Raw genomic sequence first — 288358 nt, 5'->3', positions numbered from 1 at the left:
ATACACAAGGGAAGAACTGACACAATGTCAGACTTGGTGACAATGAAACAGTTTATTTCACTTAGAAGACTACTTCAGAGACTTGGAAGCATGGCTACAATCTCTTCAGCTGAACATTTTTATCTCTGGATCCCACCAGTGTTGTTTTTTAATAGACCTGATATTGTGTGATTTGAGATATTAATAAATCATTTCCTTTATTTTTAGCTCTTGAAAAAGAAAGAGAGACAGAAAGAGTTAAATGGAAATATGAGCCAAAGTAATGATCATTCCTTTGTATTTCTTGAAAGGAAGTACCACTTTTTGTTTGTTTTCCAACATAACCTCGGCATAGTGAGATCAAATGTAGGCACTGAGAACCCGGTTGCTGCCTAAAATATCTTCCTGCCACTCACGAACTCTCTCATGAGAAGAAATCACAATGATACAAATAAGAGTAGTTAATTTTACCTCACAAGCACCAGTGTCAAAACTGGGGACAAAAATCCCAAAACTCTATTATCTATAGAAGAAAAATTTACCATTTCTGTCATCCTGTCCCTTACACCATATGAAGTTTCTGCTGCTTCAGTTGAAGGGCAGCAATGAATCTGCTATAAATGTATTGAAACTTCTGCTCATTTGTTCAGGAATGAACAACAGGGGACTGGGACAGGACTTCATTAGTGTGGATATGCTGCTAATGGAAAAGTTGCTATTTCATCCAGAAATTGAGCTACACTCAGATTTTCCTTCACCTCACTGCATTCAATCTTATTTTAACAAAAGCAAGTGCTAGATTTTGCACCTGGGACATGGCAACCTTGGCTGTACATACAGACTGGGGGATGAAATGCTGGAAAGAGAGGGATCTGGGGGTTCTGGTCGATGGCAACTTGAACATGAGCCAACAGTGTCCCTGGCAGGCAAGACGGACCTGTGTCCTGATGCATCCAGCACAGCATGGCCAGCCAGGCAGGGAGGGGATTGTCCTGTTCTGCTCTGCACTGGAGTGACCTCACCTGGAGCACTGTGTAGGTCTGGAAGACACAGCATAAAAAGGAGATAAAGCTACTGGAGGGTGTTCAGAAGAGTGCTATGAAGTTGGTAAAGGGTTTGGAGAGGAAGCTGAATGAGGAGCAGCTAAAGTCACTTGGTTTGTTCAACCTGGAGGAGACTGAGGGGAGAGCTCATGGCGGCTACAGCTTCCTCACAAGGGGAGGAGGAGGGGCAGGGCTGAGCTCTTCTCTTTAGTGACCAGTGACAGAACCCGAGGGAATGGCAGGAAGATGTGCCAGGGGAGGTTCAGGTTGGACATTAGGAAAAGGTTCTTCACCCAGAGGGTGCTGGACACTGGAACAGGTTCCCCAGGGAGGTGTCACGGCCCCAAGCCTGACAGTGTTCAAGAAGAGACTGGACAATGTCCTCAGACACACGGTGTGAACTGTGGGGTTGTCCTGTGCAGGGACAGGAGTTGGACTCGATGATCCTTGTGAGTCCCTTCCAACTCAGGACATTCTATGATTCTGTGATTCACTGTTTTGTTCTGGCCTCCTCGCTGGAGCTCTGCTCCCATTAACAGAGGAGAGGGCTGAATGAACCGGCCACGTTCTGGATCGACAGAAAATTTCGAAATAGAAAGAGCAGGAACAGAGAGGGGCGAAAAAAGTCTGGAGAGATGAACCCATTCTTGTCTGTGAACAGGCAGTAACGGGCCGCGGTTCAGCACCCTGGTCAGCGCCACCGGCCCCGCCGGGCGGATCCGGGCCGGGCAGGGACCGTCCCCCGTTCGCGGGGGCAAACGCCTCCTCAGCCTCTTCCGCAAAATCCACAAAGCCCTGACCTTTACGGAGAGGTTGGAAGGGATTTAGACGTGTTTATTTGTTCACTTTTTGTGCTGGGGTGGAAGTGTTTGTCAGCTTTTTACGCATCAATACTTGAACCAGCTGAGAAGAAAGCAGTTTATGACTTTCTAGCCCCAGTGGTTTCTTGATTTGTATTGAAACTGCCTGCAAAAATCTTAGGAAATGTCAAGCTACTTTGCTATGACATTTCAGGCTTTTTTTTTTTTTCCCCCCCCACTTTGGCTAACTGTCACTTATTGCTTGCAGTGTTTTTTCAAAAGAAAAACATATTAACGAGCAAAACACTGGTGAATTCCTTAGGATATGGTCATAAATAGATGTCAGGAATTCAAGATGTCCTAGCACATTGCATGCTATTAAATGGGAGAGGAAGAAAGAGGAAGAAAAAAGTTTGCAACACGGGAGACATTAAGACCCCTGAAGGTTTACTTTCTTAAACTCACATGTGTACAGTCCTCTTTGGTTGTTTATCACCTGATCGTGGCTATCAGTCTATCTGAGATCCAGTTGCCCACTGTCTCCTTCCCTCCTTGCAAGAGATTATTTATTTTATTTAATTTCCCAAGGAGATAGGCTTGTTGTAGTTACACACTCACTACTCTGAGAGCAGATAAATCCTGCCACTTGCTCGGAGTTGGGTGCCCTGCTGATATTCTGAAAACCAACAGCACTGGTGCCATGGGCTGACACAGTCTTCATTTCCCATTCTCTTCATAGATACCTTAGAGACACACCTCTCTCTTGCAAAGACTTATCCATTCATCAGCTGTTGGGTTCCCCCAGGAAATCGGCACACTCTGCTCCTTCTTGTGTTTGCAGCCTGTCTTTGCAAAGGTCTCTCACCTTTCTCCATAAGCATAGCTGATGCTCTCCCGATGTAGAGGTCTCCAATCCTAGGAGACCCCACAACACCAGAGAGCTTGGGGCAGGAGGACAAGAGAGATGTGACTGTCTGTAGCCCCCACGCACAGAGCAGTGACTGTGGGAAACAGGTGGAAAAAACCTCTCTGGGGGCAGGGTGGTGGTGAGGACCTGCCACCCTCATCCCGGACACGGCTGGAAATGACAACCCACCCATCTGGGGAGCAGGGATGGGGACACCCTCCGCCATCCACACTGTGACAGCAGTAGTGGCAACTCCCCTCACACCTGTGGAGCACGGGGAGGTAACGAACCTCCCAGCCAGTGCCCGTGGGATGACTGAGATGACACGGGGACACACACATCCCACCCAGCCGCCGCAGTTCCCGCCTTCCCGAGGGGACCCAGCCGCGCTTACCGCAGCTTCTGCCGCCGCCGCCGGCCCCGTTCTCCCCAGGTGCCGCCGGGAGCGCCGCCGCCGGAGAGGGCCATGCCGGCGGGACCAGCCGGGGCCGTGCGGCCGCCGCCGCTGCTGCTGCTGTTGCTGCTGGCGCTACCCGGCCCGGGGCCGGCGGGTGAGTGCGGGGGGGAACAGGGAACACCGCGTCCCGGCCGAAGCGAGGGAGGGCGGGGGGACAGGGGCGGTGGGGACGTTCCCCGCACCCTCGGGCCGCGGGGTTCAAGCCCCGATCCCCCTGTCCCGGCCGGGCGGGGCAGCGGTGCCGCAGCTGCCGGCGGGGAGAAGCCGGTGGGGTGGGGAGTTTCTAGCGGGGTGATCAGAAGAGGTTACAAAATAATAATGGACAGAATAATTACAGAGAATACTTTATTTTTTTTCTTTCTTTTCTGTTTTGTAAAAATCTTTGCCTTTTCTGCTGGAGTGGTCTGGAAAAGGAACTTGGATGGGAGTAAATTGCTTGTGATTTGCATGTTTTGTTTGGAAACGCTCGTGTGTCTTTTGGCAAGAGCTTGATGCCTCGCATTGATTTTCCCCTTTTGCTCGTTGGACCCTGACAAGCTTAAACTAAGCACTTAAATGATGCATTAATGCACTTGTATAAGAACAGGCACTCTCGGGTAACTCCAGCTACCCTCGCTGCCCATTCATTCCCTACAGTGTGTGTGGGCAACTGCCGGGGAAAAGCTGAGGTGGACCTGCCCTGACTCCCCAAACCTGCCCTGACCCCCCCAGGCCAGCAGCCCAGTACCTGGGCTGCCCCACACAGCAGATCCTCAGCTGTTTAATTACAGTGCTGGTTTTGTAGACTCATCTAAAGTTTTTTATTCAGCAGAAGGGCTGGGGTCTCTTGGTCTCTCCAGCTCTCCTGGGATGGTTTGTTCACTTCTGCCTGTGCCCACATGGTCAGGGGCAGCTCTGTGGCTGCTGCATCCTCCTGTCCTCACCCTCAGGTACCCTGGACACACAGAGTCTGCCTTTCCTGGAGGACCGGCCTCTTGTGGTGGTGTTCTCCACACACCTGCCTTGGCAGAGGGGTTAGTGCTCTGACAGACAGCCATGGAGATGCAGGACACCTCTGGGGAACCCTTGGGTGTTGGTAACCATTCCTTGTCTGTCTTCTGCTGTCACTCTTTGAGCCTTTGTAGATGGAGAAGGAAATTCAAAGTAGGGCAAGAAAATACAGATAAGTTGGTGCCAACAGGTTCAACATGAACTTCTCAATTCTCATCTTCTCTCCTGTCCCTAAAAGCCATTTGCAAAAGATGGGAGCATTGCTATAACAATGTATTTCTCCCCCAGCCCCACATGTTCTGCTACAAGGGTAGAGGAGCAATGTCATGGATCTCCACAGAAGGATTCTTCTCATGTCCCACAATTGCAAGCACATACCTCAGACTGCCAAGATCTTTCAAGCAGACTTCTGTGCTACTTTAGAGTTAGACACCCCTCTCCTATTAGTTGGGGTTTCTTCATCTGTGGAAACAGGATATGTTATGTGATCTTTGGTGAAAAACACACAGCTGAAATGTCTTTATATCCCTTACATAAATTGCCAGAAAAAGACAGGAAAAATATCATTATTATTGTGAAGTATAACTGTAGGGATCGGAGTCATTCTTACTTCTAATTTAAGAAGCTTATAGAAAGATGAGAGCCATAGACATGTTTCCAGGGATAAGATTTCAGTAGCCTGAAAGTGAAATTTCTCCCTGGCACATTGAATTGTGGACTCTTATTGCAAAACATTACAGCTACCATTCCAGCTGGAAGGACACAAAAATATATGCAATACATGTCTCAAAAGAAATGCTCAGTAACCTACCAAAAGGGCTAATGTTGATGGAAAGAAGAGAGATAAACAAAAAAAGAACAGCACACTTGGTCCCTTCTGCTACATGTTAAACCACGTCTGAGCATCAGAAGTATTTTTACTGGATGAAATATCTGGGTTACACCATGAGAAATGAGAACAAGACCACCATCAGTGACATATCAGAATAATAGCAGAAACAGAGTAGAAAATAACAGCAAAAAGAATAAGTAAATTCCCATGGAGCACATTGCCATGGAGATCTCTCACACTTAAAAGTAACAATCCAACCTTGTGTTTGCTTGCAGACTTTTTTTTCTCAGTTGATTATATTCTAAACTGATGTTCCTCTGCTGAGAACTTGGAAGAGGTGAATGTGCAATTAACAGAAGTTGTAACCAAAGTATAACCATAAGGAGTATGTTAAATACAGTTATCAGCCTGTCAAGATATATTATAACCCATGTTAAGTCCACTGCAATGTGCAATTCAACTAGTAAGCGTAGAGTAAGAGAAGATCAGTTTAGCCCTTTACCATTCTCTTGCTGCCTACTGTAAGAAAGTACTTTATATTTTCTATATCAATGGCCTAGTCAGAATGTTGTGCTTTGGGTAGGAAGAAACCAGCTGACATGTCAAAGGCTTTGGAAGGTACTTTTGGAGAGTGGTTAATGGGGAAAAATCCTTTGGACCCTGTGGGATTTTTAAATTGCCCAAATAAAAGGTACAGAAGAGTTATTGATGCAGTTGGACGCCTTCCAGCACCCAGGGGTTTGCACCTATGGCTGAGGGTGCTCTTAGCGCCGTATGATTGGAGAGTTGGAGTCCAGAGAATCTAGTGAAAGCACCACTGTTCAGTGCTACTCATAGAAACAATCTGCTACACTGAAATAAATCTTTTTTGAACAAATTTGTGCTGGAGATGGTCCAGGGCCCACTTGTGCAGGGAACTGGAGTCCCAGTTATTACATGCTCATTTGGCAGCAGGTAAAAGGCTCCTACTATTTAGGAAAAAAAAATCCTGGTACATACTTTATTATAATGTATTCTGTTGTAGTCCTCTCTTTTTGGCAAAGAGTTCAGGATGCTGCAGGTCATTCTAGCAGAGCAGATATGAGCAGAGAGAACTAAACTGATTTCTTATGTTCTTCTAAATCCATGTTGACATATGCAGTGATTTCACTGGAGTCAGGATTTCACCCTACTAGTATTAATTGGTTGACACTTTACAGAAATGTGGGTACAGCTGGAAATACAGAGCGTAATTCAATGGTATCTCTACACCAGCCAGGGAAGCACTGAGCCGAAAGGGCACTGCTCCACCCATAGAACGAGCTTAGCTGCCCAACACAAGGCTCCTTAACTCCATTACAGAGTGACAGAGCTGTGGGAACCCTGGTGCCAGGGCCACCTTGTCTGTACTGCTCTCCAACACAGAGGTCTGATGTGCTCAGTTTCTTAAACAGCACTTTTTATGTAAAAAACTTTTTACTCACCTATTTACACCACTGACTCCTAGAAGTAACTTTATTTATGTATTCTGTTATATATACAAATGGACTAGTTAGCTTATTCTGGATGAAGGTAGTTCTCTGTGAGCCATAAAAACAATACGCTTTCTTACGTCATGGCTGTTTGCTGACATCTTTAAAAATGGCAGCTTTTGACATCCAGTAGTCATCTGCTGAAGGGCATCTGGGAGACAAGGATCTCTCATTGCTTTTTCACCATATTTTGGGGCTTCCAAGGTGTTTTATTTAACTTGCAGTACCTTATGGAATCATAGAATCATTTTGGTTGGAAGAGACCCTCAAGGTCATAGAGTCCAACCATAACCTAGTCTAATTCTAACACTAAACCATGTCCATAAGAACCTCATCTATACCCCTTTTAAACACCTCCAGGGATGGTGACCCAACCACTTGCCTGGGCAGCCTGTTCCAATGCCTGACAACACTTCCCATGAACAAATGTTTCTGAATATCCAATCTAAACCTCCCCTGGCACAACTTGAGGCTGTTTCCTCTTGTCCTGTCACTTGCTGCTTGGGAGGAGTTGGTCTGATTCATGTAGATCAGTGGTGAGAAGCTGAGCTATCTCTTTAGATATGGAAGCTAAGACTTCAGCCATCTTCTATTCCCATGTAGAGCTTATTTCAGTCGTCACAACTTTTTATGTGTGATTTGTAATCCCTTGCAATGCAAGGAGTCCTGTCATTCCCATTTGAGAGTGAGAATCTTGGTACCTCAGTTTCTTCAGTGATACGTCCAAGGTCGTATTAGAAGTCTGTGTGGTATTGGGGTACACCAACACTTCTAAATAAAAGAGGACCAGGAACCAGGCTCAGGGACTGGGCAGTTAGTCATTCACCCTGCTTAGCTGATAGTTCTATCCCTGGCTTGTCTTTGCTTCTCAAGGATGTCTTCTAAGCCACCACCTACTATGAAAACAGAATTGCAGCAAGATATCTTGATTTCATATGTTTGATGTGTATTTCGATGACCACTGTAGATTCAGAAGTAAATTCAATATTTTTAAAAACTATGAAACGCAGCTGAAAGTTTCCTAATATGCTGATGGTTAGCTATGTATTATCTTTTATTTTCCTTATAAAAATCATCCAGATTCAGACATAGGCGTACGATCTTGTTCTTTGGTTTGTTTGCAGGCAAGATACGAAAAATCTGGTTTGGGATAAATAAACTATCAAATAAACTAAATACTGGGCTAGGCCAAAAAAAATTCTGAGTAAATAAAAGAAGCCAAATACTAGCAGATGACTTACTTGGCTGGGAAGAAACCAAACTAGACAGAGATGAGACTACATTAGAGACTTCAGCTGAAAAAGGAAATCTTTAATGATTGAGTTTACATGGGTCAACTTAAAATAACTGCAAAGCCTCTGATAATCCTCAGCCTGCTTTACTGTTTATTCAGAATTTCTAACCTCCAAGAATTAATTACGGGAAATGTCTGCTCCCTCAGAATCATCAGAAGAGACATATCTCTGCATAGGAAAGTCTAACAGGTCTGCACTGCTCTTTTATAGATATCTGCTCTCTAGGATTTGAGGCCCAGACACCTGCTTGCCTCCTGTAAAAAACAACTCAGGGACACAGAGTCACAGAGTCACAGAATCACAGAATGGTTGGGGATGGAAGGGACCTCTGGAGGTCATCTTGTCCAACCTCCCCACTCAAACAGGGCCACCTTGAGCTAGTTGCCCAGGACAGTGTTTTGAATGTCTCCAAGGATGAAGAGTCCACAGCAGTTCTAGGCAATCTGTGTCAGTGCTTGGTCACCCTTGCAGTAAAAAAGATAAAATTTCCTGATGCTCAGATGGCACCTCCTGTGTTTCATATTGTGCTCATTGCCTCTCGTCTTGGCAATGGGCACCACTGAAGACAGCCTGGCTCCATCTGCTTTGCACACTCCCTTTAGGTATTTATATACATCGATGAGATCCCCCTGTGCCTTCTCTTCTCCAGGCTGAACAGTCTCATCTCTCTCAGCCTTTCTCTATAGAAAAGATGCTTCAGTGTGTTCATCAACTTTGTCACCCTTGGTTGAACTCTCTCCAGTATGTCCATGTCATTCTTGTATTGAGGAGCCCAGAACTGGATCCGTTACTCCAGGTGTGGCCTCATCAGTGCTGAGTAGAGAAGGTTCACCTCCCTCCCTCTTCTGGCAATGCTTCTCCTAATGCAGCCTGGGATATCATTAGTCTTCTATGTGGCAAGGGCCCATTGCTGGCTCATGTTCAACTTGGTGTCCACCAGGACTCCTTGGTCCTTTTCTGCCAAGCTCTGTCCTTAGCTTTTCTGCCAAGGTCAGTCCCCAGCATATAGTGATGCCTGGAGCTGTTCCTCTCCAGGTGCAGGACTTTCAGTGTCCTTTGTTGAGCTGCATGCAAGACGTGCAAGACCATGTACAAGATGGACCCTAGCTGCACTCAGCCTGAACAAAGGAGGCAGCTTCCCTGTGCTGGAGCAGGCTGAAATCTAGATCTTAAATCAAAGGCATGGCAATGCAGACAGGTCATGACCCAGTTCAGCAAAGGTTGGATACCCCCTGTGGCATCCGTGAAATCAGGATGGACGATTCCAGTTACTTCTTGTCCCACTTCTACCTGAACATGCCAAAGGAAGAACCAGTTTTGAGATATTTCAGTATTTCCTGCCTCATCTGGACACTTGATACAAACCAGTAGTTCCACAAGCAGCAGAAGTGGTGGTGCCTGACTTCCCATGACCTTTTATCCCCTGTTTGGATTATCCTGCATCCATGAATGTGAGCTTTGTTCCAAACATTTCCCATGGTGTGGATACTATACTGCTTCTCCTGCCACAGAAACCCTTCCATGAGCCCTTCCATCCATAAGTGAAGTGGTGAGATAGACACACAGGCTCATGCAATCTCCAGACTGTGAAGGATTGCACTCATAATGATAATAAAATGAGCAACAAAGCAGTAGTTGTTCCAACAAGCGCAAGCTGTGATAATAATACTATTCGGATCTTTTTCTTCCACTGATTCCCTGTAGGAGCCAAGGGAGCCTTTGCTTCATGTTTTCATCCTTCATTGGCATAGATGCTCCTGGGGTTATACTAGACATGCCATAACTTTAATCCTGTTTGGCAAATTTTACTCTTCTATCTGGACCTGGACCTGGAAAGAATAGTTTAGAAGAAGCATGTGAAAGGAAATATTTAGAAAAAAATGATTGTTGGAAAACGTGTCTCTTTGTTTAGGATTTTGTAAATATGGGTGGCAGATGCTAAGAATGACATATTGCACTAGATGTTTTATTTACATTAGGAAAAGGAAGCATTAGGGTTATAGCACAGCAAATCTATTTGTTAACATTTCTGGCAGGTGCTGAAGGGAGGACTTACACATAAAAATGTAATTTCCATAAACTTCGGAGTATGCAAGGAAGATTAATCATCCTGCAAGCTCGGGTCAGATGCTCAGCTGACGTAAAATGATGTAATTCCACTGGACTCAGAGCAATTATGTTGATTTATACTAGCTAAAAATATATCATACCTACCCCTCTGTTTAATGTGTTTTCCTAATTAGAACTGAGATCAGAACATAAGCAGTGTTCAGCACTCTTTCAGGAGTTAGTCCATTATTTTAATTTTAGTAGAATGAAATCCAATAACCTTCATACCCTAGATTGAAATCTAGTATGCAACTGGACATTACTGGAGGAGGACTTATTCTTGGGAGTCTCAGTTTGTAATTTTTATTCTCAATCATTCTGAAAATAAAACCAATTCTTAACAGCCTAAATGGCTCCAAATCAAAATAAGACAGGATTCAGCTTGGAGTAGGTTTGGTAGGATCAACATGATAATAAAATTTTCTGGGTCTTGGAAAAAAACCCACAATTAAATAGTTAGAAATAACTTACAAATAATTATAAGCCTCTAAATCAAATCAAATCCCTTTGAAGTTCACTAATGTACCTTAGTGACCTTGTAAATTCACGTGACTTGCAAAGAATTTCAAGAGAAGTTTTGGAAGTGCTTGAGATTTTCAAAGCTGTCCGTGAAAAATACAGACACAAAGAAATATTTTCAAAGCCCTTGAATTATTTCATCTTCCAAATTATATTCTCAAAAGTGGTTGAGTACCTAGGAGCTTAAAATACAGAGAAACAAGTAAAGTTTCTGTTGCTTAGTGATTTTCCAGAAAGCGCCCAAGTCCTTGGCCAGTTGCTTGAACACAGAGACTTAAATCAGCAGGGACAGAATAACTTGATCAGTTAAGACTGTGTCCACGTTGACTTCCATGGACGTGCTGCCAAGGCTACGATTCTGAAGTCAGTTGGGCATTTATAAATGAAATGTCACCAGAATTTACAAAGCCTGTTGTGGGTGTGCTCTGCAACCTGAGTTCCCAGCAGGAAAATCTCCCTGAGCTGTGCTGAAGGTGAAGGGACGACAGCAGAAATAGATTTGCTGCAAAGGGGAATAAGAAGAAATTGGTTATATCTCTGTGGTGGTGGAAATCAGCTGCTGGGAAGGAGGCAGAAATAAGTTATTGTAGGGAGAAGAAAGGATTGCACTGAGATGGGGTGTGGGTGCTGTTTCTACAACTTCTCCTGGTCCTGGGTGGAAAAGGAAGGGCTGTCACTTCATTTCTTTCAGTGCCCTCGTGGTGATGCTGTAATTTAGAGATGGTTTCTGCAGACAACCTATAGAAGAAAGTAAAGCCCTCTCTAATCTGCTGGCAGTTGCTGGAGGTGTGTTTTTTTCCCTGATTGTTTTAGACTCAACATCACCGTTCTATTGATTCCACAAAAATAACCTTCTGATTTCTGACACAGAGGAATTTTCCTCATCCTATTCAGTGGAAAATAGTGTCTGTTCCATCATTCACAGACCACAAAGAAGATTATCCCCAAAAATACCTCCACAACAATGACTGGCCACTTCTTAATCTTACACACCTGAGAAGAAAAACTGCAAAGCAGCCTTTCAATTTGAAATGTTCTGTTTATTATTGTATATGATAGCAATGATCTCTCATATCAGACATTACCAGAAATTCCAAAGTTGTATTTGAAATACAGTATCTTATTCATCATTCCCCTAATAATTTGTTTACCCCAAGATAATTATATTCCTTGGAATTTTGGCTTAATGATACTCATATACAGTCTTCATCTTTGCACTAGAGATCATACTCCAAAGATATTTAGGAGCTTTAAAAGGCAGATAAGAGATAGGATCTTTTTTCTAAGATGCTTTTAAAAATCCCACTAGGTGAATCCGTGTTTCTTTAGGCATGCAGATACAATAGAAAGTCTTGTTTGAGCCTTTAGACAAACAGGCTTACGGAAAGCTGAGCTGATTAAAATGTGTTATTAGATATTTACTGTAATCCACAGAGACCAGTAAGTGACTATTCTCAAAACATCTACTGACCAGAATATATAATACATTGTTTTTAGGTGACAAATACACCAGAATTTTCCTGCTTCCTTTGGGAACTTATGAATCTAAACTACCTCAGTGGAGCTAATTATTTTTTCCTGTAATTCATCCTATAGTTTCCTTAGCATAACTTCATCCTATTACTCATAGTCTTACCTCATGGCCTGTGGTCCCTCTGAAATTTAAAATCACACATATTTGTATGAAATACAAACATAGCTTCTTTCTATATCCCCTAGCATTGCCATTAGATTATGTTATACTTGGCTAGATTTTGAAAATCTTTTTTTCTAACATCATTATTCTTGTGTCATTAACATGTAATTAATTGCTGATTTGCTCTAATTTTCTGCCATTTCATTAATGCTTTTGTGTTGCTCAGTTGCCACTCACCTGAACAGTGTATTAGCCTGGACTGCTTGCTAAGTCAGTGCTGCAACAAACCCACAATATAAATTCATGGATTCTAAACAAACACACACATAGTTGGTCTAGATTGAGCTTAAAAGGGACAAATCAACCTATACCCCTTCCTAGACTCCATTTGCTGGAGTATTCTAGCATGAGGACATTATCTCTCCTTTTGCACAGCATTTCTTTCCTTCACAACTGTATTAAATATGAAATAAAAGCAGTGTCTTCATCAAAATAGAGTGAACAGGCTCTGCAGAGTTTTGCATTTGAATGGAAATGGAAAAATAGCAGAAAACATCTATCAGGGCTTGAAACCCTCTATTTTGATATTGAGTGACACACAGAGAACAGAGCATCCTTTTCAGTTATGAGGGCAGAGAAGATAATATGCAGGAAAAATGTACCCTGGGTCATTCTGCAGACAGGATGGGTGGAAAAATGGGAGAGTTACATTCGACTTGTGAAGAATTTTAGGAGTTTATACAGCATGTGGCTGAGACTCTCGGTACCACATAATAAGGCTAATTCCTGTATCTCTGGACCTCTTTCAAAGATCTTAAGCTCACAGAGCCAGAGCACAGCCTTTCATCCCCTTCTCAGCTCCAAGTACCTTGCCCAGCAGGTGTCATCTCTGTAATGGCAGGAGATGGAAGTCGCTGCTGCAACTTTTCTTCAGCAGGTTTGGAGACTCTCTGCAGGGATCGCAGCCAGCATGACAAAAGTCATGTCACTGCAGAAGTCGTGGCACTGCAGTGTGGTACCGGTGTGAGGACAAGGCCACCACATCACCTGCCTCACCCTTGCCGTGTTCAGGCAGATGCTTAGAAGAACCATAAGAACTTTTTTAAAGGATAAACTATTACATCTTTATATTCACCTCCTGGTTTCTGCAGTTCTTTCTCCTCTCGCTTCACATTTCCAAGCCCTTTTGCAGGGGCAGCATGAGCACCAACTTACAACTAAAGCTGTGGAAATGACCGTGAAGTTTGAGAATGATCAGCAGCAGGATGCAGAAGAACAACCCTACATCCCCGCTCAGCAGAGCAGCTGGGAAATGTGGCCTGCAGATTTTGGTAGTATAAATCTCAACACTACAACCTGTGTTTAGAGCCAAAGGCTGTGTTTACCAACTAGACCACTTATTTTGTTAACTCAGCAGTAAAAAAGGGCACAAGCCTCTTTCCTGGTCTCTGGAGGACTGTCAGCTGTCATCTCCCAGGACTTCTGCAGCAGATGTGCCAGTAAGTACCAGCAGAGCTGCATCTCGGTGCAGTTGGCACCAGGGCTCCTCTTGGCATTTTGACCGCTGGTAAGTGTCTAAATCCTCCAACTATTTTATTACCCTGTGATCCAGGATGAATTCTTTGCCAGTGACTTGGAGGAATTAGAGCTGCTACTTGTTTTACAAGAAAGGCTATTCATAGAGACAATAAATCAAGGGGAATTATTGTATCTATTTGGATCATTAGAAGTTCCATTACACTCATTTTTTTTTCCAAATACTTTCTATTCCAGTGGACCAGAAAGCTTCTTAATCTACAAAAATAAGCACAGTAAACTTACAAAAAACTGTAATCACAAGGAACATCCCCAAGATAAATGTTATAATTTAAAAATATGTTTTCTTCTTAGGCTTCTTTAATAACTTGGATGACTAAAACTCAAGGAAATGTAAGGAGCCAGACTCCTTTTGGAAGTTCATAGTCCAGCCAATAAAATCCATGTGGTGGAGATCTCATAAAATCAATTTTGTGAGGGAAGTCAGTCATTTTCAGTGGCACTCATCTGGCAAAATTAGACAATACCTTATAATTTCTACAGTTTTGCAGGACAAATAAATGAGATAGGGCACAATTTCCTGACTAGCTTGAATCTGACTCAGACTCAAAGCTCTAAGAGTGGTCCAAAACCTCACCTAAAATAAGGTTTCACTTTGGATCCAAACTTCATAACACAGGCTAAATGAAGACAGAAGCAAGTCCTTATGGAATATGAGGAGGTAAGTTAGTATTCACACTCCAGTGCACTCCAATTTAGGTAAAGAATATCTGAGATAAGACAGAGATTTTAAAGAATGAAAACTAGTTTTATGTCCTGCTAAACAGCCTGGACAGTCACTTCAGCAGAGTTTCAACTCCTATCTGAAACACAAGGACACTATGCAAAAGGCAGCAAAATATCAGTGGCTCTGGAGTAGAGGCAGCGTGTGAACTGAGGGTCACATTTAGGGAAGCACAGTTTGTTGATACAAAAGTTCAACGCAAAGGGCGTTTCTTCTTTCCTTGCATTGAATGCTTTGGCGCATAAACTTACAAGCTCAGAATAGTAGAAAAAGTACAATGAACTTTATTAGCAAACTACTTTGCTTGCTAAGCTAAGCAGAATGATTATTATATGGAATGCATAATTGGAAAGGTTTGGCAATTTGAAACTAGACTGAAGAGCTGAAAGCCGTCCCGAGTACAAGACATCGTGGTTGTGTTCTCTGCGGCTGTGGACTACGTAGATGTTGTGCTTATGTTATATATGTCCTGTAATACATAACACAAGAGTTTCTGAAATTAAAACTTTTTATTTCTGTGGTAGTGATGAAGGTGTAAGGACAGATATGTGCACCTGTGTTATCTCTTATTTGCTGGTAACTTTTAGAGAAGATGGAAGAATGCAAAAGCAGACTGTAGGAAGGCATGCAGCCAGCATTTCTCATGTTCTTTTTGCTTTGAGTGCTAAAAGGTGGGTTGTCTCCACATCTTTTAACAGAAACCAAATATAACAACAATTGACTTCATGAGTCACTTTAGTTGTTTATTTTCTTAGGGGATAAAAAGGGTAGGACTCTGACAAAATAATTTATTTCAAGAACAAGATGAAAAAATACTGTTGTTCATGTCAGTTCTGGGATTCTAGACTTTGGCGTGAACCCAGTTCTGTCCCCTCTGTTGAGTTTGAGCAGTTATATGGAAATTAATCTTCTGGTATCTGCTCATTTCCCAGTACAGATGTGTGGGTTTGTAAAAATAATAGCAATTTGTCTATAGCATCAAAAAATAAAAAGAAAAGCTGAAAAGAAAGGGAAGGTTGTAAAACAACCGTGGGAGGCTTGTGCTCTTCAAATTTGCTTCTCGAGGCAACTCTTCATTCCTGGAGATATGGGTCAAAGATGGACATCTTTGTGTTGGAATGCAAATAATGTCAAATCTAGTAGCTATAGAGTGCCTGCTGGTTGTCATCTGCGTTTGGTGGGCCCAACAACACAGTGCAAGACATCAGCCTCGTATGTCTGTACATCTGCTGTAGGTTGTAGCATCTCACACAGAGAGAGGAGTGAGACACATCAGCCCATATCCCATCAGCTGGGAGCAGAACACAGTGTGCCTTTTTGCTCTAAATGTGGCTAACTCCCCTGAAAATGCCCCATGGATAAGACACTGAAACTATCTCACTACACTGCTTTTGGAAAAATGCATATATTACTGAGCATTGATATTAACATGCTTAATTATAGGCTTTCAGATGAGCACTGCAGAAGGACCAAATAAACAAATACATTATCACTAGGTGGCTTAGCAATTTTAACTTGAGGATTCAAGCTGTTTAAATAACCTTATTTCATAAAATGCAAAATTAGCAATATTTTCTGCTCAGGTGGCAGCTGATGGGAAACAAGATTTTCCAGGCAGTTCATGTTTGCTTCGGTAGCAAAACAAAAATGTAAAAGGCAAGAGTCAGAGAGGGATGGCAGTCAGACTTGCTCTAAGCACCTTGTGAAATATGGTGCCTTTTTGAAGCCCTCGGTGCTGGACTGATAAGACTACATGACAATCTGAGCTTCCCTGTTTTATACCTGGGTCCTTGGCTCTGAAAAAAACAGAAAAAAAGTTTGAAAACGCTGAAATTTCAGTTTCATGAAGAAGTAAAAATAGGCCGTGAAGAAAAAAAAAACAAAACAAAAATCAAACTAAAACAAAAATAAAACCAAACCCAAACAATCTTGAAATTCTTTTTTTTTTTTTTTTTACTTTAAAACACCATAAAATTCTGGACTGATGTCATGGATTTTGAAAATTTGCAATTAGCTGTGTTTTGGTAAAGCTTGAATTCAGTTGACTGCACAGCTTATTGATGAATAACATTTATTTTTCAAACTGCACCAGGAGCACCAAAAAATGATGTAATGATTGACTGTTGCTCCTGATCCATGCAGCCGTACCTTTCACTCTCTTACCTTCAATGAGGATTCCTCTGTTTCTCTTCAGTACGTTTAGTTGAGTGTGGGGTCATGCAAGCTGGAAACTGGTTGTGACTTTCTGTGTCCTCAGGTTTCTGCTTATCCACAGCCCCATGAATGACCCTGCAGAGCTCAGGCTTTCCTGGTGCTACTTGGTCTTTTGGAACTGGCAAATCTGCCTGGTACTTATGTCTGTAATGATCATTCTACCGTTGCAGCCTGCTTGAGCGTAAGTAATCCTATTGCAAGTAGAATTTGATCTTAAACCTGAAGATGGAGCCAAATGGCAAAAAGCAGCAAACTCATGCTCTACAAAGATAACTGCTCTGCTCCTACATTGAATTCTCATTTAATTTATAGAAACCCTTAAAAAAAAAAAAAAAAAGAAAAAAGAAAAAAAAGAATTAGACTAGAATCTTGGGTAAGTAAGACATATTTGGACGGTCCATTTCGTTTGTATCCAGTTCTCCTTCGGAAAGAGATTCTTTTTCGGCCGTGAAGAAGGCAGGTTCATTCCTCCAGTTAGTAATATGAAGTTTAAAGAGATATTTCATGGAGGTTACTGTTGCTCTGAAGATACATCAAGTCATTTTCTTCAGTTGCTGAAAGCCATAACTTGTGAGAGGAAATACACAGAGCTTCATTCAAAAGCACGGCTGCTTCCTGAGATTTTCACATTCTCCTTGGTTCAGATTTGAAAAATAAAGCATTAAGCTCTATTTCTGGGTTTCTGAATATCCTGGACTGGCTCCATGGGAATGAGAGCTCTTGTGTCACCGATGGCCACAGAGAAAGGGCAGGAAAATCACCATTGCTGTGCAGTGTTTGTCCTGGCATCCTTTGGTGTCTACCTTCCAGCCATTGAAACGCAGTAATGCTTTTCACGACTATAAAGCTGTAGCAACTTTATTGCGGTTATGATAAAATTCCTCTTCATCTAAATACATGGAGGGGCTACTATTTTTCCTGTTACTTCTTTAACAGCTGTGGATTCTCAGTCTTATACAGCACCATCTGGAAACCAACAGGGTATCAGGCTCCAACATAAAAATGCTTCATAGATCTTCTTGCACAATACAAGCACTATGAGAAATACGCAATTGGGATAAGAAGTTTAACATTTTTTCCTGAAAGCTTTAGATTTTGCTCTCTTGAGTAAAAGGCAAAGGTTTGTACGATAGTCAGGGTGAGGGGTCTAAATTTGCATTTCAGTGCTAATTGGAGTGACGAACCCATGTGCTGCTTCTGCAGTGATGTGCTTAGATACAAATCACTAATAGTGGCACAGTGCAGCTAAATCCTGTTGTATTTCCTTAGCATTAGCACCAGCAGCCTGATAGTACATGGGGCCTACGCTTATATCTGTGTTCCACAAACACTTCTTGGTACTTCTTCCTCAAATATCTCCAGACTTTTCTTCCCCTTCTTTGTTTCTGCTCTCACTTGATCATATCTCTTACTTTCCAGAGTGTTGTGTTCATTCTCCCAGATCCAGCTGATTCACATCTGGGACAGAAACCTTATTTTTTTCTTTTCTGTCTTTATGTCTGTAGGACATCTTGCACCCAATGGAGATACATAGAGAGACGACTTCTGCTAACCAGATGGGATGAAGGAGTTCTGGGCAATCTGCTACCTGAAGTTATTGTGTTTTTCTCCTGTGGTACATTCTTACAGATCATGGGCATTGTGAAACTATTAATGACTGAGCACAGGCATCTCCACAGGCCAAGAAGCGGGTTCATGCTGCTGTGCAGGATTTGATGAACAGGTGGCTGTGTTTGGCTCCGAGGAGCTTCAGGGTGAATTGCAAGGCTGGAGAGAGAAAATTGCAGGCAGGGAGCTTTGAGAACAGCTGGAGACTTTACTGCTAATTGCCTGATCTAGTGAGATGTTCTTGGCATATAGCTTTGTGACAGAAGAAATTACAGTGTTGATTACCAGCCAGGAATACCTAAGCATCAAATCTACCTTGCACAAGGAGATGGGAGGATTGTAGGCCTTTTGTGTGGGAAGAGGGCTGGGAGGCACACAGGAGGTTTTGCAAGGAGCCACATGGTCTTGGTATGTATCCTCCATGGCCATATACCTTTGGTTCGTTTGATGGGGAGATCATTCTCAGTTTTCACATCATCACATCTGAGTAAAGAACATACTGTAGCCTGTGTGTTCCTGCTTAGCACCAGAGGAATTTTGAAAGGACTTTGTGTATCCTTAAAGATCTCCTGAAGCTTACATCCCAGTAATGAAAAATCACATTATTTATAGTAAAATGTAGTTGTCCGGTTTCACTTGACACACATCCCATTCCTTTGGGCATACAAACCTGCTAGTTCAGTCCCACACCACAGCCAGACCTCGCAGACATTTACCATCTCCCAGGGTTTCCTTTCTTCAGCCTCTCCCAGTCTGGGGAACGCCAGAGAGCTGCAAACCCCATCTCTTTAGTTAGGAGAATACATTCGAACATTGTTTATGGTAAGACTCAAGAAGGTGGTGGTCCAGGTCTAAAGACATCTGCCTGTCCTCAAAGGACGTCTGAGTCTATCACAGTATGCAGCTGAGTGATGTATGTTATTTGTACCTTACTTGATACTCACCCCACTCCAGAGCTCCGGTCTGTGCCAGCACCATGTGAATATCACCACAAGGAAAGGCTTGGCATGAACACAATCTGTGTTCTGGGTCTGATTTGTAGAGCTACAGTCCCAAAGGAAAAGGAAAGCAGAGAGGAAAGGAGCAGCAGTGAACCTGACCTGAGCCTGCAGCTGGAAGCCAGACTTCTCATGGGCCGAGTACTTGTTTTTTTGAACAAATGCATTTGATTGTCTTGAATTTGAACAACTGCTGATAGAATGCTTTGTTTCTGCTTATACAGTGAAGTAGGAGTTTGCATATATTCTTTGTGTACCGAAAGGTTTCCAAACAAAAAACATTCAATTTGCATGGTACATTTGTCTTCAAACAGAAAAACGTAGAAAATCTGCAGTCCTGGGTTGAGCACATAGGTCAAAATATATACAAATATAGCAGTATCTTCATATGCATAAGCACATAGGTCAAAATATATGCAAATATAGCAGTATCTTTGTATGCACATTCAGCCAATCTATTATTTGAACTGCCATTCTTCCCAAGTTGTCTCAACAAGTAAAACGATTCCCATCTGAAAGACAAGTATACACCTGCAAAATGAGTCTGGTGGGTTTTCCATATCTATGCTTTCTCAGTTTCTAGCCTTATTTCTCCTTTTCTTACACATTCCCATCATAACAATTTGAAGTACTACAAAAACTGTCGAAGAAATAAAATTCTGAACTGATGAAACTGACTGAATTATCCGACAAACTGTTGTAGAAACATGCAACGTTAGGGTCTATATCTCATTTTATCTAACAAATAAGGTGCATCTGGCATTTCCATGGTGTAAGACATTGTGTTTTATGCTGAAGGATGAATTTGCACAGTCTTTTCCTGGATTCCACCTCCTCTTCCCACTGTCTGGCCCCTACAGGGAGTGAAAGTAGCCAAGCTGATGAACTCTGGACCATAGTGTGAGAAGGCAAACAGCAGAATTTTAGCAGGCGAGAAGAAGACAGTCAAAGCACACACAACACAATGTATGTGAAAGGCCTGTTTTTCCGACGATGTTAGAGCAGGTTGGTTTTATTCAGCTACAGGATAAGATGGGTAAATCAGGACATTTGTGGAAACTTCAGTTTTAAATACTGCACACAAAACAGGACTTTCCTCCTCTCCATCCAGTATGTGCTGGCTGACTTCTTACAAAATAGGAGAGAATTTGGTCTTCAAGAGGGATTTCAAAGAGAAAAATATTATAAGTTTAAGGGTGAGTGAAATGTAAAGTGTAAATAGGATCATGGGAAATATAAACATAAAGTTTGCTTTATCAGAAGCAACTTGATGAGGGACAAAAGTTGGCTAGACAGAACAGAGTTATGAGGGTCTTTGAGTGTGAGGACACATTGCTGGAGCTTACTTCACAAGTGAAGCCTGAGGTGCAGAGATCATAGAATCATAGAACAGTTTGGGTTGGAAGGGACCTTCAAAGCTCACCCAGTGCCACCCCTGCCATGAGCAGGGACATCTTCACCAGATCAGGTTGCTCAGAGCCCCATCCAGCCTGGCCTGGGATGTCTCCAGGGATGGGGCATCCACCACCTCTCTGGCCAACCTGGGACAGGGTTTCACCACCCTCAGTGTCAAAAATTTCTTCCTTATGTCTGGCCTGAATCTCCCCTCCTTTAGTTTGAAACCATCACACCTTGTCCTGCCACAACAGGTCCTGCTAAAAAGTCTGTCCCCATCTTTCTTACAGGCCCCTTTTAAGTACTGAAAGGCCACAGAAAGGTCTCTCCAGAGCCTTCTCTTCTCCAGGTTGAACAACCCGAACTCTCCCAGCCTGTCCTCCCATCAGAGCTGTTCCAGCCTCTGACCATTTCTGTGGCTCCTCTGGCCCCTCTCCAACAGGTCAACATCTTTCCCTCTCCTGCACAGTCTTTCTCCCCATCCCTGACCACGGGACTTGCCCTTTTCGCTCCCTTGGTGGGTCACTTTGCTGACAAAGAACAGCAGGACCAACACTATGGGTACCTGAGCTGAATATCTCTCTGCTGTTACAATTGGAGGCAGCGTAACTTAATAGGAAAAGTCAATACAGCAGAGAAAGGACAAGGCTGAGCAGCCCTCTGTGCTGTCCGTTTGCAAAGGGACCAGCTCTGGCCCATGCTCACATCTGTGTGGGCAGAGTTAGCATGTGATTAGCATATCATTTATTCACTGAAAGAGAGGACTGGTGTGCCAGCAGCAGCTCAGATGAGCGTGATCCCAGGGCAGCTGCATTCCCTCTTTTGGAGGTGTTGCCATGCACATGTTCCTATATTTGCTGAGTTGCAGAGGCAAACAGATAGGTTCGGTGAAAAATGAACTTGTATTATACTTGGAGCAGCTGAAAACAGTACAGAGGTAAACAAATACCTCTCAGTGGCATTCACCCTTGTGTTACTACCTGAATTCTTTGGCAGTGCTTCACATTTTGCACTGACTTTGCTTTCTCAGTTAGTTGAATGTGAGGGCTGATCTTAATGTTCAAGCTATTGCTTGTTTATATTGCAGGAGGAAGAAGTTGCCCCATTCACAGACTCACCTTCCTCATTCTGAGTCACTGGGCACCCATTTAATGAGTCCTTCTATGACAGAGTTTATACTTCATATACACAGCAAAACAAAAGGGCAACAAGGAACAAAATAGGTGGAAAGGACAAAGTAACAGTGAAATTATAAAAAATTTAGCTAATTACAACTATACTAAGTGTAGCAAGAATCAAGGCTGTTGTTCTCACAGCCTGGCTCTGCTGGGGAGTGTTTTGTCTGGCATCATAACAGAGGTGCGCTTTTAATTAGTACGATCTTGAAATCAGTGGGATACCGGCACAGTAGGAGTAGTGGCTGCGCTTCAAGACCTCCCATTTAAAGTAGCCTGAGCACTGGAGAAAAAAAGTCTTAGATGAGAAATGTCAATAAAAGCCACAGTATATTTCAGACTTCTAAAAACTTTCATTAGAATTGCTGTTCCTACTCACAAGATGAAGAATGGAAAAATCTGGCCCCTATTAAAGAAAACCTCTTGATTAAAATGGCGATTTTCGTGCAGCTTTCAAAGGAAAATCCTATTTAAAGCTCCCATTTCCTCATTTTGATAGATTCCCCTGGGAAATGTACATAAGGATAACTCCTTTGAAAAAGATAGTGTACTGTCCTTTGAACTTAGATGAAATTCCACATGGAAAATATAAGAGCTTGGTATTATTTTTTGCTGACAGAGTCAGCAGAGCAAAACAGGTATGCAGGATGCAAATATCTATATATAGAGAGATATTTTTAAAATCATCTGTGCCAAAGGAAAAGAAACAAACCCGGGGGTTGAAGATGACCAGGGAAAAGGGAGTGTGTGTCCTGTCTCAGCTTTTGCTTTGAGAACAGGATTCTGCACTGTCCCGTTCTGAAAAATCATCCAACCTTTGCTGAGACAATATGACCCGCCATGCAAAAATCAGACGTGCAGAGGGGTGAGGATGCTGCATCAAGCACGAGCTCTCTTTATGGTAGTGATTAAAAAATAATGCTAACGTATAATGTTGTCTATAAAGGAATGTTGATAAGCCAGGAACTGGGAAGATGAACAGAAAGTAGGTTCAGACATAGATTTTAGAGCAATCTGCTCACCCTCTTAACCCAAGCAGAAGGTTCTATGGTAAGTACACATGTATTTAACATGCTCAGCAGACTCCTGACTGAGGACAGTAATGGGGACTGCACTGTAGAGCAGGGGATACCTGGCGTTGATTGGGACACGGAACAGCAACTCAGTGGATAAGAGTAACGTGGTCTGTGCTGCTGGACAAATGAATCATTTTTGAGAAGGGTTTTGGAGAGAAAATCATGTATTGATCAGCAAGAAAATGAACAAACAGACAAACAGTTAAATAATACCACTTGTCTGCGATGGATTTGCCAAGCGACAGGTCTTGATTGTCCAAAGTTCCAGAGGTTTTTGCTCGTATGCAGCAAGTGTCTGACCCCAGGGTAAGGGTCAGTGACAAGGACAGACCAAATTAATTGAGTAAGCTAAATCAAGATGGAGCTGTGTCAAACAACATCTTAAATGTCAGGAACAGAATTACTCCCGAACCATTTTCAGGACCTCATGACTCAGGTGTTCTAGCAGTCTATCCTCATATTAAATGCATTGATTTTTTTGTTAATTTCCCATGCGACCCATAAGGATGCTTCCACAGAACCAGATTCAAGAGCTGGTTTATTTTTCCTTTTTCCAAGAACAAAAAACATCGTGTGTACGATTCATTTGACCAAATACAGCCATCTGTTTCTAAGCTACTCACCCTCCAACTTCCTTTAGAGTCTTCAGAAAAAAAGCATTTTGAGGGAGAGATTTGTCTCATATTAAAGTCATCTAAAATTAGGCAAATTGACTGTGCCCTCAAAGAGTGTGTTTCTTGCTTTTTTTTTGCAAACAAGTTGAGAGAAACTACCTCAGATATTCTCATGTATGCTGAAAATGTCTAAATATAGCTAAGATGAATGCTAGTGTGTCCTATTTTGTGCCTTTTTTTTTCCTTTTTCTTAAGTATCACCAACGTTACAGGGGCTTTTTTGCTCAATTCCTGATGTAATTTCTGATTTGTGACTACTCTGTCATTACTAGGAGAGAACACGGAATTGCCTCCCTTCTCCACAGCAGGAGGAGACCACTCCGTTCTGGAGGATACGGTGTCACCAGCTCTTAGTGCTACTGTCATTATCATTGTCACCGTTATCATATCGGGGAGTGCTTACTTGTGTTTCCTGAAATACATCTGCTCTGGATGCTGCAAAGCTACTCGAGTAGTACCAGCCAGAACACTCGATCCCAGCAGGTCTGAAGAACAAGTCTAATCTCACCTCATCGGAAAACTTACTGAGCAGTGGTAAGAAATATCTGTAATGAAGAAGAAATATCAGAAAGCAGAGGAGACATGCTATTCAGTGAATAATAACAACTAACAGACCCCTACTTAATACCAGGGAATTTCCATACTGTACTTTGTGTAACCCTAACTGACTCTTCCTAGGCATAAGGAAGCTTCTTCGCAAGTTTTCTGATGAAACGCTACTATAGATCACATATTCCAGTACTATTTGTCTTTCATTCTCTCTAATAACATTTGGTTTGTTGCATTTTTCTTCACATTTCTGTCCTTTCACATTTGATAATGGACTTGGAGCTCCAGAGATCTACTGTTGCTACCAAGTGTTATATCTTGGAAAGAGAGACAAAGAGCGCAGAACTGGACACTTCGGCAACTGTCTGAATTTGTCATCTTTCGAAACTGTAAAGGCAAACTGGACACTTTTGAAGCTCTAAAAAAACAAGCCTTTACTCTCCATATACAGATATCTGAATGATATACTACAGCTTGCGTTATATCAGGGGTCAAAACAGGTGGTCTAGTGATCTTCTGACCTGATCTTCAACTGATCTTCTGATCTTAAGCTCTATGCCAACAAGTACTCACATTCCTGTTACTCACAGATCTTTAAAGTCCATGTGTCACTTTTTCTTTGCTGTTGAAACATTTAATATTTTCCATGGAATCAAGCTACTTTTGGGCAGCTATCAGAACTACAACTATACTGACCTTTTATTAAAACTCTCAGCTTATATTCTTGCTGTGCCAGTGCTGTTCTTCCAATTACACATCCTATCCAGTGACTGAAACATGTGGGGAAAAAAATACATCTGGATGAAATAAAAAATGAATTTGAAGCTTTCTGACAAAAGACATTTTTATGCTTTCCTGGTCTCAGCTGAGAAAATGAAGTTCAGAAGAAAATATCAGTGGAATGGTTCTCCTTGGGTCATTTTGGCTTAAGTGGAGAGATAAGAACTGAAGAGCTTTTTGGAAGATCTGGTTGTGAGGTTTGCTGTGCAGCTCCCAAATTAAAAGAAGTACAGATAAATAAAGGTAAATATCCAGAAATGGCCTGTTTGAGACTTACCTTTGAAATGTGTGTTGTTTCTCTCTAAAAAATTCACTGAGCCAAGTATTTGCCCTCTTGCAAAGGTACCTCTCCAGGAGACATTGCTTTTATGCCAGCCTCTCCTTTTCCCCTTCAAAACAAAACCTAAACAGTTCTGGCCTTTGTTTTTACAGTAAAAAGTCTTGAAAATGAGATATTTGAAATGCCCATGAGGAAAATGTGAAATAGAAACTCTTATTTTTACAAATCTGCCTGTGTGCAATGAACCAATTCACATTTTTTGAAGAACTGGGATGCCAGCGCTGTATTCCAGGCAGGTTTTGGACCTGATCTGTGTCCCTTTGGCACCCAGCGCTCCTGATCCAACAGCAAAGATGAAATACAAGAGTCAGGACCATTGTTATGCTGGGAGAGGGCCAACAAAAAGCAGTGAAGCTCTGCATTCAGACCTGGATATCATTGCATGGATGAATTCCATTATTTTTATTCAGATTCCACCTGCAATTGATCAGCAGTATTTATGCTTGGAGCTGATATGTTTATCTTGCTAAGTCAAAGCTGTATATTGTGTTTTGCCTCTTAAATCTCTATGTATTTCAGTAGCTCTGTTTATCTGTGTCACTGATAGGTTAACCGAAGAGCTGATTTCTGTCAGGTGAAAGACTGACCTTGAGACATTTATTAGAATCACAGAATCATCAAATCCTAGGTTGGAAAGTAACTCTAGGATCATCTGGTCCAACCCTTCTTGGCAAAAACATAGTCTAGACAAGATGGCCCAGGACCTTGTCCAATTTAATCCTAAAAGTGTCCAACGTTGAGGAACCCACCCCTTTTCTGCGGAGATTATTCCAATGGCTGATTGTTCTCATGGTGAAAAATTTCCCTCTTGTGTCCAGTCAGAATCTCCCCAGGAGTAATTTGTACACATTACCCCTCACTTTTTCCATGTGACACCTTGTAAAAAGGGAGTCTCCATCTTCTTTGTAGCCACCCTTAAATACTGTAACATGGTGATGAGGTCTCCCCTATGTCTTCTTTTCTCAAGGCTGAACAAGCCCAGTTCTCTCAGAGGCTTCGCAGTCCTCTGATCATCCTTGTGGTCCTTCTCTGGACCCCCTCCAGACTGTCCACATCATTTTTGTATAGCAGGGACCAAAACCAAATACAGTGTTCCAGGTGTGGCCTGATAAACCCTGAGTAGAATGGGATAATGACTTCGTCTCCACTGGTGTTGCCCGTGCTAATGCAGCTCATTGTCCCACTGGCTTTTTTTGCCACAGCAGCACACTGGTCACTCATTTGGAGCTTGTTGTCCACCAGGACCCCCAGGTCTCTTTCCACTGAGCTGCTCCCCAGCTGGGTAGATCCCAGTCTGTGCTGCACTCCTGGATTATGTTTTCCCAGGTGCAAGACCTTACACTTGTCCTTGCAGAATTTCATAATGTTCCTGTTAACTCACTCTTCCAGCATATCCAGGTCTCCCTACCTGGTGGCTGTCCCTGAAGTGTCCACTTCCCCACTCAGTTTGGTGTCATTGGCAAACTTCCTCAAGGAACACTTGATCCCATCATCCAGATCACTTACAAAGACGTTAAACAGTGTCAGGCCCAGTATTGATCCTGGGGGGACCCCACTCATGACAGGTTACCAGTTTGAAAAGGAGCCATTTACCACCACCCTCTGGGTACAGCCTGTCAGCCAGTTCCCCACACACCCCACAGACCACTCGTCTAGACCATAACGCTGTAATCTACTTAACAGCTGTGGATATTGGTGAAGAAGACAAAATAAATAAATATTGATGCCTCTTTCATTGTATAAAATGTCCGTTGTGTTTTTATCTGTAAAAGTTTCCATGGCTTTCGCTTCACATCAGACAGCTGTTTGTGAACACCAGCTAGCAAGTCTGGGCAGTCTGAGGAAAGCCCATGAGTACTGCTGGCAGCTATCAACGTATGCTGGTAGCTGTTAGTATTTTGACAGCTGTACTGGCAACACAGTATTTTGTATTTTGTATTTTTTTGTTTTGTTTTAATTGAAATATTTTTCTCACATCTTAACCATTTCTGACTGATACCTTTACATAAAGTCACCAAATGCATAAACTTGTTTCTGAATTATTAATGTGCTTGGCTTAGTTATTTCCGTCCAAGGTATCTGTGGTATCCTGGTTTTACATAAAGGAATTGCTCTCCTCAGGTTTGTTTCGACACACAATCAGCCAGGGCTCTTCTGGCTGAGAAAAAGCATGTTCCCCTCCATAGGCTGGACCTGAGAGACAGGGATTTCTTGCTCTTCCAAAGATCTTCTATACACACCTCATAGCAGGACTAACACCTCCAAGGACCTCTGTGTGTCTGCCCAGCATCAGTGCAGCCCAGGGGAACCACACGGACATTCCCCATCAAACCCACAACCACCAGGATACGTATTTGGCTGCAGTTTCCATCCTTTTCTCTTCTGGGACCTGCTCCACTGGGCAGGTCATTTAACATGAGTTAACCAAAGAAGAAACAGAAACAGTTTAGAGGTTTGGGTACTGCTCTGGGCGGTTGAGGTCACAGGAATTTCTCCCTTTCCCTGGGATTTGTTTCTGTATTTGTCATTAACCTTCAGAAAAGGTGGCACACCTGAGAGCAGACCAGGATCCGCTACTCTCCCAGGTCAGCTGCCCTCTCATCTAGAAAAAACGGATTAATTTTTAATATTTTTATATAGCATGTGACAGCAGTGATGAGCATCACAAAGGCTGGAAGGAGACTAGGGGAAGTTAGCAAAGCAGACTTGGCTATCAGATCTGAAAAGCCTTGGTGCCAGTGGCTTGCAGGGAAATCTAAGCCCTTAAATCTTAATATTTTTTAAGCCTCTTTTGCAAAATGTGATGCTTCCTCCTTTCCTCACGCTTCATCCTGAGGAAAAAGGCCCAGCAAAGGGGCTTCATCAACAAAAAAGTCCCGTGAAGGTATCCACCAGAGGGAGATACGTGAATGCAGCAAAGCCAGGCTGAAACACAAATGGTTGTACACAGGCTGGGAAGAGCTGCCCCTGTGCTCCCCAGGACGGGTGAGCTGCTCCCCGCAGCTGCTGGTAAAGAGCCTGGGCTGGATTCAGCAAAGTACTGACCCAAATCTGCATAATCTTAAGTCAATACTCAGTGAACTCTAACGAATCGCTCTGTGCATTGCATTGCATTAAGCGAGTGTTTTATTAGAGTGGGGTCAAAATACTCAGCGCTTCACAGGATCATATGAGGAAAAGAAAAGACTCTGTTTACACCTCGGCTTTTATTTTTCCCTCACTGGTTCACTTGTTAGAAAGAAAGCCGAGCCGGGGCCAGCCCCATTTCTGGGAGGCCCGGGGAGGAAGCCTTGGAAGCAAACCCAACTGCTTCCACGTGGGAAGAGTCTTTGATGAGGCTCCTCTGACAGGCGGCTCCCGAAACCTCCGCTCTTACCAGATCCCGGGTCCTTCTCCCAAGGAGAAAAACGAGGAAATGATGCCACCTCTCCTCCCAAAATATAGGATACGTTTCTGTTTCAGCATGAAGTCTACATGTGAGATCTTTTTGTCCAATCCGTATTAACGTTATTTTCAGCAGAGGGGAACAGTGCATAACAAATTCCTGCCTCCCTCTGCCCCAGAAAGCAGGCAAAGGATCACAGTACTAGCAAATTATCCTGGAAATATCCCAGATTAAAAATACCACCCTAGTGTAGTTTCTGTTTTTTGTTTATTAATGCATTTCTTGGGTATCCTAGAGTCCTGACCAGTTCCTGAAAGAAATTTGAGAAAAAGCACAAATGTTCTTGCTCCACTCTGCTGGAGACTTCAGCCCAAATTCTTCTTTATATTAGAATAAAGGAGTGCGAGGAGTTAATCCCAGTTATGCGCTTTGACACAACTCCTGGCTCAAGGTTAGCGAGAAGATGTTAAATGAAGGTGATTCCTGCCTTGATGAGATTATTTTCTAATAAGGAAAAACAAAAAAAAAGACACCGCAATATTAGAAAAGGACTGGGCTGTTGTTTCTGTGACCGAAAGAACTGTTGGGGAAGAGAAGTAGATGCAGAGAGGGTTTTGCCTTTGGACATTCCTGAGCCTGAATTCCAGCCCCGAAAGCAGCCGGCCCCCAGCCCAGGGCAGAGCCCTTTGTCACTTCTCCTCCCTCTGCAAACCAGGCGTCTTAATACCCCCCTTTTTCACAGGAATGCTAAAGAAAATGCCTTGAAGATGAAGTGCCTGTGTTGCTGTCACGCTGCCAATTCTCCTGTGCTGCGCAGATTCATATGGTAACAGGAGCCAAGGTCAGGGAAGCATTAGTCAGCCTGGATTTGGCAAACGGGGGTGTCGGTGTCTGATAGCCCTCGCCTTGCAGATTAGATTAGCGTGAAATGCCCTGACTAGGTTATCCTTGAAAATCACTTCAGCTACTGCAGGAGGTGACTGTTCATTGCATTAGCACGGTTGAAAGCAGGACAGTTACTTCCAAGATACATTTGCTTCACTGGTTCTGATTTTCTGGATGGTTAGCGCTGGTTTAAACCTATATGGTTTGAATGTATCTTCACTCACTTTAATGAGGTATTAACAACCTGTTCATATTTAGCTAAGATTCTGTCATCCCTTTTCTAATCTTTTTCAAGCACATCCAAAGGATGTCTACAGACAGGCCATTTTCAGTGATGGTTCGTTCCCTCACTGTGGAGGTCTTGGCTCTATCTGAGGGCGTAGGTTTTTGTACAGTAAATTAGTCCAGAGAGATCATGATTTAACACCCACCAAGCCTGTACATCCATGGGGTGCAGAGCTGCACAGAATACTACCTTGGCAAAGCATGGCATCCACATCAGTGTAATTTCTTAGCTGACAAGCTCTACCATAAGCAAGGCTGATGAGCTGGTGTGTAATGTTCTCTGCCCGCTGTGTTCCCAGATTTGGACGCAGCTGGCTGGGCCCCAGCCATCAGGCACCACGCTCCGCTGCTCATGTCCTGCCTTCGCTGCTGGATTGGAGAAAACATCTGGGATGGCAGCAGGTAACCTCAGTCCTGTGACAGGAGATGAGCAGGTCAGGTCTTGGAGGCTTGTTTTGATCATATCAAGAATGCCCTTCATAAATCTAAGAAATTTATTTTTAAAAATATTTTCTTGATAGAAAGACAAACATTAAGAATGAAGAAGAAAATGCCAAGTGGGTTCTCGATGCTGTTTGCCAGTCACCTTCATTCTGCTGTCACTTGTAGTCCAGGGGAAAGGCGAGCCTTTTGAAGTACTATTATTAGAAATCTAAATATTTGCCCTGCCTCTCCGTGTCTCCATCAGTCTCACATAAGACACCGGCTTTTCTGTTCACGGTCGTGAAGGTGGAAGTCCTGATGCCAACTGTGCTGTGCTCACCAAGAGGCTGGGACACAAAGAGGTGGGGAGAGAACGTGGATCTAAGCCACATCTTTGTTTCCTGACACTTTGCTTAAAATATTGCAGATCATAGAATCACAGAATAGTTTGGGTTGGAAGGGCCATTCAGAGTTCATCTAGACCAACCACCTGCCATGAGCAGGGACAGATCACCCATATCAGGCTGCTCAGAGCCCCATCCAGCCTGGCCCAGGATGTTTCCTGGGGTGGGGCATATTAAATTGTATAAAAGGATGGTCAGGTTGTGGTGGTGAAAGCAGGGACTGCACTGCCTTGCAGTGACACGGTGCTTCAGCTCTGCTCTCTTTGCAGCCCTTCCCTCCTCTTCCCAGTGTGCACAACAACTCTTGTGGCAGATTTCCATTCCCTCTGCAACAGCGGAAAAGCACGAAGTGAAATACCGAGATTGGGCCAGTGTCAGTATTCACTGGTCTTGGGAAAAATGCCAGTAAATCAAGCCTAGAGCATTTTTTATTTAGTTCTGTGTGACTCTGACAATAAATATATGTTTTTATAGGCGTTCCTCCTCCTCTACATACTCTGACCCTCTTTCAGTAAATTACATATGGTACAAGTGTGTGAAACAATCATCCCCAAAAGGAGACATCTCCCAGCTCCACAGTCATTCTGAGAGAAATCTGTTTTCCTCTATACAGGCAAATCAGCTTCCAAAAAGCAACATGTTTCTGGAGGAACAATATTAACAAAATCAAAGTGCGCGTGAGGAAAAGCCAAGTAGAGGCCAGGAAGACATTCAGCTGTCGGTAAACACTCCCTCCCCTTTATCCCCCACTGCTCCCTTGTCCCCTTTTTTGCTGGCACAGAGTAAAAAATAAATCCCGATGAAGCCACAAGTGACACAAGGCATATTTAATTTTTGCAGTGAAACCAGTGTGAAAGAGCGTTGGGTTGAATTAAAGCCATAGAAACGGGGGATAAGTCGAAGCAGTTTGTGTAGAAGCATCCCAGGACAGCCACGACAATGCTGAAAACTGCGATGGAAACAGCGCCAGGAGTCACATGGAGATGAGTCCTTGCAAAGACTAATTTCTAGTATAATCAAAGTCAAAATACAGCCCAAAATGAGATTCCTGTAAATAAAGGGAAATTTTATTAGTTCCAGATGGCATCGTAACACTAAGTTTCAGAAAAAAAATCAAAGCCAACATGTTGTAGAAAATAACCATCCCCTTTGGCCCATCCTACAGAGTGAGGTATTGGCATCAGAGAGCCACTCTGGATATGGAGGTGGTTACTCACATATATGCTCCTTGAAAAAGAATTTTAAAAAAAAAAAAAAAGAAAAATGGTTTTCTTCCTTCTTCCCTTCTCCACATTTCTGTCATAGTCTGGTCTCTATGCATTTCACCAGGTGAGACCATAGGAGTCCTCCTTTTTCTGCCTGATGAATTGTCATTGTTTCAAACCTGAATAAGTCACAAATTTTCATCTAAAAAGTCATCTGTACTACACACGGCTACTGGTAGCAATAGAAGTCAGGGTTATCTGTGCCTTGATTATCTTTGAAGCAAGAGAGCCACATTTATGAGCAAATCAAGTCTGGCTCTGCTGAACCCAATTGCGTAGCTTTGATTAGCTACAGCGGGTTCAGGATTTCACCCCAAACATCCCTCCTGCAGAATATAAACTAAACCTGAATCTGAAAGTCAGGTTTGGCTTTCTTGCACTTTTCCTTTTGCAATAATCTGTGTTTGGGCTTCCATAAACAATTGTGGTTCTAATCCAGAAACCATCTCCAATGCTGTGAACTGCAGTGTCCCTGCAAAGCTCACGAGGAGAAGAAACAATGAGAGTTTATTTTAGTCAATCAAGTCAGTGTGTATATGCAGGAATCCAGTCTGCTGCATAAGCAAGGGACAGACATGTTTACATGTTTCCATAGTCACTTAATAGCTACCGCACAACAAAATTCCTAAGTTTTCCATGCTTTCAGATAAACAAAATTCCACCTGGATCCTAACCGTCATCCTGCTCCCAATAAGATTTCCCTAACTTTAGCTGACATCCTGGGTTCAACAGAATAGTAGCTTTGCTTAATTTGTCTAAATACTTGCTCACCTCCTGCTGCCGGTTCGGCTGGCTCAGTTTCTATCTGTACTTTTAATTAACCTTCTAAGATAGTCCATTCACGTTTTCCTTGCCTTGGTCTATGTGTGGCAGATCCCTGTTTAGGAGCTGCCACGTGGCTTTTTGCTGATGCTTCTTTTCTTTCCGCAGCTGGGACTGCAGCGTCTCTTCCAGAACCAGCAAAAAATCTTGCAGGTTATGGTTTCTAGTTTCATTAATTCCTTTGTTGTGTGCAGGAGTTGTTGACTTCTCAGAGAACAATAGTAGCAAAACTATCTGGAAATATTTCATCAGGAACACAGACTGCTCTAGTGGCATTTAATAAATACTTTTGTATGGCTGTGGGCCCTTTCTGTGGGGATTTCCTCTACTGGTCTGTGCTGCACTGTGCTGGTCCAGCCTTTTATTCTAGCAGAACTGTGACAGCTGAAACCTTGGGTTCTGCCTGGAGGGTGTCAGGGAAATATTCACACTGGTTGTACCGCTCCTTCACTTCAATGTGACATGGTTGTCCAAGACCATAAGTCCAGAGCCTTGGCCAGCAAGGGGTGATTCTTGACTATGCATCCCTCAGCACCATTGTGAATCACCTTCAGACAGCAATGGCTCAGATGAACTCAAGCAAGACCAAAATGATGCTGGTCAAAAAGGTGGAATTTTTTACAGAGCTCAGTGGGACACTTGTTCAGCCTGGAGAAAAAAAGGCTCCGGGAGACCTTATTATAGCCTTTCAGTACTTAAAAGGGGCCTGTAATAAAAATGGGGACAGACTTTTTAACAGGGCTGGTTACAATAGGACAAGAGATGATGGTTTTAACTAAAGGAGGGGAGACTCAGGCCAGACATGAGGAAGGAATTTTTTACACTGAGGGTGGTGAAACCCTGTCCCAGGTTGCCCAGAGAGGTGGTGGATGCCCCATCCCTGGAGACATCCCAGGCCAGGCTGGACGGGGCTCTGAGCAACCTGATCTGGTGAAGATGTCCCTGCTCATGGCAGGGGTGGCATTGGATGAGCTTTGAGGGTCCCTTCCAACCCAAACTACTACATGATTCTATGTTTCTGTGATTTTATGACATTGTTCCATAGCACACATCTCCCACTATCCCCATGTTGAAAAACCTTGGATTCCTTCTCAGAACTCGCAGGACAAAACTCTCTAAAAGGCCTTATTTCCTTCCTCCTAGTGAAGCCTTGATGACCAATGCCTTCATGACCTCCTGTTTGACTGGCTGAGATTCGCTCTTTGCATCTGAATGTGAAGACAATACAATTCCACCTCAGCTTGCTTTCTCCAAGTTTTGGGCTTCCATGAAGCCAAGTGTCTGCACTGGCTCCCAGGCAGCTGCTGGTACAGCGATCAAGCCCATTTAAGTGGAATAACAAAAAGCTGAGATGATACTCAAGACAAAACAAAGAAGTAACAAAGGAGTATTTCTTTTTTTTCCGTCCTCTCTGGAGTCTGGCTGTTAGAGGACGTCAGACAAACTCAGTCCCTGAGAATCTTTAGGAAATTAAGTAAACCCTTCCTGCCTGGATCAACTCTGTAAAAACGTGACTCAGTGTCCGTCACTGCAAGCAATTGTTTCTGTCTCAGCTCCAAGGTCATCTCTGGATTAAAATATTTGTAGTTTACTTTTGATGAGTATTCACCACCTGAAGGCAAATGAGGAAGGCATTACATTTTCCTTCAAAACACTCAGAGTTTACGCAGCTCTAACTCGTCTTTCCTCTGTGACAATGTCACTTACCTAAAGCTGAACTTCCTAAATAAAGCTAAAAGCAGCTGCTAGGAAAAAAAACTGAATTTCCCTGAACACTGGGAAATCAGGGAATTGCCATTAAATATGGAAAAGAAGGACATTTAAGTTATTATCATTTCCAAAGCTTTGTATTATAGTTGTCGTTCTTACAATAGCACCTATATGGAGCAATTCAGATAAGAACCCTCCTGAGATAAGCATTGTGCAAAGTCCTTATGGTACAAGGCAATCCCCATAATACCAAGGAGATTAATGGTTAAGAGACTGAAGTATTTCATAGCTGAATGTCCTGTCAGTAAAGTCGGATAATAAGCCTTCTTTTCATACACTATTTGCCTTCAGTGAAGGAGAATAAATTAACCTGCACAGTGCACCGTGCTAATGACTTCCAGTATTCAGCTTGGGTCACTGGATATATCCGCACGGGAGACCTGGGGCAGACAGGAGCTCACCTGTCAGGGCTCAGAGCAGGGGGACATCAGTGGCTTTGGCCCTAAGGCTGTGTAACCACATCAGCATGGGGCTGAGGTTGGGTTCCTCTGCCCCGCTGGTGCAACCGAGGGGAGCAAGCAAAGAGCAGCGAGAAAGGATGAATCTGTAGATAGAAAGAGCTAAAGAAGAAAGTGGTTAAGTGACTTGCCAAAGGTCCCACAGAGGCACTGGCTGGGGTGACAAGCACGGTTGTGAAGAGCAACAAGACAAAGGCTACAAAGTTGGTGAAGGGTTTGGAGAGGAAGCCGTATGAGGAGTGGCTAAAGTCAATGAGTTTGTTCAGTCTGGAGGAGACTGAGCGGAGAGCTCATGGCAGCTACAGCTTCCTCACAAGGGGAGGAGGAGGGGCAGGGCTGAGCTCTTCTCTTTAGTGACCAGTGACAGAACCCGAGGGAATGGCAGGAAGATGTGCCAGGGGAGGTTTTGCTTGGACATGAGGAAAAGGTTCTTCACCCAGAGGGTGCTGGACACTGGAACAGGCTCCCCAGGGAGGTGTCACGGCCCCAAGGCTGACAGTGTTCAAGAAGAGACTGGACAATGTCCTCAGACACACGGTGTGAACTGTGGGGTTGTCCTGTGCAAGGAACAGGAGCTGGACTCGATGATCCTTGTGGGTCCCTTCCAATTCAGGACATTTTATGATAAACCTCTTTTTTTGGAGGGTGAGCAACCCAGCGTTGTCTGATCTGGGTTTTGAAAATGTGTTGTACAGACAAAACACAAATCTCCTTTTCTTTCTGACTGTGCTGGCTGCAACTTTACCAAGACTCTGTTTTTTCGTGATGAATTTATTTATGATTTTCCCTATTCCGCCACCAGAGTCCAGGGTGAAGTGTTAGATACTGGTGGAGAAGGCGACTGCACACAGAAGGAACGCAAGGGCTGGAGGAAGCCAGGCTGCCGAACAGCATCTGCGCCTGCTGCTGAAGGCTACGTCAGTGCTGACACGCTGGGTTATTTCTGCTGTGATATTACCCGGGTGTCTAATTAAAGACAAGGTTAAAGACACAGCCTAAGATTTAAAGTTGTGAATGCCTACAAGCAGAGATTTCAGATTTTGCTTTAGTGTTTAAAAGGTCAGAAGCTTTATAGCTCCTGCTAATCTCCACTGAGATGCAGCCCAAACACCCTCTCAGGTAGCACAAGCCTGGCTTTAGGACAGTGGGACAGCAGTGGAGTGTCCCCCTGCCAGGGTTAATCAGAAAGGTTGCAGTAAGGAGAAACTTAGATTTTTCAGATTTAAAAATGTTTGGTAAAAAGTTGTTTCGTTTTTAATATAGGAAATTAGATTTTTTTATTGCAACCAAGTCAGTGTATTGTCTAATGCGTAAAGTGCAGGGATAAATAATATTTTTCCATTAGTCTTTATTTGGAAATCAAAAGGAGTACAGAACCATATTTTAAATCTAGCTACTTATCCATGCCAAAGAGCATGAGTCACACGAAGCTTGGAGAAATACTTTGGTGTTAGGTTTCTGTTCCATATCCAGAACCAGACAAACCAAACTGTCTAGAGGGTGAAATCCGAGAACAACAGTGGTCAAGATTTTCAAACTCAGGTGCCTAAGAGATAATTTTATTCTTGGGGACTTTGATAAAGGATAATGTAATTACTTGAAATTTTTACTCCTACAAAATTTCCAAAAGGTTTGCAGGCACCAGAAGCGTTTACTGCAAAGGAAACTGGGGTGGGATTCAAGTACCTATTTGAAGGTGTCTGCATGTGAGCTGGAGAACATGCTCATAGTAAATATGGATGGTGCCTCCAATAAAGTCATAGTCAACACAGTCTGGAAGTGACTACACTGACTATCAGGTGGTTCATTCAGGGTGAATCAAATTATGTTGAAGGCCAGATTATGCTGAAGGCTCCATGGCCTGTATTAGCTGGATCTCCATTGAGGATAAAGGGAGCATAGACACTTAGAGCTCACGTACACACCGGCACTTATGTGTTTTAGTGTCTAACTGAATCCCATACCAGATGTTAAAACGTGGACCATCTGTGTAATCGTAGTCAAGATGTCTCAAGTTGTGCCTAAAGCAGCTGTGTCTCAGGTACATCCACTCCATACAGAGACTACTCCTTTGTGCACACCATGTTCTTTCCCCTGCACATCTATTTCTTCACAGCAAGGAAACCGACGTTCTCAAAGTACCTTACCTCAAAGCAAACCACCAGAGGAGTTCATAGCTCTGTCCGCATGGACACCACCACCCACTCTCAACCTGCAAGAATCACCTTACCATGCCTTGCGTCTACAGGCTTAAAACCTTGAAGTTTGTGCTCTGACCATGGGAAAACAGTCAGCGCTAACACTGACAGCCCAGGCTATCTACTTTGCACTCTGCTGGCCTGAAAGGTATTGAGATTCCTGACCGAAATAATTTCCATGTTTCCATGAAAGCCAGTCTTGGAAACCAAACATACACAAACATTGTCCTACCAGTCCTTGCAGCCTCCCCGGCACATCTTAGAACTGGCCCAAGGTTCAAAATACTTCTAAGAATTATCCAGGTTCCATTTATTTTTCTTTTTTTTTTTTTTCATCCATTTTCACAACCTTTTTTCCATGGGCAAATCACAAGAAAAGCCTGTGCACTAACTCTTGCTACATGGACCTTCAAATCTCTGCAGGGTGACACTGGAAATCAAGGGGTTTTTATACTCATTAAGTTCTCTGCACTATCTAATCTATGTAACAAAGGACAGGAAGAGAGGGAAAATCAGCTCTGAAGTCTTCAGAGTTGAAGAGTGGGAAAATCAGCCCCGAAATCCTCAGATTTAAATGTCCGAAGGGGTGAGGAATGCTGACGGAGGAGGAGGCATTTGTCTGCAACCCAGCGAGGGACTGCAGAGATGCTGCAACCACGCTTAAGCAAGGCTGTCCTGGTAATGAGAAACACCCAGAGTACGTGGCATCACCCCTGCTGTAGAGGACATCAATGAGTATGTACAATGATCGGTGGGTTCAACAGAATGTACCCAGTTAAACTGTTGAAAAATGAAAGAAAATTTAAAAACTGGGTATTCAAGGCTCCTCAGCTCTGGCATTTGCTCTACTGTTCCTGGGGTCCAACATCCTTAACAGCTGGGGCTGAAAGGTTGAGCCATATGTGCCCCATGGCACAGCCCAGCCACACCAGCCTTGCGCGATCCCGCAGGGATGATCCAGAGCCTGGAAAAGTGTCCTGGGAAGGGGTGGGCCCCACGAAAATGTAAAGGACATTTTTATAACCTCGCTCCTTGGACTGAGAAAACAGCAACAAGCCAATCACGAAGGGTCGCATTGCCAAGTAAGGCAGTTGAAACTAATGATATAAATATACTTTCAACAAGACATTGTTATCAAGAGAGGAAGTATTAAGAGCTACAGTGACGAGGCAACACGGGAGAAAAGGAGGATAAACAGGGACTGAGATAAGGTTAATGAAGAATGACAAATAGAGCCAAGTGGCTTTTTCCTGTTAAAAAAAAAAAAAAAAAAGTTCTTTCTGCTTAACGAGCTCAAGGATGGAGAGGGGAGTTTCCTCAGCCACAGAGCTGCAAAAACTGATCCCCAGCAGCAAAAGAGAGCTGGCGTCACAGAAACCCAAACCCTGGCAAAGGTGAATCTCTGGTCCAGTGCAGGTCAGGCTGCTCCCCCTGGGAATCCCACAGAGGATAAGGTGGATTATTCCCACAGGACGTGGTGCTCCCATGGGGCACAGGCAGCCCAGGGCAGCACACCCAGGGCTCAGGGAACCACTGCGCCTGGAGTCACAGAAAGCCAAACACAATCTGATGCAGGTTCAGCCCTGCAAAAACATATTTGATTGCCTAGATTTCTCTTTTTGTTATTCCAGAAAAGTTCCAAGAAGGATAACAAACTGAAAGGATTAATTAAAGAGCGAGAATTAATCGAAAGCAGAGCAGTGCCTTCTGGCTAACAGACCCTATTGCACTTGCAGCAAGAATTGTTTTCATCTCTCCATGGTGTGGTTTTAATTTCTAATAATTGAACTCCCTACAGCCATTTGCGAGCAAAGTTCTCCGGCTATCACCCAGTCTGAACCTCTCCACTGACGCCTTTCCAGTGGATGGAAAATGCAGCAGTCTCAGAGATCAGGAAGAGCCCGTCCCTGTAACTGGCTGGCTCAAACAAAACTGAAGCCAATGGAAAGAATCCAAATTACTTTCGAGGATGCTGGCTCAGGGCTTTTGAGATTTCGGGCCAAGATGACAGGGCCCGAAGTCACAGGAGCAGAGCAGGTGTGAAGGTCAGGGAGAGATTTATATGATAGCACCCGATGCCTGTTGCACGGCCCTCTGGCAGAGCAGGGTCTGCCTACCACCACACTCTCCTGCTAATTAGTGAGCTTTTGCTAAGCAGTGTCAGGACCCTGAGACCAACCACAGGCCTTAATTAACCGACCTGGCCGACAGAAGTCTCTGCACCCATGCTATTGCCTTGTTGCAGTCCTGTCTCTGGCCCCATCTCCACCTGCTCCTGGACAAAAACCAGACCTTGCCTTGTCTGATGGCCACTGTATGTTCAACAGAGCTGGTCACTGCTCCCAGACGAGCTGTGACTGCACCCTGTTGGGGACAGCACTGTCCCTGCTGGGTTCGCCCTCAGCTTCCAGCTTGTCCTCCCTCATGGAGCAGCCCCGCTCCTACTGCTCCTGAGCAGGCACTTACATGTCGTATACCTAGACCACAGGAGTCCATGAGTAGCTAATGACAGCTCTTGCAGACATCTCAAGTGCTTTCCATGCTCTGCTTCACTGACCTATGAGCAAGGCAGCCGGGCACAGGTCTCCTCACTGCAAGTCAAATCAAGATGCCTTGACCTTCAGGAGCACCTTGAAGACATACGGAAGTTCTCCAGATGAAAAGGGATTCAGTTTCCAGGCCTGCCAACTCAATATGCCACCTTATTTTAAGTCCTGAAGAAAGACGTTAAGTGAAAGCTTGGGTTTACATATAGATATAATCAGGTTAAAAATAGAGTGTTACGTAATTGTAAATTGTATGCTGTATACAAACAAACCAAACCAAACCAAACAAACCCAGCTTCACGCGAACACATCCATACTCTTTCACATTTTTTTCTACCTCAGCTCAGACAAAAGGACCTGGGCATTCTTATCATTCAGTCTCAAAATCACATTTGGAAACTTAGAATATGCCATTTATAACCTAATTCATCCAGCAATAAGGTAAGGTTGTAAAGACCCATTTCCTGGAATTGCTCTCAGTCTTAGCACATTACTATCTGCAAAATATGTGTACAATGCAGAATACTTGCTTCACATGACGTGAAAGTAGATCATCACTTGAAAAATGTATCTGAATAGGAAAGTATTATTAGTGACAACTTGCATTTTGCTAAGGCTGAAAAAAATCAAAAAAGGGCTAGTTGCAATAAAAAGATGGGTGGGAACTCTTAGTAGCTGTTCTCTGCAACATGAAGATTTATAACCTCTTGTAGGAGCTGCAGAGGGACTTGCTAGATATTACCTCCAGACCATGAAACACACTGCACTGGAAGGTGGTGGTTGCTAAGAATATCTGAAATGGCATCCTTTGTCTTTCCACATGGACGGTCTTTCGACCTCTAGAACCAGTTATTCTCATTGCCTGTGTGCCACGCAGATATAAATGTTCATCACTACATCATTTTATTAGCACATGCGTGTACATGAGCTGAGACGCAGCTTCAAAGCAGCCCATTCTTTGCAAGCTGAGATGCACAGCTCAGGCAGGCCGGAGCCTTGCTGCACAGCTACCACATCACTCAGGATACCTGGTGACAATTTGTTCCGATCACATTTCAAGTACTCTTTTTAACAATAATTTAATTTTGTGTTTTAACAAAAAAGGCAAAAGAAGGCTGCAGTGGAACAGTTCCTTGTGCAAAATACCTTCTGAACTCCAGACAAGCATGTTTTAACAGACTTGCCGTGCATATCATTTAACAAGATTTCCAAATGTACAGACGCTATCCAGTTACCATCACTTTGCTGGCAGCAGCTTCACAGACCTCTTCTACAGGGAAGACCTTGAGGTGCTGGAGCGAGTTCAGAGAAGGGAACGGAGCTGGTGAGGGGTCTGGAGCACAAGTGTGATGGGAGCGGCTGAGGGACCTGGGGCTGTTCAGCCTGGAGAAAAGGAGGCTGAGGAGAGACCTTATCACTGTCTGCAACTGCCTGAAAGGAGGTTGTAGCATGGATGGGGTTTGGTCTCTTCTCCCAAGTAACTAGTGATAGGATGAGAGGAAATGGCCTCGAGTTGTGCCAGGGAAGGTTCAGATTGGATATCAGGAAATATTTCCTCCTGGAAAGGGTTGTCAGGCACTGGAACAGGCTGCCCAGGGAAGTGTTTGAGTTGCCATCCCTGGGGGTATTGAAAAGACGTGTAGATGAGGTTCTTAGGGACATGATTTAGTGGTGGACTTGGCAGCGTTGGGTGTATGGTTGGACTTGATGACCTTCAGGGTCTTTTCTAACCAATATGATTCTGTGACACAGAAAAAAATAAGCTATCAAAAATGACAGCACAAGAAAAATATGGCCAAAATGATAGCGTTTGGTAAAACGATCATCTGCTCATTTAAACACCACAAGCGTTTAATATCTTGTAGTAACTCTTGTTTTTCAAACTTTTTATGGTTCTGAAATATTTGCAGAACAAAGGTCCTAGAAGTCCCAAGTGAGGGGAGAGATCCATTGCTGCAAAAATAAACCCAGAACTAAACAGTTCATCGACAAATTCAGTAAAGAAATGCCATTTGCTCCACTGTGACACATGCTGTCCATGTTTTGAGCTGCCTCCTTGCTCGGCAAAGACCCCTTCTTTTGGACCCATCCCTCCTTAGACAGAAAAACGGGAATTAACTTTAAATCCATGCAAAAAGTCGGGAAAATACTAACTTGTCTTCATGCTGTGCAAGGATTTCACTGTAAAAAGAGCAGAGGGACACGACAGATCTGAACATGTGGAAGTGCTTCTTTGCCGACCCAAAGGCTTTATCAAGCTAAACCAGGCTTATTATTGAATTTCTTTTTGTATGCTGTAAATCACTGAAGAGAGGTCCCAGATTTCAAAATCTGGCCTCAGTTTCAACCTCCCAAAGTGCTGGGCTGATTGATTCTGTGGTTATAGTTCAACTGCTGTCAAGGAGCCAGTTGCAAAACTGGCATGTGGTTCCAGCCCTAGATTTTGATTATTTTTGGACTAAGACCTGGGTGCGTCTGGAACTGGGATTTTACATTATGTCTCTATTAAGTAACGTTTTGCAAATGCTCAGCCCAGAAGGAGAGAGTACATTCCAAGGGGTACAGACTATTTTAAAACAAAATTGTTTTATAAGTCTCAGGTTCCCATCTTCTGCATCATGAGGACCTGTGCAGCACTGAGAGCTGCTTGCAGCTGGGCAGGAGCTGCCTGCATCCCCCAGCCCAAGCCTAACCCTTGATGGAGAAGTCACAGACCCCATCTGAGTCCTCTTCTCCTCCTGCTACCCTACAAAACATGAACCGTCACCAGTAAATTCTGCATGGGACAGTGGGAGATGTGTGCTATGGAACAATGTCATAAAATCACAGAAACATAGAATCATGTAGTAGTTTGGGTTGGAAGGGACCTTCAAAGCTCATCCAGTGCCACCCCTGCCATGAGCAGGGACATCTTCACCAGATCAGGTTGCTCAGAGCCCCGTCCAGCCTGGCCTGGGATGTCTCCAGGGATGGGGCATCCACCACCTCTCTGGGCAACCTGGGACAGGGTTTCACCACCCTCAGTGTAAAAAATTTCTTCCTCATGTCTGGCCTGAATCTCCTCTCCTTTATTTTAAAACCATCACCCCTTGTCCTGTCACAACAGGCCCTGCTAAAAGGTCTTCCCCATCTTTCTTACAGGCCCCTTTTAAGCACTGAAAGGCCACAATAAGGTGTCCCCAGAGATTCTCTTCTCCAGGCTGAACAACCCCAGTTCTCTCAGCCTGTCCTCCCAGCAGAGCTGTTCCAGCCTCTGATCATTCCTGTGGCTCCTCTGGCCCCTCTCCAACAGGTCCATGTCTTTCCTGCACTGAGGGCTCCAGAGCCGGACACAGGACTTCAAGTGGGGTCTCACCAGAGTGGAGTAGAGGGGCAGAATCACCTCCCTCCACCTGCTGGCCACACTCCAGATGCAGCCCAAGATACGATTGCAGACAGGCCAAGATAGGATGCAGACAGGCCTTCCATACTGGCCACATCATGACTCTAATGGCAAAAAGGACCATGGGATTGTGAACCTCTGTGTGCAACCTCACCATGGGGCTGGGACCAGGCTAATGTTTTCCAAGCGTGGTACAAATGCCCAACCCTGCCATTCTTTGTCATGTCAGCTAGGTTCCAAAAGCTGAGCCTTAAAAAGGGACTTTCCCAGCTTAAAACCCCCTGAGCAAAGCTAACCCCATAGCAACAAGGTCTGGGCGCAAGTGATGGAAAGAGGGAAAGTGGGAAATCTGGTGACCTTCCCAGCTCAGTGCTTTTTTGGCTGAACCATGTGTGATGATGGGTGGATGAGGGGAATAACAGACTTGCGGGTTTTAATTAAGCAATAAAACAATTTATTTTTTTTTAATCAAAGGAATGGGAAAGCCTCTGCGTGGCATTCATTTATCTCTCTGTTAATCCATCTAAAGGGTCTGAAAAACACATTGCATCTGTGGTCATTTTTACTGTTTCTGGCCATGTGAGCTTTGTCACTACACATGTCTGGACCTCTTGAAAATACATTCAATAAGCACGAACTAATCCTCACACTAGCCCAGTGAGTGAGTGTGGCTGAACATCCCACAAAATGGCTCAGACCCCTAGGACAGGGTGGGTGCTTGTGTTGTGCATTTTCTGCATATTCAACAAAATGACAATTTGGGGGCTACCTTTGGCCTTGTGGCTCTCTCATATCACGTGAGCCATTCATAAGGCAAAAGGCACAAATCAGTAAATGGTATTTCCCCAGGGAAGGGTCACAGAGGCACAGGGAAGAAAAAGTAGTTTCTCCCAAGGTAGCTCAAGAGAAGAAAACTGTCTCCTGCTTTACTGAGCTGTGTTAATCATCTGTCCCCTCTCCCGCTTACCACTAATGAAGTCAGTGTGTCTAATCAAACTTGATCTGGATGGATTATGATTCATGTCTTACGTAAAGTGACTGTCAGAGTTAAGCAGCCTTTTAAAAATGGAGTACCTTGAAATACTGATACATACAAATGTTACTCAATAAAGATCACTCTTCTAAAATTATTACTCATATTAATTACAATATGATTTTTTTCTCTTCCCCTCCTGCTCGCTACAAAGCGCTAACAGATCTGTGAGAAAGCGAAGAGTTTTTTAACTCTGGATTGCAAACCATCAACACAGCTGCAGATTCATTTCCAGTTGCAGATGCTTTTTGGCTAATGAAGTTAGAGCCAGAAGAAACGCAGTTTGGCTTTGATGTTCTAAACAGTTTATGGGCCTGACTGTTGGAAGGGGGGAAAAAAATAACCTTTTATTTGTACTTTGGGCAAATTAATTTTTGAAATAGCTGAAAGGCAGACGATGAGCCTTGCACTATCACGCTCACAGAGCTGCTTTTGAGATTGAAGCTAAACATAAAAACTTCTTGGATGGGAGCCTGAAGTGCTCCCCGGGGAATAATTGCACAACAGCAGAGGGTTGAACTAGATGATGAAATAAATCTTTTTTTGCCATTACTGTCTCTGATGCTAAAGTTATTAGAGTGCTACTAAGGACATGATAGCAGGAGAGACTTTTAAGACTCTTGTAAGACTTGTGAGACAAAAAAAAGGCTAAAAATCCAGCAGCTGTAAAAGCCAGAGGCACTGCCAGGCCTGCTGGCACACTGTGCAGTTCAGGCAATACAGCAATTCTATGAAATTTTAGAATTCCCCAAAACCACTAGCAAAAAGGACAGAACAGCCAAGTGACAGCCTGCAAAGAGGGAGAAGACTCAGGAGCTGCCATCAGAGCGAATTTCAAGGTAGGAACCAGGAACAACTGAGAGAATGGAAAACAAATCTCCTGACCAGAGGACAAAACCACCCAATGTGCTTGTGAAGGACAGGACACCTCTCATCTGCTTGCTCCAGCTCACGTCATATTTTCAGGGACCGGAGCAAGTGGATGGGGAATTATCCATTGCCTGGAGGCAACTGAGTGTCTTGAGATGGGGGGCAGGAGGAGTGTCCCAGCTCAGAGCTGTGGTCCTGCAGCTCCACAGAGAAGCTGTGAGGGATGTGAGAAGGGCAGGAGCGGGAAGGGAAAGGAAAGCATGACCAAGGACTCCATGTAGTCTGCTGCACCTCAGAAAGACCCCGAGTGAGCTGACGCCTTGCTTCCAGATGTGTCACAAGGGCCAGCAGAGATGTAGGAGCCTTTTTTAATTGCCTGGTGTTCATACTCTAATGAAACTTGCATTGAGAAGATCTTCTGGATCATTTTTGTGAGCTTATTATAGGAGAACAGTTTGGGGCTGCTCTGAAGGCCTATTCTCTCTCTCTGGCTCATTTAGGCACCCATTCAGCATGTACCAGAGCACCTTTGTGTCATTTTCCTTCCATATGATAAGCAAGGTAGTAAAAAAGACAGGATAAATCTTAGTTTTTCAGAGGTAAGAGGTGAATTACAGGCAACAGAGTGCAACGAATAAGAATGGAATTCTCAGGGAAGAAACTTATGTCAAAGGGAGATGTGGAAGCATGTGGAGAAAACTGGTGGAAGAGAGAGAGTGGAGCTATGCTCACAGTTCAAAGGGAGCAAACCCATAGAAAGCAGTGAAAAATATATATGTCACTTTTGAGACTCTTGGGTGGGGAAGTACTGCCTGTGGAATCGAATTGCATCCTAATGCCCACATTCCTGGAATAAGAGTCACTGAGATATCGCAGGTTTTCTGCACATGATGATCCTCAAGCACGTTGAGAGTTGCAAAAACCCTGGTTCTGAATTTCCCCCAGATAGTCTTGCAACGCTCTGAAGAAAAGCCATGAGCAAGTTTTCATGTGATCTGGGTTGTTTTGAAGGTGGTGGTGGGAAAATTTCTCCACCCACAATCACAGCCTCAAATCTTGCTCAGTAATACAGTGGTATCCTAAAACACTTCTTTAATGTGGGAGCTTCACAGCATATTTAAACGGCACACGTCATCAGGGCATCAGCTCTAAAGGAGCCTGTACAACAACACGCACGTGAACTTTGTGAGATGGAGAAGATAGAGAAGCAATGAGCTGCCCAGCCAAACCAGAACACACTATGGCTTTGAGATTCGTGCTAGAATATCTTGCATGGATTTAGAAACGTCACACATAAAGGGAGAAAACAGTTAGTAGCTAAATGCTGCAGAAAGCGTCTGGGAGGAAACAAGTAGACAGGAAGGAATGGAGGCATTTCTCATAAAGGTTCCAGGGATTTGGCACCAATGTGGGCACCTACAAATGGTGTCAGAAAAACAGGAAAACCTCTTTGAAGGTCAAAGCAATGTTCCTGTTCCTGAAGCAATACAGAAGGGATTTGGTGGAAGCAGGAATGCCTTTTGGTGAATGTGGTGGTTCCTGCTTGCATTTGATGTGGTCAGAGGATCAGAACAACACCAAATGTGGAATGAGATATGAAGCACAGGTTTCCTGACTTCAAGGTGGTTTCCAGAGCAGGTGTGTCCAGAGTGTTGTAGTCACCATAAAAGAAAAAACCCACCCCTTGCAAATAGACGGGTAAAGTATTGAAATTGGGTATGAAAAGTGAACTTACAAAATACAATGAAAATATGCAAAGCCCCATACATGTGCAAAGCTGGGCATGCCTGATTAAGGACTTTTTTTGTTGTTTTTCAGTACTGCATTTAATTATCGTTTCCTTAATTTATTTGGCCTGTGGCACAGTAAATAAAGTAGCAAAAGGAAAGGAGTGACAGTGCAGGGGAAACATCCCAGGTCTGCCTGGTGATTAGGGTTTGTATTTTCCTTTGAGGGCTTCCCAATCCTCCCTAACATCAATGGTTTTCACTGGATCCCAGAAAATCAGAACACTTCTCAGAGATGGGCAGAAGCCCTAAAGTTGTGCAGTAGAGCTCACATCTGACTCAAACGCCTTTGAATTTTAAGAGGAAACAAAGTGTGTTCTAGGCTGACCTTTCAAATCTATCTATAGTACTTTGATGTGACTAGACCAGTGTCTGAGCACCTTCCAAATTTAACAATTTTAGATGTCAGCTACCTTTCCAAAACAGGAAAGTTCTGCCCTCTTGTAACTGAGCTAAGAGCCCTCAGCTCCTTTTGAAGACAATAGAGAGAAACAATATTATTCCATGATTCATCTGATCTATTTTAAACATCAACTTTAGGGAAACTTGAATCGTGACCCACAAATGGCTTCTCCTCTTCATTGACTGTGAAGAAATGTTTATCAAATCATGGACATCTGCATTTACTCAGCCCAAATTGCATCCAGAGAAGCTAAAGCCCAGACTAATTCTCTTTATTATGCTGGAGTTTGACATTTAAATGTCTTCCAAATCTGTGCATGGTTACATAGACAGGGAAAGTAAATCCAGGTCTGAATTTCAGGCTAACCTCTGATCACTGGATTATCTTCCTTCTGGGTCTTGTATGAAATGAGAAATGGTTTGGTGTTAAATTCTCTTTCAGTTACAACTAAATTCTCCAAACAGGCCAATATGGTTTGAGTTCTTCTGTTCAACAGAGCATAAAAATCCATGGAAGGTTAAATCTTAGTACTTACTCCCTGTTAGAATTCTTGCTCAGAATTAAATTGTCAGATCATTTAAAACTTAATCCTAAATGTAATTCTCCCAAATTTATGACACACTAAATCTATCTAAAATCACATCTGTCCAGATTATTTTGCTTCAGATATTTATATTTGACTCCTGTCAGAAAGCTCTACAGCTGTTTGAGTTGTCATCCTCTTCCACAGGTTAGATGAAGTGGTGTAATAGGGTGAAAATGATTTATAGAGTTTCTTTATAGTGATACCATTCAGTTATTCAAGTTTGAAGTAAATTTGTCTTCTAACTCAACTAAAACATCATATTTCCCAAGGAAAGCAATCATCTTGCCCTCCCCTTCAGATATGCCTCTCTTCCTCCATGCCAATTTTCTTCCCTCTTCTATTAGGGCTTTTCTTCTCCACTGGGGAGGTGGAAAGGAGGTTTCCACCAACTTCTACTTGTAATTGGGCAACAGTTGCCAAAATGAAGAATAGGTGTGCAGTCCATCTTTCACATCCTTTTCGCTGCCTTAACGCTCTGTCTTCTCGAGTCATCCAACTCCATATGCATCTCTTCCCGGCATTGCCTTCAAAACACTTTGAGTGACTGTGGAGCTCTTGAACTCACCTGTCTCAGATCCTCTGCTCCCTAACTCCCGTCAGCCCTCAGCTGCAAGTCTCTGAGCTCGCTGACTCTGCCTGTTATTGAGGTTCCCTGCTACTGTCCTTTATGAGATCTTGCGTAAAGGTCTTGAGATCCTGCTTAAAGATTCTAAGATCTTGGAAAACTCGAGATGTAAGGTAGTGATGTTCCTGATGTTCAGCTTTCTGCTGATGTATTCTTGGAAACTTCGCTCATTCCTCAGTTGAAATAAGATGAAAGGAATGGTTGCACAGGTTAAAAAAAAAAAAAGGCAACATTTTCGGGTTAAAAAAGGTTTTTATAGTACTGCTGGATTTGGAAGAGGTACTTCTACTTATAGCAGACCAGATGTTTGCAGTGTTGCATTTCTCTTCTTGTTTTCTAAAAGGCTGCCCAAGTCCAACCAACCTCTAAGCTCTCAGAAATAAATAATGAAAAAAACCCACTATATTTGCTCTACAGAAGCTGCTTCTGTGCAAACAGGTACCATCTTTGAGGAATCGGTCCTTATTCCGCATGATCAAAGCTTTCACTTTTTGTCTACGTGCTGAAACCATTTACACTCATGAGATTCTGGTGCCAACCAGAGCCTGGCACTAACCTGACTGCAAAGGCATTGAATCCACCAGGCCTCTATGACTGCTCCAGCTGAAGACACTGAAGGCAAATATTGACTTTCCTAATGATGAAGAACTACAGCTGGAGCTGGAACCGAGGGCTGGGACTTGGTGTCTGCTCTGCTCTGGCTGTCCCAGACTCCCAGGAGCACCAAGAAAGAAGCATTTTAATTCAACATGGAAATGTTTATTATAGGAGTAGGAAAAAGGAAAGAATTAATGGGCAGCTGGAAATTTGAGATTAGGAAGAAGTCACAGACAAATTGAGAAGGATCTAAATTTTAATGTGAGACTGACTTGGGGGATCTGGTTTGGGACAGGTAGTCAAAGATACAGCTTTGGAGTCAATGAGGCTGAGGGGAGACCTTCTCGTTGTCTACAACTACCTGAAAGGAGGTTTTAACAAGGGGGGTGTTGGTTTCTTCTCCCAAGTAGCAAGTGATAGGATGAGAGGAATTGGCTTCAAGTTGCACCAGGGGAGGTTTAGATTGGATATTAGAAAAAATTTATTCTTGGAAAGGTTTGCCAGGCATGGGAACAGGCTACCCAGGGAAGTGGTGGAGTCACCATCCCTGGAAGGCTTTAAAAGGTGTTTAGATGAGGTTCTTAGGGACATGGTTTAGTGCTAGAGTTGATTAGGATATGGTTGGACTCAATGATCCTGAGGGCCTCTTCCAAGCGAAATGATTCTATTATTCTAATGCAGAGGTGACATATAGGCTGAAGAAGGGAATGCATGCCCAGGACATCTTCCTGTCCTATCGCCATGGGGACATGAGGACCCAGCTCAGACAACTGGTAATAGGAACCAGCCCAGGTGAAGGAATGAGGTTAAAATGAGGAAGAAAAGCCAGTAAAGAGGTAACTGGCTGTGGAAGCAGCAGAGGACTGGACTGAGAAGCCTGGTGAGTGAGGCTGGGAGAGAGGTTTTGTATTCACTGTCTTCTCCAAGGAACTTGCAGTTTCGCTAAATGTTTCATGTAGGCTGAGGAGGAGTATTTCCCACTGAAATAGTGCAGAGGTGGAGAAGGGTTTCAGTTTAGTACATTTACAGCAGACTTGCTTATCGTGACCTCATGATTTCAATCTCTAATACTTTCTTTTCTTTGGCTGGATGGCATTTTTACTGATTTATAGATCAGCTCCTCCCACTCCTGGTCTAGTGCTTTCATAGACACCTCTTGACTTTGACCTTACTAGAAGAAGCTCTTGGTGTTCAGTCATTGGTCAAGAGGAAGGTCTGAACATCACCCATCACCTTGTGGATAGACATGATCTAGCAGCTGGATCTCACACAACATAAATCCTGTGCTGTTTAAGATACCAAGGTTTGTTGGTAGCCAGACCATACAAGAGCTGGTAGATGTTTGCATTTCTGACATGAAGATAGTCCTTGAGCTTGACACTGTGTTTGACATAAAACTTTGATTTTGTTCATGAGAAGGCGGCTCCCTCATCATTTGCATCAACTTGAGGATGGATTGCATCCAAACATGTTCTTATCTTCCTTTCCTTCCTAGACTGGGCTTGCTCATGCCCATTGGTATTTGAAGAGTTATTCAACACCCAAAAGCAATGGAGCCAGCTTCATTTCCAAGCTCCTATTACTCACCTTCTTTATCTCTTAGATAAAGGCTTTAATGGATCTGTTTTGCTAGAGCATTTGAGGTTGGAGGCTATGAAGAACTTCAAAGGTATTTAATAGCAGTCTTGTCATTGATTTTATAGAAAGACCACATAGTTTGATTAAAAGTAAACTCTGTTCACAATAAATACTGCTCGGAACTCTGTTGATCTATTTTTACTGCATCATAAATAAAGCTGAGGAGAGGGGGAAATCCCACTGAATAAACAGGATGTGTGGGAAGGATAGAACATGTCTCCATCCCGTGTTACCCAGGTACTCATTAACTCTGTGATAACCAGTTAAGACAACACAAAGTGGAATGTCTCCAGCACCAGATGGTAGTGATGAGGAAGAAAGAGCAGTACAGTAGACAAGATAAAACTTGGCAGGAAAATATACACAGGAATTTCTGTTCGTTAAGGCAGAGATTGGAATCTGAGAGTCCTAAGTTTAACCATTCCTTTGTTGTCAGGAAGTGTCTGAGAAGTATAAGGACAAAGATAACTCCCAGCCCTGGCCACATATAGCTGGCCCACCCTCAAAAGACCCAACTATCTAGTGATGCGATTTCTGATTTAGTATGTGGTGTAAGACCATGGTCCATGTGTGCTGCTGACCAGTGGGGGTACCAGATGGATCCCTGTAGAACAGTTTAGGTTTGCAATCTCCAAACTGTTCTAAAGTTCAGAAATGCGAGCATCCTCTTGGACCACACAACTTTAATTTGAGGTTAATGTACATTGATAAAACTCTTTAATTAAATAGTACCATGTACTTTCTCCAGTGTGTCCAAGAGCATTACAATATAGCCTCATCCTTTTGCACAAAGAACATTGTTTTTGTTTTTAAATGAACAAAAGGCAAATTTAGGCAGTAGCATTGTGAAAGGTTTATCCTTTAGAAATTATCAGTTACCTTAAATATTTTTCCAGAGGCATGAAAGTGAGCCATCATAATGAGGAAATAAAGCATTTTCCCAAACTAATGAGAAGTCTCTCTTTGAGCAAGGCAGAAGAATTTTATTGACAAGAATCCTATGTACTTTCATACATCCACTGTGTAGATAGACAGATATTTTTGGAATGCATGAGATATCAGAGCTGTTATTAATTCTGTCTGTCATTTTTATTGAAAGTCAAACAAATTGCATACAGTGTATTAAGAGCAAATGTAAACCTTCAGTGGTAAGTAGCATAAGAACCCCCCAGACCAAAGCAAGCCATGCCTTCTCTTTGACATGCGTTTTAATATAACATGTTCTGCCCTGGTAAGAACATTTAACAGGCACACATTATGCTCAAAGTGACAAAAATATGTGCAGAACCCAGAAGCTGCAGACTTTGATTTCCGTGTTTATTAAAGAATATAATAGCAATGTTACTTGGTCTCCTGTGAAGCCTTGTGTGACCTGAAGCCACCATATGTCTTAAATTCAGAGGGATCATGTGAAATAGTTCATTAAATCCTGCAGACTGTTCCCATTTCATTTTCCACCTACAGATCTTTCCCAAAAAGCAAGCATGCATTGTTGGGCATATGGTTTGCTATGGCTTGTCCCTTCAGCAATAGGATTTCTGGAAAATTAGTGCACTTGGAAGCAAGCGACTACAGTGAAGGTGCCAGTGTTTGGTACAAACATAACAAAAAGTCTCCCTGCACATCAGTCCAGAGGCTGCATCATAAGGCAAGACATTGCTATGGAGATTTGAGGGCAGCTAACAACAGAAATGAGCAAAACAAACCAAAACCCAAATAACCCAAAAAAGGAGGCAAGGAAGGGTCTCAGTCAAACCTAAGAGTGATCAAACAGGATTTTCTCAGGTCAGATGGGGACGTGACTCTGGCTGCTGCAGTGGGATGGTGCTGGAAAACACAAATCCCAGCTCAGTGCCCAGCAACCAGGACTACCCAGGCTGCTCCTGCTGCCCTGCGGTGGGGCAACAGGCTCCTGGCAGCCCCCAGATCACACCACGTCACCCCATGTGCTGGAGATCCCACTGAGATGGGGCAGAGGAAGGCGGTGATGCTGGGAACCGGGTCCCCCTCATATACCGGTGTTGTGAGACCTAGTGCTGATGGTCTCCATAACTTCGATTCCTGATATAACACCTGTGGTCAAATATGCAAAATATTTCATACCCCAAACAGAGGTTTTCTACTAAAGCCTTCCACAAAGGGATTGGACTAGATGGTCTTTCAAGGTCCTTTCCAATCCCTAACACTCCGTGATTCCGTGATAAACTGCCTTCACAGACTGCTTTTATAATTTCTCCAGATTGCAAGAGTCAAAACTGGGAAGAAAAAGAGGGCAACACTATTTTTTATGGGGCAAAAGAAAAGTTTCTTCTACTTCCAGATGTCTCACAGCCCTTTCAAGTGTGGAAGAAGATATTATGACAGCAGATTTTATGATTCTTGGCTTCAGAATCACATCAAAATTGTGTTTTATCTGACATCAAAAGAATGAGCTGTTTTATCATCATGATGATGTGAAAGATCTTGCATCTGCTCAGATTGGTAACAATGCAAATAAGGCAGCTATAGAGAACTAAAAAAATCACAGTTGTGTCCTTAGGCTTTATCTGTGGTTCATCAACATCTAAACAACCAGCTATATGAAGAAAGAGATCCAATATACTGTTTATGTTCTGGATTAGAGCTTAATAAAAATGAATGTACACAACTTTTAAGCTTAAACCATAGATAATTTTGACATTTTGTCCCATAAGACTTCCAATTATCTTGATAATATTATACTAAAAGCTATGTCCCAAAACTGTAATATTAATTGAAGTATTTCTTTCTGGTGAGCATTTAAAGAAAGATTAAGCAAGCGTGATGAAATAGGCCATCTATTTTTACATAATTTATTGCAGATTTATTGCATTGGTCAAGCAATGATTTAATTTATAATAATTTGTTTTGGTGGACCTCATCTAACTGGCTTTCAGCAAAGCAATTAAAATGGTGCCGTGTAGGGAATTATTAGCAAAAGGGTCTGCCTGAAGCAGAGACAAAAGGTGCTGAAAGGGGAACCGTCAGGGCAGAGGGAGGTTACAAGCAGAGTTTCTCAAGCATCACTCTTAGCCTGTGTTAACCAAATATATTCACCAGCAACATTTACACAAGAAGAAGCAGCACATTAATGAAATTTGCTGATGACACAAAGCTGGGAAGAGCAGCAGAATAGCTCACAGGAAGAAGTCAGGGAGCCGATTACTGGGAAATACCCTAAAGATATTTCATTATACGAGGCTTAAGATCATGTACTTGAAAGGGGATTGTGTTTCCTGAATGAGGTGGAAACAAGGAGACAGAATGTCTGTTTTTATGGTGAAGCCTGGGAAATGCGAATTTCTAATGCAGATGTCTCCACAGTACCTGCAAGATTGAGTCCAGCCCAGGCAGTTAAAGTTCTTAGCACTGGCAAGAACAGCAGTGGCCACATGTACTTAGAAAAATATTCTGGGTAAACAGTTCTTTCATTGGTACTGTGAACTGCACACAACTCACAGTTTCTTTCAGGTTATTCTTTCAGTTTTTATTCTTCTTCCTGGTAAATAATTACATCCCACAGGAGTTATCACCTCAGACATTTCAGAGACATTTCAGAGTTGTGCCAGGGAAGGTTCAGATTGGATATTAGGAAAAAATTCTTCCTGGAAAGTGTTGTGAAGCACCGGGACAGGCTGCCCAGGGAAGCGGTGGAGTCACCATCCCTGAAGGGGTTTAAAAGATGCATAGATGAGGCTCTTATGGACATCAGTTAGTACTGGAGTTAGGTTATAGTTGGACTCGATGATCTTAAGGGTCTCTTCCAATCTAGATGATTCTATAATCCGCACCTCTGATGTGTTCCCAGCACGAAGGGTTCATTTCCCCCACCCACACGCCTGGAGAAGTCTTTCCTGCCCTTTCATTGCCCACAATGACCCCTCAGAAGGGCTGGCTGAAGAGAAGTCCTCCCACACGCCTGGTGACATTTAAGCCGTGTGGCAGATCCCTTTGCTCCCACCCAACACAATAGCAGACTTTGGTGGGTGCGGGATGAAGCCCAGCGTGACATTTTCTTCCACCCCACGCTGCTCTGCTGAGTGAAGCTTTTGTGAGAAGGCAGAGGCCAGAAAATCCCCGTTGTTCCACCTGTTTCTGTAGCCTCCGGTCCCACGGTTCACTGGTCCTGCAGAGGTGTGCACCCCTCCACATGCTACTTTTCCTGTCAACAATAAAACAAGCTCCTGTGTGCTTCATTTGGAAGGAACAAGACTGCAATAAACTTAGACAAAAAATTACTTTTGAACCAGATAATTTTGTTGAACGCTGTTGATAAGCCATGATATCATCTTCCGAGCAGTGGCACCATCCTCCTTCCCATGGGGAGCAGAACACCCCCACAAGAAAAGTTAACCGAAGCAAGTTAACCGAAATTCATAAGAAAGAGAGGCTTTTCTAGAAATCCACAGAAACCAAAGATTTATTGAAAAATCCTGCTTTCAGATAAGTTTTTATCAGAAAGGTTTCTTTGACCCGGCGGGAAATTTTTATTCAAAACCCAAGCAATTGCCACCTGCGGGTCCCAGAATAATGAGAACAGCCAAGCCATCGGGTGGGCACCCTCTTCGCCACAGGAAAGCACAAACACGGCAGTTGAACAGTTTTCTGAAGTGTACCTTATCCCCTCATTTTTAAGAATCTCCATTCTTTTTCATCATGGGAAGTTTTCTTCCAAAGGATGGGCGGGAATGGAGAAAGAAGGATGGAGATAGTGGGAAAGTACCAAAAAGGAACGGTTTACCAGCTAGCTCATGTTTAAACTCATTTAAGCTACCCCATTTAAACCTACCCCTTTCTGTATGGTGGCAAATATAGTTCAGCATCAGCTCAGGAGTGGGACATTATGTTAGACATTATGTTGAACTTTTGCAAATGTGAACATTTTTGTTCTCTTCTGACCTGACCATAGCAGTAAATACACCTGGCTTCACAGGTAAGTGGATGTAAAACACAAATCTAAATCATCATTAAATCAACTCCTTCATGTATGCAACCTGTGGAAAATCACCAGATCTATGATAATGTGGCATAAAATAGTTATAGGAAATTGTTTAGCATAAGCTAGAAAAAATTATTATGCCTTATTACTGCTGTCACTCCAATAGGAGCGAACAACCTCCTTACTCCCATCATGTGTCAGTATTTTGTGAACATGCTCTTTGTATTAGAGGCTTGCTAGAAAAACACTGTCCTCACCAAATCAGCATAAGCAGTGATTTCCAAAACTGAAATGAGAGCAAATGAGCAAATATCAGTTAACATGTACCAGATATTTTCATCATATGTGCTCTTTAAATGAAGTGGTTTGTATCATTATCATTTGCTTGGTGAACTAATAGAAGTGTTAACACCTTGTAGATCTCTGCTGACACATACTTATCTTGTAAACAGAATTTATTGTAAAAAAAATAAACATTGTCCATTAAGTCTGCAGATGAACACTCATTGTCTCCCTTTAGGCCACAATCGCCTAATTACTGGTAGAGATCTTTAGATAAAAAACAGTATGAGCCTGCTTCATGACTCAACGTATTCCCATTTAGTTGAAAATCAATCCACACCCAAGGCATCACTGATAATTTTATCCTGGGAATAATCAGTGTTGATAATAGTGTTTGTAGCATGTTAAGATGTTTCTCCTGTTTGATTATTTACCTGTAAAATCCCACACTACCTTTAACAGCAGGCACAAATCATATGCATTGTAATAGCCACCATGTGAAATGGGGAAAAAACATCTTCTGGGTGGGAAGCATCAGGTTCCTAATTCCAGTGTCACTGACACACTTTTCTTATGTACCTGCAGACAAGTCACGGTCTAAACTTCTCAGATGTGCTGCACATTGGCTTCAGATTGGTATTTACATCCTTGATTTAAAAGGCTTAATTTAATTCAGCTCACAGGTTTTTCTTCTATACTTAGCAGAACAGGGAACGGAAACAAACAGTATTATTCATACAAACTCTACACGCATGCATATCCATACTCATATATACATACACAGCAGCCAATTCACGAGGAATCTTGCTCCTGTGATATGAATCATTTTGCCCTTTCACTCTTTGCTGCTCTTCTCTATCCTCATTTTCCTTTTTACTCCAGGAAAGCAAAGAAGTTTTTACCCACCCATCGTACTTTATCCACTCTTTGAAAGCTTCTCTTCTCAAGGCCTGCGCATATTGCCTTGGCACGCTACCAAAACCTGCTAACAAATGGCAGATTAAGTGGAAACACGGAAAAGAATTTCAAGCATGTATTATACTTGCTCGGAGTTCAGCGTGCAACTTTTAAGACGAGGGTTGCCCTCTAAACAGGCAGGCCTGGGAATTCAGTTGCAAAACAATCACAGATGAGAGAAAAATACCTTTCCTCTGAGAAAGAAACGTGATGATATTCTGCAGTCTTCAGCAGGCTAAGTTCACCCTGTGCTCTGGAAGAGCTCAGCATGGTCTGTGCTTTCTCGAGATTTCAGTTTCCATCTCCAGCACTGTTCTCCAAGGGAGTTATATCATATCAACTAGAATTTTTCATATGTCAGCCTCTTAAAGATGCAGGAGCAGATTTTAATCCATTCCATTCACAACCAAAACAGTCCCTCTATACCCATCCGTTGTCTTGCCTGAAGATACAGGAATAATGAGGCACTGGATTCAGTTCTGCAGACCCCCGGCAGTCACCACCAGTTGGACAATGACAGTTCTAGTGTCATGCCTGTATATAGTTTAGTTACTTGTGTTTCCTTGATAAGCCATTTTGCCTGCACGGCTGCCTTTCTCACAGTTCAAAGTTCTGGTTTTTGAAAGGCCCTCTTCACAGCATCAAAGGGAATATACTCAGAACGCACCTTCCAGTCCTGTCTTATCTGTGGCCCAACCCCATTCTGAATGAAGATGCTGGCAAAATCACCAACAACTCAGGCGGGCACAGGCGAAACAATGCTGACCTTTGGTGCAACAATTCTGCCCATGTTATCTGAGATTTTCTTTTTTTTCTAAAAGCAATCGGGAATGTTTGCACAGGGTGTACAGTAGAGACTCTCCCACCCTTGATTACACTAAACGTGCTGTATACATTAAAACAAACAAACAAACAAACCCCACTTGCTCACATCACTCTAGCTCATTTGCCTTCTGCAGAACTCTACTCCGCCAGCCATCACAAGAGATGTGCTCTGTCCCTGTACTGGGCACTGGTGAGGCCAAACCTCGAATCCTGTGTTAGTTTTGGGCCCCTCACTACAGAAAAGACCTTGAGGTGCTGGAGCGAGTTCAGAGAAGGGAACGGAGCTGGTGAGGGGTCTGGAGCACAAGTGTGATGGGAGTGGCTGAGGGACCTGGGGCTGTTCAGCCTGGAGAAAAGGAGGCTGAGGAGAGACCTTATCACTGTCTGCAACTGCCTGAAAGGAGGTTGTAGCATGGACGGGGTTGGTCTCTTCTCCCAAGTAACAAGTGATAGGACAAGAGGAAATGGCCTCAAGCTGCACCAGGGGAGGTTTAGATTGGATATTAGGAAAAAATTCTTCCCAGAAAGGGCTGTCAGGCATTGGAACAGGCTGCCCAGGGCAGTGGTGGAGTCACCATCCCTGGAGGGGTTTAAAAGATGTGTAGATGAGGTTCTTAGGGACATGGTTTAGAGGTGGACATGGCAGTATTGGAACAGTTGGACTTGATGATCTTAAAGGGTTTTTTCTGACCTATATGTTTTTATGGAAAGTTCTTAGTCTACAGTTGGACCAAGCAGTTGAGAATACAGGACCAGTGGATGGGAAATATGTTCAATAAACTAGGACTGATGTTCTCAAGCCTACATGATGTAGCTTGAACATCCAAGGATCAGGAAAGTTGTATGGGTGGCAATCCCCAAATCAAAAAGCAGAACATTTCTGCACTCCAGTGTTCCTCTAAAAACCGTGGGTCTTGCTGTCAGCTTCAGGAAACTTTGTATTATTGCATCAACTAGGAGAAAAAGAAGATGGGCCTGATTTATGACCTTATACTGGCTGGTTCAAATTCCTCCGTAGTTTATTCACCCTAAAGTTAATAAAAACAATGTGACTTTTTAGTCCAATAGGGTATTTGCAGCTCTAACTAATCTGAGCTCATGACTGACTTTGGAACTGCAACAGTTATACAAAAACTAAGATTGATTATTACCATCCAAAGACAGAGTAATTCAGCGTACTAAAGAAAGCAAACAAACACCACCAACAACAGAAACTTCTAACAAGTGGGGAAAAAAGAAAATTGAAGGAAAATAAAGAGCATCAAGGACATTAATAACTCTGTTCTATACCTGAATGTCTTTACAAATAAGTAACTGAAATGAGATTGAAGGTGCAACCCAAGTATAGTACAAATACAAGAATGTCTGCATTGAAATTCCATAACTTTTCTTTATTCACTGTGATACATTCAAACAAAAGTGCTCCAGATAACAGGCATAGAGTAAAGGAAATTAAAATAAAAAGGCAGAAAAAGACCATCAGATACATATGGTGATTATTGATATTTCAAAGCATTAGTAACTGCTTGTATCTGAGTGCACCAAAAGCCCACATGAGGGTCCATGTTTTTGTACGCTGCACCTATAAAAATAATAATCATAGGCAGCTCTAGCAAAAAATGCTTTTCAGAACTAGAGCCAAAGCCATCACAAAGATAAAGCACCATCAGGCATATGTTTGCAAATGCCATAGTAATTAGTAGAGTGTGAGAAAGACCTAGCTGAGTTAACATTTTCCTTGTATTTGTATCGCATGGGGAAGCTCTGCTTAGATTCATTTACTCCCAGCTCTGCCATTTCACACCAGGGACTTGCATTCGCCCCACAACACCAAGCGCCATGGGCAACTCGGCACGTTTCAGGAGACAGTGAGAGATGGATGGAAGAGAAACTGGAACTGGAGCCAGTGTCTATCACCCCATTTAAAAAATAATATCGGCATGGCAGCATGTACTTAACCGTGTTACTGCAATACAGTGGCACAATCCACCTGAGAAACACGGTTTGTACAGACCACACTGATTTCCCATGGCTGTTTACTGAGCTACAAGTATTTGGCTGCACTGATTTTACCTTCAAAAGACAGTTCTTGTTTTAAACTCCAATTCTGCTATAGTCAAAATGTAAGTACTGTTATCTGTAAGAGACAGCAGAACATCCCTTCGTAGCAAACTCAGATTGCATCCTATAATGTGGCTCTATTACAGCTGCAGAATTACTGAACTGGGCATTTGCCAAGAATTACTTGTCACTCAACAATTTTTTGAGCAGGAGGATTCCTACCCCGAACAACACAAGCAACAGAAGTCAAGATGCCATACAAATTACACTGTCAAAGGGATATGATAGAGAGAGGCACTTAAAAATCAAGGGTCCCTCCACCTGGTGTATTTTTAGGTAGAACAGCACAGATCTTCACCAAAAAGAGGGAAAACTCAGTAGAACCTTTGTCCTTTAACCTGCTTTGCAGGCAGTAATTCAGATGGCCAGCAAGACCAAAGACAAACTTCCCCTCTAAAAATCTGAGCTGCGGATACGAGATTTGCTTTAAAAGATGTAAGTAGGTCGTTACAGAAAACAAACCTCTGTCCCCATGCACTTTCTGTAACAGGATATTCATAGGGATCCTGCTCGATGTAAGTCTATGCCCTATAAAGACTTAAGCCCACGTATGATTTGTGTTTCCCGAAGCGGGATGCAATGGCACTGTTCATATGACCAACATCAAATTCACAGTCAAGTCCTTTTGACATCAAGGTCTGTTTGCTCAAAAAGCATTTTTCTTAACCATGTTGCTCAAATCACTCAGGCCAAAAAAAGGTTAGAAGTGTTATGCAGTTATTTACCCTTCACGCTATTTGTGTGGCATTCATCTCCCACAGCGCATGCCTTGCCCTTCACACTCCCTTTCTCATGCAGGAACACAAAGCTGTAATGTTTGGGTTGCAAACACCATTAAATGCCCCTCTCCAGCCCCCAAGAACATCGAAATATTTTCTTTTAAAAGTTCAGATCAAAGCATCTCTACTAATCCTAGGATTTATTAAAACAAACATTGTAGGCATGAGATAGTCAACAGCGTCCCTTTTACAAGAGTCTTTGGAGACGGTTCTGATTTCGCACTGTTTACTGATCCGCCCCTAATTTATCTTCAGTTGCTCAGCTGCAAATTCAGCAAGTCCACCTGCTCCTTCCCCACCCAGCAGATGTTCCTTTCTCCCCAGTTTCGAGCTGTAATGACAGCACCACACAGCCCCTGTCTTAAGAACAAGGTGGCTTGCTTGAAAAGCTCTGTATCACATCCCAATGTCACAAGATCGTATCATACACATTTGCAGCAGAAGTCTAGCCTTTCCTCATAATTAAAACCAGTCATTAAGTGCTTTCAAGAGTTTCATTGTCCTTATCCTTCCCTGCAGTCAAGGTAGTTGCCTTTGATCCAGTAACAGATCTGTGCGTATTTGAGGGGTGTGATGCGAACAGCCACATTGAAATCCTGTGGGGTGCCGTTCATGTCCACCCACTGATGGCCCGAAAATATTCCAATAATTTTACGCTCCCATTTGTGATTCTGCCTCTTCCACATCCTCACGTACACCCCAGATCCACTGGCACCCGGCTGGGCATCACACTGCTGGTACAACAGGTCATACGTTTCATCTTTGACATCGCAGAAACGGTAAACCAGGTTGCCCGGACGATCATTGTCGTAGCCGGAGAAGTGAATCCTCCCTCCAGGCAAGTGTCTTGCTGGTGGGCTCACGCCTATCTTCATAAACTTTCTTTTATGAGGCTTCTTGAGCTCCAGCAGGGCATAGTCATAATCCATGCCAATGTCATTGGCATTGCCTTTGATCCACCCTTTGGGGACATGTGTTCGTTTCACTCGGATCCACTGGAATTTCATTTTCTCAGGCATTGCTGAGTTGGTGATATTGGCCCCTTTGCTGCCATCTTTCAGTTTGGGCTTTAGGAACCCCACCCGCAGTTTCTGAGCTCCTTTGACATAACTCTTGCCGTCATGGATACAATGAGCAGCAGTAAGAACATGCTTTTCAGCCACGAGTGTCCCTGTGCAACCTGTAGATAGCTTCACCGATGTGGAGAATGGGTAATTCAACAAGAAGTCTTTCCCAAAAATGCTAAATCTGCTGTCATAGCCATAGATCTGCCTCTTAGTTCGAGTTTTGCCTTGAGATCCATCACCACCATTGCTCAGAATATATATGCCCACTTCAGTTTCAGTGAGGCTCCCATTAGCGTACAAGGTTTCATAGGACAGGTAGTTCTTTACTTCTTCGTAAGTTGGCAGCGGAGAACTTTTGTGGCACTCTGGGCCACAGGGAGATGTCACTTCCAGTCTGGCTTCAGCATCAAACTGCGGCTTCTCCAAGTTAAGGGTAGATCGTGGCAGGATAACTGGAACTCTGTAAGATGGCCAGGTTGGTTTCCAGTGGGAGCTGGAGGGCATCACATCTTTAGCAGCACACAAAAGGAGGATTAATGTGGACAAGGCTGCCATTCTGAATGTCGGTCTGTGGAAAGCAAAAGGAAGTCCAGTTACTCACCCAAAACATTGCTTGCTAACCAATTATCATATAATAACAGTCAAGAGATTTGAATGGAGCCCACTATCATGAAGCTCTTCAGGCTTCTCAGCATTAAACTAATACCTTAACATGTATTCTGAAACAAACATGCCAGGTTAACACTGAAACACAGGGCATTTAACCCTTAGGGGCATTGAGCCATCAACTCCCAGGCGACATCAATGGGAAGTTATTATGTTTGCCTTCACATGATGTGAAGAAAATTCAGACTCAATATGTAAATTCCTCCATCCAGAAACCATAATTCTGGCAAAGAGTAAATGTGTCTGTCTTTAGCTACATTATGATGTTCTCTGAAAGCTCCCACCTACTCTGACTGTACCGACAGAGGCCATTAAATCACAGAATCACAGAATGGTTGGGGTTGGAAGGGGCCTCTGGAGATCATCCAGTCCAACCCACCTGCTAAAGCAGGTTCACCAGAGCAGATCACACAGGAATGTGTCCAGGTGGGTTTGAATGTCTCCAGAGAAGGAGACTCCACAACCTCTCTGGGCAGCCATGGTCCAGGGCTCTGGTGCCTCAAAGTCCAGAAGTTTCTCCTCATGTTTAGATGGAACCTCCTGTGCTTCAGTCTGTGCCCATTGCCCCTCATTCTATCGTTGGGCACCACTGAAAGGAGTCTGATCCATCCTCTTGACACCCACCCTTGAGATATTTATAAACATTGATGAGATCCCCTCTCAGCTTCTCCTCTCCAGGCTGAACAGACCCAGCTCTCCCAGTCTCTCCTCAAAAGCAAGATGCTCACATCGTTTGCTGTCTTAGCCAGAAACTCCAAACTGATGGTCAGAACAGGCAAGTGAATGTGACTGCATGAGAGACTCGCTTCCCCTTGCATGTCACACCAGGGGAAGGGTTCTGCTCCACGCAGCATTCACTCTCCCCTGAGCTCACACGAGAAAGGGTGATGTGACTACACGAGGGCAGCTAATGAAATAAGCTGACAATTCTTGAGGGAATTTTCAGTTAGCATACTGGCTTATTCCTTTATAAACTCAATTAATTAGAAATGCACAGGGAGGCAAATGGGACTGTAAATGTGTTTATGAACCACAGGCAGAGTGCCTTAGACTGCAGAGAACAGCGTGCACTAGTACTGTGTCAAGAAAATGTGTAACTTTAGTTTATTTGAAAATTAGCCATACAGCTGGATCGCTGCAGGAGGCACTGCACCCTGGGCAGGAAGGCAGGCAGGATCTCCCTCATACAAAGATTATTCAAACAAAACTTCACAATTATGTTGAGCTTACACATATTTAAAACCCTGCTGAGGTTACACTGATCACAACTGCAGGATCATTCCTGAAATACCTCAAACGAGTAAACCAAAGCAAATCGCACAGGAAATGACCACAGCTATCTAAGAATAAAAAGGAAAAATCCTTCTCTCCCATGTTTTCTGTAGGAATACTCCATCCATAAGCTGCACCAAAAAAACCTGCTAAAGTCTGAAGGTGTCCAACTCAAATGTTGGGCCTGGTTTCTTCCATGGTTGGTAGCATCCTCTTTGGGAATGGAGGCTATAATTAAAGCACACAATGTTCAAAATAGCAGTTGACTCACGCAGGATATCAAAACATTTCTATTCCAAAAGCCAGATGTAGATGAACAGAGCTGATGCTACTGATGCCTACAGAGGCAGGTACTGATTGTTCCAGAAGTGACCAGACATTCTGTTGGTAATTTCTGCATTAACAAAGAGGACATCTGTGAAGGGATGTATTTTTTTCTTGAAGGGCGAAGCTCTATAGAAGGTGTAATTTTATACCTAAAGGGTGAGTCCATGAAGCAGAACTCCATAATTTTGGTTGTCCCAAAATTGGAAAATACTTGCTGATGTATTCAAGGATAAACATCAGCTCCTCTGGATCCTTCCATGGCAGAGATTAATATTTGATGTGACTGGGTTTTGCAAGAATCAAATGAGATAGTCTCACGTTGGTGCAAGGATGGTCCAGGGAACACTGGCTGCATATCAAATACACTTGTCGCATAACGGTGATTAGAAAGACACAGAAAAAGAAGGTATTAATAACGGGAAAAATGATACCAGCCCATCCCCACAAAGACACCATGCACTAGTGTAAGTCAGCTGTTAACTGTCCTACTTGTGACAGTGAGGACTGTACACAGAAATGATTATTGGTCTCAAAATTAGGAAGCCGAGAACAGACTAAATCACAGTTATGCTCTGCATCAGGTACATCAGGTGCTGTGCATCTCACTGTTAGGAGCACATATTTATAAGCAGTCTGCTCTCAACTGCTTCACACCAAAATTACTCCCAAAAATTACATCTGCAGCTTTCCTGATAGACGGGATCTCTGTCTAAATTGCACCACCCGTGCCACTTCTCGGATCTAAAAATCATTCATGCTAACTGAGGCAATGCTGGCCTTATAGCTGGCAGGGGAAAAGCTGTAAGTCTCCTGTCAGTTGTTATTTGCACAAGCAGCAAGATTCCCTTGTGCCTGTCAGTGCAGCAACCTGACAAAGGGCCTGTGTGCCCAGCAACTTCTCTACTTCTTCACAGAGCATCCTCAGGGCTGAGAAATTACCTCTCCCTGCAACCTGCTCTCCCTTTCCTCCCTGTCATGTTGCTGCAGCACCACCAGCACTGGGAAGGCGGCTGTAGACAGCAGAGGGCAGCCGCCCTGCGAGGAGAACAGGACAGGAGCTGGGACTCATGCTGGTCCCCCCAAAAAAGCCGCAGAGGATGGAATCTGGGTCTGTGCTGGGACTCCCTGTCCCTGGGCAAACCTTCCCGCACCCCTCCCATGCTGCTCCTGTGCTATGATCACATTGCTGATATACGGGATAAAAGCCTTTTCATCAGCTACAGAACTTTTCTATTATTTCAATGTTATTAAAACCTAACAATAAAATACAGTTATAAGGTTATACCTGACCACAGAAGCTAAACAGTGTTCACAAATCAAAGCATTTACTGAAGTCTTTGTAATTCTGTCTCATCTGGAGGTATAACTGGTACTAAATCAGCTCTGGGTTGCAGTAAATAGAATAAATATGTCTTATTTATAACAAGATGCCACATTAATGCATAGTACATCTTTCTGTGTAGATCCTTCCACTATAAAAAACAAAAAGGTTAAGCAGAAAAATGAGGCAATTTAAAAAGCAGTCTACATTTTAAGTGAGACCTACCAGTTAGCATCTTCTTTCTTTTTCATTTTTTGGTTTTAAAAAAAAATCTGCAAAACCCAAAGTTAGCACTCTCTGTGTCCAGCTACTTACTCATGGGTGATCCTGAAAGATGCTCTTAAACAGAATGAACTGGAAAGAAGCGAGTACTTCTCTGAGCGGCTATCACAAAACGATACTGAATGAATTACGATGCGGTGCTCCGCTGTAGTACTGCTCTTCTGTAGCTATTTACACTGTGTCATAAACTCAGTCCACCCTTTGACTCAGTACAAAGCCCCGCTCTGATATCCAGCCTAGGAACCCCGTAGAAAGCGGTTTGTACATAACCACACTTGCTAATGGCATTAAAATTGTTTAGAGAATGGAAACAGTGACAGCTACCCCGGGGCTCCCCACGCTGCTGAAACACTTTACAGACACATTTCCCTGCCTGCTATGGGCATTCACGCCTTGAGAGAGATGTTGGTGAGAGAGAACTGCCTTGTTCAGAATGGACATGAATCATTTTCTAATAAGCAAGTAATTTTTCTGGAAGAGTTCACTGCTTCGGGGGTGGTTCTTGTAATAGATGGTTAAATAACAATAAATCTTGGAAAGTACAGTATGAAAGCCCATGAAGCAAACAGTCTACTTTACATTTTTGAAATGAAGAAAGTTTTTCCATGGTGCTGGCAGCCAGAATGATTAACATGGAAATGAAAAAAAGAAGAAAGAAAAACAAGCGAGTAAGAGAGAAAAACCTGCCTGAAACCAAATTATAAAGGTGAACTAAACTACTGTCACTGCCATGCCAAAATGCCTCATCTGCTTTTCTTAAGTCACAGAACTTGTTAAAACACAGAAAAAATAATTGAGTCGCAGTTTAGAAACTACAGAAGCCTTACTGCCATTGGAATCTAACATCTCTATTAGCCTGCCTGCAATGCTGAGGCTTACGCTGCCTTCCCCGCCAGCCAGGGCTGTAAGAGGAGATGTCTCAGAAAGCCTGGAACGAACTTTGATGCTGGCAGGCCAAGGGTGCCTGTTAACACATACAACGGGCACAGGGGGTATTTTGACACGTATGTCAGCGACACACGCCACACACAGAGGAAAGAGATCATATTATGTGTTTACCACTTAGTCCAATTCCTGCAGAATAATTTTACTGCCTCCTTTCTTTCCTCTCCCTCCCTCCTTGCATGTGAAGCAGCTTCAGTTTCACTGTACAAGAGCGAACTGTTACAGGTGGAATGGTGATGGTCGGCTTGAACAAACCGGTGAGCTGTAGGCATCTCCAGGGCTACCAAACCACTCGGGACCAGCGGGACCTCACCAGCCCCTCGGACCGCGACAGCCGCTGGCTCCAGCACACCCCGAGTACCGCTGTTCTCAGCCGCGGTGATAAACCCCAGCACAGGATCAACCGGAGAGCAACTTACGATACTTCCCAAGTGCCAAACGGAGCAAAGTCGATTTTTGTTTTAATCAGCTGTTTTCTCACCAGACGCCCCTTCAAAGTTGGTCACCGACACCAGCTCGCAGCGCTGCCGCGACTCCGGCCGCCCCAGCGGCAGGGACGGGCGGGCAGGAGCCGCGTTATCCCCTTTTGTTCGCCCGCTGCCGGAGCGGCGGCGCCGGGTTGATGCGAGCGGGGTTCAAAACGAAGCTCTGCGGGAAGGGCTCGCCCCGAGCCGGGACAGCGGCTCCCGCAGCCCGGCTGGCGGCAGCGCCCGGCGGGGACGGCCGGTCCCCACAGCGCCGGGCTGCCCTCGGCTCCGGCAGGTGAGGCGCTGGCCCCGGGACACCGAGAGGCGAGACCCCCGCCATCCTCCCCGCCGCCCCTTTGTCCCCCGGGGATGACCCGCACCCTCCCGGCCGGCGGGACCCGCTACCTACCAGGTCCCCGCGGCGGCGGCGTCTCCGGGAGCCGTCAGGCAGGTGGCGGGGCCGGTCCCATCCCTCCCGCCGCCTCCGCGGGGCTCGGGGGCGCCTCCCCCCTCCCTCCCGCCGGGCGCCGGCCCTCAGCGGCGCTGCGGGCGGAGCGGGGCGGGCTGGGGCGGAGCGGCGCCTCCCGCAGGTGGCTCCCGCCTCCGCCGAGGCCGCTCCGCTCCGCAGCGCTCCCGGCAGCCTCTGCCTGCCCCGCCGCCCGCCCGTGGGGCCGGGGCCGTCCCTCCGCGCCGGGCTCCCCCGCGGCAGCCGCCCCAGTGCACCCTGTGGAGCGGCACCCCCTATTTTTTTCACTTTTACTACGATTTTCATTTATTTCCTGGGGAAAACCACATTTTTACCCCGTCCTTGTTTTTATTCGCGGGTGGGAGGTTTCGGGGTGCAGTAGTGGCACCTCCACGGCCCTGAGGACACCAGGTTCTTTGTCCCCAACGTCTGGATCTAGCGTGGCAGGAGTAAGGTGAACCTCCGGGGTCCCTCCTGCCTGGGCAGAAGCTCCAGGAGCTCTGGGGTCTGTCGCCTGTGTTGCCTCATCAGGCAGATATTTGTCAGACACATTCTTTGCACGGGTTTTAATTACTCGTCCTTCTTGAACCTTTATAATGATAACTGGCAAGAAAAGAGGAAAACGGAGCCAAGAGGGCAAAAAAATCCTGCGATGTGTTTTAACTCCGCAAGAAAAATCCACAAAAAGTTTTGCCAAAATTCCCAGCTGATCGCCGTTACCCCAGAAAGGAAACACAAATTTCACAGGAATCAATTTTATTTGCTGCCTTCTGCTGACCTCTTCACCCCCCTGCTGCCCTTACAAAGGACCAGGAGTCCCTGAGGCACAGCAAAAGCTCCGTCCCATGCGCAGACCCTCCGTGAGGAGCTGAAATGTTACAGGATCTTACATTCTTAAACATGCTTTTTCTAGTTTGCATTTACTTGGGCTGAGCACCAGCCCCGTTTCAGTCTGTGGAAAGGTTTTTACAGATGATTGGAAAAAAAATCCTACAAAAGTCATAGCTACTCAGACAAGTCTTTCTCAGCTGTCACCTTACAAGGTGAAGGAGAGGTCCCTGGGGCAAACTTCTCCAGCAGAAACACAGATGGAGAATACAGCTGTGTCAGGGGAAGCTGGGGCTGGTGACACCAGTTTAGCTGCTCATGGGCCACCAGGTCATGCAACAGCAAGGAAAACATCTGGAATATCAGGCGGCAGCTAGTGAGTAAAGCTCTATCAGCAATACCGCACTAATCACTGATCCCTTACTTATCTGGACTCTATGTCACCTTCAGATTAGATACACAGTCCCACTGCTCAGGGAGCTTTGTCCTGTACGCCTCTGCTGTCCTGTACAGATGGAGAAAGTGGCCCATGTCTTGGCAGGGGTGAAAGCACTGTGAGGTTTGGTTACATGGTGGGATTCAGAACTGCAGCAGTGGCCTCTTGCTTTCCATGGGCTTCCAGCCTCTTCTGTCACAAGTGCCACAAGTGCTCCAGTGCCTGCCCAGCTTTCCTCTCGCAAGTCTTTTTGACTGTAGTAGGTCACCACACCAAACAAGGCCTCTTGATGACTTCTACTCTTCTGACAAAGTGCAGATTGCCCAGCAGTCATTTCCAGATGACTGCAAACCCTCCACTGAACAACTGCCTATATGTCCATTTACTGCTTTATCTTAAGTGCACCAGCCTTCCAGTATCACACCGCTGTTTTCAAGAGTCTCAGTGGGAAGAAGAAATAAATATTAGCGTAATTGTTTCCTTCTTTGTATGTTTTCCTCAGTTTTTTATTGACAGTATCTGTGAATAAATTCTGACTGACTAAAGGATTGTTTGATCTCCCGACACAAATTCAAATAGACACAATCCTAGAAGACATGACTCTGATAGACATGTTCACAGGAGACAGGGAGGCAGAGATGCAAGACACTGCAGAATACATATGGTTCAGAGGGATATGGTTTAGAGGTTAACAAAAGAGGTGCTAGGTTAACAATTGGACTTGATGATCTTAACGTTCTTTTCCAATCTAAACAATTCTGTGATTCTATGGTAGGTTTCACCTCTCTTAACTGTAGGGGTTTGGGATGTCCTGGGCCATCTTGATATAATACAAGACTACAGACCTTTCCCAAATGAGACTAGAAACTTCATTCAAACCGTAAACACCTGCATGTAGAGATCTACAAGTGAGGTGTTCACCCTGTGCACCATAATTGCCCACGAAGAGAAAGAGGCACTGCCAGGGTTTAAGTGGTCTGACCTGTGTTAGAGACTTAAACAGGAAAAGAGGAAGGCACTGCATCCAAACAAAGTGTCTACATAAATGTCCATAAGCTGGAGACATTCCACCACACTTCTCTTGGTTTCCTAGTGTCTCTGTCTTCCTGTGATTGACTGCTGTCTCTACTTCTGATTAGGGGAAAGGATCGACTTATTTTTGTGTTATGTTTGTACAGCACCTGCCACTGTGGGGAGCTGGTCCACAGCTACCCATCCACAGTCTTTCAATCATGCAGATTATAAGATGTTATGTGCCTCTATGTACAACACAGATGGATGTATAGGAGCCACAAGGCTTGCTGTCTACAGAAGTCCTCCTGAGAAAGAAACCTTAAAGAAAGTGTTAGGCAAAACTTGTTTCATGCCAAAAGCAGTAGAGAAGAATGTTTCGTTTGAAATTTAGTTACAAGACATTTGGTAGCCACAAAAAATAGATTTTTATTATTTTTAGGGCATACATTGAACCATAAGTTCAGAAAAGACAGTTTGTTTGGCCTGTCCAAATGCCTGCCTTAAGGAAAAATGAACCACTGCTGAGATCTCTCCAGCAGCTATAAAAAATTCTAAGGTTTTAACTTCCCAATTCAAAACAGGAAAAAAATACACATTGTAGATTTTTTTTCTGTAATTCCTAAGAAACAATAACTCTGGTGGTATAAAAGTGTTTTTGTAAAAAAGAGTGAAGTTCAAGATCTCGGTGTTACTGTGAGCCATTCTGGAGGCAAAGAGCAATAAGTGACAACATTCATAAAGGTGAAGAGGTATCAGCTGTACTATATTGTCAAGTGATAACACACATGCTGACTTTTCAGCACCTTGCGAGTAAGCTGAAAATGAAACAGTCCACAGGTGGGAGCCCTAATGAATAGCACTGTCAGGAGATAATTTCTCATGGTTGAAGAAATCTTTTATTCTGCAGGGAAGTGAAGTAACCTGGCATTATGGGCCTGTGCCAGATTCCGCTGCAGACAATGGAGTGATTTCAGAGGCCACTGAGTCTGGAAGGAAGAATGACAACCCACAATTGGCTCAAACGAGTCCTCCCATTGCTCGCTGCTGATGTAATGCAGCAGAAAAGGCCTTGGAGTTCCCCACTGCAGTGGCAGCCGTCCAGCAGGCTCCCTTCTCCTTGCACGGGACAGGGCCCACTGCTCACAGATGCCCTGTTTCCCAGAGCTCTTTCTAACTGCAACAGGAATCAGAGAATCATAGAATAGTTTGTGTTGGAAGGGACCTTCACAGCTCATCCAGTGCCACCCCTGCCATGAGCAGGGACATCTTCACCAGATCAGGTTGCTCAGAGACCCATCCAGCCTGGCCTGGGATGTCTCCAGGGATGGTTCATCCACCACCTCTCTGGGAAACCTGGGACAGGGTTTCACCACCCTCACTTTTAAAAAAATTCTTTCTCATGTCTGGCCTGAATCTCCCCTCCTTTAGTTTAAAACCATTACCCCTTGTCCTATCACAACAGGCCCTGCTAAATAGTCTGCCCCCATATTTCTTATAGGCTCCTTTTAAGCACTGAAAGGCCACAATAAGGTCTCCCTGGAGCATTCCCTTCTCTAGGCCAAACCACCCCCAACTCTCTCATCTTGTCCTCATAGGAGAGGTGTTCCAGCCTCTGATCAAGTTCAAGGTGAAGACACTATCCTTTTGAAGATGGTCTATTTTGAAGGTAAGGATTACACAGAGTGAGAGTTGAGTTCAGAGAAGCAAGTCCCATCCTCATCTCTGCCCCTACTTCACTGCAGGACTTTGGGAAGGCTCTGCTACCTCAGTTCCTGAACTATGCAATGATCATGAGAGTATGTTGTATCTCAGGGCAGTGTTGTGATGACAAATACAGTGGTGCCAAGCCTGCCTACAGGATCACATAGGAAGAGGCGGTTGACTTCACAACTTAAGACTGCCTCTGATAAGAAAGAAAGAAGGGTGATTGTAATAGGAAATGCCCTTCTGAAAGGAACAGAGGGCCCAATATGTAGAGCTGACCCTCATCTTAGGGAAGTTTGTAGTCTACCTGGAGCCCGGATCAAGGATATCACTAGAGAGCTCCCCAAACTGGTGCACCCAACAGACGTTCAAAACCCGCCTGGACATGTTCCTGTGCGACCTCACCTAGGCGTTCCTGCTCCGGCAGGGGGATTGGACTGGATGATCTTTCGAGGTCCCTTCCAATCCCAAACATACTGTGATACTGTGACTGTCCCCGTGGTGTCTGTCCCATGTCTGGGTGCTGTGATGACAAGAAGGGGAAGGCCAAACATTTGCCTCAGATACGTTGCACCATAAGATGATACCACTCAGAGAGAATGGATCCTTTTTCTCAGGTTTCCCAAGACTGGATGCAAGGATGGTGGGGGAGGCACTTTTTCCTAGTTCCCAGAAGTCAGATGCTTTTACTGTCATCTTAAAGGAAGCATGTGAAGACTGAGAACCTTGGTTGTTTGGTTTATGAAAAAGATTGCCAAGTGGGAAAAGTGACAGCTGAATGTACACAATGTCTTTCCTGTGTTGGTAAAAATGTTGTCATCAGCGAGTGTGATGCAGTGGAGCAGAGTTTAAGGCTCTAGCCTTGGAAAGGATTCATCTGCCCAAATAAAGACAACTAAAAGCGAGGCATGACCACTCTAGGTTCCCTTTGCAGGCCTTCAGGGGCCACCTCAGAGGGCAATTTATTACATCCTAAACCAGGATATAAGCAAGGCCAGACAATCACTCCTCAAAAGCACTCATTTCCTTCCATTGCCTATTAGGAGAGGTTAAATCTAACTTTTAGATGCTAAAAGTTACACGAAGTGAATCCCACTGAGAGCGTCCGTCCTCTTTCTGGGTGAATACAGTGAGCTGGAGCAAGTACAGAGAAGGCCACCAAGACGAACAGGGGACTGGAGCATCTTTGCCGTGAGGACAGGCTGAGAGAATTGGGGTTGTTGAGCGTGGAGAAGAGAGAAGAGGAGGAGAGGAGAGGGGAGGAGAGGGGAGGAGAGGGGAGGAGAGGGGAGGAGAGGGGAGGAGAGGGGAGGAGAGGGGAGGAGAGGGAAGGAGAGGGGAGGAGAGGGGAGGAGAGGAGAGGAGAGGAGAGGAGAGGAGAGGAGAGGAGAGGAGAGGAGAGGAGAGGAGAGGAGAGGAGAGGAGAGGAGAGGAGAGGAGAGGAGAGGAGAGGAGAGGAGAGGAGAGGAGAGGAGAGGAGAGGAGAGGAGAGGAGAGGAGAGGAGAGGAGAGGAGAGGAGAGGAGAGGAGAGGAGAGGAGAGGAGAGGAGAGGAGAGGAGGCTCTGGGGAGACCTTACAGCAGCTTTACAGTACCTAAAGGAGACCTAGAAGAACACTGGAGAGGGACTTTTTACAAGTGCATGTAATGATAGGACACGGGGTAATGGCTTTAAACTGAAATAAGAGAGATTTAGATGAGATAGAAGGAAGCAGTCCTCTGCCATGAGGGTGGTGAGGCACTGCAACAGGCTGCCCAGAAAAGCTGTGGATGCCCCATCCCTGGAAGTGTTCAAGGCCAGGTTGGACGGGGCTTTGAGCAACCTGGTCTAGTGGAAGGTGTCCCTGCCCATGGCAGGGGGTTGGACTAGATGATCTTTAATGACCCTTCCAGCCCAAACTATTCTATGATTCTATGAATAGGGATATTTGAGCATATTCATACTAACGGGAAGGTTTCTATTGCACAGTTCCACCTGCACACATACCTTTGCAAATAAACAGCTTTGCCTCAGGCAACTCAAGCTCTACAGAAGTTTCTGAAATTATTGGGAAAGTAAGCTACTACTATATGGGAAACACAAGAGGTAACAACAAACTGCAGATACAATACATTTAGGAATAATTTTGTTGTATTTCTCCCCTGCTCTGAATTCTCAATTGAAAGGCTTGTTTGGATTATCTGTAATATATCTGTCAAACAAGGCATGGGATTCTCTTAATTTCTGCTTGAAATAGACTATATTATGTAGAAATCTTTGATCAAACTATGAGATACATAGAAAGAAGAAAATGAGGAAAAACATTTTGAATTCAGCTTGGTTCAGAATTCACAGTTATATATATTATAGATGCTCTTAACTATGCAGATCTTGGGAGTTACTGCTAATTGTATTACTGAAGACATTTCTGACAAGTGATATTTCAACTGAGAGTGTCCCTTTAATTTCATGATAGCGAAAACTTGTTGAACTAAAGCAGGCACCTGGATTTGCTCCAACAAGACGGATTCTTGTAAGACACTACATCTTCACCATTTGGATAAACAGCATATCAATACAGTGAAGTAATCACAAAATAACACCTTAAAAATAAAACAGCCCACTGCAACTGCTCACCCTGAGAACTCCAGAAATTTTCTGAAAAAGGGAATCTTTGGTGTTATGCAAAACTGGATCACATTCATCACTACAGTTTCTGTTTCCATGCTAGCCTGTGTCTATCTGCTGGGTTTAGATTCTGCTGTAGGTTTCACCACTCCATCTGGTAGTTTTGAATCCACCATGTACTCATCCAAGAGTAGTCAGGAGTTTGTTTAGGGTATAAATTCTTCCCCATGAGGGTGGTGAGGTGCTGGAACAGGCTGCCCAGAGAAGCTGTGGATGCCCCATCCCTGGAAGTGTTCAAGGCCAGGTTGGACGGGGCTTTGAGCAACCTGGTATAGTGGAAGGTGTCCCCTGCAAGGGGATTGGAACTAGTGGATCTTTAAGGTCCGTTTTGACCCAAACCATTCTACAATCTATGATTAATAAACTGCTTCTGGAGATTGTACTCACCTCGTGCCCAGCTTGTTTGAAGAGAAGCCTGTGTTCAGTGCACACAGCAAAGGAGAAGGTTCTCCCCGCAGTGAGAGCCCACACCTGCAGAGCAGATGAACTGGGCACAGTGTTCAGTCAAACTTTCACCACCTGCCTGTCAGCCTTTGCAATGATGTTGCTCAGCTAATGCTGGGAAGGGCCTTTCCTAGTCCTGTTGTACAGCAAGAATCAGTGGAATTTCTAATAAGATGCTTGAGCTCAGACTTAGTTTGGTGCCTGGCCATGTTCCACCCAGCATGAAGGCACCCTGAAGTTCACAGTGTGACTCGTAGGTGAGGGACCACATCAAGTTTCAGACTGTGTGCTAGCTATGGTCCACCTGGCAACACAGACAGAGCCCATGCAGATAAAAGGTTCCTCAGGGAGAGGAAGGGTTGAAGACCTGGACACATTCCTGTGTGATCTGCTCTGGTGAACCTGCTTTAGCAGGTGGGTTGCACTGCATGATCTCCAGAGGTCCCTTCCAGCCCCAACCATTCTGTTATTCTGTGATTCTGTGCTGATCTTGGCAAGATCATCCTGCAATGGATGTAGGCCCTGTGGGGGCACGTACAGCAGGTGAATCTCTACAGCTTAGAGAGACAAAATAAGAAAACCAGGCAGGGATTTGGACTATTTTAACAAGCGGTTCTGCCTTAATTTCTCAGTCAAATAAGCCTTTGCTGGTAGAATTTCTGTGGGTCCACATAACAGCTGTGAAGCAGTGCTCTTAAGGGGAATGAACACGGGGACCAGGGTGGACAGGACGGCTGATCAGCCATCACATCCAGCACATGGGACTGCCTGATGCCCCTGGTCTGAAACATGAAGAGCAGTCGTATTAGAACCAGGAGAGCTCAGTTGTGATTGGCTTGGGAACAAGTAAACAAGATTAACCTCAGCTAAATTTAGCCACGTTAAAATGATGCCTGTAGCCTAAGGAAGGCCAAGTCAGAGGAGAGGAGTCATCTCCAGAGGGCAATTCATCTTACCCATGCTAGATGCTGCAGTTATTACGGAATGAACTGCACTCTGAAATTATTTCCACTTGGGTCTCAACAGAGGGAGCCTAGACAGCTCATGTGGAGAGGACAATTGGCTTTTAGATGGCAATACACCATTCGGAGTTAAGTGCTCCTCATCAGAGAATTGCCCTTGGGCAACTCTTGTTCACATCTTGTCAAGATGAGCCTGACTTGTTTTCCAAATGTAGTGTGTCCAGATATGAAAACAGTGATGATTTTTCTCCTAAGTAGGTAGCCTGTTTCACTAACCTATGATCCTTTTCCTTCCCTTGTGGCAGATGACATCTTTCATTTGCAAGGTAGTAATTGTGATTTTATGCTTCTCAGCTGTGCCTGCAGCTGCAGTAATTTATTTAGCTCTGGCTACCTAGCTCCATGTGAGACAGAGACAAATTGGAGGTGATTAAGGAAAAAAAATAGTTAAGGTAAATAGAGAAAACTTGTATAATTTATCATAGGGTGAATCTAACAGTCTACACTTGCAGTGTAGAGTATAAAGGACCCTAAGGAGGAATTAGTTCACGTGGCACTAAAGGGTATGATGAGAGCATAATGCAATGAGAGAAGAAAAGATGTATCTGGGCTAAATGTCACCCAAAAAAATTTCTGACTGTGCAAACTGGTTGTGAAATAGTATCTAAGGGGATTTTTTTCCTCCCCAAGGATATATGAACCCTGTGAGGCAAAACAGTAGGGAAGGGAACAATCCCGAATGTCATGTAGCAGTTTAGGTAATCCAATAGGTCTTTCCCAGCACTAATTACTACAATCTACAGTTCAAAGCCTAGAAGATAAGAGAACCGTTTGATGATATGTCTTGCAGAGACACATCCCATAAGGAAAATTTATAGCAAATCTGGATTTCTTATAACTTACTTCTGACACAGCATGCGTTTGAGTGCATTTCAGAGCTCAAAAATGAGCATTGAAAAATAGTCCTGTGCTGCTCCATACTATGTACCATGGCCTGTAAATATTTCCTCTCTCAAAAGTACTCAGTAAAACAGTTTATTTCTGAAATGTCCAATCTATGCACTCAGTTTATGCTCTTTCAGTCAACTTGGGTTTCCTTCTGTACCAAGGAGAGAGATTTAAGTAGACAAATCTAATTTTTAATGACATGTATACAGCCTCGCACAAGCCAAATTGGAGATACTACAGACCTGAGTCTAGGACCTCAACAACACACCAGGAGCTGAGAGATGCATAAAACCTGTAAATCTTAGAATCATAGAGTAGTTTGTGTTGGAAAGGACCTCCAAAGCTCATCCAGTGCCACCCCTACCATGAGCAGGGACATCTTCACCAGATCAGGTTGCTCAGAGCCCCATCCAGCCTGGCCTGGGATGTCTCCAGGGATGGGGCATCCACCACCTCTCTGGGCAACCTGGGACAGGGTTTCACCACCCTCAGTGTAATAAATGCCTTCCTCATGTCTGGCCTGAATTTCTTCTCCTTTAGTTTAAAACCACCACCCCCTGTCCTGTTGCAACAGGTCCTGCTAAAAAGTCTGTCCCTGTCTTTCTTAGAGGCCCCTTTTAAGTACTGAATGGTCACAGTATCATTTAGTATTTAACATAACTTTCTCATCCTCATAAAAATATGAACTAAGACAAGCAGGGTATAGGTATCTGCTTACATTTAGCAACAGCCTACAACACTAAGTCTGAGAGGAACGCCGTTTAACTCCATGGCATCGTTCCATGGCCACCCTGGCAGAAGACCTCCTGGATGATGAAAGGAGGTCCAGACATCCACACAGCTACTCCCTGAATGGCAGCTCAGCCAAGTTCAGGAGAAGTCAAGGATCCCATATAACTACTATTTGGAGTAGTGGATCTGGGCCATGAGGAAAGACCCCAGCCAGAAGTACCAGCTCTAGGTGCTGCAAACCACTGTGGTCTGTCTTCACATGACAGTCAAGTTACCCACACAAAGAGGGTTTTATAGCTGGAATGAAGAATTCTCAACTGGCCTGACATCCTGCACTAGCTGGTGGCCTTCTCTGCCCCTGGTCACTCATCAGTCTTCCTTGAGCTAGAAAAACATTTTAGAACAATAAGTCTTGAGCTAAAAACCACAGTGTAGGTACACATTACAGCCTTTGGTTCATCTTCATCTAATTATTTCCATTTATATTTCAGCGATTTATCAAGATGTGTTATGGTCAAAGGCCGAAATATACTTTATCAGTACAACTACTGTTGTTCTAAAGACTTCGTCCAAAGCAGTATTGCTCTTTGACAAAATCTATTTCCATAAATCTTAATTATATTACTTTAATATTTTGTGAAATATATCAATCTGATTATGTGATCAGAGATTGGAGACAAGTAGAAAAGCTCACAGTTATCTGGGTGATTGAATATATCCTAGTCAAATATTCGTATCACTTTCACCTTTTTCCAGACCTTTACAGTTTTCCTTCTGCTTTAGGACTGATTGAAAATTGACCATGATGGTCAGGAGAGCTTCTTGACAAACTTTTAAAATCTCCTGATTTTAACATGTCTAATTTTAGTAACAGCTGCAAGCAATAATATTTGGCTCTTGGAATGATACTTCTGTTATCTGGCAAGGCTAATATATATTTTCTGTGTTGACTTTTGGTATGTATTTTCAGTGTATGTAATTCTCGGAAAGTCCCACTGCCACTGTGGGAAATCCGAGTACATCATTCAGACACTGCCATTTTCCCTATACATTGCAGAGAGATGTTTTAAGTAGATATTTATCCTCTGGTTCAAAAACATTTGAGATCTATGTTCTCCCTTATCAGTGGCAGAAAGATGTCACTTTTGACACACAATTTCTGCTGTTTTGAGATCGCTACTTGCTGGCTTAGTTTTAGCAAGTGATTTAAACTGATGACAGAAATCCTGCCACTAACTGCAGCAATATCCGTTAGGTTAAACTGATGTTTATTAATCAACAGGCAAATTATTCGTGTTCATTTTCCACACTCCAAGCACCAGCCTCGGGAAAATGAAATGTTTACTTCTTTGTAAGTCTCTCGGTTGCTTTGCTGGTTTCTTTTATGCTGTTTTAATTTTGTACTAGTGAGTGTGTTTTTGTTCTACTCTTCACTCTGCTGTTTTTCTATCAGCTTAATGTTCCAGCCTGGTCCCAGACAAGTCTATATGCCTTTCTCTTGATTTGGACACCACCTAAACTGTCCCATTTTCCTGGGAAAAGTAGCTCAACATTTATCAGAGCTTTAATTTGAACTATTTACTTGGCTCTTACCTACTTTCTGCCTGGTGTTTACCAGTTCTTCCAGATCACTTGAACATTCTTCTTAGGGGCTCCCTGATGAGATCTCAGCTCTCAGTAGTACATGGGGTGACCTGTCATTAGTATTGATTTAGACCATCAGTAGTCATTAAATCTGTTTAGAGGACCATAGGATAATTTAGGTTGCCTCTGGTGGTCTTCTAGTTCAGCCTTCTGCTCAGAGCAGGACCAAGTCCAAAGCTGAGCCTCAGATTCACTTCTTCAGCCAAATAAAGGCCCTCTCTTGCATAATATCCACGGAAGGATCATCTGCTGCCTTTGGACAGGTTCCCAGTTCTTTAAGGGAATGTGTGCATCCTCACAGGTTGAGATTTCCACGATGATCTACCCCACACCCTCTGTTCTTTTCTAAATGTCTTGTGTGTATGTGGCTGAAGAAAACAATTAATAGCAAGTTGAGTGGTTATGTGCAAGAATGGCTTGATTCTGTTCTCAAAAACAAGTGAAAAACAATGAAAACAAGACTTCTTTTTTCTCATTTTCTTCAGATGTCTTACAAAAAATATTTTCCTGCAGTTTTTCTTATGCTGCTTACCAGATTTTATATATTTACGTATTGTGTTGAAGCTGGGTTGGCAGACCTGTGGCATGCAGCAGGTTAATATCCTGAGAAGTTACTCAAACTCCTAATTCTAACTGAAGAGTTGGGTTCAATACCCTGAAACAGAGTGAAATAAAAGCATTTGTGGCATACAGGAGATTGACTTAGATAATACAGTGCATCTTTTACTGTATCAATTTGAAATTATGAAAGGCAAGGATTATAACAAACATGATGTCTTGACTCAAAATGTGTAACACGTATGCATGACTCAAAGTATGCTAGCTTTGCTGATTGGGAGACATACCATTAACTTATTTTAAAATAAATACTTAACAAGCACTCATTAAATATTTCCTGCATTGCCAGCATGAAGGAACAGGGATACAATTCTCCATTGTACTGCAACAGGCATGATTATACACGGAAAGGCAGTTTTAAAATAACAAATTCTCCATTATGTTTCATTAAATGCCAGCTGCTCGCTACCAGCAATGAACACAGAAGGGTCTGTGACAGCAACGCTCCAAGTTGTACTTTGTCTAAGTGTACATTGCTCATAGTATTGTGCTGGTAGCTGCTGACCTGTTCCATTATGTGACTTCCAAACAAACTCTCTTTTACCCTTGCTGTAAAGCTAAGCACATTTTTCCAAAGTTCTTAGCAAATATTCGCTGTATCCCCATTTACAAAAATAGAATGCAGCAGAAATTCCGAACGGAGCCTGTCGAGCTGGACAAACCATCACAAATGTTTAAATATTTGATTGGAGAAAAGCCAGATTTTGAATGTCATGGAGAGCGGCCAGTGCCAGGCATCCAGTTCTTCCCCGGGACCTGAACATTTGAGCTGGAGCTAATTGTTTACCCAGCCTGTCTGCTCGGGCAAACAGGCTCCTCGCAGCTCGTTGCTGTGAGTCTGCCCGGATCCCCGTTCCTCACCCTTTTTGTACTTATTAGGCTTATTATAAAGGACAGGACCGCAGCAAGCGCAGGCATTAACAAAGCCAGGGGAATGCCAGGCCTGGTCAGAATTAAACCAGCGTGTCGTGAATGCTCTTGTTCTGAATGTGAAGACAGAGTTTCTGTGGTGAAGAGCAGAAGGAGGGTGCGATAGAGCTGAGTCCCCGGCACGGAACTCGGCAGGGAAAGCTGACGGAGCCTTAATTAGGACCCGACAACCTGATCCTGCAGGCAGTGTTCTCGTTGAAATAAATGGGAGATCTCCCTGATTAAGAACAGCGTTGTATTATATTGTAACATATATTATTTGTATTTGTCCAGAATCCACAAGTCCTAACTCAGTTTGGAACTGCACCGTGCTGCTATGCATTATACAAAAGAAAAATATACTTTCTCCCCCTGTTTTGCAATAAAGATAGGAAAAACAGTTTGTCTGCCAATGTTTGCACATCATGTTACTGACACAACCTGGAATAAAGCCAAGGTCCCCTGAACCCCTATCCAGTAGGCAGTATTGCCCTACTTTAATTAGGTTTCTCAACTACATCCCTAACCTCAGTATTTAACTCACCTTTGAATTTTATATTCATTCATATTCCTGTAACAGTTTTAGGAGACTGAAAGAGATCCTATAACACAACCCCATGTGACATTTGATGAAGGACAGAACTTCTAATTTGCCTCTAACAAGAAGTAGTTGCCGCCTTAATTGTGCAGTCATGTTTTCCAGTGATTTCCAAGGAAAAGGTCCTTTGGCGCTTAACTGGGAATGACTGCAAATTGGCAGAGTCTTTTTCACTTAGAGGTCTTTTGGTGGCCAAAAACATAGTAGTTTTGGCCAAAAAATAATAAAAAAAAAGGAGATTTTTCAAAAAAAACCTGAATGCAGCCAACTTCAAATACTCAATGGAATCAGGCACTGCTCCTGTCTCCAGCAGAAGAAAGGGAACAGCAATAAGCAAATGATTAAATGACACGTGTGTAGGTAACTGTGCTGATCACTTATTTCTGCCATCTCTGGGCTTCCCACCATAGATCCAAACTTTTGTATGGAGATAAAAGGTCACACAAACTAGGAAGGGTGCACAACACCGCCATAAGGGAATTGGACTAAGTTACTTGAAACTGAGGTGCAATTTGACAGTCTATGGGGGCGCAGTGCAGGGAGCAGCCAGCACTCTGGGAGGCAAAATTAATTGCTGGGGTACAGCAACCAAATCAAAATCATAGGTGAACCTGGGTATCTCAAGGACAAGGAGCCAGCGGCCAGGGAGTGTTTGTGCCAACTGTCCTAAAATCGTGTAATCATAGGACAGTTTGGATTGGAAGGGACCTCCAAAGCTCATCCAGTGCCACCCCTGCCATGAGCAGGGACATCTTCACCAGATCAGGTTGCTCAGAGCCCCGTCCAGCCTGGCCTGGGATGTCTCCAGGGATGGGGCATCCACCACCTCCCTGGGCAACCTGGGATAAGGTTTCACCATCCTCACTTTTAAAAAATTCTTCCTCGTGTCTGGCCTGAATCTCCTCTCCTTTAGTTTAAAACCATCACCCCATGTCCTGTCACAACAGGCTCTGCTAAAAAGTCTGTCCCCATCTTTCTTATAAGCCCCATTTAAGAACTGGAAGGCTGCTCTAAGGTCTGCCCAGAGCCTTCTCTTCTCCAGGCTGAACAACCCCAAATTCCTCACAGCGGAGCTGTTCCAGCCTCTGATCATTTCTGTGGCCTCCCCAGGGATGTCAGCATTTCTCTTGCTCCGTGGCTCAGGGACACATTATCTTTTCTGGGTCAGGCAGCCTGAAAATATCCCTGTGGTGAAAACAGGCAATTCCAAACCAGGCAGCTCAGCGGGTTCCGTGCCCTGTGTGCCGTTAGAACACGAGGCAAGGCTGGAGGAATCTGCAGGGCTAACAGCAAGCGGGGAAAGGGATACACAGCTTTTCTCATCCAGAGGTGAGGAGGAGCTGTGGGCAGCGCTAATGAGGAGAGCAGCTGCCTCTACAGTCGCCTCTGGGTAAATCCTCCCTGCCAAAAGACAGCTTGCTGCTCCATCATCTTCTCCTCAAAGCTGGAGACTTTCTTTCTGGAAGTCTTCTTGCACTGTTCCTGGAAATGTATCATTGTGGAAAGCTTTTCTCCACCTATTTGCTGGATTGTACCAAGCACATATATGTATAAGCTAGCTGCTTCTCTCACTGAACTCTGTTGACACTGTATAAGAGCAAAACAAAGGATATTTTGACTTAGTATCTGGATTTCACCAGAGAAAGAGCCATATATTTATTTTGTCTTTGTCTATCTATATGATAATTCAACTATAATTAAATCATCAGTCATAACTGCCTGAAAATATTCTGACAGCATATTTTTTCCTGTTTCATCAACATTGAAAACTTCCTCTATAACAGTGCTGACTTTGATGATATTTTGGTCTGACTCCTTTGACTAATTTTTCATTTCACAACAACTTGTTGTGTCCAAACATATTTTTTTCCGTATTCCATTATATTACTACTCAAAAAAAGCTAAAGTCAGAATAGCATTCTTTGTTCTTGCCATAATAGAACTGGAATTAAAATGTTGGAATTTCTTATGGAATGGAAACTTGAGGTTTCAGCTACATCTACTACCATCTGTTTCATGGAAAGGGAGAAGTTTCCCTTATATCTATTCCCTTTATTATTTTAATATAGATTGAGACTTTAAGAGCAGGGACTCACACCTGTTTTGTAGAATCCAGCTGCTCATAAAAGCAGTAAGACATGGTTGTGTCATAAAAGGATCTTAACCTCCATGAAGAAATTTTGTGGGAAATCAGAAAATGCACTTCCAGCCAAAGTCAGTCAATAGAGATTCTGTCTCTGCTGTTCCGATTAATTTAAACGTCACAGGTCATGGAGAGGAAAATGGAATACATTATCATCAGCGAATGAGGTTGGCAAGCTATCTCAGTGAGCTGGATGGAGCCAGGAACGATGTGCACAGCTCCGCTTACCACCCCTTTGCTTCACGGGCTGAACTTCCTCCTCATTTTCTGGGAGACTGTGTTGGAGGAACAACTCTGCCCCGTCTTTTTATTTATAGCCATGAAAAAGCCAAAATTTTTGCATGTTTGCATCCAATAAAATAGAAATTACAATGAGAAACCCAGAACTACAGCATCTTTTAGTAGATAACCATTTGCACAGCGTTTGCCCGTTGTGAGCTGGGAGGCAGAGGCAGTTTTTTCCACGCAAAGTAAAGGTGAGAGAGGCTGGTATTTTAGCTTGCATCACATATCTTTTCCACAGTCCCAAGCCAAACCACTGCTATAGATTTCCCCCCTCCCACTCGCTGGACTTTCTAACATGAGAAATCTCTTCCCGTGGAAAGCGGTGGTTACACAGTCACACGGGATCCTGCCTTACTCATACTGCTGGCTCCTGGCTCCCCTCTATGAAACCGGGCAGAGATGCCAGCATTACCCTCAGGCTGAGATCTCCCCCATAATCATCATCATCAGAAGTCAGGAGGGAGCAGACAGGCTCCAAACGACCCTCCCTGTCATTGTAGAAAGTGACTTTTATTTGACCAAACAGCAAGCAAACATCTCATTGCATATTATGGCACATGTGCTGCCAGAAGAGCTGGGGATATAAATCTGAAGACCAAACCGCCCATGCTCCCTGAAGACTCTGAAATCTTTTTGTAAGACGAAGCTGTTCAGTTCTGAGTCTTGGACAAATTCCAGTCTTAGTACAGTGTACTTCTCTGCACTCCTTTGACAGCAACAGCTGGACACTTATCTCTGACCTTAACAGCTCTGCCAGGGCTGTTTGAGTAGAATCACTGAATTATAGAATACCCTGAGTTGGAAGGGACCCACAAGGATCACTGAGTCCAACTCCTGTCCCTGCACAGGACAACCCCACAGTTCACACCATGTGTCTGAGGACATTGTCCAGTCTCTTCTCGAACACTGTCAGGCTTGGGGCCGTGACACCTCCCTGGGGAGCCTGTTCCAGTGTCCAGCACCCTCTGGGTGAAGAACCTTTTCCTCATGTCCAACCTAAAACTCCACTGGCACAATCTAGATGAGAGTATTACAATGCTAAGCAGAGTGTGCTTTAACAGTTAGTTTTATAAAATGCCTTGAGAATATTGTGCTATAAATTGCAAGTTGATTGAAAATTGTGAGCATATCCACCCAGACCCTGAATGGTGAGAAAAATGGCTTGGAGAAGCCAGATAGCCACAGCACCATCAGGCCATAAGCAGCATGTTCACTGCTCTGGAGAGTGTTATGAAGGCAAGCACAGCTCTGGGCCCTTTGATCATCCTCCAGTTCATCTGAACAAGGTCAGCATTAGGCACCTGCACTGTATTTTTGCCCTAGAAGGTGATCAGCAGCCTCAGTTACCTATGGCTTAAAGGGCTTGATGTGCTTTATGTGCAGTATTTAAGACTCTGCCATGGATGAGGATTGGCTGAGGAGGGGGGGTGTTCAGCCTGGAGAACAGGAGGGTTCTCCCTCTCTACACCTGAAAGGAGGTTGTAGCAAGGTGGGGGTTGGTCTCTTCTCCCAAGTAACAAGCAACAAGATGAGAGGAAATGGCCTCAAGTTTTGCCAGGGGAGGTTTAGGTTGTATATTAGGAAAAATTCCTTTAAGGAAAGGGTTGTCAGGCATTGGAACAGGCTGCCCAAGGAAGTGGTGGAGTCACCATCCCTGGAGGTGTTTAAAAGACACATAGATGAGGTTCTTAGGGACATGGATTAGTGCCAGTGTTAGGTTAACGGTTGGACTTGATCCTGAGGGTCTTTTCCAACCAAAATGATTCTGTGATTCTATGTGAATGGGTAGGTAGGGCATGCTGTACTGAGCCAAGGAGAAAGGTCTAGAGAGCTCACTCAGACACTTGGATGAGAGCTTTTTGCAAGGGCAAAAATGTCTGTTGTCTGATGAATGTAACTGTTCCTATTGTCACTGATTATGGGTCCCTTCCAACTTGAGATATTCTATGATTCTATGGTTAGGAAGAGCCACCCAGGCTCCTAGTGCCAGAGTTAGGTTGTGGTTGGATTCAATGATCCTGAGGGTCTCTTCCAACCAAAATGATTCTATGATTCTATGACCTTGACAAGATGGCTTTTAACTCCAACATACATAGTCTTCTGCAGAGGGTGGTACAGAGAAAAGGAGGATATGGGACAACGTGTCATCAGAAAAGGAAATTGGTAGGTCCATGCTGTTCAGGGTATGAAGCTTTTAGAAGCACCTCTTTGAGATCCCGAACGCAATTCAGGGCAGTGGGAACAGCAGCAACTCTATCAGTGGGTTCACTGAAAGTCTGCACAAAGTAGATACCGGCATGGAAAGTTAAGTGACTCTTCATGGAGACAACTGTCCTGATACACCTAATGCCTGTTTTTCTCTCCCATTCCTATTGGAATTGGCATCTAATGCCCAGATGATGACTGCTGAATTGTAAAGAGGTATATGACAACAGTAAGAGACATTTTCCTTCCTCAAACAGCCTCTAGATCCACCACCAAGTTCCCAGACCCACAACAATCTCCTTGGTGACTGGATGGATATAATGTGAAATAAATGAGTTTCAGGCTTCTGTCCCCCCACCTTGGGCTGCTCTGACTCACAGGAGCCCACAGTATTGCCTACAATACCAGAGTGGGTTTTGTTTTGTTTTCCACTGCATTAAAGCAGCAGTAATAACAGAGTGCCATGAGACCAGCACCACGCAGAGGAAATCCTGCCAAGTGAAGCTGTACTCATGGAGAGCTCGGAAGCAGCAAGGATGGAACTGTCCAGAGACTAAAACATTTCCATGTTAGACGTATGATTTAATACTTGTTTAAGTTAAACATTAATATGGGTAGAGCAACTTTCAAAACAGAGCCAGTGCAGAGTTGATCCAAAAGTCAACAGGACAAAAGAATCTGGAGCAAAAATCTGAGCCAAACCACTGAAGCTGATAATGTCTGGCAAGAAAATTCACCTCGGAGAAGAGCCTGAGGACAGCAAAACTCCATTAAAAAACACAAATCAGACCTCGCCTTTTGCTGACTGTCTCTCTGCCTTTATTCTGACCAGATGTGAAAGACTCATGGTCTTGGAGGCCTGGGATATCTTTTCTAAGAAAGCTCTGCAGGATCAGGATTGCTTCTGCACTTGGGGATTCAGCTTCCAGACTGACCCTGCCAATGGGAGGCACAAGGACAGAAACCTTTAAGTGACTCTGGCCCAAACTGTAATTGCTGACAGAGAGCTGGTCTTGAGTTTGCCAGCTATTAATTGTGCTCTGACAAATTAGAAAAGCTTCCTGTCATCCGTCAGGGCACCCACTTCCCATTATTCTGGGCTAGCAGCCTGTAAAATGAAGTGGCAAACAGAACTTCATTAAAACGAAGTGGGACACTTTCTCAGCTGGCAGGTTTGGAAGAGAAGGAACCAAGCCCCAGGGGCTGCACTTCCAGCTTCATCTCTGACTACCTATATGGGGAAAAAAAGGGACAGAAAGTTCTTTCAGCCCTCTGTACCTCAGTTTACACATCCATCAAGTAGGGATACTACTACTCAGAATTCTCTCGAGAACATTACAGAAATGAATTACACTTTCATAAAGCATTCTATGACCCTGGGTGGATGCAAAGTATTGAATTCTTATTCTAAAACCATCCAGATTAGCTGTCAAAAGCACTAAATACTATTCTTACGGTAACTGGAGAACCAGGAGAGAAGTATTAAAACCAATATCTATAACTTAATTGATTTATCATCCTGCAAAGTACAAGGGAAAATACATTCTGCCAGTCTAACCCACACACCTTGGCTCCCCTTACTCACCCAGATTCCTCTGCCCTGACTGTACACCTGCAGCTGTGGCAGCTGCATAGGAAGGTAACACCGAAGTCTTCCAGTGCAGACAGACGGACACCTTCAGGACTGATTCAGTTCCTAGGTGGGCTGACTCAGATTCTGCAAGTGTCTTTATCTTTTGCAGATCTTAGACTTGGTCTGTGTTAGTAACTTAAATGCATCCAAGCTCTATCCCTGAGGTCAGATGGCACCATGCAGCCGCCATCCAGGTGAATAAATTCTCCTGTTCTCCAAATCAAGGTGTCTCTGTAGAGACCAGTAGCTGAGAATGGTCCCAGGCTGATGGGTTCCAGAGCATGACCAGGGACTGTTGGCACAAGCACCCTCCATTACACCAATTTCAGGGGCTCTTCTGACAGCTCAGCAGCAGTTGAAGTCCTGTGCCATGTAACATTCCTTGGCTTGTTTAATTTATTAGTAGAGGCGTAGCCTTAGATGTACAAGATAAGTGTCTGAAGTTGGCTGAGATCTGCTAGGACAACACAGCTACGTGAGGGACAGGGTTAACTCTTTCTGTCCTGAAGCCATGTGATGACCTTGCTCACAGAATCACAGAATGGTTTAGGCTGGAAGGGATGTTTAAAGCTCATCCAGTGCCACCCCTGCCATGAGCAGGGACATCTTCACCCAGATCAGGTTGCTCAGAGCCCCGTCCAGACTGGCCTGGGATGTCTCCAGGGATGGGGCACCCACCACCTCCCTGGGCTCATCATTTTCTCAGCTGTTACTGATCACCTGGGTCAGGGCTCCTCATCATGCCCTTTTGACAAGTGTTGCCTCTTGACTAGTTACTGACTGTTGTTTCCACCCTCTTCCTGATCATGGTATCTGTATGTCTGTTCAGTAGAAGCACCAGATACATCCACCGCAAAAATGAGACAGGGAAACTGAGGGAAGATTACCTTCCTAATGACGTAGAGAGAAGACTAGTTCCTGGAATAGTTACCAAGCCAATGAACCAAAACTTATTGTTTATATTCTAGCTGACAGTTTTTCAGAGCTTTTCAGCCACTCTTTTTATGTGACAGACATTTTACAGCTCAAATCCTTGAGTCTGTCACTAGAAACCCACTTTGCAAAGGCAACACGGCCAGCATCTGATGTCCCAGCATGCAAAAAGCAGCTGCTAGTGGCAGCAGAAGAGAAACAAAGGGAAAACTGTGTATATAGTCCAAAATGAAGATACCTTCAGCATTGGACTGGACATCTATTTACATATATTAATATTTCTATGATGAACCATACCTAATACAGCTATTACTTCTAAGGATGAGGTGCTGTGTTCAAAGACTTGTGGTTACAATTAGTCAGAGCTCAGGCAGATCATATGAAGTAAGGGGCATAGGAGTATTCACATCTCTGAGCCTACCGTGCTTAATCCTCAGCATTTAAAATATTACTTTTAGCTTGACTTAAAATATTAACAAAAGGAACTAAAACTTTACATGCCAATTACAAAAAACTGCTCTAGGTTTGGCTCTTGAGGTGCTTTGATTTGATATGAATGTAACTGTTTGGATTGCATGGGTAGTAAAAGGCACATGCCTCAGAGTGGCAGCTTTTATTTCTTTAGGGCAACCAGCATCCCCTCAATGCGAAGGATTAAATAAAAAATGAATTAAGAGACATCCTACAGTGAAGGCTGACTGTGTACTTTTCACTATGGACAAAGCAACCCTTCTCCCCACTGGTAAAACTTTACCCTCGTGCAGAGACCCAGCACAAAGCCCAGACGCCACTTAAACATCCTGCTGAGGGGCTTATGTGTTGGCTGGGCTTTGTGCTAAGCCTCAATAATGGACTGAATTTCATCCACAAGAAAGAACAGGGACAAACTGCCTTTAGTTTTTACCTGGGTCTGATTCTGTATTTCCATAGTCCTTTTTTGGTGGGAATTTGGAGTCAGCGTCAGATGCAGGATGTGGCTTCAGATTTCACTTCGTACCTGAAACCTGCCTTTGTGATGAAAGGGACATACAGATATATTATCCATTATAATATTTCTTCAACGCAAATGGACACTTCGCATGAAATACTTGCAGACCAATTACCACTAATCAAAAGCAGTGCCACTTGTTTGAAGGACATGGTGTGATACAAGTCATTTTTGCTCAGGGTCTCCCATAGGAGATATAGTCTCCCACATGCAACTCATCTCTTCATTCCCATGCTGAGGCATCACATCTGTAGCACGGAGTGAGCTGGTTCCTAACCATGTCAGACTGATGTATGTGGTCCCCTGGTACCCTGCTACAGACTCCCGGTGGGTTGCTAAGACTGGTTCTTCACTCGAACATCATTGTACTTTTTCATATAATGGCTAAGTTTGTGCCCCAGATTCTGCTCGCAGCAAAGAGGGTGCAGATGCTATTTGCAGCTATTCTGAACATCCCATAATCTATTGATATTTCCAGCCAGGGCAACCATGGGGGTTGACTGCTATAACAATCAGTGCCTCTCCTTGCTGGGTCTGCCCATGATGGCATTTCTACACAGCTGTTTCAGCCCTTTCTTCTTTGGCTGTTGCTTCTTGTGGACTTTCAGAAAAGGAAGCTGAAGCTGGTAAACTCTCCAGCTCATCACATCACAGACATGTCTGGAACAAGACCCTGAGTTGCATCCTGGAGGTAAAAGAAGGGACTCAGGAGGCAAGCCATGGTATGTGTTCATGGGGGAGACTAAATGTCTTTGTTTATTTAGATTTAAATATGGAAACATAAGAAAAAGTTTAAGCTGGGGATCATTTGAAGAATTCAGTTCAAAAATCATGACAGACATAATTTAGCAGTGTACTTCCCACAAATATAAAGATACCAGGCAGTAAAACTGCTCTACAAACCCAGTCCACGTTTGTGCAGAGGTACCAGCCCAGGTGTGAAGCAGCACAGCTTCATTCAGCACTCAGACCTGCGCAGCTGGATGCAGCACTGGGCAAAAGCCAGTGGTCAGCTGCCAGCTCCAAGCTTCGCCCTATTCAGTCAAGGAAACCAGAGGTTCTGAGAGGCATTTTTGCAGTCTTTCCATACCTTTTACCAAAAGTGTAATATTCCATGGCAGCTAGCCCCAGGACTGGCACAGTAGAGTGGGCAGAGGACAACAATGTCCAGCATCCTCTTCCCAAGAACCTGCAGCACAAGTTGTTTCTGGGGACAACACCATAAACCCTGTAAGAAGCAGTTCTGTGTGTTCTGTTTCCAGAGGAACTTAGTACGTGATCACTGCCAAAACACCTGATGTGGATTTGTTTTCTTTTTTCTTTTGAAATATTTCTCCTGTTCTCCGGATATTCTTACTAGCCGTATAAATGTATCAGCCCCTTCAAGACTCCTGCTAAACTCTTTATATTAATGGCTATGTCTAGCCTAGTAAATTGAACAGGGCCAAGACATCATGGCAAGTGTAGAGTCTTGCATCTGGGCAGGAACAACCCCAGGTTCCAGTATAAGTTGGGGAATGATGCATTAGAGAGCAGTGTAGGGGAAAGGGACCTGGGGGTCCTGGTGGACAGCAGGATGACCATGAGCCAGCACTGGGCCCTTGTGGCCAGGAAGGGCAATGGTACCTGGGATGGATTAGAAGGGGGGTGGTCAGTAGGTCAGAGAGGTTCTCCTGCCCCTCTACTCTGCCCTGGTGAGACCACACCTGGAATATTGTGTCCAGTTCTGGGCCCCTCAGTTCCAGAAGGACAGGGAACTGCTGGAGAGAGTCCAGCGCAGGGCAACAAAGATGATGAAGGGAGTGGAGCATCTCCCGTGTGAGGAAAGGCTGAGGGAGCTGGGGCTCTTTGGTTTGGAGGAGACTGAGGGGTGACCTCATTAATGGTTATAAATATGTATAAAAGGATGAGTGTCACGAGTATGGAGCCAGGCTCTTCTAGGTGACAACCAATGATAGGACAAGGGGTAATGGGTTCAAACTGGAACACAAGAGGTTCCATTTAAATATGAGAAGAAACTTCTTCTCAGTGAGGGTGGCAGAGCCTGGCCCAGGCTGCCATGGGGGGTTGTGAAGTCTCCTTCTGTGCAGACATTCAAACCCGCCTGGACACCTTCCTGTGTAACCTCATCTGGGTGTTCCTGCTCCGGCAGGGGGATTGGACTGGATGAGCTTTTGAGGTCCCTTCCAATCCCTGACATTCTGTGATTCTGTGGTCATCTCTAACACTGGCACATGCTTGTCCAACATTGTTTCATGGTACCTTGACATGGATTAGCATCAGCTCGCAGGCAACACCTGAGCACAGTGTAGAGAACAGCAGATGCTCGGGACCATTCCCAACAGGCAGGCTGGGTGTGGCCGCCCTGTTTTTAGGGGGAAAAGAGTTTAGTCATGTGGAGATGAATCATAACATGCCCTTTGGCTTCATCCCAGGCAACAGTCACCGGTCTGTTGCTCTTTGTAACACAGCTGTAGCAAGTGGGACTTTTCAGTAACAAGTCCTGGGATCCAATTAAGCAAACTGTGAAAAGCATCACTGGGCACCTTTTGAGGAAAGCCCATGATGTGTAGATAGTAGCCTGGTCCCCTTCAGGGGCAGAACACAACATTTCCACAAAGGTCTTGGTGCTGTGTCAAAGCACAGGCCGTGTCAGGAGATTTCCACCACACTTCGCAAACTTTATCAGCAACCTAAGATTAAACATGCACCAAGAAGGCTGAGCACTGTCCCTCCCAAATACCTTTCCCTGCCTGTTGGCATGTTCGAGGCTTGTTCAAGACAGCTTGACTTGAACCTGATCAGTTATCTTCAAGGTAAACACAAATAACTTCTAACCGGAGGTGCTTTCACATGAGTAACCAAACGGGAAGGTTTGGAATCCCGAGGCCAGCCACCGCCCTAAATAGGTTTTCAGATTGACAGCATACAGATATTTTCACAGAGGCAGAAAACACCTCTTTGCTCCTGTGTGCCACTTGTGTAAAGAATTTGGGTGCTGGAAAGGACTGACTTGAGGACTCTGCTTCTTGCCAGCATTCTTTACTCCCTCTTGTTTCAGCTCTTGAAGGCCATCGAACACACATATCAGAAGGATACCTAAGGGTGAGTGGATTGACTGGTCCATGTAAAAGGCAAAAAGGCAAACCAGCATCACTATGGTTTGTAAAATCAAATGTTGAGATAAAAACATACATGGCTAATTTTGGTAGAAATATTTTTCTTAATACACAAGAAGAGGTTCATAAACATCTTAGAGCCAATTCTGTAATATTTGTTTTGTTTCAGCATTGTATGTTTGCCATGGAAATGTCAGTTCTAGAGAAGGGACAAGCAGAAATGATACACATTGCATTCCAGAAAGCTTGGGCGTTACCTTTCGCCATGAGCAATTTTGGTAACACTAAATCATCTAGGGAGGTGAAAATCGGCAGAAAGCTGACTGAGCCATCAGATCCCACTAATTCCAGCCTTGTGGAGATCCTCAGTGTCCAGCTACAACTGAATGGACGGGGAGGGAACCTTGTTGGAGAAAAGTGGGAAAAGCAGAAAAGCTTCTCTGTTCAGCTACATGTAGAGGCTAGGAGTACATAAATGGTTTTCTGGACTGCAGACATTAAAGTCTATGTTCATAATGGACTTCAAACACCGAAATAATAATTTAGGTACAGAACTCAAATAGCAGAGTGCTGCTGGCAACTTTGAAGCCATGTCAGCTGCTGCTTAACATTACAGGAAAAATCCTCATTAATGCTTAAGAAGAAATATTTTGGTATGCAAATAAAGCCTCTTACATATTGCCACCATCTCATCACTAGGGGTCTTTATTAAAGATGAAGTTCTGGTGGGACCCTCAATGTGGGAATTCTTCTCTTCTTCCCAGGGCTCAGAGTGTATCTACCTGCTTGGTCTGGTAAAAGAAGTGGCTGGGACAGGAGATCTGGGAAGTGCTTCTGCTTCACGTGCTGCCCCTGACCTGTAACAGCATCACTCAGCTGGGACATGTGGGAAGCTTCTGTTCAAACTCCTTCCCTGCCTGCATTCATCCACATTCCAGGTGAGTGGTGTCCTCACCAGGGGCTGCCTCCAGTCACTCCAGCTTTTTTGTAACCTCTTCCACTTTGTACAACCTGTTATACTCAAACCTGGCTCAAACAATTCTGCCTGACCTTAAAAAGACTTATGTTTTTAATTTAATATAAGGTGGAAAGTAAGAGAGCTGAAGAAAGACCAGTTTTATAAGAACAAAGAAGATGGCACTTGGAGCAGTCACCAAAGGCCACAGCAGCTGGAGAACAAGTCCCTGCTCTGAGAAGGCCTTTGAGTAAAGACTTTGTGGGCATCAAGGGAGTCCCCAAACCACAGGGCTGTAGACATTCCCCATTCAGCATCCTACCTGCTTCCTTTTCACAGCCTCAGAATGCTCCCTCTTCAGAAAACAGGCAGTTTAGCTAAGTGCTACTACAGAGAGTGTGAGGGGTAGCGTATTCAGTGCTGAGCCACAGCTATACGTTATCTTGAATCTAATCTCACTTTTCACAGAACTACAGAATAGCTTGAGTTGGAAGGACCCATAAGAATCATTGAATCCAACTCCCTACTCCTCACAGGGCTACGTAAAACTAAACCATGTGACTAAGATCATTGTCCAGATTCTCTTTGACCTCTGACAGCTTTGGTGCTGTGACCACCTCCCTGGGGAGCCTGGTCCAGTGACCAACCACCCTCACAGTGACAAATGCTTTTCTTGTATTTAAGGCCCACAGTGTTCCCCTAGTGTGCTTCCCTCTCTGTTGCTTCCTCTTATGGAAAACAAGAGCTTTCAAGGTGCCTTAGCATTAGTTCTCTTTTTACTGATACTCCATAAATGTGCTTTGATGAGGGAACAGTGACCTAGGTCCTTTGTTTAGTAATTATTTCTTAATGATTCTGAGTTCTATAGGTTAATACTCCCAGCCCGGTCCTGCAGCCCAGTCTGAACCCGGTTTGAAATGTCTACATCCTAACCACTCATGCATGTCCTTTTTCACAACAGGAGGAAATTGTCCACAAGGTCTCTGTTGGCCTTTGTAACACAAATGTGAAAATATTTGCAGTCAAGCTAAGGAGTAGAAAATGCATCCAAAACAGTATTGAGTAACCCTGCTTGAGGAGAGAAGTGTCTATAGAGTCAGTGGGAATTGATAGTGATGTCTCAAAGGACATGGGAATACCAAGGGCAAGGCAAACCAAAAAAGGCATAAGCAAATATTTAACTGAAGACTGCAAGAACTTTCCCTTTTAGGTAAATCACTCTCGATATCTGAGTTCATTCCAAGGTGAAAAGTACAAAAGGCAATTAAGTGGGCATCACCCGAATAATTCCAGAAGCAAACAGTGTTGCTTATGAGAAAATCATTAACAAAGAGTGAGAAATAAGCAGTTTGAAAAAGAATTGGGTAACTGATGACACTGTCTTCTATAGAGATGAGAAGTGGATGTTCTGTTAACCATGTCTGACTTGAAGCAGCCTGCTCCCCCAGCAGAGCCCTCTGCAAACACTTTCAACAGAGAGGCAGAGATAAGTATGTTTGGAAAAAAGAGCTGTGAGAGATGCATCCAAATCCTATTTGTGGGAAGATCAGAGTGAGTTTTGCCTCTTGAAAATTTATGAAAATATTTGCAGTGAAGTTAAGGGGTAGAAAACATGTCCAAAAGAGTATTGAGTAACCCTGCTTGAGGAGAGAAGTGTCTATAGAGTCAGTGGGAAATTCCAGTTCTGAAACACACGCATGTATTTCCATCCACAATTCCATTGGGTTCCTCTGTTGCAGTCACATCCAGGCCTCAACAAAGGAGCTGGATGCTCCCAGGAGAAGAAATATAAAGAAATATAAAGCCAGACAGGTAGGTCCATGTCTTGTCTTGATCTATCGACAGTCACGGGCTGGTGAGAAATGTGTTGTGTGGCCCCTTGGAAAAATCAGTGCTTAGTTTCATTAATCTAATAGGATGACTTAGGAAAAACATGCCTGATTGTTTTATTAACTCCTCCTTGCAGGAGGGTTTGGTTAATATATGGTATGTACATAGTTCTTCCCAAAAGAGTTACTGCTAGGATGGTAATAATTCAAGACTCCAGAAAGTCAAAAGGTGAAAAAGCTAAAAGCTGTATCTCTGTATAAAATCTAAGCATGACTGAAATCCACTGGAAGGTTATTGCTGCCTTTGCTAAGAACTGGAGTTCACCTTCTAGAGACCTAGTTCCTTTTAAAGTCTTTCAGATGACAAAAATCTTAATCTACCACTGCTGGTTTTAAAGCTTCATAAATGACGCTTTTCTCAGGACTTATTTCACCATAATAAAAAACTCTTATACTTCACTTTAACACTGAGCATTGTGCAAACTCATTCTTGCTGAAAGGATGGTCATTTTTTATGCTGGATAGTTCTTATGACAAACAACTAAAATATGCATCTGGAGCTCTTGGGCCTATGGGACTTAAATCATTAAAATATTTTTATGGGAAAAAAAAATTATGAGTACAAATAAAAAAATCTACTCTTTTGCTCTGAGTGAAAGTTCATTCAAGGGTACAGTATTCGGGGCACACAAAGCCACTATTTGGGCACACAAAACCGCTATTTAAGCATACATTTGCCTCAGATGCACTGTTTACACGTATGTATGCTGCACATGTGTGTGAAGTCCACATGTATTGAATCTGGCCACACTTACTTTTGTATCCAACAGCCCAGTTTGAACTGGGACCCACTGGTCTTGAATAGGAAAGGATCAAACTTCTTAAAACCAGAAAACAAAATGATAGAGCCTTTTTCACCCCAGGTGATGCTGTGTAAACACAAGGCTCAATTCAGCTGTTAGAAGGATACTAGGTAAATTCAGGGACAATGCAGTGGCTATTTTTAAGATTACTTCTGCATCATAATCGGACTGAACATCTTAAAAAACGCCCAGTGACACTTAGCTGCTTTTTATTAGGAAAAAACTCAGTGTTGAAGTGATTTTCTAGAAAATCTGTGACCTCTGCACAATTTCAGCTGTTATTGAAAACACGGTTTGTGATTCATAAATGCTAGAGCAAAGGGGGAATATTAAAAATTATCACAGGGGATAGAGGGTAGTTTGCTTAAACCAGGGTGGGACTACAAGTCTAATAGTTCTTTCCAAGAGAGCAAAGGGCTTGAAACCTTCTGTGCTCATGGTCAAAACCTCCCTCATTAGCTAATAAAACATGGGGTGTGTTTTGGACAACCTCATTCAGACACAATTAGTATGAAGATAAGTTAATAAAGGATGTTCCTGGTTCAATGGGATCCCGCACACTTTTATTAATCCTTGACAAACAGAGCAGGTGAGTGATCTCACCGTACATCAGCAATGCCAATGACCGGGATAAGGCACAGGGCACATAAATGCCAGGAAATGTCTCCTGGAATGGCTTAGCTGAACTCAAATATCTGCCTGGAGCACAAAAAAAAGGGAGGTTTCTAACCTACCGAGAACACGGGCCATAAAGGGAAAGGTTTACAATCCCTAACTCCTCCTCCACATAAGGGGCTTATGATTTATTTACATGGCAAGTTTTAGAATACATGAGGGATATCTTGTGATCCAGGCTTGGATCAAACAAAAAAAGTGTAGCCATAGGTACGAAACTCATTCCTGTCTCTTGCTCCCAAGGCAGTTTTGTAACATTCATATTTCTTACTAATACAAGGTCCAAAGAAGGAAGGAAAAATGACTTTGGGAAGTTGCTCAGTGTATGTTGTAAGGAAAGCCTATGGAATATATGGGGAAATAACTGACTGTAGACTATCAGTGCCAGAAACAAAACCATCGTGGCTTATATGACCGTCTGAATAGAAGCAATATGGTCACTGCACTTTTCCATCTGTCAGCTAAGATGCACCTCAGTCTGATTTTAAGCCTGTCTGAAGGGCTAATCAACTTGCACTTGCTGAAATTCCTGTTGTAGTGCCTTGGAAGGGACCCACCTTCATGTTAGGGTCAGTTAACACATTTCGTCTTGCAGGTATGACAGGTGATGGTGTGTACAGCAGCTCAGCTGATGGACAGTGATTAATCAAGCTGCAGTAACACAGCCCATTTGTCGCATTCCTGCAGCCCCTGTGTTCCCACCAAACCCAAAAGCTCGAAGCCTCAATTCTGTTCTACAACATGAAACCAGGTACTCTGACCTTGCCCAAGGAACCCTCAGTAATTCCATTATGATCATCTATCCTTCCCTTTCCCTGCCCGTTCCTGAGCATTAGGATGAAGCTACTTGATAACACAGGTTGTTTCAAAAAGATGGACCCAATTTGAATTATAATTGCTTTGAAATTGGGTTCAAATTTTGAAACACCCTGTGTCTCAATAGATTGGTCTTTGAGCACCTGCTTACACTGGCTCTCTACATCAGCTCTTTCCATGTCCTACTCCTCTTTCAGGTGTTTCTATTAGATTCATCAGGGCAATGTATAGAAACTTTCTGTACCTTTCCCTTTTTCTTTTCCCTCTCCATACCTTCTTCCTGCCATCTGTCACTGTCCTCTTGTTGCTGTACATTTTCTCAATAGGTATCACAACTATTTCTCTAGAAAATAGGCTCAGACCCGGCGTGTTTGTTGTTTCATGGTGTGTTCAGACAGTCATGTTGGAGCCAGGAAACAGGAGGAAGGAGCAAGGCACAGAGAAAAGTAAAGGCAAGGAAAACAGCCAGTGACTTTCAGTGATTCTTCTAAAAGACAGTTGATGCTGCCTCTGTGTAAATCATATCTTGGGGTTTAAACCATGCAACGGAGCCTGCTTGTTATAAGTGGCGTAATAACCCAGGGAACAAGCTGGTTCCTTCATCCTGAAGTCTCTTAGAAGTTCACCTGAACGAACATGTGGCTCAGAGCTCTGCCCCAGGGAAAGCAGACACTGAACTAAAGCAAAGGCACCGATGGTTGTTGGTGCCATGGGACTGTGTGATGCAGTCCAGGTTCCAGCTGGTAGGAGTCATTGTCCTGAGCAAATGTGCTTAGATACACATCAAGAGATTAATCTTAGGCCTAATTTACAATGAATTCTGCTGGTTGCAAGCAGTGGAGCAACCACTATTAAAGATTTCTTTTTCTTCAGTTAGATAGATAATATTTGTTCTTCATGCTTATCTAACATCAGGAAAATCTTCAAGGGAATTAAAAAAAAAAAAAGAAATCTGCTTCTGACAGGTTATCTTACCAAGTCAAAAAACAGGCAATTTGTATGTGAACTGAATGTATAAGAACAGACCTTTCTGTAGTCTGATGTTTATATAGAAATAGGTAACTGATCTAGATAATATGATTTATCAGTCTCCTATGGGTATTCCTGATGGGTATATATTAGTGCTCTGTCCAGTCAGCTGAAACTCTGACAAGGGATGGAGATTCCTCTGGTTCCTATAGGTAACAGCTTCTCAGCCTAGTAGTGCATCCTGCATTAGAGTTTTGTTCTATTTTGGGGAATTCTATTACTATTTATTTTGTATTATTTACCATTAATCTATTCATTCTGTACTATTTTCCAGTAATACATTATGCAATGTATACAACATCTGGCATTTGTTGTACCATCCCTCCCTTGTGGGTAAAGGTGAACACACCACAGGATACTCCAGAAAGAGCTGGGACTAAGTTTGTTCAGGTTTTGGCATTAGTTTTACGTTCTTACGTTCATAATCCTGTCGATTTGTATTAAATATGTTTGTATTACTTTTTGTTTCATTATGTGCCTGCCTTTCAGACATTTATGGAATTCAGGCTTTGTCCACTTAATGAGACAAACATATCATCCTCAACCAGCAGACTGGCCGGGGGTCAGAGAGGTGCTGGGGCTCCAGACCCATGTGCAAAGTCCAGCTCTGCCACAGCTTCCTATGTGGTCCTAGAATCACAGAATCAATAGAATAGTTTAGGTTGAAAAGGAACTTCCAAAGCTCATCCAGTGCCACCCCTGCCATGAGCAGGGACATCTTCACCAGATCAGGTTGCTCAGAGCCCTGTCCACCCTGGCCTGGGATGTCTCCAGGGATGGTGCATCCATCACCTCTCTGGGCAACCTGGGACAAGGTCTCACCTCCCTCAGTGTAAAAAATTTCTTCCTCATGTCTGCCCTGAATCTCCCCTCCTTTAGTTTAAAACCATCACCCATTGTCCTATCGCAACAGGCCCTGCTAAAATGTCTGTCCCCATCTTTCTTACAGGCCCCTTTTAAGTACTGAAGCTTCCTTCTCCCACACACTGCCTGTCTCACTTTCTATCCCATTGGATTTCAGAGGACCTCGCAGCATATTTTTACAGCACAAGTCTTAAGTGCCAGTATTATCTCAGGCATTTGGGCCAGATTATCTGCAAAGCAGGGTAACAGCAAGACCTTATGGTAGCTGAGGTTCACTCTTCTGAGCTACTTGGGACCTTCCTCCCTTCTCCTGTCAGCAGCCACATCCTTCAGTTACTACTCCTGAGCCACAGAACTTTTTCTAAACCTTCCCAGCACCCCTCCCCACTCTGTCTACAGCTCCATTAAGAGGATGTGGCTCTGCTTTAAGGAATTATTCCCATGCGAATTTTGTCTCAAAGAAATCCTCTGCTCTCCCAGATGACACACGCTCATCTAACACACTGGGGAGCAAAGCAAGCTCAGTGTGAGCTGAGTTCACAGCTGCAAGGCTGGGTTGCCTACACCCACCCCACATTTTTACCTCCAGGTAGGTGAGATGAGAACCTGTCCCAGTGACAAAGTAATCCAGACGTAAGCGTGGAGAGGACGGGACAGCATGTACCGACTTCTCAAACAGCTTTGTGGTGTAAATAAAAATGTGTTCTTCTATCTTCATTGTCTCTCACCATTGGCCCTTTTACATCTATAAAAAGAGGTGTGATCTTTCTTGCTGCGTCTCTGCCAGGATTGCAGGCAACACACAGCCACCATCCCACGTTGTTTTTCTGGATATAGCCTGTCAAATTGGAAGGAATGAGTCAGTGTTGCGCAGAGCAAGAACACCATGATTAACACCTATTTCATCTGTGTTCCTGCCTCCTTCTCTTTCAGATGAGGGTTTTGAATTGTTGGGATTTTCGGCACACAGCCTTCCAGGTGTCCTCTGCACTGCCTTACCTGTGCATCGGTAGTCATAGGATCCATACACATAAATTCAGAAGCACTGACTTGCCCTTTAGGATAGCTGGGACAGTTCTTGTTGCCACCTCTTCAAGCTTTGGGAGACTCCTCAAGCTGGTCATGAGAGAGAGCCAGTGACACCCTCCTGCTGCAGTCATGGGTTTGTTTTCAGAAGTGGAATGTTCCTGTCCTGCCAAATTGGATACCTGGCACTGGGACCGCAGATGGGATCGTGCCCAGGGGATGTGTGTGCACTACAGGCTGTTTCCTATAGGTGGGGTGATTTGTTTAATGCTTTGTGGTGGCTCTTCACATTTGCAGGTTAATTCGGTAGGTGCAGCATGACTCAGGGCAATCCAACAAACTCCTTTCAAAACAGGTTTTTGACATGCAATAAGAAGAAAAATATTGTCTTCAGCAATCAGACAGCGGAAGGAAAATTTCCTGTTAAAGGAAGCTATGAAGACAGTGGGATGGCTACAGGATTAATTAATGGCAATTTAAAGCCACATTTCAGCTGTTTCTCATCACTCATCATCTCCCTCCAGTATCCCAGGGACTCAGAATGGACAGACCCTGTGGTCACAGCTTTGTTTGTTATTTAGAGGGGAAAAAAAAATCTAGTGCTTCAGGCTTTCTGCACTCCAAGAACCCTCCCTTCTCTTCATTCAAAGCTTGTCTCAGAACCCTCTCACTGGTATAGCTCTTGCTTCCACCCTCTGTTAACATCCAAAATCTTTCATGTGACAAAACATTATTTGTCCCAGTGCTAAAGGATTCCTCTTATTGTACGTTGCAGCTGTAAATGTTTTGGGCTTAGGCTCATGAACGCGTTGTTGAGGGACCAATTGGGACAGAGGTTCACAGAGCATCGGTTGCATCCCGGTAACTGCTGGAGAACACTCCATGGGAAATGGGGCCTGACTACAGGGAGCTTGTTCACCGGCGGCTGGGATGAGAGATGTAGAGGGCTGTTACCACTAAATAGCTGAAGTGTTATAAATTCTCCACTAGCAAACCTCCCAGGCAGCTGTTGACGTGACCGTATCCTGTTATTGTGCTCCCCAGCAAAAATCTCAAATATTCAAGTAGGGCTACTATGAGACAAACAAAATAACCCCGGACAATAGGTAAAACAACTCAAAGGCTTATAAACTTTTGGTATTAGCCTTAAAAAAGAATAGCTCACTATAAACAAGACTGTATTCTGAAACTAACTTTCAACACAGAGAAGTGACTCGGATGTAACTGTGCTGAGAGTGGATATAAAATGCCAAATGTGGCTTTGGTCCTTCCAGCCCACCAAATGTCAACACAAACACACTTCTCATGCAGGGTCTTTGCTCAGGTGTGATTCATGGCAAGCTAAAAAAAGTTTCATGTGCAGTTAATGGCCGACATTTATGGGCATGAGGAAAAAGTAGCTGAAAGGACTATTAAACCAAGTCATCATAAGCTATTCCTGCTGGTCAAGGTTCATTAATTTTTTTATTAGTCTTGCCTGCAATTTCTGTATGTACTTTTTGCAGATGATCTTCAAGCTGAGCCAAAATACGTATTATGAATTGTTTTGACCTTGCTCAGAACACTTTTATATGTTTCCATGTGTGCCTGTAAAAAAATGCTTTCTCATAACCCGTATCTGAACATTGCCAGATGCGTTTGCCACATTGCAAAATACAGAACATCACTCACATCCAGGGATTAAAGGCAGTGATATTTAATGACAGGGACTGAATGTGCTGCTCTTGATCAAAGAGGGCCATGCCCTAAGTGATCTGTTAAAAGGATTTTATACCACCAACATCTCTAGATAAATCCAAACATAAAAAGAAGGTGTAACATCACAAGATTTCACACAAACCAAAGTGTAAACTCTGTATTCAGCAGAGACCTTCTTAGAGGTGGTGGATGCCCCATCCCTGGAGACATCCCAGGCCAGGCTGGACGGGGCTCTGAGCAACCTGATCTAGGTGAAGATGTCCCTGCTCATGGCAGGGGTGGCACTGGATGAGCTTTGAAGGTCCCTTCCAACACAAACTATTATATTTCTATGATTCTTGCCACAATCCCTGCATCAATTCCTTTGCTGCCATCACTTTCTGTGCTAGACATCATTTCAGAATCACCTCCTGTTACTGTGTGCAGCTTCCCCAATTCCTGGTACAGCATCACAAGGATTATTTCTATTTGTATCTACCACGCTTCAGTCAGAAGACCTATGACACTCGGCATTGTAACAGTTCAATAGAAAAGATTATTACGCCCAAGAACCTACTGAAAACCTAAATGGGAAATATTCCCTTGGGTTTAGGGCACCAGGCTGGATAGCTGAAATTCCTCTGTTACGACACAGTCTTCCCATGTGATCCTAAAAAATGTCACTGATCAGCTGTGGTGCTGGTCCCCTACTGAAAACTGGGAATCACAGGAGGCTGGAGCAAGAATTAGCAGGTTGAAGATAGGAAGGTTTTGATACCATAGTTACAGAGGGCTCCTCGGGAGGAATTCACAGCTGATGCAAACAGGACAATTTCATGCCTCAATTTGTTCAATTACAAATCCTGGAAAGATATACTGTGAAAAAAAGGCCAAGTTCAACGTCTATTTAATGTTTCACTGCTGGTTTTTTTGGCAGGTGCTTTGGTGATCAATATACTGCAGAGCAAGACTGTCACTCCTCCTCAAAGTCATTAGAGTAATGCATGACTCTGCAATCTTTCCAGCATGTCGTGTGCTGTGTGGCTTATCAGCAAACCTGTATATTCCTTACTCTTGCCTCTCCAGAGTTAAAGGTGAAATACATTGTCTACTGATAAAGTTCAGGGAACAAGCTCACATGCAAACTTTGACATTGGGGTCTTTGGAGGATTTGAACAACATGTAATACAAAGTTTAAGTTTCTTTCTTTGCAGGCATACTTGCTGAAATACTAATGCTTTTTTTGCCTTAGTTCTGTCATCAAGTGTAAAACACTGGCTATTAATCTGTGCATTGGAGATCAGACCATGAGAGGAACAGGTACGGTGGTCGTTAACGGCTCAAACTTGATCAATCATTGTAATTGCTGGAAAACAAAACAAACCAAAATAAACCATGTTCAGAAAGAGAAATAGAGATGAACAAGACTAAAGGGGACTTACCCCCTCTCTCCATGTTTCTGTCCACAGTACCACAAATGGTACCTACCATGGTCTTCTCTCCAGGGCTCATGTTTCTCACCTAAGATATTTGATTCTTTTGTTCCAAAATGGGATATTGGTGGCAAACTGAATGTCACAAATCAAGAAGGACATCAGAGCACTGCTGTCCACATTGGCTTAATTTTGTGAATTCTGGCACTCAGGCAATGATTAGGACCTTAGTAGCCCAGCTTCAACTCCTCCAGTGTGTCTGTCAGCTTTTCCCACACCTGCCACTGCTTTTTGTGCCACCCTGTTCCATGATGCTTACAGGGAAGCATCAACTGCTTGCAGATGGGCAGACAGCCAGGAGAAGCACCACTTTCATTGATTTTATGCCTATTTCATATCATCTATTCTTTTGTAATTACTCGACTCAAGACGGCTTGATTGTGCATCCATTAGAGCTACGTAATCCTGTTGTTTCCTACAAAATCTCTCTTCCTCCTTCAGCTCCTTTTGCTTGCTTGCTACGACCACCTTCTACAATCTTCCATAAACCAGGTTATGGCAATGTTGGAAGGGAACAGGGATCATTTCTGACTTGGTTCTTTATAGGTCATCCCCATAATACACAGAGCCCCACAGGCTTAGGCTGAATGTCCCACCATGCAGAGAAATGCTCCCTGCCGCAGTGCAGAGCACCCCTGCAGCTGTCCAGCCTCAGCAGAATGAGCAAGAACAAAACAATATTGAGACTGTTATACCCATTTCTTTGCCCTGTAGAAATAAGATTTTAACTTGAGGTTTGGCTGTATTGTGTCGTGGACTTGCACGTTCTCACGGAGGAGGTCAGCTCCTAATAGTGGGGTGAGAAATCCTTGAGCAAGGCCTAAATGCTGCAGCAAGGGGAAGGGGGGAAGGCACTTGGGCATTGTAGCTCCAGTGCAACTTTTGCAGAGGATCGGAAGGAGGCATGCATCCAGTCTGTCTAATGGAAACACCTAAGCTGTACTCTGACTTGTATACAGCTAAGAAGCAATCTTTTAAAAGTCAGAACCCACATGGAACACTGGAACAGGCTGCCCAGGGAAGCGGTTGAGTCACCATCCCTGGAGGGGTTTAAAAGATGTGTAGGTGAGGTTCTTAGGGACATGGTTTAGTGCCAGCATTAGGTTGTGGTTGGACTCGATGATCTTAAGGGTCTCTTCCAACCAAAATGATTCTATGATTCTGTGGTCTCCTTGGTCAATGGAAAGAGGTAAATGCCTTTGGAAACCTCCAGAGGCACCTCAATTTGGTACCTGAACTTAGACAAGAGACCTGTAACAGCACCCAGCTCTCTGTTGACCCCACAGGAAACCCAGCCCACAGTGCACAGGAATTTAACTAGGCTTTGGAAATTTAGGGTGTAAGTTGGTTGCCTAAATTACCCAAACTAAACCCCATCCAGACTCTCAATAACCATGAGACCACAGGCAAACCCTGCCCCAGGTTCAGTACAATTTACAGTTCCTCCTCACATCTGCGTTCTGTTTTAACCTCTGCTGCAGTGCAGATGTGCTGTTAATGTTTGGTGTGTGACTCCCACCATTTCATTAATGAAGCCTGTTAGAGTAATTCAGGATGATTATATACACCATGCAATCTTTATTATTATCCACTGTTTATTATTATATCATAAAAATTAATCCAGCTACAAATAAATTTTTTAGTTAAATAATTGTTTCCAATTTCTCCAGTGTGTGAAAAATAAAAAAGCCATCTTTAAGTAGGACATGGAAACAGAGATGGGTTCAAATTATTATCAAAATTAATGAACAGAAAACTGGGTTTCTGATACTCTGTAATATCAGTAGGAAAAATGTCACCAGACTGTTTTACCCTGAATGCCTCAGTTTCTCTTTGAAAAAAGCCTTTATCTTTCATGATGTTGTGAATCTTAACTGATGAATATTTTCAAAGCACTTTGTGCTGCTCAGATGAAAGACTTCTCTAAATTCAAAATATCACTACATGTTAAGTTCATGTCTGGAGCAAATTTTTAAAACAAACCATATGAAAAGTAGAATTAAGAGTGGAAATACGGATCCAGCCATTAATTACTTCACATCAGAGAGTGGGCAGAGGGTCTCCTTTTATGTTGTTTATTTCAAACAAACAACTCTGGGAATCTCCTGTGGAAATGAAATGCAAAAACCAAAGCCCTTTCATGGGTATTTTGGGTTTATCTCTGCATGAATCTTAAATTCATCATGTGGAGAGAATGTGGAACACATTTTTTTCCCCCCCCATACACTCACTTTCCCACAATGAAGAAAATCCATTTTCTTGCACAGTTCGTCTGCTCCTTCGCCCAAGGGTAACAAAATAACCCAGAAAGCAGGAACACGCTGTCCCTGAACCCTGCTGAAAACTAAATAAATAAATAAAGGGAAAAGAGGGACGACTTGGAGGGTTCCCAGGCAAACCTGCCATATTTAACATCGTGTATGTAATGACCACAGACACATGAACCCAGAGCTCCTCATTCCTCAGCTATTGCTCAGCAGTGAGTAACAAACCCCAGCTCGGTGACTCACACGGGGCTCCCAAATGCAGCTGAGAGCGTCAGTGAGCATCCAGGTTTGAGACAATGTGAGTGGGAAGGGGAAGATCTCTTGCGTCTGCCTGTGTTTGAACAGAGAAACCTGGCGTGCCCTAGTGTCCTTGTGCACTTGAGTGACAGCTGGTGGTGCACAGACTGTCCTACAGAGGTTCCCAGAACACTCGGTATTTTGGTTCTGCATTTTACCTTCTCTTCCACGCTCCTTCCAGCACACACACACAGACCTCACTCTTTTCCAGAGTTAATCCTTCAGTTACCAAGATTTTCACTTTCAACACTTAAAAGGAGCCTACAAGAAAGATGGGGACAGACTTTTTAGAAGGGTGTGTTATAACAGGACAAGGGGTCATGGTTTTAAACTAAAGGAGGGGAGTTTCAGGCTAAACATGAGGAAGAAATATTTTACACTGAGGGTGGTGAGAGCCTGTCCCAGGTTGGCCAGAGAGGTGGTGGATGAACCATCCCTGGAGACATCCCAGGCCAGGCTGGACGGGGCTCTGAGCAACCTGATCTGGTGAAGATGTCCCTGCTCATGGCAGGGGTGGCACTGGATGAGCTTTGGAGGTCCCTTCCAACCCGAACCATTCATCATTCTATGATTCACTTTTAGAGATACAACATCTAACCAGGAGGCAGCTGTCAGATGAAACCCGTCTCTGGCTGCAGGAAAAGCTTTTCCCCATGAGTACTGATGTGGACACGCAGGGCAGGAGGCAGCCAGCCTGAGCCAGAGAAACTCATCTTTGCTGTAACTGTAGCGAACAAGACATGCACACCAGGCTTGTCACAAATCGTCTCTAAGGCCTAATCCTAATCAATTTTACCTGTTTAAATATTAGACAACAGCTTGAAGAAATGCCTCTATGCTTCAGGATGACAGGAGTCAGGCACTTCCCAGCTGGTGATTCACAGCCACTTAATTCTTATCTTAGGATGGGAGAAAGTGCCCCCTGGAGACATCTTTCTTCACTCAAGATTAGACTCTGTTTGCCTCTCTTAGACTAACCATCCCCTTTTCACTGGTTTAGCAACACCTGATGTCTTAGGAACATTTTGTACGGTTTGAGTGCTCAAAAGGTCCTTCATTCATGTTCTTCTGTTACGCAGTTTTATTACACCACGTTGGCAATTTGACACTTGCGCAGGTGATAGTTTGTCTTGTGATAAAAGAGATGATAGCACTTTCCTCTTTTTTTGTTCTGGGCGTTTGGTTCAGAGAATTTGTTCCACTAAAACTCAGTTGCTCACTGCACCAAACCCCTATATATCCTGCTAATCAAACGTCAAAGGAGAAAAGGGTACTTAAGAGTTGTTCATGGCCATGCTGACATTCACAGCTCGGTTTCAGTGAAATATCCAGTACTGCACAATGCCAACAAATGCTCCACACACGTCCTGCTACTGGATGCAGGACTTATCCCATGGAAAAGTTTCGATCTTAGCAGGTTTTCAGATTTTAGAGACGATCTACAATTTGTGCGTATGCTTTGAACTCAGCTTCTCTCTACCTTTCCCCCCTGCTGTTCCTTCCATCGCTGGCTGTCATGACGTTGAGACACAGACATACAGTTTTACATCGATTTTGATAGGAGTTTTGGATGTGAAGATATTTTGATATCAAACTGCTTTTTAAGATTCTAAAGGAGCGTTTCCTCATTTAAGAACGGCTCACCGCAGTCTCTGGTGACTGCAGATTTCTCTGTATCAGTGATGAATTGCCTCCACTCAGCCGTGGAGAACGGGCTTATTCATCAGCATCACACACGCCAATAGGTGTTAATGCCGTCAGTCTGAGCTCCCTAGGGACGGACCTTTGGCTTGCTGTACCCTTCCCTCCTATTCTCTAAGCAACTTAAATTAGTTTGTCGTTTAAATTCATTATGGCATAAATTAGCCATTTTGCACAGTTCACCATTACAATGATCTATGTTTTCCCCAAGCGGCAGATGGCAACTCATAAAGCATTAACTTTCACCTGCAGCATGCACTGAAAATGCTTTTGGAAACCTCTTGGGTTTCTGCATGGACCCAACAGCCTGTACAGATGCGCTGGCAGCTTTTGCACATTGCAGCTACAAGTAGATGCTGTTCTTATTTTAGCTACTAATTCATTCATTCATTCATCCCCTTTGCAATGTCCAAATTCCCCACTGCAACCTGCAGAATGTCCGTTTGAAAAACAAACAAGCAAACAAAGAAAGCAAAGAACAAATCAACCAACCAACCAAACCAAAACCAAAACCAAAACCAAACCAATCAACCAACCAAAAAACACTGAGAAAACAAACCAAACTCCTTTCTGCTTGGTACAGTGTCAGGATTGCTATCTTCTCTCCCACCTTTAAAACAAAAGATCTATGTCAGACACACTCCATTTGGCACCTTGTGCAGCAGGAGGTTACAACATCAGCAGAGCTGCTGCTCCCCGCTTCACCAGAAGTGAATTTCTCCGAGCAGAATCAGCAGACACAAAGATCCACCCAGTCCCCAGCAGCTCCAGCGCAAACTCTGGCTTCAGACAGAGCTTGGCAGGTCACGATTTTTAATGATGGGTAGCAGTTCTGATTAGGAAACAAGCACATTGATTAAAATTCCTTCCTATAGTTGGGTCATGCATGCAGATTCCATGACATGAAGTATATTACCTAAATTGTGTTATATCCTCTCAGCAGAATATCCGAGAGCAATTTCTCAGCAAACTATCTAGATTAATTGACTTTTAGCAGTGCAAACTTTCCAACATTTCTATTAAATGGCCTTTTAAAGTGTTAATTTCCTATTTTCTGGTTCTCTTGTCTCTGCAATAAATATGTATTTATAACTACAAGCACTCAGAAAAATGTTGTGCTTGGAATGAAGTGATCAAGTCAGTGATACAAGCCTGTTAAAACAAACTTCTGCTAGTGTAAATAAGAGGCATATTGATGTTAAAAAAAGCGACACTGATTTATATCAGTCAAAAGTACAGGCCCGTTGACTTCAAAAATGCTTGTCCTGATTTATTTTAATATGCATAAGAGACTCAAAGTCTCCTAAAATCAGACTCAAAGGCTTTTTGGAAGATTATCTTGGAGGTTATAGAACTGATTGAAGACTTGATGAACAGATAAATTTTTGTATTGCCAAAAAAGAGTGCTTAATGAGAAACCCAGCAAACATTTCTGCTTTACTTATGTAAACAGCACGCTTTTATGCTACATGATTTAAAAAGCCTGTCACTTTCTGTTGTTGTTTTCTTTTATCATAGGACTCTGCAAAACATTTATACCGACTTTACACACAGGTTATTGAAATGGCAGTGAAGCCGAGAGCTCCCCTCTGGGTACCAGTCGGTCTGTAGCACAGCTGACCTCTCCAGCTTCTTCTCACTTTCCATGGTTTACTTTCCTTATCAGCGCTTTATCTCATCCATCCCCCTGTGCAGAGCTCTGCCACGTGTGATGGGAAGCACAGCAAAGGTCAGGAGGTGGCTGCTGCCCTCTCCGGACTGGTCATTGCTTGGAAGTTTCATGCCGGTGCTTTCCCTTTGCCAAAGGGTTTAAAGAAGTTCACGCTGGTGGATAAAGCATGGTTGGAATTTCACTTGATAGCTACTGACTGCTAACTGCAGAGCTGACATAACTATACAGAGGCAGGTTGTGTTAAAGTGGATTTCTAAATGAGCCTTGTCCACACTGGCATCAGTTTCTCTAAGAGCCTGAGAAATCTTCAACAGATTAATTCTTCCAGTCCTTAATCTTACTACAGCTCACACTGGAGACCTGCCTGCTGAGGAACATATCCTTTGGGGTAGGGGTGAGTATACAGAGTAATGCATAAATACTGCACTTGGAAAATACTCCACCTAACATCAAAAAGGCTTCTCTTCTAGGAATGAGATTCAAAAGCTGAAGGGGTGGCAACTGTAGAGAGAAGGGTGAAGAAATGCTTTGCATGCAGGCATGCAGGTTTCTTCATGATATTTTCTTTCATGAGGTCCAGGTTTACTTGGCTCTGCAGACATTTTCATCATGTTCACTTAAGTACAACCTGATATTTTCTCATTTTGCAATAGTCAAAGATAGCTATTTTTAAACCTCACCCTTTCACACACATAATATTTAAAAACACATAGGTAAAGAAGTCAATGAATGCAACGTTTATGAAGCATAAATTATCATCTCTCACTAAAAGCTTCTCACACTGTCTTGTCCTTTTATACAGACTCGAACTGCCCTACAAGACTTAGGAATGTCAGAACATGACCTAAAATAATTAGAATCACAGAACAGTTTGGGTTGGAAGGGACCTTCAAAGCTCATCCAGTGCCACCCCTGCCATGAGCAGGGACATCTTCACCAGATCAGGTTGCTCAGAGCCCCGTCCAGCCTGGCCTGGGATGTCTCCAGGGATGGTTCATCCACCACCTCTCTGGGCAACCTGGGACAGGCTCTCACCACCCTCAGTGTAAAATATTACTTCCTTATATCTGTGGAACTGATAAAGTCGAGTGTTAATTGCAATTTTGCACAATCAAAAAGATTGTTCAGAAACATGTTACACTTATTTTTGTGGCAGCAAGTCATTATTCAAACCTCCTTTGACCAAATTCTGGTACGATGATAAATATTTGATTGCTTTAAAGCCAGAGAGGACTGTTAAAGCTGTGGTTAGCGTGAACTGCTAAACTCGCTGCATATCAGCTGCACACGTGTTCCCACGCCATGACAAACGTGAGTTATTCAGGAACAGGCTGAAGGTGATTGCTGTGCTGGACTTCCACTTGTCATCATCCCACCTCAGTCCGCCCTCACAGCAGCCGTGAGTGAGGATGCTCACGGGTGGATCAGCTCAAACGGCAATTCTACCCCCTTGTTCATGTGTCTGAGTCTCTGATCACCTCCTTGACTTCTTTTATATCACAAGGCTTTATCAGGACATCTTATCTTTTTTTGTGAGCTGCAACATCTCACTCAGCATCATGTTAATGACTCCATATTGTTAATGCAATCTTTCAAGTGCACAAAGTCTTTGAGCAAAAATAATGGTCCCGGTCAGACCTGTGGCACATTACTAGTTGGAAGGTCAGTTGTGCTCCTTCAAATAACAAACTGAGTTCTAAGGAAAAATATTATCCACCTCCTTTTTGTCTTCAAAACCTTCTGTTTAGACATGTATGATGCTACTCAAAAATCATATCATCATGCTAGATGTACAAAGGTACTCTTGCACTCTATAGAGAACTATTTTTGAATTTTAAATATAACTAAAATTTAGAGCTGGACTATAGCAGTGTTCAAGTCCTATTGAAGCCAGCTGTGAAACCAAACCACCTTCTATAGGAGGAAGCCCAAAGTCTATGCCCATAAAAAAACCCAAAACCAAACAGTTGTAAAATAAATCAAAATAAAATGCTTGTGTTTCCCTACAAGCTGTTTCTGTTTAGTAGAAATTCAGACATTAAATAGTGCATTACTTTTGCTGTTCTGCCAATTTCTTTTCAAGAATTTGGACACTGAGCATCATGCCTGTGCACTATGGGGTTAATGTACTGCTTAGGACATCTGTATAAGATGGCATGAAAACAAAATAAAAGCCAACATTTATATTAGAGAGGACAGGAGAATTTATTGACTGAAGTGTGTTTATCTCCATGCTCATTTTTCATTTTAAGAGGTGTAACCATAAACCATCATCATTATCACTTAAAACTAGCCAAAGCCAGGAAAGAGGTCCAAAGGTCTGATTAAGGCTTCAGTTGCACAACTGCAGATGGTTTTTGTCTGGATGAGAGCGAAGTCTCTTGCTGCTGGAGAATAACATCGTGTGTCAAAGAAGTAAACTCTGACAAAGGGATCCTAATGATAGATGACAAAGTAAGCAAGGGACTGACAGCCAGGACGGGTGGATCCTGTTCCCAGCTCCATCACTGTCTGAGTATGTGGCCATGAACAAGAACCCTCTGCATGTCCCTCTGTCTGTAACGTGGGGGAGAAAATATGGAGTCGACACAGTGGCATTAGCCATCCTTATATTAAAAAAAAACAAAACAAACCAAAACACACACACACAAAATACTTTGAACTTTGCTTCATGGGACAGGCTGCAGAAATAAAGATTTTTAAGACCGGAGAGGAATGCAATCCCATCACAGGGATCTGCGATTTTATGGTGGCATGGGATCATCTGGGGCATTTCGTCTGTAACCTCAGGTCTTGTATTTGGTAGAGGTGAACAGACAGGGTCTGGAGCTGCCTTTTGTGAATCCTTGTGGATTAAACATCAAGTGAATAATTGCGTGCTGTTCCAAAAGGCTGTTGGGATGATCCCTGTGGTGCCTTCAAACCCCCTGGTCTGACCCAGTCTGATTCCTTGCATATGTCACATAAACTGAGCCTATAACTTCTAACTGAGCTAAAGCATACCTTTATCTATAATGTATACATTTTACTATATATACATTACAGATATTCTCTCTCCACATACGTATGTATATATATACATTCTATAGAGCAATATGACCAAGAAGAGCAGCCTAAATGCTACAGCAGATGAAAATGTTATATCATCTATATGTGGAGCTCACCGCAGCTGGCTCTATACTCTTCTATAGCATTTATAGGTTTTCTTGCCACTGTTGTGCAGAGGCGTCCCAATCAAAACTCACAGCCCCTGTTGTGTTGGGTGTCTTGTATCATGATGAACTGAACAGCCTGTGTGAATAGAGACTGTATAGTGTCTGCAAAATCTCATAAACCAGGAGACACATGGCTGCACAATGCCAAGAATTCTCAAGTAGGTGGTTTGAAAACCACACCAATGTGAGTTTATAACTGCAGCTCAGTTCATTTCCTGAGAGGAAAGATAATGCTGTGAAAGAATAGACTCGATAAGGTCCCTCTTTATATGTCGGAGATTCATTATTTCGTAAGTTTAAAGAGTATTTCATTGGCATTCTCTAAGATGCCAAACTGTTAAATGCAAGGCCACAGCACAAAGAGGTTTCTTAAATTACTGGAGGAATAAATTAGCTCTTATAACACGCTCTGCAATTTCAGTTGCATTCTGCAGCAACCCGCAAATCCCCAAGTGTATATAGAATCCCACTCCACAAACCATTGTTTCCTTCCTGCTGCTGAAAAATAGCTTAAATAAAATCCTAAGAGCTCAATGCTGAGTATAAGTGTGCATTTCACTGCTTTTATAGCTTTTTGGGTAACACTCTTCCTAGTCTTTTAATGAAGAATGTAACCATCGCTACGATCCAATTTGCATTCAAGAGAGGCTTGCATGGTAGACAAAGTGCATTCATGTGCATCTGACAGCAAGCACTCTGAATCTTGGAGATAAAGAATCTTAATCAGGTTTGAGCTTTATTTTGCAATGCCAGGTAAATTTCAGAAACCCAGCACTTGTAATTTCTTTCTCACTAAGTTGAAAAAAAACAGTTTAATGGCTATTGCCAGCCAATAGGAGGTAAAAGATGAGAAGCCCCTTGGCAAGGCGCTATTCAGTGTCTGCACAACAGCAGGGAGACAATTCACGGCTGCAGAGAAAACGTCATTTATACCTTTATAAATATAGAATACATTCCTGCTCTAAGAAGCATAAAAGCTAGAATTTTGAAATGAAGGAAATAAAGTAGTGAAAGAGTCAATACAATAACAATAAAGTCAAAGCTATATATGTGTGTGTATATATATATATATAGATGTTCCTGTGGCAGTGTGTGCATGGGACAAAAATGCTCAAAACACTGCGAGCTTGTTAAAAATAGCCCTTCTCAAGACCTTGTCCTAGATCCTCGGTGGCCAACAGCGGGAGATGTTACATACAGCCCATTTACAAATGAGATCCTAGAGGTACAGCACATATCACACTTTTTGCCATTCCACGGTGGAAGGGCTGGGCAGGAATTTTGCCATTTGACCTGTTGTGTAGCCCCTAGCAAGTGACGTCTCCATTTCCCTGCTTACATTTGTCCCTCTTGCACATATAGACCATAAACTTCTTACTGTGCAAAGCCCCCCAAGTATCTCCAGGCACTCTTGAAATCGAGATAATAGTTCTATCAATTCAGGGCCAGGAAAAGAAAACAGACTTCTCTTCTGACAGTTCACACACAGCTTTACGGTTTTGTCATGACCCTCAGTCCAGCTCTGACAGGTAGAAGATAGATATATAAAGATTTATACGGCAACACTCTCCCAGGGATATAGTGAAGTTGTGCCCCCAGCTAGAGGCTAAACCAACAGCTCAGGGAACTTCCTTGATGTCAGATTGCTGCTTTGGGAGAACATTGTCTGACCAACTCCAAAGCAAGCTTTATTTTGTCGTGCTTTGGAACAGCATTAAGGTGGAGAAACTGATTTATTTTTGAGAAAACTGTGTGAAATCCTTCCAATGATAATGAGTTTATTCTGTTAGCTCACTGAGTGCCAGTTTATGGGCATTTCTAGTTAAAAAAAAAAAAAAAATAAAAGTGTTCTGCTCATGTTTGTACAAAAAAAGACCACGATTTGCAAGTTCTGAAAAGGCACCTCAAAGAACATCTTGTAATGTTTCAAAAATTGGAACCCAGCCCAAAGAGGTGTCACAGTTACCGTCATTCGCTCAGGTCCAGTGTTGGGAAATAACAATTCCCCATGTCCCTGAGGAACAGACTAAAGCTGTCAGCCTGGCCAGCAGTCCCCTGGCGTGGGAAAGGCCTTTTAATGTCTTATTTCCTCCTCCTACGGGTCCCCTGTCTTTCATCAAACAAGCATGGACCATAAATTTGGGGTTTGTTATTGGTGTCTGCCTTCCATGGTAGCTGTGCTGATGTCTGTGCTCTCACCTCTCATCTTTAATATTAGTCGGTCATCTACTTCTCCTCTGACGCAAAATTAAGTAAGGTCTAGTAGAAGGGTTAGATGATCAGGAGGCTGCATGATGCATGGGTTGTAGACAGAGAAGCCAGCAATGTCCTGCCGTGTTCTCAGACAGGGAAGTCTCAGATTTTCAGTATTTGTTACAGGGGAGTAAATTTAAGCAATTGGTTCTGCAAAAGACCAAATAAAAGTTATTCTTGCTTGGGTTGATCTAAAGATTCAAATCTATTTCAGATGCAATTTTTGAACTTTCATTGTTAAATGTATTACATTTAGTAAATCAAACTCAAAAGTAAATTCACACAGCAAAAAATTCTTTTAAAAGTAAATTATTTTCTTCTGCTTGATTTTTTTTAATTAAAACTTAAGACTAGTTAGGGTTTCAGCTTCACTGAAAAACTGGAACACTTCTGTAGAAACGAAAATATTCTGTGGTAACACCCATTTGCATCAGTAAAACATTACTGTAAAAAAAAGTTAATGTTTCATTAGATCATATTCATACTTAATATTTTACACTTTTATAGGCCTTTCTGTATTTCCAAAAACTTGAGAATTTAGTCCACCGCAGGTCTGAAATCCTCCCAAATTATTTGTTCCATCTAATTACAGTGACATAACAAGAAATTTTAACCAGTCCTGAATTTTCCGTCCCTCTCTTTCCATTCTTGTGAGGCTTGGGTGTGTTTCCAGCTCTTAATAGGCATAGAAGATATAATATACAACATTTGAAGAAACCTTTCTATCTGCAGATATCAGGTTAAAAATGTCAAAATGGTTTGAGAAAACTTTGCATTGAACACATTTCAGGCTGCAGTGTAGATTTTTGGGAAATACTGTCTCTATATCATTCAGAATGGAGTTGTTCCTTTATGAAAGACGTAGCACTGAAGCCCATGAATCACCTCCCAGGTATTTTCATAACACCATAATGAATAATGGTGCTCAGTCCTGACAAATCAAGATGCTAAAGCATTCTTAGACACAGAATCATTTCAGTTGGAAGAGACCCTCAAGATCATCAAGTCCAACCATAACCCAACTCTGGCACTAAACCATGTCCCTAATAACCTCATCTACATGTCTTTTGAACACCTCCAGGGATGGTGACTCCACCACTGCCCTGGGCAGCTTCTTCCAATGCCTGACAACCCTTTCTGGGAAGGAGTTTTTCCTAATATCCAATCTAAACCTCTCCTGGTGCAACTTCAGGCCGTCTCCTCATGTCCTATCACTTGTTACTTGAGAGAAGAGACCAACCCCTTCTGTGCTACAACCTCCTTTCAGGCAGTTGCAGACAGTGATAAGGTCTCCCCTCAGCCTCCTTTTCTCCAGGCTGAACAGCCCCAGGTCCCTCAGCCGCTCCCATCACACTTGTGCTCCAGACCCCTCACCAGCTCCATTCCCTTCTCTGAACTCGCTCCAGCACCTCAAGGTCTTTCCTGTAGTGAGGGGCCCAAAACTGAACACAGGATTTGAGGTTTGGCCTCACCAGTGCCCTGTACAGGGGGATGGTCACTGCCCTGGTCCTGCTGGCCACACTATTCCTGATACAAGCCAGGATGCTGTTGGCCTTGTTGGCCACCTGGGCACACTGCTGGCTCATGTTCAGCCGCTGTTGCTCAACACGCCAGGCCCTTTTCCTCCAGGCACTCTGCAGCCACTCTTCCCCAGCCTGTAGCGCTGCCTGGGGTTTTTGTGACCCAAGCGCAGGATCCGGCACTTGGCCTTGTTGAACCTCGTACAATTGGTCTCAGCTGTTCCAGATCCCTCTGTATGGCCTTCCTACCATCCAGTAGAGCAACACTCCCACCCAAACATTAATATAAAGTTCTCTCATCAAGGACGTATCAGATACTAAACTGATAAGAACAGATGCTACACCTGAGCTTAGCCAAAAGGCTGAGAAGCAAGACATACGCAGTGGTACGTACACAGTTAAATTATACTGAAGTTCTGTTCTTCTAGAGCATTTTAAACATGAAATTTAGGGATGATTTTTCCAAGGCTAGGTACGCTGTATTTTACAAAACAGGCAAAGCAAACTGGTTTTAGTTTTGTGAGAGGTGAATCTTTCCCCTAGAAAGCATTAGATGGTGGAATTAGGTCCCACAGGTAGGATGAGCTTGTCTAGACCCTATAAAGCACAGTAAATGCATTTGCTCTGAGCCTGGGGGTGGACAGCTATCACTGGGAGAGCTAATGATGCTGTTGGAGACACTTCTCAGCTGTGCAAAGCAGCCTCATCGGCACTTTTTCCTCCATCACATACATCTCCTCAAATGAGTAAATGGTACAGTTTTGCAAAGAAGCCAGGGAAGTTTCTCCTTTTTTTTCTTTTTTAATCTTTGCTCACTAGGAGTGGCTCAACAATCCAGAGATTTAGTGTTATGGGCTCTCCTACAAACAGCAGTGTCAAATGTCCTGTTTGCTATGCACACAGCCACAACTACCACAAAGACATTGCAAAATTTACAGCGAGTCTGCAGTGGAGTGGAGAATAACTCACTCAAATTTAGGCTGGCTAAGAGAGATGTGGTGCTGGCTGCTGGGAGTAGCAAAGTTTTGACAAGCTGGTGAGATATTGACGTTTTTTATCCAAACTGATCCTCACAATTTCAAATTCTCACGGTAATGTAGTCTCAAAATTATTTCAACTTACAGCTATGCAAAAAAGCAATAATAATGGCAAATTCATTCTTGTGTCTTCCGTGCACTAAGAATCTCCCTGATTATAATCTGGCCGCAGCGATGCACATATTCTTTATCTCCACTGCCAGAGACTCCCCAGTAGTGCATCTCTATTTATGGTCAAGCTCTAGTATTTGAAAAGAAATGGGAAAACAAAACAAAGCAAAGCTAGACAAACAACCTCACAGTTAGAACATATCTAATAGGATGGGGGGAAGGTTTTCCCCCATGGTCCTAGTGGTTATTAAGTGGCCACAGTACTCAAGCATGAGGTTTGTATATAATCATTGTCTTATAGCAGAGGTGTAAATATGTAAATATCCTGGGCATACTGAAGGCAATGCATGAAGCCATACACTCTGTAAGAAGAAATCATAAGGTCCCTTAGTGCTTATAAAATGCCAAGGCAAGAAAGGACCACCATATCCATCTAATCAACATCTTTCAGTCCACAGTCCATTCTTTTCTGCACAGGATGTATCATTCATCCCCCCAAATATATTAAAGCATATTAAAAAATGTGTCTGCACAAAGCAACACAAATGGCAAGAGAAGCTGGAGAGCAGCCCCCACCTCAAGCAGACCTGAGCTTCATGATGGGGACACAGGTATGGGAGTAGTGTTGATATGAGGATGGCTTGTCCATGGCTTGGACAAGTGCACTCTCTGCTGGGTTAAGAACTGGCTGGAGGGCCGGGCCCAGAGAGTGCTGGTAAATGGGGCTGCATCTAGCTGGCGGCCAGTCACTAGTGGTGTCCCCCAGGGGTCAGTGTTGGGTCCAGTCCTGTTTAACATCTTTATTGATGATTTAGATGAGGGGATTGAGACCACCATCAGCAAATTTGCTGATGACACCAAGTTGGGGGGCAGTGTTGACCTGCTGGAAGGCAGGAGGGCTCTGCAAAGAGATCTGGATAGACTGGAAAAATGGGCTGATTCCAATGGGATGAAGTTCAACAAGGCCAAGTGCTGGGTCCTGCACTTTGGCCACAACAACCCCCTTCAGCGCTACAGGCTGGGCACAGAGTGGCTGGAGAGCAGCCAGACAGAAAGGGACCTGGGGGTACTGATTGACAGCAAGCTCAACATGAGCCAACAGTGTGCCCAGGTGGCCAAGAAGGCCAATGGTATCCTGGCCTGTATCAAAAATAGCGTGGTCAGCAGGACAAGGGCAGTGATCCTTCCCCTGTACTCTGCATTGGTGAGGCCACACCTGGAGTATTGTGTTCAGTTCTGGGCCCCTCAGTTCAGGAGGGATATTGAGGTGCTGGAGCGGGTCCAGAGAAGAGCAACAAGACTGGTGAAGGGACTTGAGCACATGACCTATGGTGAGAGGCTGAGGGAGCTGGGGTTGTTCAGCCTGGAGAGGAGGAGGCTTAGAGGTGACCTCATTGCTCTCTATAACTACCTGAAGGGAAGTTATAGTCAGGTGGGAACTGGTCTCTTCTCCCAGGCAGTTAGCAATAGGACAAGGGGACATGGGCTTAAACTCTGCCAGGGGAAGTTTAGGCTGGATATTAGGAAGAAGTTCTTTACGGAGAGTGATCAGGCATTGGAATGGCCTGCCTAGGGAGGTGGTGGACTCACCGTCCCTGGAGGTTTTTAAACTGAGATTGGACATGGCTCTTAGTGCCATGATCTAGTAAAAGGGCTGAAGTTGGACCAAGGGTTGGACTTGATGATCTCTGAGGTCTTTTCCAACCTAGCCAATTCTGTGATTCTGTGATTCTGTGATTCTGTGAACTGAACCTGAACCCTCCACTCTTTTGAGGAGTAATCCAGCTGCTGGGTTTTTTTATAGGTGGTAGTAGTGATTATGATGTCACCATTTTAAGGAATAAAAGAGCTCATTTATTTGGCAAAATTGATGCAGGGACCTGCCTTCTTCAGTGAATATATAGATCATAATATATATAAAATGTACATAACACACATAATGTATATGACATACATATATATACAGTACAGTGTGTGTATAGGTTTCATATACTGCACGTGTAGGTATACTGGTATACTGAAATGCCTAGCTACCAACAGCTGCCCACAGCCCAGAAGAAAAGATGTCTGACAAGCCCTTCCAAAGCTCTTCCCAACCATCAGCAGCTCCTCCGAGCCCCTTTACGCCCCTCCACGTCCCATGAGGAGGCCACACTTTGCTCAGGGCCCATAGCACCCACAACAGTGGCACCCACAACAACCAATGTTGCTGCTGCTCTCCACAGCACAGGCCCGGGCTTTTCTCTCATGAGGTCCTTTATCAAGGCTAATGGAGAAAATACAAATCATAGAATAGACTCATACAGCAGTTTGGGTTGGAAGGGACCTTCAAACCTCATCCAGTGCCACCCCTGCCATGAGCAGGGACATCTTCACCAGATCAGGTTGCTCAGAGCCCCATCCAGCCTGGCCTGGGATGTCTCCAGGGATGGGGCATCCACCACCTCTCTGGGAAACCTGGGACAGGGTTTCAACATCCTCATTATAAAAAAATTCTCATGTTTAATCTGAATCCCTATCTCTAGTTTAAATCCATCACCCCTTGTCCTATCACAACAGGTCCTGCTACAAAGTCTGTCTCCATCTTTCTTACAGGCCCCTTTTAAGCATTCAAAGGCCACAATAAGGTCTTCACGGAGCTTCTCTTTTCCAGGTTGAACAACCCCATCTCTCTCAGCCTGTCCTCCCAGCAGAGCTGTTCCAGCCTCTGATCATTCCTGTGGCTCCTGTGGCCCCTCTCCTGCAGGCCCATGTCTCTCCGGCACTGCGGGCTCCAGATCTCTCTCACAGACAGGACCGCTCCCTCAGGCCCCGCCATGGCGGGCGGGCGAAGCTCCGGCCGGGCAAACCCCCTCCCTTGAGCCATCGGCTGAGCCGTCACAGGTAACGGAGGAGACGCGCCCGCCGCGGGGCCGAGCCCGGATCTGCTTCCTGGGTTTCCTTTCGCTGCGGCGGGGACCCGAGGGGCCGAGCCGGGCGCACCTGGGCTGTGCCGGGCCCGCCCGTCCCCGCTGACGCCGTCCCCGCCCCCGGCCGCAGGACCGCGGCAGCGCGATGGTGCCGGTGTGGGTGTGCGGCGGGGCCGGCAGCCGCCTGCTGCGGATGGTGGGGGCCGGCCGGAGGCCGCTTCTCCTCAGCGTGCCCCGGGGCCGCAGCTGCCAGGCGGGGGGCATCCCGGCCACCCCCCGCATGGTCGTCAAGAAGCGGGGCTACGACATCACCAGGAACCCCCACCTCAACAAGGTCGGTGCCGCCGGGGACCCGCCTTGCCGGGGTGTGAGGGAGGGGAGAGGGGCTGGGTGGTGGGGAAGGTGCTTGACACGGATCGCAGGTGTGCTGGGTTGTCGGTGTTCTGGCAGCGTTGCCTGTGCCCGTCCCCAGTAATGTGGACAGAGCCGGGGGCAAGATTTATAGGTGGTCACTGGGTGGTTGGGACATCGGTGGCTTCTTCAGAGCCAGTCACCTGGCTTCCCCGGGCCCACCACGGCTGCCGTGGTGGTGGCACTGGAAGAACCCAAGCACGGCTTTGGCCTTTGGCCAGGGCCTGAAGCCTTTGCTCAAAATCAGCAATGAATGGACAGCAGAATGCGTGACCTCTACTATAAATCCAATATCAAAATGTGGGGTATTTTGATATATGTTGTATTGCACGTGTGGGAGCGGAACTGATCTTTTACACCTTCGTGTTAAAACAGGCACGTGTGGTTGTTCTTGTTAATCTTCCTTTCATAGCACATCCATAATGATGTGCGTTCCACTACCTAAACAGCGTCGTTTGCTGGAATTAAGATGTACTCATGCTCGATACTGGAGGAAACCTCAACCTTTTATAAAAAAAAGGAAGAAAAAAGGCTTTTAGTGAAAGGTTTTCAGTAAAGTCTGCAAGTTGTGTGAAATGAGACTCAGTAATTTAGCTCCACACCACTTTTCCATTCCTGTCCATAATTTGACGGAAAAAAACAAAAAGACAAAAAAACTAAACACAACCTGCATGCAAATTTCGGGATCAGATGTGTCAGATTCAAGAACGTTTAGTTCCAATTTCTTGTATTAATATTGCTAGAAATAACTACAAAGATGTTAATTACCTTAAAAATACGCAGGTATTAAACATGATATTGATAGTTGATGGGGCTGTGAGTATTTACCATCTGCTTGGTATGTAGTTATCTGGTAGATGAGCCTCTTGTGTCTTCTTCTGGAGTGAAGACTCTGGATGGCAAATTGTACATTGTGGGTAGGCTGGGTTACATCCCAGGGCACCATTTCTACATCCATTGAGTGGTACCCAAGGACCAAGGCACACGATGACACTGGATGTCACTGAATATGCAACAACTTTGTAGGCAATCTGATTTGAACCGTTATACAGTGCGTCTGTGAGAGTGACGAGGAATTGCCAACCATCTCATAAGCGACAGTAATTCATCAGCATTAAGTGGTTTTGATGAGTTTTTCTTCAGCATCTCTCTTGTTCTCTTGGGTGTGTAGTGACAGTTACAAAGAGTCACATAGCTAATGTTTCTAGTAGTCTTCCTTACATGAATTTGAACTGGAAAATTAATACTTTGGCCTTTGCTCAGTGTAATGCAGCCATAACACATGAACAGTTGAATCTATCACATGTTTTAAATTGATCTGGCTACTGCAGAAGTAGATTTTGAACATCCCATTTAACGATTTTTAGAACTGAGGCTTTGCTGAAGTGTTTTCCCGCCTTCCAGTGAAATAAGGTATTTTTCTTTAAATGGAATCTTGGTCCATGTGGAGAGAAGGGAAGAACACTGCTTCTGTTAGAGGTAAAATATATTCCGGCGTGCCGTGTTTAATTGCCCATGAGAAATTTCCCAGCTGGTCTCCAGCCTGGATGTTTGCTGTTTATGTTGCCATGTTCCTCTGTCAGTACAGACCTTATGGTCATTGATAGAATCATCTACAGAACATACAAGCGAGGACAGAAAGGGTTGACGTCGGTGGTAAGAGAGTGGTAAGAGAGTTACTAGTAGCTAGTAACTAGTGTTTACTAAATGCTCAGGCTCTCTTTCCAAATGTTTTTAACCAGACTTCTGTTTTTCTGTTGCTCTTAACAGTTTGTCGCAGTATGTAAGGAATTAACTGTGTTCAAATGAAGTGAGGTCCTTCATACAGTTGGTATGTGGTCATGGTGTGATTGATGGCCCTTTGGTGTGCCACACTGCAGTGCTGGAGGTCAGAATTGGGGATCTCGATGGGTTTTCCGCTGTTGTACTCTCATCACTTGGCAATTGCTCTTTACCCTTTTGATTTCTAAATGTTGGCATGGGGTCATTGCAGTGGATCTTACTTCAAGTTTTCATTTGATCAAAGGCTGCTCTGCAGCCTATGCATCTATACATCTCTCCAAGAACCTCTGGAAAAAGTTTTCCAGACGTGAGGCTTTGGTCAGCCAGTGCTTTATTCAATGTCCTGGCTGTTTTACAGATTTTGGGTGAAGTTTAAAGTGTCAGTGTAAAGTTCTGAAGTGTGTGGTGTTAATTCAGTGCAGACTATGTGTCTCCAGCAGAAGCGCAGACAGGTTTACAGTCTGAGGTTATTGATCCAAGTCTTTGCTTGCTAACTAGGTTGAAGGTGCTTTGAAGAAGAACCAGACTCAGAAGTCACTGCTGACAGGTCCTCTGTAATACCCTCAGTATCAGTAAAAGCAGGCTGTCCCCTGAAAAGCTCCTCTGTTTTCCAAATCTGCCTGAGAAGAAAAAGAAGTAGAAAAACTGGTGATGGATGTAAGAAATTTACAGTTGTTTCTTTCCTTTAGTCAGTTTCCTATTTGAAGTTGGCTGTTCTTTTCTCATGTAAAGGACTGGGATTCCTAAATATCCATCAAGAGTGGATTAAGCATGGATTGTAAATGAGTTCTCTCCAGTCTTTAAATTCTTTGGCCAATCTATGCATCAGGTATAAGAACGTGTTTGACTGGGCATTTTGGGGAGGATTTAGAGGAAAAAACCTGCCTTGCAGTTAAGGCAAGGCTGAGTTCCATCTCTGAAGCTGGGTTTGATTATGCCTTAGACTTTCTCTGTGACATTGGAGAAGTCACATGCGAGGAAATCTTGTAGAATCCTTGGACAGTAGGAGGAACTTTGAAGACAGAACCAATTACGCTTCATCTATCCTGATGAGACTTTAAGCATACTGTGTTTTTTTCTGTGCTATTCAGATACGGTTCTTCCTTCTATTTGTAAGTATTACAGCCCCTGTCTGACCTAAGGGCAGGACTCGGGAAATGTCAGTGTTCTTCTGAGGGATACTTGCGGTCTTAAAAGGCAATAGCAGTTGTTCTCAGTTGACAAGAATAGTCTCGAAAATAATAGAAGGATGAGGAAGAGCTTGTCTTGTGTTCTCACGAAGTGGTTCTTCTTTTCCTGTGTTTGAATGCTGCAAAATTGGAAAACTTAAAAATGTTAACAGTGTCAGATAACCACAGAGAACTGGTAAGAGTGTTCTGTGACCATCCAAGTGCAAGCAGGGTTCCAGGAGGATTTGGTAGAAGCTTTGGCCGTTGTTTAGTCTGGAGAAGAGGAGGCTTAGAGGTGAGCTCAGCACTCTCTAGAACTACCTGAAGGGAAGTTATAGCCAGGTGGGGATTGGTCACTTCTCCCAGGCAGTCAGCAATAGGACAAGGGGGCATGGGCTTCAACTCTGCCAGGGGAAATTTAGGCTGGATATTAGAAAGCAATTCTTTGCAGAGAGAGCGGTCAGGCATTGGAATGGCTGCCCAGGGAGGTGCTGGACTCACCGTCCCTGGAGGTTTTTAAACTGAGATTGGACATGGCACTCAGTGCCATGATCGAGTCAATGGACTGGAGTTGGACCAAGGGTTGGACTTGATAATCTCTGAGGTCTTTTCCAACCCAGTCAATTCTGTGATTCTGTAAGTAACTTGTGACAGGGCAGGAGTGGAGCTGGACTCGCTGAGAGACGAGTCACTTCTACTGTGGGGCTTCAGCCTGTGAGAAGCTAATTCAGCACTTGGGTCCTGGGAGGAAAGATGTGCCACCTCTTACATACTACCTCATTTATCAAAGTTGCCTTGTGTTCGGTGTGGGCAGGACTGTGTTGTGTCCTTCCTCAGACGCTGCTGCCCATTCTTGAGATTTGTGACATTTATTTTGCTCATCTCAGATGTGCTGCTCACGACTCCCCAGTTCTTCCAGGGATTCTGTCAAATCCTCTGTGTTTTAGCAAACAGGCTGAGCTGTGTTTGTTCCGGATTTGACCACACGCCTGTAGGGACTCAAAAATCATGTCCAAAATCGACTGTAATTTTGTTCATGACATCTGAATCTGACTGCTCTGTTCAGTTGGAAGGTTGACAGCACTTTATGGCTTTTGCTGGAAGTCCTAATTTTGGGATAAATCCTGCCTCCTTGGAGATCTACTATCACAAACGGATGCAGAACTGGAGGCTGCAGTTTGTTTTCAGAGTTTCAGATATTGCCATATTTGAAGGGTTGAGATAATACACTCAAGTTCTCTGCATGGTGCAGTGTGGAGATCAGAATTTGGGGACTTCTGGATAATACCCTGTGCTCTTCTGATGTGCATGCATGCTCTCCATTTCTTTTCACAAAATGTGTCATAATGAATTACCAAAAAACCCAAGGAATCCAAAAAACCAAAATTACCAGTCCGGGTCTGTAAGGATGAAACTTTGAAGAATTGGTGTAGGTTTCTGCAGTGTTTCTGGAATGTGCTGCTGTACACATCATTAAAATGCAGAAAGTTTGTTTGTCCTTCAGCTTTGCAGGGACTGAAATTGAGCTGAGGGTTCTTTGAACATGGTGTCAGTAATTTGCCCCTGCAGCTGAGATGCATCTTGCATGTGGCTGGACTCGACGACTGTGGTGAAACAGGCTTAAAATTAGCTGGGTTTCTAAAATGATTGCATGTAAATGAAATAAGTAACGAGCACAAGAACAGTGTGTCTGAAATGGCAGCTGGCAAGATCAAGTCGAGGCAGCCTTCTGTTTTCAGATTAGTAAATCTCTCTAAATCCACAAGGTTATATTCTTACAGCTGGAGTTCCTGGTTGCCTAGCTCAGGTTTGGAGAGATGTAACTACTGAGGTAGGCACAGGGCTTTAAGTGGCTGTGTGACTGCCAGCATTTGTTAACGTACCATCTGTTCATGTTTTGCGAACTGAGAGTACAAGGTGGGCAGAGTTTGGAGATTCCACCTTTGTTTTCTAGAAGCCCATAGCTATTCGAGCAAGGTCTGAGGGACAAGTTTTAGACTGGTCAAATTCATTAAAAAAAAAAAAAACACTGCAAGTTACTAAATACACTAAAACCACATCTGACTTAGAAAGTCCCCAAACTGAAAATAATGAAAGGACGGGCTTGTGCGGGGAAGAGTGTCTTCTATTTACCTGTTTACTCTTTGTGAGGCTTATGGCTGCTACTGGAGACACAACACTCATGTAGATTAACTGACCTGGTAGGACTCTCGTGTTTCTAGGGATATGAAATCAGACACTTTCATGGCCAAACTCTGCAGCACATGGGCCACTTCAGACCCAAGTCAAACCACAGCTGAGAGAGAGATCTTCATCAAATAATCTGGAGCTGAAATGTGAGCTGGAGCACTGTGCAGTGTGATGAGCCTTCTGTGGTGTCCAGGGCAGAGAAGCTGTTTTCATGTTTTTAGTGGTTCTTTCACAGTCATAGAATGTCCTGAGTTGGAAGGGACTCACATCGAGTCCAGCTCGTGTCCCTGCACAGGACAACCCCACAGTTCACACCGTGTGTCTGAGGACGTTGTCCAGTCTCTTCTTGAACACTGTCAGGCTTGGGGCCGTGACACCTCCCTGGGGAGCCTGTTCCAGTGTCCAGCACCCTCTGGGTGAAGAAGCTTTTCCTCATGTCCAACCTAAACCTCCCCCGGTACATCTTCCTGCCATTCCCTTGGGTTCTGTCACTGGTCTCAGTTATTTCACCAGTCAAACATCAGTATATCACCATTGACTTCAGTGGACGCAAACTCCAAGGGGGTGAGGTTTGGCCCAGTATTTTGGCAAATGTGGTGGTGTCCTGGCAATAGGATTGCTCAGCTAGGTTTATTTTGGCCTTCATCCTGGTATGCGGAATTTCATTTTTGTTTGTTTGGTGTTAATATCAAGCATATCTTTATCTGAGTCCAAAGTATCTTTTGGCAATGGCATTTCCTAATATTTTGGTACCAAAGAACTTGTCATTATGGCATGGTCAGCAAACTAATCCCAGAATAAGTCTACTGCTGCTTCTGGTATTGGCAGCAGCCTGCAGAAGTCCCGTTGCTTCCCCAGCTTGGATCCCAGTCCCTGTCCCTTATTATAGCCAAACCAGGAGGCCATCTGCCCTCTTGCCCCTCTGCATAACCTCCTGCCAACACTGTCACTGTCCCTGGGGACACCGCTGGTGCTTTGGGAGTGGAGTTCTGGGGGAAGAGCTTGGAAGTGCAGAGGAATCTGGTGCTGCGGAGGTGAGAGGCTGCAGATGCAGAGCTGCCTCTGCCCACCTTGTACTAACCCTGTAGTAAGTTGGTTGTTTAGCCCTTGTAAATGCATCAAGAGGTCTTGGACATATCAGTTGCGCAGCTTTTATAAGTGCTGAGTTTATGTTTGTGGTCACTGTAAGATACCAATAAAAATAAATTGCATTTGGACCAAAATACTTGTTTCTGTTTCCCAAGCAGTTTATATTACAAAAATACCTTTAAAATTGACTGTAAGTTGTGGAAAATCATCAGACTGGCAGCTGCCTATGTTGCTCTCTTTTTATCATGCCCTTTCTTTTAAAGAAGCCATAACCCCTACACTAGGCATGTTTTGGTAGGGCAGAGCCAAGACTGAATGTAGCTCTTGTTTCACAGAGGGGACAAAGCTTTTTTGGCACTTGAATAAGAATTGCACTGAAGTAAAACAAACTGTTTGCTAAATAGTATGAAAATGGATATTATTGCAGTTAGAATGGATCTGGGGCAGAATGTTGCAGCTTGCTCAGCATTCCTGTCCATTGCATCCAGTGAAATGTGTGGCCAACAGCCAGTTGATTACTTTGGAAGCGCTGTGGGTGTAAGACAGAGCCTGTTACGTATGGGGCTGGTCCTGTAAACAGTCATCACTGACCTCAGCAGGTTTCAAGCCTTGGCCCACGTAAGTAGCATGAAATATAATGTAATTGACATTAGAAACTGTGTGCTGCTGTATGTTGAGTCATTGGTGCTCGTCAGAATTAGCGATGATTTAACTGAAGCTGCGGGGAAGGCAGCGTTAATTCACAAAATGAAGAGCCAGATTTTATGACTTGGCTTTGGTTTGAGATGAATTTGCTGTGCAGTAAGGTCCCTGCTAAGGAAGAGTCCAGTAGCTTTGTAGTGCAGGATTTGTCCGCTGAATTTTTGCTGGCACTTACTGAACGAAACTGGACCTGGAGCAAATTCTATTTGACTTGATTTTGAATAAAGAAAATGTAAACTAAATTCCTCTTTAGCTTCTATAGCAGCCACCTCCAGAGGAACACTGGAGCTGCTGTTACTGACATTCATTTGGAGCTGAGAAAGGAAAGATGGGTCTGTAACAAAGAGACAAACCAACCCAGCAGTTTCTTAGGAACAAGAGCTGGAAACTGTTCGGTGACTCCACTGCTCTGACTTGAAGCCTGATGGTAAGAGAAACTGAGTGCTCGGGATCCTGAGGCCTGGGTCTTAATGCACAGTGTCCCTCTTTCTAGGGGTAAAAGCCCCCAGCAGGTCAGACAGTGTGATTCGTACACCCCAGAGGCCCATAGACTGACACCAATGCTCCAAGAGAGTGGGAGCAGCATGTGGATTTTACTTCCTTTATTACAAGGTGAGAGTGTTTTATATAAAAAAATGCCGTTCTGCCCCAGTTTTATCAGTGCAATATATTGAAATTGGTGAGTGGCAAAAATGAGTTTTGTTAGGCTTACAGCAGACGTAGATATGCAAGATCATCTTAAAAACTTACAGGATGGCCTCAGCTGTGTAGTTTGACCCTTAATCTTCTGCCTTTAATCACCACATATCCAGTTTCTGTTCTGTTTTTCATCTGCTGACACAATCAAGTGCAGTATGCAATTTCTCGAAATCAGCATAAATTCCATAGCTTGCATGTGCTGTGGGAACAGAACATAATAATTACAAATGGTACTGTATATTTTTTTTATATTTAGAGCACAATAAATGGGATTCAACACAATAAGAGACTGTTTTTCAGTTTAATACACAGTAATAATTTTCTGGCTGTACCCTATTTGTCTCTTGATGCTCCTTTCCCCACCCCCACAAATAATTCTTTGTTTTCATGGCATCTGCAGAACCTGACATATAATCAATTTTTTTTTCTCCTTACTAAGAAAGCATATTGGAAAAAGCACACATAGTCATTTTTCTATTCACTAGACGTGTTTTGCTGAGGGGCTTGCACTCCAGCTCTGTTCCACAGAGATGAATACAGGGGATGGAGATGTGCTTTTTATGCTCGGAAAGGAAGAATCAGGCACTGGAGATGTGTTTATGTGAGAGCCCTGTCTGACCCTGCTATAACCATGGCTGGTTCCTGGGAGCTGGGAGAGCCAGGATTTAACCCATGGACTGTTAACAACCAACTGCGCTCCATTGATGCCCTTTGAAGGGGGAAGTTATGAGTGTTTATAATATTTAGGCTTTGGGATAGTTTCTTTTTCTGACTTGCTATAAGTGATGCTGTCTTACCTTTTACCCTGGCTGAAAAAACAACAGTTTTTGCTTTGTCTTGTGCTTTTGCTCTAACTCTTTCTTATTTTTTCTGTCTTTACCTCACTGACTTAGCAGACTTGCTATCAAACCTTGAACAGCCTATTGTAGCTTTCACCCAAGTAAATTCTTTTGGGACTGACTGGGCTTTAGAGCTGTTGTGAGCAGGTCAGACAGGCCTTGATGCTTGGGGAAGAATAAACACCGCTATAATGCCCTCTCTTTCAATAGAAAGCTTAGCACAGCAGCAAACTTGACTACTTCCAGCTTATAATGTGTTTACGTAGACATGATGAGCGTGTTTTTAATTTTTAAGCTCCTCTTCGAGGCCCAGGGTTGACACTTGTTATCTGTCTCCCCAAACAACATGACATTTTGATAAATTACATGTGTATTGTCAGCCTCATACAATATCTTTCTTTCAAAAAATGTTTTAAATGGCAGCGCTTTTTATAGTTCTGCAGCTGCCAAACACAAAACTCAGACAGAAACTGAGCAGACTGTGGTTCTGACAAAGAAAATAACACCAACGCAAAAGTTTTCTGTGTATCAGCATTTTCTGCTTCACTTCACTTTGCAGCTCTCTGTTGTGCGTATGTCCTTCTTCAACACGTGGAACCATGGAAACAAAACAGATTTTTACTAAATTTCTGTATTGTATATCTATCTATCTATCTATCTAGATATATATATATTAGCTTCACATCTCAGAGCAATTTTTTCTGTGTGTCTAGCTTATAAAGTGATCAGTCTTTTTTGTAATGCGGCCATATGGGTTAACTCTGTTCAGCCTCATCAAACACGTAGTTAAGGCTTTGCTGTGTTTTTCAACATAGGAAGGAATTAGTTATTTTGAATATAAGCAGTGTTACGTTCTCCTGCACAAGACATCTTGAATTTTAACTCTTGGGCTTGGCTAATGGGTTTGTCACTTCCCCAGTAGTTAAATTCATCATGGAAACTATTAAACTTTGTTTAATGGTTTGATGTTAAACCTGCAGGTAATTTTAGCTGTCATTATTTGCAAAGAAGTGCATGTATTGTGTGTGCCAAATCCTGTGATTTTTGGAAGTGTCCAGATGATGAAGCGTTTCTGTTGTCAGGATGGTCTAAGCCTGTAAGTGGGGCAGGGGCTGGAGGGAGAGATAATGTGTTTTATTGGACCAACTGGTTTAGATGGGGAGGGAAAGAAGTAAAACCAGAGGCTTTCATGTTCATAGCCCTTCTTCTAGCAACTCAGGTGTTTTCTATCAAGTAGATCAGTTGGTCCAATAACCAAAAAGAATGAAAAAGTCCAGCCCCCAAGCTTTTCCCCATTAGCCATTTCCTACCTTACAGGGAATGAGGTGTCTTCATGTTACCATTTGTGTCTGTAGTTAATTGCTGGGATAAAACAACCCTGTCTGTAAATCAGATCCCTGATCACAGGTAGTGGAGGGACAAAGCCCTTCCCTCCCCTAATACTTTATAAAGGTTTTCTAATCTGGCCATAAAATGAACCAAATGACAAAAATTACTTGCTGAAGTGCTAGGTCTGAATACTGTGTAAAACAAACAAACAAAAACCAAGCAAAGACCCAACAAAATGAACTAACCAAACAAAAAAACGCAACTAAATGTAATAAAAAATGTATCATACCTCCCATTGATTTGTATTTTTAATATTTTTTTTTACAAAACCTCTTTAAAACCAAAAAACATCTGGGAGAGATGCACCATTTGCGCTAGTGCACTGTGAATAAGCTCTTGAATTGCAACAGATGCTTTTGTAGGGCGGAGCAAAGGTTTGAACTCCACGTTGTCCTGGGATGGTTCAGCAGCCCAGGTGGTCGCTGGGTGAGAGACACAGTTTGCACAGGAGGATCTGAAAGTGTTTGAAGTGATGAGGATATTGGGAAGAAGAGCTGAAAACTCCTCTTTTCCCCCAGTGCTGAGCAGATGGAGTGGCTTGATGAGTGGAAGTGATGGAAATCAATAATACATAAAAGTGACTGTGTGCTCCAGGTAGGTATTAATACATCTAGAGAAAGCTTTCCAAGCAGAAGTTAATGAGGATCCTAATGCAAAATGGCTTGTGTTCTGTGGTGTCTGCTGCTATACACTCACTGCTGAATTTGCTTGCATTGTCTTTGAATGTGATGTATTTGGCAAGCTTATAAGACACCAATCTCAGTTGTTCAAAGGTAAGAAAGACTTATTTTCCCTCTCAAGTTTGGAAGACTTTCAGTGTCCGCACCACTGGGGCTTGTTTCTCATTGCACACATGCAACAGATTCCTCTTGGGTTTGGTAGATTGCCCAGGTTGTGATGTGCAGCCGTATTTATTAGAAGGAGACGTGTGTGACATGCCTTTCACTCCAAGTGCTGATGCCAACAGCTTTTACTGGCTTATATCTGGGGGGAAAAAAGTGCTTGCAACAGCATTGAGGTGTCCCTGAGCATTGCCGTTTGGTCTCCGAGAAGCAGCATAGGGAGGATTTCTGCTGATTTCAATCAATTTTGCATTGAGCCTTTTTTGGATTTAGGAATAAGAAATTGTACTGTTCAAGACACGAGATTGATCACAAAGGGATGAAAGTGGTATAGTGTGAAATTTCCCATCTTGCTTGTTAACAGATAGTAATTAAAAGGGAAACATATGTGAAAAATTGTGCTCACAAATTGTTTAAGCCAAAATCTCAAAGCAAAAATGGCATCTGCCAATATCATCAATTTCTACTGTTACAAAAATCACATGAAGGCTCCAGCTGCTTCCACAGTTGTGTATCCCAAAAAATCAAAAGTACTTCTTAATACTCTATTTTAGCATCATCTGTCCAAGCTCATTCATCTTCCTTATGAGCTTTGGAGCAACCAGCTCAGCGCTGCCTTTCCAATGCCAGAAGCTGTTCCCTGGCACGCAGGCGAGAAGAGCTGGACTCGTGCGCAAGAGCTGCTGGAGGAAAACCAAGAGCACTGAGCGAGATACCTTGGAGAGTTTGAAACTGTCCTGGAGAGTTCTTGTAGCTTAATAAAACTCACAAAAGTGCTGTTGCGTTGTGACCTTCCAGATGTCCACTGGTCAAGGGTAACTGGGGTTACGAAACCAGAATGAATGCGTGACTGACGCTTGCTGAAACTGGGCCACTCTCCCTACAGGCAAGTAATTGTTTTGCATTTCACATATTAACTGTGTTTGAAGTTCTAAGATAACAAAGTCATTTCTCATATAAACAGAAGTGATGGGAAGGTACTGGAAAGCAGCAGCGAGACTCTGGCTGCTGCTGGAAAACAGGTTTGGTGTTGGCCACTTTTTAGACATTAATTGCATATTAAAGATAAGCATTAATGGCTTAGTGGTGAGAGTGCAGCTGTAACCAGATCTTGTTGTTCTGTTCAAGTACCTTTCAGGTTTCCTGCAAGGTCAAATGTCCTATGGACTGGCAGTGCGACTGCTTTGCCTGTAGGGATATAGCTGGTGTTTGGTGGACTTGCAAAATGAGTTTTCCACTGAAGCCAAATATGAAAGTGTATGAGAGTCCAGCAGTTCCACTTCCTGCAAAGCTGGAAACACTTGTAGCCTTTTTTAGGATTTCCTGTAGGGAAAGAGGGATATTAATCTTGTTTGACTTACAGAATCATAATATTTGCACTGCAATTTGGTACACAGAGCAAGAAGTTTTCAATTAGTGTTTCATGAGCAAATTCAGTGAAGTGGATACTTTAAACTTTTTACTTTTGTCGAAGAATAAATAAAGGAGTTCACAGGACCTTAAATGTTTGTCAGTGTTGGAGTAGGGGAGTAGGACAGTGAATGAGATCACGGATCTGTGGGGAAGCAATGAAGAGCTGAAATTGTTCCTGTGTCTTTCTCCGTGTCTTTGCCTGGCATCATCATAATTTAATCTCTGAACTGTAGCACTATATCGAGTGTGCTTGTGGGATGCATAAACCTCAGTCTCGTTAATTAAAGTATCTCTTGGTCAGTTTACTGCTGCTGTTAATTTTCCTAAATATTACAAAATTGCTCTTAAATCTGAACTGATTGCAATGAGCCCTGATTTGACAGCCAAATCAAATTTCCTTGACGACTTGGGAGCCTCTTCCCTTTCAGGTTTGTAGTAATGTCACACTATGGGACATGCTCTATGTCTCTTAGAGAGGCATAAAACTTGATTTTGACACAACATAGCCTTTTCCTATCTGGCAGAATGTTGCTGGGTACTGTGAGACCCTTGGACAGAGGAGCCTCTAGTAGGTGAGAGTTTCCAGATCTGCAACGTGTCCAAGGCGGTGGCACCATCTGGATACCTGTTATTCTGTGCATTGCAGTTATTGCCCATCTCCATTCTGGATGAGCTGTGGCACTGCTGTCCCTTGAGTACAAAGAGGTCCCAGGGTGGCCTGTTCACCTGCAGACACCCGCACTGTAAATGTCTGAAGTAGCTGAGATAGATTCATGCTGTGAATAGGCACATACTGGGTGGCTTGTGCCAGAGCTGCTGCTCTTTGCTGCTGTTGCTTTAGGTATTCCTGCAAATAATTTCCCCTCTGTGCTTCAGTGCCCTCATTTCCTGCCTAGACCTCCTTTACACAGGTGTATTTGAAAACTCAGTTTGTCCATCTGTTGGTAGAACCTTGAGAGAGTCCAGCACAGAGCCATGAAGATGATGGAGTGGAGCGTCTCCCTTATGAGGAAAGGCTGAGGGAGCTGGGGCTCTTTGGTTTGGAGGAGACTGAGGGGTGACCTCATTAATGTTTACAGATATATAAAGGGTGAGTGTCACGAGAATGGAGCCGGGCTCTTCTCGGTGACAACCAGTGATAGGACAAGGGGCAATGGGTATAAACTGGAACACGGGAGGTTCCACTTAAATTTGAGAAGGAACTTCTTCTCAGTGAGGGTGACATAATACTGGAACAGGCTGCCCAGGGAGGTTGTGGAGTCCCCTTCTCTGGAGGCATTCAAACTGGCCTGGACACCTTCCTGTGTAACCTCATCTGGGTGTTCCTGCTCTGGCAGGGGGATTGGACTGGTTGATCTTTCAAGGTCCCTTCCAATCCCTGACATTCTGTGATTCACAGAACCTTGTAGGCAAAAGGATACCAAAGGACAAATAGTGCAACATAATGAGCAACCAGTTCCTTTGAACCAGTTTCTTTGTGCTCCCTATTTTTGCTCACTTCTGTTTTGCTGGATGTGGCTGGAGATCATCTCTTTGCTTAAAAGAGGTGGAGAGAGGGACAGAGGGGAAAGATGAAAACAAATAATAGAGGGTCAGGTACAGGAGCTCTCTCCTGTGAGACGAGGAGGAGGCTTCATCCAGCCTGACTTCTGTTGCCTCAGCACTTAACTTGCTTATCTTAATATTAAAGTATCTCTGAGGCATCCATCCTGCCCTGTGTGTTGTTTGTACAACAGGCAGCGGGCAGAGACAGTTGAGGATGCTGCTCCTGTGCAGAGCAGGGGTGTGCAGAACCCCCTGGCAGTTTGTAACTCGGTGCGGGAGATTCTGACTCTAGTTCAGGTCCTGAGTCTTCCCGCTTGCAGTTACCTGAGCTCAGTATCGTCTCAGTTTTCATCTGGCAGATGGTGAATATTTTATCTAAGCTGTTTGTAAGGCTAAACTGTCTGTTGTCCAAGGTTACCACAAAAGTCCCTCTCACTGGCATTCTTTAAAATATTGTAAATTCAAAAAGGGCTCTTTTTTGCGTGGCATTAATTTCTCAGAGTGTCACATGTGCATCCTGGTAATAGATACTGTGTGAACACAAAAGGGAGACACCAAACACCTTCCTGGGATGCTTCTGACTTTACTGCTAAATGCATAATTTGAGGTTTAAAAACATCACCTGAAAAGCAATATCTAAAATATTATGAATACCAAGAGCTTACATTCACCTGTCAAGAACTTGTGTTTATTTCCAGGCTTCTTGTATTTGTAGCCAGGATTTCCCTGGGAGGAAACCGGAGGTGACCCTGCAGCGCCAGGGCTGTGCTGGACTGACTGTGCCTTTGTGGAGCTCTGCAGAACATTTTCATGCTTCTGGGCATTTGCAGAGCTCTGATGTGTCCAGATGATGAGATTAACTTGCATCTGGGAACTATGGTGCTGATTCACACATGTACTGTGACTGTATGTCTGAGATTCCCAGGCATCCTGCATCTGCTTTGCATATAGGCTGTATGTACGCAGAGAGGCTGATCATCTTTTGGATGCTTTGGATTCACTGAAGCTCTGAGCTGGATCGTGGGCTTTCAGAAATCCTGGGGAAATGGCCAAAATCCTGACACTTTTTCCCAATAAAAGATCTAGGTGGAAACAGAGAACATGCTTTGAGACAGCGGTACTTGAGAGTGGATCTCAAAGTTCGGTCTCTAGAGAGGAGATCTATATACATGTGTGGTAATTCACCTGACAAGCATGAGGTAAAGAAAAATATACTAGACGTTGTAAAGGTACTTAGTTATTGCTCCACAAATTAAGAAACATCTTTGTTATGTTGAATGCACTATTAGGTTTAGAATTTTCTGCAACTTGAGAGGCAGGGTAATTTTTCAGGCCAGCGAGACTGTGGTTAAACACATCATCCCGGACTCTGGTTGCCAGACTGTGGCAAAGCATAGGAACTGAGTTTGAACACAGAGATGTGGAAAAAACATGAAAGCAACATGAATGGGAGAAATACTTGTGGTTTATTATTTCTTACTCTTCATTCTTGGAGGCATTCAGCACATATGACTTTGAAGGCACGTATCACTCATTCAGCTTCTGCTTGCTTTAATAAGATTCATTCAGGCATTGAAGTTCAAGCTATCGGACTCCTCACGCATTTGCTGCATTGCATATAATACTTTAGAGCTCTGTTGTGTTTCTTATCAAATAGTTACAGCGGGCAGTTTCTGAATTACTAATATGCATTCGAGAAAGGATCAGGCAGTCATGGGCATCGTATTGCTGTAGTGTATTTCACATTGAGTTTTGGAGCACTCTTCTGAGCCAAGGAAATGGAGTTATCCTCACTTCAGCAGGGAACTGAATTTAGCTCGCCCAAGGCAATATGGGACATTTGTTGCAGATCAAGTAAGTGAACATGAGTCTCTCCAAATTAACTTAACCATGCAGCCAGCATACCTGCTTGCTCAGTTGTCTTATAACATCTTTTATCTCAACCAGCAATGATCTCAAGCACAGTCTGTTAGAAATATATGTGATATATCGACTGCTGTGTCCTATACATGTTATGAGATATGCATTGTTTTATAAAATGAAGTATTTCCCAAAAGCTGTGTGCAAAGGAAGCAAGCACTAATAAGCAGCTATTCAGGAAGAGGGGTTTTTTTTAATTCTGTCTACCAAAAACTTGCTTCATTTTTTCCATTAATATGATTAGTTAATCACTTAAAATTTCTGTCTTTATTATGCAACCATTCAAAACTTCCAGTTGGACTAAGTATAAGTTACAGATGCCAAACCTGTAGACTTGAATTAATTACCTTGTATACCTTATTAAAGTAATAATTCAAAGAGAGAACCCAAATAGAGTAAATATTTATGCTTGTAGCCAGTGGGCCAGAGATGTGGGTGTGATGCGTGGTCCCCCCGTGGCTGCTGCTTGAGCATCTGAGTGGACACATGATATAACCAGCGATTTCTTAGAAATCGAGAGATTATCGGCCTGACTTTCCTCTCATTTAATTTAATGACATCTTCCAGCAAATGTCTAGGACTAGATCCAAAGCAGATTGAATTTGATGGGAAACAAACGAGTAATTACAGCCCTTTGGAGTAAAGTATTCGGAGCTATAGCCTTATTGGCTTCATATTGTTTAAGAAAGTGCTTTGCTGAACTGAGACATCGGTTTCTGATTTAGTACCCCCCTGCTGTACGACCGTGTCTTCTGGCCAAAGGCTGGCTGAGCGGCTTTGTAAACAAACGGTGATGCACTTCTGCTCTGCATTCGGAGGGAAGAGGAGCGAAACCAAAAAACAATAATGTATCTGTATTACTATGTACAAGGCAGAAGAAAACTAACTGCAAAACCAAAATGAACTTACGGATGGGGTTCAGACAGCTTATAATGTCTCCAGTTGGTGCTTATTAAATAAACAAGAAGAAAACCAGGTAATAACTACGCTACCGGATCACATGCACTTCAGGTGTTAAAACTTTTAAGTGCTATAAATTTGCTCTCAGCTTGACGTTGCTGAGGTGACATGATTTCTTTCACTGATTCACCTTCTTCTTTCAGTTTAAGAAGGGAGAAGCAGAAGAGTCGTGGATGAAAGGAAAGAAGAAAGTCCTGAAGCAGCATGACAGACCCGTATATTAGTAGTGGTCTTAGACCCTACATTCTTTAATGCTATTGTAGGAGTTTGACATGTCCTTCCCATGTACTGAGCAGTTTCATGGAAGTATGATTGATTAAAAGAAATAAAATCCCACAGCCATGGCAAACTTGGTCTCTCTTCTACATAGCAGGCCTTTTGAAAACAAGAAGTCTGTGTATTTATTGAAAAGAAAGCTGAGATCAGCAACATTGTGTGTTTGGGTTTTGACCCTACACATCCTCAGACACAGCACTTACAGTCAGGGAGTGGAAACCTATCACCTTGATCTATATAGGAACACTTACAGCTGATCACAGCTTCAGGATGACGCACAAATTCTGAGATCTGGTGGCAAAATTCAGTGGCAGAAAGATTTGTGAATCTGAATGTGGATGACTAGATCTGTGTAAAAAATACTGCAAGGCATGGGTTTGCAGTGAGGACAAAAATAAACCCAGAATGTTTGCTTCATGCTGAGTCTTAGCAATACTGTTCCAAGATAAACGTAGTTTAGAAGTCGGTGGCTTTTGGAAAAAAATAGGGGGTTTTTAATGTCTTCTAGTTATTCAGGTAACCTCAAGCTTGGTGGAATTGCTTTCTTTTGTTTGGGGAGAAAAAGTCTTGGAGAAGCATCAGGGCAACTTCTATGCAGAAATTTTGACTGAGGGCAGCAGGATGGAGCAGCGAGGTACCTGATGCTATTAACTTGCAATGTCATAGGGAGCTCATTTAAAATGTGCAACTGTGGGGACAGTCCTCTGCACTTAGCACAATGTTTTAATCTGAAATAAGATTTTGATAGGTACGAAGTATGCATCCCCACACTACAGGATCTCAGCAACTTTAGTATCATTTGGGTAGTCAGCAGAGGAGAACTTCACATCTGAAGTGTCTGAAAACACTTTTTTTTCCTTTTTTTTTAAAAAGCAAGCACATGCATGTGCCTAGACCATGTTTTTTGACAGAATGTGGCCTCTTTGTTCTGAGTCCTAATTCACCACTGCAGTCCTCAGAAATTAAAACCTTCTGATTCTCCTGCAGGAAGAGGCATTGCTACTGCCATCTGCAAAACATCGGCATCTCCTACATCACGCTAAAACTGCTCTGACTTCTCAGCATAGAGTGACTTTTAAAGAATGTTCAAAGGCATATTCTTATGTTAAACACTGAAGTTAAGAAACTGAGTATGTCTTGTCATGTAACCAGTTTCTTACGTGGGCATCAGTTAATTTATGGTGCTTCTTAGCAGCCGGTAACTCATTCTTCACTGCATTCTGGTGGTGAACAATTGACGTGTTTATCTGTTTTGTATTAACCCATTATTTTGTGCGCTTCTGTATTAAAAGCATTTCTGTGAAGCAACACCAGCTTTCAAGTGCTGAGGTTTGAGTAGTATAATATATTTTAGATGTATTTACACAAACCATCTCTTTTAGAGCTCTCCTTTGATGAGTATTGGAGGTAGGTCAGGAATAGAAATGCTTGGGAAATGCGTTTGTAGCTTCAAGCCTAAAGCTGCTTTCTGTGAGACATTTCATAACATAACCTTATTTTAATATTAATATAATCTTATTTTGAGTGAGCTATACCTGCCAAAAAGGAATTTTAATATAGCAGTGGGAGATTTTTTTACCATCAGGAGTACAAGATAAGGAGATGAGATGTGAAATCTCTGTCTTTTAATAAAATGAGGAGTGATAGCAAAAGTAATTTGGTATAGTGCCTGTATTGATACTGTATTGGGGCTGGCTTGGAGGAACCCAGGTCTTGGTTCTGTGTGTCCTTTTATCCCCCAACTTCAGCTTGTTTGTGACATTCAAAGACTCTTGTACTGACCATTTTAGGGAGAAACGTGTAGTCTTGTCTGTTGATATCAAGTCTATGGAAGAAAAGAAAAAGACTAAGAGGTGGAGACACCTGAACCTCCCAGTGATCTGCTACTCAACAGCAGATGGACACGTACTGTAAAGAACAGACTTACTTTGGACCTTTCGCTCGTCCGTGCAGCCTCATCACCCTGGAAGTGTTCCCCAGGGGGATTTTGAGGGTAAATAGGCTGGTGAAACAGGCCTTGAACCAGCGTTTAGAGAAGACATTGGAGAAGTAGGAGGTATTTCTGGTTCTGAAATCTTGTATAAAATATTTGTGATTCCAGTGAGTTTACTGTTCTACATCTTTAAGCAAAAATAGTCCTCTCAAAGTGAATAAAAGAAAAACTGGTCCTGTATGGGGGGAGTGAAGTCTGCATAATGGAGTCTACAAGTATAAAATACCCTATAGCTGCAGTGCGGTACTTTGCCTCTCCATTCTTTGCCAGTAGCAATTCAAGTTTGCAGCACGTTAGTACAGATACTGGTACCTTGTGTCATCCCAAAGTCAAGGAGAGGATCATGCTCTTAAACTTTACTGATACATCTCAGGAGAGCAAAGGTAGAATGAATACATATGCATTGTCCTTGCCCTTTGAGAACCTAAGAAGTGGTGAGTATTTATAGTGAGGTTTAAGATTTTTGAGTGTTTTCTGTCAATCTGGCAACCTTTTCAGCTACCAGGGGAAGAGAAGAGAAAACCTTTTTAAATCCAGATGCTTTTATTCCACAAATAAATTCATTCATTGGATGTGAACATTTATCTACTTTAATGGTTCACAGTTTACCGAGATTTCTGATAGGAGTAGTTGCATTTATACAGTCCTAAAATTATGTTTGGCCCTTTGAAGGCAACTTCGAGGCTGATGTGACTCCTGTTGAAAATGAGTTTGGCACCCCGATCTAGAAAGACCTGATGAAAACACCTGATTTGAATTTTAATTGAGGATTTTCCATTAGGAGTAACTTGTTTGTCTTCACTGTGCTTCATCAGATACCAGGTTTTGGAGGTATGATGATGTTAAAAGGTGTTTGTAACCTTTTCACAATTTTCAAGGGTAGGTATTGTAGATAATAAAATAGAAGCTCTTGGGGAAGTGGTGGCCATGAGCTTTTTTAAAGTGGTAGAGGTTTCTGTGTGTGTGATATCCAGGAAAGCTGTAGCTTGACCTCTACAATCAGAATCAATATGATATACTACCCATCTCAATATCCAGCTCATCTCCCAGATCTCTGCTGTTTTGTGATCACTATCAGCCTTCCTTGGACTATTAATTGACATGTACATCCCTACGCTTGTTTAAAACCACAATTCACGTGCTGCTTTGAGATATGAGCAAGTCTCGATGACATAATTAGATGTTTGCATTCATAATCTGCTTATGGCCTCTTAATGAGGCTTGATAGCCCGAGTTCATCCTGTGTCATGGGAACACTTCAGTTAACATTTTCTGTGAATGAGGCTACTTTGAATGTTGTGTTGTACTGGATTCCTGCTGATGTAAAAACTCAAAAAACCCCGAGGGACGTACATCAGACAGCGACAGTGTCCGAACTAACGGATTAAACATACACAACACAATTCTTTGCCACTGAGGCAGCTGCAAGCTCAACGTGGAAAGTACCAAAACCAGTGGGTCTGCTTACTGGGAATGGTCTGGGATCCATCCTGATGCCGAATGACCAATTCGGGAATTGCTGACCCTATAAACAGCACTGACTGCTGCAGAAATTTTGATTCTTGCTGTTATTGGGGGACATGGTGGCTTTTCAGTTAAAATATAGTATTGGTAATTATAGCTTTTGATAATCAGCAGCTGCTGTTTATTTATTTAATTATTCCCCTGCGGTTGTTTTTAATACCATTTGATGTAAAACTGCAGTTCTGCTTGCGGTATTAACAAAAGTCCAATTTAATTTTTGTTAGCAAAGATTTCTTTAAATCTCCAAACACAGACTAGGGGGTTTGTTCTGAAGCTGATCTACAGCTTGCCTGGAGTCTTTCAATTCACCTTGCTACTTCAGTTAGGGAACATTTTCATTCATACTGTTTTTGTTGGTTGGTTGGTTGGTTGGTTGGTTTGGGGGTGGATTTTTTTTTTGTTTCTGTTTGTTTAGTTGTTGTTTTGTGTGTTTTATTCTGTTTTTTTTAATCAGTGGTGGCCCCAGGGTCTCATGTTTTTTGTTACATGCTTTCTACTCAGGGACTGGTGCATGAATCTCCGTACAAGCCAATTCTGGATAGTAGAATTCCTTAGTGGAGAAGAACCTGTATATAATTATATTCTTAAAATACACAATATGCAAATCACAGAATCACAGAATCGACTGGGTTGGAAAAGACCTCAGAGATCCTCAAGTCCAACCCTTGGTCCAACTCCACTCCATTGACTTGATCATGGCACTAAGTGCCATGTCCAATCTCAGTTTAAAAACCACCAGGGACGGTGAGTCCAGCACCTCCCTGGGCAGCCATTCCAATGCCTGACCACTCTCTCTGCAAAGAATTGCTTTCTAATATCCAGCCTAAATTCCCCCTGGCAGAGTTTAAGCCCATGCCCCCTTGTCCTATTGCTGACTGCCTGGGGGAAGAGACCAATCCCCACCTGGCTATGACTTCCCTTCAGGTAGTTCTAGAGAGTGATGAGGTCACCTCTAAGCCTCCTCTTCTCCAGACTGAACAAGCCCAGCTCCCTCAGCCTCTCCCCATAGGTCTTGTGTTCAAGTCCCTTCACTTCCCAGACGCACTTCACATGGCCTTAGTGTCCCTGGTGACGTACCTCAGTTGTGCTCTTTGTTTCTGTTGTTTTGGAATAGGATGGATCAATGAAATTAAGAACTCCCTTTTTCCTTTATTCTTTTTTAAAATTATTTTTGCTGTTATTTCTTTATGTGACAGTGTCTTGCTTTAGTAAGACTTACAAAGTGGTGGCTAAAAGCTTAGAATATTGAAGAATACACTGGTCCCTTTGAGCATCAGTGCAGCTCTGCTTCCCCAGACCTGTGCCTGCACTGCTTCAATGTAAATTCTGTGTGTCTGTGTGACAACTGCTTGCGGATTTATTTCTTTTCATACTAGTCCAGAGAAGAGTCAAAGACGTGAAGACCTCATGTGCAACAGACAGGGATTTCCCGCTCACATATTTGTAAGGAATTCTTTGAAAACTGTGTTTCTTGTGGGCTGCCTCAGCGTTGGTGAATCATGTGGAACTAAACCCACAGGTTACAGCTTGGTTAAGTGGTCTAGAGTAAAAAAACAATTCCAGTATTTGAAGAAGAATTTGTGACCCTGAAAAGTTATCCCTTTTTTCAAAAAAAAATTTCTAACTATATCAATTGTCATAACCAAGCTCAGTGGGAATGATCTGGCACAGGGATGGGAATCTCATGACACACACTTTTTCCGTGCTGTGCTTTAGCACTTCAGAAAGACCTTTGGTTCTTAAACGTATTAAGCATCTGTCAAGAAGCACTGCATCTTAGTTTATAGCTTCACAAGCTTGTCAGGCATCACTTGTGTCTTGACTGTTTATCTGAGGGAAACGTGTGTAAAACCTCAAAGTGCTGTTATTTGGCTGCGTGTAAACATGTTGGTAATATAGAGTGTGTATTGCTTGGGTGTTTTGGTTTTGTGGGTTTTTTTTCCAAAAGATGTTTGTGTCTTGCTGGTCTTTCCAGTGACAGTTCGTGTCATCCATCTCTTTTCTATACAGACCTTTGATGACCAGAGGGTTTCTCCACAAACAAGAGTTTGAGACATCGCGGTATATTTAGGAGTTCTCTGTGAATATATAGAAAAAAAAAAGCCTCTGGAAGACATAGCTGCTTTTTTTGATTTTGCTTTAAATTTCCTTCTGGATGGCCTTGCATGACCAGTGGTGTTCCATCCAAAGAGGTTCAAGTTGCAGGAGCACGCTTTCGTCTCTGACTTTACAGTCTGTTCATCTAAAGCCATTCATACATGTTTCAGGGTGCGCAACCTGTACCGTGTTTGAGCTTATTTCAGCATTTTTGCCTATCTGGTGTGGCTGGAATGACGTCTCTCAATTACAGAACACACTCGAGCCCATGTAGGGCTTTTTGGCCAATAACTGGTGCTGGATGTCTTTTGGCTCTGTCAGCGGGGTTTGGCTGGTCAAGCTGACTCTGTTCCGTCCTCCCTCCACCCACCCTCTGATTTGTTTTCCCCTGTTCCATGGCTTGGAAAGGAAAAATCTGAAAGTGAAGAAATCTCAGAGATTCCACTACTTCACTCCCAGTCCTCTGCCATTAAGAAATCTACTTTCCCCATGAATAATAACCACCTCAGTGCAAAGCTTACTGTAGAGAAAGTGAGGCCTTGTGTTGCTGTTAAGAATCAGTCCCATGATGTGAGGCTTCTTGAGTTGTTCCTGATGCTGTTTCAGGACTTTATAAAGGATTAGAACACACTTTTGCCCTTTTAGGGGATCTTGTTACAAGCCACTACTTGAGAGTTGCAGGATTTTGGTTTCTACCCAAACTGTATGCTAAGATCCCCTGGCTCTGTGATGAATGGGCCTTGGAGCATCGATGCTAAAGATGCCTTTGGAAAACGTCACAGCAAGAAATAGTGTGAAAAAACATGAGAAACTTGAAGTAATTTGGGGTTTCTTTGTATTCTACCAATCAACTGGCTCTTCATATCCTACCTTCTCTTTTATCTCAGGTAGCTTGATAATTTTCCTGCTTGCATATATCTACATGGCTTTGATTAGACCAGACCATCTATTCGAATATCCTGTTCTCACAGTGGCCAACAGCAGGTGCTTAGGGAAAATGCTTAGGGTTAAATGCTTTTAAACTCCACATTCAAATAAGTAACATACAAGGCAAGTTGTTCTTTAAGATGACTGAGTGTTGTATAAAGAAATATTTTATTTTGGATCTGCAGTTTGGTAGTGTTATTACCCTGTTTCCCCGAAAATAAGGCAAGGTCTTATACAATTTTTGCTCCAAAATGTATTACTTTATTTACATGTATAGCTGCCTGGACACTATTTAAATTGACTTTTTTAATGAACTGTACCTAGGGCTGATTTTTTGAGTAGGGCTTATATTTCCAGCATCCTGAAAAATCGTGCTAGGGCTTATTTTCAGGGAAACATGGTAGATGCCTTCGTGCTCTTCTATTAGAAGACACTGTGAACAGCCACAGATTTCTGTGTCACTCCAGGAGAATTATGATTTCCAGCAACTTCATAAGAGACACATCTAGAGAATCTCAGCACCTGAGGTGGATGAAGATGTTATTGATGAAGGCCTTGTGGTGGTGTGGGATGAAGCTTCTGAACCTAATTGAATTTCTCAGATTTAGGGACCAATTACTAGGGCTAACTAGTCAGGGTGGATTTCTTTTCTTTATTACCAAGTTTTCTGCTTTATGTAATACATTAGTAATTCTCAGATGTTCATGACCTCCTGAATCTCAACAGCATTTTTCAGTGTGTGGGGGGTAGAGAATAACAGAGAGTTGGGAAATGTAGATTCCCTTTGGAGCAGATTAGTTTTGAGGCACAGAGAGGTTAAAAACCAACACACAAGCAAACAAGTAGTAACACCCCATGCCACACAGAATGATCACCAAAAATTAGCACATCTAAAATCAGCGAATTTTTTAAAAGTATTTGGTTCTTAATCAGTTGCATGAATTCTCATGGGAAATGGGTGGAAACTTTGAAAATAGAATGGAGACTTGACAGTAAAAAGCCCTAGTGTGATGGAGTAGAGCTAGAAAATGAATTTGAAATGTGCAGTTATATGAAGTCAATTTTCTCATTTCATAGGAAAATAAGAATTCTAAATCAATGTCTAAAATACAGCTTTGCAATGGGAATAGCTTCCATAAACTGAAGCCGTAACTTCAGGCGCCTCACATAAGCACATATTCCACAGCCTCAAACCATATTAGATAAGGTGATATAATAGAATTTCAATACAAATAGCTCTTAAAGAGTAAAAAACAGCATGGTGGTGAAGCTGTAGAGATAAGCCTTAAGGGTCTTTGCAGCAATTTTTGTATGCTGGAATTAAAATTTAAAAAAAGCCAAAATCAACAAACTGTGTAAAATACATTTTTCCTTACAGAGAGAGTCCTTGTTTATTTTATGTAATAATCTACTCTGAGCCTGACTTTAATTTAAAATAAATAAACAGCTGTGATGCCACAGGCTGAGCTTGAGGTTCCCGCATATTTAGAAGTGATCGCTGCACAGGGGCCCTGAGCATTCGTTATGAGCTGGGAAGGGAACGAATGCAGAACCAGCAGGTTCATCCTCGCAGCCTCGGCAGATGCTCCCAGGGATGCTGCACCTGCAGGAGCAGACCGCAAAATCATGGTTGGGGTTAGAAGGGACCACTGGAGATCATCCAGTCCAACCCACCTGCTAAAGCAGGTTCACCAGCGCAGATCACACAGGAATGTGTCCAGATGGGTTTGAATGTCTCCAGAGAAGGAGACTCCACAGCCTCTCTGGGCAGCCTGTTCCAGGACTCTGGCACCTCAAAGTAAAGAAGTTTCTCCTCATGTTTAGATGGAACCTCCTGTGCTTCAGTCTGTGCCCGTTGCCCCTCATCCTATCGTTGGGCACCACTGAAAAGAGTCTGGTCCATCCTCTTGACACCCACCCTTGAGATATCTATAAACATTGATGAGATCCCTTCTCTTCTCCAGACCCCAAAGCTCATTTATGGCTCTAATCCATGTATTTTCTCTTACTGGGCCCTTTTCTGCGGCGTGGCTTTACTGAGGTGTGTCCTTGAGCCCTCTTGCACTGAGCTTTGGTTCAGCAGAAAATGTGAAAAAATAAAATCTAAAGCTAGAACCAAGGAAAAACAAATGCTGGTTGGGGAATTACAGAGAAAGAAAGTCTTGTCCCTTTGTTCAGAATTGCAGGGAGGCTTTTAGCACTCATGAAGATGGCCAGAGGGGAGTTGGGGTGGCTGTGGTGATGGCCTTCAGTATTGTCCTTGCAGTGACAGTGTCCATAAAGACACCTGTGAGGACCCGTATGACTGATCTCATCTGCTGTCTGCAGAGATGCAGCTCTGGTAAGGAGTTGTTCAGCTTTGGCTCTAAAATATCTGTTTTTCCTGTCTGCATCATCTCTGACTTGAATCTGTCAGATTTTGCAGCACAGGTGCCTCAGCAGCCCCCTGGCCTGTGCTTCCAGCTGCTTCTGCAGGAACCTCCTGGGTCTGGGCACTTGCATCTGTCCTGGCTGTTTGTCATCACTGTGGTTGGGTTTTCTGGGTTTTAGGGGTTTTTTTCCATTTTTTTTTCTTTCCTGTCTTTCAGATTGTAATTAGGGCCTGTATTGTGGTTGTCATAATTTGCCCAAGCTACACCCAGGGCTTTTGACCCAGAATCCTTCTTGCAGGTCTTTGTTGTGTTAGAACACAGAAAAATGAGCTGATTATTCACCTTTTCCAGTTAGGTTGGTGGTGATGGACAAGTGGTCACAGAATCACAGACTGGTTGGGGTTGGAAGGGACCTCTGGAGATCATCCAGTCCAACCCACCTGCTAAAGCAGGTTCACCAGAGCAGATCACACAGGAATGTGTCCAGGTGGGTTTGAATGTCTCCAGAGAAGGAGACTCCACAGCCTCTCTGGGCAGCCTGGTCCAGGGCTCTGGCACCTCAAAGTCAAGAGGTTTCTCCTCAGATTCACTGGGTCAACCCAATGTCTTTGTCAATAGAAACAGCCTTCAGCCCTAAGGCAAGAACTTAGTTTGGAGTTTCATTTATTTACTTTTGCTGTTTAAAACTTTTTCCTTTACAGAAATCTCTTTCAGAATTTTTCAGTGGAGAGCTCTTGTTCAAAGTTTTCCATGGTTTTTATACAATTTACTCTTTTTAAGAAAGTTTTACTTTTTGCCACTAAGTACAATAAAAAGCTACCTGCTGTTTTATGCTCTTCTGCCCCTTACCACATTGCAAGTTTCCTTCTTTTAACAGCTTAAACTTAAGAAACTAGAGTAATGGAAAGGGACTTTAAAATGTGGAAGGAGGAAGGAACTGATTTATATGTTTTCTTTTAGAAAGACAGAACTGGAGAAGAGAGAATAAAGTTTAAATAACAAAATCCAGCCTCCTCCAAGGGTTCTACAGGCAGAGAGGAACTCAACACAACCTGCTGGGTTTTTTTAGTAATCCATCCGAGGAAAAATGAGGCAAAAGAGGAATATGCAAATGGAAGTTCTTAATGAAGGAACCCATGTAATTATATTGTCTGAGCTGTACAGCTTGCGTGATCTGGGGTCGCATTGTGCTGATTATGGTTAATTCAAGCACTGTTCTGCTCTTGTCTGCCGCACAAGAGAAGCAGAGAATGGAAAAGTCACATTATTCTCTTTGCTCTGTCAAACCCACCTGTTTTTTGCAGAGTACTGAGGAGACACTGATCCTGAGCAAGGTGACCTGCTCTGAGGTGACCTCTGGAGGTGCCTTTCTACCTACATTAATCTGTGGCTGTGTGACACACTCATGTAACTGAGGGACATTGTACTTCAGTGAATTGTATCACAGTATTCAGGGTTTTGCCCTGGACAGCTGGAAGAGCAGCTCTGTCCTTACGGTTGAAGCCAGGAGCTCAAGGGGTTGAAGACTCTCATTTTGGGCTATTAATTTCTAGCTATTAAAAAAAATAATAATATTTGGGTTGTTTATTTTTATCTAGCTTAACATTAATTGACACTTTATTGCTGGTTAAGGGATATAAAATGTAGGATTTTAATGTTCTGTAATGTTGTTTATCAAGTGAAACCAAACTTAAACTGCAACTTCTGGCAGAAAACATTTTTTTTTCTAAATCTGTGCCAAGGAGAACTATTGTTTCATTTCTTATTCCCTATTCTTTAGCACAGAGCTCTCAAAATTGGAAAACCTGCACATCCACACAGCATCTCTGAAGGACTGAGGAGATTGCTCTTGCTGGCTGGGTCTTCACAATTAACTTAAACCTGCTCTTGGACAGCAAGAAGCACTTAGGCAACTTTTTTCCATCCACAATAGTCTCTGATTCGTTTAAAACTTGAAGCCAGGGTTTGATCAGTTTTTCAGTAGGAATATTTGGGCCTCTCAGGATGAGAGTCCATGTGCTTGGTGTAGCGCTATAGGGATGTGAAAAATTAATCCTGAGAACAGTGTCTCCTGCCAGTACTTTATCACAGAATCACAGTGTGGTTGGGGTTGGAAGGGACCTCTGGAGATCATCCAGTCCAACCCACCTGCTAAAGCAGGTTCACCAGAGCAGATCACACAGGAATGTGTCCAGGTGGGTTTGAATGTCTCCAGAGAAGGAGACTCCACAACCTCTCTGGGCAGCGTGGTCCAGGCTCTGGCACCTCAAAGTAAAGAAGTTTCTCCTCATGTTTAGATGGAACCTCCTGTGCTTCAGTCTGTCCTTGTTGCCCCTCATCCTGTTGCTGTGCACCACTGAAAGGAGTCTGGTCCATCCTCTTGACACCCAGTCTTGAGATATTTATAAACACTGATGAGATCCCCTCTCAGCTTCCTCTTCTCCAGGCTGAACAGACCCAGCTCTCTCAGTCTCTCTTCATAAGAAAGATGCTCCACACCCCTCATCATCTTTATAGCACTCGGCTGGACTCCCTCCAGCAATTCCTTGTCCTTCTTAAACTGAGGAGCCCAGAACTGGACCCAGTACTGCAGATGGGGCCTCCCCAGGGCAGAGTAGAGGCGGAGGAACGACCTCCCTGGACCTGCTGGTCACACTTTTCCTAATACACCCCAGGTACTTTTGGCCTTCTTGGCCACAAGGGCACATTGTTGACTCATTCATGGTCAACCTGAAACCTGTTTACATGACAGCCAGATAGGCAGAGAGCTGCTGCCATCTCATCTCACCTCTCACCGGCACAGAGTTAAAATCCTTACAAGTAGCAGTTCCACACAAAAATGAATCCATATTTTGCAACAATTTTTCAGATTTTTTTAATTATTATTTTTAAAAGCTCTGTACGTCGGTGATTTCTTTGTTTCTTTAAAGGCCGTCGGGCTTATTTTAGAGATACAGGAGAGCAGAACAACTACATTTCCAAAATTTAGATATCATCTGCTATCTGCAAAGGGTTAATTCACAGTAAGATGTGAGTCTGGACATGAATTTGTGGTGCTTGAGCTCGCTGAACCCACACAATAGTTAAAATATCAAGTTTGGCAGCAGGAGCTGTCAGGGGTTCTGTGCAATCTGGATTGAAATGTCATGTCTAAATAGGAAGAATATAACATTGGATCCTTATTGGCATTTCTGCCAGGACCACAGCTCTTAACTGAGTGTACAGAGATCACAGGGGCAGAAAATACTCTTTATGTCGAAAATCTGCTTACTACCCTGTCTGCTCCTTCGTGTCTTCTCTAATATTTGCCCAGAGGTGAAATGGGGAGACACTATCAGCGCTTGTTTCGTGCAGCAGCTGATGAAGGTGTGCCACCAAAGAAAATACAACCCTTGGCTTGGCGTTAAGTATGTGCAGTTTTAGGTGCTGTTCATACAAGTGAGAATAAGGTATTTTAGATTCAGTGTCCCCGCAGAGGTGAAAAGACCGAATATCCACCACAGTTGTGGTCAGCTTCTGTAAGATTAAATGTGTGGCTGTGAGAAAGATTGATAAAAGGATGTTAAAAAGGGGTTTTGAGAGAATTAAACACTACCAGGAGGTGTGAAGATGCTGAACACTACCACACTAGAATCACTAGTATGCGTTACCTTTTAATAAGGGCTTAGAAAATGGTAAAAGGGAGCAAGTGTGCCTAAACAGCAAAGCAGTCTTTGAAAAGCTGGATGTGTATACAAAGGATGAAAATGGGAAGAATCCCAATTTCTGGCAAATGAGATATAAAAATATAAAGCAAAAAGAAGAAAAACTAGCTAGAACACTTAAAACTAGTACTAAATTCTTCCAACATATCAAGAGCAAAAAGCAAACTAGAGAGTTTGTTGGTCATCATAGTATAAAAAGAAGCAACTGTAGATGATGTAGAGCCTGTTGAAGAGAAGCCGAATTAATCATTGCCATTAGTATTCACTATGGAAGAAACAGGTGAGACTGTTATGGAAGAAACAGGTGAGACTGTTATAGAAGATTTTGGGGTAAACTCTGTAGAGATTATGTCCAGTATTGAGACTATTGTGGAAGAAGTTATGATACAGTAGATACCACAAACGTGATGGTGTTCACCTAAGACATGGAGAGGAACTCAAACATGAAGTACCTGTGTTGCTTACAGTCAAATGTATCATCACTTAACACTTTCTCAGTATCTGAAGACTACAAGGGGACAATGGATGTAAATCCTAAACAGATTCCAAGGAGATGGGGCATTTAAAGGCTTGCAACATCAGCAAACTAGCAGGGACTCTAATAAGGGATAGCATGAATAGATGCTTGGACAAGTAAGATCTGCTGAGGAAGAATCCATATGGCTTCTCTCAAGGCTTCTGTAAACCTCTTGGTCTGTAAATCTCCAAAGGGATCAACAAGCACATGGGTAATGAGGTTTAGTTGATGTTGTCTGTATGGATTTTGATAAGATTTTGATGCAACCCTTGCCAAAGACTTTTAAGTAGGCGAAGCAACTGTGATACAGGAGGGGAGATCCCAGCATGGCTATGTCAGTAATTAAAAGATAAAAACCAAAGGCTTGGGGTGAATGGAGGGAGGTTACCAATGAAGTCCTGGAGAGATCTGTGCTCAGCTTGTTCATAAATGCCCCGCAGAAAAGGAGACCCTGGCAAAGGTCCAGAGAAGGGCAGCAAAGATGATCGAAGGTGTAGAAGGGCTTCCTTGTGAGGAACAGGTGACCAGTTTGGGACAATTTGGCTTCCAGAATTGTGAGTGGTATGGAAAGGATGGACAAAGATAACGTTCATTTTCCCAGCATGTATGAAATGTGGAATACCATCTTCATGACTTATCTCTTGGAATAACTTCCCCAGGAATTAAAACAGGGAGATGAAGATGTCATAAGTTCCCTCTGAATTTCTTAGTATCTTTTCAGATCCTAAACTGAGATGCGCGTTTAATTCAATTATTCTGTTTTCATTTTATTTTTGAAGTATTGGCCATCTCCAGAGCTTTATGAAGCCATGGCTTCTCCTGGTGTCTGAAAGTGCTTCAATACAAGAACTCAAAATTAGTGACAATTTTCAAATTCTTCCAAGTGTCTCTGCGTAGTGCTTGGGTTTGTCATTGTGTTTTTGTGGGTTTTTTTAAGACACGCATGGTATCTAAGCAAATGACTCTGGAGAGATTTGAGTTTACTTGCTTGTGCTAGAAAACTGGCCAGAAATAATGTAGCTTAAATTCAGAAGCCTGTGGCCACCATTGTCAGTGGTGAAGTGGCCGCTGCTTGGTGTCCAGAGTGAAGCAGCTTTGGATTTGTTTAGGTTGGAATGTGAGAACAGTACATTTGTGCTCTTTCACGTAGGTGTACAGTACAGCCCCCAGATTCGTTGTAGTCTTCTGAAGGATGTTACAGGTCTGCCAGAATAGAAGGAGGGTGAGGAAGGGCATTTATCTGTGTTTGAGGGGAAAATACTATTTAAAGCAGTTTGCATTCACAGGATAAATAGAGGATGACGAGATTAGAAGCAGCCAAACATAGTTCACTGCATGCTCTTTCAAGTTTACTTTGTACCTCTCCTATATTGTCCTTACTTGTTTTTCATGAAGAGAGTTACATCAGCCAGATCCACATTTGGATCTGAGATAAATAGACACAAAACTTTTACTGCCTGTGGTTCCGAGTCCTTATTTTCACATAGCCCGATTTTACCCCGCTGTCATGTTATTAACATCGTTGGAGTTGCTCCAGGTATTGCTGATAAGTGATATCAAAATCAGAGGTTGCTAATGAGAACCGAGCCTGCTATTTCAAGGGAAAATGGTTCCCTTAGCTGTTGCCAGGATAGCAAAGCTTATTTCCAAACCACCCCAACTGCTGCTGACATTTATTTGCTGTGAGAGTTGCTGCAGAAGTATCGGGGTTTATGCTGATCGATAAAGGGATGCCCATAAGCCATATGGGCCAAAGTACTGAAGCTGTTAACTTGTTCTCTGTGGATCGCTTGAAAGACTGACTTCATTGATGGGGACTGGACATTAAATCACTGCCATGAACATAAAATCCTGTTGCGTTCACGTGCAATACAATTAAAGGTTTCAGGCATTCCAATAAGGATCAGCCCACGCTGATACGAATCGCTGAACAGGAAATGCTGCTAGGCAGGATCCTGAGCTTAACTCATTAATTTTAATTTATATGTTAACATGTCGATCTAGATAATGCTATAATTACAAATGCTTGTGTTTGAAGACCTTGAAAATTGCTAAAAAATGAAATTTTGCAATCATCAGAATGTGAAGGTTGGTCACATTTGGCAAAGAAATGTTTGTCTTGTCCCAAGGCAATGCATTGGTATTTAAGATGCAAGTAAAGACGCTTGAGTAGACTTAGGTCTCTAAAGCACAAGCAGCTTTTAGACTCAGTACTGCGCCACCTCTGTCTCATGTGCTGTCACAGAAATGGATATTTTTGCAAGATGCCCAGCAAATAATTTCAAAACCAGCCCAACATGCTGAACACCCAGTCTTTTTAAACTGTGTCCTTCAAATGACTATTCCTTCCCAGGACATTTAGTTTAACCATATTGATTTCTGAATGATGGAATGAGACAGTGTTTTCAGGGTCAGCAGCTGATTTCACACCCCTGCTCTTTGCCTTCAGGCAAAGTGGGTCAGGAACTCACCCACTAAAGAGACCTGAAGGAGTATGGCTGGTGTCCCATGAGTCCCAAAATCAGCTGCGTTCAGGAGGGTGTAAAGCATTTCTCCAGCTTTATAGAACTCGTTATCTTATATCTGACAGTGTTTGTCAGTTCACTCTGTTTAACGAGACTTGACCCTCTATAGATGGAATGATGTTTCCTCCTTTGCCCTTTTAAGCTTCTTGTTTCCAACTTTTTCAATAGGAATTCTGCTTTAGAACTTAAATATATGTTGAAGACATCTATATTTTGCTCCCTTTGCATCTGGGCTCTGGGAGGACCCCGATCTGGCTTTAAGCTGATTTTTCCTGTTTGCAGCCTTCAGAAAACCCAGGATGTTTAAATGCGCACATATCTCATTGGATTTGCCACATGCAGCTTGCTGCAAGCATTTCATACGTCCTGCACAGTCCAGTGATGTATTTGCCAGATTCGGCAATGAGTCTTATCTTAAAATTAGTGCCCTCACCTGCCTACCCTCCCTCCATGTCAGTTTGGGGATTTTGCTATTACAGCATCCACGGATTGCTTTGTTGCATCTGAGTGCGCTCTCCTTAAGGCAATAAGATTATATTCTGCCAGTTCCATGGTTTATTTCCTTTTAGAGATGGAAATACAGACACTCAACATGCACAGTGAATGTTACATTTATATTAGAGTTGCATTCAAAATCTCCAGAAAGGCTGTTCCTGCAGGGACCTTAAAATGGAGAAGATTCCCAGTGTCACTCTGCTGCCTGTGCTGTCTCACCTGTGATTTGTTGTCACGTTTCGTTCACATTTGATATGAAAATATTGGGGTTTTCTAATGTATAGGACACAGGCAGTTTAGCTTCTTTAACAACAAAAGACCTAAAGGTGCTGTATCCCTAATGTCTTCTGATTCTGGTTTGCACTGACAGCCGAGGTATCTTGCTGACATGTCTATTGCCATTGAGAGAAAAGTGACTCTTAGCCAACATTTTATTGCTAACTCTCAAGAGTTTCACAGTTGCTGTACTTGGTACCTACGTCCCCTGCAGCAGCTCCGCGTGTGCCTGTGTGCAATTATGGGAGAAAAACGACTTGCACTGGGTAGAACCAGAGCGAGACGTGAACTGTGGCCTCGTGTCAGTACAATTTCAGTTCTGCTGAAGTTAAGGGGAAGTTTGTGCGTGCTTCTACGCAAGCGTTTTCTGACTTTGGGGACATTCTGTAGATAAATACTTACTGTGTCTTCCGTGATCCTAATATGGCCAAAGATACTCAACACAGAGCTGTGGAAGAAATAATAGGAAGAGAACAAAAAAGGAATTGCTGCAGCTTGTCATAAACACAGACAGCACTGCCCAGAGATTTAAAGTGGGTGTTTGTTGTCTCCTTTCACCAACTTTTCCCTAAGACTGTTTACTTAAGAGCTCCCCAGCTATTGCCAGGAATGCGGTTATCCTGTTTTAGCCTATATGTACTCAATGAAGCTCTAAGCTGTTCCCACAGTGGGCGAGAGAGGCTTTGTGCCGGTGTGATGCTGCAGTGCTGTGCTCCACCGAGCTCTGCAGATATCCAAAATAAATCTCTTGGCTCAGAGGTGCTCACCCCCTCTGAAATAATGAGCGAACGTTTAAACGTAGCTTTGTTCTTTGATCATGTTGCTCTTGTTTGTATAAACTGAACCTCCTAAAGCTACAAGAAGTTGATATTCTGCAAAATCAGATGCAAAGGGAGAGGTTTTGCGGCAGAGGGAGTAGGCGATAGACACGAGGGGCCGGATGGCAGATGGAAGGGAGGAACTGATAGAAATTTAGCCTAATTTTACGTTTTACATGTCACCAATGCTTCTGCTGAATCACCGGGTCTTGCGTTTTTAACAAGCTGCCAACTGGTTGTGTGAAGATATAGGAGACACAGTGAAAATACAGCAAAGAAGGATTTTATGTAACTTTCTGCAGAAGAGTACTTGCTTATTCAACCTGGTAAAGTATGGGGAACATAACGCCTCCACTACTGTATCTGTGAATGCTTTTTGTATACTTTGTGGCCTCTACTCTGAATCTAAACAAACCAAATTAAACTTAAACAGCCCTACGAGTGAACTCGATCCAGCCTCCCTGCAGAAAGCCAGGCCTCTCGTTAGCAATTTCAGATGGAACAATGTTCGTTTGTCCGATGTGTGTTCTCCCTATCAGGTCTTTAATTTTTTATGAATAGACTAAGAGGTGGAAGAATAGTGCCAGGTTGAGGGTGTGTGGGAGGAGGACTGAAACAGCCATCTCTGAACTGCTCACAGCGGGTTCAGCCCAGCAGCACAGTCCAGCTCCACGCGGGGCTGGATGTGGCTCCGCTGCTGATGGGATGGATTTGTACCTTCTGGAATTTGAGAAACAGGCTGTTTCTTGTGCTTTCTCCACTCTGCTGCTTATGAAGAATTTGACCTTTTGAGAGGTCAGTGTCTTGGTGCACCCTAAAGTCTTGTAGGTGAGTGGGTATTCGAGCTAAATCTTCAAATACCAGTCAGCCCCGCAGCTATCCTGAGGAGCAATGGCTCTTCTGCTTATGGCTGACTTATTGCCACTCGTCCCTGGTTTTCTGTGTCGCACCGTCACTCTTTTCTCTGAGGCTTTTTGTTGAAGTCCAGAAGCGCATGTCTGATTTCAGCTCTGTGTTCAGCTCATGGTGAAATCCTTGTGCGACTTCGCTTCACTTCATTCAAGTGTTTGTCTGGCCATTATTTAATTTTTCCCATTGTTCTCTACTGGGTGAAGCTTTTCCACTAAGTCAGTAGTTTAAAACAAAGCTTCTTTTTTTTTTCTTAGACATCAGCTCATGACCTGATGTCAACGTGAAGGATTTGAGAGCCCTGTTTTGGCTGGCGTGGCAGGCTGTCCATCCGCGCACATGCCTAAACCATCTCCTGCTGGGGGTCGGGAGGGGAATTCCTCCCTCAGGAGCAGCACACAAAGAGCCAGGAGCACTTCTGAAGGAGGGAAAAGCTCACATTCTGCCAGGGCATCAGCTACCTGCGGCTTCCAGGGGGACAATGTGCAACACGGGACCTGCCCCTTGCTCAGGAGACCAGTGTGGTTTGGATGTGTGGTTACCCATCTGTTTGCCTCGCCGTTCACCACACTGTTTCTTACACATCCTTCAGGAGCAAACCCTGACATCCAGTTCCTACCTGCTGGATTAAAGCCCTTAATTTTAATTCTCCCCGGGTGAGCGGAGGGCACTGTGGTCTGTAGCTCCCCACAGTGGGAGATCTCTGGAAATGCTTTGGGTTTCCGTGACTTTGCAGGGATGGAGCAGGGGGGGCTGGGTTTGGATTTTTAAACTATCTCTGCACTTGGCCTGTTTCACCCTTTGCAGGAGGTGAAATATGTCCCAAGTAATGAGATTTTTTTTGTTGTTGTTAGTTTGTCTGCAAGGTTCAAAGGAGCAGAAACGCTTGGTAGCTTTTGTCTCCCTTTTGGGTAAGAAAAATGCAGCCCTCAAATTCCTGCTGTGCTGCTGGTGAGTGAAATGTGTCCTGAACTGCAACCCTACGTGGCTTAGGGCAGACAGGGGAACATCTCATATCTGGGCAGAATACAAGCACACAGGCATCTGCAAGCCGAAGGATATCCTCAGTCATAAATGAGGAGGCGAGGGGTTTCAAAGCAGATTCTGGGTTTGTTTGGGCCGGTACCTTTGGATAAGGTTTGACTCAAGCAGGGTGATTAACATTTCTCCCGGGTTTTGTTCTGCTTCTCTGAAGAACAGTGTGTGCTTTTTGGATGAGGGTGGTGCAAAGATGTCCCAGCTCTGCAAGTCCCTCCTAAGAAGAAGTTAGGCCATTCTGCCTGGGATTTCCCTTGTAGTGTCCCTGCTGGCTCCTCAGATGGGCACAGGATTTGTCAATGACCACAGGAGACGTGGGTGTTATACTGAGACTGGTCTAGAGTCGGTGTGGAGAGGGAATGTCCCTCGTGGGACAGCCTTTAGCTGCAGGAGACCTTGTCTAGGACACATTGTCCTCTGAGATTCAAACTCAGAAAGGTCCCTGTGGCTGGTTCCACAATGTCCCCATCATAGGAATGACTCTGGTGAGTAGATGGACTCCTTGGGACTGCCCCATGGATCTGGGTCACATTGAGGGGAATGATCCACCCACCACGTGCGTTGAACTGGAGATGTAGGTATTTCAACAAGCAACCACTTAAGTTTAGCATTTTCTAGGCTGAAGCAACACAAAATAAAGACTTTTCATGGTCCCTGCACTGTCCATCTTCCAAGTGACTGTTACACAAAAAAGGACAATCCCACACCCATGTTCCAGTCTTACATTTGCTCTTGAGGCTGAGATAGTCACAAAGAACAGAAAAGGATGTTCCTCCTGATCTTCACCCCATTATGTTACTGTGATTTATTTTTTAGTCTGTATCTGTGGATAATGTTTTAAAACAGGTTTGAAAGTTTATTCAGAAATGCTTGGACTTGATGCTCTTGAAGGTCTTTTCCAACAAAATTGATCTTATGATTCTACACTGTGTCTCCAGTCAATATTTTTCTTTTTCCTTGTACCCATATATGTACTTTATATAATGTGATCATGGAAGGAGGACGGTCTTTCATATGGATACTGGGAATAACTCCCTAGTGTCTTCCCTTCAGGTCAGTACTGGCCTGAAGTAACCTAAGCTGTTTCTTGAATGCATTTCATAATATTTACTTCAACTGTGATTTCTCCCCCATGGTGTTTTTTTTTCCACAAAAAACATGAATTGAAGGAAAAATAAGCACAACACATCCATATTTTTGATTGCATACATTTTATTAAACCCAGCTATAAAAATTGCTGGTTTATGTTATAACTTTTGAAAAGTAGATAGTGAAGAGCTCTAGAGAGATCTTTGAAAATTTTATTTATAGGAATGGAGAGCTACCCAACTTGTTTCACTGTAATAGCATCAACAGGAGTAACTGATGAGCCTCAGTGGGGACTGTGCTTCACACACTTGGCGTTTTCCACCTTTGGGATTACACTGAGTGGAGTCAAGAAACAATATTATTTATAACCATTAAAAAAAGCATGTAAAGTTTTAATTTTAAGGTCCACTATCTGTGGATTTCAGCAGCATCCCCATGCGTGACAGCTGGGAATTGGCCCCCATGCCCTGAAAACCTGATCGTTTCTAGGCAGATTGTGCCACGGGTCTGTGTGTCACGGCTCTTAATTCCTGCCACAATTTTCCGTAGTTGTAAAAGGCAGAAGCCACTGGAAACTACACTTTGGTACGGATGCAGGTTAGTGAGGACTTTTCCAGGGGAAAAGCGTCCCACCATCCCTGTCTCGTGAACTCGGGGCTGCAGCTCAGGGCTGCAATAACATCTTGGCTGTGAGCAGATTTACACAGATACACCCAGAACAAACATTTCCTGTCATTTTTTATCTCCTTTGTTGGATACAAACACAAATGTCTCCAAGGACAATCAAATGGGAAAAGTTTGAAATGAACCCAAGCAGTGAGCGAGTGCATTAACATGCAGGATCCCATTTTCGTTTTCTAATTAAACTCCATTGTGTTCTCTGACCTGCATTTTAAATGCTGAATATTTAGTAAGATTCATACTTTTTCACCCCCTAGCCTGCCTCCTTTCAGGCTTTGTTCAGCATGTGAATAGCTCCATTAGGGAAATGTGAAAGCACTGGGCTATGCATTGAGTTGCTATTTTGACATTCCGGACAGAGATGCTACTAAGCTGTAAATTACAGAACTGGACATCATTGGTTTGAATGCAGATCAGCTTGGCAAGAAAAGCTGGCTTTAGCTATTTGACCTGCCCTGACCCATTTCTGTGCTTTGTTCAGTGAGGTACCTGAGTTGTTTGCAGATTTCTTCCTACTCTACCACGTACAGAAATCTGAAATATTCAGTTGTTTTAGCCCATATCTCTTGCTCTGATGAAATAAAAATATTTAAAATATTTTTACTGCTGACCTTTTTTATGTTTTCCAGCATGCCCTAGTGTAGCTACAAAACAAAAAAAGGTGAAAAAATCCATGAAACTGTGGATATTGTTGAAACTAACATTTAATACAATGATTAAAGCCAATATTTACCATCACCCAAGATGAGAATGGGAAGGTAGTGGCTTGCAAACCTTGACTCCAGAAAGAAGTACAATACTGTGCTTGACTTGTAGAGCTTTGCTCACACGTTGGAGGGATGGAGCTGCGGGAGTGTGACCAAGGCCGGTGGGTCTGTAATGAGTTTGAGCATTCCTGGGATAGCAGGACAGGTGGGAAGAGCAGTGAAGTGAGGAATGTCACCCATTTTCTCTGGTAGGAGACATCCCACCCACTCCCACACTGCAATTCCCAGCTTTGCAGAAACACCCAGCTGTGCTACCGCGGGTCGCAGCCCCGGGAGCTGCTGGGGTGGTCGGGAGCTCCCCCAGGCACCCCCATGGTGCTGCTGCTGCTTCTGCGTCCTTCTCCATGGACAAAGGCCCTTCAAGCCAACGTGCTCTGACCTCCACAGCTTGAAGACTGTAAAAAGTAGCCGGTGGTTTGTCTGCTTCCTACTCCCTTTTCAATTTGGCCTTTGGAGAGGCTTGGAGAAATGGGAAAACATAGCTTAATGTTTTATTTATTCAGCTCTCATAGAGAGGCAGGAGATGCCTTCTTGATTATCCATATTTTTCCTTGTCTACCACTAGGTTATTGTCCAAGTCCAGAAGAGGAGACCTTCAGAAGTATGAATTATGGTGTTTATCCTCCCTGGCTGTACGTTATGGAATGGGGGAATTTTTGTTTTCACTCACCCAGTGCAAATCGTGAATGCAACGATACTGTGCTCAACATTTGGTTTGTAGATTGGGTGGAGAATGGAGAAAAAGAGACTCCGCAAACACCTTTCGGTACTTAAGAGGGGCCTTAAAATGAAAGCTCATCCAGTGCCACCCCTGCCATGAGCAGGGACATCTTCACCAGATCAGGTTGCTCAGAGCCCCGCCCAGCCTGGCCTGGGATGTCTCCAGGGATGGGGCATCCACCACCTCTCTGGGCAACCTGGGACAGGGTTTCACCACCCTTGGTGTAAAAAATTTCTTCCTCATGTTTAATCTGAATCTCCCCTCCTTTAGTTTAAAATCATCACCCCTTGTCCTATGACAACAGGCCCTGCTAAAAAGTCTGTCCCCATCTTGACCTGTGTAGTTGAGTTGGGTGCTGGACCCCATCTGGGGCATTGAGCTTCCAGAAAGATGTGTCCGTCTTGCCCGGAGGGTGGCCATGCAATAAAGGAGTGAGGGTGACACAGCAATGGCCTTCGAATGTCTGAAGGGGAGCAGTAACACAGAAGGATAAATTGATTTTTGTAGTTGTGGGAGACACGAAGGGAAGTAGTGAGCTTCACTGCAAGGGGGGCTGGACAACAGGTCTTTCTGGAGTGAACTGAATGGGCAACATGCAACTTGTAATGTGGGAGATTGTTAGGACTAAAGCAAAAGTCTGTCCAGAGAGATGTAGGTGTAGCTCATCTTGCCTTGTGGTGGAAGAATGAGCTAAATGACCCTCTGATGCCTCTTCCATCCTCCTTTTTTCTCTGATTCTGGAACCGAAGGACAGTAACTTTGCGGCTGAGTGGCCCTTGGACCCAAAGGGTGTGTTTGCTGTGGGATATATCTGTGAAGGCTTGACTGAGTGGGAAGGAAATGAATCCTGTCCCAAGGCCACTTGATGGGGAATGTAATCTCTTCAGGTGGATCCATAATCATTTGTTTCCCTCTCGCCACCCCCAGGACAACTAATAGGAGCAAGCAGCATTAGGCAAAAAAATTTGGCTCATGGCTGCAAAACTGCGCATAGATCTCCCTCCAGATGTATTTCCTACCCTGTGCCAACATGGGGTGACATTGTGTGGGCAGTGGCAAGGAGAGAGGAGCTGGATTATCCCCTTGAACCATTCAGCTGGGCTAACAGTGCACAAAGGGAATCCATTTTCATTAAAGTAGCGAATTCTGCTGGAAGGCCGAGATTTGCAGAGGCTGCTGCTCTCTGTGGATTTATGTTGGCACTACAAGCACAGTCTGAGATCAGTATGATGGAAAAGCAGCATCCAGAACAGCAAATTCCTGTTCATTGATTTTCATAAACCTTCTCGTTAAGTCTGTACTTGATGAGCAGCTCTGAGCACTTGCTTTCTCCCTCCTCCCATGCAACCACCAACCACCTTTTTAACCAAGGAGAAAATTGGAATTGGGTCAGAGTTTACATTAGTGAGCAAAATTACTATTTATGCAGAATATGAAGCAATTTGGGCTTTGCGCAGTAGGGAATAAGATAGTAGTTACAGTTTGTCATTTTCCCCTCACTCATTTCCAAGAAATAAAAGACCAAGATGATTTGGGATTTATTTGGCAGATTTGACACCTGTGCTTACTTCCTGGGGTTGAAAGGCAGAAAGTAAGTTGGACAATTTTGTCACAGACAAAAAAGAAATGTCTAGAAAAAAGCACAACAGCAACGCTAATAATTCCAATGTGATGCCGTTATGATGTGTATAGGCTTAAGCACAGCCCAAGAGCTTTAAACTCCTGAATACTAATTCAAACACGTTCTTATAAAGTGAATAGTGTGCCTTAACCATAAATAAAAGGGCTGAGGGAAGAGTCCTGGGGGTAGTTTTGGGCCAAACTTGCCTCTGATGTAACCCCTCAAAAGTTTTGCCACTAACATCATTAATATCAGATTTCAGCCTTTGGAAATGATCCTCCCTGGGACCAGAAATAGGCCGAGCTTTTATATAGGTGAATGGGGTTTGGCTCCAATTTCTGTGAATTTTCCAGGTTAGCTTTGGGAGTTAAGTTATGCAAATAAATTAAAAGAAATGGGGAAAAGCGTGCATGCATGTGCCTGCATGTGATTTCAGAAATAAACATGTTGAATGCATTACCACTGAATGAGAGCACAGGGAATTCATAAAACGTTTTACATTCTACTAATTCCTGAGCTACGCAACAGATGTAAGAGTAAACCGAGTGGCACTGGTGGAAAAAGCTTTTTGCAGAGTTCAGTGGACATCTGGCTACAGTTAAGGGGTGCTTTTTTAATTCAGGATGAATACCCTGTTAAAATATGCTGTCCTATAGGTTCTGAATGGCGAAGGGCGATGTTAGCCAAGGGGACTATAAACAAAGACGTGCTATTGGGGGAAGTGTTCAATAACTTGCATGTTACGAGCGTTCAAATTGGTTTGGCCCTGGATCTAAGAACTGCCCTGATGAGCTGTTCAGTATTCAGAAGGAGTCAAAGGAGAAGAAAACAGAGGGAGCCCGGCATTTGTTTTTAAGGAATGCAAGTCTTCGTACCTTATGGCTGCTTTAGGGCTGATACAAGCTTTTCACATCAAAATGTGCAACCTGTTTCCATGGGACAGGCGTTGTGCACTCCCAGATTATTGTCATTCCATTGGCTACACTTCCCCCTTTCTGAGGTTTTGCTCTGGTTTTCATCCATGTTTCTCCTCCTATTTGCCGCTGAGCTGTGCCTCAAGTAAGTCATAAATCCTTTGCATCGCAGTTTGGGTTTTGTTTGGTTTGGTTTATTTTTCAGAGGGAACAGCTGTGACACCAAGAATTGGAAGTTAGTGGAGCAGATCCTGGCAATATGGGAGTTTCTCCTTTAGTAAAAATGCAGCATTTCTATGTGCTTTAGATAACTGTGTGATACACACTGCATATTGCTTCTGGGAGAAACATTTCCAGTGACCTTGTCTTAGGAAAAACTCCAAGACAGTGTTTTACACCCTTCCTTCTATGCCCACCTTCAACAAAGTCCATGACATCTCTCTTCTTGAAGTCCTGACATCCTTTGCCCTCTGTGGCCATTTGCCTCTACTCATACTTCTCTCATCACGTTTTTCTTCTCACTGGTGGACTTCTTGAGGGAAGATCATCTGCCACTTATGCCCTTCTCTTCCCGTGATCTTTCAGAGACCTTAACCATAATTACAAATGCAACTACAATCACTACACGTATATCTTATATTTCTCCACATGCAAATCTCTTTCCAAACCACAGTCCTTTCTCTCCAAGCTACAATTTTAGCCTAATTCAGATACAATCTTATCTGCCCTTTCTTGAGAGGTATGTAGCTATTAGCTCACCTCTGTGTACTTGTGATGTAGAACTTGACATTTCTTTCTGTCCTGATTTTGGCTGGGATAGAGTTAATTTTCTTCCTAGTAGCTGGTATAGCACTGTAGTTTGGATTTAGTAAGAGAATAATGTTGATAACACACTGATGTTTTGGTTGTTGCCAAGTAGCCAAGGACTTTCAGTGTCTCACACCATGCCAGGTACACAAGAAGCTGGGATGAGGCACCGCCAGAACTGACCCAACCTGGCCAAAGGGACATTCCCTGCCATTCCCTCAGCATATATTTTGGGGGAAGAAGAAGGAAAAAGGAGACGTTCGGAGTGATGGTGTTTGTCTTCCCAAGTAGCTGTTATGTGTGATGGAGCCCAGCTTTTCTGGAGATGGCTGAACACCTGCCTGCTCATGGGAATTCGTGAATCACAGAACCACAGAATGGTTGGGGTTGAAAGGGACCTCTGGAGATCATCCAGTCCAACCCACCTGCTAAAGCAGGTTCACCAGAGCAGATCACACAGGAAGGTGTCCAGGTGGGTTTGAATGTCTCCAGAGAAGGAGACTCCACAGCCTCTCTGGGCAGCCTGGTCCAGGCTCTGGCACCTCAAAGTAAAGAAGTTTCTCCTCATGTTCAGATGGAACCTCCTGTGCTTCAGTCTGTGCCCACTGCCCCTCATCTTGTTGTTGGGCACCACTGAAAAGAGTCTGGTCCATCCTCTTGACACCCACCCTTGAGATTTTTATAAACATTGATGAGATCAATCCATTGTTGATGAATCCTTTGTTTTGCTTTGCTTGCATGTGTGGCTTTTGCTTTACTTATTAAACTGTCCTTATCTCAACCCAGAAGTTTTCTCACTTTTACCCTTCCAATTATCTTCCCAACGGGGGGACAGTGAGTGAGTGGCTGCGTGGTGCTTAGTTGCCAGCTGGGATTAAACCACGGCACATTCCCTACATTCTGTTTAGATCACTGGAAGTAGCAGCAACGTCCATCCTGATGCTTAACCCTGTGTGTCTCTAAAGGTTGTGCTCAGTATGTCTGCATGCTATCAACTGCTTCTTGCATAACATCTCTCATGTGTGGTCTTTCTTATACTATGATGTCACATAGCTATAATTTCATCCCGGCTTTTATAATTCTGTGTGTGAATTAACCTGAAGCACTTTTGCTTTGTTCCCAGCCTTTCTGTGAACTGCTATTCTTTCTCCACTTTTCCATAGTGAATCAAACCCGTCTTTGCGGTAGGAGCAGTTCACAGGGGATTCTCATGGCGTGGCTTTTATTTATTGACAAGGTGTTGACTCCCAATTCAAAGCAGCCTGTAACACAAGCTTGGTGCCTGGTTATATTTTCTGCTTTCTCTCGTTTCCTCCCACATTAGAAAGACCATTTTTGAGCACCACTAAGCTGCTACACCATCAGCTTTTCAAGAAAAACAACTACCTTACCAAGTTAGGCTACCCATATATCAAAATCATTGCTTATCTTGCAGGTACATATTTGTGCCCTGCTGTGTGCGTGTACCAGCTGGCTCTTCTTATGCTTTACAATCTATTTGGGGCAGGTTTTTGCTCTGTTAGGACCACCTGCAGGACAACCGCTCTGGGTCTCACAAGCTGAGACCCCTGAAGGTGCCACGGTAATTCACGAACAGAAGGAAGTTTGCAGAATATTTGGTAGGCTCCATCTGCTTACCTCAGAGCCCTGGCCATTAGGAATCTTTCTTTAACCTTTTGTCCAGTGTGGAAAAAATGAATTAATTCCTTTCTCATTTTAGGAGAAGTGCTGTAAACCTTTAGCCTGGTATGTCCCTGAAGAGCCATGCTGGCAGGGCTGTGCTTTGCCTGTGCTTCTCAGCCCTTCCTGCAGGGCTGGAACCAAACATCCACGTTTGGCTGCGGTTCTTATGCAGGCTGGAAAATCTTCCCTTTGGTGCAGTAAAACAGAAAGCTCATTTCGCACACTTCAGCCCACAGGCCACAAAATTCAGCCTGTGAACTTTGCGTGGCAGCGGGGCTGGAAAGCTGAAGTGTCTCTGTGTTCGCAGTAAAATGCATGTGGAATGCAAGCTATTGGGGGAATTGACATTGTGTTTAACTTATTATTTACTGCATATCTGATTCGTGGCATCAATGATGTACTGACAAAATTTGTAATAGGGCTGAATTACAACCTCCTTGGGGATGGGGTGTTGCTGGGAGCAATCTATAACCTTTGGTGTAGTGCTATCCCCAAACATCTCCTGACCTGCATTCTTCTCAGTCTGCCTTTGGCATGCACAGACTGGAGACATCTACACCAGAGGTCATTTGCTGCTCTTCCTTTATACCTTGGAGGAATAAATAAGCACCTGTGGCAGAATGCAAACCCCCCTCTCTCCCCTCTCCCCCTCGCTTCCTCCAATATGGAAGGTGTAGACACATCACCCTCTCTCTCTGCTGCTTAAGGCTAACAGCTTTTGTTTGATCCCAGAGTCCGCTGGCCAGGGTCGTTAAGAGAGAGGAGAGTGGAGGCAGAGGCTCCAGGGAGCCGCTGAATGCCCATGGCCAGTGTGGGGGATGTTTGGAAGCTTCAGGGGCACCCCACAGCCAGTGTGGGGGTGCAGAGAAGCTTCTGGAATGCCTACAGTCAGATCTGATCAGGCTATACAAACGGGATTCTCGTCGAGGCGCGCCCCTTGCGCGATCCTCTTGGAGTTACTTCCACCCCACCCGGGACAGAGACTCCGCTTGCCTTGCCACCACATATGTGAGTAAAATTAACCCTCGCAGAATTGCGAGTGTATCTACTTTCCGTGCACATTTGCATGTGTATTTATACTTTCCGTGCACATTTGCATGCGTACTTTCCGTGTGCAATATGAGCAAGTGTATAAATTATTTCCTTGCATAATCGCGAGTGTATTTTCCTCCCGTGTTTCCACATAAGCACGTGCAATATTCCATGCATATTTGCACATGTATTTCTCCTCGCAGGATTGCAAGTGTATTATAAATGAATCCTCACAGAATTACGAGTGTACACTTTCCGTACTCAATACGAGTACGTGTATCCCTTTAAAATAATCCCACACCATGTTCAGGCAAGTGTGTACTCTTCCCAGACTCAGGGGTGGCTCTGGGATTGTTTTGGGTGAAGCCACGTGCATGCGCTCTGTGGACCGCCTGTTGTATTAATTGCTACCCCTCAATAATTTCCTCAGCTGATCTCCGAACCTATATTCAAGTCACTTTGGAGTGCTAAAACTGTATTTCTCACCCATTTAATAAAAGTTGTTTTGGACCCCGTTGTCCCTTAAACTAACCTCGGGGTGCCTCCGTGACAGCACCTATAAGGGACTATGACCCAGAGAAATCTGCCTACAGATGAAATGCAGCAATATTACCTCTGTTAGCCTTGTTTTTTGGCTGTGAGAAAAGGTGTTGCTTTGCCCAAACCTTGGCTTTGCTTAGGTACCTGTGTCCTGCTGGGAGCTCTGGTGGGACAGGAGACCACCAGCACACCTCCTGGTGTGAGGGGTGGGTGACATTAAGCCAGGCTGAGCCCAAGCCACAAGGCAAGAGAACACGGGGAAGGGCTCTCTTTATCTTATGGAAAGTGTCTTTCTTTATATATACAACTTTACCCAAATTTACAAGACAGGAGGAGTTTGGGTTTCTTTGAGCTCTCTCAAGAGTCACTATATAACAGTCCATATGTTGCTGCTTTTTAGTATTTTTTTTTTACTTTAGAAAATGAATGAATGATAAGAATAATGTCTTTAGGGAGTCAAATACCATTTTCTGAGCATTCAAGTGTACCCTACTTGGAACATTAATGGTCTTTTGATATTTAGTTAGATTGTTGGTTTTTAGTACTTGTCTTTATTTTTTGTTGCTTACTAATATAAATAGATAGATGCTCTATAACATATGTAGCGCTATAACTAGCTAAGTCTGGTCAGCAAAAACATATATGTAGTGATGTTCTGTGCAAATATGCCTGTTTCAGGTAAATGTCATTAAATTACTTTCCAGATATATGATCCGCCAAAGAAACACCAGCTCTTTCTAGCCCCACAGCTTCCCCCTTAGGGGCTTCTCCAGTTTATACCAATTGTGCAATTCCACTTTTGGGGTTCTTAGTGTGGAGAACCATTGGCATCACATCATTATGGGTGTTATATCACGATGGGCATCGCACCGTTATGTTTTCCTAGCCTTCTTCTGTTTGGATGTTCCTGGGAACATTTCGGTTAAAATTTGAGGAGAAGCAGTTAAGGCTGCTCCACTGCTGCTACTGAATGGCATTGGCAGGAAAAATCTCCTATGGTGTCATTGTCTACTTCTATTCTGCCCTTCCTGTTCACCCAATTAATTCTGAGGGCAACTGTTGCATATTAGGTAGCTAATGATCAAGTAATCTATGCTGATTACATACCTCCTGTGGCTGGCAGTGCATCCCGATCGTGTGAAGCAAGGCAGAAATTTGGAGCATCTCTTGCTCTGTGTTTCTTGCTGTTGCAAAAGCAACATGCTCTCTTTTCTTCTCTGCTGTATAGATCCATAGTGTCTGTTCCATAGGTGTATGGTCCGAGGAATCATCCCTTGGCTGTCTGTTGTGCTATCACATGGTTTTCTATGCAGACCTTTCAATGGAGCCATAGATGATAAATCAGTGTCCTATGGCGAGGGGTTTTTCTCCGTGTCACGATAAGAATTCAGCCAAGGATCCTCTGTGTTTTACCTCTGAGACAAATGTCACCCTGGAGCAAAACGACTTGCACAGAGGGAATACTTGAACCTTAACAAATATTTTTGAACTGATTTACCAGTGTGGCTGTGGGTGAGCTGAGGGTACCATGAGGTGGTGCTGAGGACTAAGCTCATCATGCTATTTGGTATTGCTCCTCTCATGTCTCCTGGCCGTCTTTACCGGTTTTCTCTTTTGAGGGTTTGTTCATAGTCCAGAACAACACTTTAGTATTTATGGAAAAGAAATATGCTCCCATTCCTTCAGCCTGTCTGCAGCTGACAGTTCTCTCCTAGCACCTGGAGTGCATTGAGCTGATTTGTCTGTGCTGCTGTTAAGTGATGCTCTTAAGTGTCATCATCTACACTAAATGCTGCCAGGCTGTTTCTACAAAGCGCTATGTCTCACACATTTTTTTATAAGGAGAATTTATGTTGATTAATTACTTAACACAGGTAAAATGTTCAAAATGCTGTAAATGATAGTGTTTCCTCCTTATTTTCAAATCAGAGTTTTACTGATAAATTAATAACACATTATACCCTAGATTTAGATAATTATGACGAAGGAGATAAGGTAAAAGGGAAGAATGAAAGCCTAGAACTACCATTCTCTGAAAAATGATGTGTGCACTCGACATTACATGTCAAATGAATAAAAAATGTATATCCAAAAGCCTTTGTAAAATCAGGAGGTTTTCATTCCAGGTGTTTGGAAAAGAATGAAGTCAGAGGAGGAAGGATGTGCAAGGGAATTTTCCACATGAAATAGAAAAAATGGCCACAAAGGAGAAGACAAACCTGCAGTGATGAACACAATAAAGAAAACTTTTCTCATCATTCAAGTAAAAGACCCCAAAGAATGTGGATTAGGCATCTGGTGTGAAAAGGCAGTAGAGACACATTAAGGTCACTTGGATCCCCAGGTCCCATGGACTACCAGATGTCTCCAGTAACATTTCCATTCTTAGAGCTGCTCAACAGAATATTTGTAGCCCATGTACATATAGTGTCTGGCACAGCAGAATATACATATCCCATGTATATATAGTGTCTGGCACAGGTGGGCTTTGGTCTTTGCCGGAGGTGGGAATAGTCTGCTCTGAGCCTGTGGGAGGGGAGGGGACTGAATCCAGATCTGAGAAGTCCCCATGGGATGAATTAACTGTGGCTTTTCTTCCTGCTGTGGTGTGAGCACCCAGCTCTGATCTCAGTTGGAATTTGGGGGCTTTCCCTCGAACTTAATAGCACAGGACATGCTACAGAGGCACCGCATCAGGAGCAGAGCTGTGCTTTGTGCAAGGACGGGCTGGAGAGCAAGTCTGCTAAAACCTTCCGAGCCCCCTGCCACGTGTGACAAAAGGAACCGGGTATTGTGCATCTCGGAGGTGGCACCTCAGGATTTTGCCCATATGCAGAGGTCCCTTTCTCTCTTCACTTGGAGGGTTTCTCCTCCTGGAGTTGGTTCTGGTCTAAAGAAGGAGCAAAGGGCAAGCAGCGAAGTGGTGAAAGGGGGTATTTGTGTTGCCTCTGGTGCGGGCATCTCTGGATGAACTTCTGCTTTGACCTGAAGACTTCCTTTTTTTTTCTTCTATTTTATTTTTCTCTTTTTTTAACCAGCATTAGGGAATTCCTCACCAGCTTGTTCTTGTGGTAACCAGGCCAACAATGACAAGAATGTGGAAATCAACTAAGCAATTATATTCACAGTGGTGGTTAACAGCATCCCTTCATCTGAAACAAATCAGTTACAGTCCAGTGAAACCTGCGGTACCTTGTGCGTGTACATAATAGAGCCCTTGTTGTGCATTTTCAGAGCGTGCCAGATCAGTTAAACAGGGCTGATGAGAGGTAACAGGAGAGAAATTTTATGTTTTATTAACTGCAAACACAGAAATCTGGCTATCATCTTACTTAAACACCTTCCACACAGAGAAATCTGCGTTGTGTTTATGAAGGTATTTCTCCAGGTTCAGCAAAATGTTGTAGGTATGAAGTCCGGGAGCATAACTTAGAATTACCTGTGAACGAGAGCGATGAGTGATTGCCAAGGTAAGAAAAGCCAGCTAGGAGACTTAAAATTAGTGGGAGCTGCTCTGACCCTCGTCTCCTCTAAAAATCTGCTGTATTTTCTATATCACTGGTGTTCCACCTGGAACCCTGGGAGTCTATGCATTGCTGCTAAGAGTGTCTATGAAGTGGGGTTTGGAACCCAGGTGTGTGTCTGCTGAACAGCAAATGATGTACAGACACTTCTGGAAAAACTTTTACATCTCGCTGGAAAGTTTTCAGTGACCTACAGCTCAAACGAGACTACAAAAATGCAATACATTATGACAGATGGAGACTTACAGCAGTCAGCCACGTTGTGCAATGGCAATTTGGAAGGCCTGCCCTAAGGTATGCTCCCACTGATGTCAGCTCTCACATACATCCCTGGTGTTCCCTGACCTAAAGAATCAGATCCTGCTCTTGAAAGAGAGAAACATTAATAGTCCAGGCTGTACATCATAGAAACTCCTTGTTTATAGGGCTTTTGTTGTCTTTTTGTTGAAACGAGTGGGGAAGTGCTGTGGTTTAACCCCAGCTGGCAACTAAGCACCACGCAGCCGCTCACTCACCCCCCAGTGGGATGGGAGGAAGAATTGGAAGGGTAAAAGTGAGAAAACTCATGGGTTGAGATAAAAATAGGTTAATAGGTAAAGCAGCCATGTCCCCTCCCAACCCAGCACCTGAGTTTGGTGGTGTCCACCCAGCAGTCATACAGTTAATGCAGCTAATGCCTGTAGTGCTTCATTTGTTGTTTGTGTTACTCAGTGGCCTGCGCAATTCTCTTGGAAGTGAAAACAAGCTGGTTCGGAGTGAATTGAACAACAGGGTCCTAAATGGGATTGCAATGTGAACTACAGAGGCAAATTTTCATGGATTAATGGCCAAATTGTTGTCTCATCAAAGTCTGATGGCAAAATTCCCGTAGGCTGCAATAGGGACAGGATTTGTCCCTAAAAAAAGATTCCATTTGAAGCATTTGAGTGTCTCCCAAAAGCCAATTACTAAATCAGAGGCGCCATAATAACTGAGCTCGAATTTATTTCAGGACAAGGAAACGCAGTTGGGAGGTCAGTCAGCGCTAGCAATGTCATTTCTATGGTGACTCCATTGCAGAACTTGGCGTTGGCCTGCGTGCAGGGCCGACAATGAGGCTGAAATGAGGAAGAGCCTGAAAGAATTGATTGTAACCCATGAAAAGAGGCTGTTTCCATCAGCCAGCTTGTCAAGCAGCTCGGTAAAGCAGGAGTAGAAAGGTCTCTCCTGAGGCTCTGCTCTCTGTGCCATCAACAGGCACCACTTGGTTCTGCTCCAGGTGCCAAAGAAAGCTCCAAGCAATCGAATGGCTGCTGACAGAACCGCATTGACAGTGTGTCTGTCTCCATGGTGCAGTTCAATACCTGCACATCATTCAGTAGCTGCACATCTTCTTCCTCGAAACAACAACAACCAAAAAAAAAACCCACACCAACAGAAAAAATACATTTAATTTTACATCACTCCATCTGAAAGGTGTTACATATTTATTTTTGATTTTTTCTTTTGTCCTTTTTTTTTTTGTTCACCATTAAGTGGAAGAAATCAACTGGTAGGTGCTTTCCTGAAATTCTGTTTTATATTAAGCACTTCTGCTAGGGACACTAACCTCACAATTAGTGATTCTGGACTCTCCTGTTAATCAATGCCAAGCATGTGCACATCCTCTTAATATGCTGAGGTGCTTTGAGCCTTGGAAATTGCAGAGAAGGTCTCAGAATTAGAAGGTAAGAAACTTGGTTGTCCAACAAATTGTACATCTGGAAAACACACGTAGCCCCCAAATGAAGCTGAAAGGCTGAGGGAGCTGGATCTCTGTAGCTTGGAGAAGAGGAGACTGAGGGGTGACCTTATTAATGTTTACAGATATATAAAGGGTGAGTGTCACAAGGATGGAGCCAGGCTCTTCTCGGTGACAACCAACAATAGGACAAGGGGTAATGGGTACAAACTGGAACACAAGAGGTTCCACTTAAATTTGAGAAGAAACTTCTTCTCAGTGAGGGTGACAGAGCCTGGACCAGGCTGCCCAGGGGGGTTGTGGAGTCTCCTACTCTGCAGACATTCAAACCCGCCTGGACACATTTCTGTGTAACCTCATCTGGGTGTTCCTGCTCCGGCAGGGGGATTGGACTGGATGAGCTTTCGAGGTCCCTTCCAATCCCTGACATTCTGTGATTCTGTGAAGTGACAACCTGTAGTGGAGACGACTCACCCATTACAACACAGTGGTGCAGAAACAGCATCCAGCTGGAGTAAATGATCTCATCGGCTCACTGGGCTGCGATGGGCCAACTTGTGACAAGCAGGAAACCTGGGTTTGTGTTTTCCCTTAGTTTTCCTAAATGTTCTTTCTCCCTGGCTGGCAACTCTTATGCTTGTGTTTGTCTGTAAGCAAGATTTTTCTATCAGAAGGCAGCCCCACAGCTTTGTTTTTGCCTCTGCAGTCAGGTCACTTGTCTAGATCAATTAATACATGTTCTTCTTTTTGACTTTTCTAGATGCTTTTACTCTGGATTTCTATTAGGGCTATTTGACTAGAAATTAGAGCTCCCTTTGAAAACAATTTTAAATAGCTTTTTTGTTCTTTTTGTATAGCCAAGCACCCTTAAAATAATTTTACTTCATTCAGAAAAGCAAATTTGTGAAGTAAATAAAATACTAACAGCCACTAGAGAATCTGTAGTTTCTTGTTACCTTTCCAATCAGAGTTATGGAGGTATTTAGGCAGTGCTACATTAAATTGCCAAGATCTGAACACAGTGCAAATTAGAGACCTATCCTATTCGTGTATCTTTGATTATCTCAGTAAATATCTTTCTGCATCTACAAGTACCTGTATACCCTTGGAAAATATGGCTTTATTTTCATTTAGTAAATGAAAATTTTGTTTTCATTTTGATTCAGTAGATTTGATTCTTGATTCTATTTTGGTAAAAGAATGGAGAAGGAAATTAAGTTCTCCTTTAGGAAATGTGAGTTGGTTTTCCTACTTCGTGGCTAGCCCAAAGGGAGGGAAAACATTACACCTGCTTGCTAAACTCACATCCAAAGACATTAAGGTGAGAGGAGGTTGTAGCAAGGAGGGGGTTGGTCTCTTCTCCCAAGTAGCAAGAGATAAGACAAGAGGAAATGGCCCCAAGTTCCACCAGGGAAGGTTTAAATTGGATATTAGGAAAATATTCTTCCCAGAAAGGGTTGTCAGGCATTGGAACAGGCTGCCTGGGGAAGTGGTGGAATCACCATCCCTGGAAGGATTTGAAAGGCATTTAGACGAGGTTCTTAGGGACATGGTTTAGTGCCAGAGTTAGTTAGGTTACGGTTGGACTCGATGATCCTGAGGGTCTCTTCCAACCGAAATGATTCTATGATTTCAGAACAGCAGAAGTGAAAGGGTTTATGTTTGGAAGAGTGTACTTCATTGGTGTTTATTACATACAGTACCTGATACTGGACTTTGTTGATTCTATGTAAATTAAAAAAGCATCAGTTTTGCTTCCAAGAAATGGAGCTTAATAACGTAACATTTATTTTGTTACAGAGGTTATATTTACTTTTAAAACCATAAGTCTATAATATCATAGAATCACGGAGTACCTCAAGTTGGAAGGCATCCATAAGGATCAGGGAGTCCAACTCCCTGCTCCTTGCAGGATCTCACAGATTTAATGTGATTAAACCTTGGTATGTCTTGTCATCACTTCAGCTTGCATTTAAAGGTTTTATTTTTAAATAATAACAGCATAATTGTTGTTATTTAAATTTGTGGTTTTGTCTAGCAAACAAATCCCAAAGTCTTATCATACCTGATCTGCTCTGGAATCAACGTGAGCTTTGCTGTGTGATACACTGGAGCCAGGGTTTTACCATTGGAATCCAGTTTGTCTTAAGCTGGAAGGAAGGACTAGGCTGAGTGCTAAGCCAAACCCTCTGGTTAAGGAACAAAGAAAGCTTAGTCCACTTTTTTTCCCTTTCAGTACATACAGGGCAGGGTTTTGCATGGCTTAAATGCTTAAATTCATCATTTCCAGCCTAGCCTGCTGCTGAACAAAGGCCTGCGTTAAGCTCAGAACAAAACTGCAGGCCTTGAGCAGAAGAGATGGCTTTCAGACGAACTTCTGAAGTTGGCTTTAAAGATCTCATGTTTGACATTTATTCTGGCAGAAGGATTAACTCAGCGCTTTTGGCTTTAGATCCTCGTAGTTGCTCATCTTTGAACTTCGTATCACTGACTGTCATCCCGGGACTCCACCACAGAGACGCTGCCCTTGTTCCTTCGGGCACCCCGGGCTCTCTCTGTGGTGAGGCTCTCTTCCTTGTGCTCTGTGCTTTTGGAGGGTTGTGTTGACAGAGCTTTAGGAATAAAAGGTCGTTTTGAGTTGTGGGTGGTACAGCTGCTGAAGGGTCGTTTCTAGAAGGTCACACCCTGGATCTACATGACTTTGTCTGAAAGCTTCTTCCAGAGCTGGATATCATAGGATCAGGGAATGTCCTGAGTTGGAAGGGACCCACAAGGATCATGGAGTCCAACTCCTGTCCCTGCACAGGACAACCCCACAGTTCACACCGTGTGTCTGAGGTCATTGTCCGGTCTCTTCTTGAACACTGTCAGGCTTGGGGCTGTGACACCTCCCTGGAGAGCCTGTTCCAGTGTCCAGCACCCTCTGGGTGAAGAACCTTTTCCTCATGTCCAACCTAAACCTCCCTGGCACATCTTCCTGTCATTCCCTCGGGTTCTGTCACTGGTGACTAAAGAGAAGAGTTTGGCGGCTGCCCCTCCTGCTCCCCATATGAAGAAGCTGTATGCAGCTTACACACACAACTTGCCCTGGGATGCGATATCTGCGCTGTCTCAGAAAACCAGACACTGCGGCAGGTCAGAGATCAAGCTCTATATCAGAATTCAATCTGTATTACCACGGGTTCAGTCCATTGATGTCTTTTAAAAAAGCAAGACCCAAGGTTTAACATTGATCCCTGGAAACCTGACCATAAGGCTGGTGGGCTCCCCACAGCCGCTGTCCCAGGGGGAGCAGACGAGCACTCGCTGCCAGCCGGGGTTGTTTTGTGATCTCCGAGTTGCCTAACGCAGCCCAGAGCAACAAACACGTGGGAACTGCCATTAGGTACGTTTCAAGGATCCTCTTTATTTATTGCTGACGTTATTTGTACACAGAACATTTTCATGAAAGTAACCCAAGTTACTAATAACTGAAAGTAACCCATTTCTAGTGACAAGCTTTCTTTATTGTGTGGTGAAGTAGCAGAAAGGTTCATCCTGCAGATTTGGCACTGACAGTATTTGTTTCCTTAGTTTCTGACATGCACACGTCTAATACCAGCTAGAAAAAAAACAGAAACCTTGCTTCAGGAAATCATTGCAGGAAATATGATGACAGTGTGTGACTGCTGCAGCCCAAACACAACGTTCACTGACATTCCTGGAAGCCCCAAATGATACATCCTAGAAAGAGCAACTTCCACAAGATAATCTGGCATTGACTATCAGCTCTGCCACTTAACTTTTTTGCATATTCCGTGAAGTAAAATCAGCAGAGAGAGAGAGGTGGGACTGAATGAGCAAACTACATCTACTGTAATAAAGCAATAGAAAATTTGTTATGAGTGAAAATGCAATCGAACTTGGAAAATCCGGTGTCCAAGTGACTTTCCCTGGGAGCTCCCATGGACACTGGAGGAACTGAGTCAGGTCTGGGGTAGTGCCAGCCCTGCCATAGGGCTGGAGCATCCCACGCGCTTCCTCCCAACCATTGCATGGTCCTAGAGAGGTGTACCATTCCTAACCATTGACTCCTTGTTTTCCCCCTGCCCATCCCATTCTGGTTTTGTTCTTATCACATTGTTTTTGGCAGTAAGGTCTAGGAAATGTGTCAAGCTCATTTCTTAACCAGCTGGCTGGACTCAAGACTCAGTATGATACTTCCATTGTCATTACAGCCTTTCAGAGTTGCAGGATATAATCCTCTGGAATTACTGACTTTAAGACATGGTGGCATTAACAACTGCAAGAGACCTTGCTCTGAGGTTCTCCTCTTGCTGCCCTGATGGGGGCTTCCCAGCAGAAAACATCTTCCCCAAGCAGACCCCAATGGTATCAGCACCAATCTGTGCAGCTCAGTGAAGGGAAAGCCTGTTGCTGCCTCTCACTGACATCCTGTACTGAGTTCTGCATCCAGAGGGACTGGACCAGCTCCCTCATGTAGAGATTTCCCCTTCCTCAGGTAGACATCACATGGGCTTTGCCAACTACTCTACTGCTCTCAGTCACATTTTCAGGCACAAGGATGTAGTATCACACACGTACTGCTGCAACAATTGCAGGGTATGAAGGCACAAGCAAAACACTATGCTGTTCATCTTAAATTGCTGTTAGGTTCTTTCAACCAACAGAAAAACCCACTGTCGGTTTGCTTACACGTGTATCATAATTGGGATCCGATCTCTGGGACCCTGGACCTTTGTCCAGAGCATGGTTTTACTGAAGAGGTTGGTGACGCAGTTGTATGCATCTCCTTAAATAACAGTTAAATAACTCCCTGGTGTGCTGTTCAGCTTCATGCCTTCCTTCCGAGACCATCCTTTCGTTCACCAACACCAATAATGGATCGGTCAGTCAGAACTGCTGACCTCTTCTCCTGGGCTGGGAAGGGCTGTTGTTGTGTGGCAGCAAGGCAGAGACATGGCCAGAAGTAAATGATGTTGGTTAAGAACTGACCTCGCAAAGTCAACATTTCTATATACTGATGGAAAAGAAGACAAAGCTTTATTAAACACACAAAAGACATGCCATATGGACATATACTCTGACACCCATGCTTTATTGTAAAGGATAATAGAGCAGAGTGTGACTTTTTGGGTTTTGTTCAATACCAAACAATAACTCAGCAGCTTCAGGAGTGAGTGCTCTGTCTCTCAGATTTTATGGACAAAATGATAACTTTTTAGACCCGTGTTTCAGCCCCAGGAGGAAGACCAATTTATTGTGTCCAATAAAATATCAAATAGCCATTAAGAACTGACAAAATCATACTAATGCCAAAACGCAGCCTTGTTTTCCCCAGAATGATTTGGGTTGGAGGGAACCTTAAAGTTCATCCAGTTCCAACCCCCCCTGCCCTGAGCAGGGACATCTTCAACCAGACCAGGTTGCTCAGAGCCCCATCCAACCTGGCCTTGAACACTTCCAGGGACGGGGCATCCACAGCTTCTCTGGGCAGCCTGTTCCAGCGCCTCACCACCCTCATGGGGAAGAATCTACTCTCAATTTAAAACCATTATCCCTTGTCCAGTCACTACAGGTCCTGGCCAAAGTCTCTTTTCATCTTTCTTATAAGCCCGCTTTAAATATCAAAAGGCTGTAATAAGGTCTCCATCTGGCTTTTCAGCTCTGAATATTCAGGGCCTAATTCTCCAACCCTTTCAATTATTTCCAACACTGAGCAAGTTCAAAGTCACATTTGCTTTTTTTCTGGTATCACTGCATGACTGTGGTCCCAGGCAGAGGAGAATCAAAAACCTGGACTGAAACCTGAGTTTTAAGAGGTCTGTTACCAAAGATGTGCCCAGGATCATCAACTGGTTTTGAAGAAAATAGAATCGGTGGCAGTTCTGTTGTTCTGCATGCAGGTCTTTCACAGCAGATCACAGTGATCACAGTGGAGGTCACTTCAGCCTTTCCGCTCTGTGCAGCCTCCAGTGCTCCCACACCACACCAATGCCCTTTCAGCAAGGCAAGTATTATTAAGTTGAAACCCAGCTTTGAGTGGCAGGTTTGAAGGTTTGATGCATCAGCTGGTGTCTCCTAACAAAGGCGCGTGAGTGGAAACAGCATTTTAGCCATTGCCTTCTCCTGATCAATCATATAGCAAATTATTTTATGGAGTCATAGAATGTCCTGAGTTGAAAGGGACCCACAAGGATCGTGGAGTCCAACTCCTGTCCCTGCACAGGACAACCCCACAGTTCACACCGTGTGTCTGAGGACGTTGTCCAGTCTCTTCTTGAACACTGCCAGGTTTGGGGCCGTGACACCTCCCTGGGGAGCCTGTTCCAGTGTCCAGCACCCTCTGGGTGAAGAACCTTTTCCTGATGTCCAACCTGAACCTCCCCTGGCACATCTTCCTGCCATTCCCTCAGGTTCTGTCACTGGTCACCAGGGTGAAGAGCTCAGCCATGCCCCTCCTCCTCCCCTTGTGAGGAAGCTGTAGCCGCCATGAGCTCTCCCCTCAGTCTCCTCCAGGCTGAACAAACCAAATGACTTTAACTGCTCCTCATACGGCTTCCTCTCCAAACCCTTCACCAGCTCTGTAGCCTCTTCTGGACACTCTCCAGCAGCTTTATATCCTTTTTGTAGTGTGGTGTCCAGCCCTGCACACAGAGCTCCAGGTGAGGCCACACCAGTGCAGAGCAGAGCGGGACAATCACCTCCCGTGACCAGTTCTGTGGTGATGCTTGTGTATTCCAGGAGCCTGGACTGTGTTTGTTACCCTTACTGCAGTCACGCTTCATCTTTGCGTCATTTAGCCAAATTGTTTCGGTTACAGAAGAATAGGTGTTCTGCTGGAGGAAGGAAGCTGCTGCGTTGGCCTTGGACAATACTCGTCCAGGCTCGGAGAGGCTGGAGTCGTTGTGCCGGGGTGGACAGCCAGCAGCCGTGCCAAGAACAATATTATTTGCATTTTAAATTATAGCATCTAATGGAATCAAGAACAGAACCTTTTATTTTTTCTGAACCCATTTGAAGGCTTGCCAGAGGGGCGATTTACAGCTTCCTAGTAATAATGAGCAGTTCAGCTGTCTTGACCAACGAGTGGTCACGCATTATGCAAACTGACATAAATATCTTATAGTATCTTGCTGCAGTTCCTGTTCCACAGAAATATTTGTTGGAGTTTCAGGGAATCAAAACGGTTTTAATCTTTAAATTTCATCTCAGAGTAATTGTACTTCTTTTTTTTATCCCGGTCTGAACTTGGATAACTTGTTTCATACTGCCCTTGATTAAAAACAGTTGGAAGACGAGGCTGGGAGTTTTCACTTCTTAACTTTTTTGGAAAAATCTCAGGAACTTTATAAGTTTTTGATTTATAGTCTAGTCTATCTATCTTTCTAGTGCAGTGGGTGCTTTTGAAACTGGAGGTGGTTAAGCTCAATCTCAAGTAGATGATAAAAATTTAAACACTTGTATGAAATTAGGGGTATTTTGCCACCTGGAGTATTTGAACATAGCTCTACCCACACCATATGAAAAAAAAACAGAGCTGAAATTTTGAGGAGCAAAGAAAGTACAAAATAAAAGGACTATATCACTGGAAGAATATTTAGAGGTCCTGCGGGAAAAGATTGATAGAAAGGATGTAACATTTTGTATTTGTGTTATTGTACAAATTACAGTCCAGATGCTGCAATGTCGGGGCCAAGCGTGCCGAGCGCTGTGCGTTTGACTGTGTGTAATTTGGAGACAGCTGGAATCAAGTTGACAACAGACCAAGATCGCAGGAGAGTGCACACAAAGGTGGTGAGAGCTGCAGACACGAAAGGTCAGATCGCACGTATGTGAGCGCTTCGTGCGTCTTCTTTTTTCCTCTCTGCATTAAAAAGGGAAAAAGAAATTGAATTAAAATATTCAGACGAGGAGGAGGAGGACGAGGGGCCAGGTCAGAGGGTGGTCACGGTAGGCTAGCTGCTCTCCTGGTGGTGCCAAAAGTAGTCTGGACTGTTGGATGACTGATTTTAGCATTTAAGCAAAACATGTGCTTGATGAAACAACAGCTCCTGAGGTCAGCACAGAGATCATCCCAGGGGTGGCTGGAGGCTGGATTGCATAAGGAGATGCGTTTGTGCTACATATATATATGTGTGTGTGCATACATATAACTACCTGTCAGTGTTAAAAAGGGGTTTTGCAAAATACAGTTGTAGAAATGCTGGAGTAAAGAGAGGGAAGGAAAGTGCTTAATGCCTTGAGAGAAAAAATAAAAGACCATTGGAGGGCTCTCTGTGGAAGGCTGAGAGGTGAGAAGAATAACATCATGCTGCAAAGCGCAGATGAAGGGTGAGCTGCCAAATGGGGGCAGCACGAAGATCTCATCTTGCCCTTCAGGGGACAATCTCTAGAGTGCCGTACTTCTGTCAGCTGGTGGGATTCGCAATGCCAGTGGGCACCGCGGTGGGCAGCTCTGTACCTCGGCCCCGTGCACATCATGAGAGCTGCAATATCACTGTCGAACCCCAGCATAAGCGTTGAGTGAAGTCTGTGAACAGCCTCGCAGCGTGGATGGAATGCAGAGCGGTGAGGGAAAAACAAAATCAGCGTGAAGCACTCACATGGGAAACGGAGGCTCATGCAGATTTCCTGTTGGATGCTCTGCACTTACCTGCATGTTTAGTTGTCTTAAGTGGTGGTTTTATAATCGGAGAAGAGCTTAGTGGTGTTTTTTCTAGTGCGTTTGTTTTACTGAGATGACAGATTTCTTGTATTCCAAATTTTTAAAGGAAAACATTGCCTTTCTCTAGAATCGTTTAACTGAGGGGGTATCTGAATGGTTTGTAAGTATCTCAACTGGCCCATAGTGCTCAGAAGCTGGCATATGTTACATCTCATTAAACAGCTATCAAAGCTGTGCTTCAGAAGCCAAACCTGCTTGTCCTGGGTTGGAGAGGAACATGCAGAGAGCATCTGGTACTGCTCAATAAGCTGCTGCTGCTGGTTCCTTTCTAGAGAGCTTTGGTAGAAGCATACTAGACATATGAGTGGTTCAGTGGAGAAATCAGCTCCGATAATGTCAGTAATAAAACCACTCTTGGTTTCATTCAGATTAAGCTCCCAACCAATTGTTTTTCTTGTGAAACAGCTCATTCTGTGGCTTTTCGGTGCAGTTCAACCAAATACAGCCATTAGAAATCATCCATGAACTGTAACTGTTCAGCCTGGAGAAGACTGAGAGGGGATCTCATCAATGTTTATAAATATCTCAAGGGTGGATGTCAAGAGGATGGACCAGACTCCTTTCAGTGGTGCACGGCGATAGAATGAGAGGCAACGGGCACAGACTGAAGCACAGGAGATTCCATCTGAGTATGAGGAGAAACTTCTTTACTTTGAGGTGCCAGAGCCCTGGAACAGGCTGCCCAGAGAGGCTGTGGAGTCTCCTTCTCTGGAGACATTCAAACCCACCTGGACACATTCCTGTGTGATCTGCTCTGGTGAACCTGCTTTAGCAGGTGGGTTGGACTGGATGATCTCCAGAGGTCCCTTCCAACCACAACCACTCTGTGATTCTGTGAAGAAGTAACCCAGCTCCAACCTTACATTTGAAGCAACCTCGTTTGCTGGAGTAGCAATAGGAACGGAGATACAAGTTACAGAGAGGCTCCCAGCCTCCAAACCCACAGCGTGATGCAGTTTGCATGCGAGCAGTAACTGCACAAGCCTCATTTTATGTAATTTGCTGGGACCTGGAGAGGAAGTTAGTGCTCTCTGTAGCACCAAATCCAAGTTGTGTGCAACCACAATTCACATCACCAGCTGCCTGTACAATGGAAGAAGTTTCCAGCCGTTGTAAATCTGGCTTTTAATACTGTATTCTTTCAATGTTTTGGATCACATCTAAACCTTAAAATTGCCTTGATCTTTGTTCTCAGACGTATTTGCTTGTCCAAATCGAGGATGAGGGCTGGTTTTCATAGATTTAGGAATGCAAGCATTGTAATTTATGCTAAATTCTTCCTGTCTAGGGGAAGCATCATATTTGAGAGAAATGTGTGTCTGCAGCATCAGAGAAACTGCCGTACTCTGACAGAAATACTGGGTTTGTGCTTGGCAGAACTCCTGCAGAAACTGATTTTACCCTGTTCCTTCTCCCCATGAGGTGAAAGAATAACATCCCCCAGCTGAGATGGGTGGCCATGTGGACTACAAGCTTCTTATTTCCATCCTGGACCAGCTCGATTCACTCGCCAACTGGCATGCAAAGGTGTGACAGTGGTGGCTGTAAAACAGACATGGAATGACACAGGGAGGCTGGGAGTCATGTAGAGGAGACACCAGAGTGTCTTCATTTTCCTGGGAGTTGGAGGGCCAATCCACTGGGATCTGTGTGCCAGGATCACACAGGATATTTTTGACAGGGGGCTGAGAATTTGGGGTTCTCCTCAGGAATCTGCCCATGCACTTGGCTGCGGCACCAGCCCTGGTGTCCTCATTAGTGCTGGCTCCATTGGTCCTTCCTTCTCGACCAAGTATTTTACTGTACATGAAGAGGCTTAATGTTTTAATCTCATCCAGGCAGGAACAGTCTTTTCCTCTGCTGTTTAAGTACATCCACGCACCACGTGTCCCATCCCCTTTGGGACTCTGTGTTGCTCTGTTGCTTCTACTAATTTCTCAAGATTTCTCCGTGGTTTTCCTTGTTACACCAAGTTTTCCTGTAGCATGGCTGTCTCATTCTCCATGCAGTGATTTTGCTCTCCTCCTTTACCAAAAGACACTAAAGCTTGAATTGAGATGCTTCGCGTGTGTAAAGACATTTCTGAATCTTGTCAAAGTCAAAAGAAATATCAGCCTCATCTATTTCTCAGTGAAGGCTTGGCTAGAACTCTGTGAGGATCTTAATATTGCTTTTGTGGGAAGAAGGAAGGTGTTGAATTTGACCAAAAATTTGTGTTTCTTAAAAAAACCCCGCTGTATCTTGTTACCTCTTACTTGGCATTAATTGTCCGTCTTCACTTTTCTTATCAATAGGGCAATGATGCTGTTTTTAACCATCTGCAACGTTCATAGATCCTTGACAAAACCAGCCTGCCAAACCACCTGGTTTTGGGGAAGTTTGTCTAGCTCAGTTTTAAAAATCTGTTTTTCTCAATGTGTCAGAATCTTGTTTGCAGACAAAACACCTCTAATTCTTAGCATATGGATTTTTTAGTGTTTTGTGGGTTTTTTTTCCATGGAGGAAACATTGCTGCCCTGGAGGCTGGTAAAATGTGGGAAATTAATGAGCTCTCTGCTAAATTCACAGAATCACAGAATGTCAGGGATTGGAAGGGACCTCAAAAGCTCATCCAGTCCAATCCCCCTGCCGGAGCAGGAACACCCAGATGAGGTTACACAGGAAGGTGTCCAGGCGGGTTTGAATGTCTGCAGAGAAGGAGACTCCACAACCTCCCTGGGCAGCCTGGGCCAGGCTCTGTCACCCTCACTGAGAAGAAGTTTCTTCTCAAATTTAAGTGGAACCTCTTGTGTTCCAGTTTGAACCCATTGCCCCTTGTCTTCCCATTGGTTGTTACCAAGAAGAGCCTGGCTCCATCCTCCTGACACTCACCCTTTATATATCTGTAAACATTAATGAGGTCACCCCTCAGTCTCCTCTTCTCGGTATAGAGCTGTACCCCTGCAGTCTGAAATCACAGCGCAGGCCTTGAGGAACTTGGCACTGAAGTTCTTCCTGTGGATTAATGGATAAAACCCTGAAGACATTTGGCTTATAAGTTTTATTTATTGAGGTAAACCTCCTGTGACATGTGGGAACAGCATGGCTTTGCTTCTTCTCGCCTGTGACCGTTTCACGTCTTGCTCGTCACGTGCCTGTCAGGGATGTCCTGACATCTGTGAGATAAACTGGGCAGGATCACGTCCCTGGTCACTGAGGATCCTGGCACAGGGACTTTGTCACGTTCCAGTTCTGCTCGCTCTTACCTCGGTGTAAATCAACTCACTGTGGTAAGACAAGGTAAATATGAGAAGAATAATAGAAATATGTCCCTCTAATCCAGTGAAATGAAGTCACTTGCACAAAACAAAACAGTTACTGGTAAAACCTCATTAATAGTAGAGACAACTTATGTTGTAATTGAATTAGTGGACCTCATGAAAGATGGTTCCCCAGGAACTGAAAGAAACATGAAGTTGCTTAATTATCTTTGTCTCGGAAGTTTTTTTAGCATTCCCAGACTCCATGGGAGGAAGGAACAACGATATAAAAGGACCAGAAATCCATGATTATGTCACTTTGTAACAAAGGGGATGAATAAGAGTGTGGAATTTTTTCATCTATTGATTTTGAACCCAGAAAGAGGCCTGGACATTGTGAGAAGAGTTTGTAAATCACAGTCAACAAAAGGTTTGCCAGCAATAGCTGCTGCCAAGGCACAGGGGGGAATCTTTCCAGGTTTCAGAGAAGACACGTAAAACAATGTCTTCCAAGCACCCCAGAGCATCACGACTTTGGGTTTTTTCCAAGCTTAAACACACACACACAGATTAAAGGTAAGAAGAAGCTACAAGACATTTAAGAGGGTAAAGTTCAGGATTACCCTCCGATGTGCCTTCTTCCCTCTTTTTATTCAAATAATATTTTAAATGCAGCTTTCCCAGGCTGGGATGCAGTGCAGGACAAGGCCTGTGGCAGCCCATCCATGCCAGAACAAATTCATGAGTAGCTGAGAAGGAGCACTGTGAAGAGCGTTACCAAGTCAGCCAGGGCCGAGGAGGCCACAGCAGGATGTGACCCTTGTAGAAAAATCTTTCACATTGTAGAAAATCGATGTTTTCTGCTGTTACTCTCTGCTCCCCAGCCCCCGTGTGCCGTCTCATTGGGGATTAGTTCAGCTTCTGGCACTGACCCCTTATGGGAGGAACTTTTCCTTGCAGATAGTCAAAGTACATCCCAGCTGTAAAATTCAACAGGTGTGAATATCTATGGAAAACTCATTACAAGGAAAATCTGTATGGGGTAAGCTTATTAAGGTCCCTGACTATTAGGACTTCCATAGCATGACTGTTGCATACGGTTCTGGGTTCACCAGTTTAAGAAGTACAAGGAATTACTGGAGGGAGATGATGAGGGGTCTGGAGCATCTTTCTTATGAGGAGAGACTGTGAGAGCTGTGTCTGTTCAACCTGCAGAAGAGAAGCTGAGAGGGGATCTCATCAATGTTTATAAGTATCTCAAGGGTGGGTGTCAAGAGGTTGGATCAGACTCCTTTCAGTGGTGCTCAGCAATAGGATGAGGTGCAACAGGCACAGACTGAAGCATAGGAGGTTCCATCTGAACATGAGGAGAAACTTCTGGACTTTGAGGTGCCAGAGCCTGGAACAGGCTCCCCAGAGAGGCTGTGGAGTCTCCTTCTCTGGAGACATTCAAACCCACCTGGACACATTCCTGTGTGATCTGCTCTGGTGACCCTGCTTTAGCAGGTGGGTTGGACTGGATGATCTCCAGAGGTCCCTTCCAACCCCAGCCTTTCTGTGATTCTGTGATTTCTGTGATTTAACATAGTAATTATAAAGGAGACACGGATGAGCTGTGCCTGCTCTTGCAGCCTGCAGTGGTGCTCCCTGTGTGTCTGTATTTCCCCCTGTCCCCTTCCAGCACTCTGCTCTTGTCAGACTAGGCAGTTCCCTGCTTCAGGGTCTTTCTAAAAGGTTGGGAGATGTCCTCTCATTCTTGTTTATTCAGCTCAGAGACAGCCAGGCCAGCTCTCAATTGCATGGATGAGGGATAGTGGTCCCAAAACCTGCCTGAAAACCATAGCTTGAGTCCTGGTGTCATGGAGGGCGATGGCGTGGGACTGTACAAACTGCACAAACCCCTGGGTCTGGCCATCCAGGCCACCCCGCAGCCCTGAGCTGTGATTGCCAGTCGCACTCTGGAGCACAGAGATACGGAAAGATGCAGCAAAACAAGACTTTGCTCCAGAAAGACGCTGAGCAGCTGGAGGTGGTCTGAGCTGCAGTGGGCTCTGCATGTTCTGCACTAGGGAAGGCTTATAATTCAGCCCTTAATTAAGCCCCCATGGCCTTAACAACAGTTTTGTGATACCCTAGGAACTACATTCTGTGTTTGTTCCCACCTATGTATGATCTATGCTGGGTAAGCTATAAGGCTAAGCCATGCCTGGATTCCTCCTGTTTGTGTTCATCTCTGAGCAAGACAACTCCTCCTCCCTGCTGGAGAGTGCGGGCGGTGATAAAACCAATCATCTGTGAATTGGCCTCACCCTTCAGTTTCTGAAATAAGTGGCTTTTATGGGCTTGAGCTACAAAGAGGGAGCTGCCACACAGCAGCCTTGGTGCTGTCAGCCATGAGGAAAGAAGCATTCGAGGCTCTTCGCAGCAATTCAGCACAAACTCCCTCCTTCAGCCCCTATTTTTGCCTTTGTTTTTGGGTAGTGACATAGCATCTGCCCTCTCCACTCATTTCCCACCCATTTAAAAATAAATCGGAGCACCTGGCTTTGGCTCTGCAGGGCTGTGGCTCACCGTCTAATCGTTAGACCTTTCCAGAGCAGAAAAAGAGTGGTACAATATGGCTTTCAGGCCGCCTTAAAAAAGAAAATAAAAAAATCCAACCCCAAAGGCTTTAATCTTAAACATAGCAACACCTCAGTGAATTCCAGCTTTTGATCCGGGGCAGAATGTGTTTCCAAATTCATTTCACGCTGTGCTGTTTCAGTGAATATAAGCGCTTCGCCCAGGGGTCCTGCTCCGAGACCTTCCGAGAAACTTCAGAGAGCAGCCTTCAAAGTTCAGCCAGGCCATTTCTGCTCCTCTCCTGGCCCTGCCACGGAGCCACCGGCTGATGGGCCAGCTCTGTGCTTTAAGGTGTTTTGGAAATTTAACTGGTTGATGAAGGCAGCGACTGCCTCACCACATGCGGTTGCAGTCACTCCAGTATGAAGGTGCTTGTTCTGGTGTAGCTCATTCGGATGCAGTAAGTGCAAAAGCGTGGTGAACTAGAGATGCCGTATATTGGTGTGACTGTGCTGTTAACACTATGCCTGTGGCTGGGTTTAAACAGCTTAAGCTGCTCTTGCAGTCCAAAATCGTGCATTCATGCACATGGATCTCCCAATTGCTTAAAATTCTGCTTCAGTCTTGCATTTCCTGTGTGTTGAAGTAGTGAGTTAGCCCTGGAAACTGGACTCCTGGTGCTATGCGAACCTAAAAAAGTAGCCAGAAACAAAGTGCTGAGAAGAATTGTGCACAAATGTCCTTTCCAGCCCAAGTTGCACAGATAAACCAATCTACAACCCAACACTCCCTTTTGACCCTGTTCAGTCTTATTAATTATTACATTAATTCCCAATACCACTTCAAGAGACTTTTCAGCTCATTGCTGAACACTTTTCAGCCTGGTGAGTTCCTCCTAAAAGGAAAAAAAAAGAGGGACTGAAGCGCTGAGGCACGGAAATGACCTTACAACCCTTGAGGTTGTAAGGAAACCTTGAGGTTGTAAGGAAAGTGTGTATTTATTTACGACACCGGACACACAGGGAATCATTTCACCTAATACGTGTGTAAAATTACAGTAGCTGTGAGCTTGGTTAAATGCAGTAAAGTGCTACATATTCATGAAAGTTTTAGGAACGCCTATACATACTCATGACCTGTCCCCGAGAAGGCGGTTCTTATTACAATGAGTTCCGGGAGAGCATTTCCAGAGTCTCCACCTCCGGCTCCTCCTGGTTGCAGCTGCGCAGTGATCGTGACGCCGGGTCCTCTTTCTCTGTACACGGTCACCTTTGGTCCAGTGTGATGAGTTGGTTAAAACTGGCGTATCTCCTGTCCTGTGCCCAAGTTTCTGTTACCTAGTTCACCCAAGGATGCTCCAAGGATTATTATCTTTGCAAGGCCTCAGTGAAGTCCTGTTTCTCGTACAATAAGTTACACAGAGCTAAGCAAGGCTAGGTAATAGTGATGTGGGTTAAAGGATCAGCTCTCTAAGTGTCTTTAGTGATGTGGGGTAGGGTTAGTTCTTCAAGTGTCAAGTGTTAGTCCTTTAAGTGTTAATTAGTTAATTGTCAATTCCCTGTATCAGCGCGAGTGCCCAAATAGACGTGCTTCACCTTCACGGCAGCTGGAATTCCATGCCGACTCTCCCATTGACCCTGGGTGAAGGGAAGCTGGATGCTCCAGGCCACGCTGGGGTGCAGGAGATGTCATTTAAGCAGAGCCCAACCCACTGGAAAAAAAGAAAACATGTGAGTGAGTGGTAGACATGCAGAATGCTGTTTCTGTAAGGTGTCATGGTGTTAGTTTGAATAGAAATGAGCTAAATTACAGAAATTATTTCTTGTATTGGACGTGTAATCGTTTGGTGACATATCAAAACTCTTCACTGTTTTAGTGGGTGGAAAAACTATTGAAAAATGGGGGGTTTTCCCATTTTACCTCAAGCAGATTGTTAGTGGTCAGGGGCAGCAATGCACAGAACACTGCATTTCTGCCTTTTCTATCCCTTTTTCTCTGAGAAAAGTAACTGCCACCAGTCTATTTTCTTTTGCTGAGCTTCATTTCTCTTCCAGGGGATGAAGGGGCTCAGATCTATGACCCTGACCCCCCAACCTGTGATCTGAATCTCTCTAGACAAGCAAGTGGAGTATTTAGTGCCCAATATTTCTGTCTCCCATTATCTATTCTCAGTGTTCAAAGGTCACAGGAAGTAAATAGTTTGAAATTGTATCTTTTTCCTTCCATTCATTGCAGATAAACTTTGACATTCACAGTAGCTGTATTTTCCTTGCCATGATAGCATATCGTCAGTGGAAAGCTAAATACTGATGTAGAGCTGATTTCCAGTGTTGATCTTGGTCTAGTATTTCAGAAGCCTTCAGTCTGGAGAATACAGATGGTTGCAAGTTTTCTGATGAGAATGTGTTGAGTTTTTTTAAATTCAGAAATGATGACTCACAAAAACTTGAATTTTATCTTGTTGGAATGCACCAGTTCTGCTGTGAAACTCATTTAGGGGAAAGCTTCTCAAGTCCAGGAAGGAAATTTGGGCCAGAAATGTCAGGCACTTCAGCAGAACTAGCCACGTCCTGCATCCAGCATTCACCAGTCACCACAGAGACCTCGATGCCATTTCTGGGTTTGACAGCAAAATCTGGAGCTCCTGCCTCCCAGACAACTGCTGACTCCTGGTCTGCTGGCTGGAAGAGGAATGATTTCTCTGCTGCGTTTGGAAAATACTTGACTCTATCCTGATATAGAGCAGAAAATATCTTTTCTGAAATAGGCTATTTTTTCACTTGCACTAGTGCAAAATTTACTAATTAAAAAAGTGTCCACTATACACGAGGCATGAATCTGGCAAACAGAAGAATCAGGTTCAGTCCTTTCCTCTATCCTTTTATAGGCTGCTGTAGTTTGACGAGCATTTTCACCACCAGCTGCACCACTTAGAAGTGAGGAGCACCTCCAGAGGTCCATTCCGCGGCTCGGTGTCCCCCGTGGCCATGCCCAGGTTGGCCAGTGTCTGTAGAGCCGTCTGTGGGGTATCGTCAGCCTGGGGAGCTGCTCACACCTCAAATGACCTGGTTATTTTTAATCCAGGTGCTTCCTCTGGCTGATTCGCCGTGTGACTGCACACATGCTGGTGCTGGCACAACCCTCGGGATGGCATGGGGACAGGAACAAGCAGCAGGAGGTGAGGGGAGGCTGCCAAAACCAAGTTCATCGAGGGATGTCCTCAGTTTTCCTTGTGCAATGTTATTAACAGTTATTTCTCTTAGAGAAACACTAAATCCATGGAAGAAAGTAGCAGTTTAACAGCTATGTAGTCATAAAGCTGCCCATCAAGGCTTCTGCAAGCATTTATGTGTCTGCGTAAACATAGTCCAATAATTACCGATTTTGAATATTTTACTGCCAGCTGTTCATCAAGGTAAGAATCACTTGGTTAGTTATGGGTGAAGTTTTCATTAGGATTTAAGCTCCTTAGACGCTTCTGAAAATGTTTCCTTCTATCCTGCTGTCTAATCTGCTATCAGCATAGCAGAAATCCCATTAATTAAGGACTAAGTCCTTTTCTAATCTTCTTGCCAGACTGCAGAATGCATTTACTGTTGCTGTCCATCAGGCTGAGTCCAGTGCAGGCTGCTGCTGGTCATTTGGAGCATCAGCCCCTGCGTGCATGGGAGCGGGACACGCTCAGGCTTCTGCCTAGGAAGGACGAAATTGTCCTGTAAGAGCAGGGCTATCCCACACAATTTAGCATTTGACCCTCAGCTGTGGACCTGTGCCAGCCACTTGGCAAGATTTGTGGCACTATATGTGCTCCTCGAATCAAAAAAAAAAGGTCAGCACTGAGAAAATGTCCTACATGTCATGTCTGTCTTCTGCAGTGCTAATATGTCGTTAATGCACATTGTGTCTGGTGGGAAACTAGAAGGTAACTGAAGTTGATAAGTTGGGTATACTATGATGAGTTGATGAGTATCCAAATCTAGATCTTTGCTAACTGGAAGTTGGCAAATGTGATGCCCATCTAGAAGAAGGGCCATAACGAGGATCCGGGGAGTTACAGGTCTGTCAGTCTGACATCGATGTCAGGGAAGGTTATGGAGCAGATCATCCTGAGTACCGTCATGTGGCATGTGCAGGACAACCAGGTGATCAGGCCCAGTCACTATGGGTTTATGAAAGGCAGGCCCTGCTTGACCAACCTGATCGCCTTCTGTGACAAGGTGACCCATTCAGTGGATGAGGGAAAGGTAGTGGATGCTGTGTACTTAGACTTCAGTAAAACCTTTGACACCTTTGACACCACAGCGTTCTCCTGGAGAAGCTGCTGCTCATGGCCTGGATGGGTGTATCTGTGATGGATGAAGAACTGGCTGGAGGGTCCGACCCAAAGAGTTGTGGTGAATGGAGCCAAATCCAGTTGGTGTCTGGTCACGAGTGGTGTTCCCCAGGGCTCAGTACTGGGGCCAGTTCTGTTCAATGATCTGGACAAGGGGATTGAGTACACCCTTAGTAAGTTTGCAGATTACACCAAGCTGGGTGGGAGTGTTGCTCTACTGGAGGGTAGGAAGGCCATACAGAGGGATCTGGACCAGCTGGATCATTCGGCTGAGGCCAATTGCATGAGGTTCAACAAGGCCAAGTGCCGGGTCCTGCACTTGGGTCACAACAACCCCAGGCAGCGCTACAGGCTGGGGAAGAGTGGCTGGAAAGTGCCTGGAGGAAAAGGACCTGGGGGTGTTGGTTGACAGCAGCTCAAATGAGCCAGCAGTGTGCTCAGGTGGCCAAAAAGACCAACAGCATCCTGGCTTGTATCAGGAATAGTGTGGCCAGCAGGACCAGGGCAGTGACCGTCCCCCTGTACAGGGCACTGGTGAGGCCAAACCTCAAATCCTGTGTTCAGTTTTGGGTCCCTCACTATAGGAAAGACCTTGAGGTTCAGAGAAGGGAACGGAGCTGGTGAGGGATCTGGTGCACAAGTGTGATGGGAGCGGCTGAGGGAACTGGGGCTGTTCAGCCTGGAGAAAAGGAGGCTGAGGGGAGACCTCATCACTGTCTGCAACTGCCTGAAAGGAGGTTGTAGCATGGAGGGGGTTGGTCTCTTCTTCCAAGTAACAAGTGCTAGAACAAGAGGAAATGGCCTCAAGTTGCACCAGGGAAGGTTTAGATTGGATATTAGGAAAAATTTATTCACAGGGAGGGTTGTCAGGCACTGGAACAGGCTGCCCAGGGCCATCGTGGAGTCACCATCCCCGGAGGTGTTTAAAAGACGTGTAAATGAGGTTCTTAGGGACATGGTTTAGTGGTGGTCTTGGCAGCGTTATGTTTACAGTTGAACTCAAGGATCTTGGGGGTCTCTTCCAACCTAAATGATTGTACGATTCTAAACCTGATATGTGATTTGTAAAGGATTATGGAAGCTGAGCTTTCAGGAAGGCCATTGAAACCAGTAGGTAAGAGCTAAATACGTAACATACGAAAAGGCTAAAAGTGGAAGAAACCCTTGGAATGTACACACTGTAAAGTTGTATACACTGTAAACACCAACCACATTCGAATGGCAAAAGACTGTGAATCATGAAAGCTCTTCTGGCACTGGGACTGCTAATCCACAAGCCGCTGGGTCCGGGTGGTCCAAGCCCCTACACTCCCTGCCAAGAACTGCCTCCAGGGCTTTGGAGCTGCATGTTTTTGCTTGCTTTCCTCTTGGATATCCTATCTGGTAGTGCATATCGTGCTGTTTGAACATGCCTTCCTCTTTTCTTCCCAGGGAATGGCTTTTACGCTTGAAGAGAGGCTGCAGCTGGGAATCCATGGCCTCCTTCCTCCTTGCTTCTTGAACCAGGACGTTCAAGTCCTCCGTGTCATGAGAAACTTCGAGAAAAAATCCAGTGATCTAGAGAAGTATGTAAAAACGGTCATGTTTCCATCTCCCCCCAGTTTAATTTTCAGTTCTTTAAAGCCCCCAGGAAGACCTGCAGATCCTGCTTCAAGGCACACAGGTTTCATTCAGTCACTTTTTCCCACCTCTCCATACTCTACACCACCAAGAGTGTTTATTCTTCTTCCCCTCAATTACATGGCATCCCAGTCCCAAAATAACACTGGTACTGTTTTTTTTCTGCCCCCGTATTGCTGGAGAGCTCTGATGTTTGCCTGGCAATCCACTCTACTTTGGGTACAAGTGCACAATGAAAAGGCGACCCCTGCCCAAAGCGCTGGAGGTAGAGTGGACACAAGTACTGCAGACATCGATATATCCACTGAAATACTGGATGTAGGAACAAAAAGAACCAACCAACTGGTAGGAAAAAATTCAAAACCAGAAGCAATGGTGTGTAATGACTGATCTTTCTGTTCCTCAGTTTCCACTGCGTCCACTATTGCTCATATTACTGATGGAAGATGGTGTTTGACTCCTGTTGTGATGGACGGTGGAGTTTGCATCTCCATCTGTCTCAGCTACCGTTGCTCTGGGCACTGAGGCAGCAGGACTCTTCCCCTGTAGAGCAATTGCATTGGCTTTTCTGGGTCACAAATGCCCTTGTCAATCTTTTAAATTATATATTGTCAGCAGCGTGTGATGGCCTTTTTGAAGCCACACTGCAAGGCTGGGTGCTGGGCACAAAAGGGAGTTTGTCATTATGCTCATACTAGTTTCTCAGACAGAAAATCATTTGCAATCTCTCTTTATTTTTTGAGTTTTTCATTTTCCTGGCTTCAATTTGACCAATTCAATCTTAGCGTTCAATGAAGCATTTTCAAGAAAGAAAAGTCTTTGGAGAAATGTATATTCTCAGTCAGTAAGTAGTCATATAAATCCAGTGATGCACATCAGTTTAGGCAACTCTAAGAATACAAAGCTGATTTAACATTTTATTTTTCTAAATTAATGGGTTTGTCTTTTTTTTAAGATGGAATTTAACTATCCTTCTGGTTTTAGTGATTCAGTAATTGAGAATGTGGGATAACTGAGAGAGAGGTCTTGTGGAGATACTTTAGGGAATACAGTGCTTTGAAATGTGCATATTAACACTTGCATATATGCATATTTCATCTTCTAGGCTGCATAATGTATTTTGATAATACAGACAATGTCCTGCTGTGTCTCAGGTAGCTCTGAAGTCTACTTTTGACCTTTTCCATTGCATTTGTTTCTAATGCGAATTCCAAAGTTCTGAGGGTGAACATGGGTCTGACTTGCAGCTCTACCGAGTCTTTGTGAGCTGTCGGTGGGGACGATGGAGCCGGTCAGGTCCTCTGGGAAGTTTTACTCCAAATATCTGCTCCCGTTGTAGCACTGAGGAGCATCAGGGCTTGGGAGAACCGGGAACACCCTGAGTGAGCCGGCTACCGCTTTTTGTGAAACTGCCAACATCCATAAAAACTGATACATATCTATTTTGGTTTACTTTTAAGGTATATTTTTCTCATGACATTACAAGACAGGAATGAGAAGCTTTTTTACCGAGTGCTGACCTCCGACATCGAGAAATTCATGCCCATCGTTTACACCCCAACAGTCGGCCTGGCTTGTCAGCATTATGGTTTCGCTTTCAGGAGACCACGGTGAGTGAAGAGACTGTTTTTGCCCCTTTTTTTAATTTAATGTGAATGTTCCTTTTGTATCGACAGTGCCTCCTTATGTGGGTGGCCCGAAGCATCTAAAACTCAGTCCTTTGTCAAAAGATGGACCAGCTTTGTGTGTGTACATTTGATGATGAGCTTGGGAGTCAAGAGTAGCTCTGCCTTCTTCCTCCAAACAGCAAACAGAGCGGTTTTGTTCTCAAACAGAACGGTACAGTCTGTGCAGCTCAGCTGAACTTAGGGCTGCACCCTCCCCATCTGCTGCCTCGGGAGCTCCGAGTGCCTTCTGCAGCGCTGGCGTTGGAGTCTTTGTTGGATTCTGGGTACATTGTGCTGAGTTTGAAGTTTTGTGTGCAAACCACCCCGCAAGAATAATTTTCACAGGAGACGATGCTGTGCATCAGTGCTTGCCTCGCTGCTCAGAGCAGTTCTGTGTAAATTCATGCGACATTGAACACTGTGTACTGTGTTGGGAGGCCCTTTTCTGCATAATTCTTTTTAATGATAATGTTTAGATAAAGCCTTTATTAGCATGCTGAAATACGTTTTAGTCCTGGCTTGAAAATTCAATGGTGAGGTACCGTTTTCTTTGCAAACATTTTTTTCTTTTTATGACCATGAAATGTATCAGTAGGCAGATAAACATTTTAGCTTTTGCTATAGGGATATGCAAAGTAATGGAATAATATCATTTTAAGAGCATTTCGCAAGCATGAGGTTTAACTACAGTTCCAGCTGAGAGTAGTGTGATAGGTGGGGAAACTGATGCAAGTTCTACTGACCGACTTCAAGATCCCAGGAGGACCCTGAGGCAAATAGTGAATACGTATTATGGATGAGATTATCTTGGCAAACACGCTTGCATCCTGCTTGTCATCAAAATTTCTTGTAAAGCCACTGATTCTCTCGTATGAGCTGCACCTCAGGATTGCTTTTCAGCTTCTGTCTCTCCCAGGTAACTGTGTTTTGGTCCCCAATACCCAAGTTCTGGATCTGCTGGGCTGTGGTGTAGTCATTCACTTGGTCAAGCCTTGGTCACATCCATCTCCTCCTCCTCAGTGCATATGAGGAAACCAGAGATGGAACCAGCACACTAGGGCACACTTGAGGACAAGAGGAAATAGACTCAAGTTGAGCCAGGGGAGGTTTAGATTGGGTATCAGGAAAAAATTCTTCATGGAAAGGGTTGTCAGGCATTGGAACAGGCTGCCCGGGGCTGTGGTGGAGTCACCATCCCTGGAGGGGCTTAAAAGGGGTTTAGATGAGGTTCTTAGGGACATGGTTTAGTGCCAGAGTTAGGTACTTAGGTTATGGTTGGACTCGATGATATTCCAACTGAAACGATTCTATGATTCTATTGTTTTCAGCTAATCAAGATTCCCAGCAGCGATTCCTGCTGTACAACCACTATGGGTCTGTCCCCAATCTGCCTTTACCTTGCAAGAAATTAAAACAATATCTGGGAGCTTCGCTTCTTTTCTTTTCCATCCCTGATGTTATCCTCAGGAAAGCAGGGGTTTCTTTCCAAATACTGGACTCTCTGTTGGAGAATTCCCCTTCCTGTAACTCACCTTCTTCTCATGTTTTAAACTCACAGTATTTTACCAATGTGGTAAGAACATCTGTTCTCATAGTCTGACAGGTTTGCTGCTGAACTTGTGCTTGGAGTTGCTCTGGATTCCAGCCCGTGGCTTCCGCAGGAAAGGGCAAACCATCATGCCCTTAGTACGCTGAATTTCACATGGCAGGGAGTTTGTTTCCCTGAAGATGTAAAGTGAATTTCACCCGACCCTCAGATTTGGTTTTAATCAAGGTTGTTATAGCAAAGCAGTGTTTTTGTTGCAAAAAGAAAAGAGCGATTATATCGTGTTAAGTGATGAGATTAAAATGAGAAGCGTTCATATGTGCTTTTTTGTCAATCTGACTCTTATTGTCTTGCAGTGTATATTTTCTCTCCTGAAGCATATTATATCCATCAGGAGCTGGCCTGCAAGGCACTTCATCAAGGATAGGGGGCCAACATTTCTTCCTAAAATCATTTGGACCTGCAGATTCAGTGACCTCAGGAGTTAAGATCTAAGTTTGAATTTCTACCTCTTTCCATGTTTGTTATCCTAAGCTGCACTGGCAGCCTAAAAGACTGATTCTTCTAATTTGATTTTGATTGTAGTGGAAGGTTTTTAAAGCGAAATGACACCCATGTAAATATAGAGGGTGTTCCAAAAGATAGACCCAATTTCAAAGCAGTATATTTCACAATGGCAGCAAGTTACAATTACACACAAATTTGCAAGCGCGCTGGGAGAGGCATCTCACGGTAATAGTTTCAAACTCTGTGCTCCACCCTTTCAAGTGGTAAGAGTTTCATTCATGGGCAGGTGGTGGTTGCAGAGATATAGTGATTTCAGATTGGGTCCATCTTTTTTATACACCCTGTACACTGCTTTGAAATTGGGTCCATCTTTTTGAGACACCCTGTATTTCACCATTGTTTTAGGGAGAACATAGCGTCTAGAACTGGAGAGGATGTCCCAGCCATTCAGGTTTGCCGTACTGTCGCAGGAAGCCTTATCATAATCCTGTTCATTAACTGATGATGTTTTATTTTAAATCTGAAAAAAATCTGCCCTATGAATCCCATTCTGGTACTTAACTTTCATATAAGTAGAAAGTGTTTTTCCCTTAGTATATAACCTAAATGTTCTCTGACAGTGTCATCCTCTCTCCAGTAGAAAACTGGGATTATATTGAGTCTGGTGGTTTTCTTGCCTGTATCGGTTGCTGTTCTGTCAGGTTGTCCCATTCCTGTTTGGCTCCATTTCTCCTGAAGTGCAGCACAGAGGAGTGAGCACCGCTTCACCACAGAGGCCTGGCAGCGATGAGGGCACTGGAGCAGACAGATTTTAGCTTTTGCTAACATGTCCCAGCATGCCCTCACCTTTTGGGGCACTGTCTGAGTGGTCTGGTCACTGTAATTCGTTCTGTCATCTGCTCCCCGTGAATCTTTCCTTTGACACAACTACCCCACCAGATATGTGCCACTCTTTAATTGTGTTTAGCGTTTCTCCTCGCTACGTGTCCCGCTGTGAACTCTGTCCTCTTGGTTGTGGGTCGTCTCTCCAGTGAATCAAACCCTTTCTAAATCTGTTCTCTGGAGCGCCGCATCTCCCAGGGTGGCCACTTGGGCATCGGGGAGCTGGTTTGAATGTTTGCTGCTGTCACTACCTTTCCATCCGAACTGTCACATTTCATGCTGTTGATGTTGATGTTGATGTTCATGCTGATGAAATATCTCAGTTTTGAAGCACCGCATGGTTCTCCAACACAGATGGATGTGCACGTGTAGCACAGCTTATGGTGAGAAGTCTAGAGAATATTGTACAAGTCTCTCTGCAGCCACAGCAGCAGCAATTAGCGACCTGTGGACATAATAAACTTCTTCCCTGTGTTGAGATCTTTCTCAGTCCTAGTAGTGCTTGGCTTTATATTTGAAGATTGAGCCTGGAAAGATTAAAGCATGACTAACTTGCTTACAAAGCAACTCTTGTACAAGAGCATCTGAAAATAGCCCTCTGAGGTCCAGCAGCACTTCTCTCATCAGAATGCATTGATCAGTGTTCGCATGGCTGCAGGTTTTGTTTGCCAGATACTGCTGTCATGATTGCAGGGCTCAATGCCTCTTCCACTTTTCCCCATCTCTATGTACAAATTCTTAAGGGTGGACTTTTTACCTGTCCAGAGTTCTCCTCCCAGGTCAGGGCTCCAAAATCATCTCTGCCAGCAGAGAACCTGCTGTTCCTTCCTTTCCAAAAGCTACCCAACCAGCAATCTTAAAACACAGGTTTCCTCTGTTTACCAGTAAAAAAGAGCTCTCTGCCTTCCCCAAACTCCTGACTTTCTGTTCAGGAGTCACTTTGCATTCTCCAAGCAGACTTTGCTTATTCTGTGACCTCAGACTTCTTCCCATGTAATGAAGCCCCAGGGTTTTAGAATGACTGGGATAGAAGTGGAACCATCAAATTATTAAAAATTACATTCTGGCCCTGTCCCCCGGTTGCTGCAAAGTTTTTGCTGGAAGGTGTCCTATCCTGAATCTCATTTTTCCTATCTTGGTTTCCAAGCAGCTCCCTGCTGAGTTACCAATATGCATTTATACAAAGTCATTCAACAGGCCAGGCCAAAGTAGTGCTATTTTATATTTTGTATTTTTAAAATAAAAAGTAGAAATCAATTTGTAATATTTAAGTACTGGTTGAAGTACCAAGCAATAGCACCTCTGTCACACTTAGGATAAAACGAGCTTGTCAGAATCTCTCTTCTGTGATCGAACTGTGTTAAATAAGCAGAACAGAAGAGCGACTCTCTCCAAAGAGTTTTCCCAGCACAGACCCCATTGGCCACAGTGGCCAGTACAGGAGGGATATAATACCAGGACAGACAAATATGCTCATTTCTTGGGGGCTTCTTAGGTTATGCTCCTCCACAGTTTGTGCCACAGGGTCTTGTGGTTGTAGTTTTGTTAAAAAATCTGCTGCCACATTTGTCTTCGCGAGTTCTGGAATGGTTGTGAGGGCACCCAGATGCATTCACATTGTCAAGGCCAAAGCGTATTGCTAGAAATAGCTTCCCATGGTGACAAGGTTTGGATCATGTACAGGTGGGATTCCAGACACTCAGGGGTGGCCCAAACATACGGGAGATTTCCTGCAGAGTTGAACAGCTGCAGATCCTATGGCTGAAATACGCAGCTTTGCAGTGTCTCCCGCGATCCCTCCCTGGTTATTCACTGCTCCTTTCCACCGCCCTTGTGCCTGCAGGCATCCATGTGTGCAATGGTCTGGCTCAGGAATAAATCTGGGTAGATTCACATCCTTTTTGGGCCAGACTATCAGTAATCCAGACGGCCAGGTCACTGCCAGCTGCACGAGGAGTTGTGCTGCCGTGGTGACAGGGATGTGCAGCAGCAGAGGCAGCTGCTCCAGGCCTGGGAGAGCAGGTTTGATTATCTCTGGCAGCAGTGATAATGTAATTGTAGCTTCAGGCAAAAGACAGGTTGCCCTGGGGACATGGAAGTGTTTGCCTTTCAGAGCCCAGGGGTCCTTCATCCTCATCAGAAATTTGATAGGAAGAAGGATTGAAATGTAACAGAGCAGGGCTTGCAGCTTTCTGAGACACTGAAAGGGAAGGAAGGAGGAATCTTTGTTCTTTGCTTCCATTAACAGAAAGAGTCACTGTTATTGTACAAAATGCTTCTACCAGCCCTAAAAGTTTTCAGGCTGTGGTTGAGAGTCCGTTTTGCTTTAGAGTGAAGATACAAAGTTCTCTATGAAGAAAAGTGTGTAGTAGTACAGTGATCTTTTTTCCTTTTTTTGCTTTTTCTTTTTTTTTGTTTCAGTATAAAATGTGCTTAATTAACATCATGGGAGTCCTTATGCAGCACAGGACTGAACATGTGCAATGCTATTTAAAAGGCATTTTTTAAGCTGTAGGATCTTTTTTAATTGTCTCGGTATCTTTGGAAAGAGACTTTATACTTTTTTCACAAAGAGAAAGCAGAGAGAGAATTTACCTCAGGGCATGGTATCAGGGTTTTATTCTGTGATAGTGAGAGATAGTTTATTACAATGGCATAAGACCACAGTCTCCCAAGACACTGGGTAACTTATGTGCATACTGGCATTTGAAAGTATAAAGTTGTCAGCAGCTCTGCAGAAGCTTTTGGCATCCCCTGAGAGCAGGACTGGAGCAGGTTGGTGTGTCACCGTTGGAGGAAAGCTATGGGGACAGAAAGAACTTGCTTAAGTTCAGGCTTCTTTTCTGGAGACATAAATATCCTTGAGGACTGATTGCAGAACAATGCGAAACATGTCGGGGTGAAGCTGAACCTGGAGACTGAAAGCTAACAGGATGCAGATGGTGCAAAAATTAAGTCTGATAGAATAATGCTCTGTGTCTCTGATGAAAAATGAGCGAGTTAAACATCAGTCAATCTACAGAATTGTCTTGTCAACAGGTCTGGCTCTGCTGAGGTGCCTTTTTGTAATGGTGTTGCACAGTCTGAGCAGCAGGGGAGGAAGTTGCCTGCCATTTAAACTCAAACCAAATGGACATTGGAACAAAGGTGTAAATCCCATAGACTTGTCCCTAACCACAGAACTGTCTGCACTCCCTCTTCTATAAAACAGTGGAGACCAAAAGGGAGCAGGAAGACTGGATTTTGGCTTATTGTCTTGACAATTGTGCTTTGAAACCCCTTTAGGCGATCTCCACTTTTCATAAAAACACTGGTTGTCATAGCTTCTCTTGTTGCCACCGGCCTGGTTCAGCCTTCTTCCAGAACCAGCTGAAGTCAGTGTCAGGGAAGATGAATGTGTCTGATGATGTGTGTTTAGGTTACATCACCATGAGCAGACTGGCCTTGTGACAGACTGAAGTGAGGATTTGTATCACAGAAATAATGTGTGGTCAGGAAGCCCTGAGAAGGTTGGCAGGAGATAGAGGTGGGAGACAATCATTGGTATGAGACCAGGTTATGGAATGAGGAGGAGAAAACCATGGCTGGAGTAGGTGAAGAGGAAGGAGTGAGCACAGAGGGAGCCCAGGGCTGCTGAGAATGGTTCAGCCTCTGTAAAACTCTGCTGAGGGGTGGCAAAGTAGTTCAGAGGTTACCACTGCTCCCTCTGTGCTAACCCCACTTTTTCCAGACAAGACTTTTCAGTGTGCTGTGCCCCCACCCTTGGCCCTTCTCTGTCCCCCCTTCAGCAAAGTGATTCTCAGAGTGGGGAGAGGAGCACAGGTTGGCTTCTGGGCATACAGAGAGAAGAGCTGGTGTATCAGACATTATAGAATAGAATCGTGGCATCATTTGGGTTGGAAGAGACTCCCAAGATCATCAAGTCAAACCAGGCACTAAACCATGTCCCTAAGAACCTCGTGTAATCACCTTTTAAACCCCTCCAGGGATGGTGACTCCACCACTTCCCTGGGCAGCCTGTTCCAATGCCTGACAACCCTTTCCATGAAGAATTTTTTCCTAATATCCAATCTAAACCTCCCCTCGTGCAACTTGAGGCCATTTCCTCTCATCCTATCACTTCTTAATTGGGAGAAGAGACCAAACCCTCCATGCTACAGCCTCCTTTCTGAGGAGGTACCACACCTTTATTGGAGGTACCATAAGACTGGTGACTAAGGTGGACACTGTTGTTATGAGGCTGTTCCACAGTTATTACATTGCAATGGGAGAGGAGAAAAAAGATCCAGATGCATTTTTTCATTAGAAAAACAATCGGTGCTCCTTCTTCCATATCTTCAGTCTTTTTCTCTCTCTCCCTTGCTTTTCTGGAGCAAAATGTGTGTGCAGTGGTTTTAGTAACCTAGAGAAACTTCCATGAGCATGAGGTAAAAGCTCAGGCCCACTGAAGTTAACAGCAAAGTCTCATATTAATTTATGAAGGTCAGGCTTTTCCCTGCTGTCAGAGGTGATTTAGATTTGCATTTGTTGAAATTCCCTGGTTTTCCAGGAGAAGCTCAAAGGAAGAGGTGGAGTTGGCCAAAAGAAAGAGGTTGACCTGGTGAAGGAAATTCAAGAGGACATGTTTGCCTTTAATCTGGCATAAATCTGTGCTGCTGCCACAAGGAACAACCCCACCTTAAACAAAAAATGCCAAAGACAGGGAGGAGAATTATTTAGAATAATGAATAACAGGATATAAATTGGAGGGGAAATAACACCAGCTAACATGAAAACCTCAGACAGCAATATCCACTGAGCTGTGGGACAGCCTCCCATGGACTCTGCATCGTGACCTGGGGACTTATTTTATGAAGACCAGTCCTCTTTTTTTCACTGTTTCGTTTATGGAATATTTCTATTAATAAATGGTACATTTTTACTCTATAATTTATGTTGATGTTTTTAATGCCACTTCAGGGTAATAGTGAGATGCAGTCTCAAGTTGCTGTGTCACAGCTGTGTCAGAGGTAGCACACCAGCATCCTTGTCCTCTGTAACAGGGCATCCATTTCTGAAAGAGAAGAGAAAATAAAACAATAGGCACCATGAAGAGCTGTTCTGCCTTTGCCAGACTTACCCAGAAGGTCTGCATGGAGTGACGGCTTCTGAGCTTTGATACTGTAATTCATGTCGTCCTTGGGTTTTGCTGTTTGTGTTTTGGTGGTTGTTTTTTTGGTTTTTTTGAAGGACTCTGTGTGACATTTTGACAAGGCAAACCACATGTATCTTCAGTACATGATTCTCATATAATCACAGAATCTCAGAATCATAGAACAATTTGGGTTGGAAGGGACCTTCAAAGCTCATCCAGTGCCACCCCTGCCATGAGCAGGGACATCTTCACCAGATCAGGTTGCTCAGAGCCCCGTCCAGCCTGGCCTGGGATGTCTCCAGGGATGGGGCATCCACCACCTCTCTGGGAAACCTGGGACAGGGTTTCACCACCCTCAGAGTAAAATATTTCTTCCTCATGCCTGGCCTGAATCTCTCCTTATTATTTTAAAACCATCACCCCTTGTCCTATCACAACAGGCCCTGCTAAAAAGTCTGTCCCCATCTTTCTTACAGGCCCCTTTTAAGTACTGAAAGGCCACCATAAGGTCTCCCCGGAGCCTTCTCCAAGTTGAACAACCCCAACTCTCTCAGCCAGATTATGGAGGACCTGCTGTAAAAGCTGCCGATATTTTCCATATTTGCTGCAATTCATGGCAAAAGTTAGATTTTTTTCATTAGGTGCATTCACTAAGAGTATGCCAGGTTAGATTTAATTTATATGAAAGCTGATTGCTCTGTTGTTGTCAAAATAATACTTATTTTCTTTGTCAAATGTTGTCCTAATTCTGTGTTCATTCTTGGAGCTCCCTGCAGCGCACTTTAAAAGTGAAGGTGTGGGTCTTGGAAGAATCTGCGCGGTGCAGGAAGGAAACATAATCAGGGTAGGACTTAACTTCCCAGGGATTTTTGATCCCACCTTAACCTCTGTACTATCAAGTAAAACAGAATACATTATGTGCTTAGCAGTGAAAATAGATAAGGGCTCCTTGGTCAACATCACTGAGTGCTGATTGCCCATCTCAACACATTTCTCTTTGCAACCCTGTAGTCTTCCAAGTACTGAGACACTTCCAGGATCCAGCACACAGGCAGGTTTCGACTGAGCCTCCAAAATGGCAGAGAAAAATCAGGGCTGAGTCAGATTTTCCTACACTTAAAGTTCACAGAATCACAGAATGTCAGGGATTGGAAGGGACCTCGAAAGCTCATCCAGTCCAATCCCCCTGCCGGAGCAGGAACACCCAGCTGAGGTTCCACAGGAAGGTGTCTAGGCGGGTTTGAATGTCTGCAGAGAAGGAGACTCCACAACCTCCCTGGGCAGCCTGGTCCAGGCTCTGTCACCCTCACTGAGAAGTTTCTTCTCAAATTTAAGTGGAACCTCTTGTGTTCCAGTTTGAACCCATTACCCCTTGTCCTATCATTGGTTGTCACCGAGAAGAACCTGGCTCCATCCTCGTGGCACTCACCCTTTATATATCTGTAAACATTGTCGGTTTTGAGCAGAGAGCTCCAAGCCTCTTGAGCGTGATAAGCTTAAATGCAACAAAGGATCATGAATTTGGGAAATGCCCAACCTTGGTGGTTGGTGGAGTCCCTGGGTGGTGGGATCTTATGTCTCACCTCAAAGCCTGGTCTTTTCCCATGTGTATTTGTAAATCTACGCATGGGTGGTAGAGTAGCTACGAGCAGCCTAATTCCTCCTTCTCCCTCCTGCACATCAGCCCGGAGGGAGCTCTGGGTGCTGAGCTGCAGACTGCTTGGTTCTCACCCAGCCCTGGGCTCCAGGGGCTCCATCCTTACACAGACTTTCTCAGAGATCCTCTGAAACACCACTCTTAAACACCACTGCTGGAAAGGACACTGGAAAAAAATCGGTTTCTGACGTTTTCAAATACAATACAAGCAGGATTTAACCACTGAATTATGCTATGGCCTGACAGTTCTCTGATTAATCGAGTCCTGAGAGTCCATCAGGGACAAGCAGCTCATGACAAGCCAAGGGTGATGTGAGTGTCTTTGTCTCCCCCCTGAATCCCAAACAGTGGATAGCAGAGATTCATTGGGGACCTGATGCCAACCCTCTGCATTTTCACATTGCTGCATAATGACCAATAACCGTAGTTACTGAGCTGGTGTTTCTCCATTGATTCCCCTCTAGAGAGGAAGAAAGGACTATTTATTCTTTAGGCTGTTTTCTGACTACCAGAACCAACAAATCCACGTTTCTTCCTGATTTCTGTCCACTGTTCTGTAACATATTCACTTTGCAATTCTTTCTGTTCCCTTCCACATCCCTTTGATCCCCTCTCCATATCCACCCGTGCTCCCCCATAGCCACCTACACCAGCTCATGCTTCTCCTACCTCACCTCTTCTTCAGGGAGCAGTGGGCACAGCTTTGGGTGCTCTGCCTGATGTCCCCTCTGGCTTCCTATCTGTGAGCTTTTGATCTTGCCCCATAATTCCTTTTTTTTTTTTTCATGTAGTTTCCTCTACAGCCAGCTTTCTCCTCCTTCTCTCTGCCTTCTGCTTAGTCCTGCAGCTCAGGAAGGCTCTGAGGTTTTGCCAGGCCTGGACTAGTGAGGCCTTAGTGGGATCTAGATGTGAAGCAGCGCAAGTTGTGTCTAACTACAAGATATCTTTTTGGCCAGCTGTCAGAATAATCATCAGGGGAAGGTGTGTGTTCCCCTCCCCAGAGTGGAGGGGACATGATCCCCATTATCTTTTCTTTTTATCTCAACAGCAGTTTCCATAGAATCACAGAACAGTTTGGATTGGAAGGGACCTTCAAAGCTTATCCAGTGCCACCCCTGCCATGAGCAGGGACATCTTCACCAGATCAGGTTGCTCAGAGCCCCATCCAGCCTGGCCTGGGATGTCTCCAGGGATGGGGCATCCACCACCTCTCTGGGCAACCTGGGACAGGGTTTCACCACCCTCAGTGTAAAAACTTCCTTCCTCATGTCTGTGTGCTCGTTCAGCTCTCTCTGTTCCTGATCTTTGGCAGTTTCCCACAGCTCAGCTGCCTGCCCTCCCTTAGGGTCACGGAGATTTCCCTGCAGGGGTTTGGAGGGCTGGTGTGGATAGTGAATCTTTCATTATTTTACCTTGGAGTCTTCATCTTCTGGCTCCCACACTGAATTTTGGTTTTCCTGCCTAAAATATATGATGATAACTTTAAGAACATTTGTAATATTAATCCAATTATTCACCTTGCAGATTAGTTGAAATTCAGTCTCTTAACGTACTCAAATTATAGGATATTGCCTTATAAATCTCTGTATAGATTTCACTAATAGTTGATCATACTTGGTGTTATTTTTTCATCAGCACCTCAGGGTGCTGTTCAGCATCCTAAAATTTATGAAGAAAATTATCTAAAACACAAAAAAGTTCTTGGCTTTTGTTATAAACAAATCTGTAAAAAAAGCTGATGAATCACCACAGAGATTTTGTCCAATTTGATGATCAGTTGTACTGTATTTATACAAATCAGTGCATGCTAGCACATACTTTCTCTCCAAAGCCTCTAGCCCACAGGCATTTATAATCTCAAGCTCCCTAGTGGAGCCAAACAATTTCAGAGTTTATTTTGTTATTCTGAAGCCTCTTATCCTGTTCTGGCAGAGACCTGAACCAAAAAAATCAACAATAGTGGTGCAGCTGGTGGAAATGTGTCTAGAGGCTCATATTGCTCAACCTGTCAGTTTTGTGTGTGAGGCTTGAAAGCATAAATAAATAAAACCAAATGAAGGGCTTTACTGTAACCACATTTTACTGCATCTCTAACACAGACCAGCCTTGAATCCACAGCAGGTTCTTCAGCCAGTTCTTCTCCACGGAGGTGACAATTTTCTGTGGTTTGCCTGCAACGAAAGCCAAGACCATCGGCTGATCCCTGCCTGGCGTGTGTCCCCATTGCGGAGGTGGACACCTAAAATAGCTGCCAGTCACGTGGGCGTGGGGCAGAATTCACCCAGACGCCACAGAGCACAGAGCGGCGTTCAGCAGGGATCAGCATCCGTCCACAGTGACAAGCCAACTTGTGTTTTTCTTTCCTGAGTAGGAAGATCATTTTGCCAGGTGAACCTAAATGTTAGTCTGATACAGTATTAGAATCATAGAATAGTTCGGGTTGGAAGGGACCTTCAAAGCTCATCCAGTGCCACCCCTGCCATGAGCAGGGACATCTTCACCAGATCAGGTTGCTCAGAGCCCCGTTCAGCCTGGCCTGGGATGTCTCCAGGAATGGGGCATCCACCACCTCTCTGGGCAACCTGGGACAGGGTTTCACCACCCTCAGTGTAAAAAATTTCTTCCTTATGCCTGGCCTGACTCTCTCCTTTTTATTTTAAAACCATCACCCTTTGTCCTATTGCAACAGGCTCTGCTAAAAAGTCTGTCCCCATCTTTCTTACAGGCCCCTTTTAAGCACTGAAAGGCCACAGAAAGGTCTCCCCAGAGCCTTCTCTTCTCCAGGCTGAACAACCCCAGCTCTCTCATCCTGTCCTCCCAGCAGAGCTGTTCCAGCCTCTGATCATTTCTGTGGCTCCTCTGGCTCCTCTCCAACAGGTCCATGTCTTTCCTGCACTGAGGGCTCCAGAGCTGGACACAGGACTCCAGGTGGGGTCTCACCAGAGCGGAGCAGAGGGGCAGAATCACCTCCCTCCGCCTGCTGGCCACGCTCCTTCTGATGCAGCCCAAGGTACAATAGTTCTTCTGGGCTGCAAGCGCACATTGCCGGCTCATGTCCAACCTTTCATCCACCAGCACCCCCAAGTCCTTCTCCGCAGGCCTGCTCTCAGTCCCTTCATCCCCAGCCTGTGCTGATGCCAGGGCTTTCCCGGTCTTGCTCAAAGCTTTCCAAGAGCATCAAGGCTTTAGGTAAGGCAATGGCTGTGGTCACTGCAGAAGGTCAACTTGTGCCATGCCTGTCAGACCCCTTTCCTTGTGTCCCTGTATCTCAGTTCCTGACCACTGTCTCACAACTTTTTAATCAATCTTCAACAGCAGCCTCATGCAGGCTTGGATGTTGGCAAAGATTTGACTCAACTGTTCTGTTTGTTCCTTTTTTAAGCAACGGCTTCCCATGGACTTCCTACCCGTTCTGAGGGAAGTCCAGGCCCTAATAAGTCAAAACACTCAAGGACTTTTATGTGGGCAGAATTTCATCACCTTCAGGTTGTGAGTGGAGTTGCTCACCCTTTGTCCTGAGTGTTTTTGTTCTGAGAATGAGCTTTTCCTGTCCAGATTAAGACATCGAATCATGATGCCTGCCTGTCTGTATTGGATGTTCATTTTCTTGATGTTAACCCATCCAGTAGTTTTTATCTTCTCCTCACCCGTAGAGCAAGTTCCCCTCATAGCACTGGACTAGAAGTTAATAAGAAAATGAAACAAAAGCCTTATTTTTGTTGCCATATTGGTGGTTCAGTCTTGCAATTCATTGCACACTAGTACGGCAGCACGCACATGAGGAGCCAGACTCCTTGCGAATGCCCCTCTCGTTTGGCACAACAAGCGATGCGTAAGTATCTGGAGTATCAGAGACCTCAGCTGCCCTGTTCATCTGCTTCCCATCATCAGTCCCTCTTCTCAGGAACAATTCTATAAGGCAGAGACTGGTAGGCAGTAAAGAAAACATCTCTTTCTTTTCTGAGATCTAATAAACAAGACTGATGGACTGATTGCTGTGCAGAAGGCACATAGAACTTGCAGTTGAGTTTTGCTGTGTTCTTCGTGCTACACACCAAGCCCTGGACCAGCCTGAGCATTGCAGTATCTGTAAATATTGGATAATGCTGTTCAAATACATACCTCCCCTATAAAGCAAGTGTCTTTTTCTTCAGAGAGTAGTTCCCTTTAGAGGAGTGAAGGTGGAAAATAAGGATGAAGCTGCATTGGTTGAGTGGGGGTTCTTATGTTTTTCAACTCCTGTCAACTTAAAAGCTTTTGAGATGCTTCTAGTGGTTTCTCTTTTCCTCCGAAGGGACATAAATGTACAAATATGGTCCTATCTCAGCTAGTAAGGAAAATTCACATGAAACCAAGAGTAGAGTCCTTTTGCTTCATGCCAGTATACAAGTCAGTGATTCAGCGTATCATCTGTTCGGCTCTTGTGTGGCTTTTGACCAGGATGGTAAATTCAGTGGATATAATTGCTGCCTGTTATTCAGATATGATAAGTGTAAAGAGACCATTAATTGTATAGACATAAATAGGCAACTGAAGTCCTAGGGGTGATACCCAAAACCACAGCACAGGACAAGACCTCAAGAGGAGAACAACACTGGCCAAAGAGGTTTTACATGGAGCTGGATAAAGCAAAGGCATTGATTGCATTGGATTTCTGAGGGATTACATGTCAGAGACAGCAGCAGCCTACAAAAGTGGGGCAAGGAAACAGTAGGAGGGTTGCAAACCCAGCCACAGCAGCACTGGTAACTGCTGTTAGGGAGAGAGACTTCAGGGCAGAAGGCAAGTGAGGAGAGATTTGGAGCTGTGAGGAAAGAAGTTGCATAATCTTTTTCACTCCCCTCTGAGTTTTGGGAAATGAAGCACATTATGTGTAAATAAACAATAGTGCTTTAGAGATAGCACTCCTGGCTCCGTCGTGCAATGTTTCTTCTAAGGGGAAACAGCTCACAAGACAGCATTGATAATCACAAAGATCAGAAAGGGGAACGCTGCCTTTTTGAAGAAGTAACTGCTTATTGAATGAAAGCATTAAAGCATATTTTTGTTTCCTAATGCCTGAGGCATGTTAAAACTTGTTCCTTCCCAAATATCTAAAAGAAAAGAATGCTGTTCCAAAAAGCCATCACCAGTGTCTGGCACTGCTTCGTCTGGGCACCACATGTGTCCTGTCTCCCTTGTGCTTGAACTCTTTCTAAAATAAGCCTTGTGATTCTGAGATTGTCTTCACTGTGGATCTCTCAAAATGCCATCGGGATTGCCGAGATCTGACCAGTGCGAGCACCGCAGCAGGATCCTTCCCATAGCTCACATGGTAAGCTGTGTAGCTTTGTAATTCCTGGAGCACGTCCATGAACCCAGCCAGAACAAAATCAGAAAGGAAAAGAGAAAATATCCCTGGCTTAGGGATGAGAAAAGGTCTTGTGTGGTGTAGGTGAACATATCCAACCCCTTTGGCAGATTCTGCAGTTCTGATCTGCGGTCTCCTGGATCCTGCTGTCCAGTCCAGGCAGCTTGACTTGATTTGCTGAAACCCAGATACAAATACTTTCTCCGTGACAAATTAAGAAGCTGTAACTCTCCTCGAAGTTCCCTGGAACCTTACAGACATGCTCAGTGGCACAATAAAATCTAGTCTGACTTCCACCTTAACTAAAGGCAGCTGTAGTGAAACCTGTGATGTTAATGGACTGAATAAGAGACTGGAGCTCTGAAACCCTAATGAATGCAGGCTGGAGCGCTCCCCTTTCTGAATTACCCCCACAAAGGTAACAGCTCTCAGGAGGTTACTGTTTAGCCAGAAATGGTGGTACCGTGTGGATGTTCTGGCTCAACTTTGCTGGGGCAGTTAATTTTTAGTAAGCTCTATTTCTTTTATTTTTACCCCCATGCACGTGTGTTTGGCTTCCAGCCAGCTGTGTGCATAGCTGCTTCTCTGTGTATAAAGATATACAATGACTAGACACATGTAGAATGGCAGGATCCTGAGCACAGATAAGTCTTCTGGTCTGGAAAACCGAGATGCGCGTTTGCCCACGCAGTGCCTGTGTTATGTGACTTGATCAAAATGACGTATCTTTTTAGCAATTTATTTTAATTGAATCATTTTTATTGAGTCCCAAGGGGACTAAAGTAATAATTGTCTTTTGTTTCTCTGAAGCAATCTCTCAAATGTAATCCAGGAGAGATGAAGAAGGCATAATGCTAAAGTTGCTTCGGTTGCATTCGGTCTTCAGCGTGCTTAGGCTGCATCTTTTCCTCAGAAGAATCAAGTTAGTTCATTTTATTGCCACGTGGATGTTTCTTATTCATTACTGGTCCACATAGACCAACCGGTTCCCCTCAGCATCCAGAGCTCTCCCTTACTATCCTCAAAGGCACAAACAAGCATTGCTCCTCTTACCTCTCCTGTGAGTTGTGTACCCTTCAGTCAACAGCAAACCTTTTGCTGAGTTCAGTTTGCAGAACCTGTCTGTTCCTACTGCCTGCCTTGCAGAAGGGATTTTAGGAAAGATTAACCCTCTGCCAACTTCAGGCATCTTATTTCAACAGGTAAGTTGGCCAGCTGATCTCTGTGGGTAACCACTGTTGTCAGGAAGGAGAGCACAGATCTCCTGGGGACCATTCAAAATGAGGACTTAGCTGTGGCCCCTGACAAGTGTCTGTTTCCCTTTGCATCTTCTTAAAAACACAGTGAACTCCTTGGACTGACTGAGTTCGACATTTTATACTCATTTTATACTCATCTGCAAAGGCACTTCGAGCTCACCATGACCAGGGTCCTCTTCTGGCTGCTTGAACACCTAACGGAGTCCACAGGGACTGGATGAGGTTCAGGACCATACTCCAGCTGGGTGCCTAAAGGCTTTGGAAACTTGTGTGTTTTATTGAAACTGAGCCCTTGGCTCTCCAGCTCATCATGAGGGGAATACGAGGCTTGTTTAGATGTGTGCCCACTTCCCCATGTGGCTGTGTTGATGAAGGAGGTCACTTTCCCCAGATGGATCACCAGTTCTGCTCTGGATGGTTTCCTTTCCGAAGTTGGAGTGCCATTAGTGTGTTAATTGTTAGTCTAAATTAAGCCATCTGATTTTGCCTGGAGTAAAGTAAGAAGCAATGTTTCACCTGAATTGCTCCATATATGTGACAGCAGAGATAAGCAGCTGGGACTGGGGATCTGGTCCGTGGTGTGGCCTGAAGGGAGAGTGAATGTGTGTCTTAGCTGTTCTGTTTTCAGAAAAGGATCCATGGGAGCCAGCATACTCGATGGGAGTGCCTGCTTTACATCAAATAAACATAATATTAAGGAAGGGAATGCAAATTCTGAGAGGGGTGCCTCTCTGTGCTTGATTCTCAGTCACCAACCTGGCTATCTAAGCCAAACCATTCCTTCCTCAGGCGAACCATACCATGGTCTCCAGGGAGACTTTTCAGTACTTGTAACAGGCCTATAAGAAAGATGGGGACAGACATTTTAGAAAGGCCCATTACGACAGGACAAGAGATGATGGTTTTAAACCAAAGGAGGGGAGATTCAGGCCAGACATGAGGAAGAGATTTTTTATGCTTGAGGGTGGTGAGGGTTGCCCAGAGAGGTGGTGGATGCCCCATTCCTGGAGACATCCCAGGCCAGGCTGGATGGGGCTCTGAGCAACCTGATCTGGGTGAAGATGTCCCTGCTCATGGCAGGGGTGGCACTGGATGAGCTTTGAAGGTCCCTTCCAGCCCAAAGTATTCTGTGATTCTATGGTGACAGCCATGAGAGCCCTTCTCTGAAGCCACACAGTGAGAGCAGTCATCAGATTTTGGAAGACCCAGGCTGAAGTCTCCCTTGTACCAGATCCAGAGCAGGGATTGGAAACCATCCCACTGCCCTCCTGAGACAACGGTTGGAGTCAGGAGCTCTTTGGAGCCGGTGGGCATCTGTCCTCTTCCCTTTGTATGAAACAGCGATTCACTGAGCTGTGGGACCAGTGGTGGGTAGACAGCTGGGGTTCAGCTCCTGCTGTGAGCACTGGGTGTCTTTCAGAGCTTCAGTGGCTGATGGACTCTCCTCAGCACTGCAGAGATGGGAATACAGGCGGCACGCAAATAGACACTTAAGTAATAGGTGTCTATTATGTATGGGGAATGCTATGTTAAAACAATAGCATTCTTTTTAAAAGCATGTCATAACTTGAAATGTTTTCAGTGATGTTCCTAATTTGTGCTTTTAATTCCTGGATAATCACTCTCCTCTAAACTTAGATGGCAGCAGTACAGTACCCCTTTTTTATGAAGATTACCATCTGTGAATACTGCCTTTGAGATAGGCCATGTGTATGCCATTAGTTTGTTGACTACTGGGCACAGTTTTAAAGAATTATGCTGAAGAAATGAACCATTACTTTCCTTTTTTTTTTTTTTTCCTTTTCTGATCTTTCTGTGTGATTGTGATTTGATCAGTGTTGAAGTCAGCACTTTTATTTTTCTTCTTTTCAAAGTAAAGGGCTTATTTGTTAGGATTCCCACAGTTAACTGTGGGAAGATATCTGTTCCCCTAGAAGAATCTTGTGAGAGAGTCCTTGCTGTAGAGAGTAGCCCAATTATGTTTGATTATTCATCACTCATATGGACTTAAAATGGAAGTTGCTTTCAATCTCCTCTACAAATGAGACATAAGCAATTTACCATGAGACACATAGGGAGGAGATCGTTTCTTTGAGGTTAGCACAGCCTAAAAGGAGCTTCAAAAAGTCCTAAAGTGTCTGAGCAGAGATCTGCCAAAGTGAATAATACTATAATAATACTATGAGAATTGGGAGAATCCCTGCTAAGGACACTATTTTTGGTAATAAAAGCAAAGGTGAGAAAAATAAGCCACACATCTAAAGCATGTTTCAAGAATGTTGTCTTCCAATTCCTAATTTTATTAAAAAGAAGGCATTTAGCTTTCAACAATGAATACCTCCGTGTTGAGAAGTGATTAACCTTAGTGCAGCCAGGTGTGCAATTATCCATGTGAGTATTTAAAGTGAGGATTCATCCAAACATTTAATTTTCTGTTTCACACCTCATAATTTTTGGTGGTTTTCGTTTGGTGAACACAAGCGTCAAAAACTAGGGTCAGATATTCAGGAAAATAAATGGTATTGCAGGGACATGTTTGACTTAATAGTTGGACTCCATGATCTTGAGGGTCTTTTCCAACCAAAAAGATTCTATGACTTGGTCAAAGCAAATGCCATGGCAAATATTGATCCAGCTGGAGCTCCGTCGACTGGAGAGGGCACCCAGAATCTCCTGCTCTGCAGTATCCATCCCCATCGTTGACATCAGTAGCTGGATGAGAAGGATTGTGCTTTCACTGTTTGAACTGCCAGCAATAAGCTCCCTGGGAAAGAATGTGTAACAAGGCTTGAGGTAAAATCATCAGCCTCCCCCCTGCGCTTATCAGAATTATTTTAACCGGAAAGCTCTCCTGCACTGAGGCAGAGTTTACTCCCTGAAGCAAAGATGTTTCACAAGGGTGAAATGTGCAACACCAGTGGCTGTTGAATGAAGTTGCCATTAACGATCTTGAGCCTTGGGGTTTTGAAATGAGAACTAAAGTTGTTATTAGCAGTCCCTTGAGGTCTCATTTCCATGCCAGTGAATAGCCTGGTTTTGTGCTCAGTAGCTCATTTCCCGGCATTTTCAAGTTTCACCTGTTTTATTTTATCTTGGAGTTATTAATTTTATGACAAGGCTTCTTATTCTTGTTTCCTTTCTTAGGGGGTTGTTTATTACCATCCATGACAAAGGCCATATTGCAACAATACTAGACTCTTGGCCTGAAGAAAATGTTAAGGTATGTGGCACGTCTTCTGGGAAATTACAGGGAGCTGGGTGGAAAATGGGATATTGAATGGAACTGCTTGGCATTATTTACAGAATTGCCTGTTTAAAAGTACAAGCTGAGAAATATTCCCTTCCTCGAAGGGTTTCCAGGCTGGTGGTTGGACTTCAGAGACTCTGTCATGTGCACGTGTGGTCAAGAACATCGTTATTAAAGGTAGCAGGACCTTGGGCAATAAAAAGAGTGTGCATGATAATAGATTTTATCATATCATATAGAATCATATCATAGAATGGTTTGGGTTGGAAGGGACCTTAAAGATATCTAGTTCCAACCTCATGCCATGGGCAGGGACACCTTCCACTAGACCAGGTTGCTCAAAGCGCCATCTGACCTGGCCTTGAACACTTCCAGGGACTGGGCATCCACAGCTTCTCTGGGCAGCCTGTTCCAACGCCTCACCACCCTCATGGGGAGGAATTTCTTATATCTAATCTAAATCTCCTCTCTTTCAGTTTGAAGCCATTACCCCTTGTTCTGTCAGTACATGCCCTTGTAAAAAGTCCCTCTCCAGCTTTCTTGTAGGTCCCTGGAAGGGGAAAAGATGCTACAAGGTCAATTTGTACAGAATAGCAGTCTTAGCAAAGAAGTAATGTCCATGTGTTGAAGAATTCCATGGCTAACTCTCAACTTGTTAGATGTACCAAAGCTCTTTAAGAGATCTCTGTAACCAACTTGCATGTAGGACTCCTTCCCAAATTGAGTCATGCAGCATCCAGAACACTGCAAATAATGTTTGATATCCAGCAGCTGAAAATATTACTGTCACCCCACCCAAAAAAGTGATCTTGTGAAGTGTTTTTCCTTAGAGCTCGGGGCTGGGCAAGTCCCTGGCATGAAATGAAGTCAACAATTAAGACAGGTCTTGCCAGTCACCTGCTTCCATCACTCTGAAAGTACATGGTGCCTGGGAATTTCCCTGGCTATTGACAGAGCTCCGGTCCCCTATCAGTCAGCTGTTTCTTCCAGGAGCAAAGGTTTGGCAGCTGAGAGAATCTTGCAAGCATTTTCCATTTCTAAAGAAAAAAAAAAAACAAACTAAAAGGTCATTTAACATGTTTCCAGAAAAAAAGTAAGCATATTCCTCTAACCGTATCTTTGGAACCATAGAGAACAGATGCAAACTACATATTTTGTCCTTGGTCTGTCAAAAGATCTCAGTATTTCCATTTGTTTCTGACTCAGGACTAATGAGCTGAACTCATTACAGCTAAGAGATATGTTTTTGCAGATGGGGAAGCTGGCACAGGAAGATTAGAGACTGTTGTTGAAAAAATACCCTCTGGCACCCAAAACAGACCATAGAAAGCACAGTGGCCCATGGAAGAGATTCAGACTCTCTGCTTTCCAGGTTTGCCAGACTACAAAGGCAGCTCATTTCATCAGTATCACAGGGTTCCCCGTGTGTTTGTACACAGACTTTTCCGTGCCTGAACCTGGTAGGCACTGGAACACCTGAGATTTTGAGATCAGTAGGGATGCGCCTGGGCTGCACCTTAGTCCCCGGAGGAACCCAGTGGTTTGAAAAGGCTGAATGCCAACACCAGTAAGTTTCATTAAAGACAGGGAAGAAATACTTGGACAGACGATCCCACCTTTTGCTTTGTGGCTCCTCAGAGCTTCGTGGCAACAGCATTTACTGTGGAAATGGGAAATCTGAGTTGTAGGCCTGGGTCACCTGCCTGGAAGGGCTGGAATGGTGCTCTAAGCTTAACAAAGCCTCAGCCAAGCTCTGATGTGTCCCATCTCCACCCCTACTGTTGAAGATGGGCTGCTCTGGAAGAATCAGAGTGCCAGAAGCAGAATAAGCAAAAAACACCGTTTCTGAGCATCCTCATATGGGAGGGTGTTTTTTTATGTCTCTTCCAGGGTGGCTAATGAATCCTGCCATGAAGAAACATTGGCTAAAAGGCTTTTAGCCCTCATCAGTGCCTCCCCTTGCTAATTTTCTCTCTGGTTCCTTCATCTTGTACTCTTTTCTGCATGGTGGCCCAACTAGAGCAGGGGGAATGCAGAGGGTCATACAGGCCGGTGTTGTGGACAGGTGTCATCCTGGCAGTTGTCAGTCCAAACCACCTCAAAGTGAGGATAATCGAGAAACCTTATCTCCTATTCCAAGACGAGTGTGCTGCCATGCTAGCTACTGCACTGGCCTTCTGTCTGTCCTTCCTTCCCTCCCTCTGTCTGTCCTTCCTTCCTTCCCTCTGTCTGTCCTTCCCTTCTATAGGATGCTCACCCTAGAAGTGGGATTCCCTGTGGGAATCACTCCTATAAAAGGCCATCCAATGTCACGGGGAACTTGAGGCAGAATACAAATTCATCCTGCGAAGACTGACCTTGTGCAATCAGTACTGAGAAGCAGGAATGCCAGCAGTGGCTCTGGCCTCTCTGCATTGGCCCAGCAGCTTAGAGATCAGCGTAGTGCTCTGGATTGCTCTGCTGGGCCAGGTGCCTCCTGCTTAGTCACTTGGTTTGTTCAGCCTGGAGATGAGGAGACTGAGGGGAGAGCTCATGGCGGCTACAGCTTCATCACAAGGGGAGGAGGAGGGGCAGGGCTGAGCTCTTCTCTCTGGTGACCAGTGACAGAACCCGAGGGAATGGCAGGAAGATGTGCCAGGGGAGGTTCGGGTTGGACATGAGGAAAAGGTTCTTCACCCAGAGGGTGCTGGACACTGGAACAGGCTCCCCAGGGAGGTGTCACGGCCCCAAGCCTGACAGTGTTCAAGAAGAGACTGGACAATGTCCTCAGACACACGGTGTGAACTGTGGGGTTGTCCTGTGCAGGGACAGGAGCTGGACTCCATGGTCCTTCCAACTTTATGGATCCTTCATGGGTCCCTTCCAGCTCAGGACATTCTATGATTTTGTGGTTAGGCTCTGGAAAACTGGGCTACCCACATACAGCTCATGGTCCAGAGTCATGTCAGTGAACATCAGCTGCCTCAAGCCCCAGTGCTTCATCTCAGCTGGTGAGTTCTTGTGCAGTGATCAATGAAGAGGCAGAGGAGCATCTTTGAAGAGAAATAGCCCTTTGATCCCTTCCCAAAAGAGATGCTGGAGGGAGGAGATGCACTCTGGAGGTTTCTGCCTTTTCCCCGTCAGCTATCGAAGGAGCTTAGAAACCAGTTAGATGATTTACTTAAACTGCACTCCTAACTTCCAGCCAAAGGCTTGACTGGAGTCATTAAGAAAATGTGTGGCACAGCTGGAAGTAGAAAACAGGTTCCTAATTGTTAAACCAGTGATTCCAGTTAGAAGGGTCTGTCCTGCTCAGCCAGAGGTTGATGTCCTGTTTGTTGAGTTCTGATCACATGAACAGGAGCAGTTAAAAATATTACTTTAATAGGATTGTATATCAGGTTCTCACTGAAGATTTGTGCTTTTTTGTGTTGTTGCTTTTACATCCAAAGAGCCACAAACAAATGTGAATCCAGTTTCCCCTCTCTGATACAATTCATGTCTCCCATGCTGTGTTTTCTGCTCTCCTGTATTTTTCAGTAGTACCTTGAGGAGCTTCCGTACCTACAGAGTGCAGCAAATCTAAGACTAAAGAAATTAAATATTTGCTGCACAGTTAGGATTTTGACTCTTTTTCACATACTTTACACCAGTTTCAGGATAAACCTGAAGCAGTGGATGTGCTCAGTGCTTTCCCCGTCCCCATTACTGCATCCCCTGGGTGTGGTGAAGAAGTGAGCGCACACCCAGAAACAGATGGAGCCCACCCAAAAAGAGACTTTCCCATCAGTAATGCTTCACATTGACTCAGAAGCAAAAAAAATATATGGGAAAATGTTTGAAAATGGATGTGGATAAGTGTATCACTGCCACGATTGGGAACGCCTTGTGTCAGGGCTTGTTCAATCTCTAGCCTACTACTAGTGGGACTACTAGTGTGTAGTCCTTTTAGTTTTAATCGGTTTTTCGTTGTAGGTTCACTTTTAGGGATTCTGACTCCTAATGACAGGAAACCGACAACAGCACGAAACCAAATATTCTACATAGAGCAGGAGCATTTCAAAATAACCCCTATCACATATAGGTTGTCACTATTACTATATGCATTATGATTCTGAAATGTATCACGCCTGAAACTACCACAGTTTGGGGTTTTTTCTGCTGGAGGGTAAAATAGATGTAAACGGCAGAATAAATGTGTGTGTTCTCTGTATCTGTAGTTTCTCCTCAGGCTGATTCCTGAACAATGTAATGTAATTCTGTTCTGCCATTACAAACAGTGGTTTAGGTTGAAAGAGAAAATAGCCCTGGGATGTGCATATAGTTTATATTGAATAAGAAAGGACGTTGAAACAGATGAGTACATGTCTTCCTGAAATAGGAAAGTGCAGCAAGAGTTTATTCCATTCCTAAACAACTAAATGCTTCTCCACCACAGCAATAAACCAGTGCATCTTTATTATATGCCTCCCCCAAGGAAGTACACCTATTGAGATAGATAACTTCTAATCCCTCATTCTTGTATATCTCACTGAAGCACACGTATGTGCATGTCCTTAGTTTAGCCTTAACTTCGCAGATCAGCAAATAAAGAACTTCTCTGCAGTCTTCTCCTTTGAAATCCAAGCTAGACTGAATACGAGTCCCCCGCAGCCATTTGATGTGAGCGCTCAACTCTCTGAAGTGCTGGGACAGTGCTGAAAGTTGAAGTTCATTCTTGTATTTACAGCTTTTCTCCCAGAGTGGGATTGGACTCCAGTATCTTCCTGTTCTTACTGGGTTTCAGAACTGCCCCAAAGAGTTCCTGACCTTGGGGACAAAGTGGACAAAGAGAGTAATTAACCTAAAATTGTGAGGCTCAGTCAGATCTGCTTGGTCATTTGCCTCCTGAGGTCTTGATGTACAGCATGGGTTGAACAGCTCAACTTCAGGCTTCTAATTTGGACAACATTATGCAATAGGGATTTTGGTGAGGTAGCACACTACAGTATTGCTGAAATGCCAAAGGCCAGTTGTACAAAGGGTTAAATGCCAATTGTTGAACTCCCAACTCTGAGGGGAAGAAAGGTCTAATATGAAATACACAGAGTGGGAGCCCCTCCACAGTCCGTGCTGCTGCTGTGCTGATGGTTCTGGCCTTGCAGCCAGGGGGACCAGAGGGAGAGGAACCCAGTTATAATGAGTTTTGTTTTGATTATCTGATGTTGGCTACTCCACAGCAACTCTACAACAGTGTGAAGACATGAGCTTGTTATACTTGGAATCACAGAATCATAGAATCATTTAGGTCGGAAAAGACCCTTAAGATCATTGAATCCAACTGTACTTCCACAGATACGGTTCGTAAGCACAAGCACTTCTGTACAGAGCTCTTTTTCCTCAAAAGGAGAGGAAAAATCAAGGCCAGATCTCTTTTGTGCAGCTCTGGTTGTACAGCTGAGGATGCACAAAGAGCCATGTTGGTTGGGTTCTACTACAAGTGAATTGAGGTGTTGGCAAGCAGAGCTGCTCCTGTCGCACACTGTGAGCAGCTACCTGTCATTCACATTATCTCTACCCCCGAAAATGAACAGCCCTCTGTCACTAGCAGCTAATTAACATGGTAGGTAGAAGGAGAAAATATCCATTGCATGATGCAGAATGGTGTCAATGGGAGACAGCAGAGCTGGTTTTGCTTCTAGAGCCTTGGTAACCCCACATGACAGTCTCTTTTGATCCTTCCAGGCTATCGTGGTGACAGATGGAGAGAGGATTCTCGGCTTAGGAGATCTGGGAAGCTACGGCATGGGTATCCCTGTGGGGAAGCTTGCTTTGTACACAGCTTGTGGTGGAGTTCAGCCACAACACTGTCTCCCCATCCTGCTGGACTTTGGCACAGACAACGAGGTAAGACATCTTTTTGTAAATCTGATGGGGTGGGGGGAGAAAGAATTGAGATTAATGCTTATCTGAGGACAGTTCCCTAAACGTGGAGACAAAGCCAAGATGAGACAATGACTAGACCAGCACTGCAGGGAAACGTCCAGGTTTCATTCCTCTTTGATGCTCAAGAAACTTTTGCTCTTATGGGGAACTTAAATAAACGCCAAGTAGCCTCATGGTCCCCTGGTGAGCAGACTCAGAGCGTTGCCAGTTGGGGCTGAAGGGTCAGCCCCAACTTTCAGCGTGGCAAGGTGGGTTGAAAGGCTTTGTACAGGAAGTCTCAGATTTATTCTTCCTCTGGTAGTTGTGAGAGATCAAGCAGATACTCGTGTCTGTGTAGAGGTGACTGTATTCCAGAAAACGGAGCATCCCTGGTGGGTGGTTTGGGAATGATTAATTTCAGTGTTTTGTCAGATCGCACACTTTCCTGCCCATGACAAGAGGACTCCATCTGTTTGCAGATTTTTGCCTTATGACTCTGACTCGGAAAGGCTGAAGTGCAGCATTTCAGTAATGCCAGAATGGACATCTGTGAGGATGTCTTTTTTAAAATTAATATCCTATAGTTATTTGTGATGGCCCGGGTTGGTCCAGTTTTGTAAAATGTACTTGTGCCTCACTTGACCCCAAGTAAACCAAACATATGTTTCTTGAGAGAAACAGCAAAACTGGGGTACAAGAGCTTTGAGTTTGTGTATGAAGACAGATGAGTGCCAACATTTTCAGACATGCCTGTGCTCAAAAGCTGGGTTTTCTGCACTTCTTTCACTCCACCACGAGTGTCTCACACTGGACACTCAAAAAGAATGAAAGAAAGCAAAATCGGTGGCCACAGATGACATTGGGGATGAGATTCCCAATTACTTCTTTGGTTTCTGGTCCTGAGATTGTTTTATCGCTTTAGCACAGAGGCCTGTTACGGACTGAAGGAATATGGGGTGTGCTCATCTCAGCTTGATCCACGGTCTTTCCTGCACAGTGGGAGCTCTGAGTTTGGACCCTCTGAGACTAATGCAGGAATTAAGTCTCTGTCTCTCACTTCTTGGAGTTTCCAGTCAGGAGAGCATCGCACTTGGCTTTGGCTCCTTCATCTCTTCCTTCTCCTCCATGCCGGTCTGCACACCACTGAGTGCTGGTGTGCCCCAAACCCCCCAGCTGGAACTTCTCTCCAGAGGGACCTGGGTCTAAATGCTGGGCTTCTGACCATGCGTGACCATCCATTTCTATCTCAGCATCCAGAGAGGACACTAAAATCCAAAGTGGCACCAGTGACTTCTGTGCATCTCCAGGGGTCAGATAATATCAGAAAAAGGACTCCCTGATTCAGACTTGGGCACCTCTGTTCTATACAAGGTCAGGTCTAATTTAGTGTCCAGGAACTTCTCCATGGAGGCAATTTCCACAGCTGGGTTTAAGACATAAAAATTGCTGTTTTCCAGCAATATAAACAATGTATTTCCTCACAACATAAATAATTTGTGTGTTGATGTAATGGCTTTCTTATGTGCGTAAACCCAGCTTAACCCAACCGTAAGCACATCCTAGGAGGATCCCACCCCACAAGTAACCTCATTTATCAGCAGAAATGAGACACCTCCTTTAGGCATTCAACCCCATTCACCTCTGCCTGTCAATAAATGGTGAGCTTAGGGTGACTTGCTAAAACAGGCATCTCAGGTAGAATGGAGTAAATACAGCATATCTTTCATATATATATATGCTATATGTATATAAATACATTGTATTTTTAGCAAAAATTCCCAGCTTGTCTTTCTGACAGTCCATTATACTTTACTCTTTCAGCAAACTGGGGTTTTTTCAGAGCTTGGCATTTCTCAGTTTGCCTGTGGGAGAATTTTAAACTCTGGGAACCAGCCCCAGAGCACACGGAGCTATAGGAGCAATCAGCGAAGTAAAGCAAATAGGTCTGCTCTCTGTTTTGTCGCCCTGAAGAGTTAATGTATCAAACTCAGATGAAAATGTCTTTCATCTTTCCTTCTAAGGGAAAACATCTGTGGCTGTAAAAACAGATCTGATTTTAGCATATCTGCCAATATTTAGGGCCCATATGGCTCCAGGACAATAGGTTTGTGATGGTTTGTCCTCTTCTTATGTGAATGATTCAGTTCCTGAAACGGAAAGAGAAGTGGAGTTGCTTTGCAGTGACTCACGGAGGGCTTGGCCCACCTGTCTTCTGCCACCGTTTGTCCTGTAATTTTCCCCAAAACATGTGCTGTTTCCATGCTGACCAAGTCATTTTTAGGTGGCTTAGGGGCCCTGACTTAACAACTGCTGGACTGGTGGGAGGAATGGCCTGGGTTTTTTTCTTCACAACAGGAACCAGAAAATAAACTAATCTGTTGTAGGAAAATGCCTTGCATTGACATCTGCAGATAACTGGAGGTGAGTGCTTCGCAAGTGCAGTGCTTGGGAACATTTTGGCATCCCATCACTGGTGCTGTTTAACTCGGGGTTGGTAGCTAAAGACCTGCATGACACATCATTTCGGGTTACTTCAGGCGATCTTCATTTCTCAGAGCATTGTTTATGGTCAACAGCTTTCCTGATAACCTTCGGTGCGAAATTAAGAACTGATTGAACAGTAAGTGCTTACCACACAAGGTCAGTTTTATTCACTAGGAGTGAGGCATCTCTACAGGGAACCATGGTGGAGCTGTTCTGGGGATGCAGAGCTCCATTTCCTACATCAGTCAACAAGCATTACATCCCTCTGACTTTATTTACATTAAAAGTTAGTCCATAACTTCTTATGGAAACATTTTCTTCCCAGGAAGAGCTGCGTGAGCTGGCCTTCACTGCATAGTAAGTAAAATTAATATGACCACAGCAGACAAGCTTCTTGGGTAGGCTGCGACATAAATCTCCATCCACTGGTGGAAGAGAAGATGTCAACAGAATTGCTTTGTGTCCTAGGCTCTCCTGAGTGATCCACTCTATATTGGACTGAAACACAAGAGAGTTCGTGGGAAACAGTACGACGAACTGATTGATGAGTTTATGGAGGCAGTTACCAACAAGTAAGTGGGATTATATACATTGCTCCTCTGGGCTGCTTCCATTTAAGAACGTATGTTGCAACTCGTGAAATAAACATTAGTATAATTGATCATCCAAGCGAAGAAAGGTCATTTAAATGCAAGTCTGCTGGGTGGTCTACAAATGACTCTTTGTGCTTGAGCGCTCTGTGTCAAAAATATTTGTCTTCAGAGAACTGAAATTGGACTGACTATTTATAACCATTTCCTGTCCATATAGGCCAGAGGTGTCAAGCGTATGCCCTGTGGGCTGTATCTGGCCTCCATCACGCATTCATGAGCCTCGTTCAGCACAGACAGAATCTAAACTTTGGTTTGTTTACATTTTGTGAAGGAAGTTTCCAGCTTTCACCATTGTGAAGGAAATCGTCTAACTGGCAATGGCACGTTACTCCGCACGGAGTCTGTGTGAGTCTGCAGACGGCCTGTCTGTCGCTTTGTTAAGAACAGGAGCTTCCTTGCTGGCATTGAAGTCTGAGGAGTGAGAAGGCCAGGGTTATAAACACTGTTTTTGTCACTGTAGGGCAGACTGGGTGCGTGTTTCCGTTCTTACTGACTGGCTGGGTTGGCGGGTCTCTGATGTACCAGGGACTTTGATAGGGGATGAGCAGAACCACAAGCTCAGCGCTGTGTGTGCACCTCTGGCACTGCACTGAACTCTTCTTCCTGGTGAAAAGAAAATACATTAAAATATACATGACCATCTGGAGAAGGAAAGTGAGAACAACTGTTAAGGAAAAAAAAATAACATTTGGAAAGCCCCAAGCTCCTAAGAAGCTTTTTCTGCCTTTCCTGAAACAGCAGATAAGTGGCAGAGAGCTACAGTCTGTGCCTGATTAATAGGCTGCTGCCTGTCTGTATGTTGTAGGGTCTGCTGAAGGAGATGTGTTTGATCTTCCCTCTTTCTGTGTCTCCAGCCAGCTCTGTGTGTGTGTTCCTGCAGAAATGGAAGTGGGTGGTACACAGAATCATAGGATCATGGAATAGTTCAGGCTAGAAGGGACCTTCAGAGGTCATCTAGGCCAACCCCCATGTACGGTTCATCTTGTCTCCCCTGAGGCAGGAGGCATCATGTCCAGCATCTAAGGACAACAGCTGATCATCCACTGAGCCGCACATCTTTGGGTGAGGTGTGACAGCCCAGCTGGCTGTGGGTGGAGGTTTGTAGGAAATAGGGGCTGAAACGCTGAGGACCATTCAGTCACAGCTGATGAACCAGGTTTTGAGAGGGATGAGTGCGTCGTGGGGAATTTCAGCATCTGTTGATGTGGTGTCTCTGTGCAACGTTGTGGTGCACCCCGTGTGTGTCCAACGCTGCTGTAGGACAGGAGTCTCTCCTTGGCTCTTCAGCAGCATGGTATAGACGTGTCCCATATGTCAACCCATATGTCCCATATGTCAACCAACCTGCAGTTGCCCACATACTATGCAAAGAAACTCACTGTCAGCCAGTCCAGTAGCCCCTGTATCTGTGAATATGAACCAAATAACACTGTCCTGCCTATTGGATTAGAAATACCTAAGGATGACCACAAAGGAGAGAATTTTGTGTTTGCGGTCTGGTTTGTTCTTCTTTATATTTGATAAGAAAAGCTTGACTGAAATGTCAGATGATGGCAGTGTAGTTTTGCATTAGAAACTTGTGGGTTATATAGTGGGAAAAATTATTGGAAACTAGAAAACCGGTAAATCAAAACTAAGAAATCATAAGAGGCTCTACAAGTAGAAAATATTTAAGGGTTTTCATGGTTGATTTATGGGTTTTTTTGTTTATTTTGATTGTAGTCACTAATTAATCTGTCGTAGAAACTGTTCCACTTCCTTCTGGCCAGGAGACCACAGGGGTATTGCAGTGCTGGTGTTGATGATAGAATGGCAACAGTAGAATGAAAAAGCTGCTGATCGCCTCAGCCATCACAAATTTGGCTCTGAGGTTGATGTTTGTGGTGTTAAATGCAAAACTCATTGCACCCACTACTCCTGCGATGTCAGTGATGGGGCCAGAAAGACAATTTGCCTTTTCTGTTCTTGCTGCTGGAGAGGAAGGATTTGCTCTTATTTTCTTGTGTTTAGGTTACATGAGCTAATCTCCCTATTGAAGGGAGAAGACACTCAGCCACAAAACAATTAACTCTTGTGAGGAGATGATCTCATGTCTAATGCTTTCATCCAAGTAGTGGGAATCAAGTTCCTGGGGCTCCTGTCCAAACTTTTCTATTGCTTGTGGCCGGGATGAATCACTTGAACACAGGAAGCCCCCAAAAAGTTCTCTGCAAAATGAAGCTGGGAAATTCCACTTTGCACTTCTCCATTCACATCTGTAAAGTATGTGGAGATCCTTGAGTGAAAGGAGCTACCCCACATTATCATCCTGACCACCAGCATACTTTAAAGTGCTGTTGGAACGTGATGCTCTGTGAGCTCTGGGTTGCTGAATAATCCTACTACCAGCCTGGATTTGGCAAACTTACATGAAACAGATTCAATTGGTCTCAAATTTCCACTGGAATGACTGGATGCAACCCAGCAGGATCTCTCGCTTCCTTTAGGAAGCAGAAGTTGTTCAGAAAGAACACGCTGCTTTATTGTAGCCTGCGCCCACGTGTGCGGAAACCTGTGAGTGCAATGTGCTGTGATCTGCGGTCTGCTGAGGTTTCTTCTGCAAGTCTATAATGTCACAGGCAAATTTGGTTATTTGGGGAGGAACCTTTTGCGTTGCCACAAATCTCTTGCAATTTGGGAGTTTTCTTTTCATCTGGATGTTCATGCACAAATTCTGCCTGCTTCCTGAGGGTCCTTCAGCTTCTCGTGGAAACCATTCGCCAGTCCCTCTGCAGGAGTCCCTCCCACCCTGTCAAATCACTGCCGGCCCAAGGGACATTTGTCACCGAAGTGGAATGTGTCAGAACCCACAAGAAAGCCAGGGGAGCAAAGATTTACTCTTCTAATGGAATAATAATATCAAACAGATGTCAAATTTCTATAGCTGGAGACCCCTACAGTCGGCAGAAAGGGCTCCTGGTCTCGTAATAGCCACCTCATGATGAACTGAGGAGTGTGTCAGAGGCTTCGGAGTTAGTACTTAGACTATTTTGAAATAAAGTGTGACTTCTGGGCAATTTTAGAAAGAAAAGCCCCTCCTGAAACACCTGGATACATTTCTGCATTTTCCTGCTGCCTAAGCCTCCATTCATTGCTCTTTCACCAAAAACACGTGGAATGACTGAGCTCTTTAACAAGAGCTCCAAACTCTGCATTTTTCTCCTCTTGGGAGGCAACTACATGCAAAATTTAGCCCGTTGAGCCTAGCTTAGGACTGAATGAAGTAGCCTGACAAATTGCTGTTTTCATACAATGAGTAATATGCTTTGTATGGGAAAATACACTGCTTCAGTTTTCCCTCTCCTCAGTTACCATGGCAAAGTGCAAGTCATTCTTATTCTTGAACTGGTACATTTTTGTTGTCTGGAATAAATGATCACCTAAAATGTCCAAGGATAATAATCAGTGTAACCCACAGAATTTCTGGAACTCGCCTATATGAGCAAATTAAGGTCAAAATCAAAATGTGATGGGAGATGAGCTGTGCTGGGGCATGTTCTTTGGATTCTGCAGAGCTCCAGCCCAGCCTCTACAGTAACAATATTCTTTAATCTTCAGACCATCTTTCAAAGCAAACTACAACTGGAAATTTCTTTCTTCCTTCTCTTTTCCCCCTTAACTGGTGTATAAACTGGAGGCCAGTTCCTTATCTGTCTTATTCCATTCAACCCTCCTTAGTTTGATCACAGCCTGATGGCTCCAAGGGGCCAGAGGTGTTGAGGGTGGCCTGTCCTGAGCTCCAGGCTTTGTTCCTGTTGCTGGTCTCAGTCCCTTGCTGGCAGATGCTGAGCACACAGCTGAGACTGTGAGAGACACCTCCATACGACAGCAAACCGTGTCACAGGAACATCATAACTTCATTCCCCTGTCCTTTCCCATCAGGGCTTATTAAAAGGGAGACCAGGGGACTAGAAACTTGCTACCGACCTGCGCCAGCAGAGCACAGAAGACATCAGGCAGCAACTCCTGTTGGGTTCATGATGCAGCTCCCTGGCATGGGATTTCTAAACCCTGGACCTAGGGCTCTAGATTTTGAATTTGCTATGATATAAAAGATTACCAGATCACATCTGTTGGCTCAAAACCAAACATTCTAGCACAAAAACAATTGTATGTTTGTCTCACTCAGGACGACCATCATAGATGCTACAACAGTCATGATTTCTTTTGTGGATTCTTGGGTCCAGCTTTCACCATGCAATAATTATCTGGCAATTAATGAACATTACTCATGCCACTTCCATTTAAAAACATAGTAAGAGATATGATCACGTTTTCTGACTTATCTCTTCATGTCTCCTTTCAACACTAGTAGAACTATTTAATGACTGATATACATGTTGCTATTAAATCACATCACAGTACTGAGTGAGGCTTTGAAGGGTTTTTTCAGTGTTTTCAGAACCAGAAGGTCAACTTTTATTTTAATTTACCAAACTTCTAGTTTTCATTGTCAGGTTTTTTTAAGGGAAAACTTGCCTTCCTCTTAGCCATGTGGAAGTATTAAAAATTAAAGGAATTAAAGGCTTTTTCTGATGTTAAGTGTAACATCTGTTTGCAGCCTGTAAGCAAACAAGTGTTGCAGCTCTCCCTGCAGACACCAGTGCACTTGCCTGGCCCCGAGCAGTAAACCCATCTCACTGTTGTCACTTTACCTGTCTGGCTTTCCTCTTCCTGGCCAGAAACTCATACAAATATGCAAACAGTGCAATCCTGATGTGAGATTTCCCAGACATGAACAACAGTGAAAAAGCCTCAGCTTTCTGGGACATATTAATACTTACGCTTTTCGGTACCTGCCTATTGCAAAGACCCCAACAACCACACCAGAGCGGCCATCCGGGGCTGTCAGTGGGGTCAGGGGTGGGAAAGAGCTGGGTCATCAAGAGCAAGAACAAGCCTGGGCCTCACGTCCTTTTTACATGGGATGAACAAAGGTACTTTCTCCCTCTGAGCCTCTTAGCTTGGCACCAGTGTTTGCTTATTTAAGATTGCTGGTTCTGTCTCTGTTTCTAATGTAAATGAAAGCGCATCTTGTTCTGTGCCTCGAGTCAGCCTTGGTGTCAGGTGGGACAGTCTACTTCCATTCTTGTTTGTGAAAACTCAGTTTGCAAAGGCCTTACGGGAACAACGTGTCTTTTCTCCATCTGAATGCCCCAGCTGGCCCTGGACCCCTTTCTGCCCACCGGCAGCACACTCAGGCAGGACCCCATCACAGAGGCACAGGCTGCTTCCCCTTCATACTCAAGGGAAATACGGATTCTTAAAGTTGCTCAGAGAGGTGGTGGATGCCCCATCCCTGGAGACATCCCAGGCCAGGCTGGACGGGGCTCTGAGCAACCTGATCTGGTGAAGATGTCCCTGCTCATGGCAGGGGTTGGACTGGGTGAGCTTTGAAGGTCCCTTCCAACCCTTTACTGAAATGTTGTTTTTCTTGGAAATCAGAACATTTCTTGCTAGTATATCAAGGAGCAGTAAGAAAATCTCAAGGACAAGGGCAAGGACAATTTGGCTCTTCTCTGCCTGGTTTCATCTAAGACTATAAGTTGGAGTTGCAGCGCATCAAAGCTGACTCTTTACGTCATGAATGACTGAAGGCAGTGCTATAAAATGCTAAATTCAGACAGGGATTGGAACCTGCTGCCCATGATTCTTTCTACAAAGGAACTGGACCTTCTTGCATTTTTTTTTCATACATGTAGAAATGTTTTATACTCCCTGCTCATGGTGAACAAGAACACCCTTTGGATACTGGTCAGCAAAGGCACTGCACAGGTCCTCAGGCCACTCTTGAAGTTCTGACTTGTGCAGTTTTGTTCAGGCGCTTCTCAAATGCTAAATGCTGCCTCATTAATTTTTTCCTCTGTGACCTTGTGGCTGATGATGAGGCTGGATGAACTCGAGGAGGTGCACACAAATGAACATGGAAGAACCAAGTTGCGTAATGAGATTGTTCAGGCAGTTGAGAAGTCTCTTGAATAAAGAAGCTAAAAGCAATGTCATCGGGATAACATCCGCCTCCCTCTTCTGGGATTCACGCTCTTTAGTTCCACACCTGGTGCTCATCCAGGAGAGATGTGCATCCTCCTCTGCAGGGGATACGGACTTTACTACCAGCATCTTTCCTGTTAACATAGCCTGGAGATGCAGTGCAGTTGTAGGTTGATAGTAACAGCACCAGAACAACAGCAAAGTGATAAAGTGTCAATCCTACACTTGTTTTCCAGGAAATAGAATAATTTCTTAATAAAGATTATCGGGTGGTAATTTTATACAACAGACTTGTACTATTGTATGTGTTTAGCTCCTGGAGTCATCCTTCTGTGATTCATTAGGGTGAGTCTTATACCATTATTTTGATCAATAGTGTATTATTTCTTTAAAAATCCTGCTGTTTCTGCAAAAATTGCCAGGCAGGGGCTGGAGATAGGATTAAAATGAGTGTGTGGAACCATTCTGTAACACTTTTCTCAGTGAGGCTATTTTTACAGGAAGATTTTTGCAAAGTATGGGAGAAAAAGCCAGACTTTGGGTCATAATTATGGCACAAAACCCCCAAATATGCAAACTAATGAGGCAGCAATATATTCTTTATCATGAAAGACAAGTGATTTTTTTTTTAATGAAGAAGAACTGACAAAGTACATCTTTTAATTTCCAGCTCTGTGAGATGGGTAGATTGATTCCAGAGGTGGTAGAGAACAGGGACCCCACATGGTGGCTTGGTAGCCAACAGTGAACCAGGAGAAGTGGTGATGGTATTAAATAATGACTCTTGTGGTGTCGCCAGTTATAAGACAGAAGTGGAAACTGGTTTTAGGGATAAATCAGATTCGGTGTTTTGTCTGAAAACAAACAAACAAACGAACAACAAAGCCTTCAGCAAAGGATATCGACGTTTACACCTGACATTAACCCAGAATACAACAAACCAGTAAAGCAGAGTTTGGACTTTAACTCCAAAACGTCTCATTTTTGTTGAAAAGTGTGGTGGTTGAGGGGGCATTGGTGTTAAGGCATCGATCTGGATAATACTTAATAACCGTAAAAGACTTTGTTGTTATAGTCTCTCTCAATTTCTCTCCAGAGAATGTCTGAATTCTTTCAAAACCGCCTCTGTCAGGGAGGTACAGAAACGTAGTGTCTGAGCATCCTTTTCCGCAGCCTGCAAATGTAAGAATTACTTATGCTAAGGGGAAAGCTCTCGTTCCATGAAGAGACATAGGACTGCAGAAATCCAAAGAAATGCACAGTGTGCCCAAGAAGAGTGGGAACAGCTTTGAATCTGAAATCAGAAGGTCAAAACCCAAAATTTTCCTTCTTTGAAAGAGGAGGGAGGAACCAGAGAATGGAAGAAACCAAACTGGAGATTGGCACTTGCTGGTTGTTTCAATGTGCCTTGTCAATCTGAAATCCTGACAGTCTACATTTGAGCTTTTTTTTTAGATAAAGGCAATTAGATCCTGGGTGTTTAACTACTGATGTCCCAGATGCCAAGACAATGATAGAATGGTCTGGAGAACGTGAGTCACTGACAGTCAGGATGAAATTACAGATGGGAGCCAACCTGAGATGGCCACGTCTTTCCTGGGCTGGAAAACATTCAGTCCTGGTGTGACCTGCTGCTCTTGGCTTCAAATGCTCTGAGCTGGAAGGCTGAGAGGTGAGTCATGGTAGAAGCATGGAAGGATCTCTGAGAACAGGCAACGAGCCAAGCAGACTGACCTCAGGAGCCTCTTCCTACCATGGCAGTTCGCAAGGTCTCTCTGCAGGGCCATCCTCAGTTCTAGCCACAAATTGAAGGATGTTTAAAAGTGACAGAGGGAATATTCTGAAGTCCTTGTTCAATTTCTCACTTTACAATCACTTTTTCTAAAAAGAGGCATCCTGTACCTACAGACAGCAAGTGTGGTGTAAGTGCTTTGGTGTCTGCTGACTTGGACTGCATTCATATCAGATCTCACAAGTTAAACAGCAAACTTTCTTAGCTGGTAAGACGAGAGCATACCTCGCTAAAAATAATTCCTTCAACAAGAAATCATTGATTTTGGATGAAACACAATAATTGTAACAATGACTTTTCTCAAAATCCAGTTTTCATTTTAACAATGTTAACAGTGAGTAGACTGACCAATGTATTTCAGTCCATCCTGAAGTATTTCCGTGTACCGGGGACCACTTGGATACCCTACACAAGGGATGGAGCAGGGCAATTTCTATAGAGAAGATCAACAAAGAAACTGCAGCCTCTGAGGGACAGCAGAGCATTGCAGTTGAAATGGTGATAAGCCACTCACCTAGGACACATGATATATATTGAAGATCTTTCTAACCCGTGGTGGTAATTAAATAGTATTAGATTATCTTTCCTAATTTACATGTCTAAAGTTACACATCTGAATTTAAGTTGGTGATCTTAGACTGTCTTCATGGAAACTGGAGAAAGAGGCATCTCCAGAGATGTTATCTACTTCCATTTTCCACCTGAACTAGTTCAAAGTTGCTATTGGACATGCCTCTTTCTCTCCGTTGTCTGAGAGGGCAGCCAGAGTTGTCTAGCTGTGCCTTCACAGACAAACTTTATTAGATATGTAAAGGTAGTGGAAGAAATCCCATTCTGCATCGTGTGTTGTTGGCTGAATTCCAGTACAAGTAGCAGCTCCCGGGCCACCCTTTCCCTTTGCAGTAACAAGTGTTCTCCACCTTCTCTCCTGAGCTGGATTTTTTTTTAGCATTGTTGCATATTAAAGCACTTCTGTGCTCCAGTCCCAAGTTGGCTACATTTCACTTTTGGATGCCACCCAAATACTCTTCATAGAGCGCTCTGAATTCCTTTGGGATGAACCAGGTTACACAAATCTGAGTCACTGTGCTGTGGAGAAAGGACAGTAGAACTGACTCATCATGTTGATACTCACAAGGATGTTACTGCAAATGTCCCCAGCAGCTGTTTTGTTCATAACTCTTTGCCAAGTTTACGCTTAGGCTGCTCAGGTTATCCTTAGCTGGGTTGTTGCAGCCATCAAAGTATCATTAGGAAAGAGCAGTAAGCATGGACTGGTGGATTTCTAAGATGGCTCAGTAAGTCATCTGCCTAATTTGTGACTGATTTAACAGAATCATGGAATAGTTTGGTTTGGAAGGGACCTTCAAAGCTCATCCAGTGCCACCCCTGCCATGAGCAGGGACATCTTCACCAGATCAGGTTGCTCAGAGCCCCGTCCAGCCTGGCCTGGGATGTCTCCAGGGATGGGGCATCCACCACCTTTCTGGGCAACCTGGGACAGGGTTTCACCACCCTCAGTGTAAAAAATTTCTTCCTCATGTCTGGCCTGAACCTCCCCTCTTTCAGTTCAAAACCATCACCCCTTGTTCTGTTGCAACAGACCCTGCTAAAAAGTCTATCCCCGTAATTTCAGTGACTTTGAACAGCACAAGTTTTTTAAAGTCCTCTCAAAACCCCAGCAAGGTGAGTAGTCCTTGAGGACTGGGATCATCATCCCTAGATTCCCAGGTTTAACTGTGAGTATGAAATATTTGGTTCTTTCATTTGAAGCATCCAGTGTTAGGGTCTTATCATGACCAATTTGTGGTCTTTAATAATGGAGATTTTAGTTATCACATTATGCAAAGGCTCACGTAGGCTCAAAAAATGTGGTTTATACTTTAAAAACCTCAGTGGACATATTGCAGAGAAAAAGAAAACAATCTTAAAAAAAAACCTCAGTGAAAAGAGTTTGCATTCCAGCACTGTCCTGTCGTACTGAGGGGCAGGAAAATGAAGTGTTTGTGGGCCACCCTACTGTCCTTGTGCTCTGCCTTATAAAAAATGATCAAAGACAAAAACAGATAGAAGTGACTGTGCACTGTCTCATGCTGCAGATCAGGAATGTGAAGTGAGGAAAGGATTCTGTGCTTAAAAGAGAAAAAAACCAAAAAGATTTCGGGTTAAAACTCTTAGAAATTTGAGCCTGTAGTCAGGGAAACCCACCCACCTGCCCCTCTGCTCTTTGGAGAGCTGGTCACACATACATTAATGCTGCCTGAGATCATTGATTTTATTAAGCAAGTCAGTAATGTTATTTCCTCAGTGATACAAATAAATAATAAGACTGGTGTTAGATAAATAGTTTCTATAGCAACGGAAGTTGCTTAAAGATTTGCTAATTCTTTGCTGTGAGATGTTAGCAGATGTTCTGGATGGTGTGTCATCTCCCTCTTAACTATGTTTTCCTTACACATTCAAATGATGGGTAAGAGGTTCAACCATTAGAAAACTGATTTTCACAAGCACTTTTTATATTGTTTATTTGCACAATTTCCTTGGATATCCACAATATTCATTTTGACTGCCAAGACTTTACATAGAGAAAGAGACTAGGGAATCTTCATCTACTGCTTTTCAGTGTTGCTCAGCATTTCAGAAGAAATTGTGATACTGGGTGTCTCCATGAGAGCTGCCAGAATCTGTAGTGGGGAGGCTTAAAGTGCATAAACAGTCTGTCCCTCAAGTACGTGGCGTAACTTGTAGTTATCAGCACACTGGGGACAATTTAAGAGCATCTTATAAAAAAAAATGCAAAGTTTCAATACACTGCAGTTATAACGTAGCCTGTCATACAGGGTGCAGGAAAGGATTTGTCCTGTTCAAAGTCACAAAACCGATGGCAGCAGGTGTCCTGTCCGTTTAAGAACCTAAGTAGAACGAAGGCCAAGTGCAGGGTCCTGCACCTGGGGAGGAGTAACCCCAGGCACCAGTACAGGTCAGGGATGGACCTGCTGGAAAGCAGCTCTGCAGAGAAGGACTTGGAAATCCTGGTCAACAACAGGTTGGCCATGAATCAACAATGTGCCCTTGTGGCCAAGAAGGCCAACGGTACCTGGGGTGTATTAGGACCAGCAGGTCCAGGGAGGTTGTTCCTTCCCCTCTACTCTGCCCTGGTGAGGCCACATCTGCAGTACTGGGTCCAGTTCTGGGCTCCCCAGTTTAACAAGGACAAGGAATTACTGGAGGGAGTCCAGCGGCAAGCTACAAAGATGATCTGGGGTCTGGAGTATCTTGCTTTTGAGGAAAGACTGAGAGAGCTGGGTCCATTCAGCCTGGAGAAGAGAAGCTGAGAGGGGATCTCATCAATATTTATAAATATCTCAAGGGTGGGTGTCAAGAGGATGGACCAGAGTCCTTCCAGTGGTGCTCAACGATAGAATGAGGGGCAGTGGGCACAAACTGAAGCACAGGAGGTTCCATTTGAATATGAGGAGAAACTTCTTTACTTCGAGGTGCCAGAGCCCTGGACCAGGCTGCCCAGAGAGGTTGTGGAGTCTCCTTCTCTGGAGACATTCAAACCCACCTGGACACGTTCCTGTGTGATCTGCTCTGGTGAACCTGCTTTAGCAGGTGGGTTGGACTGGATGATCTCCAGAGGTCCCTTCCAACCCCAACCATCCTGTGATTCTGTGATTCTGTTTTCTACAGCTTTTTTTCCCCTTGAAGTACAGCAAGCTAGAATTTCCCCACCTGAGCATCTTGATCCTGTTGAATTTCAAAACCTGCTGGTTCCCTGGAAATTCCATGCCTAAACCTCCTTACCCAGGATGAGAGTTGTGCAGCTACGACAGAGATATTGCACAGGGCTCTTTTGTTTCTCCTTTCTGCATGGTAAACAGGACAAGAAGTTGCTGCCTTTCTGGGCAATATGACCCATTGTGCTTGCATCTGCCTACCTAGAGAGGGCTCACCGGACTCTGACATTGCAAAGTGGGCAGTAAATGTACTTCGTAAAGTAGGAGCTACCAGATGGCACACAATAAATAAAAACTAATGTTGAAAGCAATTCTTAACCCCTCTGCATCATATCCTCTACTGGGCATAGTAGTGCATCTCAGATGGTACCCAGGTAGTGGAAAGGTACCCAGATTGCACATGAGATAAATTGAAGATACTCTTAGTCATTGAATTTCACATTAGCTGAGAAGAAAACCACCCACTGTGGCATGTGCTCAGGTGCAGCTGTGCCACATCTGTTCCAAATATCACCAAAGGAGAAGCTGAAGAGAGCTGAAAAGTGCTCAGGAGAAACAGCACCATGTTCTGGCACAGAGCTGTGCTGTACGCAGTCAGGGGTCTCTGCGAAGTGGACATTCTGCTGCTCTTTGGTGACAGGAGCAGTGACACTTTCCTCTGGGAATGACAGTGCACTGCAGACCCCATAGAAGAGTTTCCATAGCTTCTGTGTCCCTGATTCAACAAAAACTCCAAGCACCTAATTTTCCATTGAATTTTTTGCAAATATTAAGCTTGGTAGGATATTGGGAGACTTAATTGGAGCTTTTTGTATCTGGAAGTCATACACAGCTCTAAAATCATTCATAGAATCACAGAACAGTTTGTGTTGGGAGGACCCTTCAAAGCTCATCCAGTGCCACCCCTGCCATGAGCAGGGACATCTTCACCAGATCAGGTTGCTCAGAGCCCCGTCCAGCCTGGCCTGGGATGTCTCCAGGGATGGGGCATCCACCACCTCTCTGGGAAACCTGGGACAGGGTTTCACCACCCTCAGTGTAAAAAATTTCTTCCTCGTGTTAAGCCTGAATCTCCCCTCTTTCAGTTTAAAACCATCACCCCTTGTGCTGTCACTACAGGCCCTAATGAAAACTCCGTCCCCATTGTGATCCTTTTCCAAAAGCGAGCACAGGGAACATGAAGCAAGTGCAAGAGCCAACCCTTTTCCCTTTTAGAGACCAGGAGGTTTATGAAGCGAGAGTTTCTCATGACAGACAAATAAAGGACCACAATGCGTGTGCTCGTCATTGTCTCCTTGCTCACAGACATACTTGAAATGGAAAATAATAATGAAAAAAATGTGAGGCCCTTCCAGGAGTGCCTGGCTGCCCACACTGTGAGTGCCATGAAAGAGCTTTTCATGACAGGAGCCATGGCTTTCAAATGGAGCAGGTTTTATCCAGTATCAATTTCTAGTTTGAAGCAGGGGTATCCCCTACATCGGATTTCAGTGGCAGAGGAGGAAGGTCTGACCAGGAGGTCTGTAACATGATGCTGCCCCTGCACTGCTGACACTCCCAGGGGGCTCAGGTGCCCAACACTGCAGCTGTTTACAGCCCTTCCATCTGCCTGCAGCCCAGAGGCTGCTAATGGCTGCGTTAGTTAGTCCTTAAGCTTCTCCCACTGCCCTGTCACATTTATCTGAGAGAAAAGAGTACCTGTGGCCTTCGAGATTTTATTTGCAAAACTTTAATGCAGCCAGGAGTCATACAAAATGTTGAAAGTGTACAGATATGGAGCAGATATGGAATTGTGCCCAGTTCTGGGTTCCCCAGTTTAACAAGGACAAGGAATTACTGGAGGGAGTCCAACCAAGGGCTGCGAAGATGATGAGGGATCTGGAGCACCTTTCTTATGAGGAGAGACTGGGGGAGCTGGGTCTGTTCAGCCTGGAAAAGAGAAGCTGAGAGGGGATCTCATCAATGCTTATAAATAACTCACGGGTGGGTGCCAAGAGGATGGACCAAACTCCTTTCAGTGGTGTTGAATGATAGGATGAGGGGCAATGGGCACAAACTGAAGCACAGGAGGTTCCATCTGAGTATGAGGAGAAACTTCTTGACTTTGAGGCACCAGAGCCCTGGACCAGGCTGCCCAGAGAGGCTGTGGAGTCTCCTTCTCTGGAGACATTCAAACCCACCTGGACACGTTCCTGTGTGATCTGCTCTGGTGAACCTGCTTTAGCAGGTGGGTTGGACTGGATGATCTCCAGAGGTCTCTTCCAACCCCAACCATTCTGTGATTCAGTCTGAATATTCCCCAATTTTTAAAAACTGCACACTTGCCCTGGTATTACTGCACAATTATGGGAAGTTTGTGGTTATTTCACGTCTTTTGACTCTATGCGTCACTAGCTCTCATTGCGTGCTTGTTACATGCACAGGAACTCAGTGGGGGGAAACATTTCCGAAGCACAAAAATGCAGCTGTGAAATCACACCATGAAGCACTCAGACCATGGGATCCTACAAGCGTTTTTTTTCTCATCTCTTGGTCACCCACATTTGAAGTGGGCACTTGGTGGTGTCCCTTTGGCTGGCGTTCCCTTTGCAGTCAGAGCTGCTGTATTGCAACATGGCAGTTCCAATATCCACTGCAGAAGAGCATCTCCTCCACTTTGAGATGCTCCTCAGTAAACATGCCACTCAAAATTTGTCATACCAGTGGTCCAAGATGCATATATATTTATATATACAGGTGTATATATATATATACACAAGAAGCCTTTTGAATTATGAATACGATTTATTCATAGTAATTCCAATTTTCGGAGTGTGTGCACCTTGGGAAGGGTGTGATCCTGTTTGCTGTTACTGTGATACATTTCTCTTATGATGCTTACATCTCTGCACTGGAGTCTCTAGCTACATTGCCCTGGTAAAATCTGTATTTATCATCCTATGTTATAGAAATATTTTTATCCATTTTTACTTACTCTTTAACTTGCAGGTATGGCATTAATTGTCTGATCCAGTTTGAAGATTTTGCCAATGCTAACGCTTTTCGTCTCCTCAATAAATACCGCAACAGATATTGTACATTCAATGATGATATTCAGGGTAAGTACTGTTAGGAAAATGCAAATTTCACCTTCTCATGAGGGAAGGTGATTAAGATCACAAGACTGTTTATTACTCAGTACTCAGATGTGTGATAAATTTCAGAGTGTACATGTAAGCATTTAAAATATAAACAAAAGCACTGCTGTCTTAAGTTGAAAAGTGAGTCTCCATTGTTTTGGGGAATTTATCTGTTCACTGCAGAAACGTTGTTAAAGAGAGAAAATAGATCATGTGCTCTAGATTATGAAGGTAGTTTAGAGTTCCATTAATTTTCTGTAATTTAGCTAAAACAATGATGACGTTTTAACAGTTATGCAAGGCTTTCAGTTTCCACAAGCCAGGTGGTCATTAGCTGATCCTGGCACTAACCCTCTATTGTTGTCCTTATTACAGGCACAAATAAGAAGGCAAACCAACTTGTTTCCCCTCCTTGGATGCTAACTCCATGGAGATCTGAGAACAGATATATTCTCCTCCTAGAGTGATTCAAATAACTCATTCAACGCCAATGAAAAATGACAGCAGCAAAGCTGGGGTTATGTCCAGCATGTCCCCCAGGTCCTGGGGGGCTCAGCAAAACTTCTCAAATGCACAGAGGGGTGCAAGCTGCTTGTTGCTGGCATCCTGGTCCACTGCTGGCTTTGCTTTTAACCACCTGACAGGGACAGGACCTTCCCAAGTGATTAAAAATAACCAGTTCTCCTGTGAGTCCCTTCATCACTTCTTCTTTTGTCTAGTCCCGCTTGCAACATGCAGAAATTCCCAAGGTTCGTTGGTTTAATTATTTGAAGTCGCTTGGGCTTATCCTCACTCGTACTTGAAAGAGACAGAAAGAAATGCCAGTGTAATTTTTCACACAATGCTGGTTCTTTTGTGAGCAAACTTTCCAGCACTATTTCTGCATCGGCAACCCATCTACCGATATTTGGCAGCATGTGTGACAGCTTGTTGATGTCCGTCATGGCACAAGAAGGAGTAGGACCCTGGGTTGTGGGAATATGTTTGGTGTGATGAGGCACATGGTCCTGCTCAAAGACACTTCCATGAAGAGGGTTTAGAAGCAAAGGAGCTTAAGGCATTTCAGAGAAGGTGAGATATGTACTCCTGAACAAGAAGACTCATTAGGTGTTCTTGTCACCCACAAAGTGTGGGTGTTGGTCTCTTCTCCCAAGTAACTAGTGACAGGACAAGAGGACATGGCCTCAAGTTGCACCAGGGGAGGCTTAGATTGGATATTAGGAAAAATTCTTCCCAGAAAGGGTTGTCAGGCATTGGAACAGGCTGCTCAGGGCAATGGTGGAGTCACCGTCCCTGGAGGGGTTTAAAAGACGTGTAGATGAGGTTCTTAGGGACATGGTTTAGAGGTGTACTTGGCAGTGTTAGGTAACAGTTGGACTCAATGATCTTAAAGGTCTTTTCCAACCTAAACGATTCTATGGTTCTATAATCTAAAAGCTTTCAGTAGAGAGGGCAGCACAAAAGAAGAGAACACAGGAGATACATTTTTGAACTGAAGTCTCGAATGAAGGAACCAAGAACTCAAACTTTTCTAGAGACAGACAGATGAAGCCAATGATGTGAAGTTTTATTTTGGATTAGCTGCTCTCTCTGCAAGTGGAAGGGGACTCCTCATTCAAAAGGAAAAGGGGCCAGATGATGTGGCAGATCTGTGGGCCTGGGTACAGTTATGCTTTGGGGTAGCTAGAGTGAACTGGAAAGATTTCTTGGTGAATTAGTTTCTGTGATTGACAGAGAGAAGAGAAAAAGGATATTAAAGCAGAACAGAAAAATTCTGAGTGGGAAACAGGAGATTGTATTTTGTGTAGTTTCTTTCTGGCCATAGGTCATAGCTGAATGCCTCAGTCACCTCCTGGAAATTACTCCCTTGAGGGGACAAACCACATCCAGGAGGATGCTGTGAAACAGCGTTGCCATAAAATGGACCTTATTTGCTTCTCCCTGGCTAGATGTGTGTCGTGGTGCATGGGAGACGTCAAGTCCCCTGAGAATTCTCTGGAGTCGCACCTGTTAAAACAGTAGGATTTTACCTCCTACTAGTAAAACTCCCTTATATTCTCAAATAAAGCATCAATCTGGCATTGGTTCCACAGAAGTAGATAAGGAAGGAGACCCTGCTGTTATTTTGCATGGACAAGTGATGGTTCAAGGGAAGCAAGCCACTGTTTCAGGCTTTTTTATGTAGGTGTCAGAAAGAAAAGGGGATTCCAAGCCAGGGTTGTAGTCAGGAGTGAGTTTTGAGGACCTTTTGGAAGATGAAGTAACTTGGATCTGCACAATTAACTCTGTCTTGGAGTCATGTCAGAGATGAATGGAGCTGAAGCTGGGATGCATAGTCTGATCTACCCACCCTAATATCCATGTACCCCTCTGTAGGTACATGTAGGAAGGTAGGGCACACTATTTTCTCACTTACACCCTCCTGTTCTTTAGTTTTCCTTCAGGCTCTCTCTTTTCTAACATGCTGGTGTTTCGTGACTCGCTTACCTAAAAAAGTGGGTGAGTTCAGCGCAAATTGTGTTTTAAATGATTAATTAGAATTATACGAAGCCTTGTTTAAGCAGGCCTGCTTCATTTTACTCAAGTCAGGCAGGAACAGACCTCCTGAAGCCTGAATTATCCTAGCTTCTGAGCTGGCATTGTTTTGAGTATATTGATTGAAAAACACATCTTGGGCACAAACAGTGCAAGTTAGATTAGGCCTGAGCTATGCTAATTTAAACTCATTACCCATTGGTTAGTGAGACTCTCAATGCAATGTGCCCAGCACACACACGCAGACGAGATGTGGGAAGAAAGTATAAATTGCTCCACTTAATCTCTTGTACACCTCCCTCTTGCTGCCCCAGGGCTTACAGAAACAGAAAGCAGTTTAAAATATTAATGCCTACTTTTTGCTGTTGTTGTTGTTACACAAATTACCGTATTGCCAAATCCATCCTAACCTGAGAGAATTAAAATGGCTCAGACCCCATCCAGTTGGAGCCAGCCTGCTGATGCTGAGTGGGACGCCTGCCAGGGACCACAAACCCGGACGAGGTGATTGCTGTGATTCCAAAAGCCATTAGCCCAGGAGCTGGTGGGAGCCAGATCATACCCGCGCAAGGGAGCTCCCCGTTTAGGGAAAGCTGCTCCTTCCTCTATGGGGCGATGACATCCATCCTTTCCCAGCTCTGGCCGGGTTCATGCAAGGGGCAACAGCTTCAATTTCGGCTCTATGGGAGAAAATGGATTGTCACTTCTCTCTTTTTCCCAGTGAGGTACCAGAGCAGGCGATGAAGCACAGAAGAGATTGGAGGGACATGAGAATGCTTTAGATCCTGCTTTTTCTCTTCCTGCTGCAACTTCGCTCCACTTCAGTGTGCTTAAAAAGAAAACAGACAACTAAAAAGTCTTACAAAGGTGTTGTCTTGTGAATCCCTGAGACAGGTATCTCTGGCTTCATTCTTCATACGAGAAAATATATAAAATTATTGAATGGGTAAGTTTGGAAGAGACTTCTGAACATCACCCAGTCCAACTCCTTGCTCAGTTGCAAGGTGACTTCACATTTACATCCAGTTTTGATGTTAGATCAGGTTCTTCAGAGCCTTATCCAGCCAGATGATTTTCAGTATATTCAAGGATGGATATTCACAACCTCTTTGTGCTACCTGTTCCAAGGGTATTTTTGTCTTCCTTGTGCGTTTTTTTCCCCTAATGCCTATTTTCCCCAGATGCAACTTGTGTTCAGTGCCTCTCATCCTTCTGCTGTGCACTTCTGAGAACAACCATAGAATCATAGAACAGTTTGGGTTGGAAGGGACCTTCAAAGCTCATCCAGTGCCACCCCTGCCATGAGCAGGGACATCTTCACCAGATCAGGTTGCTCAGAGCCCCGTCCAGCCTGGCCTGGGATGTCTCCAGGGATGAGGCATCCACCACCTCTCTGGCCAACCTGGGACAGGGTTTCACCACCCTCACTGTAAAAAATTTCTTCCTCATGTCTGGCCTGAATCTCCCCCTTCTTTAGTTTAAAATTATTACCCCTTGTCCTATCCGTACATGCTCTTGAAAGAAGTTGCGCTCCAGCTTTCTGGTAGGTCCCCTTTAGGTGCTGAAAAAACACAATAAGGTCTCCCTGGAGCCTTCTCTTCTCCAGGCTGAACAACCCCAGCTCTCTCAGCCTGTCCTCCCAGCAGAGCTGTTCCAGCCTCTGATCATTTCTGTGGCTCCTCTGGCCCCTCTCCAACAGGTCCATGTCTTTCCTGCACTGAGGGCTCCAGAGCTGGACACAGCACTCCAGGTGGGGTCTCACCAGAGCGGAGCAGAGGGGCAGAATCACCTCCCTCCACCTGCTGGCCACACTGCTTTTGATGCAGCCCAAGGTACAATTGGCCTTCTGGGCTACAAGCACACATTGCTGGCTCATGTCCTTCACCACAGGGCTGCTCTCAATAAGGAACAATCTGGTTCCTTTACAAACACTCAACAAGTAGTTGCAGACAGAAATTAGATTCCCTCTTAGCCTACTCCAACTTAATGAAACCTTGGTTTCTCTGTCCTTCTTGTATACTTGGATCATGTTGATGGCCCTTCTTTGGGCTTGTTCCAGTTTGTCAATTGTGTTGGGAGCCCCAAACTGGAGATGCTGGTCTAGATATGACCTCAAAAGTGCTGACACAAAATTATCACTTTCCTTGCCCTGTAGTCTAGACTTCTATTGATGCAGTCTAGCAGGCTGTTGGCCTTCTGTACCACAAGGGCATATTGCTGGCTCATCTTCAACTTCTTGTCCACCACTACCCCCAAGTCCTCTTCTGCAGAGCTGCTTTTCAGCCATCAGCCCCTACCATGTGCTGTTGCATTAAATTATTACATCTTCCCAGGTGCAAGACTCTGTGCTTGCCTTTGCCGACCTTCATATGGTTTCCCTGAGCCCATTTCTCCAGCCTGCTAAAATCCCTGTAAGTAACAGTCATTAATCCCTATCCCAAGTTTGTAATCATCCAGCTGGCTGGGGTGCACTCAGTCTTACCATCCAGACTGTTAATAGAACATAAATAATACTGACCTCTTTGTACCGCTGACTACAAGCCTTTCAGGCCAGCAGCCCAACCACTTTTTCACCCAACCAATAGTCCACTTGTTCAGTCTGTATCTCTCCAGTTTGACTCCAAGGATGCTTTGGGAGATTATTTCAAAGGCCTCACACAGGTCAAAGCAAGCAACACCCACTGCCCTGTTCCTGTACACATAGCCAGTTGTCTCATATAGAAGGCAGCTGCACTTGACAGGGTTGATTTGCCTAGGGAAAGCCATGCTGTTCTCAATCAGCCTCATGTTCCTAGACATGAGGGAGGTGAAATCCTGTCCCAGGTTGCCCAGAGAGGTGGTGGATGCCCCATCCCTGGAGACATCCCAGGCCAGGCTGGACAGGGCTCTGAGCAACCTGATCTGGTGAAGATGTCCCTGCTCATGGCAGGGGTGGCACTGAATGAGCTTTGAAGGTGCCTTCCAAATCAAACTTCTCTATGGTTCTATGCCTTCCAGGAAGCTTTGCTTTGTAATCCCTAGGTACAGAGGTAAGACTGAGTGAGCTACGATTCCCTGGTCCCTTCATCTGGCTCTTCTTGAAGATGGGTGTGACATTTGTCTTTTTTCGGGAAATGGGAATCTCCCCAATTACCAAAACCTTTCAAAGAATGACTTTGTGATGCCATTGGCCATGTACCTCAGCATCCTCAGATGCTTCTCATCAGATCTCATGGATGTTTTCTGTTGAATAATCTCTGCTAAATAGACAAGAGTCCCTAGAAACCCTGTATAAGGTTCTCAGCATGGGACTAGGGCTCTGTGTGCAGGTACCTCACTGTCTTTGTGGTAAAAGCCTGTCGTATTCCAACAAAGCCTTCAAAGATGTGCACCAAGGAAGCAAAGAATCAGCAGGAGTTTGTGCCTGGGCTAAGCAGAAATAGATCGGACCCATCAACCTGTGATTGGGATTGGACTACTTCACTTGAAGAGGCTGAGGAGAGACCTTGTCACTGTCTGCAACTGCCTGAAAGGAGGTTTTAGCAAGGAGGGTGTTGGTCTCTTCTCCCAAGTAACAAGTGATAGGACAAGAGGAAATGGCCTCAAGTTGCACCAGGGGAGGTTTAGATTGGATCTTAGGAAAAGTTTCTTTATGGAAAGGGTTGTCAGGCATTGGAACAGGCTGCCCAGGGCAGTGGTGGAGTCACCATCCCTGGAGGGGTTTATAAGTCATTTAGATGAGGTTCTTAGGGACATGGTTTAGTGCTAGAGTTAGGCTAGGTTGTGGTTGGACTCGATGATCCTGAGGGTCTCTTCCAACCAAAATGATTCCATGATCCTCCAGTGTCATTATTCAGTTATCTGATCAGACATGACACCATTCACCGTGAGAGTGGCTGAACACTGGGACAAGTTGTGCAGAGAGGCCTTGGGACTTCCGTCCTTTGAGAAGGCCCTAAGCAATCAAATCTAATTTGGGAGCTAGCCCTGCTTTAGCAGATACTAGGCTAGGTGACTTCCAGGCATCTCTTTCCAGCCTTCATTTTTTCTATGAAAAGTTCATTCTCCTGGTTGATGAATGTGTTACCCTCCATATTCACATATCAGACATGATTTATTCAGGCTCAGGTTGCTTACTCAGCACGGAACAGCAGAAGCTGTTCTGCAAGTTTAGTCAGAGTTGCAGAAAAATTAAGAAATCTCTAACGTGTTATTTGATTAATTGTATCTGGTCATGTCATTCAAAAGCCTTTCACACTTAAGGGCAGGGCAGAGACAATAGTGCACAGAATCATAAAGCCTGGGTCTAGGCATCTTTAGCAGTCTTTTAAAACTAGACCTATGTAAGTGTGACATTGATAGCTTCTCAAAGAACCCCCAGTCTGAGTGTTTCGGATATATCTGTATCCATTTGAGATGCTGTAAACAGATGGGATTCCTAAAATAGGCTGAACACCCTGCAAATGAGACTTCTTCAAGGCACTTCAAGATGGGAAACCCCAAATCACTAGCGGCTTTGAAAACACCCAGCCTTTGTATTTTCGTAGTCTCTCTACAACTAAAATAGTCTACAAGCAATGCACAGGGGTCATCACTTTCGCAGAACCTCTCTGAATCTTTTCCCACTCGTTAGAGCAATGATTCCCCTTCGTTGTTGGATATGTGACTGCTGATGAGCCTCAAAATATCTCTTGACCCGCCAGCCACCTTCTCCCATTATCCTAGCAGATAACCTTCCCATAACCTTTCCAGGACACTTCAGGCAGCAATCACAGCCTCAGCTGAGGATGGGAACCGGCTGACTCCAGCATCGCAAATCTGAGCGACTCCAAACATTTGGGCAAGTTAGAAATCAATCATGTGCAAACGTAGCCTAATTTGCAGGCACATTTCTCTGTGCTGTGTGAAGCAGGCGAAGCAAGTGTTTGGCTCAGCATTAACTAATTTCAGCAGATTAAAATAGTACAGTATCTTACTTTGTTGTTTCAGCTGGGGTGGAAAATGCATCATTAATTATCACAGGAAACTAAGAATGGGGGGGAGCACAATAGGAAGGGAGCGTTGGCCGATGCGCTGCTGCAGAACAAAGCGGGCTGTGTCCTGCTGGGCAGCTCCCAGCACATGCTTTGCTTTCCCTGTGGGCATTTACCTGGCCTGAAGATAGATCTGGGGATGTTCTCGGTCCTGTCAGGGTTCACCACTACCAGCCCCTATAGGACCTGCTGTGTCCTGCAGCAGAAGAAGCTCCTACATTTTGTCTTGGTACTAATACATTAACTATTTAAGGGCCAGCTCCTAGACCTGTGTCTGAATCACACACAGACTGCGAAACAAGCCAGGTACTCCTGGGTGTAAATGGACCTCAGTGTCTTTGGCTTAGTGGTGCAGAGCCCTAAAGATCTGGCCCATATCTTGTGTTATTTTGGAGACTGTAACATTTAGTTCCCTTTCCTCTTCTGCTTTTCTTGTTCTCTCTTGTTCACCAGACACCTCTGCAAACTCCTCCTTTGCAGTGAAGAACACCATACGTCACCTCTGTGTTAAGCCGTCTGTGATCTTTAAGTCCAGTCTAAGGAGGCAAAATGCACACAAGAGCAGGGCTGTGCTCTGACCTGGTTTAGCTCCTTAGTATAAAGCAGCATCCACGGGGTCTCCAGTGCTGCGATGGAGATGGAGATATGGATATGAGGATGGTGATGGGGTAGGGATGGAGATGGGATAGGGATGGGGATCAGGACAAGGATGGGGATATGGATGGGGACGAGATTGGGGATGGGGGTGGGGATAGGGATGAGGACAAGAATGGGGATGGGGACAAGGATGGTGATGAGGATGGGGATGGGGATAGGGATGGGGATGGGGATGGGGGTGCTGGTGCTTTCTTGTGCAGTGCTGGTAGCTGGCTGGTAGCCTCTGCCTTCGTGGACAAGGTTTGGGTCTGCCACCCATGTGCTGGCCAGGCCCTGCGTGGGCAGGAGAGAGGGCAGTGTTGCCCGCCAGCGCTGCAGCATGTTTTTAAGGCACTGCACTCTATAGTCCAAGCACTTTACAGCACGAGGATTAAAAACAGACACCTAGACATAAACTACACTGGGCATCTACTTGAAGATGAGCTCTGTGTCTCCATTGTCAGACAACTCTTCACCATACCACCACCTCTTCTGGGTCACCAGCTCTAAACCTGTTCGTGGAAAAAGTGAGCTCCTTTCCTCAGCATCAGTGCTTTGCATTTTACCACTGTTCTCGCTGATTTGCTCCACACCATTTCTAGGTTTATTTTCTTAATGTCTTACAGAGGCCCTTGGGGGAAGGATAACAACAGCCTGCAGCATGTAGGTGAAGACCTTAAGCTGCAAACACTTCAGCAGCTTTTTGGTTCAGCTTTGTTGTGTTTTACTTTATGTACTTTATGTATTCGGAGTAGATCTGGACAGGCTCTGCTCTGCTTTCCAGTAACAGGCGGAACTGCTACAGGGAGTTAATGTGAACCAGGATTTGGAAAAGCCCTATGCTTCCTCTGCATCCATAAATTTAGATATATTTTCTTGGCTGCCTTGTGCTGAAGCTGTTAAACGGGTGTTTGCTGTTCCCTGCGCCCTCATCTTGGCACAGTTTTGATGGGGCAAAGCGGAAGCAGGTGGGACAAAGGTAGATAATAAGAGATCAGGCTGAATTTGTCGATCTCTTCCACCAGTGTGGAAAAGGGGGAATGACCCACAGGGGCCTAGTGTGAAGACTCGGGCAGCAGCGTGGCTGCCCGCTCCCACGGGCGCTGCTCTCAGAAGGGTTCGGTGTGGTGGTGATGCTCTGCTCCGCTCAACCAGCACCTGCGCCAGGTGACAGGGCAGCACCAGCCCTCAGCAGGGTCCCTGCTTTCGTCCCTGTCCCCTGCTTCACCCCTGGGTGCTCTCACACGCAGTGCAGCCTCAACATTGTCTCTGGGGAGTGCTTTCCGCATTGCACTCGTGTTGGTGATGCCCGTAACTCCATATGCAAAGCCATTTGTCCCTCTGTCCGCTCTGACAGCTCTGGAGGACAGACTGACAATGTCTCTGGGCATGGGTGCCTCTGGGCTGGAGCCTTTTCCGTCTGTGCAAGTCTTGAAGCTGTAGAGCAGATCCTTCCCCCCCATTTTGCTCCAGTGTAGCGCCACTGACATCTATTGGGGCTCAGTCTGAGTTACACCAGTGCAAGTGGAAAACCAGCCTCAGCGTGGGGTTTCTGTAATGTTTTACAATATTCCGAATGTGCATTAGTGTCAGAGATCGTTTCCTGTGGACATGGCCATTCTCCTGAGTGTACCTTGGTTTTAAATGCCTATTTTCCTTGCTGGTCCTGTTGCTCTGGCTTCCCCAGAGAAGCTCCTAAGGTCTGCTCGTTTTGGGTCTTGAATGGACAGGATGATTTGTGAGCATTTACCTTTCTTCGCTCTGTGCCCCTCCATATCTCACTTCAGATACAGACCAGCCAAGCTGGCTCTTGCTAATTACTTAAGGAAGTAGTTATCTGCAATAGCAGCATTCAGTCTCTTTGGAAAACAGACCAGTGTGTTGAAGGGTGGTATTTCTTTTTCTTGCCACAGGTCATGGTGAGGGTTTCCCCCACCGCATCTCATTTTGTGGTCCTTTTGGAACTGAAGCACAATGATTAGTCAGTTCCTTATATGAACCAGCTGTGAACTCTCCTCCATAGAAATGCTCTTATTGTTCCGTGCTCAGAAATTGTAATTATCAAAGAAAAAATACTGAGCTGAGGCCAAGGTACAGTAACTTTGTTACTTGAGTAATGGGGGTGAGATGCAGTTTGGGAGCCGTGGGGGGATTAGAAACACATTGGAGCAAGAGGAGGAGGATTCGGAAGGGCAGAGTGGAACAGTCCTGCTGCTGGCCAGGGCCGCGGCATTGGCCGCGGTCAGGAACGGCACACCCGGTCCCACGGGTCTCTCTCTGCAGACCCAATCCACACACGCTTTCTTTCCATACACCCCCCTTCTCAAATCCCTGCTAGTAACATCTTTAAAAAGACCCAGAGTCCCTCTGCTGAATGTCCCTCAAGTATTTTCTGTATAAATCACTTTGCAGATACCAGCATTTGTCCCATCAGACTTCTGGGCAATCACAGGATAGAAAGCAATTTTGCCTGGGTCAGGACCAAGAGAAACAAGATATTTCTCCAGTTACATTTCTTCATTTTAAATATATTCCAGGCATATGTTGCTGCTGATGCTGTGACCTGCCGCTTACACTGTCTCACTATAATTATTCCACTTTATGATTTTTCCCTGTGATCAGTTCCCTGCTCCCACCCACACGGGGATTTGGGGATTTCTGTGCAATACAAGCCTGGGAGATAGCGTGTCAATGTTCATATTCTGCTGCGTACCACAAGGTTGGCATCGCTGCCAACTGTGCGACCCTGGTCTCTCCCCACTTCTTTGCAGTTCAGGCTACCAGGGTGGGATCCCTTCCTCCAGACGTTAGATGTCTGCAATAGAAGTGTCTACATGTATTCTGGTTAGCTAGTCTCCTTTAAAAAACTGTGGTGGTAGTGACACTGTGCATTTCATTTGACCCAGTTCAGGTGTCAGGCTTTAGCATGCGCAGGATCATACGTGTTCATTCAGAGGGGTCCCAGCCTTGGCACCTGGCATGGCAGCAAACCAACTGGTCCTGCTGGTTATAGTCTTACACAGAGAACAGAGAACGAGCATGGGCTAGCTAAATTACACCCATAACAAAGCAAAATCTTAAAACATGGCAATTATCTGGTGTTCCTTTAAATTCCTTAGATGTCCCTTATATTCATCTGTAATTTTTCTAGTCCATTTTGCCAGGTAAATATATTACTCTAAATACAGCTTTAAAAGGCAGGAGAAGCGAGAGGAAATCACAGACATCCTTCAGCTGTCGGAGCTGACATGTTAATACTGAAGCAGCAGAGCACTCAGCGGCTGGTTCCCTCCCCATCAACTCCCTTTTAAACTGACTGAACTCAGGTGGTTTGGAACTGGAAATAAACTGAGCCAAACCGTTTCCTGAGCTGATGAAGGGAATTCATCCTTGGTGCTACAGCAAGCACTTAAAGTGATTAATTGCAAGAAAGACACTTCTAAAGCCACCAAACGTTAGTTTAGTCCACCCATTACTCTGGTCCATTCTGTCTTTAAGGCACGGATGCTTGTGATACCCTCGTGAGTCAGAAATGATGCTGCTGTTCCGTACCGGTGTGCCTGTGTATGGGCACTGTGGTGCTAATATTTGCTGCAAGAAAGTAGCCATTGCCACCTCTACTTAGCCAGAATCACCTTAAAGTAGCACTAATTATCCATCTTTGGAGAGCTCAGCTCATCACAGTTATGAAAGCAAAATGTTGGTGAGATAATGGTACTGAGAAACACTTCTGGTCTGGCCAATAAGGATTTGGGTCTTTTTTTTTGCTAGAGTTGCTTGTATAGGTTCTCTGAGCAAAATAAGCCATGTCAATAAAAGTTACATCTCTGCCGGAGTAACTGTGCTCCCACGAGGTTTTCTGCTCGCATGGAAATAATAAGAGAGTAAATCATTCCCCGGTGCCACAACATACCAGTAGATTTCTAGTCTGACTGTGGCTTTTGCACTAAAGAAAAGGAGCAGGTAAGCTGAATCTATTTTCTCGGTCCGTGAGAGATGAGGCAGCACCATCTGCCGGTGTTGTCGCTCATGTGCTCAGGAGCTCCTCCGTCTCCTGTCCCAGCCCAGCTCATCGCATCGTCACAGGAGCCAAGAGAATGGTCCCTACCACAAGGTTTCTAAGACCAGATCAGTGGGGCAGACAATCCATTTGCCAGGATGCCCATCTCATGGTGTTTCTGTCTTTTCAGGCACTGCGTCTGTTGCAGTCGCTGGCATCTTAGCAGCCTTAAGGATCACAAAGAACAAGCTCTCTGACCACAAGTTTGTTTTCCTGGGAGCTGGAGAGGTAGGAATCTTCTTCAGTTTGTTCCTAAATATGATCTAAATTTGAATTTAGAGAGAGAAAAGCCAACTATGAAACTTCCTGCAAGGCTTGGCTTCATGAACACAAAGCACAGAAGTAGGTTCCCTGTCAGTGGGCCCGAGTGGGCCCCACGGGTGGATCTTGCTGCTGTGTAGAAGTTGCCAACAATCTTTCAGTGACCTTGACCCATGATCCCTGGGCAGACATCCTGGGTGCTACAAGACTGCCCATGTGTCAGTGGGGCTCTAAGTACCTTTGAGGGAAGTCTCATATGAGGCAGAATGCTGCAGGAACATTAAAGAGGCAGGTATGAGTCCTGAGGGCTGGTATTTGGGGTAAATCAGAGCCTCTTTCCCAATAGAGTCAAAAGGACTCAGACTCAAAGAACTGCAAGAACATAATGTTACTTTTTGGAGTCAGTCATATTGCCCCTATGGCAGAAGTCAGGTAGTCTGTAAGGTGCCATGCTCAAAGAGAGAGGGGGAAGAAAAGGTTTCTGAAGCCTGGGCTGTGGACTAAAGATCCTGGCTCAGCTCTCTCCCACCTGTGGTGCTTTGGGAAGGTCTGTTACTCACTGTTTGTCTACCACTCTGCTGGACAGTTGGGGTTTTACTTATTGATGGCAGCACCCACAATGCTAAAATCAGCCCCCTTCCATGACACTGGACAGCCCTGGAGCAGACAGCCTCTCAGTTTTGTGCAGTGCTGGGGGATGAGCCAACACATCTCTCATTTAAAATCTTCCCCTGCAAAGATGTTGACACCCCAATGAAGCTTTTATATCATGTGTTCCAGGCTGCAGTCGGCATAGCTCATCTCATCCTCATGGCCATGGAAAAGGAAGGAACTTCACAAGAGGATGCTGTCAAGAAAATTTGGATGGTGGACTCCAAGGGACTGGTTGTGAAGGTAACTTGTCTCCAGAGCTGAGCTCCACTCCCGCACCAGCTCCTGCAAGGCAGAGGCCAGAGCAGGCAGATATCTGGGACCCTTGCTCAGCCCTGGAGCAAGGGCTGCAGTTTTATTGCTGTCAGCAGAGCTGTTCCTGCATTCAGAGGACGGGATCTCCTGATGACAGCTGTGTACCAGCAGCACTGGCTGCCCCGAAGGCGACACTTTGTGCTGGGCCTCTGAAGTGATAGGACACACAGTTGGCCACGGTCTCTAGCAGTGCTGGAGCTCTTGCATCTCATATGGGGTATTACAACAGCAACACTGCGCCCTGCTGGGTGATCCAGCTCTGCTCTGCACTCCCTCGGTCCTCAGGTCCTCTGCCCTTGTCCCTCCTCAGACACGAGGAGATTTATGCTACATGTACAATTCCTCTGCCCTGGCAGCCACATCCTTTCTCCACATGATCAATGTATTTTGGAGACCGAGAGGAGCAGAGACCAGCCCCCCCATGACATTACACCAACAGCTCAATGCCTGACTGGCCGATGCTGAGGACCTGCTCTGAGAAATCTGGTTTAGGCAGAGGGCCTAGAGATGAAATGAACTGATGAGTTACTACGTTTATGTCTCCAAATTTACCAACAGCCCAAAGTTTGACTTCTCCTTTTCCCTCACAGGGCAGGAGCGACCTGAACCATGAGAAAGAAATATTTGCGCAGGACCACCCCAGTGTGAACTCACTGGAAGAGGTTGTGCAGAAAGTGAAGCCTACAGCAATTATAGGTGAAGTTCCCTTAGCACAACCCTTTCATGTCAATTCATTCTTAGGAGAGTTTCTGTCTTTCCTTCAGGGCCTGCTTCTGTTCTCCCAGTCAAAACGAAGTGAGCTTTTTTTATCCCCATTTTGCCAGTTGTGTACTTCACATCCTTTCCCCTTTGACCATGGGACACCAGGTCCCCCTATTTTGGAGCTGAAGGAGCTCCAGAGGGACATGGCTGCAGAGGGAGGTGACATGGGAGGCAGGACCTGGGCGCTCGACAGTTAACAGGGCCCTGGCATGGCCAGGGCAAGGGTGACAAGAGGCAGCTTGGGCAGGTCTTTGGGAGGAGAATCATAGAGCAGTTTGGGTTGGAAGGGACCTTCAAAGCTCACCCAGTCCAACCCCTGCCATGAGCAGGGACATCTTCACCAGATCAGGTTGCTCAGAGCCCCGTCCAGCCTGGCCTGGGATGTCTCCAGGGATGGGGCATCCACCACCCCTCTGGGCAATCTGGGACAGGGTTTCACCACCCTCAGCATAAACAGTTTCTTCGTCATGTCTATCCTGAATCTCTCCTCCTTTAGTTTAAAACCATTACCCCTTGTACTATCCCTACATGCCCTTGACAACGTTTCTCTCCAACTTTCTTGTTGGTCCCGTGTAGGTACGGAAAGGCCACAATAAGGTCTCCCCAGAGCCTTCTCTTCTCCAGGCTGAACAACCCCAACTCTCTCAGCCTGCCCTCACAGCAGAGTCGTTCCAACCCTCTGACCATTTTTGTGGCCTCCTCAGGACCTCCTCCAACAGGTCCATGTGGTACTGAGAAGTTCTGAGCCTTTGGAAGGCAAAGTGCCACAACCAGACTGGCCTAAACACCCATCCCCACCCAGCCCAGAGGGGCAGAGGGCTTTATTTTGAGACAGGCTGTTAATCTCCCCATAATATAAGAAAGAAACATTCCCACCTGCATCTCCAGAAATGGAGCCTGGTCCCTCCCACCGTTCATTTACCAACAGAGCCATTCAAGAGGCATCAGCCCAATGCACTGAAGTCAGTTGGAAAGCACCATCTCACTCTGCTGTTGTTGTTTTAGGTGTCGCAGCCGTTGCAGGAGCTTTCACGGAGAAGATTTTGAAGGACATGGCAGCTTTCAATGAGAGGCCCATCGTGTTTGCCCTGAGCAACCCCACGAGTAAAGCGGAGTGCACAGCAGAGCAGTGCTACCGCCTCACCGAGGTGCTGCAGCTCAGCGCGGGGACAGTGGGGCTGCGGGGACACTGTGGCCGTGCTGTACCAAGGGAACCACAGGGCTGCATGGTGGGCAGACAGGTGACAGTGGGCCTGAGTTGAAACAGAAGAGGCTCAGGCTGGTCATAAAGAAAAACTTGCATACTGTGAGGAGAGCCAGGAGGTGGAACAGAGGCCCAGGCTGCTCATGCAGTCTCTGCCCTTGCAGATTTTCAAGACCAGGCTGGATAAAGCCCTGAGCAACCTGGTCTGATTTCGTAGCCGAACTTGCTGTGAGCAAGGGTTTGGGTCCCTACCAGCCTGAATTACTCTGTGGTCCTCTAAAAAAAGCACTTGCCTCCTTCTCCCACAGCTGTCTGAGGTGTCTTGTCCTCCCACGTTACTGTCCCCTGTGTTCTGCCACCCTAGTTGTTTGCGTAACACTTTCATCACCCAACGTGGGCTCAGTGCCACTGAAGAATTATGGTCATGTGGATTGACAGAATCATAGAATCATCCCAGTTGGAAGAGGTCCTCAAGATCATCGAGTCAAACCATAACCTAACTCTAGCATTAAACCATGTCCCTAAGAACCTCATCTAAATGCCTTTTAAACACCTCCAGGGATGGTGACTCAACCACTGCCCTGGAAAGCCTGTTCCAATGCTTCACAACCCTTTCCATTAAGAAATTTTTCCTCATATCCTATCTGAACATCTCCTGGCAAAACCGGAGGCCATTTCCTCTTCCTGATGTGGGGAGAGAGAGGAGGCCTTGTCTCACTCTCCCCTTTGCCCTCGCCACCACCTGCTGCTGGCTAGAGCAGCCACACAGCCCCCAGACCTTTATCGCTTGAGTCCTTCTTCACCCTCCACAGATGGTTGATGGATAAGAAGAGACTCTTTCTCAGCATGTTCAGAGCACTTGGGTAGTGCCAACACCCACTAGTGGCCCTGTCCATGGCCCTGTCTGTGGCTCTGGGGACCAAGCCCTCCAGAAGTATCAGCTGGAGATGGCTTTGGTGGAGATCCACTGGCTGGCTGGAGATTTGTCCACTTGGTCACCAGAGTCCCCTGAGCACAGATCATGGCGAGCAGCAGAAATGTAAGATGTCTCTTCTGAATTTGGACACCTCTTTCTCTCTCTTTGATCAGGGCCGGGGAATATTTGCAAGCGGGAGTCCATTCCCACAGGTGACCCTGCCCAGTGGACAGACCTTCTTCCCTGGCCAAGGAAACAACGCCTACGTCTTCCCAGGAGTGGCACTGGGAGTCATCAGCTGCGGAGTGCGGCACATCTCTGATGATATCTTCCTCATCACAGCAGAGGTTTCCAACTGGCATTTAACTAATATTTTTTAAAAATATAGCAAGAGGCACACACACCTACTACAGGTGTTTTCAAGAACCTGGCCTGGGGCAATGTGTTGAGGGGAAACGGCACAACCTCAGCAAAAAGCTGCCGCCTTTCCCAGTCTCAGAGAAAGCTCCCACTTCCATTGCCCCTACAGAGGCATGAGAGCCATGACAGGGCTCTCCTTGTTCTCCACAACTGCAGCCCTGGCACAGCACTTCCACCATTTAAGTCTGTGATGAAATGTATACACATGTTTTGAATAGTTCAGCAGTTTCTGTTAAAATTAGTTGCAGCTCTGCTGCTGCTGCTGTTTCATCCGCATATTGTGTAATGCTAGTGAACGTGGTACGTGCTTGAAGCCATCTCTACAAACTGCCTTTCTCTTCTTTCCAGTCTATTGCCGCCGCAGTAACAGAGCAGAATCTTGCAGAAGGAAGACTCTATCCCCCCTTGGACAGAATCAGAGAGGTGTCTCTCAAAATCGCTGTGAAAGTGAGTATTTCCACTTTTATTTCCACTCTCCATGGCAGGGAGGGCAGCAATTGCCCTGGCATCATTTCTTGCTATGTGTTTTTTAGTTCAACTTGTTCTACAGCCCAAAGCAATGATTCTGAGGAATCTTTCCAGCCGGAATTGCTGCTTTAATTTCTCCCATCATTAAAACCCATATCTGAAAAGTACCTGCTGATTCTGAGTGCCTCACAGTTCACAAAGCTCTGCATTATTGCTTGGAGCTGTGATTGCTCAGCACTTCAAAAAATCAGGTTTAGAATCAAATTCAAACATGATGCAAGTTGCCTAAAGATTTTAGGTTCCAAAAAAGCAATTTGGAACCTTTCCTCCTGTATTTGGTAGAGGCCTAAAATACCTAGATACTACTCCAGATCTGAGGTGGTTGTCTGATTGTGGGATTGGTGCCCTGTATACATTAAATTTGTAATTCCCGCTCAGAGGACACCCACTGAGAATCACATTGGCCTGCTGGGAGTTACGGATGGATGCAGAGGAGCTCAGGGGTGTGAGCGGAGGTGTTCAAAGAGCTGCTCTCCTTCTTTAACTGCACGCTCCAGCCATTCTGCCAGGGCAGGGCTGTGCATTTCCAGGGAAAATACAGCCGGGGCCAAACTGCATTTGTTTTCAGCATCATAACATGCCAACTTTATTTCATCAGCTCATTTTGCTTATCTTTTTGCAGATTGTTGACTGGGCCTACAAACATGGTCTTGCTTCTTGGTACCCTGAGCCAGCAGACAAGGAAGCCTTTGTGAAACAGTTTGTTTATAATACTGATTACGATTCGTTTCTAATTGATGATTACAGGTGGCCCCCCACAGCCATGCAAACGCAAGGTGTGTAAGTTTTTGTGAGAACTGGTTTCTCATTATTTTTCCATCAGTTCCCGTGGTTCATATAATTGCTGATATAAATGCACCCCCAGGCTTGCAGAATGATAAAAGTAAATGAATCCAAGTAGTTTTTTTACTCGCTGCTGCTTTTTCTCTGTGGGAGCATTTCAGTAGGGAATAAAAGAGAGTCCAAGCTGGGAAGTCAGTGCTCCAAGGAGGCACAGCCGATGGCTGCAGCCCACACCAGTCAATCAGCACTGGATTTTCACAGAATCACAGAGTGGTTGGGTTGGAAGGGACCTCTGGAGATCATCCAGTCCAACCCACCTGCTAAAGCAGGTTCACCAGAGCAGATCACACAGGAATGTGTCCAAGTGGGTTTGAATGTCTTCAGAGAAGGAGACTCCACAGCCTCTCTGGGCAGCCTGGTCCAGGGCTCTGGCACCTCACAGTAAAGAAGTTTCTCCTCATACTCAGATGGAACCTCCTGTGCTTCAGTCTGTGCCCGTTGCCTCTCACCCTGTCACTGGGCACCACTGAAAGGAGTCTGGTCCTGCCCTCTTGACACGCACCCTTGACACCATATTACTGCTGCATAACAAACTGCTTGTCTCTCAGCTCAGCTCCTAAGCCATTCCCAGCAGGAATGTCTGTGGGAAGTTCAGAGCCCCACTTCCATGGTAGCAGTTGTGTGCATGATCATCCCTCACACATGACAGCCCCGTTGTGCCCGTGTCTCTTGGGATGAGATGGGAAGCGTGTGCATTGCCCTGGCAGAGGTGAACACCTGGGTAGCACTATGCTGTCCTGCTTCCAAAGTCCCTAAGCTTTGAGGAGTCCCATCCAACCCAAGCTGGCACTGTCCTGTGCCAAATCTCCTTAGAAACAAACCCCAAAACCTCCCTCAGCCCCATGGACACAACAGACTTGTAGAACCATAGAATCATAGAATGTCCTGAGTTGGAAGCGACCCACAAGGATCATCAAGTCCATCTGCTGTCCCTGCACAGGACAACCCCACAGTTCACACCATATGTCTGAGGACGTTGGTTTGGGGGAGGCCTGAAAATGCCTTTGACATCTGGGTCATTCTCCCTGTGTCTGAGCCATTTCTCATCAGACTACAGGAACAGCCCAGGGTGTTGCACAAGCTCAGAAATACATGGAGTGATCCTGAGAGCATGTGGCCCTCTCCCCTTATCACAGAATCATAGAGTAGTTTGTGTTGGAAGGGACCTTCAAAGCTCATCCAGTGCCACCCCTGCCATGAGCAGGGACATCTTCACCAGATCAGGTTGCTCAGAGCCCCGTCCAGCCTGGCCTGGGATGTCTCCAGGGATGGGGCATCCACCACCTCTCTGGGAAGCCTGGGACAGGGTTTCACAACCCTCAGGTTCAAAAATTTCTTCCTCATGTCTGGCCTGAATCTCCCCTCCTTTAGTTTAAAACCATCACCCCTGCTAAAATGTCTGTCCCCATCTTTCTTACAGGAACTCAGCCCTGATCACTGTTACCATCTGTTGTAGGTTAACAATTGTGGGCAGCTAAGAGCTACAAAACAGCTTTCTCAGTCTCTGGCAGGGGTATGGGGAAGAGAATCAGAAGGGTAAAAGTAAGAGTACCCCTGGGCTGAGATAAAGGACAGATTAATAAGCAAAGCAAAACCCATGCAGACAGGGACTCCCAGGAACCCACTCCCGCATTAGCTGTTCCATCAGGCTCTTCCTTGCTCCTCTCTTTTCCCTTCCTCTTTTCCTCCACCTGCCCCTTGGGAGTGTGAAGAAACCCTTCCCCAGCAGCTCTTCTAGGTGCTACATGGAGCCCAGTCTTGGAAACAAGAAGACAACAGGATTCAGTCCTTGGGAAAAGTCTCCCTCCTGCTCCTTCTGAGCAGTGGGCAAGCCCTGGCACTGTGGGCTGAGCCGAGAGAAGCTGCTGCGTGGTCAGCGGCCAAGGGCTGCAGGAGCAAACTTACTGGGGAAACACCACATTGCCAGAAGGCACTTGGGAAAGGGCCCTCTTTCTGCCCAAAACGGCCATACCCATTGCCCCCGGCCTCTGCAGGAGCGGCAGCCTGGGGTGACACCACTGCCAGGAAAGGATCCATTGCCAACCAAAGCAGCCAACCTTTGGGCTGCTAAGGCAGAAACCTGCCCTGGGGCAGAGCTCTCTGTCCTCACCGTTAACTCCTGCAGAACCTGGCAGAACAGCCAATTGCAACTGAAAGAAACTGAGAGCAACGGAGAAGTCTCTGAGAGCATCAGCAAAAAGCAAGAAGGCGTGTGGGAGAGGCTGAAATACACACAATAATGAAGGTGCCTTTCTGGCTCTCTCATAACCATCTCAGACATGGGTCCTCCATCAAGGCTCAGGAACCCTTCTCTGTTCCAGAAGCAATCCGAAGCTCACAGTGCAGACAGACCCGGTGCTATCTCCTGGTGGCAGGAGGATCTCAAGCTCCTTTTGCCCTGCCAGGCCCCATCCTTGCATCCTTCCAAGGGCTGATCTGTGCTCAGGCATAGCTGAGCCATTCCTCTCTAGCACTGGGAACAGCTCAAACAAATGCTGCATGATCCCAAGAGCAAGCAGACCTCTCCCCGTGTCACGTACTTGGCCCTGAACACTGTTACCATCCCACAAGACAGGCAGGCTCCTCCGAACCCTGGGGCTGAGTGCCCATGACAATCCTGCTTATCCATAGCTGGGATCACTGAACACTTTTGCATCCTCCCACCAGCCATAGCCAGCAAACACACCAACTGTCCTGTTTTCCAAGCTGCTCTCAGGGGACAAGGGGGTGGTGGGAAGCCCAGTGTACCCAACTTAGTGTCCAGGACCCTCTGAGCCCACCTACAGACACCGCACATCCATGCTGCATGCTACCCTCTGCCTTTTCTGCTGGGCACTGCCAGCAGCTCTGTCTGGTGGTGTCTCCATGTCACCAAGCCCTGGGGAGGCCTCTCCTAGCCGAAAGCACCAGCAGGATACCCATGTGTCCTTGGCTGTGATGGGGACAATGAGCTGTACGAGGGCAAGAGCTCCAAAACCTCTCTGGCTTGGCCAAGAGAACAATGAGCAATGCCAAGCTCCAGGGGTGGCTCAAAGGGCAGCTCAAGGAGAAGAAAGCCTGGTGAGCCTGGACAAAGTGCTCTCTGGGGTGGGATGGAACGTCCACCTGGGCTTCCTTGAAAAAAGGAGAGGCCATTCAGGCGGCTATTTTTGCCATGATACTTCACACATTGGCTTTATCCTACACAACAACCCATGGAACGGCGTGAGGGATTGCCGACCCATCTTCCTTTCACAATTCCTGAAAATAAATACATTGCAAAGACCCTCCGGTTGGAAGCAACTCTATTGTGCACTAAGCAGTGGGATTTCACCCTGGGAAGAGCTCTCCCCTCCTCTGCTCACAGCACAATAGCTCATGAAAGCAGCACTGACTGCCCAGGCTCTCCTACCTGCTGCAGGACTTGGGCCACTGGGACCCTTCAGGCTGGTCCTACCAGTGGATCTTCTCAAAGGCACCAAGGAGGGGAAAAAGGAAAGATTCAAGGTTCAGGTCCAACAAGGGAGGCCAAGAAACACTGTGTGCCTGGCCTGTGGGAGTCTTGATGTCTCTGTGGAAGCTCCTCCTGTGCCAGCTCATGGTGGGGAACCTACACAGCACCAGGCTGAGGAGTTGTGCGAGGCTGGGGCAGAGACCTTTGGCCAAGCAGCTGCAGAGAACCATAGAACCATAGCACCATAGCAAGTCCTGAGTTGGAAGGGGCTCACAAGGATCATGGAGTCCAACTCCTGTCCCTGCACAGGACAACCCCACAGTTCACACCATGTGTCTGAGGACGTTGTCCAATCTCTTCTTGAACACTGTCAGGCTTGGGGCCATGACACCTCCCTGGGGAGCCTGTTCCAGTGTCCAGCACCCTCTGGGTGAAGAACCTTTTCCTCATGTCCAACCTAAATCTCCCCTGGCACATCTTCCTGCCATTCCCTTGGGTTCTGTCACTGCTCACCAGAGAGAAGAGTTCAGCCATGCCCCTCCTCCTCCCCTTGTGAGGAAGCTGTAGCCGCCATGAGCTCTCCCCTCAGTCTCCTCCAGGCTGAACAAACCAAGTGACTTGGGCTCTGGCATCCTCAAACTAAAGAAGTTTCTCTTCATATTTAGATGGAACCTCCTGTGCTTCAGTCTGTCCCATTGCCCCTCATCCTATCGTTGGGCACCACTGAAAGGACTCTGGTCCATCCTTTTGACACCCACCCTTGAGATATTTATAAACATTGATGAGATCCCCTCTCAGCTTCTCCAGGCTGAACAGACCCAGCTCTCTCAGTCTCTCCTCATAAGAAAGATGCTCCAGACCCCTCATCATCTTTGTAGCACTCGGCTGGACTCTCTCCAGTAATTCCTTGTCCTTAAACTGGGGAGCCCAGAACTGGACCCAGTACTGCAGATGGGGCCTCCCCAGAGCAGAGTAGAGGGGGAGGAACAACCTCCCTGGACCTGCTGGTCACACTTTTCCTAATACACCCCAGGTACCGTTGGCCGCCTTGGCCACAAGGGCACATTGTTGACTCTTGGCCAACCTGTTGTTGACCAGGACTCCCAAGTCCTTCTCTGAAATGTTGCTTTCCAGCAGGTCCATCCCTGACCTGTACTGGTGCCTGGGGTTACTCCTCCCCAGGTGCAGGACCCTACACTTGCCTTTGGTGAATTTCATTAGTTTCTTAAAAAGAAAAAAGGTTTCTGTGCTCCAGCTTGTTCCATAGCTGGACACGCAGCTGAGAAACTGAAGTTGCTGGAACTTGGTGCATCCTCCCTGCAGCTCATGGGGCTGGAGAGGAAAGGAAAGGCTGGCGAGGGCACAGCAAATTCCTTAAGTGACTTACCTGGTGTGGGAAAGGCTGTGCCTGCCCTGAGAGCCTCCTTGCCGAGGCCAGGGCATTGCTTTCCCAACGTGCAGGATTCAAAGTGAACCGCTTGAGGGCTGTAGAGGACTTTGTAGGTCTTGCCTGGCTGAGAAGGTCCTGTCACTGGTACATCGCGTTTTACCGGGGACTCGAGCAGTGGCAATTGAATAGGTTTTTTTCTCTTTTCCAGTTTTGCACAAGAAAAACTCCTTTAGAAGGATTCCTCACTGAAATGAGAAATTGCTGGGTGGCTGCCCTACCAGATGCATTAACTAGTAGGAGATTAAATTTGTGTAGGAAAAGCGCAAGTTGAATATTTAGGAACTGTGTTCTGTTTTCTAATTTAGAGCAAGGATAGTTATAGCACATCATTTTGAATTTCTCTGTTTGCAGAACAAGCTGTTTGGATTTCTCTCAGTGCAGAACAAGTCCTCTGTTCCTAATTGGTTCTTTTTCTTTTTAAAAAGGAGGTGATTTGAAAACAGGGATAAAAATAGCATAAATACAAGAAAAATATATCAATACAGGTAATAATGTGGCAATAGTAATACCTATTTCAAGCCCAGAAAGGATTGCTATGGCATCCTAACATGATGTTGAGCCTAGCAATTGATATCTGAATTACCTCTGCCCAGAAAAACCCTTCCCTTCTCTTCGCCTAGTCACTCATATCTCTCTTATTTAACAAAATTGAATCTTACTTATAACCCCAGCTGATCTGCATTAGTCAGGTATAATTTGTCCCACAGTAAAACCTGTTCTTCTTGGCACCCAGGAGCCAGCATGCGCATCTGACAGCCGAAGGGTGTTGGAGAAATACAATAGAAATAAATTATATTGAGGTCAGGGCCATGCTCCTCTGGCCCAACTTTTACTTCAGCCCTTGTGCCTGGTGTTTCTATCAGTTTGCTCTGGGTCTGAAGGGTCGTCTAATCCATAACAAATATTAATCACAGACTTGTGGATAAAATCCAGGCTATCCGGTCATCACATTTGTTCTTAGCGCACCAGGCGTGTTCTTACAAGCAGCCACCCCAAATTAAACCTCTACCCTTTAAGTCATTTTCTGAGGCTTCTTCCTCACAAGCCTTGACTTCATGTGCAAATCACAGACATTTGTTTTGCTTCAAGGGTGTCCTGACCTTTCAGTCATGAAAGGAAAATCTTGATAAAATCACTAATTAATGGCTGAGTTAGAATCATTTGTCCCAGATATGTGGATAAACAAAGAAGCTAAAGGTCTGGCTATTAAACAGGAGAGAAAGGGTTTTCTTCATAGAGCGAGCTTGGCTGTTCAAATACCTAAAATGGTGGTAATTGATTTATATTCAATTATTTGAGTGCACAGAAGCAATTATAGCTAATCTGTAAAGCCCAGTTCTACGGTGAAGCGTTACTATGCAAAAAATTCTTCCTTATTAGTTATCCACTGATGAAAAATGGTGGTAGGAGGAAGGAATTTCCCTTTTATTTAGAATTCGCACCCAATTTTGCCTATCTGATCTCCGCTTTTTGTACACTGAGAACAACAGGGCTGTTTACTCCCGACCTAACGAATCTAGCTGACAAACCACTGGCAGGGAAGAGACTGCTGGAACTGGGTTTGATGGCAGAATTGTAGCACTGGCTGGTGTTATTCAAACCAGAGATGTGTCAGAGTCCCGCTCAACGCACAGGCACCCAGGCTGTATTCACGTAGTCAGCAATCAGAACAATAAATGGTACTTTAATCTGTAACTCCTGCAGATTTTTTCATAAAATCACTGAGATTTCCAGAGATCCCACAAATTCACTCTGAACCTCATTTTTCACTGTTGGAAAGGCACCTTTCAGACCCAAACAATTCAGCCTCAATCCAGCTACTTTGGGAGCTGAACACCTCAAAGAGCCATGGGAGGAGAAGGAGATAGATGTTAGTATTATGTATGTCATACTAAGGAAGGGTCCGGGATCGCTCTCAAAGGCCACCCTGGAGCGTTGTCTCAGCCCAAACCCACAGCAGAGACCTGAGTGCACTCAGCATAGGCTTGAGCTCTTCACCGTGATGGCTGTCTGCCACATGTCACTGATATGGGTCATAGGGATCCGTCCCTATAAACTCATTCTTCACCTTGTAGTATAGCAGAATATCACAGTCTGCAATTAAGAAAATGAGAAGAGAAAAAATCTGTGCCACTGCCTCTCCTGTGCCACCACCCCTGGCCCAGCAGCCCGTCTCAGCCAGGATGCTTTACATTCCAAGAATGTCCTGGCAACACCAAATTCAAAATTATCCACCGATTTTTCACCACTCTGGAGGCACACAGAGGCTTAAGCAGTGAGCCTGTATCTTTTATAAAGCTGAACAAAATAAAAATCATAAATACTTGTCACAGGGGAGTGACTTCAGGGTTCTTCTTGCTGCAGAACATTGTTTAGATTTCTTAGAGAGAAGCATGACTTAAAAGAGTTTGGCAGCAGGCTCACTCCATTATTTACTGCATGGGGAAATATACCAAGCCGAATGCTGCTTACCTTCTTTCCAGGTGCCTGTATCCATTCACAAAGCAAACTTTCAGGTGTTTCCCCTCGAGAGAGGTTCTCCTTCCCCTCTACTCTGCCCTGGTGAGACCACATCTGGAATATTGTGTCCAGTTCTGGGCCCTCAGTTCCAGAAGGACAGGGAACTGCTGGAGAGGGTCCAGTGCAGGGCAACAAAGATGCTGAAGGGAGTGGAGCATCTCCCGTGTGAGGAAAGGCTGAGGGAGCTGGGGCTCTGGAGCTTGGAGAAAAGGAGACTGAGGGGTGACCTCATTAATGTTTACAGATATATAAAGGGTGAGTGTCAGGAGGATGGAGCCAGGCTCTTCTCGGTGACAGCCAATGGTAGGACAAGGGGTAATGGGTTCAAACTGGAACACAGGAGGTTCCACTTAAATTTGAGAAGAAACTTCTTCTCAGTGAGGGTGCCAGAGCCTGGCCCAGGCTGCCCAGGGGGGTTGTGGAGTCTCCTTCTCTGCAGACATTCAAACCCGCCTGGACACCTTCCTGTGTAACCTCATCTGGGTGTTCCTGCTCCGGCAGGGGGATTGGACTGAATGAGCTTTCAAGGTTCCTTCCAATCCCTGACATTCTGTGATTCTGTGATAACCGTTCGCTCCAGGGGCTGTGTCCTGGAGCTCCGGAGACAAACTCTTAGGCCAGGCCTACGTCCATCACAGCGCAAACGTTCAGGATTCTCTCTCCCTGATAACCGTTCTCTCTGGAGCCTATTTTTAAAGCTCCAGTGGCAAACTTTCAGGTGAGGCCCTTAATGGCATGTGTTGTGGTTGAGATGGACAAACGACATAGACCAAGTTCTTCCAGGATGAAAGTAGTAGATGTCATTTATTGCCACAAGTGCATTTTTATACAGTTTTACCAATTCATGTGTCTCTTCACTATTGGTTACAAGTTACAGCAGTAACATCTCTTTGGCTAATTTTGCTATCATCAATGTTACTCTTTTACTCCCTTCTCTCTCACGGGTACATCCTTAACATCTCCGAATACTCCTTTACTCCCATCTTTCTCACGGGTAGGCCTTCATATCTTCAAGGCTAATTTCTGTTCCCATGCCCTCCGTCAGGGAATCCACGGACCCACCGTAGTCCCCGACAGGCATGTAAAACAGACTTTCAGGAAACAAAATTCTCAGAAAATAAAAAATGTAATGGAGTAGAAGAGCGGGAGGGCTGGCTCAAGCTGGTACCTGCGCAGAGGTCCACCCAAGCATAGAGAACTACAAACATTTATATCTTTACAGACCATTCACACCGTGATTCAGTCCAATGGCAATATTTCACCACCAGGTCCTTTGTGCCCCATTGGACCCTTTTTCCCTGACTCCACGTGGGCCTTTGTTTTGTTCAGTTGTACACATTGGTTTTGGCCCATATCCTTGAAGGTGTCGTTTTGTCTGAATCTTTTCTTTTCAGCAAAGTGCAAAATAGGTCCCGCTTTGCAGATGTCCATGATGTCTCTGTGTTAGGCCTGAATCCTTGTTTTCCCAGTCAGTTCCATTTTTCCCAGCAAAATGCAAGCTAGACTTTATCTTGCAGGCATTTAGTATAGTCTGCAGTTGCTTTTGGTAAATACAAGCTTAAAATTTTTAGCAAATCTAGTCTACCAAGTAACATGAATCAAAGAGTATATTAAAAATTGCACAGCCTTATATCTCTAAATAATCCATTACATTTAGTGTGCATCTACTTAAGCTTAATGATTAATACTGAACTTGAGTTGGGCTCATCCACTGACCTGCGAGTAGTAAAACCGTTGCCATACAGCTCACTTATTTAGCAGGGAGAGCTCAAAGTGGGCTCATCCAGGTTGTCGTATTTATAGAATGAAGTGGTTGATTCATGGTCAAATTGCATACAGTAGGAAAAGTCTGCACGAGACTCCAGGTGCCCACAAGCCACCGGTGTTTGATTTGCCGTTCTGGTTCCCTGTGGGTCTGCTGGAGGGAGTTCTTGGCCTGGATGCAGCTCAGGTCTTTCCCTCCTCTGGAGCCTGGACCAAACTGATTTGTCTGGGAGGGGGCCGAGTGCATCTGCCACAATATTATGCCCAGCTTCTACTGAAGAAACAGAAATCAGTCTGTATTTATTACCTATCTACAGCTACTAGTAATACTGTTGTCACCTGGTGTCCCAGGTTTAACTCACTCCCAGCCTGCAGGCAGATTTGCTGAGCTGTGGCTGAAATGACTGAGCTGAACTCCAGCCAGTCCCGGGGCGTTGATCAGTGTGAGCCCCAGTTCACTCCAAACCCTCCTTGAAGAGGGACTTGGGCACCGACGGCAGCCTGGAGCAATGGAGGGACAGGCACCGTTCCCTTCAGTCCTTGCTGCAAAGGGACAGGGTGGCAAATACGGACAGTCACCTCTTCATCTGGCACAGCAGGGTTTGCCAGGATTTGCTCAGCAGAGCCCGCGGATGGAATAACAATGAGCTGCTGAGCCTGAGCCAGTCCAAGATGCCCAACAGGAGACTCTTAACACACAAAACATGCACTTACGGGAGCACCAGAACCCATTACTACAAAGTTTGAATCCTATCCTCCCTCCCTTACTATGGACCAATCCACATTTTCTTATACACCAAATATTTTTGGGAATTCCCAGAGGCAGCACAGGGTAAATCACGCAGTTTTAGCTGCCTCAGGGAGGATCACAGAGATTTCATAAATAAGACGTGATTCTGTCCATCTCAGAGAAGAAGAGGCGAAGCATCATTTGGGAAATGCTGCATGTTCCTCAGATCCTGCACTGGCCAACTCAAGCAATTAAAAGTATTTTCCACGGACAGCAACGAGGTGATGTTGAGCCTGTGATCTCTGGACAACGGCAACCAAAACAACCAGGAAAAATAAGGCGTTGACAGTACATTTCTGTTTGATATGGAGGGGGTCCAGAAAGCATAAAAGGCTAAAAACATCCAGTCTAGCGAAGCAGTTCTGTGCCAGTGAGGGAGGGGAGTCACCAAGGATAATCAGGGTTACAGTGAATATCAAAAAACATTATAAAACACAGAAAATATAAGTTCTCACTGCACATTTCATAACATCACCTTTCAGCTACACTCTGCTAATCTTTACCCACAGAGATTCTGGGAGATAGGGTCACTATAATACACTATTTTTTTTTTTTTAATGTAAATGTGTTACAAAAAAATAATTGGATTTTAAGCATTTACCGATCCTAAAAATGAGAGATGAGTTGATTTCGGAGCAGGCAGGCTGCAGTCTCTTCGGCTGACATAAAGCTATCCCAAAAGTATTCCCAGCTCCTATTTCATGTATTCACATTTGTACACCTGAATTCATCAAATCTCCACCCAAACTGCTTGCACGTCACTATGGAGTTACTCCACCACTTTTTCCCTCCTCTTGCCAGTAACTGCAGAGTGACCTTCAGTTCTTGCACCGTTGCCAAAAGCAGTTTATTCAAAAAGTCAGAAAACAGAAAGAGTTTACAATAAACTCCTGTATCTTTTTCAGTAACATTGTTTGAACAACTATGTAAGCTCATCGAAGATGACTCGTCATCAGTGGTCAGGCTGTATTAGAGTAATCCCAAGCTCAGGTCATTAAATAATTAACGAGCCTCTTTCTAAAGCCCATCCAAGAAAATAAAAGAATCTTTCTGACCCAGAACATTTAAATCACAAAATATTGAGATGCAGTAATATCTATTCATGGTGAACCCTTCGCTATTCATCAAAAAATCACCATTAAGGAAAGGTAAGAGTCCCTCACCTAAAAATATAACAAAGGGTTCCTGTTATCCCATTTATCATCTTTGACTGCATATGACAAATTGTTTCCACCCAAATCACCCATAAAAACAGATAATATGTGTAAAATACACCAGCAACAAAACGGAATTCAGTACATCTGAGGAACTCAGTGCGGGCTTTGTAAAACAAATAGTTAGAGAGTCTGACCTTGATCCAGCCAAACAGAACCCATTTCCATTCAAAGGGACACACTTCTTTTAAGACAGAAAAGCTAAAAAGGATCAGCTTTAGTTCTTAGGGACAGAGTCCTTGTAAAAGTGCACCAGATAAACCAAAATATCTTGCTTGATTACAAAAGGTTTTATTCTTACAGCTGCTTAAGATGATGCTCTTCAGTGTTTCAGTGGAGAAAGCAATTTCCCAAGGGTGTTTCTGAGTGAGACTCTTCTGTGACATTTTCCGTGCCTGCGCTATTCAAGCTGGGGGAAACAACCGCGACAAAAAGAGCCCACACAAGCACAAAGAAGATAAAAGATGCAGCTCGGCTAGATGGCAACCCTTGGTCTGGTGGTGGTGCCCTCGCCTCCTCGGCAGCTCGGAGAGGAGCTCCAGTGTCCTCGGGAGCTGCACAGAGCTTCTTTGTCTGGGCTCTGCTGTGGGAAAAGCCACCGGGATCGACCCGGCCATTGTCAGCTCCTCCGCAGCCTTATCAGACTTCCCACACCAGGTACTCCTCAGATACATCCATGGGCAGAAATGCAGCGGTACTCCGAAGAATACTGATACTAGATGGTTTGGTTTAGTTTGGTTTTCATTGCAAACTGTTATAAACTGAAAATGCCCCTTTAAGGCACTATTGCAGTGCAGAAGCTAAGCTGAAGCAACATCTGCAGCTGCTGCTCAGTCAGGCTGGCTCCTGGAATCCTCAAATCATACAACAGTCTGGGTTGGGAGGGCCCTTCAAAGCTCATCCAGTCCCACCCCTGCCATGAGCAGGGACATCTTCACAGGGACATCTTCACAGGGACATCAGGTTGCTCAGAGCCTGGCCTGGGATATCTCCAGGGATGGTTCATCCACCACCTCTCTGGGCAACCTGGGACAGGGTTTCACCACACTCAATGTAAAAAATTTCTTCCTCCTGTATAACCTGAATCTCCCCTCCTTTAGTTTAAAACCATCACCCCTTGTCCTGTCACAACAGGCTCTGCTAAAAAGTCTGTCCCCATCTTTCTTATCGGCCACTTTTAAGCACTGAAAGGCCACAATAAGGTCTCCCTGGAGCCTTCTCTTCTCCAGGCTGAACAACCCCAGCTCTCTCACCCTGTCCTCACAGCAGAGCTGTTCCAGCTCTCTGGTCTGGATCCCGCCCCCAACTTCTTGCAAGCCCACAAAGAACCCTCCCAACCTGGCAGCATCTGGAACCAGCTGCCACCAGTTTTATACCAGCCCAGCTCCACCAACACCCGTCAAGCTGCTTTTCCCACTAGTTTGAGATAAGATCTAACCCAAGAAGGTTGATGATGTTCAGCTTCTGAGCACCACAGGTCACCATCTACAAGGCACCAGAGCACCAAATGAGTGGAAACCACCAGCAGGTCAGATTTGTGGCACTTCATGCCAACTTGGTATAGAATGGTGAGGCCTGTAGCTTTGCAATGTCTACATAGCATATCCCAGAAACTATTCCTGAAGACCTCTTTAGACATTTTTCAGGCCAAATCACACCGAAGTCTTCAAGAAAGCTGAGAAATAGGATGGCTGTAAGGTATTCAGGATTAGATCCCTGGTTAATATATATTTGCATATTGAGTTTGTGAAATAAATAAATTGCTCAGTGAAATCCTAAGGGATAAAAGGTGTTTCCTCTCCTTAGCAGAGCCCACTGCATTGTCAGCATCCCCTTTGTTTGCTCAGCCTGCTGAAAGCACCGATCTCAGGTGCACAGCTCAGATGAGAACGCCGGGCAATAGGACACATATCAGCGAAGAACCATCAAGCTGAAATACCCCAAGCAGCTGCCGATATGTGCTACAAATCCACATGCTTGAAGCAGTTCCTAAACAAAACAAAACAAATGTCTCCAACTGAAATAACCCCCCAGCTGCTCTTGTCTAGATGATCTAAAACTTAGTTTTACACAAGCTCTGCTTGGACCTGGCGGTGCGCTGCTTGCAAATGCAAACCCACGAGCTCTGCACCGGGAGGTTTGCCAGCGTGAAGAAGGCAGCACCGAGTTCAGAGCAGGACATGGTCCCGTCATCGAAACCAGCAGCGGGGCAGGATTAACCGAATTTGTAGCTACCTTGGCCGGATCGTATGCCCATTGTTCCTCACGCACGCTCTTGTGAAGCTTAGTTAAATAAACTACTGCAAAATTACACGCAAAAATTGCTTTTCCTTAACAGCCTTCAGCTTTTAGATGCTGGAGAGTTGTGGGCATTTATCCATGGTGGGTCCTTTCCATACGGAAAGGAGACCCTGGGCAGGTTTTGGGAAGGAAAGAGGCAGCACAGGTTACAGCCCTCGCTGATTAAAATTAAAGCCCATTTCCAAAACAAAGTCTCTCATGTTTTATTTCCAGAAGATCTTGCATTACTTCTCCACACATCCCAACAGCTTGATCCTAAATCTCCGAAAAGTTAAATCTGTGTTGATGAATGAAGAAAACTGTTTTACCTTTCAGATTATCTTTTAAAAGATAGAAAGCACAAGGATTTGTCGCCACTGAGGGTAAAACCTTGGGCTGATCCGTATGTGGATCCTGTTTCAAAAACAAACAATCCGCTTGGGGCTGGCGGGGCGCCAGGCTGTGGGATTGCCTTTTAAGACTTGCATCTCAATAGGAAACCTCTGACTATTTTGATCTGTTTTCATAACTGTAACCATTTTCATCCCTTGGCTTTGTCACGTATTATCATTCCCTTCTTTCTAGTAAGTTAAAGGAACAGCCGGTACAAATGAAGGCAAAACAAGCACGGGTCGCTGTGGATAGAATACGGCACTGGGGATAAAATACAGCATTTCAAAAGATTTTAGGGAAAACAAAAACCACTGCCTGTCTTAACTCCTGCCAAGAAACCATTACAGAGGATGGAGGCGCAGTGAAAGCCCCCTGAACGCTGCATTTCAACGGCAGTAACAACCACAGATCTTAGATCTATTGTGTAGCTTTATTTTTGTAGGACCTATCATACACTCTTTTACATAACTTAAATGATTATCAAATAATCTCCTGTACACAATGAGACCGAGCCGCGTTGCCTTCCGAGCTTTGACACATTCCTGGAAGAAATCCAACCGTCTGCAGGAATCACATCGGTGCAGTGGCTACAGTACATTGTTGTCCCGAACTTATGCCGTCAATTAACTTACGTATCGCCGTAAATTGCTGTTTGCAAGATCCTGCAAGACATTGTTAAATTTCAGGACACTAAGTTTTGGTAGCAGCATTTTTAATTTTGCTTCAGTCGAATTTTTTTCCTCGCCTTTTATGTGTTCAGCGGAACATCCACCAGCACTTGCGATGCAAGCGAGCCTGGGAAAAACCTCCAGTGCAACGCAAGAGTTGACGGAGTTTTACTTTTAGACTGAGATCATTTACAAGTGGTCGCGGCTGCCTTCAAGAAGCGCAGCCCCCGTCGCAGTGTCCCGTAGAACACACACACCGAGCTGCCTACAGCAGGACAAAACCTGACCCCTATGGAAGGCTAAGGGAAGGGAGGCACCGGCCGCTAGAAAAACACCTGAAGGAACCCAATATTTCACATTTTATTTGCAGCGGCTCCCAAACCGCAGGAGGAGGCGACTGGCGGAGCACGAAGCTGAGTCCTGCGGGAGCCGTGGCCGTGGTTTCGGGTGGGACACGCACACACACACACACGCGGCGGGGCCGGCGGAGCGCTCAGCCCCACGCGTGAGCGGCGGGAGGTCCCGCTGTCCCCGGAGCGTCCGCCAAGTCCCCGCGGGTGGGCTCCCCGCATCCCACCGTGCCGGGCCGAGCCCCGGGCGCTGCCCTACAGCCCGGGGTAGGCGGCGCGGTGGAAGCCGGCGCTGTACTCGTAGTGGCCCTGCGGCGGGGGCAGCGGGCACTCGGGGAAGAAGGCGGCGAACCCCGCCGACAGGTGCCCGCCGGACTCCTCGCTGCTGCCCGGGGCCGGCTCCCCGCCGCCGGAGTAGAGCGGGCGCAGCGCCTCGGCCGGAGCTTTCTTGGGGGGGCTGCAGGGCCCCGCCGGGCTCCAAGGCGGCTCGGGGTAGACCAGCCCGCCCAGCAGCGGGTGGTGGGCGGCGGGCAGAGGCACTTCGTAGAGACTGTGCTCCAGGCTCAGCTCGGCGGGCAGGCGGGCGGGGAAGGCGTCCGGCGGGGCGGCGTGCTCGGGCAGCAGCGCGCCGTACTCAGGGCCCAGCAGCTCGAAGAATTCGGCCGCCTCCGCTCCGCCGCCCTTCTCCAGCTCCTTGGCTCCCGGCGGCGGCCCCCGAGCGGCAGCGGGCAGCGCCGGCTCCGTGAAGAAGGAGGGCGGCAGGTTGCGGTCCCGCAGCGGCACCTTCCGCGGGCCGCCCGCCGCCCCGCCGCCGCCCGCCCCGCCGCCGCCTCCCGCCGCCTCGCCGCCGCCCGCCGGCCCCCGGCCCTGCTGCAGGGAGCCGAAGAGGGCGGCCAGGCTCTTGCTCTGGAGGCTGCTGGCCGCCTGCGAGGCCTCTCGGCGCGGCGGGGGCTTGGCGGGGCAAGCGGCGGGCGGGGAGGAGGCGGCAGGCGGTGGAGGAGCGGGCGGCGGGGCGGCGGCGATGATGCCGGTGCAGCGCTTGATCTGCTTCTGCAGGTACTTCCGATGGTTCACCTTCCGCTTGGACTTCACCGGCTTGTCCAGCGCCAGCTTGATGTTGCTGGAGGCCGAGTCGATGAAGCTCAGCAGGTCCCTGGTGGCTTCTTTAAAGTCCCCCGCGTCGCCCCCGCCGCCGCCCTCATAGCCCTTCTCCAGGTCGGCATAGCCCAGGAGACCGCCGGCGGCGGGGAAGCAGAAGGAGAGGAGGTGGTGCGGGCTGAGCAGCGCGGCTGGCACGGCCATGGCCGGCGGCGGGGCGCCGCCGCCCCGAGCTCCGCAGGGCTGCACCGGGCGGGAGGCGGCGGCGGCGGCGGGGAAAAGGCGGCGGGCGGGGGAGGAGGAGGAGGGCTCAGCAGCGGGGCTGGCCCGGCCCTCCCCGCCTCCTCCCCGCCGGGCGCCCGGGGGCCGGGCTGAACCGGGTGCGCCCACCCCCGGCCGGGGACAGCGGCAGCGGGACGAGCATCACCCCCAGGACAGGTACCCAGAGCCTCCGGGCAGGTACACAGATCCGCTCTGAACCAGCATCCCCCGGACCCCATCAGGGCTGGAACAGCTCTGCTGTGAGGACAGGATGAGAGAGCTGGGGTTGTTCAGCCTGGAGAAGAGAAGGCTCCAGGGAGACCTTATTGTGGCCTTTCAGTACTTAAAAGGGGCCTGTAAGAAAGATGGGGACAGACTTTTTAGCAGGGCCTGTTGCAACAGAACAAGGTGATGGTTATAAACTAAAGGAGGGGAGATTCAGGCCAGACAGGAGGAAGAAATTTTTTACATTGAGTGTGGTGAAACCCTGTCCCAGGTTGGCCAGAGAGGTGGTGGGTGCCCCATCCCTGGAGACATCCCAGGCCAGGCTGGACGGGGCTCTGAGCAACCTGATCTGGTGAAGATGTCCCTGCTCATGGCAGGGGTGGCATTGGATGAGCTTTGAAGGTCCCTTCCAACACAAACTATTCTATTTGCTCAGTGCAATCCCCATCACCAGCCTGCAGCCGCCCCCAGCCCCATCCCTCCCCTCCTGCAGATGCTCAGCTGGCACAAAGTGTTCGTCAGTATACACGTTACCAAGTATATTATATTTTCCCACTCAGGTCAAGTCCTGATAAAATCCAACACTCTGATCCCATAGAGATTTTAAACGATTGGGCTGCATTCAGTTAAAACCAAAGATTTTTACTTGCACGAATTTAGTGAAGCAGCCATATAAATCTTCCATATGGAAGGCAGAAAAACTGGTGAAGTGGCTGCCGGAGGTACTGATAACGGCTCCTGAAGGAACTATCTTATCTTTTCAGGGGAGGCAGAAGGGGAACGTATTTTGTTGATTTTCCATTAGAAAATTTTTACGTCGATGTAGAGCAACCTCAAACCTTGAGCTCCAGATTTATTTTCAGTGATTTTATATGTCTGAGTATGAGTAAAGGTGCATACCTGATTTTGACTGAAGTAAGGTGAGTTTTCTTGATCTGCATCAATTCTTTAGAAATGCACCAGTTTTGTGTTGGAAGGAAAAAGGAGAACCCAAAACTTTGCAGAAGAAAAAGGAAACATCTTCCTAAGACTGCGCTTAGTGGTAAAACAGAAAAATCAGCCCAATTAACCTCACAGTGGTTTCACACACTTGTTGAATGCAAAGCGAGTATTGCAAGGAGAAAATAGGAGAAAACATATTTGATGAGAGGGAAAAAAGGCTCAAAATCCTCTGCCAAATAAAAATGCTGATTTTCTTGGTTTCTCACCTGCATCTCAGGAGGTCCCATCATCAGGCAGAGACTCATGGTCACAGGCACAGCCTTGGCTCTGGTGCCAGCACATCTGGACCGGGTCTCCTTGCAAAACCCACCCCGCTGGAGCCTCCCAGAGTCTCTTACATGGGGAGTTGATCTGGGTACAACTGTGTAATCAAAGCAAAAAAAACACGGTAGGCAGAAGGCTATGGGAAATCTATATATCTCTCCATACCAGAATGAATATGTCTACATAGGAGGTGGATTTAAACTACTTAGCTCAAGTACAACTGACACGGATTAGCAACCTGAGCTTTTACCCTGAGGTCCTGTCAAGCCCTGTCAAGCTTTGCAGCCTGCTCCAAGCTCCATTATTGATGGGGAAATGTAAAGAACAACGTATGTATCCCCGGTGTGTTCCACTGGATAGTTTTGCACCCACTCTGAGGTCACTTCAAACTGCACATTGGTCTAGAAAATGGGCATCACTGTCTGCCACTGCAAGCGCAGCCGCTTTGGGACCATTTCTTATCTGAGCAACATGAAACGACTCTAATAGAGCACTGAGTTGTCTGCAAGTTAGTATCTGCTCCAGCGCTGTAGTGGTAATATTTCATAGCCTGTCTAAAGAGGGTTGTTAATGAGGCTGGGTGGTGTTATATGCAGAGCGGCTAAATATCCGGTGGCTTAGAGAAAAGAAAAAAAAGCTGAAAGTCCTGGCTTCACTTCTGTAAGGCTGAATTCATTCAATTAAACAGCTTTGAGAGCTCAGCTACGGTTTAGCGGGAGACTTTATTACCTCCTAAAAATTGGAGAGTATTAAAACAATTGTCAGGCATGCAAAGGAAAGTTTGCATTCAGTTGTGCTAAGCAGCCAAATTTACATATTCTCAAGCAGACATGGAGATTTAGAAAGCTTTCATAATTGCATTAAACATGCTTATTCTCCGTGTTCTCTCAAGCAGAGCTGATTACCCCAAGTTGGGCAATGCCCGGAGGGAAATTTGCTAAACCACATGATGCCCACAACTTGCAAAGAAACTGAATTTTTCCAAGGAAATAGCGGTTTGGTTATTCCCGCAAAACGCCTCTCACAGCAGCTCTACAAACCAATGCTTGTCTTCTGCCTGTGCTCTTTCAGGATGACGACGCTCAGCCTGTGCAGTTTGGCTCGCACACCCCTCCAGCGAGGCAAGGTCTGATGTCCAGGGAGTTCTGGGATTAGACCCACAAAATAACCCAAACCTCAGGTAAATGCTGGGACCAGATGTCCTGGTCCCTCCACTCTCGCCCCATTAGACCCAGGTAGGTGAGGTGGCTGCAGAAGTGCTTCCCATGCTCCAAATCTCCATCCCACAGGACAGTGTCCAGTGCTCGCAAGGGGCTCCAAGGGCTCTACTGCTATTTTCTTGCCCACTTTGTGCAGGGAATTTATCTGGTTTTGTTTCTTTGCTCATGATAGGTAGCAGTGTCTTGACCAGCTCTGGGGATTAAACCAAGGCTTTCCAGAATGATGCCCTTGGCATCAAGCTTGGCTTCTTTAGAGGGAACAGCAGCACAGTCACCCTGTGAATCAAAGGGAGCAGGGACACACCGTGCTCGCTGATGTTTTGCATGAGCCACAAACTGAGCTCCTAGCCACGCGATCAAGCCCTACACAAGAAGATCCATTTGTTATTCTTGCAGATCAAGTGGGCCTGAAAGGAGAGAGCAGCTGATGCAAACAAGAAAGCCTTGCACAGCTGAGGACCACATTACAGTGACAGCACTTTTGTGGAGCAGCTCCTCACCAAAGAAGGTTGCAGAAGGTGGATCCACCCTCCTGATGCTCGTGGGACCACCTGTCTCAGTGCCCAAGATCTATCATTCTGTGTTTCTCTGCAATGCAGGGACAGGATCCCACCAGGATCCAGCCTAAAGGAAACATCTCATGCTGTGCCCCGTCACTAAAAGAGGGGAGATTCAGCACTGACACGAGGAAGAAATTTTTTACACTGAGGGAGGTAAAACCCTGTCCCAGGTTGGCCAGAGAGGTGGTGGATGCCCCATCCCTGGAGACATCCCAGGCCAGGCTGGACGGGGCTCTGAGCAACCTGAGCTGGGTGAAGATGTCCCTGCTCATGGCTGAGCTTTGATGAGCTTTGAAGGGCCCTTCCAACCCAAACCATTCCATGATCTGATGATCACTTGCAAAACCTTCCCTTGGGGAAGGCAAACCAAACCCAGCACCGAGCCCAGCCCTTGCAATTCACCCCTTATCCTTTCACTGCAGCGTCGGGAAGGCGGCATGAAAGTAAGAAAATCTCTACAAGAGGGGAGGGAGGAGGTTGGGTTTTTTCCCTGCCCGGTTGTACAGCCCATATGGTTATCAAGTTATGGGAAAATCTGGCTGCCCAAACAGGTGTCACCGTTTGCAATCTACACTCTCATTTCCTGATCGCGTCTTAATCGGCGAGTTGGTTGTGAAAGTTGATTTCTTGCACATTCTTATATCAGTGGGAATTTCTGCCCTTCCCTGACAAGTATTATAGGCAGCCTTTGACATACAGCCCTACAGGACCTAAATAGGCTGCTATTCTTTCCTTACCCTGAAAGGGAGCTTTGTGCCAGGGATTCATTAAACTGCACTGCACAGCCCTTCATAAATGGGCTCAATAATGAACAGTCGATTTAACTGGAAAAGCTGCTGGAGCTGTTAAATTAAAGGGAAATAAAGTGCACTTCAGGCTCAGTCTGCCAGAAGAAAATGTTGACCTAAAAAAAAAAAATCTTCATTTTACTGGATCTCTTGCAAACAGGGTAAAATCTTCAGGACATTTATACTCAAAACAGTGGGAGAAATTTTAAAACATACCGGTTTGCTTCCTCACTAATAAATAAAGGAAAAATGACAATAAAATATTCAATAAAATTAGAAGGAGGGATGAAAGGCGTTTTCCACTTTAGCCAAATTCAAGCCATTTAACCTAAATTTAGTACATGTGCGTAGATATACAATGTTGTGTGGCTTATGTAGATCCAGTCCTCACCTGTCTGAAATCACTATAGACCCCATCAAATTATACATGTTCAAACATGGTTCCTTCCTTTATGGTCCTGGCTTCTCAGAGATGCTATTTTATTCATACGAAATTATTAGTGGGCACAGAACTGCAGACCTGGCACCCTGCAGATAAAGCCCGGTTTTTCTCCAGATGCCGTTGTCTCAGTTTCCCTTTTCCTCTTTCAATCTCGGTGTGTGACACTGTGTTCTCCTGGGATATATTCCCTCCAAATGAAAGGGCAAAGCACGTTTTGGTGATTCTGCTGGCACCGGTGAGTGGGTGACGTGTGTTTGTAAGCATTGCATGACATTGGAAAGAGCTTTGCAAGGACAAAGCACAACGCCATGGTGTTTGTGTTTGGGGGATCATCGCTCCATCAGGAGATCACGTAAAGGTTCTCCTGGTCCTTGCCCAGGCTGGGCTGAGCTCTGAGATGCCCCTGGAGACTCCTGGTTATCAGCAAAGCATTGCTGAGCTAAACACAAGTGTCTGAGGTAGAATTTAAACATTTAACCTGATTTTTTCATATGCTTATTTTAAGAAAGCAGGGGGAAAAAAAATTAAATGGTTTAGAACTGGAAAAGAAATAGTGGGTCACTTCAGAGGAGAGAAGGCTCTAGAGAGACATTATTGCAGCCTTTTGGTTCTTAAAAGGGGCCAATATGAAAGATGGGGACAGACTTTTTAGCAGGTTGTTTCACCCATGTGAGGAGTGCAGGACTCAGCTGAAACACGGACTACATACGAGTGCACTGTATTTAACCTTCCACATGAATATGGAAGTCCATCATTCAGCTGAGCCCGATGCCACTCTTGGTTTCAGAAGACTGGAATTCCTTATTTCTGTGAGATTACTCCAGTGTAAAACTGGGGTTGCTTAATCAGCTCTTCCATCATAACCATCTCATTCTCCTTCATCTGAACAGTTGTAAATACCATTCCACAGCTGTGTTGTGTACTTTATATATGATATATTGTGAAGGAAGTCTACCTATGGGAAGGTGGAAGCTTAAGAACAAGATCAGAACAAGCATGCAACAGAGAAGGGACCATGTCCAAATCTAATTCCTGAGGCAGCTCATCTGAAAACAAACCTCAGCACCAGCTCAAAAAACTTTGTGTTGCTTTCACTGTTTCAGATTGTAGCTGGTTTTTCATCATATAAATGTCCTGGTTGGAGAAACATTCATCTTCTTCATACTATCATAACTTCTGTTCAAATCTTCTATATAATTGTAAAGGTGATGGCAGCTGGCTTTCAGCTCTTCACTGAAATTGCCTTCAGTGGGTTAAATGTTTTCTCATACTCTCTGAAAACATGAGCATTCCACCTAAATTCTGCCTAATTATTTATGAGTTGATGAAAAAGGACCTACTATAGATTAAGATCCCACAAAAGCTGCAAAAACACAAACTCGTCTGCCACAGAAAATAGTGCGCTTGATAAATTTTGTGTGCTGCTTTCTTGAATGCAGCACCTGGGGGTATTGCTGGTGGCTGTCACCAGTACAAAAGCTGTGCAAAAACCACCACTTGCCTCTTCAGGAAAGAGCTTTGAGGGTTGAAACTGTAATTTCATTTCATTAAGTCCTGCTCATAGTCCAGCAGTTGGGTACTGGTAGAAATATGTGTTGATGAAACATTTACAGATACTTGAAGATAAAAATAAATTACATTACTTTTCGTATTATTGAGAAATAATTTTGCATTTTTTTTTCTCTTAGTCCTTGTGTATTCCTTTAAATTTGCAGGGTCTTATCTTCACTCAAACATTTATGTAGGCAAATGTGTGGGTTTTGAGATTAAACTAATTCCTGCATTTTCGCTAATCATTCAGGGTGCTGCTTGGAAGAGCTTTGCTGGGTGGAAATAAAATGTGAAATGCAAGCAAAGAGCAAGTAATGTGAAGCACTGTGTTTTTTGCTGCACACTATCCCTCCACTAGTCCCTGTTTGCTTGGCTGGAGCCAGTTTATTTATTTCTCATGGTCCCTAACAGGCTCTGCTGGGATGTGCTGCGTGGCTTTGGGGAGGACAGGAGCTCCTCGAATTTTACCTGATGCAAACAGTGAGGATTTAGCAAATGCTGCAAAATGGTCTTCACGTGTCTCAGAGTGGTCACTGAAACCAACGGCACTGAGGAGATTCTTGGAGATCCAGCTGTGCCCCATCCACGGCATGGAGAGCACAGGAGGGCTGGGTGCTGTTTGGCATGTGGTCTGTGGTCACACACAGCTTGGTGTCACGGGGATGGAGCCAGGCTCTTCTCGGTGACAACCAATGGTAAGACAAGGGGCAATGGGTACAAACTGGAACACAGGAGGTTCCACTTAAATATGAGAAGAAACTTCTTCTCAGTGAGGGTGACAGAGCCTGGCCCAGGCTGCCCAGGGGGCTTGTGGAGTCTCCTTCTCTGCAGACATTCAAACCCGCCTGGACACCTTCCTGTGGAACCTCAGCTGGGTGTTCCTGCTCTGGTTGGGGGATTGGACTGAATGAGCTTTCAAGGTCCCTTCCAATCCCTAACATTCTGTGATTCTGTGATTGGCACCTGCATTTCAGAAAGAAGTCTTCTTATTCATTATTTATGCTGTGAAGTAAGGACCTGGTCCAACTCCAAGCTGAAGCCATTTCTACTGACTTTCACTGACTAATGAATAATCCAAATTAACAGACCTAATTTTCAGAGCTGCTGAGCATCAGCGACTCCCATCATGCTGGTGAGCCAGTCCCTGTCTCTTTGCCCTCCACTGGGGAATAACCAATTTTATTGAGCCAGGAAGTCCCATGGCAAAATCCTCATACGACACGTGGCATCTTCCTTCCATGTAGTTATGAGCAAAACTCTGTTTGTCCTTCCAGCTCTCCCATGGCCTGGGCTCAGCCTTCTCTCCCACTCCAGGTAGCTCTCAAATGATTCTTCAACCATGCTGAAGAGTCTCTGACTTGGAGGTGACTTCAGGTAGATGTGACCATGGCCATGTTATCATAACTCTTCTTGTTCCTTTATATCTCTTAAACAAACCTGGTACAGCTCAGCTGATGGATTTGATGACGCTGGCAACAAGGTCACCTCTGCTTATGGAAGCTGCTCTGGCACCATCTCATCTGTGTCCACACCAGGGAGACAGCTGGGGCTCAGCTGCTGAAATGGTGGGAGCTGTGTGACCCCATGCCAGACAAATACAGAGCCCAGTCCTTGAAGGTATCTAAATGGTATTTAAATGGTTAAACCCTATTTCTTTCCAATATGTTTGGTGTGGGCTTTTTTTTTTCGATTGTGTTTTGATTTGTTCTGTTTTTAATGGACAATTGTGGAATTTTAAATTGCCTTCTTTTTTAATTGAAAATGCTATTGAAACTGTGACCAGTTTTGCCTGTTGAAAATGGCCCATTGGAAAGGTTCAAGCAGTTTTTAATAAGCTTGGCTGACAAGGCATACCCGATTTTCTATTCCCAGCCTCACCGTCCACCCACTGCAGCACTGGGCTGCTTGACAAGGCCTGGAGCTGGACCAGGAATATGGTTTTGACGGAGTAACATGAAGATCTCACCAACCCATGTCAAAACCAGCCAGGTGTATGACAGATGATGCCCCTTGCCGAACTGCTGTTGGGAATTCCAAATCTCAAATGGATTCCATAATCTTCTGATACCGCCATCAATTTTATTAACTCCCTTTACTTTCTCCACCATTTCTTTTCTCCCCTGCTGAGGGATGTCTGCAGGGAGTTGAATCCCATCAGGAGCAGGAATTGGTCCCAAGGTCCTGTTCTTACAGCAAAAATAACATTCTTGGTGGTGCAGCATGGTCAAAACCAGTCCGTGGGGCACAGCTACCTTCCAAATGTCCACAGGATTCATTAAGAGTTTAAATCCTAACACTTTACTTGTCTATAAATTATCCAGATAAACACATTATAAATCATTATATACACATATATACCCAGAGTGGGAGCACACTGCCGTTGGGAACTTTGCATACAGCGAATACATATAGACTGAAAATACTGTAGATAAACAAACTAAAACAAAACAAGCCAACTCTTTTTTCAAGCTATAGCTAAAAAATACGTTGGATTTTTGTTTGCCAGAAATGTTTTCTTAACCAGATGTTCTCAGTCTTCTTTTTTTTTTAAACTCGCAGATTGTTCCCTGAATTATTTCATGTTTAGAAATGGTGTCTTGTTAAAAGAGAGAGGGAGACGGAGGGAGAGAGTCGCACAAACTGCCATTATCATGCAAATAGCCCCAGAGGAAAAAGGACAGTGAAAATGATAGCACTGATCTAATTATCTGCAGGCCAATATAGCTAAGTCACTGAAAGAGGCCCACAGAAAAGGCTGCCACAGAAACACAAAAAACAGCCAGAAAACAATAAGGAACTTAGCAACAGTATAAAAATGGACTTCTTTCTGTGCACAAAGAGTAGTTTTATGAGCATTTTTCTTGCTTTCAGTTTGCAGAAAAGGTTAGAGCACATTTTAAATTCTATGCCAGGATTTTTTTCCCCCCTTCTCAGCCCCTAAAGATCCTTTGGGATGCCGTCATATCGGCGGTGGGAACGCGGCCGATCCCGCCTGGCGTGTCCAAACCACCACGCGTGTTGGGGGCTGCTGAGCTCCTGCCAGGTGGACTTTGGTAGCGCCCATCTCAGGGGCTTGGATTTTGGTCAAGACATCCGAGCTTTGTCCTTTCTGTGTGTTAACCCTCTTGTCTTCCTTTTGGTGCTTCCAGGCAGTTCCCAACTGGAAGATGGAGGGTTTCTACACTGCCTTGGCTATCACAGTCTGCACCTGGCACAGCCCTAATTCACCTCCATAAAGAGCTCAGGTTTAACAAGGCCAAATGCCAGGTCCTGCACTTGGGTCACAACAACCCCAGGCAGCGCTACAGGCTGGGGAAGAGTGGTTGGAAAGTGCCTGGAGGAAAAGGACCTGGGGGTGTTGATTGACAGCAGCTCAAATGAGCCAGCAGTGTGCTCAGGTGGCCAAAAAGGCCAACAGCATCCTGGCTTGTATCAGGAATAGTGTGGCCAGCAGGACCAGGGCAGTGACCATCCCCCTGTACAGGGCACTGATGAGGCCAAACCTCGAATCCTGTGTTCAGTTTTGGGCCCCTCACGACAACAAAAACCTCGAGGTGCTGGAGCGAATTCAGAGAAGGGAACGGAGCTGGTGAGGGGTCTGGAGCACAAGTGTGATGGGAGCGGCTGAGGGACCTGGGGCTGTTCAGCCTGGAGCAAAGGAGGCTGAGGGGAGACCCTATCACTGTCTGCAACTACCTGAAAGGAGGTTGGAGCATGGAGGGGGTTGGTCTCTTCTCCCAGGGAGTGAGTGATAGGACAAGAGGAAATGGCCTCAAGTTGCACCAGGGGAGGTTTAGATTGGATGTTAGGAAACATTTATTCCTGGAAAGGGTTGTCAGGCATTGGAACAGGCTGCCCAGGGAAGCAGCTGAGTCACCATCCCTGGAAGTGTTTAAAAGACACGTAGATGGGGTTCTTGGGGACATGGTTTAGTGCCAGAGTTAGGTTACGGTTGGACTTTATGATCTTGAGGGTCTCTTCCAACCAAAATGATTCTATGTTTCTGTGACTCAGTAAGGATCATAAGATGCTGATGAGGAATTAAAAAAAGACGCAAAAGCCACTGATCATGGCTGTCAAAGAGGATCCCATGTAAGCATCTCACCCACGGCTCCTCTTCTGTGGATGTGGCAATTAGGGACATGGTTTAATGGTGGACTTGGCAGTGTTAGGTTAATGGTTGGAACTGATGATCTTAAGGATCTTTTCCCATCAAAATGAATCTATGATTCTATGATTCTTGCTGGTGGAGAGAAATGGGCCGCTCCAGAGTGACTTTTCTGCCCTACTTTAGTGATCCTGCCATGCAATTTCCTGGTTTCCCATTGACCTCGAAGGCAGCCCCCACAACCAACCTAATCAAACTAATCCCACACATATCTTAAAAGCTCAGGGCACCTGCCAACTCTGCCCAGCTTCCTTTGGAGTTACACAGGTCAAACCAGTACAGGGCAATTGCCCAAAATGTCCTGAAAATCCTTTTTAGCCACTCAAGAGTCATCACACTCCTTTTTGAGTGGGAAAACTCCCAGCCAGTAACTGCTTCTGTTCATTACAGGTTTATACCAACCTGGGACCAAAATTGGAAAGAAAAAATGCAGAGCATCTATCTTCAAATTGTCCAAGTCATCTAATTCCACCTATTAAGTTTTAAAGCTTAATAAGGTCTGAAAATATCCATAATTAGCCTCATGTCATGAATGTACAGATGCTACAACAAATAGTTGCCAGATGTGCTAAGCCTTGTCCATGTTGCCCTAGGAAAATATAGGTGAGGAAGGGCAATACCTTCTCTGAGGTAGGGCTTTGAATTATTTCTTTTGGGTCTATACAAGGGACCTTTAAGAAGGATTTGAATGGGAATAAGGAGAATTCATTCAACTTGGTTGGAGAGAGTCATCAATATAGGCAAAATTCAGTCTTCTGGTGGTAGCACAAGGAGGAAGCCCTGAGGCATGAGGGGATCCAGGCTCCATCCTCAGGCACAGACAAGGTGGGCACTTTCGCCAATGACTTGAGCCAGTTCTGAGCCTGGCACCCCTCACAAACAGCCAGATATGCAAGATACGGAAATACAAACATTCTGCACTCAGTTTTGCACAGAGGCAGTTTATTTAGACCTGCTTGGGGGAAATCTGGTGGGGTTTTTTTGCAAGGGAATGCCTTAAAATCATCCCTCTGCAATCTGGGGCCTTCAGCTCTGATCTTCAGGTGAGGGCCACTGGGTCTGGACCGCTGCAGAGTGAACACATGGCCTAGATGCACTGTTTAAAGGTCAGTTTTCTTTAGAAGCATGGTATGGGTTCATGGGACAGTAGGGGCTTCATGGATGAAGAATCAGAAGGAGAAAGGGGGAAGAAGGACTCAAAAAATATACAAAGACTTTTGAAAGGAATGGGCAGATCCACTTGAAGAATTCAGTTCTTGAGAAAGGTAACTCTCTAGTGCTTAGAAACTCCTTGTGGATAAAAGGTTCCTATATCCAGCCAGCAAGTGCTCTGTGCCCTCCTGCCCAGCCTGTGTCCCCAGAGGATAAACTGGGCATTTATAAAGCACATGACTTGAGTGGAGATCTATGGAAACCTGGGTCAGTAAAGGGAATTGGTGTGGGCAGCACAGCCCTATTAGATTGGACATCTGCTAACGAGCCACAGACTGACCTGTGTGCATCTGCCCCAGTCCTTCTTTCTTCCCCTGTCTCAGCCACAGCTCCCACCACTGTCTGGAGCCACCATGTCCCATGGCCAATAGCCTGAGGAGCTGCTCGAAGTTAAACCTCTCCTTTTTCCAACTTGTTGGGTTCTTCTAAATCCTGGTCAATTCCCCAGTGCCCTTCACTGCATCACAAAACACTTGTACAAGCTTTTCCAGATTCAGGCTAGACACGAGGAAGAATTTTTTTACAATGAGGGTGATAAAACACTGGCCCAGGTTTCCCAGAGAGGTGGTGGATGACCCATCCCTGGAGACATCCCAGGCCAGGCTGGATGGGGCTCTGAGCAACCTGATCTGGTGAAGATGTCCCTGCTCATGGCAGGGGTGGCACTGGATGAGCTTTGAAGGTCCCTTCCAGCACAAACCATTCTATGATTCTATGATTCCTACCTTATAGATTTCTTGAAAATACAGATTAGAAAACAGTAGAGAAAGAAAGAGCAGAAGTCAAGTTGGCATGAAGAGTGTGGCCAGCAGCTCTCTCCAGTGTGGCCATGCAACTGCAAAAGAAACATATCAGATGAAGGAAACTACCACAAATATGAAGAGAAATAAAAGGCACTTATCCCCTCCATCCAGCTCTTTGGAACATTCATTGCATCGCACTTTAACTTTATAAAAAGTGTTCCCAGAACTCATTGATTCCTCGGAGAGCTCTGTTAGCAGTTATACTATTGGGGGAAGGGAGCTGTCATTTCTGTGAGTAGCCCGTTAAAGTCGGAAAACAGATTTTGGTAGCAAAATTGGCTGTGTCAGATAAATGTTAGTCATGGTGATTATCTGCCAGGGAATGCGAACAGGCTACAAAGCGATAAGAGGAGCTGCTGGCACCAGAGACCCCGATTAATTTTTTTTCCGTGTACATGGAATTTAATTTATGCAGGCTTTGAAAACAACATCTGAACACTGTGTCAGATGGTCCGGCAGCAGATCAGCAGCTGCCAAACTTGTACCACCTCCTCATTTGCTGCACTAGAGGGAGATGGAAAGGGTTTGAGCCTTCTTGCCCACAACTCTTTGTGCATTTTTTAGGTCTTCCACATAGCAACTGTCTCTCCATCTGATCTCTTTTGTGACAGCATCTACCAAATACACATTCCTCCCTCCCTGTTTTTGGTTCGTTTGGTTTGGTGGGTTTGTTTGTTTGTCTTTCATTTTGTTTTGGTTTGCTTTTTGTTATTTTTACTTGATGATTCCCAAGCCACTCTCTTGGAAGAAATTAGTTCATTACTTCTAGAAATATCTGACATTTCAGTTGATCTAAATTCAAAATACACTGAGTAATGATTAGCATGGCACAGCACACAAAGAACACTGACAGTCACAGACCATAGCGGATACCTCAGGCAGGAACTAGATCAACCACTACTTTGGTTAACAAGGACCATGAAAACCTGACTTAATTGTCGATATCAAAACCACACCCTTATAATTTCAATATGTATTAGGTTTAATTCTGCATTTCCCAGATCCAAGATATACTTCATGAGATTGTCCTAGGCCAGGCACCATCAGCATGACACTAAGGGCTGTCCATCTAAGTACCCCGGCTCTTCCCATCACCAAATAAAAATATAACCTTTTTAAAGTGCATGGGACACACAGATCCCTTTCTGACGATGTGCAGGACATGTCTGTGATAGCCCAGGGAGCTGGTTTTCAGCCACTTTGACTAATGGTCTGATTTCTGGCTTGCCCTAATCCTTGCCACAGGTGATCCTGCTGGTCCTGGTCCATAGTCACTGACCATGGTTGGTTATGCCCCTATGACATCCTGGAAAAGTAAAGGCTGTGGGGAAACCTTATGGTGGCCTTTCCATACTTAAAAGGGGCCTCTAAGAAAGATGGGGACAGACTTTTTCGCAGGGCCTATTGTGATAGGACAAGGGGTCCTGATTTTAAACTAAAAGAGGGGAGATTCAGCCTAGACACGAGGAAGAAGTTTTTGACCCTGAGGTTGGTGAAACCCTGTCCCAGGTTGCCCAGAGAGGTGGTGGATGCCCCATCCCTGGAGACGTCCCAGGCCAGGCTGGACGGGGCTCTGAGCAACCTGATCTGATGAAGATGTCCCTGCTCATGGCAGGGGTGGCACTGGATGAGCTTTGAAGGGCCCTTCCAACCCAAACTGTTCTGTGATTCTGAGATTCTATGACATTAGCTAAAGTTGGGCACTTCAGACCACAAGGGCTGGCTGGATGGTATGTGTTCAGGCCTATACAGGACCATAGGACAACACTTGGGTTGTGGAGCCCAGACAGCTATGCAGGTAGAGGTCCCCAAGCCACAAACTGGAGGACGGTGAGGACAGTCTAGGGGGCGTTGCTCTGTGCTCATCCCGTTCCTGTAGTTCTTCCCAAAGGTCTCCTCTGGGCTCTGTCAAGGGGAGGACATGGAATTGTTGTAGCAGACACGCAGTTCTGAAGGGTTTGCAGAGCATCCATTTCACGTGCCACCACATACCCTGGACCTTAGGAAATGAACTCCAGCAAAACACCAAATCAGCAACTGCAACATGTCTCAGGAAGAGAAGGGGAGACCTGCAATATCCGTGTCTGGGCTTCTACAATAGCAGAGAATTAATGGAGTAAAAATCTCAGATGATCCTATAAAGTGCCCCAGAAGGAAAATAAAATGCTAATTTAAAAACACAGTGAAGAAGTAGCTGACTTGCACCCCTCACACTGGTGTCCGATAATTCAGGATCCATAGGGACAGAGAGCAGAAGTGTCCCTGCAGTTCCGTGGTTCCAGCCCTGGGAAGGGAAGCCCTCAGTTCAGGTATCTGCTCCCGGTGCTGCCTCGTTCTTTAACTGCTGTGCCTTCTCACTTCCACCCTCTCCATCTCGTCCTCCATCAGCAACGACTGACGGATGTCCTTGCATTCCCAGGATGTTCCCTGATGTCCCCTTCAGTTGTGACAGCAGCTTGAGGATGGGTCCCAAAGACAAGGACTTTTTAACCATTGAAATTTTAGCTGAAGATCAGATATAATTCTCTGCCCAGAGGGACAATTGTTGTTGGGCCAAACCGTGAGCCTCACACCCCTGAAGCTGCTGAATTCCTACCAGTGTCTGGTGTGACTCAGGGTATATTGCCTAAATTCAGAGATGAGCTGTGATGGTAACTAGCCAGGGCTGTAAGACTTAAAGGAGAATATGCCACACTAGGTCTAACTTCCAACTAAAGTCAGTCAAAAAAGAAGAAATACATTTTAAAAAAAAATTACCCTCCCAATACTTTTGAAAATGTGTACAGTTTTATCCATACTTTCTAGTTTTTCTATTTGCCACACACAGCATTATACTTTTGCTTTTGAAAAAGAGAGAGAGAAAATGAAGAAATAGGAAACAGTAAAACAAATAATTTTCTATCTTGCCAGGGAAACAGCTTCCCCACTAAAAAAAAAAAAAAATTAAAAAGATTATTTTATTTTGAGAATAACCCTTGTGAAAAGCAATCTGATTTATCAATCTCAGCCAGCTCTCAGTAACAAGCTGCGCTGAGAGCAGAGCCGAACCGCTGTGCCCATCACCACGGCCGTTGCACGGGCGCATCATTGCTGCTGAATTTCCTCCTCCCCACGTGCGGTTCCCACAACATCGCTGCAGCTGTTGGGGAGAGCAGCAGCTCCCAATCTCCCCCTGCTGCCACCACCTGCCCTGGCCTTGCTCGGGTCATCCTTGGCTGTGGGCTCTGTGTACACGTGTAAGTGCATGTGTGTGTGCACACAGAATCATAGAACAATTTGGGTTGAAGGGTCCTTCAAAGCTCATCCAGTCCAACCGCTGCCATGAGCAGGGACATCTTCACCCAGATCAGGTTGCTCAGAGCCCCGTCCACCCTGGCCTGGGATGTCTCCAGGGATGGGGCATCCACCACCTCTCTGGGCAACCTGGGCCAGGGTTTCACCATCCTCAAAGATGCACATGTGTGTGCATCTGCAAATTCCCGGGCTGAGCAGGGGATGGATGTAGTCTGACTTTCTCTCAGGAGCAACATGCACACTTCAGAACATGTTGTCTTTTTTTTTTTTGCAATGCAAAAACTTTCCCAAAAGCACTTGTACAAAGATGTCATCAATCAGCCAACTACTTGTGATTGGAGTGACCTGGAAGGAGGAAGGCTGGAGGACTGGTAACGTGGGATCCTCACCCGCCTCGAGGACACAGCCTGCTTAGGGGGCCTGAAGCTGCCAGCACATTTTCAGCAGCCAAGCCTTTTCCAACCGGGGTTACCCAAGGGTAAGAGCATGGTGGTTACTGCGCTAAAATCCTGTTCTTTGCTTTGGATTTGAGCCTACTGTGACCACCACGGGAGCAGAGAGACCACGCAATGTCACCAAGCCGTAGGCCAAGCCCTGGCGCAGCCCTGTGCATCTATCAGCAAACCCCCAGGACATCACTCATGTCACCCTCCCAGGCTCTGCGAGCTGTTTCTCCAGGAGCCACTTGTTGACTTGCTTCAACCCAAAACAACAACGGCAGTCATCATTCCCCTTCCCAGCTCGGTCACATCCCCCAAGCAAGGAAAAGTGTCAAATAATCCTCCTCCGTTCGGTGTGTGGTCTGGTTTTCCGTGTCGTCATGCAGACAGCGCAGAGACGGGGGGTCAGGCGGGTCATCAGAATGCTAATAAGAAATCTGATTGATGAGCCGGTGCCTCGGCGATGAATGGGATACTTAATTAATGACTTCTGCTGCTCTGTTTAAGAAAAAGTTTCCCTTAACTCTCATCCCTCTTTTTCTCAAAAAAAAAAAAAAGAAGAAGAAGAAACCCGTATAATCCCAAGTTTTCCAAACAACATAAAGGGAACTTCAAAGAAAGACATGGTCAGTTTTTATGTGTTGGGTTGGTTCAGTGATTCTTTCCTTTCTTTGTTTACAAGGGCAGCCAGGCTTGATTCCAAGGCTGAAAAATAAAAGGCCACATTGTTCAACCAGATACTGGATTTTTA

The 288358-nt window shown here is 44.7% G+C and overlaps 3 protein-coding genes and 1 pseudogene across 8 annotated transcripts; 1 reads left to right on the top strand and 3 right to left on the bottom strand.

Annotated features, from left to right (window-relative positions):
- Window positions 1–58960: 58960 nt before the first annotated feature.
- Window positions 58961–67404, bottom strand: PRSS23 (serine protease 23). Of its 3 annotated transcripts, none has more exons than XM_065832714.2 (2): window positions 67247–67404; window positions 58961–62125 (listed from the first exon to the last, which is right to left on the bottom strand). In XM_065832714.2, the coding sequence occupies exon 2, from the start codon at window positions 62110–62112 to the stop codon at window positions 60994–60996; it is 1119 nt and encodes a 372-aa protein (XP_065688786.1). In that variant the 5' UTR covers window positions 62113–62125; window positions 67247–67404; the 3' UTR covers window positions 58961–60993. The 3 variants fall into 3 exon arrangements, with proteins under 3 accessions (XP_065688786.1, XP_071658323.1, XP_065688777.1); XM_071802222.1 differs by lacking the exon at window positions 67247–67404 and adding an exon at window positions 65459–65483; XM_065832705.2 differs by lacking the exon at window positions 67247–67404 and adding an exon at window positions 63972–64294.
- Window positions 67405–116520: 49116 nt separating this feature from the next.
- LOC136097391 (U2 spliceosomal RNA) lies at window positions 116521–116639 on the bottom strand (annotated as a pseudogene).
- A 3500-nt stretch (window positions 116640–120139) lies between these two features.
- ME3 (malic enzyme 3) lies at window positions 120140–269039 on the top strand. Of its 4 annotated transcripts, XM_071801995.1 has the most exons (15): window positions 120379–120656; window positions 192136–192269; window positions 193785–193934; window positions 213471–213546; window positions 219277–219438; window positions 222409–222512; window positions 237144–237253; window positions 249648–249745; window positions 250559–250672; window positions 251335–251440; window positions 252512–252654; window positions 253800–253973; window positions 254395–254493; window positions 255197–255350; window positions 266892–269039. In XM_071801995.1, exons 1-15 carry the CDS (start codon window positions 120468–120470, stop codon window positions 266897–266899), a joined length of 1821 nt encoding a protein of 606 aa, XP_071658096.1. In that variant the 5' UTR covers window positions 120379–120467; the 3' UTR covers window positions 266900–269039. The 4 variants fall into 4 exon arrangements, with proteins under 4 accessions (XP_065688807.2, XP_071658096.1, XP_065688799.2 ...); XM_065832735.2 differs by lacking the exons at window positions 120379–120656; window positions 266892–269039 and adding an exon at window positions 120140–120296 and having other exon boundaries at window positions 255197–255483; XM_065832727.2 differs by lacking the exon at window positions 266892–269039 and having other exon boundaries at window positions 120380–120656; window positions 255197–255483.
- A 633-nt stretch (window positions 269040–269672) lies between these two features.
- On the bottom strand, window positions 269673–271653 carry FAM181B (family with sequence similarity 181 member B). The gene has a single exon (XM_065832755.2). The coding sequence runs from the start codon at window positions 271579–271581 to the stop codon at window positions 270535–270537; it is 1047 nt and encodes a 348-aa protein (XP_065688827.2). The 5' UTR covers window positions 271582–271653; the 3' UTR covers window positions 269673–270534.
- Between the last annotated feature and the right edge of the window lie 16705 nt (window positions 271654–288358).

Source organism: Patagioenas fasciata, chromosome 1 (assembly GCF_037038585.1).
Source record: "Patagioenas fasciata isolate bPatFas1 chromosome 1, bPatFas1.hap1, whole genome shotgun sequence".
Classification (NCBI taxonomy): domain Eukaryota; kingdom Metazoa; phylum Chordata; class Aves; order Columbiformes; family Columbidae; genus Patagioenas; species Patagioenas fasciata.
Note: the sequence above shows the minus strand (reverse complement) of the source record. Positions and strands in the feature narration are given on the sequence as shown.

Excerpts from the sequence above, each read along its gene's own strand:
- FAM181B (XM_065832755.2), bottom strand. The coding sequence starts at position 271,581 with ATGGCCGTGCCAGCCGCGCTGCTCAGCCCGCACCACCTCCTCTCCTTC.
- ME3 (XM_071801995.1), top strand. The coding sequence starts at position 120,468 with ATGGTGCCGGTGTGGGTGTGCGGCGGGGCCGGCAGCCGCCTGCTGCGG. Across the intron at positions 213,547-219,276 it reads GGCCTGAAGAAAATGTTAAG|GCTATCGTGGTGACAGATGG; the intron begins GTATGTGGCACG and ends TGATCCTTCCAG. Across the intron at positions 253,974-254,394 it reads TCTTCCTCATCACAGCAGAG|TCTATTGCCGCCGCAGTAAC; the intron begins GTTTCCAACTGG and ends TCTTCTTTCCAG.
- PRSS23 (XM_065832705.2), bottom strand. The coding sequence starts at position 64,003 with ATGGAGTTCTGCTTCATGGACTCACCCTTTAG. Across the intron at positions 62,126-63,971 it reads TTCATGGACTCACCCTTTAG|ACCGACATTCAGAATGGCAG; the intron begins GTATAAAATTAC and ends TGCTTTCCACAG.